At 46.4% G+C, this 244,523-nt stretch overlaps 23 protein-coding genes and 4 long non-coding RNA genes across 62 annotated transcripts in view; 12 read left to right on the top strand and 15 right to left on the bottom strand.

Annotated features, from left to right (window-relative positions):
* LOC133396884 (SLIT-ROBO Rho GTPase-activating protein 1-like) overlaps positions 1–766 on the top strand; it is a 14,885-nt gene extending 14,119 nt beyond the window's left edge. For all 4 annotated transcript variants that reach the window (XM_061667136.1, XM_061667137.1, XM_061667138.1 and 1 more), the window contains one exon: positions 280–766. In XM_061667136.1, coding sequence (XP_061523120.1) covers positions 280–678 — 399 coding nt within the window. In that variant the 3' untranslated portion in view covers positions 679–766. The remainder of the gene's footprint in view (positions 1–279) is intronic.
* Positions 767–3,717: 2,951 nt separating this feature from the next.
* On the bottom strand, positions 3,718–13,350 carry kics2 (KICSTOR subunit 2). 3 transcript variants are annotated; one of them, XM_061667140.1, is made up of 5 exons: positions 13,097–13,350; positions 11,603–11,817; positions 6,827–7,719; positions 5,798–6,092; positions 3,718–5,276 (listed from the first exon to the last, which is right to left on the bottom strand). In XM_061667140.1, the coding sequence occupies exons 3-5, from the start codon at positions 7,059–7,061 to the stop codon at positions 4,457–4,459; spliced, it is 1,350 nt and encodes a 449-aa protein (XP_061523124.1). In that variant the 5' UTR covers positions 7,062–7,719; positions 11,603–11,817; positions 13,097–13,350; the 3' UTR covers positions 3,718–4,456. The 3 variants fall into 3 exon arrangements, with proteins under 3 accessions (XP_061523124.1, XP_061523125.1, XP_061523126.1); XM_061667141.1 differs by lacking the exon at positions 13,097–13,350 and having other exon boundaries at positions 11,603–11,895; XM_061667142.1 differs by lacking the exons at positions 11,603–11,817; positions 13,097–13,350 and having other exon boundaries at positions 6,827–7,886.
* On the top strand, positions 6,201–14,297 carry tmem19 (transmembrane protein 19). 4 transcript variants are annotated; one of them, XM_061667143.1, is made up of 10 exons: positions 8,305–8,442; positions 8,556–8,624; positions 9,346–9,521; positions 10,650–10,791; positions 11,635–11,748; positions 12,434–12,571; positions 12,633–12,709; positions 13,194–13,371; positions 13,482–13,691; positions 13,775–14,297. In XM_061667143.1, exons 3-10 carry the CDS (start codon positions 9,516–9,518, stop codon positions 13,933–13,935), a joined length of 1,026 nt encoding a protein of 341 aa, XP_061523127.1. In that variant the 5' UTR covers positions 8,305–8,442; positions 8,556–8,624; positions 9,346–9,515; the 3' UTR covers positions 13,936–14,297. The 4 variants fall into 4 exon arrangements, with proteins under 4 accessions (XP_061523128.1, XP_061523127.1, XP_061523129.1 ...); XM_061667144.1 differs by lacking the exons at positions 8,305–8,442; positions 8,556–8,624 and adding an exon at positions 6,201–6,332; XM_061667145.1 differs by lacking the exons at positions 8,305–8,442; positions 8,556–8,624; positions 9,346–9,521 and adding an exon at positions 9,879–10,435 and having other exon boundaries at positions 13,775–14,295.
* Positions 14,298–14,862: 565 nt separating this feature from the next.
* On the bottom strand, positions 14,863–28,126 carry rab3ip (RAB3A interacting protein (rabin3)). Of its 8 annotated transcripts, XM_061668480.1 has the most exons (16): positions 24,493–28,126; positions 23,082–23,248; positions 21,717–21,841; positions 20,639–20,871; positions 20,389–20,507; positions 19,690–19,844; positions 19,386–19,557; positions 18,926–19,021; positions 18,250–18,327; positions 17,844–18,053; positions 17,634–17,762; positions 17,281–17,393; positions 17,169–17,192; positions 16,190–16,289; positions 16,025–16,094; positions 14,863–15,954 (listed from the first exon to the last, which is right to left on the bottom strand). In XM_061668480.1, the coding sequence occupies exons 5-16, from the start codon at positions 20,476–20,478 to the stop codon at positions 15,872–15,874; spliced, it is 1,320 nt and encodes a 439-aa protein (XP_061524464.1). In that variant the 5' UTR covers positions 20,479–20,507; positions 20,639–20,871; positions 21,717–21,841; positions 23,082–23,248; positions 24,493–28,126; the 3' UTR covers positions 14,863–15,871. The 8 variants fall into 8 exon arrangements, with proteins under 8 accessions (XP_061524464.1, XP_061524463.1, XP_061524467.1 ...); XM_061668479.1 differs by lacking the exon at positions 20,639–20,871 and having other exon boundaries at positions 24,493–28,125; XM_061668483.1 differs by lacking the exons at positions 17,169–17,192; positions 20,639–20,871 and having other exon boundaries at positions 24,493–28,124.
* On the top strand, positions 23,215–28,957 carry LOC133397509 (proline and serine-rich protein 2). Of its 3 annotated transcripts, none has more exons than XM_061668475.1 (5): positions 23,215–23,321; positions 23,910–24,184; positions 24,519–24,707; positions 25,469–25,778; positions 26,587–28,957. In XM_061668475.1, exons 3-5 carry the CDS (start codon positions 24,603–24,605, stop codon positions 28,014–28,016), a joined length of 1,845 nt encoding a protein of 614 aa, XP_061524459.1. In that variant the 5' UTR covers positions 23,215–23,321; positions 23,910–24,184; positions 24,519–24,602; the 3' UTR covers positions 28,017–28,957. The 3 variants fall into 3 exon arrangements, with proteins under 3 accessions (XP_061524459.1, XP_061524460.1, XP_061524458.1); XM_061668476.1 differs by having other exon boundaries at positions 23,910–23,954; XM_061668474.1 differs by lacking the exon at positions 23,910–24,184.
* Positions 28,958–30,031: 1,074 nt separating this feature from the next.
* upf2 (UPF2 regulator of nonsense mediated mRNA decay) lies at positions 30,032–45,661 on the bottom strand. Of its 4 annotated transcripts, none has more exons than XM_061668473.1 (21): positions 45,598–45,661; positions 43,782–44,162; positions 42,604–43,383; positions 42,176–42,336; positions 41,908–42,099; positions 41,657–41,806; positions 40,717–40,820; positions 40,526–40,611; positions 40,138–40,246; positions 39,931–40,044; positions 38,914–39,030; positions 38,375–38,764; positions 37,065–37,340; positions 36,210–36,393; positions 34,894–35,042; positions 34,707–34,811; positions 34,240–34,338; positions 33,964–34,137; positions 31,578–31,719; positions 31,362–31,482; positions 30,032–30,981 (listed from the first exon to the last, which is right to left on the bottom strand). In XM_061668473.1, exons 2-21 carry the CDS (start codon positions 44,159–44,161, stop codon positions 30,972–30,974), a joined length of 3,843 nt encoding a protein of 1,280 aa, XP_061524457.1. In that variant the 5' UTR covers position 44,162; positions 45,598–45,661; the 3' UTR covers positions 30,032–30,971. The 4 variants fall into 4 exon arrangements, with proteins under 4 accessions (XP_061524457.1, XP_061524455.1, XP_061524456.1 ...); XM_061668471.1 differs by having other exon boundaries at positions 33,964–34,140; XM_061668472.1 differs by having other exon boundaries at positions 41,657–41,809.
* A 639-nt stretch (positions 45,662–46,300) lies between these two features.
* Positions 46,301–55,805, bottom strand: slc35e3 (solute carrier family 35 member E3). The gene is made up of 10 exons (XM_061667812.1): positions 55,516–55,805; positions 55,096–55,199; positions 54,389–55,018; positions 52,707–54,318; positions 51,285–51,724; positions 50,694–50,804; positions 49,763–49,921; positions 49,595–49,677; positions 48,907–48,991; positions 46,301–46,887 (listed from the first exon to the last, which is right to left on the bottom strand). The coding sequence occupies exons 5-10, from the start codon at positions 51,687–51,689 to the stop codon at positions 46,786–46,788; spliced, it is 945 nt and encodes a 314-aa protein (XP_061523796.1). The 5' UTR covers positions 51,690–51,724; positions 52,707–54,318; positions 54,389–55,018; positions 55,096–55,199; positions 55,516–55,805; the 3' UTR covers positions 46,301–46,785.
* Positions 53,161–61,150, top strand: nup107 (nucleoporin 107). 2 transcript variants are annotated; one of them, XM_061667810.1, is made up of 27 exons: positions 53,161–53,429; positions 54,028–54,110; positions 54,211–54,306; positions 54,531–54,625; positions 54,723–54,852; positions 54,928–55,031; positions 55,594–55,709; positions 55,796–55,844; positions 56,034–56,105; positions 56,178–56,266; positions 56,565–56,640; positions 56,709–56,822; positions 57,256–57,346; positions 57,438–57,517; positions 57,627–57,686; positions 57,761–57,906; positions 58,000–58,048; positions 58,132–58,201; positions 58,275–58,389; positions 58,524–58,717; positions 58,790–58,896; positions 58,974–59,076; positions 59,584–59,726; positions 60,158–60,283; positions 60,356–60,469; positions 60,553–60,720; positions 60,790–61,150. In XM_061667810.1, the coding sequence occupies exons 1-27, from the start codon at positions 53,422–53,424 to the stop codon at positions 60,895–60,897; spliced, it is 2,706 nt and encodes a 901-aa protein (XP_061523794.1). In that variant the 5' UTR covers positions 53,161–53,421; the 3' UTR covers positions 60,898–61,150. The 2 variants fall into 2 exon arrangements, with proteins under 2 accessions (XP_061523794.1, XP_061523795.1); XM_061667811.1 differs by having other exon boundaries at positions 53,162–53,429; positions 58,275–58,390; positions 58,528–58,717; positions 60,790–61,149.
* On the bottom strand, positions 56,590–60,434 carry LOC133397200 (uncharacterized). The gene is made up of 5 exons (XR_009767558.1): positions 60,124–60,434; positions 59,724–59,831; positions 58,972–59,072; positions 57,377–58,875; positions 56,590–56,750 (listed from the first exon to the last, which is right to left on the bottom strand). It is a non-coding gene; the product is annotated as an uncharacterized LOC133397200 (long non-coding RNA).
* Positions 61,151–61,796: 646 nt separating the features above from the next.
* mdm2 (MDM2 proto-oncogene) lies at positions 61,797–69,024 on the top strand. 2 transcript variants are annotated; one of them, XM_061668102.1, is made up of 13 exons: positions 61,797–61,923; positions 63,006–63,257; positions 64,022–64,076; positions 64,716–64,790; positions 64,877–65,010; positions 65,104–65,153; positions 65,251–65,309; positions 66,419–66,506; positions 66,586–66,776; positions 66,842–66,970; positions 67,045–67,113; positions 67,188–67,314; positions 67,739–69,024. In XM_061668102.1, the coding sequence occupies exons 3-13, from the start codon at positions 64,050–64,052 to the stop codon at positions 68,167–68,169; spliced, it is 1,380 nt and encodes a 459-aa protein (XP_061524086.1). In that variant the 5' UTR covers positions 61,797–61,923; positions 63,006–63,257; positions 64,022–64,049; the 3' UTR covers positions 68,170–69,024. The 2 variants fall into 2 exon arrangements, with proteins under 2 accessions (XP_061524086.1, XP_061524087.1); XM_061668103.1 differs by lacking the exon at positions 63,006–63,257.
* Positions 69,025–69,372: 348 nt separating this feature from the next.
* Positions 69,373–71,075, bottom strand: LOC133397351 (uncharacterized). The gene is made up of 3 exons (XR_009767595.1): positions 71,014–71,075; positions 70,262–70,730; positions 69,373–70,095 (listed from the first exon to the last, which is right to left on the bottom strand). It is a non-coding gene; the product is annotated as an uncharacterized LOC133397351 (long non-coding RNA).
* A 121-nt stretch (positions 71,076–71,196) lies between these two features.
* Positions 71,197–108,971, bottom strand: LOC133397008 (plexin-B2-like). The gene is made up of 43 exons (XM_061667376.1): positions 108,680–108,971; positions 99,892–99,944; positions 88,902–89,419; positions 88,417–88,743; positions 87,882–88,021; positions 87,811–87,812; positions 87,617–87,762; positions 87,271–87,450; positions 86,820–86,954; positions 85,843–85,943; positions 85,588–85,714; positions 85,352–85,514; positions 84,259–84,370; positions 83,906–84,017; positions 83,661–83,762; positions 83,362–83,457; positions 82,936–83,023; positions 82,417–82,580; positions 82,130–82,278; positions 81,658–81,787; positions 80,416–80,552; positions 80,131–80,313; positions 79,941–80,052; positions 79,612–79,827; positions 78,211–78,294; positions 77,369–77,464; positions 77,159–77,295; positions 76,793–76,893; positions 76,420–76,652; positions 75,974–76,155; positions 75,789–75,855; positions 74,946–75,092; positions 74,523–74,600; positions 74,361–74,439; positions 74,196–74,296; positions 74,044–74,125; positions 73,812–73,963; positions 73,512–73,672; positions 73,242–73,389; positions 73,108–73,172; positions 72,963–73,038; positions 72,813–72,887; positions 71,197–72,724 (listed from the first exon to the last, which is right to left on the bottom strand). Exons 3-43 carry the CDS (start codon positions 89,409–89,411, stop codon positions 72,620–72,622), a joined length of 5,601 nt encoding a protein of 1,866 aa, XP_061523360.1. The 5' UTR covers positions 89,412–89,419; positions 99,892–99,944; positions 108,680–108,971; the 3' UTR covers positions 71,197–72,619.
* Positions 108,972–114,498: 5,527 nt separating this feature from the next.
* ndufa12 (NADH:ubiquinone oxidoreductase subunit A12) lies at positions 114,499–115,935 on the bottom strand. The gene is made up of 4 exons (XM_061667919.1): positions 115,817–115,935; positions 115,493–115,578; positions 115,279–115,366; positions 114,499–114,734 (listed from the first exon to the last, which is right to left on the bottom strand). The coding sequence occupies exons 1-4, from the start codon at positions 115,903–115,905 to the stop codon at positions 114,560–114,562; spliced, it is 438 nt and encodes a 145-aa protein (XP_061523903.1). The 5' UTR covers positions 115,906–115,935; the 3' UTR covers positions 114,499–114,559.
* Positions 115,936–116,250: 315 nt separating this feature from the next.
* Positions 116,251–127,791, bottom strand: fgd6 (FYVE, RhoGEF and PH domain containing 6). The gene is made up of 22 exons (XM_061668451.1): positions 127,755–127,791; positions 127,150–127,576; positions 125,853–127,103; positions 123,485–123,611; positions 122,476–122,543; positions 121,477–121,507; positions 120,552–120,703; positions 120,323–120,479; positions 120,154–120,241; positions 119,891–119,941; positions 119,761–119,819; positions 119,614–119,685; positions 119,471–119,539; positions 119,306–119,389; positions 119,163–119,242; positions 118,857–118,959; positions 118,646–118,789; positions 118,458–118,560; positions 117,792–117,886; positions 117,574–117,702; positions 117,356–117,504; positions 116,251–117,290 (listed from the first exon to the last, which is right to left on the bottom strand). Exons 1-22 carry the CDS (start codon positions 127,789–127,791, stop codon positions 117,248–117,250), a joined length of 3,519 nt encoding a protein of 1,172 aa, XP_061524435.1. The 3' UTR covers positions 116,251–117,247.
* Positions 127,792–128,653: 862 nt separating this feature from the next.
* On the top strand, positions 128,654–137,056 carry vezt (vezatin, adherens junctions transmembrane protein). Its single transcript, XM_061668394.1, has 13 exons — positions 128,654–128,803; positions 129,449–129,513; positions 130,275–130,385; positions 131,528–131,611; positions 131,694–131,866; positions 131,949–132,233; positions 133,391–133,549; positions 133,926–134,061; positions 134,321–134,685; positions 134,748–134,941; positions 135,008–135,114; positions 135,675–135,888; positions 136,018–137,056. Exons 1-13 carry the CDS (start codon positions 128,689–128,691, stop codon positions 136,494–136,496), a joined length of 2,487 nt encoding a protein of 828 aa, XP_061524378.1. The 5' UTR covers positions 128,654–128,688; the 3' UTR covers positions 136,497–137,056.
* Positions 137,057–138,333: 1,277 nt separating this feature from the next.
* Positions 138,334–141,825, top strand: metap2a (methionyl aminopeptidase 2a). 2 transcript variants are annotated; one of them, XM_061668393.1, is made up of 11 exons: positions 138,334–138,522; positions 139,268–139,351; positions 139,421–139,477; positions 139,548–139,650; positions 139,730–139,891; positions 140,011–140,192; positions 140,251–140,345; positions 140,417–140,513; positions 140,635–140,738; positions 140,825–140,940; positions 141,274–141,825. In XM_061668393.1, the coding sequence occupies exons 1-11, from the start codon at positions 138,375–138,377 to the stop codon at positions 141,524–141,526; spliced, it is 1,401 nt and encodes a 466-aa protein (XP_061524377.1). In that variant the 5' UTR covers positions 138,334–138,374; the 3' UTR covers positions 141,527–141,825. The 2 variants fall into 2 exon arrangements, with proteins under 2 accessions (XP_061524377.1, XP_061524376.1); XM_061668392.1 differs by having other exon boundaries at positions 139,268–139,477.
* Positions 141,826–141,909: 84 nt separating this feature from the next.
* usp44 (ubiquitin specific peptidase 44) lies at positions 141,910–146,979 on the bottom strand. The gene is made up of 6 exons (XM_061668391.1): positions 146,903–146,979; positions 144,218–145,833; positions 143,825–144,026; positions 143,226–143,334; positions 142,836–143,053; positions 141,910–142,585 (listed from the first exon to the last, which is right to left on the bottom strand). Exons 2-6 carry the CDS (start codon positions 145,721–145,723, stop codon positions 142,461–142,463), a joined length of 2,160 nt encoding a protein of 719 aa, XP_061524375.1. The 5' UTR covers positions 145,724–145,833; positions 146,903–146,979; the 3' UTR covers positions 141,910–142,460.
* Positions 146,980–149,568: 2,589 nt separating this feature from the next.
* tbc1d30 (TBC1 domain family, member 30) lies at positions 149,569–157,616 on the top strand. Of its 4 annotated transcripts, XM_061668021.1 has the most exons (15): positions 149,569–149,701; positions 149,810–150,481; positions 151,393–151,557; positions 153,062–153,123; positions 153,384–153,449; positions 153,524–153,649; positions 153,801–153,986; positions 154,051–154,120; positions 154,192–154,290; positions 154,367–154,535; positions 154,602–154,707; positions 154,774–154,880; positions 154,959–155,089; positions 155,175–155,372; positions 156,306–157,616. In XM_061668021.1, the coding sequence occupies exons 2-15, from the start codon at positions 150,031–150,033 to the stop codon at positions 157,277–157,279; spliced, it is 2,910 nt and encodes a 969-aa protein (XP_061524005.1). In that variant the 5' UTR covers positions 149,569–149,701; positions 149,810–150,030; the 3' UTR covers positions 157,280–157,616. The 4 variants fall into 4 exon arrangements, with proteins under 4 accessions (XP_061524005.1, XP_061524004.1, XP_061524006.1 ...); XM_061668020.1 differs by lacking the exon at positions 149,569–149,701 and having other exon boundaries at positions 149,741–150,481; XM_061668022.1 differs by lacking the exons at positions 149,569–149,701; positions 149,810–150,481; positions 151,393–151,557 and adding an exon at positions 151,677–152,407 and having other exon boundaries at positions 156,306–157,614.
* An 886-nt stretch (positions 157,617–158,502) lies between these two features.
* prkcq (protein kinase C, theta) lies at positions 158,503–168,351 on the bottom strand. 3 transcript variants are annotated; one of them, XM_061667984.1, is made up of 19 exons: positions 168,258–168,347; positions 166,423–166,597; positions 165,993–166,199; positions 163,794–163,993; positions 163,228–163,288; positions 162,719–162,887; positions 162,596–162,627; positions 162,433–162,518; positions 161,997–162,126; positions 161,800–161,909; positions 161,594–161,714; positions 161,363–161,520; positions 161,121–161,294; positions 160,953–161,044; positions 160,826–160,888; positions 160,129–160,264; positions 159,792–159,980; positions 159,600–159,728; positions 158,503–159,031 (listed from the first exon to the last, which is right to left on the bottom strand). In XM_061667984.1, the coding sequence occupies exons 3-19, from the start codon at positions 166,108–166,110 to the stop codon at positions 158,882–158,884; spliced, it is 2,118 nt and encodes a 705-aa protein (XP_061523968.1). In that variant the 5' UTR covers positions 166,111–166,199; positions 166,423–166,597; positions 168,258–168,347; the 3' UTR covers positions 158,503–158,881. The 3 variants fall into 3 exon arrangements, with proteins under 3 accessions (XP_061523968.1, XP_061523967.1, XP_061523969.1); XM_061667983.1 differs by lacking the exon at positions 166,423–166,597 and having other exon boundaries at positions 168,258–168,351; XM_061667985.1 differs by lacking the exons at positions 166,423–166,597; positions 168,258–168,347 and adding an exon at positions 167,214–167,603.
* Positions 168,352–172,110: 3,759 nt separating this feature from the next.
* On the bottom strand, positions 172,111–188,208 carry sfmbt2 (Scm like with four mbt domains 2). Of its 5 annotated transcripts, none has more exons than XM_061667508.1 (23): positions 188,049–188,208; positions 187,423–187,620; positions 185,913–186,000; positions 183,509–183,634; positions 182,940–183,040; positions 181,410–181,650; positions 181,016–181,030; positions 179,136–179,224; positions 178,048–178,297; positions 177,486–177,583; positions 177,179–177,280; positions 176,500–176,730; positions 175,794–175,920; positions 175,580–175,693; positions 175,110–175,152; positions 174,917–174,984; positions 174,441–174,574; positions 174,153–174,262; positions 173,910–174,085; positions 173,360–173,526; positions 173,031–173,288; positions 172,766–172,885; positions 172,111–172,691 (listed from the first exon to the last, which is right to left on the bottom strand). In XM_061667508.1, the coding sequence occupies exons 4-23, from the start codon at positions 183,582–183,584 to the stop codon at positions 172,551–172,553; spliced, it is 2,661 nt and encodes an 886-aa protein (XP_061523492.1). In that variant the 5' UTR covers positions 183,585–183,634; positions 185,913–186,000; positions 187,423–187,620; positions 188,049–188,208; the 3' UTR covers positions 172,111–172,550. The 5 variants fall into 5 exon arrangements, with proteins under 5 accessions (XP_061523492.1, XP_061523493.1, XP_061523494.1 ...); XM_061667509.1 differs by lacking the exon at positions 188,049–188,208 and adding an exon at positions 187,852–187,978; XM_061667510.1 differs by lacking the exon at positions 188,049–188,208 and adding an exon at positions 187,832–187,978.
* A 928-nt stretch (positions 188,209–189,136) lies between these two features.
* tmem110l (transmembrane protein 110, like) lies at positions 189,137–194,446 on the top strand. The gene is made up of 8 exons (XM_061667513.1): positions 189,137–189,561; positions 190,984–191,032; positions 191,202–191,297; positions 191,374–191,495; positions 191,842–191,954; positions 192,028–192,111; positions 192,188–192,319; positions 193,176–194,446. The coding sequence occupies exons 1-8, from the start codon at positions 189,387–189,389 to the stop codon at positions 193,299–193,301; spliced, it is 897 nt and encodes a 298-aa protein (XP_061523497.1). The 5' UTR covers positions 189,137–189,386; the 3' UTR covers positions 193,302–194,446.
* A 440-nt stretch (positions 194,447–194,886) lies between these two features.
* Positions 194,887–205,646, bottom strand: itih5 (inter-alpha-trypsin inhibitor heavy chain 5). Its single transcript, XM_061667850.1, is given in 16 exon segments — positions 194,887–195,503; positions 196,540–196,900; positions 196,902–196,918; positions 197,065–197,181; positions 197,665–197,718; positions 197,789–198,420; positions 199,738–199,937; positions 199,939–200,048; positions 201,188–201,359; positions 202,068–202,184; positions 202,254–202,423; positions 202,530–202,783; positions 203,607–203,711; positions 204,714–204,877; positions 205,390–205,434; positions 205,508–205,646. Coding segments are annotated over 16 exon segments (2,892 nt in total). The 5' UTR covers positions 205,625–205,646; the 3' UTR covers positions 194,887–195,246.
* A 2,706-nt stretch (positions 205,647–208,352) lies between these two features.
* Positions 208,353–215,727, top strand: itih2 (inter-alpha-trypsin inhibitor heavy chain 2). Its single transcript, XM_061667548.1, is given in 22 exon segments — positions 208,353–208,454; positions 208,552–208,584; positions 208,858–208,896; positions 209,251–209,423; positions 209,497–209,601; positions 210,316–210,478; positions 210,548–210,655; positions 210,728–210,775; positions 210,777–210,857; positions 210,928–211,044; positions 211,106–211,274; positions 211,351–211,476; positions 211,551–211,732; positions 212,418–212,603; positions 212,709–212,848; positions 212,971–213,143; positions 213,215–213,364; positions 213,738–213,851; positions 213,919–214,117; positions 214,179–214,351; positions 215,394–215,505; positions 215,580–215,727. Coding segments are annotated over 22 exon segments (2,841 nt in total).
* kin (Kin17 DNA and RNA binding protein) lies at positions 214,972–220,092 on the bottom strand. 2 transcript variants are annotated; one of them, XM_061667550.1, is made up of 12 exons: positions 219,882–220,092; positions 219,676–219,770; positions 219,400–219,443; positions 218,601–218,723; positions 218,349–218,533; positions 218,216–218,264; positions 218,097–218,148; positions 217,017–217,134; positions 216,814–216,939; positions 216,644–216,743; positions 216,447–216,547; positions 214,972–216,070 (listed from the first exon to the last, which is right to left on the bottom strand). In XM_061667550.1, exons 1-12 carry the CDS (start codon positions 219,993–219,995, stop codon positions 216,020–216,022), a joined length of 1,158 nt encoding a protein of 385 aa, XP_061523534.1. In that variant the 5' UTR covers positions 219,996–220,092; the 3' UTR covers positions 214,972–216,019. The 2 variants fall into 2 exon arrangements, with proteins under 2 accessions (XP_061523534.1, XP_061523533.1); XM_061667549.1 differs by having other exon boundaries at positions 214,972–216,079.
* A 528-nt stretch (positions 220,093–220,620) lies between these two features.
* On the top strand, positions 220,621–224,907 carry LOC133397224 (uncharacterized). The gene is made up of 4 exons (XR_009767580.1): positions 220,621–220,707; positions 222,776–222,852; positions 223,874–223,942; positions 224,697–224,907. It is a non-coding gene; the product is annotated as an uncharacterized LOC133397224 (long non-coding RNA).
* Positions 224,908–226,784: 1,877 nt separating this feature from the next.
* LOC133397413 (uncharacterized) lies at positions 226,785–228,726 on the bottom strand. 3 transcript variants are annotated; one of them, XR_009767611.1, is made up of 7 exons: positions 228,471–228,726; positions 228,297–228,389; positions 227,790–228,198; positions 227,664–227,711; positions 227,250–227,582; positions 226,976–227,173; positions 226,785–226,897 (listed from the first exon to the last, which is right to left on the bottom strand). It is a non-coding gene; the product is annotated as an uncharacterized LOC133397413 (long non-coding RNA). The 3 variants fall into 3 exon arrangements; XR_009767612.1 differs by having other exon boundaries at positions 227,250–227,922; positions 227,996–228,198; XR_009767610.1 differs by having other exon boundaries at positions 227,250–228,198.
* A 5,861-nt stretch (positions 228,727–234,587) lies between these two features.
* gnsa (glucosamine (N-acetyl)-6-sulfatase a) lies at positions 234,588–241,723 on the top strand. Its single transcript, XM_061667921.1, has 14 exons — positions 234,588–234,916; positions 235,574–235,633; positions 235,707–235,913; positions 235,996–236,061; positions 236,208–236,306; positions 237,128–237,295; positions 237,378–237,460; positions 237,539–237,657; positions 238,239–238,342; positions 238,427–238,528; positions 238,596–238,706; positions 239,178–239,288; positions 239,362–239,522; positions 240,225–241,723. The coding sequence occupies exons 1-14, from the start codon at positions 234,761–234,763 to the stop codon at positions 240,286–240,288; spliced, it is 1,611 nt and encodes a 536-aa protein (XP_061523905.1). The 5' UTR covers positions 234,588–234,760; the 3' UTR covers positions 240,289–241,723.
* Positions 241,724–244,523: the final 2,800 nt, after the last annotated feature.

The following is a 244,523-nucleotide window of genomic DNA, read 5'->3' on the forward strand; positions in this document are numbered from 1 at the left end:
GAAGCCGAAGCCCCTTTCACGCCGCCTTCCCGACAAATTGGCACTTGAAAAACGAAGCGGTAGGGCAGGACTTTTTTTTTTAAACAGATTTAAAACTTTTTAAGAAAGACAAAAATTGCATGATTTTCTTTCTTTTACAGAAACGTAAAAATTATTTTGAAGAGTTGTGAGAACATTTTAATGAATGAAATGGAAAATGCAAGCCGGGAACTGGGCGGCGCGAAGGGGGCACGAGCGCATACGCGGCGGGCCGCTGATTTTGCGCCCCGCTCGCTACAGGACATCGAGGAGACGGTGAGCGCGGTCCTGGGGGACCTCCGGCACCCGGACCGTCAGGGCCGCAGGCCGGCTCCGGACGTGGTCCTGGACACCCTGGAGCAGGTGAAGAACGGCCCCCCGGCCCCTTGCTCCTCCGAGTCCCCGAGCCCCCACAGCACTCCCAGCACGCCGGGCACCCCGAGCCCCCTGAGCCCCCTGAGCCCCGTCAGCCCTCTGCCGGGACCCCCGCCCAGGCCGGCCAACCCGTCCCCGGACACCCCGGGCTCCTTCGAGCCCGCGGCGGCCGCTCGGACGGGGGTCCCGCCGAGGCCCCCCGCGCTGAGGCCCAAACCCGCCGTGCCGCCCAAGAGCGGCACCCCGCCTCTGCCCCCGCCGCTCGACAAATCCTGCACCATGTGAGCCGAACCGGGCCCGCGACAAGTGGGCCAGTCGAGGACAACAGGGTAGCGCCCGACATTTTGAGGGTCGAAACTAGGACGAGTGAGTTTGACAGTGATCCCGCGTCCAATTTTTGAGAAGAACAAGAATAACAAATGAAACTAGAGAATGCGATTTGCCTAGAAATTGTGTGTGAATGCTGAAGAGCTGACGCAGAACCGAAATGCAGTCCAAGTCAGCGAAATGTAGGAGATGGAGAATGCGAGAATTGGCACATTTTCTAACACCGACTTTGAGCGCAGTGAGTTTCATTCGTTCTGTGAAATCGCTTGCCCGCTAAAATGAGTGAAAATGCCATCAAATCATTCCAGCTGTGACGTGTTTTTTGACTCAAGTGGGATTTTTTTTTCTTCATATCGCTTCACAAAACCCAGAAAATGTGAGCACAAAACACAACGGTCACGCCTTTCGCTAACCACGTGGCCTGAGCTGAAGGTGGCCGGATGTTGTGAAATTTGCTGCCGCCATCTAGTGGCGGAGTGGCTACAGTTCACTTGTAAGGGAACACACAAACAAAACAAAAACGGAAGGAAAACCTTGGGGCGCCCGTAAGTCAAGGGTTAGGGTTAGGGCTACTAAGGAGGATTTTAAATGTGCTTCTGGACTCTTTACGACAAACTAGTAACCGGAGAATCGAAAACAAATGTCCCGTGTATGCGCTGAACACTTTGAAGTTGGAATGATTTGATTTCATTTGAAAAATGTCTCCATTCTTTTCCGCAGGATTGTTTTTTTTTTTCAGGGACAAAGCGGGAGAGTTTATAAAGGTGCAGAATAAGGGCGATGTTTGGATGCTCTTCAGCATTCACCACGCGCTAATAACGATATTTGTGTGTTGTCAGGTTGCTGTATTCTCTTCTTGTTGTACAGAAGCATTTAACAAAGTGACCCAGGCGTGATATTCATAATAATCATGCTAATAATGATAAGAGACCTAACAAGTAGTTGTAGTCAAGTCGGTGTTGGGACTGTATGATGCCCTGGCAGGGCCACGATGTTATCTAATTTGATATTTTTTATTTATTTGGGATTTTTTTTCTTCTACTGAGTTCAGCTGCTAAAACCCGCTGGGGGCGAACGCAAACGTCCTGCTAATTACTTAGCAAATGAATGTTTTTAACGACTGTTCATCTTTTGAATGTTGTTTCGGAACTTTAAAGCCTTCTTCTTTAATTAAGGGGGGCGGGGGGGGGGGGGGGGGCGTTCATACAGGGTGCCACGCTTGGAGGGAACTTTTCTGGTGTGTGTGCGCATACGCGTGTGTGTGTGTGTGTGTGTGTGTGTATACTGCTCACGTTGGCCTCCTCTGCGCAGATCTACTAGAATAGTGATAGACGATCGATTATTCATGCCTGCCTTGAGTGCCCGAACACTCGAGTGCAACTTGGCAAACAAGCATGCCACTTTCTGTACGTGTGTGTGTGTGTGTGCGTGTGTGTGTCTTAAAAGGTTTACCTGCTCGCTACACTAAAGGTTCTCAAACTGGGGTCCAAGGACCCTCAGGAGTCCGTGAGCCGGAGCTTGCGTGTCAATAAGACAATACGCAATAAATGTAAAAAACATTTCATCAATAATCGGAAACTAATCAACAGGTATTTTTGAGAACAGATTCATCATTTAGGGACCCCGTTTAACCTAAAAGTGTCCGAATCGTCGGTAATTCAGCCTCCCAACAGGAAATATTCTCCACTTTCTGTCATCCTTGATGAAAGCAGACTGATTATCTTTGTGTTTCTTCCAACAGAAAACATTGACAACAATCCGCATTTACGTGGAAAAACAATGATCAACTTTTTGGCAGATGTTACCAACCAAACCAGAAACTGAATCATAATCAGTTTGAAATAATGTGCGGTTTTTAATAAAAGGGTGGAAATAAAAAATAATAATAATACTTTTTATCCGAGTCATCGATGAACCGCAAAAACTTGACAGACTGTGAAACTTTGACTTTATTCGTAAGGGTACGACTTTTTATCCCGACAAATGACGTCTTAGCTCTTGTGAAGAATACCGCTTGAAAGAAACCTCAACTTTACTTTCATATAAAAAGTGAATTTGTAATTGTAATATTTTGACTTTTTCTTGAAAATCAGCCACTCCAGACTTACGGCCCTTTCAAGTTAAAACAATCTCTAGCGCCACCTGGGGGAAGAGAACACACCCATAACTTGCGAGCCCTTTGGCGTCCAAGCGACGCATCGTTGGATTTGTCTCCCCGAGCCCCAGACGACGAGCTCTGGAAGGCGGGTCCCTGGACCCAAAAAGTTTGAGAACCCCTGCACTAAAGTCACAAGCTAACCTTAAACTCACAGGAAGTGAACAGGGTGGGGCTCCGTGTTGAAAATGCCCCCAAAAGAAACACTTGAACAGCACAGTGAATGTGGCCTCTTGGCATTTGTGTGTGCGCGTGAGCGAGCGAGAGAGAGCAAATGTGAAAGTGCCTTTTTTTCATGTTTTTGGGGTTTGGGTTTGGGTTGGATCCACACGCGCATGTCCAGCACTCTGAATGAAAGAAATCCTTCAAACCTTTGCTAGAGTTCCCACGTTAACCCATTGAGACTTTTTTGCACATCGACCTTCTTGTGTAGGAAACTTAGGTACTCGGCATGTAGCATCATCACACGTTGGTGCGTTTAGGGGGTGGGGGGGCTTCTCCGAATGTTAAAAGAGGAAATATGTTCTCGTCTGTTGGTGTTGACGTGTTTGAAACGCGAGCTTCCGCCACGCAAGCTCATATAGCCCAAATGGATCGTATTGTGTCGTATTTATATTACAAATAAATTACAACTCACAAGTCCCACAGATGCTGACTTTTGTTGTTGTTGTTGTTGTTGTTGTTGAAAACAAAACAAAACAAAAACCCCAAAAACATTCGAACTGAGGTTTCAAGACCCGCATCAGTCCCTCTGGTCACTTCACTGACGGGCATGACGGGCACAGGCTCGACCAGCGGTGGGCAAACCTTTGGCCCAAATTAGATTGTTTTAATTGCATTTTATCTGTAGATGAGATTTTTTTTGGATTTTCTTAAAAACAAAGTACAAATGCAAAATATGTAAAATTGTTTATTTGTAGTATTTTTTTAAATGAGGAATTATTCTTTTATCAATGTTATTCTATTTCATTCCATGAAACATCTACATTTACGTACATGTTGATATGTACATATGCAGTATATATTATTACTTAGAATAAAAAATAAGCCCCCACGAAATGTATTTGTAATTGCCTAAAGATGACAAGACAGCAAAAAAAAAAAAAAAAAAAAGACTACTTTTGTCTCAATGAAGCTCCTCAACTCACTTCAAATTGTTTCCTTGGCATCAAGATGCCATCAGATGGCAACCAAAGTAACACTGTTACTGCTTAAATTAAATACTAATGTGTGGATATATTTTGATTTGGAATAAATCCTTAACCGACCTAAAAGGGTTTTCTCATTTCCTCGATGGCACCAAAGGCCTGCTTTTGTCTCAATGAAGCGCCTCAATTCACTTCAAATGCTTTCCCTGGCACCAATGGGCCAAAATGTTTTTGGCGAATATCGGAGGACAGATTCCAGAAGGAGATCATCGAATTTGCGGGGTTGAGTGTCAAACTTGAGTCCGGCGGCTCTCGAAGAGGCGTCCGCCCGGTCGACGCGCATCTGCGATCTTTATTGCGGCGACAGAGCAATGCGCGCTCCTAACACCACAAAGCAAATGAAAAAGGGCGGCCGGACGCGTCGAAAGCGCGCTCACCCCTTGGAGCCCGGCTTGAGGCCGCCGAAGGGTTTGGAGTTGCGCAGCGAGCCGCACATCTCCTGCAGGAAGGCCACGACGCCGAGGTCCTTGTCCGACTTCCTGCCGTCCAGGATGACCACCAGCGTGAAGTGCGGCTCGGGCCGGGCCAGGTAGTAGGTGCTCTGGACCTTGTCGTCGTAGAAGTGCACCACCTTGTCCGGGGCGTCGAGCTCGGCGGCGCGGTCGCCCATCATCATCACCACGTTGGGCCAGTGCGTGAGCGGGCGCTCGCCCGACGGCAGCGACACCACGGCGGGGAACTGCTCCACGCCCTTGGGCGCCTCGCGGTACGCGTGCGGGTGGCGGTAGCCGTGGCCCTGGAAGCTCTCGGAGCCGCGGGTGTCGAACACCAGCGACACGCTGCCGGCGTCGTGCTTTCGGACGAACGAGCAGATCTTGCCGTGGTAGTCGGGCGCGGCGCGGGCCGTCAGCGCCCGCATTTCGGCCGGGCCGGTCTGGCGGCTCAGCGCTTCGTGGAAGTAGAAGCTGAACTTGGCCAGCAGGGCGGCCTGGAAGCGTTGCAGCCAGGCGTACAAGTGCGGCGGCTGAACGCTTTTGTGGGACTGACCTCCGAAAAGATGTTTGCGGGTCTCCTTCTGCCGCTGAAAGAGTTGCCCCCACGCCGCCAGCTTGGCGGCGGCGCCGTGCAGGCTGAGCAGGGCGGGCAGGAAGCGCCACTCGGACACCTGGCCCTGGCAGCGCAGCAGCTGGCTCACCACGTCCACCTCCGTCTGGAAGCTCTCCTCCAGGCGGCCCAGGATGGGGTGGTGGAACCTGGGGGAGATCCTCAATTAACCTTCCGCACGCGGCGGGAATCCAGTCCGACGTTTCAGGACCTGAGAGCGGCTCGAACGTCGGAAAGACTCGACTTTGTTGCCCATTGACATTGGAAAAGCGCTGCTTCTGCAACATGTAAATGGATGCTATGTGACAGAAATTATTCAAGTATTTGTTTCCCCTTTACAGATCAGGTGAAATAGGTTATTTTCATTTTTTAATGCAACATTTTGAAATGCGATTTTGTTTGCATTTCAGTTGTGTCGTGGGGGGGGGGGGGGGTGAGGAATATCTAACCGACATTTATCTTTTGTTTGTCAGTAAAATAATTGATTGTCCTCAAAAATTACATAAAAATCCTGCTTCCAACAAAACTGCTGAAATGTCACGCTTTTTAATTGGAGTACTTTGTATGGAAGTCTGCGTTTTTTTTATGCTTGATCACGATACATGTTCACGGCCAACGGTTTTCTCACGGAAATTGCCGGACGACGTTCGCGAGCCAGCGTGGAACTCACTTGGAGCTGTACTTGTGCAGCACGGCGTCCAGCGCCGCCGCCAGCGCCTCGCCGTTGACGTTCTTCTGCGCGGCCAGCGCGTGCATCTTCTCGTAGAGGTCGGCCATGTCCACGCGGGCCTGCGCGAAGTGGCACAGCTGCTCGGCCAGGTGGCACAGCAGCTCCTCCAGGTGCGCCGCGGACGCCGAGCCCGGCTGGCCGTGCCGCCCCGACGTCGCCGCCTTGCGCAGCTCGTTGTGCAGGGACGTGTAGATGGTGCGCGTGGAGTCCTTGCGGCTGAAGAACGACTGACCGCCTGCAGGGGGGGGGGGGGGAAGAAAAAACAAAAAGAGGGAGGGTTGCGCTGCAGCGCCCTCTGGTGGGTGCAAAAGTCCCCGGCGGCAGTTCTTATTCGCAGACAACACACATCATCACTATGTTGTACAAAAACAAAAGAATCACATTTGTGGAAAACTACCTTGTGAACACCAAAGAGTTGTTGAAAGGGAGAATGTGAGACTTGAAGTTGGAATGCTTTGAATCGGTCAAGGAGGAGGTAAAAAAACCAAATCTCTTTATTTGGGAATTCGACTGTGGGAAAAAAAATTGGAATTTAGGGGGGGGGGGGGGGGGGGGGGGTTTACTGGGAAGTGGAAAATACTGTTCTCAATGAGCAATTGTCAACTGTCAATTTTCAATTTGACAAGGGAAAGATGGGAAAGTTGTTCGTGAATGTCTCATTCACGTCAAGGTTTTTTTATTGCGTGGGAATTGTGGGAAGGGCGGGATCTTTTGGCTTGTGTAAAGTCATTGCTTTCATGGTGACTATCTCTTCTTTGGAATCGGTTGAGCAATGTGGAAGAAGAAGAACGCAAATACGTCCAAAATATGGCCTACATTGGGCGACATCGAGAAATGCGCAAGCATTTGGAGAGGAAAAATATTTGGTTGAATGTTGAAAAGTCCTGAATTTTCGAACTGTATCTGCAAGTTGGAATGTTAAGTGGGGCGAACGGTTGAGTTGTGTTGCTATGCGCGAATGTTTTGTACCCATTTTGTGTCCCAGGAAGGTCATGTTGTGGTAAGCCTTCTCGGCGGCGGCCAGGTGAGCCAAGGCGGCCAGCAGCGCGGCCCACACGGCGCCGCAGCTGCGGCTGCTGCCGTCCTTCTCCTTCTCCACGTAGTCCTTGGCGCGGTCGAAGGAGAACACGCCGAGCTGCGCGAAGAAGCTCTCCAGGATGGCCTGCTCGCGGGACACCGGCCGCAGCATCTCCGCCGTCGCCATCGCTAGCCAAAACGAGCTAATCGAGCAAGGTCACGCTTTTCCAATATGCGTCGGAAAACTCCACAATACGCACCGTCGAGTACTTTCGCAGCAATTCATAACTCAACGAATAGCGTCGAATATCTGAATATAAAATGTTCAGCGAAAAAAAGACGGTCCTGAGCGACAGGCCGCCGCCATGTTGTCGTGATGTAAATACTACGGCAGCGCGAAAAGGACAAAATTGAGCTTTGGACCGCACTGCAGAATAATTGTTTCATTTTTCAGATATAAGTTCATTTAGTCCACTAATGCAATGCAAAGAGGGAATCTTATATTTTGTATAATGAGCATATTTTAAAGTAATTTTCCTTTTGAGTAAATACCCTCTGCTTTATTTAGGCCTTCACTAAAGCGGACTTATTTGTTTGCGTTGAATCAACATAAACCATTTGCAAACATTGCATTTGCTTTTACTTTGACCAAACCGGGAACGGAGTCACAGTCAATATAATTCCTGAAGGAATTCGTGGGAAAATATTCGTCCGTTTCATCTCTGTGATGTGCGGCTGGACGTGTCATTGACATGAAGAAGTTGAACCTGAAGCAGCTCTCGTCAATCCTTCGTCTTCTCTTCTTGCATCGTTGAACGATAACAAATGCAGCCCAATTTGTTTTTCTGGTGAGAAAAGATTCTTGTTGGTTCTGAAGGTTTTCATTTCACCATCAAAATGGTCCAAAAATACAATCTTAACATATTTATTTCCCTGTGTGTGCAGTGAACCTACATTCTGGACTTTTCCCTTTTTGAAATTGAAATCCTGAAATGAATCACGTTTTCCATCATATTCTAATTTGCACCGAAACAATAGGAAAGAGATGATGTCATCATAAAATTCCAACTCCCCCCCCAAAAAAACAGCACACATTTAGTGACTTGTGACAGTCAGTGAAATCATACAAATATCATCATTAAAATTCATTTCTATCTTGAATGTAGCATACTTTAACAATGAAAAGATCTTGACAACAACTTGCTTGACAGAGTCAAGCCGAAAAGCTTCTTAACAAGTCCTGTTTTTCAACGACGCCGCGACCGAATCGCTCTCACGCTGCGGCTGCGGTTGAGTTGGGATGGTTTTGGATTTCCCCCCCCAAATTCTAAAGGAATTCATGCGTGAAATCAATCTTCTTCATCATGTCCAATGAATGCGCTTTCACATTTTGTCAACAAGCTTTTTGAACATTTTTTTTTTGCGTTGCTAAACTTTTCTCGGAATGACCGCGAACGTGAACGTTTTTTTTTTTCTTATAGCCCGATAATGAAATCAGAAGGCTGCCTGGCTGTTCCGCTGTCGGGTTCGATGAACCTTGTAACTGCCTTTCAACCACGCAACCACAAGTGAGCAGCTTGTCGAGGGCCAAACTTTGCTGAAACGCAAATCCTCCCTGCGCAGACACTCTGTATTTTCCCCAAGACCACTCTTCCAGTTTATCTTGTTTGTGCAACCTCAGGTCGAATATTTCTTCCCAATCGTCTACGTTGTTGATTCTGTACCGCTTCTCTTGGCTGCAGTGCTTCCAGTAAGTGTATTTTTTCTTTTTTTGTCCTATCAGATTTCATCCCTTTCGTGTTGCCACGTCACTCTAATCTGCCGCTGCGGGGCTTTGGCGACGCGTAGCGCTGGCCCGCGCAACTTCGACTCGACTAGCGACGGGACCGTCACACGTTGACACCGAGAAACAAAACCCACTTTTTCACCCTTCTGCTTGCCTTCGCCCGCTTCGAGCCTCGGAGACGAGGTGCATCACCGACACTCAATTCGAGCAGAAAGCACAGCAAATTCCATTTGGCGTAAAACCGCGTCGGCCCGGGTCGCCGAGTTGATGGAAGTTGACAAAAGCCAGAACGGAGCTGCCTTTGTGCCCGGGTAAAGGCCGGCATTCGTCACGGCGTGACAATTTGGCAAATGCGGCAGCGTGTCAACCCGAACGTCTTCAACGTGCACCTTGACCTCGTTTCATTCGAGCCTTTTTGGGGCCGGCCGGTTACGTTATCGTACGGGAGCGTACGAAGCAACGAAGGGGCGGATACGGACAGTTGGGTTTTCCAATCATCCGTCGTCGTCCAAAGTTTGGAGACGTCGTGATGAGAATTGCTGCAAAATTCATCTCCAACTTGATCGCCGGCGTCGCTGTGTGCGCGACCGCGATGCGCGACTTGCTGCTAAATGCGTGACGTGTACGAAGCTCATTTAAAAAGTTGAAGAGCGTGAATATCAAGCGTCACGCCATAATTCTGCAGAGTGACGGCATTGCGCAACATCAGCGGCGTGGGCCCGCAAAGCGCACCGAGCGGCGCTCGCACTTCAACTCGGGAGAGGAGACGACACTTCACAGACCGGAGCGGACGTGATCGCCTTCCGGCTCGTCTGCAGGCCCCTGCGGTGATCGCATTTTCGACGGAGACATCGAATGGAGGCGAGTACATTGACACGATGACGGGACGAAATTCGACTTTTTATACAGGATGCCCTTCAAGTCTGGACTTGAAGTCAATCTCATGTTGACCTCCACAGATTCAATATGTCAAGATTGTACATTTTTGCTGCCCAGATCCAAGCCCCCTTGACTGCGTTTTTTTTTTTTCTTGTTCAATGAAAATCACAGATGCAGCACAACTCATCATCGAATCAACCGGAACCCAAAGTGACGCGCCAAATGGCGGTCGGAACCTTTGCTGTTAAACCGGCGCCCTTGGCTATTGGCTCGCTTCATTGTTTACCCGGAAGACATATTGTCCTGTAAACCGCGGGGGCGATTTACGGATAGGGATTTGGTCTCGGGGATGCAATTTCCCTCTTTGAAGCTGAAAGTTGAAAAAGAAATCGCTGAAGCAGGCAGGCCGCCACACGCTGAGCGCGCTTATTCAAACACACTCCAAGATCAGATGAATTGCGCTTTGGTCGCTGGGCGATCGCAGGCGTCAAAAGACAAAAGGCGGCCTTGTTCGCGTTTGGAACGTGTGAGCAAAGCCCGCGAACAAGCGGCAACTTCTCCTCCAACGAAATAAACTGCAACAAAATGAGATAGAAAAAGTCATTTCAAATGTTGCCGTGGATCTAAATCGTAATGCGGTTCTGCCTCTTTAAAATGTTCCGTTTTTGTTTTGGAGTCCCAGCGGAAGTCCCGACCCTAGACTTCCGGTAAGGTGTGCCGCTGTCACTTCGCGTCAGCTTGACAGCTTTTTTCTTTTTCACTTTGTAAAGACCTCATTTGCTCCCTATTTTGTTTCGCTCGTATTCATATAAGCGTGGCGGGAGCGGACTGTTTTTCGCTGGCTGATGTTTGACGTCGAGACGAAATAAAAGTGACGATGATTCCTGCCCAGTGCGGTGAGTGAACGTTCCGTGGTCATCGTGGAGGAGGAACACCTCGAAAATCAAGGACGAGGGAATATACGGAGGTGTCGGCAGGTGGCCGGTTCGAAGACGCGCGTGTCGTGACCCGAAATGATTGGCTCGACTTTATAAAAGTAGCCAAGCGAATAACGAGTGCTACTAATGTGGATGTTTATGTTTTTTGGTTGACTTTTGTTTTTGTTCACAGGACTTTCCGCCCGCGGCGGGGGCGTCGATGGCGAACTTTGAGGACACGTTGAAGATGCTGAGCGACATGATCCTGCTGTGCTCCACGTTGGCACTTTCGCTTTTCTTCTGGACGCTCTCGCTCACCCTCAGCACCTACTCGGGTCAGTGCCCCTCCCCTCCCCTCCCCGTCGGGGGGACGTCAAAGTCGTGCGTCGATGTGGAAAATTGAAAGTAAATGCACGTGTGTTGACCAAAGTTAAACGCCACTGAACTGTACTTGGGCAGTGATTCTTTAGCGTCCCACTTTGAGAATCACATGATGCAGATGTGATCGGTCACGCCTCGGCGTTCAAGGGCCTTCATTGATTGGCCGTGGACGCTGACAAAGAGCTTTTCAGCCCTCCACGCACGTACACGCAAGAAGGGAATGCGACCGCACGATTGGAAGCGCTCGGCCGGGTGGCGCTTTTCTACGAATCTCGCTGCGGTCGCTCTGGAACGGCCGCCGCGGGCGCGCCGGAACAAACGGCCGGGGTCACGTGATCCAAAAACGAGAACGACAGTCAAACCTGCGAATGCAAAAATGAAAACACTTGCGAGGAGCGTGGAGGACATTTTTCAAATGCCAACCCGAATGACTCCTGGTCCTGATGTCGTTCACTAGGCCACGGCCCTTAAAGGCACACAACACGAATACTACAGTGTGTGCGTGTGACTTTCGGCTTGGTTACACAGTTTATTTCTTTACAGTCCATTACAGTTTCATTGTTTGTCTTTTACAATGAAAGGCTATTTTTCTTTATTAAAAACGTAACTTTTTTTGGGGGGGGGGGGGGGGGGGCTGGTTTTAATGAGGAACAGATTAAGTCAAGGTACCAGAGTAATGGACAGTAAAAATTCTTTTTTTACTCATTCTCTCTACTTTTTATGACTTTTTTTTAACATCAATATCTGCGCGCCTCCGTCACTCACCTCGTCGTGTGTGTGCGCGCGTGCGCACGCAGGGTCGCTGCAGCCCGTGTCGCCGTGGCGATGGCTCTTCTCCATCCTGGTCCCGGTGGTGCTGAGCACGCGAGCTCTGAAGAGACGCAGCCTGGATCGATCGGGCGCGCTGGGAGGTGCGTCGCCGTCGCTCTCGTCTCAATTTTGTCACACATTTCTTCGCTCGCTGCACCGCGAGACCGTGGCTGAAAAAACGAGGAAATTAGGACTTTATTATTTAATTGAAGCAAAAATATATTTATATTTATTCTTATTTGAGGGACTTCTTTTTACTTGTTACTCGAAAGTACCAGTACTCTACCCACATGGTAGGAGGGGTGTGCAAACTTTTGTCCTCAAGGGCCACATGGCCAAAGGATTCGTTGAGGAAGTTTAAAAAAGAATAATAATAATAATAATAATTCAGTGTCTGTACAGTTGTACAGGAATATTTTAATATTACAATAATTCATTCTCATATTTCTATTTGATTATGTTGCAATAGTTTAATAAAATCAGTAAACGTAAATATACACAAGTGTGTATTTGTTTCTGCAGGATTATGAAAAACAATCACTTTTTTTTTTTTTTTTTTTATATCCCCTGTGAAGGGGCAACCCTCCGTTTGGTCACTTCCTGATTTATTCCCGTTAACTCCCGTGCAACGTTTCTGGCTGAAACTTTTGCAACCCTATTTGTCGTACTCAAATTAGTTTTTTGGGGTTTAAAAAAAAAAATAATAAAAAGGGAAAATTGGATAATCAACTGCAGCTTTTTTGCCAGCTGCGTTTTCGCTCGTCCTTCCACTTTCTGTCTCGGCAGCTGCGCTCGTGGGCTTCGTGCTGGCCATGGCCAACTTCAGCTTCTTCTCGTCGCTGCTGGCCTTCTTCTTCACCTCGTCCAAACTGACGCGCTGGGGGGGAGCGCACAAGAAGAAAATTGACGCCGACTACAAAGAAGGTGGGAAGCATCCTTTGTGTGTGCGTGTAGAGATTTCTCAGGTGCACGGTGTCCTTCTCAGGGGGCCAGAGGAACTGGGTGCAGGTGTTCTGCAACGGCGGCGTTCCCACACAGCTGGCGCTGCTCTACATGATCGAAGTGAGTCACAATTCCAAAATGACTCTTGCTCCTCTTCAGAAGTGTGATCGGAATCAGAATCGTCTTTATCTTGTCTGTGCCGCTGCTGAGCAACCCGCAAAAATACAAATGACTACTTTCCCATGAGCGGTTTTGTTTTTTGGATTGAGTGATACGTAGACCCTCATGTTTGATTCACAAATGACTGATTTGCGTTTATTTATGCTCTTTCTGGAGTGCGGTAAAACTAAAATGCCACAAGATGGCGCCAAAGTATGGACGTAGATCTGTGCTTTTTCTCACAGAATTTTTTGAAGGCAAAAACAAATCCGTCCTAAATTCCAATCCAAACTCAGATGGCAAAAAAAATTCACACACCAAATTGTCGCGCTCATCCGCGGGGATTACCGTAATGTAAAAGAAGGGCGCCGAGTGGAACATCACGAGACGATTTGTTTCCGATGACCTCGGCGAAATGCTGTCGTCGTCGTTCTTCGGGTTCCAGGCGGGTCCGGGCGAGATCCCCATCGACTTCGGCCGGCAGTACACGGCGTCGTGGATGTGCCTGTCGCTGTTGGGGGCGCTGGCGTGCAGCGCGGGGGACACGTGGGCCTCCGAGGTGGGGCCCGTGCTCAGCCGATCGCGGCCCAGGCTCATCACCACCTGGCGCGAGGTCCCTGAAGGTGAGAGAGAGAGAGAGAGAAGAAAAAAAAAAAAAAAAAAGCTGCTCAGGGTTCAAATCAGGGATGGAAAAGAAAATGTTTCAGAAAAATGAACTCCGTCTCGGCCGCAGGAACCAACGGCGGCGTGACTCACGTGGGGCTGGCGGCCAGCTTGGCGGGCGGGCTGGCGGTGGGCGCGGCCTACTTGGCGTCGCAGCTGTTCTTCGTCGGCGACCTCCAGCCGTGCGGCCCCCAGTGGCCCGTGGTTCTGTACGGGGGCGCGGCCGGCCTGCTGGGCTCCGTCCTCGACTCCTTCCTGGGAGCCCACGTGCAGTACTCGGGTACGAAACCGCGTCGTTCGCCAGGGAGTTTCTAAATCCCCAAAAAAGCAAAGCGCGTCATCGGCTGTCATCTCGCACGGCAGGTTTCGACTCGAGCGTCGGGAAGGTGGTGAGTTACGAATCGCCCACCACGCACTGGATCAGCGGCAAACCCATCCTGGACAACAACGCAGTCAACCTCTTCTCGTCCGTCCTCGTCGCGCTCATCCTGCCCGGGGTGGCCTGGGGCGTGTGGCCGCACTAGGGAGCGCTTTCGGTGACCGAAACAACAACAGACTCCAAAAAAAAAAAAAAAAAAAAAAAAAGTCCTCCAGTTCAGTCGGCGACAGGGCAAACGGAGAACTTTATTTGGGGACTGTCTTCATGGTGTTTTGTGTTGAAAATAAAGCACATAAACGGGTTTCAGCGTGCTGGTGTTCTGTTCAAGAAGAGAAGCGGCTTCAAATGAAAAGAGGGGTGCTTTGAGATAAGAGAATGAATTCAAGTTGTATCTCAAATGAGCTTTCCGCATTGGAATGAAAAGAAACGCCATCAATCCATTTCAGCCTCCCCAAAACAAAACATTTTGTCGTACTATATTGGACTTCATAAAACATAATTCAATAAATTGTCAAGAATCATGATTACTTCACTGGTGTGACCTTGCCACCGGGGGCAGTATAATACAGCCATGCAGACAAACGAAGAATTTCACGATGACGAGACACACCGCAAAAGCTTATAAATCGGGTTACTCATATCTCATGGCACCACTGTAGTCCGAGTTGGGACTGTTGAAAACCATAAATGTATGATCACCTCATCACGATTGTTGTTATGGACTGCGTCTTCTGAACAACTAACTCGAAATCAGAAGTCTTGGAAATAGTGGCAGGCAAATACTTAAGTAAACAGTCAATCCTCTTTCTATTCTCGATCGTGAGGGTCGCAAAAATCCCAGTAATTGACGCAATCCTAAAAAATCTTTTAATTGCCTATTGATGCCACAAGAGGGCAGCAAAACTTTCTAATAAACTCGGCGATGGCCTGATAAATGGAGCTCCTCTCCACACTTCAACAGTTCCTTGGCCAGAAGACTGTGCCAAGCAATATATTTTACTAGACATTTCGAACTGAACACAGAAATTTCGCAAGAAACATTAAGTAGACCGACAAGACGTACTATTGCATTTTTTTCATTTGTTTATTTGAGAGTGAGAGAAAAGGCACTAAACCAAAGTGGGAGAGGAGTGACATCGACTTTGAATGACAGGAAGAGGAGTCGGGTTCACTGGAACAAAATGCAAAGTCCCACACACACAAACATGTTGAACTTAAAAAAAACAAAAACTTTATTTATTTTTTTTTTTTTTTTTTTGCCCAAGTCCTTCCGTGTTTGGGGGCTTAGTGTTCATTTTCCTTTGTGATAAATACATGATAACATTTTCTGCAAAATGAAAATGAGATCATCTTTGCAACGCCCAAGTCACCCTTTGAAATCAAGCTTCAACGCAACTTTCATGACGCACACTTCAAAACTGGAGTCATCATTCTGCAGTACAACGGGGGGTTGCCAATTTATGGGGATTTTCAGAGTTGGACATTTTCCATGGGAATTAAGAGAACAAACCAGGAATTTACAAAAAGGAGAATTCATTCGAGTACAACAGTACCTTGAGGAAACCTTGGGGAAGAAACAAAACGGAGCAATTAAGGTAGCGTAATACCCGCGAGAGCTATCGATTTTGCATGGATGCCTGATTATGACCAAAAGTAATATTTATGCCTGCATGTGCTACCCTCCCATTCAAACACCCTCAATTCCCATGAAAACAGTCTTTCCAAAATTCCCCAGCTCAACTTGCCATGGAAACTGAGCAGGAATGTTCCAGAAACGTTCCACTTTTTGTGAACACAACTCAAACAATTGTTTGTAAACCGCCAAACAAGAACCTCCAGTGTCAGTGGGAGACCCTCGAGCAACGAAGTCGGCAAAGTATCTGAAATGTCATCACTTGGAGGAGTCAGCTCAATTTTGATACTTTTTTTTTGTTTTGTTTTCTCCAATGTTTTGAAACGGTACGAAATGTGAACAAAACTGGCGTCAACATAACACTGCCGAGCGTTCGGTGTGGTGATGAACCCCGACCGCTTTTGCCATCTTACGCACAAACGCGGGGGGGTCGCCGGGGGTCGGTCAGTCACAGGTTGTCTTTAAAGTAGCCCAGCTTGGCCGAGGACATCTCCCTGCGCAGCTGCATCACCTCCCGGAACATCTGTTCAGCTAAACACACACCTTGCCTCAATCTCCTGGCTTGTTTTTCTGTATTTCATCGGAAAGTGGCGTTTCTTACCGTCCTGCTGCTTGACCAGCCCCTGGTGGATGTAACGAATGTAGGTGAAGAAATTGCACACGGCCGTGATCTGACACACAAACAATTTGAGTCACTTGAAGTTTTGTCTGCAAACTGTAAGAGCGTCTTTTGTCTTTTGCTCTGCGAACGCGTCGTCAAACTCACTCGGTATCGGCAGTACGGGGACACGAAGTAATAGCTGGACGAGTCCCCGAACTTGATTCTGTGCTTGCAGGTTTTGGTCTGACCACTCAGGGCACACTTCCTATCACACACACACACACACACACACGTGCAGACACACACACGTGAATGAGGGGGGAAATAAAAATACAAAATAAAAAAGGTTCTGCTGTCTGAAAGGAGGAATCAACACAAACGCAGGGTTCCTCACACATTTGGAATTTCAAAATTTCATACATTTCTCAGACCCGAAAACAAAAATGAATCAAACTTTATTTATAAAGCACTTTCCTTACAATGACATGCAACTCAAAGTGCTGTTCAGTTTGAAGCATTGTCTATTGTTCTTTTTTTTTTACTGTTGTATTCATGTTTAAAATAAACCAACAAACATTCACGTAAATAGATGTGCATCTTATCAATAAATCAATTCATCACACAATTAATTGACTGTATATTATTCTGATTATTAATGCTATTATGTCACCAAATAATTTCCAGAAGACTAACAGTAGGTCATATATTACCAAATGTAGTTAAGTTGAATGCATATTTTATTTTCAAATGCCCATGAACAATTCATGAACCTTTTCAAACTGCTTTTGTCGTGTGTGTTAGAGGTCGTAGTTGTTAATTACTGGAACATCGATGCAAATGTCCCTTTGCCCATCTATGGCGTTTCCCATTATATGTTAGCAATAAGCTCGAAGTCTTTTTTTCATCATTGCATGGTTTGGTTGAGCATTTTGGCTAGGTAGTGTGGTAGTCTTTATTTTATGCTTTAGAAAATAGAGCAGCACTAATAGCCTTGGAAATATACAATCGTTTCCATTTTCTCCCCACTTTCCCAGACCTGCAAATGTACACAAATCAAACTCCAAGGACGGAGTAGGAACCCTGTGAGGATGTGCGCTACATGTGGAGCAAACGGAAAGGAGAAGCCGGTGAGGTAAAAACTTACAAGACCAGCTCGGACGTTCGCCCGCTGGGGGAGGAAAAGTGAGGCAAGATGGAGTGAAAGTCGGATGCGAGGAGAACGAGCTGCGAGTGTGTGTGAGCGCGTGTGGTCTCACTTTGGTCCGCCGCACTCGACGGCCGAGGCCTTGACGACGGGCAGCGGCTGGAATCCCACCGGCTCCACGCTGAGTGTGTTCTGCTCCACGGATTCCAGGATGGATGAACCCAGCTGGGGGGGGGGGAGAAAAAAAAAATGGTGGTGATTCTCAAAGTGTGGGGCTCCCTCTAGTGGTATGTGAAGAATCACTGACTTTCGTGTTCCAACGCTGCACAATGTTACGGTGCAATACATGCCAAATACAATAAAAAAAATACATGAAACTTTTTTTTTTTTAATACACGACGGTCCCTGGGCTGTAGTGGGGACAACGGCGTATTTTGCAGTTTGACCGAGCAGGGGTCTCCTCACCTCGCTCTTGCTGAAGCTGAGGCACGGGTAGATGTCCTCGCGGTAAACTCGTTCCAGGAAGCAGCAGCTGCGGTCCAGCGTGGGCTCCTCCTTCCAGGCCTTGAATTCCGTGAACAGCTGCGCGTCCGCCTGCAACGAGAACAACACGCGGACGACGCGTTGACGTCACTTCCGAAAACTCCCGCGGCCCCCCGGTCGAGCCCGCCGGACCTCTCGGCACTCGCGGACGATGGGCTGCGTGGCCGACGGGTCGGGCTGGGTTCCCAGGATGGCGGAGGAGGTGCTCTTGTTCCTGCTGTGGCCCTTCCTGAAGGGCGTCTTCCCCCCGCCGCCCACGTTGGGGAGCTCGCCCACGGGGGACGTGGGCGAAGACAGAACCAGCGTCTTCAGGGCCTGCACCTCAGCTTGGAGGACGTCAATCTGAGGAAGAGGAGAAGATCCGCTCGGGCTTAGCTTGTGACCTTTGGAATTAGCCACCCCGAAGAAGATGTCTTCCAGATCAGCGTAGGATACAAACCATCAAAACGGTTGTTGTTGTGTCAAAATGAGCGCCACAGTGGGGCACCAAACTAAACTGCACGCGTGACGACTTGTGCTTCGGAGGGAGTGCGCTCACCTTGCCCAGAGCTTCTTTCAGCTGCTTCTCTGCGTTGGCCTGCTTGACGTTGGCCTCCCTCACCATCTTGTGGGCCTCCTGCAACCACCACCACAACACACAAAACAGGAACACCTTTAGAAAGGCGACGTTCACAAGCACCGCGCTGAGGGAAATAGAGCTCATGTCACTTTTCATTGATCTTAAGAGGTTTTATTTTTAAAGTATCTTTGTTCATCTATCTATCTATGCCGGCGACGTATAATGACTGGCAGAGATGGCAGAAGTAACAATTAACCTGTGTATTCACCTGTCGGCATTCATATGAGAGAATAGGCCACGGCACACGCGCACAGGAAGCAAATTGAGTCGAGATCATAAGCAAGAAAAACAAAAACATTGAAAATTGATGCTTGTGGCATCTTGGTGTCAAGGAACTATGTTCAAATGGATTGGCAAGCTTCATTTGGACAAAGGTAGTGCTTCGCTATCACATTTTGGTGCCTCATAAAGATTGGAAAACCCTGCTTGAAAGCTCACCCGCGTCGCCAAAATAGTCACTTTCTACAAGCACACAAAGTGCACACGAGGAGAACAACACGCCAACAGGAAACGGAAGCCCTTGTACGACAACTTCCTGTCAAAGGAGGAAAGGGGACGTAGAGTCGGCAGAGGGGACGGTCGGACGGGCACCGACCTGGAAGAGGCTGGCGGTCAGCTCCTCCAGCTCCATGCCCAGCTGGTCTCGCACTTTTGACAACCTCTCACACTCCTCATCCTTCAACAGCAGCTCCTTACACACACACACACACGCACGCACGCAGAAGCATGACAACATGCAGACAATCGTGAGCAAATCAAAAATGACAACAAAGACATGGAAAAGAAATTGCAAAGAAATCATCATTTGCATTCCGAATGACAGCAAAATCAAATATGGCAAACGGTTTGTGTAGATGTGTCTCACACGCACACACTTGATGATAATCAAATCAAACATGACGACATGAAGTTTAAAAAATGGTGACAAAATAAATTAGAATTTGCATTCATAGCAACAACAAAATCAAGTCAAATATGGAAAAATGGCCTTTGCGGATAACAGACACGCGCGCACGCACGCACGCGGCAGTTGCCTGACTGACGGGTCGCGTTACCCTCTGCGCCTTGGCCAGCTCGTCCTTGAGCCTCTCGTATCCTTTCTCTCGCACCTCCATGACCGAGGGGCTGCGCAGTCGTGCCAGGCTGTCGCTTAGGGCGCTACACTCCTCGCCGTCGTCGCTCGGCAGGAGGTTGCCCTCGGCCGAGTCCGCCTCCGGGCCCTGCGCGCTGGAGACGAGACAATTTGACATTATGTATCTTGTTTGATCTCCCCACACTTGTTGCGGTTTTGTATTACTTTTCTTCGGCACACTAAAAAGACGACAAACGGTCCTGCCGACTGCGGGTATCTGCGCTCACCTCCCATTGTGCGCGTGCGGCGGCGTGGCGTAGACGGGCCGCGTGGGCAGCTGGTCGGCCCGCAGGCCGGCGGGCGGCGCCCCCAGCGAGTGGGTGCGGTACAGGGACGTGGGAGGCGCGCTGTGGCAGGCGGGCGGGCGCTGTTCCGCTTGGTTCTGTCGAGAGAGCAGACCACCCGCACGTCAACACGCATCAGTCTTTCAAATTCACCTTTTCACAGATTTTTGGGGGAACCTATACTCCATCATTGAATGAAAAACTCACATGTTCCTATTTTGTGCATCTTAGTGCCAAGCAACTACATTGAAGTGAACAGAGGAGCTTCATTTAGACAAAAGTAGCACTTTGCTGCCACCTTGTGGCATTAACAGGCATTTATTAAGCTTTTTAGGGGGAAGGCTGGCAGTTCCTCGTGGATTTTTGCTATTTTTCGTGGCAGTGCGTGATCCGTATCCCCTGAGAACAGGAAATACGGAAGCCTGTAATTCAAACAATGAAAGTGGCATTTCAAAAGGTGAAAATGCTCAGAAACATTTATTCATTGTTTGCTATTTTTCAGTGAAAAAGGCAGAAAATGATAATGCTGTATGATCATTTTCTGCCAACGTGTTTGCGCGTGCACATTTTGGCATGTCAATATGCGGCGGGCATAAGGTTTGGTGGAAGGCGGCGTGGCTGCGAGGGCACGCTGGGCGATACCTGCAGGTCGGGCGTGGTGGGCGAGGCCAGGTTGACCTCGTGGAAGCCTTCCAGGGTTTCGGCATTAGTGGGAGCGCTGCTGCAGGCCATGGCAGCTGCTGCTCTGGTTCATATTCAGGCTACGGGTCAGGAGGGAACGAAGACAAGGTCACCAACGTCACACCAGCAAATTACAACCGCTCTCACGTGTACTCGCCCTACTCGTATGCCAACATTGGACTACTATTGAGGACAAAGCGCAGACTAGTACATGGAGCTTAAGGTGGACGTCAAGGGTATGGAATAAACGCTCAGACGGCTTTTCGTAGACTTGATGCGTCGATGGACTCTGGCCCGTCCATCGCCATGGAGACCAATCCCGGAGAAGCCACGGTAAGCTGACACTGTAAATGTTGGACGGTCTGGATCCAATTACTGGGTCACGTGGCACGGAGAGGCCTTCGAGCCGCTGTCGATGGGCAAAAGAAAGCGCAACTGGCGTTGCTGATTATAAACGGTGGGAGGGAGGGAAGGAAGGGAGGAAAACAAACAGAAAAGTAAATTTCAGCTAAAGGAAGGAAGAATAAAAATCAACAGAGGGGGTGGAAGAAAGGAGGTAAGAAAATATGCCAGGAAAAGAATGTCAATGCAATTTGTGTCCAGTCGCACCACTTTTGTTTGTATTTTATCAGCTGGCAAAACAACACACCCTCCCGCTCCTCTTACTTCATAAACACCACCGTGACCAGCTGTTCCAATTATTATGATTATTATTATTATTTGACTACAAAAACTCAGTTTCAAAACAATTAGTCCATGTAGATGTTGACGAGGATCTGGCACAAAATGTGACTTGAGCGTTGTGTTTGTTCCCACAACTGACAGCTCGCTTGATTCACCTGAACGCACCTGACACGCCGAACTATTATTGTTGGTGTACAATTCTGTTTTTAAGAGTTGCTTCTTGTTGGGCGGTGTCCGCGGGGTGCTTCGAAAGGCGTTTATGAATAGAATATATTATTATAACCTACTTAGCTCGCGGCTAGCAGTTAGCTCCGAGCTAACATGCTAATCCCCGCGATGACTGCTACCGCTGGCGAATGTGCTGAACGCAAACAAATGACGCATTAGCCTTCATTCGACGGGCTGGTTGAAGAGTTTGGATGCAGTCGCAGTAAGTTAAAAAATTAAAAAAACAATACCGAAAACGCCGTCCAATCACTTCAGCTGTCACTGCAACAGACGGTCGCATGTCCGATAATGGGCGCATGACATCCATTTGGCTCATCAGCTATCGGCCGAAGCGCGTTTATTCTTAATATTGATGATCACCGGTGTGCTGCACTCACCGGACATGTGCGTAGACAGAAGCCGGGCGGCGGGCCACCTCCAAGCCGACCAACGACGCTCGTCGGCGGCGTTCGTTGACGCAGCCCCGGCACAGGTAACTCCGGGATGGTGCGTTCAATGACCACTCGGAAACCAAAAAGACGTCTTAAGGATGGTTTTGTTTTTTGTTTTGTTTTTGGACAGAAAATGGTGACTAATTTCAAGGAGTCGTACAATCACGGCTGGACTTATATAGTACAGCAAGTATTTCAACAACTGACTTTCCATATATCTTTTTACTGTAATTATATGTTACACATATGACAAACAGCTCTGAAAAAAGTTAAAATAAAGCAAAATAAGGAATTTTGACAGTTTTATTTTTATTTTCTAAACTATTCTAGTTTATTTTATAAACTTAAGTCACAATATTTAATATGGAATTTGTGAGTTACGTTGTCAATAGTTAATGGCAGTGATATTCAAAGTGTGGCACGTACTCGGGCTCCCTCTAGTGGTATCCAAAAGAATCACTCAATCAAATATTAATCCATTCATTTTCCATTTTTCAAAATCAGCTGACTTCGGGTGAGAGGTGGGGTAAAAAAAAATTTCACATTAAAAAAAAAAAATCCAGTACAGTTTGCACGTGTTAAGTACAATACAGTTGCATTTAATCATTTAGAAGTGTCAATTTTCAAACAGATATTTAGGTACAAATGTATTAAACTTTTAAATACAATACATTTCAATTATATCGGGTAAGATTTTTTACTTTCATATATTTAAGTGTGCATAACTTTACAGTGGCTCACCCAAAAAAACTCGTTTTTGACGAACACTTAGGCCTACCATGCTACTGTATTTTTGATTAGTCATCATGATGGAACTTGGAAAAACGGTGTAAAAGGTTTGAGAACCACTCACCGGTTTATAGAATTTTTTTTTTTTTTTTTAAAAAGTCATTTTACTCAAACATGTATCAATGAATAATTTTTTTTAAATAAACGGATACTTTTGGCTGTCCCCCCCCATGTACAATCAATAATAACATGCGTATTGTACACCATTTTCTATAATTATCGATATTTATACCCCTAAAGTTGTACTCGTTCAAATATGAAATAAAATTAGACTGTATCACATTCCAAAACATGAAACATCTTGGTCTTGTTTTTATTCTTCCTGCTTTTAATTCCTCAATGCTTCTCTTTGTATTTTTTACGTGGTGAGATTGTTACTATAGTTTGTACGCATTTTTTCAACTGACTGCACCCTCCACTTACGCCACATGGTGACGCCAGAGACCAAATGACCAACGATCTCAATGAGTTGAGGGCCGTTTTATGGCTGAATAAAAGCAAGTAATGGAACTTATTACACACCTGAGTAAAAACAAGGGATGTTTCCCAAAAATCCATAAGTGGGCTCCACTTCCCACGCGCACGCGCACCTCGGTCACACGCATGCTGCCGGCAGCGATGGGCGGGGCTTGTTGTTTGTTCGTCTTAAGTCGAGGTGGAGTCAGGAGGCAGCAACACAAGTGGGACTTCTTGAGCAGGGGGGCGAAAAAAAGAATCAATTTCTGTGCGGAAAGACACAGGATGGATCTTTCACATTTGAAGGTAAATCCCATTTAAACCCTCTGGACTCAATGCTGGCTATTTGTGTCCATCTTACTTCCCTTTTTTAAAGCCATGTTAATTTAAAAAATAATGAAAATTCCCATGGATTTTTGTCTGATGTGATCATTTCGAACTTCAGCTCTTTCAATATATCATATAGCGTGTCGTTCAACTTTTTTCAGCATTTTTGGCTAATGGAAACCCATGAAAACTATTTTGTTTAATGACTTTGTCTGAATCATCCAATGTGTGAGTAAAATTGGGTTTTCATTCTAGAATCAAGACTTGAAAATGTTTTTGTTTTTTTTAACGTTTTCTACTCTATTAAATTCATCAATTTTTAGGCAAGGGAGCAATTTCATGTAATATTCTTGACATTTTAGCTGGTTAAGCTGTAATAGTAAAATTGAACGTGAGGGTTAAATAACCAATTCAGACAAGATCTACTTGTGTAGTACTTTTTAAAATAACTGTTTTCACATTTAAAAAATAAATGATTCCCCTCACTAACTACACTACACGTCACTGATTTGTATGGAGAGATGGTAGTAAGTGTCTGTGACTGTGTTTCTGTGTGTTGTAACCTAGTGAGGACGTCAACGCTAACCAAGTCATCAAACGAATTTGCACGAGGTGAAGCGGGTCACATGCACATAATGGGACGCTGCCGATGTATGGACTTCAAAGAATGTGCCATTCACAGACATTGAAATGGGGGCAGCAGAAGCAGAACATAAAGAGCAACAATAATTAGCTTTGGCTGATGCAATTAAGTCAAAGTGCTGTTTTCCAGAGGAATGTGCCACCGTGTAGTTTCGGCCTGAGGAGCCGGTTGCGCAGCTCGGCTTGTTCCGGATCAACAGGTCCGCCCGGCGCGTTGTTGCTTCATAAGTCATACCGCTGCTACCTCGATATCCGATTTGAATTTGTTCCGTGACAAAGATCGTAACTGGTCACCCATCCTTGCTCTCTGTCAAACCCCCCCCCCCCCCCCCCAAAAAAATAAATATATACATATATAAAAATCATAAAATGGAACACTTGTTTCTTTATTCATTTTTAATTGGATTTATTGATTAATATAATTCAGAAAAGAATCTAATCTTTGCATAACACACAAAACAAAACCAAAATCTCCATGATGCCGATACCAAAAAGCTTTTCATCTTACTTTTGCCCTTGACGTGTCCTCCCCAGATCGAGGCGACGCGATGATCCGGTGACTCCTCGGCGCGAGGCGCAGACATGATTCCGCTTCCGTCCTAGTAGCCGCCCCCGGAGATGTCCCAAACCCGGCTGAGCCCGTCTACCTTCATCCTGGACATGGCCGACAACCAGCGGCGCTCCAGAGTCAACGGCGCGTTGGATCGGAGCTCCAGGCTACGGGTGAGCACCACTGGAAAACCACCTCGTTACTTTTTACAGCTGTACCTGTTTTTTTCCGCCTTTGTAGACTCGAAGATCTCAATCGATCGCTCAAGTAAGGAACAAATACCGGTAAAATCTACATCCGTAACTAAGTATTTCTATCCAACATTTGTTCACTTTAAGATGAATTCAGTCTGGAATGTTGATTGGAATAAATACTACTCATAATAAAAAGGGAGTAGCATGTTTTGACACAGAGGCATGAACTGAGACGGCACTCGCATGGCCATTCCAACAGTTATTATTGTTCTTGCCTCTCCTGTAGTTTGTTCAAACAGTAAACCCCTGTGGGGAATACGGACTGACCGCGATTAATCATCAATAGGTGCATTTGTGAAAAATGAATTCACTGTAATAAACACACGCCGACTTCGTTCCGGGTGTCAGTCAAGCGTCTGTTGGGGCGCCGACGACGGCACAGTTACAGAGCAGCTTTGTTCTGTTCTCCAAACAATAAGCGCGTCAAATGATTCAGGCTGTTTACACAAAACGCGCACAGTTGCGGCAATCGCACAACACGCGACGCCGCCCCGACCGGTTCCACCCGCCCTCCTTTTTGCGTCCCGAGCCACTTCTGGGTGACAAGATTGCAGACGCTGGCCGAACGCAGTACTTGCGCGTTGATCTCCTGTCGGTTTGAGTCGCCAAGTCACTCGTAAACATTTTGTGATTTTATTTATTTATTTTATTATTTATTTATTTATTTTTTAAATGCGGAGGACGAAGACACGCTGCGCTTTCTGAGCCCGGAGGAGAAGGAGTGCCTCCAGTTCTTCGAGGAGACCATAGGCTCACTGGAGAACAGCCTGGAGGAGGACGAGCTCCGGGCCGGACTCGTCAAGTCTCCGGCAAGCGGAAGCCTTCTTTCCGACGAGATGGACGGAGCGCCCTCAACCCTTGATCTCTGCACAGCACCCTCGAGAACAACCAGACGTCTCAGCGCTAAAGAGCAGGATATTATAGACCTGGTCCGCCCAGATCCAGAACTGATGCTTGCCAAACTACCGAGCTTCAACCCTACCAGTCCAGGTACTTCATCAGAATCAAAATCATGTCAAAAACACACAAGGTTGAGAGAAAATACTTTTGACGCATAAAAACACAGTACGGAGAGAGACTGCGCAATGAAAGGTTACCAGGAATGTGGTAATGCTGATACTTTAGAGCAGTTTGAAATGACTAATAGCGCAATAGTCTGGTAAAGTGTCAATTGTGCAAATGGTGCAGATACGGCAAGCACATGAGTGGCCAGTATTGGTCAACAATAGATATGCAAGTAGTGCAGGGTGGCGAGACTACGACAGTGAGCGCACGAGTCATGTATAATTGGCCCGACAGAGATGTGACAGCAATCTCAAGACAAAATTGCCAGCAAGTTACAAAGGAATTGTAAGTTTACTGTTTAAGAAGTTAATGGCAAGAGGGAAGAAGCTGTTGGAATGTCTGCCTGTTTTAGTTTGCATTGTTTGATACCAGTTCTCCCCGTGCCTGGGTGGGTTTTCTCCGGTTACTCCGGTTTCCTCCCACGTCCCAAAAACATGCGTGGTAGGTTGATTGAGGACTCTTAAATTGCCCGCAGGTGTGAATGTCAGTCCGAATGGTTGTTTGTTTCTGTGCGCCCTGCGATTGGCTGGCGACCGGTTCAGGGTGTAACCCCGCCTCTTGCCCGAAGATAGCTGGGATAGGCTCCCGCACGCCCGCAACCCTAGTGAGGATAAGTGGAAAAGAAAATGGAGAGAAGGAGCTGGAAGAGGTGGTGACCAGGTGACCGTATTTCTTGTGCTCAGTAAAATCAATTGAAATTGAGTCTTAGCATCTTGAATTGTCTTCCTCTCAGATTTCCAGGGGATGGCAATGAACCCCAAGAGACAATTTGAGATAAAACCAAGACATGATCCACAGGACCACTCTGCCGGCTACGAGCCGACAGATGGTCACTCCTACCACCCAGCAGGCTCTGTCCCCACACCTGTCCTCATTGCCAAGAAGATAGCCGAGAACCAGGCAATGGGCGCAACCAACAGTTCGTCTTTACTCCAGCGTCAGCACAGCCAGGAGGGTGAAAAGTCACCAGGCCACTGCGGAGATCCCCCCACAAAGCAGGGTCCTCCTACCTTTGCAAAGCCTACCAGATACCCTGCCAATATCAGTAGGATTCTTGGCAACAAAGAGCTCCAGGATCAACCGGTGGCCAACGTGAACCTCCATGACAGGCGGGCGCTGATGCTGTCGAATCTGACAGGAGCACCACAGTCTCTCTTGCAGGAGGATTCCAAGCTGACTTTTGCGCACAAATTGCGAAATGCCCCAACCCGCAGCATTTCCTTCAAGGACCCCACACCCGAGAAAACCAGGATGGAAGCACTGTCGAAGCTGGGCCTGGCCAGGAACCGAGCCATGTCAGGAGGGATATTTGTCCCTGATACCGTTGACAGCATGGCACCGAGTCCTGTTTCGAGTGTGGAGACCAGTGTCACTCGTCCTTTGGAGACCAAGGTTCGGCCAACAGAGACTAGCATTTATGTGCCAGACTCCAAGGTCCCACCGTTGCTACAAAGCCAAATGTATGTACAAAAAGCAGAGAATCTGTCTTTCGAGTCTCCCAGAAGCTTTGACGATAGAAAGCCTCCACTGAGCCCACCTCGACAGGAGAAAACCTTTCCCACCCCCTCTCAGTCAGACATCATATCTCTGGAATTGAATAGCTTTGGAGGTAAATCCGTTGTGGTCACTCCAGGCCCCCCAAAGAACGAACCCGTGACACCTCCGACAAGCCCAGAAGCCAAAGTCCTTCCTTCTGCACTGGCAAACCCCAGTGAGTTCAACAGCTATGGAGGCAAGTCCAAAGTCCTGAACCCTGCAACTGGAGTCATGACCAGAGGCGACCTTCCCGACATCCTCAGCTCCCACATTGACGTGAATCACAACTTGCCCGCCAAACCCCAGCCCCTACCCGCCGAGCTCAACAGTTACGGGGGCAAGAGCCGGACCATCAACCCCTCTACCGGGATGCACCGACCCACGGACAGTCGACCCGGGGCTTTCAAAGGCCCACCTCCGACCCCTGCGCAGAGACACCCTCAGACCTCGCACCCAAACACTGGCGCAGTGGCTGCGACGCGAGCCCCATCTCCCTCTGATGCCAAGCGCAGATCCGCCGCCATGTTTCGCCCCCAAGGTATCACAGTGCAGTTTTCTGGCCGGGGGGCAACCGAGGAATCTCGCAAGGAGGCACTAAAGAAACTCGGGCTGCTCAAAGAGTCGTGATGGACTTTGGCAACGTTCCTGCTGGCGGAGCTTTAGTGGAAGGGTTCCTTGCCTCTTAGAAGGTTAAGGTGTGGCTGCGGAGACCTAATTACTTGGAGAAGAAAGACCTGCACAGCCAGTGCTCTTCTCCTGGCAATCAAAAAAACTGCTGTCCAAGAATGTTGTGATGACAGATTTCCTGATGTTTGCAAACAGAACCTCTATTTTTACTGCTCTGTTTACCGACTTTGTTCTTTTTTGTCAGCAGCTTTCTGGAAAGAGCAAAGGCCTGAGCGCTTTTCTTGAGAGAATTTAAGAGCTGAAGATTTTATCAACTGATTAGGGAGCACGTGTCAATGGTTGCAGGGTGAAAGGGTTTTTGGGATTATGTGACACTGGGCTGGAGGTTATTTTTACTCAGTGGACCAGCCTCCTAAACTAACCGCAAACTTTGGAATGTTTTTTTTGTGTTTTTTTTAACCCTGCAGAGGGAATATTTTCTACTGCAACTTTGTGTAAGCAGGGCCAAGGCATTGTACTGAGCAAAAGCACTCCAACCACAGTGTCTACAAATCCCTTCTCATTGCGCCGTATCCTGGATACTTGGCAGTTTATGACTATTCTACAGGCCACTGTATACCAATCCATATTTATGTATGCGTGTGTGAGCGCGAGAGAGAGTGTTTTTTCAGACTCCGGCCTCTGTAGTTCAGCTACAGAAACTTTTGAAGTATATTTTGAGTGATATCACAGGGTTCCACAGTGTTACTGCTGCGGGAGAAATATCTTGTGAATGTTGTTTACAGACTCCGGTTTTCTCTGTAGTGCATCTACAGTTACTATGAAGCGTTTCCTCTACTGTACTTTTATCAGGAAAGAGTTCAAGGTACGGCATGTCCACATTAAATGTATGAACACAGCTGGTGTTGAATGCGTGGCAATCATTAAAGCGAATCATGCGACTCCTCTGTGATTATTAGTTCTTTTGAGTGACTTTTGGAATGTAAAGAATGAGCTGGCGCTGTTCAATGATTGGCTGGGTGAGTGGAATATTTCACCAGCCTTGGATTTGAGAGATCCAAACAGCAGACACGTTTGAAGGTGCGCTTCACCCTCTGGCCGCGACATTTGTGTCTACCTCCACTTCCATTTTTCCAACCATTTTAACTGTGTCAATGCAAATATAATGAAACTTCTCAAGGGTGGGGATTTTTGTCTGACAGGTCATTTCTAACTTCAGCTCTTAAATATATCCATAATTGACATCAAATTGTACCAACTGGCCAATTGAAGTCTAGTCTCAATACTTGAGTTTTGTTTTTAAGATGATTAGCTTGATTACATTACACTTGTCCATTTTTGGACGAGGGGGCCATTTCATGTCATATTCTCAGTTTCTGAAAGAGGCGTTTAACAGCAACTGATCGATGCAAATTTGATTAAGAAAAGAAGTGGCGAGACCCCCTGCTGACCGATAAATTTCAAACGGTTTCACATTCATTCGACTTTTGTGTTTGAGGAGTTTACACTGGTTGTTTGCTTTGTGACTTGACTCGAAACGAATCCAACTGTATTGACTTCAGTTGTGGGGTGGGGCGGTGCGCTGGGTGGAGGGCTGCAAGGCAAACACTTGAATCAGATTGAAGATAATAGTTTGACTAAGCTCCACTCTGTTTACGTTCATGAACTAATGGCTTCATGACAGCCACGGGAAGTCTTGTTCTTTTTTTTTTCCTTCGTTTTTGGATGATACTACTACTACTCACTGGTCAGGCTCCTACTAAATTAACAATAATAAACAAATAATTGACTTTTGGAAATTAAGACACAAAACACACAAGTGGCGTTGTCTTCCGTTTGAAGGAGAACCAGGCAGGAAATGAGCAAATGCTTGCGTTCGCCGCCTTGTAATTAGACTTTGGACAAACAGGCGCACCCTCCCTCACCGACAGAGACGCTTTTTTTTTTTTTTTTTTTTTTTTTTTATACTTGCACCACAGCTAAATAAAGTCAATAAAATGAGTCTGACGCTTGAATCGGACACATAAACAGTGTATTTAGGTTAGCACTGAGAAGCTCATGAAATTTGGCTTGAAAGAACAACAACGCATTGCTTGACGTTATGCAAGTGGATGCATGGATGATGTTACTGGAAGTGAAAACATAGTTACACGCTCACTAGATTGTGATGACAGGAGAACCTGAAATTCACTACAACCTTCACCGGTTAACTTCAGTTGACCTTTGGTAAACTTTTCAACACAATTCCAGTTTCAGTACATGAACATTGCCAAGGATGTCTGTCCACTTGGATGCCTTTCTGTGACTCATCCAGTCTCTCTGTTGCTACCTGCTGATGGCACTAAAAGTTCAGTGGCTGAAACAATGAACAGTTACACATTCAAAAGTTGACAAAGTCAAATTAATTTCACCTAATACCTCCAACTTCTTGTAAGTAATGTACATTTTTGACATTTTGATAACAGCACTTGGTCATTGCCATTACCTCGCTGCCCCACCCCCATCGCCCTGCTCACGTGTTCTTAAGTTCACTTCAACAAGAGCCCCCCCCCCCCCCCCCCCCCAAAAAAAACAATCACATCCCTTCATCTACTTTTTCTGCTTGCACATTTCTTACTTTTGTCCCCCCTGCGTGTGCTATGACGACGAGGCATTTACTGTCCGTCTCGCCGAGGTCAGCCAGCCGCCACGAGTTTTGTCATCTTTAAGTACGTAGTTTGTTTTTTGTTTGTCATCTCAGGCAACAGACAAAAAGAAAAACCTCTGACCCCCTGGCCGCCGCTTTGGTCTGTCTGTCCTCCTCGGCCCCCTCGGGTGGGGGAGGTGTTGAGGTCAGGGGTTGGCTCTGTCCCCGGCATCAGTGGGTATTTCGGAGGTCTCGTCCCCCACACCCTCCGATCTTCTCCCTCCTCTTGCTCGTTCCTTCGCTCTGTTGCTCGCTGAGCTGAGGACTCATCAGCGTCTCCTGGAGACGGACGGACGAGGACAGCGTGAGACCGTGTGACCACGTTCAGTGTCGACATTCAAAGTATTGGGACATGTTCCACTCAAGTTGGAAGCAGAGTAAGGGGAAGCATTAACATAAGGGCTCCACTTCGAGCTCTAAATTGATTCATTGGTTAAGATATTTTGTAACATTCAATATTTTGTTTTTTTTACATTTTTATTTTTGAAAACAAAATAAATGAGTGTGCCATCTTTAAACATTTTAACTTGTTCTTATTACCTTTTGATATGGGCCACGTTGAATTGTATTATTATATAATACAACGAGCCAGTAAAAAATATGCAGTGGGAGACAAATGGCCCCGGCACCTGTGAAATAAAGCTTTTCGAGCGTCTCACCTTCCTCCGGTCTTGAAGATGAGGTCGGCGTTGGGGGCGCCTTTGGGGTGCTGGTAGCGGGGCCGCCGCTCGCGGTTGGTGTTGGCCTGCGCCGGACGCTGGGCCAGGGACTGCAACATCTCTGGAACACACGCACATTCAAGCGGAGACGGCGGTTTGGACAGCCCCGATGTCAGACGAGCGCAACGAAGCGGCACGCGGCTCACGGCCTCGTACCCTGGTAGTCTTCCTGCTCCTGGCGCTCGTTGATGTCCAGGGTGAGTTTCTTCATCCTCATGCGCTCCTCCTGTTCGGCCTGCTGCTGGTTGAAGTGGTTGGCGGCCAGGTGGGACGACAGCGGCACGTTCAGGATCTTGTACTGTACAACACGCACACAATCACTGTCTCTTTCTAAGACTTAAAAAAAAGATTGCAAAGCAGCAATTGTTATCTCTGCCAAAGCCTGGCTTTGTATGTGTGCAACTTCCTGTCACAGTTTTTTTTTTTTCGGGGTTTGAAATCGGAATTTTAACCGTTTAAACATAACGACCGTGTCTACCCCACAGGAATGACAACAATTCTACAATAGCAAATTCCATTTCTTTTGAAGAAAGAAAAATGTAATGTGAATAAAGTTTTATTAAGGGAAAAAAAAAAAGCTGCTGTCTACAAGAACAATTCCAAATTATGATGGCATACAATGTCATAATCATTACAAGAATAAAGTCAGATTTTTTTCAAGATAAAGCCGTAATATTATGATCTTAAAGTCAAAGTTGAATGAGAGAAGTTATATTTTAACACATGAATTGAAAAACAAATTTTGATTTATGCAGGGGTGTCAGTCAGGTTTATAGTATGTGATGTTCCGTCACAATCATATCAGAGCTTTCGAATGGCCCAGACCTAAATTAGGGAGGAGTAACTGTTTTTTCTTCTTCTTCTATTGGTGCACTGGTCCCCATTTTTTTAAACGATAGAACATGATTTATTGCAAATTATTTTGCGGACCCCTAAACTCCGGTTCCGGGATGACAGTTTTCAGAAGCCTCCGTTTTAAATGATGGCTCGGTATTCTTGTCATGACATTTTGGGAGTGGGATCCACACATACAGTACATATTGTTTGTAATGGAACAAACCTTAATTCATATCTCACTCAAATGTCAACATGTGTGCTGAAGGTGTGACCAGAGAACACTACATGCACGCGCACACACCACACAAAGAATCGTGTGTGTTTTACAGCTACAAGGATGTTCTGTGTACTTTTCCAGCAATTTTTCACGTTAAAAAGCTGGACACACCCTACAGTACGACAGGCAGCCTCGGCCTCCAAACCACACATTCCCCAGCTGTAGCTTGCCAGCTTACCAAAAACACACACACACACACACACACACACACACACGCTGCTCTAGAGTCAATATTATCACTGTGTGTGTGTTTTTGACTGGGGGGATTTATCCTCTGCTCAGGTGTTTGCTACTCTTCTCGTCTGCGGGCCATTTGGTAATGGGCCGCATGGAAGAAATTGAACAAAAAATATTGTAATTGAACATCAGTCTGAAAGACGTTTGTACCTCCCTACACACGCCAAACCGCTTGTCTGATATGGTTGTAAAAAAACTAAGACCACAAGCTCGCAAAAATGAGTTAAAAAATCCATCATCATCAAATGAGCAGACAGAAGAAGAGCAGACAACTTCCAAGAAAAAAGAAAGCTGCATATAAAAGACAAAATCAGCAGTTCTGCTTAAAATATGGATTTATCGCTACAATTGCTTCTCCCCGCTCCAAAGTCCGCCGCGCGAAATATTTGGCGACAGGCTCGCAAATACGCCAGTGAAGCCCGAAACTGTTTCAGCACATGCACTTGTGTTCTGGATCAAAATGGAGGGAGAATGTATAGAGATTGCCATGAAAGCCCGGAATACCTTGCTTCCATTTGCACCATACCATCTTACTGGGATGATAGACCAAAACAGAGTAGACTGGACAGCATGATCACATTTTAGGTGTCATTGTCTCCCATTAACCCAAGATGGAACCTAGCTTCTCATTTGTTTCTATGCCTTCAAAACGTCCCCCCCAAAATCCTTGCTTCCATTTCCAACATCCGATCCTTGCGCAATGACGGAAACCAAAACAAAATGAGTGAGTAGACTTGACATAACACACTTCAGGTGTCATTATTTCCCAAAAGCCCAAGATGGGACCAGCCAGCTCTCGTGCTCACATTAGTACAGATATCATCATCAAAACAGCCTTCAAGTCAAAAAAAGGAACTCAAATGTTGGACTCTCTCTAACGGTGTAGGCAATGGATACTTTGTATAAAATAAAACCCCAATGAAGCAATACAATAGATAACACATCAAAATAGATTAAAATCTGCTGATGTACAACCAAAAGATCGAGAAAATCAGATGTTGGACTGTTATAGAAGAAGACAGGAAACCACCTTTTAGAATTTGCATGTTCCTTCAGCATCGTCATCATTTACCAAGACTGATGGATTGCTATAAGTGTGTTCAATAAATTGAAGGCAAATATGAGTTCGCGCTACTGGGGATCTAAGCAGATAAAGCCCACAGCGTCTCTGCGGGCAGGGGCGACTCTCACCTGCTGCTTGTTGCCCTTGCGCGTGAGCATGACGAACTGCATGGTGTCCGAGACGTCGGCGTCGGCCTCGCTGATGGATGGCTGGCTGGAGGAGCCTCCCTTCCTCAGCTGGCTCTTCAGCTGCAGAGGAATGGCCACGTCCAGCTGGTGCACCTTCACCGTCTCGCCGCTCCGCTGCTGCAATCAATCAATCAATCAATCAATCGCACGGGCCGTGATTTCAAATTTAAGACAAGCCGATGGGCACGTGGAGGGTGGAGCTAGGGGCGGGCGCACCTGCAGGTTCTCCAGCATCATCTTATCCAACGCCTGGATGAAGTCCTCGTCCTCGGCACACGCCACGTGCTTCAACCCGCCGCCACGGATGGTCACCTCCTACACAGTCGGTCACATGAAAGGGCAACCTCAGTTTTCGTATGTCCCAGTTTGCATAGGATTTGTTTTTTGACAAGATTTATCGCCTAAATTGTGTCCCATTATTTGTACATCTGCTTGGTTGTACAGATCGGGAGGCTTGTTATTGCCAAGAGTTTTTTGTTAATAAAAGCTTGCATTGGGGAATATGCTGTTATTGCCAAGAGTTGTTGATAAAAGCTTGTATAAGGAATACGCCTTACTACTGTCTGTTAAAGCGTTGTTACATATACTGACAGAAGTCCCGAGTGCCAGACAGAAGGAGAGAAACAACAGAATTCAAGAAATCAAGTCAGGTGGAATCACAAGCAGGTTACGAGAGCTCTCACATTGTTCTCCTCATCCGTCTCATTTTCTTTGTTGGAGTCTGTCAGGTAGTCGGTGTTCTCCTCCTCCTCTTCATCCCTCTCCTCGTCTTCATTCTCAGATGCCTCCTGTGGAGAACAACAACAAAAAAAGATGATAAGCATGCTGGAAAGAAGGTTGAGTGAGGTGGGCTGGAGGTGGCAGACTCACATCCTCCTCGGGTTCGTTGATTTCGCTCTCGTTGCCCGACTGCTCCTCCGTCTCGGCGCCGCCCTCCTCGTCTTCGTCGTCGTCCTCCTCGTCCAGGCCCTCGCCTTCGCTCACCGCGCTGGAACGGCCACCCCTCTCCATGGCCAGACCTGAAGAGCGGGGACATACAAAACAAACTTAGCCATCCATTTTCTAATTCTATGGATCTTTTCAAGTTTGTGCGCAATCCACACCAGGAAACTTCCTTCACAGAAATCAAAATTAATTAATTCCCATGATAGGTTTCTAATTTGGAATGTTTCCAAAATACCACGGCTTAACTTCCAAAGGAAATATACCGGAAACTTTCTGAAAATGTTTCACCCCTTTTGCAACCCAAGTTATGAATACATCATTTCTTATTCTCCTCATCTCTCAGACTGATAGTTATCAGTCTGATAAATGGCAGATAGTTACCAAATACTGCCGGGGGGGGGAGACTACCATATTTACGACATATTAAAAACTAAACAAAAAAAAAACCCCAAACAAAGAAACAAAAAAACCCAAATCACCCTAAAGCCCAATATCCCTATTTTAGGGTGAATAGTGTAATAGAAACGACCCACAAAACCACTCGACTGAAATTCCGGTTTTTTTTTTAATTATTTTTTTTTTGCTTGCGTCATACTCTCACAGGGTGGAGATGGCAGTTGACGTCTTTCTCAGTCGACACCTAGAAACTGGCAGACAAAGCCGGCGTTCTGCTGAGTGACACGCAACACAAACAGCCCCAGACATTTCCTCTTTCGACCCTTCGAGGGACGCAGTGCAATGCGCTGATTGGTGAACAGAGAACAGTCACTTCCAAAAGATGTTCATTCATTCTTGGAATAAAGAGCCACGTGTTCACCGTTGTTATTACACCTGATGACTTTATGATTCATCTCAGTACACAATTAAGAAGAACTGCACCTTTGAAAAATATTTTAATAACTTCAGGAATGCCACTGGGGCCAAAAAGAAAGAGTCGCGCAACCTGTAAGACAGGCTGTGACACAGATAATATGTACAGTGTTTGTTTTTTTTACGTATTTGCCCTCTTCCAGATTTCATTTTTTTCATGTTTAACACACTTAAAAAATTTAGATCCCACAAAAACAACCCTAGTAAATACAAATGCAGTTGTATTTATGAGGAGGGGGGGGGGCGGGAAATCTAAACCTAACCGACCCAATGTCCCCAAAAAACAAAACAAAACAAAAACAAAAACTTCGAAAGGGTGTAAAAACCTTTCCACTCCACTGTAACATGGTTGCCCGTCATGTTGTCCCCACCTAGTTTGACGAGCACCTCCCTCTCCAGGTCCACCACCTGCCTGGTGGCCTCCTCCAGGGAAGAGCTGATCTTCATTTTGGGCCGCAGCAGCTCCAGAGTGTCGCTGATCATGTAGTCGATGTCGATGGGGAAGGGGTGCTCTTTGGTCCAGGCCTCCACGCTCTTCTTCCACCAGACGTAGCGCTGCACAGACACACACAAAGTCTGAAACTTTCCAAGGAAACGTTTTTTTTTGTTTTGCTTTGTGATGCAATCCAACATCAGAATTTCAGAATGCGAGTGAATTGGGAGGTGCGGGGGGGAGGAGGCGGTGGGTAAAATAGAAAATGGAGCAATTAAGGCAATGCCCTTGCACGTGGGCAAGCAGAGCTTTCTTACAACAAAACCAAAAATATTTTGCCAATAGATTACTCACAACTCCATAAATTCCCATGGAAAGTTTTCAATTCGGAACATTTCCAAAATTCCTCATCGTAAATTCCTATGGAACTTTACCAGACAGTTTTCCATTGTGATGCCTCTATAGAATTTGGGATTTTATTATTATTTATCTCTTTAATAATAAGTATTATTTATCTCTTTAATAACCATTTTTATATCGTATTGGCGTCCATGAGGATGGCAAGTAAGAATTTCATTGAATTGTTTCCTCTACCGTTCATGAGAAAAACACTTCTTCCAAATGAGCAAAACGAGTATTGTATATAATCGACAGTAAAAGAATCACTTTTACTCTTCTTGTACTGAAGTACATTTCAGAGACTGTACTTTTTACTTTTACCCAAGTAAAAGGAATCAGTACTTGTACTTTTCCCAGTATTTCTCCAAGTATCTGCACTTGTACTGCAACGTGCCTGGAAGTAGATGAGGAAACAGTCGAGCTTCTTCTTGCTGGAGCCTCGGTCGAAGTACTGCCCGCAGGTGTCGAGCAGCGTGCACACCAGCCGGATGCGGAAGAGGTGCTCGGGGGGGTCCAGCGAGCTGGGGCTGCCGTCCTGACTGACACCGAACGAGATGAAGGAGAAGAGCGTGCGGAAGATGACGGCCGACTCCACCATGCGGTAGTTGTACAGCTCGCCCAGGAATTTGGCGCTGCTGATGCGCCGCTGGTTGAACTTGGGCTGGTTCACCTGGTGGCGAGAAATTATCTATTTTTCTTAGAGAAGAACATTTTCACACAATTGTTTTATAACACAGCTCAATAACTGCAGTTTTTATAGTTCTTCACCGGTTCTTGTTATTTTCCCCGCTTTTATCAACAAAAGGTCAGAGTTGTGTGGTGCAGTCCGTTTTCACTCGACTTACTTGATCATTTCCAGACAAAAATTTGACATTTTTATGCACTTCAATTCACGTTGCTCTTTACACATTTGTCTGTTCAACTACAGAACCGATTTCTGATTTTAACTGATTTTTTACCCTTCAATAAAAATAAAAATAAAATGACAAAACTCTGAGAAAGCAGCCCTTTAAACACAGCCCTAAATACAAGTTCTACAATTTGAAAATCCTTTAATTAACTAAAATATTCACCCTGGTATCTACGCCAACCCGCTAGGGGGAATTGTTTTCTTTACAAAAAAATAGAAATAATAAAATAAAATCTATATAAGCACCCCCAAGAAATATTTTAGAAGACGAAATATTCTGTGTACGTAGCTAATTTGTTCTTTAGAATTAGATTTTATGTAATGTTACTTGTTAGTAGAGAGAGATAATATTAAATTCTTCTATGTCCCGCATTATATATATATATATATATATATATATATATAAAATCATTGCAGCTTTACATTTCCACCAACATACCTCACAAATTTATTTCTATTTGAAGCAAGAGAGATTACAATTAACTTTTCATTATTTTCATCCAAAAGGGGGATGTGACAAAACTACACAGGGGTCCAATCAAATCTGCACAAATTTGGCCTCTAAATTGGACACTTTCCTCAGATGTGGACAAATTTATCCTTATGGATTTCTAAAGAAAAAGGTAAACATTTTCCCTTTTCAATATTTCCAAGATTATTCTGCTCCAATCCTCAAAAGGTGGTGTTTTAGTCATTCTCTAGTAACGGATTTGATTTCCTTAATTTTCTGTCACACTCGTATAAGGCACAGCACATGACCCGGAAGACAAAAATGCTCCAAATCCGAAGTGTACCTCCATGCCCAGGCGGATGTCCTCCAGCACCCCGTCCACCACGTGGATGCCCACGTCCTCCTGGTAGGCCACCAGGCCGGCCAGCAGGTTGGCCACGCAGTGGATGCTGTTGTACTTGACGTTCCAGATGTTGACCATGCAGCAGATCAGGTAGCTCTTCACCTCGGGGTCCTGCCAGGGCAGCTTGCGCATCTGCCTGAGCACCTTCTCCGTGGTGACCTTGGACAGGTCCTTGTAGAGCAGCTTGCGGATGTACTCCTGCAGCGGCGGCCGCTTCTTCTTCACTGTCTTCTCCATGGGCGGGGGGTTGCAGTAGTAGTAGGCGTTCTCCACCATGGTCACGTAGCGCGCGTCCAGGTGCTGAGCCTGCTTTTTGCGCATCATTTGCTCCTGGAGGGTACATTTTATAGACAGCTTGTCCCAGAAGCAATATTCACTCGCAGAAATGACACAGAAACAAAGTCAAAACAAAACAAAGAGCAACACAAAACGATTTCAATCCAATCAAAGCAAGAAGAAGAACGAGAGACGTGACTGACCAGCAGGACGCTGGTGCGCAGGTGAGAATCGGGAGACCTGAAGAGGAAGCGGCCGCAAGTCTCCAGCAGGGTGCACGCCATCTCCACGTGGTGATGCGTGAAGTCGGACAGCAGCATCTGTTGGTGTACACAAACACACAGATTAAGACAGCGCTTCTCAAGCACTGTGCAATTAAGTGTGCCGTGAGAGATCATCAGTTGTACAGAAGCATTATTTCCTTTATTTGCTTCAATGACTTCGTGAAGAAGCGGTTTGTTGAACTGACGTGCGTGCGCGCGGCACCATAGGGATCGTGCTAATTTTGCCATATCCACGGCCAAAACAACAATAGAAACATCTGCAACTATGCGCAAGGTGTTTTCTCAAGTTAGAAGTGGGCTGAAATATCCAAGTGTGGGCAGTCAAAATTAAAAAGCTGCATGATAAAGCTGTTGGCTTTGGAGCCCGAAAAACACACGCGTGGCTTTTTATTTCCCCCAAAATGAGTCATTTTGATTGGCTTGCGAAGGCTACGTGCAAGGTCATGTGACTGCCTTGTGTCGTCTGGTTGGTGAATTGCAGTCAAATGACATGAGTGATCCCGTTTGATTGGCGCAACGGGCACGCTATGCGGAAGTCGAAGGTGGAAGTCTAAAAATAGAAGCGCACACACAAGAAAGAATATATAAAAGTAGCGAACGGCATGTTGATCATTGTAACGGAGTAAACGTATCGCTCATTCTTCACATAAATACTCAAGTAAAAGTAAAACGTATGGTGCATTTAAAGTACTCTGAAAAGTACAGTTTATGGAAAATGTTGCTTGAGTAAATGTAACTCAGTAAATGTAGCGCGTTACTACCCACCTCTGGTAACGGGACATTTTTGAAATGCAAAAATATGTGCACTGACTCAATAATCAGAATCATCTTTATTTGTCAAGTCAAACACACTCCGGTAGTTGGAGCCGCTCTAGTACGACGACAGACATGGTTGGGGAAAAAACGGCGAGCAACTCAACAGACGTGGCGTCGTACCTTGAGACAGTGAAGCGTGTCCGTCTTGGAGAACATCTTGAACTTGGCCAGTTCCCCAATAAACCTGACGGTTTTATTTTTGGTCTCGATGTTGATCTGGTCCTTCTTGCGAATCTGGAGCATGAATAGAAAGAACCAAAACAGAATATGGAAAAGCACACATAAACTGGTAAACCTCTGGCAAGGTTACTAGTGTCGGGGCCTTACATGAAACCTGAAGTCCCCTTTCAGCATGGAGCAGAGGTCCTCGGCCACGTCCGACATGCACGGATGAAGGGTGGCCACCAGGCGGGAGTAAAAAGGCAGAAGATCCAACCTGCAACCAAAGGACAAAAGTTAGCACTGTGCCACTGCGCCTCCCGGTGGTCCACTAATAGAACCGCGACCTCTTACTAGAGATGCTTCTTACTTCTTCCTTCCACCAGTGTAGGAAATTTCTGCACAATAGTACCAGGACTTAAGGCGCACGAGTGTCTTGTGTCTTACTAGTACATGGATAATTCAGCGCACTAGTATGATATGGAATAAATGCTGAAATGGCTTTGCATACACGTGGTCCTTGCTTTGCTACTTTCTTGTGTGTGTCCCAAATCACCTCTGCCGGGGCACCGTGAAGAGCGCTCGCACTAGCTTCCTCCTGTTGGATTTGGTGTTCATGTTCATGCAGAAGTCCATGGCGGCCTGCGGGAGTCAATGCAGCGCGTAAACTGTTGACACCGAGCTCTCATTTGTGCGTACGGAGAGCGCGTTTTTGTTATGTCAGATGGACCCGCCGTCTGTGCTGACCTTGTCGATGAAGTCTCGGTTAACGCAGTTTGGGAGCTGCTGGATGAACGCGTCCACGATCAGCTTCAGGTGGGATCCCGTGTTGGCCTCCTCGTCCTCTTGCTCTATTTAAAAAAAAAAAAACAACAACAAAAAAACATAGCATCAAGAATTGGATGAAGCAATTTCTGGAGCTATTACGTGTGAATGCTGAAATGCCGGATGAAATAATATGCAACCCTGTGGAATGATATGGAATGAGTCAGTCAATAAATGTTGACCGAGGAGGGAATAAGGAAGAATACATCTAAATATGCGATGTTTGACGTGGAAAAATGTGAAATTTGGAAAATATTTTGTCGTTGGAATGGTTTGAATCGGGCAAAAGAAAATGTTGGCGGAAGGAGTAATGTAGAGTAAGAATTAATGGAGGCATTTCAATATGAAAAAATGTGGAATTTTTTTTAATTTCAGTTAAAAATGTGGAATTTTTGGAATGTGGAGTATTTGGCAGTTGGTATGGTTTGAATCAACTGTGACATGTTGGAGGGAGGAGTAATAAAGATGATGTCTTAAATTGGGAATCTTAACGTGAAAAAAAATCTGGAATTTTACTCAATCTGTGTAAAGTGGGAATTATTTTTTTTATTTTTAAGAGATTCTGAATGAGGTGATCATTTTGAATTTGCAATGGGAATGATGAGAACTCTTGTTGAATCTCTCTTTGGGAATGAATGGGGGAATTTTGGTATGAAAATGTGGGAATTTTTGGAATAACAATAGTAGTAACCCCGGGAGTCGTTAATTTCTGGAATATGTTGAAGTTGGAATGGTGAGAATTGATTGAGAAACATGCAAGTGGTTGAAGGACGAAACACAGTGAAATTTGAATTCACAATTCTGGCATTCACACAATAAGTGTGCGTAGGAGAAAGAAACCGGAGTTTTTCGTCTCATTCACCCTGCTCATCCATGAGCTTTTTGGCCAGTTCTTCACTCTCGGCCTCGTCGGCTCCCTCCAGTTCCAGAGGCTCGTCTGCGATGTCCAGAGCCTCCAGCTCCAGTTCCAGCTCTTCCGTGGTGCCGGCGGCCTCCCTTGGCTCTCGGCCATCTGCTGCGGACAGCATCAAAGCGAGGGAGCAAAAAAAGAAAACAAAAATGTTGAAACGATTGAAGTCAAAGTACACCGGTCGTCAGTGTGTGAAAACGCACCTTTGGCTTCATCCTTGTCTTTGCCCTGGCCGCCCTTCTCGTTGTCCTTGAAGAGGATGGCGGGGACGAACGCCTTCAGGTCCACCAGGTTCTCGTAGAAGTTCCGAGCGTCTTCGTCCTCCCAGATGCCGCCCTCCAGGTCGTACTCTCCCGGCTTGCCGGGGGTAAAAATATCAATGCCGGGGCCGTGTTCTGAGGGAGAAAGCGTGGCCGCTCGTTAGATTGAGTTGAGGCCGCGCGCGATTGAGGAGAGGAAAGGACGGCGCACCTTCCTGCACGGTCTTGTCCTGGGGCAACTCTGGCATGTTTTCATCCAGCAGGTCAGCCAGCGACTGAGTGTTGGCCAGCAGCTTCTGATAGGACGTGGCAAACTCCTCGTACTGCTTGTGGCGGTCCTCGCTCAGCTCCCCTTTGGAATGTAAGATGCGCCTAAAGAACACACGAGACGTTACGTCCATGACCTTGACAACGTTGCTTTGGCCACAGCCAAAGAACAACATTTTAATTAAAATTGCGACTAGGCAAATGCTGATCTATTGAAAAAAATAATAATAATAATCTTCAAGTTCTATGAAATGCATGTAAAAAAAATACAAATAAATAATATCAATAAAAAAGTTGACGGACGCCTCAAATTAGAACAGCAACCGCACCGCCGCCTTAATCTGAGCCGGGAAAACGTCTGCGTGATCTCACCTGTTCTGCCTTTCAATGTTCTGCAGCTCCCTGTGGTCCTTCTTCAGGTGCTTGGCGAGCGACGTGAAGTACTCGCGCAGCAGATTCTGGAAGGGCTGCTGCTTCTCGGCGCTGATGATTTCGCTGGGAGGGAAGGCCAGGCCGTACTTGTCGGCGGCCGCCTTGACCTTGCGCGGCAGCAGGCCGGCGATGTCGTCCCCGCAGTGCTTGCAGAAGCTGATGACCACCGACACGTGCGTGTGCGTCTCGCGGTCGGCGCCGATGATGTTCTTCAGCTGCTCGTAGATGAGCGACAGGCCCTCTTTGTCGGTGAAGAACCCCACGATGGTGAGCTCGGCCAGGAAGCGCAGGTCGGTGCGCAGCTTGCTGACGTTGGGCACCTTGTCCTCCTTGCGGGCCTCGAAGTGCTTCTTCCAGGCTTGCAGGAGCAGCGGGGCGAACTCGCCGTACCGCTGGTGGAAGAGCGAGCACAGGTGCACGGCGCTGCCCACGTCGGAGATTTTCAGCTTGGCCTCCACCACGGAGCTGACCGCCTCGCCGATGTACTTGCTGAGGTTGAGCGAGGCGAAGTCGTTGGAGAGCGAGTCGCGCTGCTGCTCGGTGAGCGTGCGCAGCTTCTTGACGAAAGCCGTGTTCTTCTTGAGACTGGAGTCCAGCCGGGTGAAGAAGGCTTCTTCGGGCCGGGCCTCGTGGGCGTTCTGGTTCCTGCCGCGTAGTTCCTTCCGGCAGTGGTGGCGCTCCCACGCCTCCTGGTGCAGCTGGTGGCCCTCTTCCTGTTCCCTACCACAAATAGGTCATCTTTAGTTTGGGAAATGACGACACAACTGACAATCGATTCGTTTGTCAGTTATTTTCTCCATTAATCGTTGAATTGGATTTAAAAAAAACGTCCATCCCTTTATTCAAAAACAGGACATCATTTCAAATTGGCAGTGCAGAAAATGCACAAACAAATTGCTCATGATAACTGAATCACTGTTTTGTCTGTAACGTGTCAGAAAATGGGCAAAGATTTGGATAATTGTTTTCCAAAGTAAAAGAAGTTTGCAAATATCTTATTTGTTTGAAACGCAAAGATAATCAGTCTGCTTTTCGATTATAATAAATATAATTATGAATATTTCCTATTGAGAGGACGAAGGTCTAAGGAATTGGAGAATTTTAAGTGAAACAAGTACTTCAGGATAGCCGCTTCCTCCTCACGCTGCCTTTTGGCCTCCTCCTCTTGAAGCTTCCTCTCCTGCTCCTCCTGCTGCCTCTTCACCTCCTCCTCCTTCTGCTTCTGCTCTTCCTCCGCTTTCTGTTTCTCTTCCTCTTTCTTCCTGCGCTCCTTCTCCTCTTTCCTCTTCTTCTCCTCCTCCTGGCGCTTCCTCTTCTCATCTTTGCCGCCGTCCTTCTTGCCACTCATCTTGGCCTCGTCTTTGGCTTTGTCCCGCGCTGCTGCTGCTGCTGCTGCTGCTTTCCTCTCTGCGTCCTTTTCTTTGTCCTTGTCCTTGCTGCTGGCGGAGCAAATGTCTTTCTCGTCCATGTTTACTGCGTGCTTGCGTTCAGCAGGCATTCTGACAAAAGCAGAGAGGAAAGCGTTGTTATTCTTCAGTTCTTATGGGAAATTATAGATAGATACGTTACTCAGCCTGTGAGGCAAATAAATTTGTCACAGCTGCAAGATTCACACACACCCTTGGTATTAATAACATAGAAACAAACTACAAAACAAAGAGCAGCATTGAGGAGGAATGAAAATCATTTTAAATCTAAGCAAGAAAAACAGAAGGCTGAGATGTTGCTGTTGGTATATGGTCAGCAAGAAATGTAGTCCAATTATACCATTAGACTTGTACAACCAGTGCAATCTACAGGTGCAACAATTCAACAATTAATGTTGATTAATTCAGCGCAACTATTTTGATAGAATTGATTCACTGTTTCGAGACCTTTTTGAACTTGAAATTGTCCAAATCCTCAAAATGTCTGCCTCTCAACAGTAAATATTCTACCATTTCTGTAGTCCTCCATGAAAGCTGACTGATTATCTTTGTGTGTGTGTTTTTTCTATTAAAATAAAAATAAAAAAAAAAAGACATTTGCAAACATCTGCTTTTACTTTGGAAAACGGTCAACAGTCTTTCCTATTTTCCGACATTTTACGGACCAAACTAGTAACTGAATCATAATATATTTGTTAGTGCATTTTCTGCACTGTCAATTTGAAATAATGTATTTTTTTTAATATAAAGGGATGGATTTTTTTTTCAATCTGATTAATCGAAAACATTATCGACAGCTTGAAGGATTATTTTTAAATAATCGTTAGTTGCAGCCCTAGTAGAAAGTGGGAAGTATATCATTGTGAATGATACAATCAATTATCATTCACTAAAAATTTTGTTAACCCATAATCACATCTATTGCGCACACTAACGTTACATACCACCTACAACTTAACGTTCTGTAGCCGACTCTAAAATGACTAAAAGACAAATGAGGAAGGGAACTCACCTGACGATCCCAAAGATAATCATAAAAATCCTATGACAAATTAAAACGCGGTGGCGGCATCATTATATGAAATAATATGAAGCTAATGAATAAAGTGACCGCAAACAAAATGCCAACACCGTCACGATTCGCAGTTAGCCACTTAGCTTAGCTTTATTAGCTTTTTCCTTTTTAATTAAAACAGGCCGGGTGGCAAACAAAGTTCGTTCCTACCACGACGTGATTAAAAAAAAAAGAAGAAGAAAAAGACTAACATGAAGAATTGTACAGACGTTGAGGGGTTTGTAAAGATCTTCCCCACAAAACCAACTTAGCATTGCTAACACTTCAGCTGGGCCACTCTAATGGACGCCGAGCCAAAGATGTAAACAAACCATTTTGACGTGGTGAAAGTGCTCGTTTGAGAGTGCATGCACATAGTAACGCAAAGTACTTCATATTGCGGCATGATAAGTCTTAAATGTGAGTGTATGACGTTGAAAATGAGAAGTTTACCTGCAATTGAGAGGAAAACAAACATCGGTCACCGACGTTTGATTTCCGTGTGACAGCAAGGACCCCGACGTGGCCCTCAAAATTACGCCTGACTTAAAATATTTAGTTTGATTCTATTTTGTCACACGTTCAATACACGGGTGAAACTTTAAACTTGTTAAACTGCTGTTTATATCTCGTGACTATTTACGTGTATTATTTGTCTTTATTTATTTAAGACGTTTCACAATTTGGAAAGGCGGCTGTTCTCTGGTACGCCTGAGGTTGTCACATTATAAAGCCATAAAAATACCGTTTAAAACTTGATATTTGCCACACCTCAGTGTTCATTTTGAATGAAAGTCCCTGCACTCTTAAATTATTTATCAAACATGAATGGAATCAAATGCTGAAGACGTGTCAACTTGTCTGACGTCACGTCAACAATAAATTGACACCACGTTGACGTCACACTTAAGCTTTTTAATTATTACATGACAACAAGGAAGACAAATGTGACACTTTGACCAGGCCTTTAAAGTATAATTCAGTGATTCCCAACCAGTGTGTTGTGAGGAATTATCAGGTGCGCCTTGGGAAATTATCCAATTTAGGGCTCAAAATTCTGTATTTACGACAAATAATTATGGTATCTTTGTTCAACAATCCATGCCAGTGAAATACTGACAGGCAGAAAAAAAAAATGACACGCTTTTCTACGAGATCATTGTTTCACGACCTTTATTGAGCCAACGAAGCACATATTTTACATTAGAAATTTCTTGCATCACAAAACGTTTATCCAGTATACTAAATTCGTGATCTTCTCTCAATTGACTCCCAAACTGACAATAAGTGGAAACAAAGATTAATTCTTAAATCGAGTGGAAGACAATTGAATTGTTCTGTCTGTCACTATGGATCGCCGGCATATATCGATGAACAAAGATCAATGATATTTAGCGAATAACTCAACACTTTTCAATTTTACAACTTGTCCACTGTTATGTCTGCTTGCACTGTCAATCTTGTGTTGCAAGACCCTTCATCGCATCTTAATTTCCTTCTTCTGGAGCAAAGCGCCACACATTCCATCCTGTCAGGATCTGAGTTTTTGCTGACAAAAATACTCATAATAATATAAAGCTCCATTTTTTTTTAGACAGTTCATTCTGGGATTCCCAGCATATGATTGACAGCTTGGTGGCGCTACGGTCTCTGAGCCAGGCGACTCTTTCCCTCCTCTTGCTCGGCCAGCTTGATGTGAGTGTACGACAAGATTCCCACCAGAGTACAGAGGATCCCCAAAGCCTGAGAGCGACATGGAACCACAGACAGTCGGTTGGAAGCAAATACAGCAGTATCTTGAATTTGATTTGTTCTGTCACTCAAATCAACTTTCCCCATTGATATGAATGGAAATACCATTAATCTGTTCCAGCCCACCCCCCCCAAAAAAACATTTTGTAACCTTTTTTAAAATTAGAAAAAATAGCACTGTATCGTATTGAACTTTATTAAAACAAAGTAATAACATAAAATGTAAAGAATGATTTTCTTTCACTTCACTGAAATTCATCTTTTTTTTTTTGCCTTTTTCACCACATTTTCCTCACATTCTCCATCTTTTCATGAACAGAGGTCCTCTGGTTTGAAATGACTTTAATACTCTTGGCTCACATTAAGCTTTTTTCGACTACTTCTGCTTCAGTATTAATGTGATATTTGGTATTATTGGGCAACTAGTCTGGGCGTGAACATGGGTGTTTTATTGCAGGGAGGATCAAATGTAAATCAGATAAGGGTGTGATGCAGGAATGCTCCTAGAAGGGTGCACAAGGAGGCGGCGGGGAACATCTGTTGGAGACGACAATGACTGCGTGGGGGTTGCTGTTCACTTTATGAGCAGCAAGAATGCGGAGCCAGCGGCAAACGGCCATCATTCTGCAGAACAATGACGACGTCAATGGACCACGGACCAATCAGACGATGACGATTCCATACTTCCTCTCTGAGACTTTGTTTAAGTCTGGGGCAGGAACAGATAGTTTTGTTCAGTCTGCGCTGTCTCTGCTGAGGCTACGATAAGCGGAGCTGCTGACCCAGAGCTCTGAAAAATGTATAGACTCCTCTGTCAGGAATAACTTGGTTGACTTTTAACACGTCGTTACAATTGTAGTTCTTTCACGAAAACGAACACGCATGGAACCTCGAGAGTTGATAGGTGATATTAAAACACAGGTTCCTTTAGTATGGTACATAACATAGAAGTACTACACTTGTAGTGCTCCGCCAAGTCGACTCAACGCACACCTCACTCATGTTTTTCTATGATTTCAAGCTTTAATTTGATGGACGTCATCTGCTGCTTCTTCTTGGCATCACTTTCGTAGGGCCCATCCATCCATCCATCCATCCATTTTCTGAGCCGCTTCTCTTCACTTGGGTCGGGGGCGTGCTGGAGCCCAGCCCAGCTATCATCGGGCAGAAGGCGGGGTACACCCTGAATCGGTCGCCAGCCAATCGCAGGGCACATATAAACAAACAACCATTCGCGCACACATTCACACATTCACACATGACAGCAATTTAGAGTCCTCAATCAACCGAGCACGCGTGTTTTTGCGATGTGGGAGGAAACTGGAGTGCCCGGAAAAAAAGCCACGCAGGCACGGGGAGAACATGCAAACTCCACACAGGCGGGTCGGGGATTGAACCCTTGTCCTCAGAACTGTGAGGCAGACGCTCTAACCAGCCATCCACCGTGCCGCCCAAAAGACATTAATTAAATAAATGAATTAATAATAATAAATAAGAGCACTAAACAGTTCCCTCAACACTTGATACCTTTACTTTCTGGTGTTTGTGAGCTACAGTTACACAAATAGCGCTTTGAGGTTTCAGGCTGAGGGAGCAGTTTGAAAGCCTCCTGGAGAGATGTCTCGTTATAGCATTTTTCTGTTGTCCCAAAGCTCGCGATAGTGGGACACCGCAATTATGACAACTCCCTCCATTTCTCCCTTTGCCGTTTCCATTCCAAGTCTGCCAAAATAGCATTCAGAAATCACTCCGCCAGCCCCTCTGCTCTTGGAGGAGCTCTCTGACGTCACCGAGGGCGCGTTGCATCGAATATCCTCCGCACTTGTCGCAACACAGAATTCTGTGGTCGCGCCCCCTCAGCGCATAAACAATGAACGGGAAAGTCGATGGTATGAAGTCAGAAAAAAAGAATAATAATTGACCAAGAGACCGCACATCATTGGGTCACTCCGAAGTCAACGTGTCACTGTATGATAACAAAACATTTCAAAGTAACGCAGGAAGTCTCACTTGGTTGAGTGACAGCGGGTCCTGGAAGAGCACATATCCTCCTACGAGGGTGATGCAGAATTTGAAGTGGCCGAACATGTTGTAGCTGGAAAGTTTCCGGTCAAGGCAAACTCGGAAAGTGAACATGACTCCGAAACCCCCACCATAAAAATACAAAAATGTACATTTGAGAATAGGGTTCGCTGAACTTCCCCTGAATTTTTGAATTTGAAATTCTAAGTTTGAATTTTAGTGTCCGAGTTTAACTTTTCATTTTTAGCGGTGGATTTTTGGAGCATTAAAATATTGCATTTTAAAACAAATTGTGAAAAAATTAAACATCTCCAAAAATTGAGGATAGGATCCCCCACCCACCAAAAAAAAGAAAAAAAATTCACAAATAGGCTAATTCACCAACGCCGAATCGCAAATATACGAGGGTTCACTGTAGTGCCCCAAAAAAAAAAAAAATGTTATTCATGCTCTTTGCTGCTGTAACTCAACTATCTTTTTTCATTGGGAAATGAAATGTCAGAATTTTAGTTACAAATATTTTCGCAAATATTTATTCTCAACTCCGGCTTGCCACCTATTGTAGAAAGTACATACTGTAGTACAATGAAGGTAATGTTCATTTTCATATATAAACGGACAGCAGACTGGAAATGGCCCCTCTCCTGCAGTTTGCGCAACCCTGACTTAAGGATACGTCACAGCTGACGTGTTTCCAATGATCCAGTAGATGGACAAGTTGACCAGGAAGGCCACCACTCCGGAGAGAAACACGGTCACCTGGAAAACAAGACGACGCGGCCAACCTTGAAAGCAAAGCCCCGACGTTCGGCATGAAAAGCAAACGACGTGTGTTGAAGCCAACCAGAGCAGAAAGAGACCACGGTCCAAATATTCCTCCGTCTCCCGTGAGCGGCTCAAAGAAGGGAATAATGGCGAGCAGGAAGCCTGACGAGAGAGGAGCCTGGTAGTACAGCAGCTGCATGGAGTTTACTTGGAGCTCATGTTGTTTTGCTCCTACCCACTGAAACACACACGGAGTGAGCGCTTCACTGTCATACTTACAAAAAAAATTCAATAAACTCATTTCAAAGGGTAAAACATTTGAAATAGTTCAATAAAAAGATAAAATAAAACTAATATAAAAAACGATGAAACATTTTGAAAAATGAAAAGATAAAAAATGGAGAAAAAAAAAAAGAGTTATTCACTTCCAGATGTGCTAAGGTCGTGTTTATTCTGTAGCACTTAAGTTGAAGTCAAGATAGTTGTGTCCAAAAAAAAAGTAAAAGAAGTACTAATTCCACTCCTTAACTAAAAGTAAAAAAAATAAATAAAAAAGTACACACTGAAATGTAATTAAGTAAATACAAAAGCAAAAATGAATTTTTCCCATTAAAAACATACAGTAGCCGTTTTGATAATTTGGCACAACAAAAAAATAAGATTTTTTTAACTTCACAAGCTGGTGTCTTTTTAGGCAACGCAGTCGCTACAAATCATTCTTAAAGCTGACAACGTCAACCAATTCTCTTAAATAAGCAATCGAAGGCAAATATCTTGCTTCTTCTTCTTTTTTTGACGTCATGTCATCCATGGAGGTTGAAAAAGGTAACAAGCCTATTTTGACAAAGAAAGAAGTGGAAAGTACAGACACCTGTTTTCAAATGAAGTGAGTAGGATTCAAAAGTTGCCGGAAAAATGAATAGTCAAGTCCAGTAAGACAGCATTTGGACTTTGTTACTTGCCACCACTGTTCATTTGAGAAAAGCAGAATTGGAGTTTCGCTTGCTCACCACTTGGTAGAGTGACGTCACCAGAACACCCAACGTGGCGAAAAGCGTCCCCAGCACATTGAAGCGCACGTCGTAGTACGAGTTCAATATCACACCGAATGTGATCGGGACCTGCACAAGTTCAAACACAGAACAAGACAGCTGATGTTGAGCAAGATTTACGCCTTGACTTACGTGTATACCCCAACAAGTCTTCTCCGTTCCGACCCATCGCTCGCTCGATTTTTTTGCTTTGTGTCGCAAGCAGAAATAGGAATGTATTCATTGTTTTGCGCGTTTTCTGTCCTCCTGACACATGGGGGATGATGATGTGTGTGTATTGTGATTTCTGTCAAAGGTGCACAGTGTACCAGTACAAAAAAAAAAGTACAGCAGTACCTTGTCATCAAACTCAAAATTTGGGGATCATGATTACACTATGCACTTATTATATTGAATTGTGATGCTAAAATAAACATAAGACAAAAGATTTTGGGAGATTTTTTTTTGGGGGGGGGGGGGGCTGAAATGGATCCATGGCATTTCCATTCATGTCAGTCAAGGTATGCATAGTGAAAGGTCCTCAATGAAAGGTCCAAAAATAAAGCTCACCAGCGTGAGTTTAATCTTGGTAGAGAAGGTCTTCTTGTAGTAGCTCGACTGGATGAGGATGATGACGGGCGTGGTCATGGATTTGGCCAGCTGGTACGTGCCGATGGAGTTGTTCTGCAGCGACAAGTTGGTGAAGGCCACGAAGCCGCAGAAGCTCAGCGCCAGCCACGCGATCCTGCGCAGCGGCAGGCTCTTGGGGGAGAAGACGTCCATCTTCTGGCACACGTACAACCCCAGCCAGGTGACCGCAAAGTGGACCAGGGTAAGGGTCATGTTGGGGAAGCCGTAGCGCACGTAGATCCACTTGTTGATGAACACGATGCAGATGGAGGAGAGCAGGTTGGCCAGCAGGCCGGCCGCGAGGCGCCGCGAGGCAGAGAGGTTGAGCAGCTTCCCGGCGGCCATGATGCGCTTGAGGTTTTCTCAACAACACGGTCAAACTGCACAGGGCGATCCGGTGGGTGCAAAAAAAAAAAAAACAAAAAAAAAAAACAGAACAAGATTCAAATTTGCACTCACAGGATTTGTGTAACTGTAGTGTAGTGGAGGCGCATGTGTGAAAGAGGTCAAGTCAGCAGAGGACAACAGAAAGACAAAATAAAAAAGTGGAGTCAGTGGCAACCAGTATCCCCAAAAATGGACTAAAGATTCCATCCATTGTCTTTACCGCTTCTCCTCACCCGGGTCGCGGGCGTGCTGGAGCCTGTCCCAGCTATCTTCGGGCGGGAGGCGGGGCACACCCTGAACCGGTCGCCAGCCAATCGCGGGGCACATAGAAACAAACAACCATTCGCACTCACATACACACCTACGGGCAATTTCAAGTCTTCAATTAACCTACCGCGCACGGGGAGAACATGAAAACTCCACACAGGCGGGCTGGGATTTGAACCCCGGTCCCCAGAACTGTGAGGCAGATGTGCTAACCGGTGGTGCTACGTGCCGGCTGCTAAAGACTCAACAAATAAATTTGAAAGCCTTGTGTCAGTTTAAAAAAAAAAAAAGAAGCTGGGAATTAAAAAGAGAACAGTTTGGATTGTTGTTTTTTCTTCTAGTAGGTCCAGAATTGAAGTTAATTGTCTCCCCGCTCATGAATTTCCAAATATTTCATGCACAAAACACAGAAATATCCACTTGTGACAATTCTATGCGTCCTTAGACAAACGGAAATGTAGCCGGAGTGATTCCAAATACATCTTGAGCACCCCGTAAAATTGCTTCTTCTAATGTGCCTCCCTGTTCATGACCAATTTACATCTCAGATAAAAATGCAAATAATGGAGGATTTTGCATTGGGAGGCAAGGAAATGGCCTGAAGTGTTTATCAGAGTGACCGAGAATTCAAATGTTGATCTGTTGACAAGAGGACAAGGAAGAAGCAATTCTGCCACGCAGCCAGATTTTTTTTTTTTTTATAAATACCTGGGGTCTTCATCTTCTGGGGGCTGCTGTCACACTAACTATCCCCAGATCGGATTGACGATCGGACCAAACGTGGTGAAAGTTCCAGGTCTTTTCCCGGGATGCTCAAACCTGAAAGCCCCGAGCCAGCTCCACGCCGCTTGGGATTTTCTGGAACTTTTGACGCCGCGTAGCTCGATCCCCGAGCCCGCTGAATTCAGCGCTCAGAGTCCGGATTTCAAACTCTGGAAGAAAGCCTGCTCTGTATTCCATTTCCGGGTTCTTCTTCTTCTCTTGGTGTTTAATGGTGGTTGGCAAATAACGTTTACGTACACAACCGCTACCGAATGGTCTGAAGTGTGGCGTGTATTTAAACATTCAAACAGTAAATAAACTAGATTTATATAACTGAAAATGAGATAAAAATTCCTCATGCATCTGCGTTTCAACCACAGCGACACCAAGGGGCTTGAGCACACACGGCAGTCAAATGTCCTCAAATCGAAAGATTAAACCAATACAACGAGTAAAACGAGCCTCCTCAGGCGTCTTTATTTATTTTAGGGTTGTAGAACGTTTATAGTGAATACTTGCAACATGGACTGTATTTTATCTGAAGTTATGCACGTTATAACACATTAGTGCTTTCGACAGTCGAGTGGGCTACTTTAATCTTCCCACGAAGAAGAAAGAAGCTAGTTGAACCTCGTGAAGCGGGAAGTGACAACTTGCTAAAATGGACTGGTACGAACATGTTCACTTTTTAAACCTCACACAGTTGTTACTTCTTTTAAGATTTCGTTAACTGTGTTGAGAAAACATCGTTGTGTTATTCTAAAGGCTTTTGACGAGTCGACCAGTTATTTGAATTTGTTAGCAAGTGCTAACGCCCCCCGTTCACATTGATCGGAGATGCTAACAGGCTAATATTGTGTTTACAGCAGTGGCCAACTTCTATACATCTTTTGGGCATCAAAGTTCAGAATGATTAAACTCCCCAAAAAATTAAATAAGCTCGCAATAGGCTAGTTACCTGTGCATATTTTTTTTGCCGTTGTAGTAATTTACAGGTTGTCCCCTGTCGAGAAATGACGTTTCTAATAACATATTATTCAGTTCATAGAATATCAACAAAAAACATCAATAGTACTTCCAACAATGATAAATGAATAAATAAATGAAATGGTAGATGATTGCCGTCAATTTCCTACGTTTCCAGACTCTAGGGACACCCGGTACATTGTCTGTCCCTGAGAACTATTTTTATACATTTTTGGGGGCGAGAGTGATTTCCTCTCAAAATGGTTCTGACTGTTTTTCTGTTTGCATACTTGCTATTTAGGGGTCAAAGTGAGCTGCTGTCTCCTGTGGTCCGAGATGACGTGGTGTCAGACGCTGCACGTCGAGGGAGTCGAAAGGTGGCTTGTATCCTGAAAAACTGTGTGTGTGACATTGATGATGCCTGACTCCATTTGGCTTTCATGTCACACTGTGTTGTTGTTTTCCTGAGCGCCGCTGATCTCAGTCCACTCACCTGGCAACGGCAGTCGCGACATTGCCACGGTAACGCCGGCCCGCTCCCTGTCGAGGAACACACCTGCTTCACTCTTCAGACAAGCTGGTAGGGCAAAACCTATGGGAATTGCTAAGGTTGGAAACTTTCCATGAGTTCATATAATGGGTATTTTTATAGTTATGCTTACTTCCCAAATTCTTCAGCCAAACTTCCTTTTTTCTGGAAACTGATTGGAAATGTTCCACCCCTTTGCAACCCCAAATGTGAGATGTCTATTCAGATGAATTCAAGCCTCATTTCCGGTTTAATTTCAAATCCTCTCCCTGCAGTAACTCCCAGGGTTCCAGACCTTTCTGCCATTTTTAGTCCCGTGGGCCGAACCCCACACTCCGCGCACACACCGAGAAACGCACTCGGCAGTCTGGTGAGAAAACAAAATTGATCACCTCTGAATATTATTAAGCAGACGAGTTGACTGACAAATTGCTGAATATGACCAAGAACCTTGTTGCTGTGTGTAGAATTTGGATGACAGCGAATGGACTAACAGCATATACCCGTCCCCCATGTTGGAGAACAGCAGCTTCTTCACCGAGGACATCCCCCACCTCAGCTCAGCCCTGCTAGGGGACGATGACCCCGGAGAGGCTGGTGAGTGAAACCAACGCACTCCGTCTCCTGTCACGGTGCGGTTTCCGTCTGATGCTTTGGTTCTGGTCTTTGCAGCGGCCACCAGTCTTTTCCCAGAGTTCCTCGCCTCCTTTTTGAAACATTCCTCCTCTGCCGTGTTCGAGCTTCTGGAGGATTACCAGACCCTCTGCCAGGACAAGGTAGCTAAGCGGGGATGCGAGTAACGTGACTTGACTTTTCTTCAGTTTTTTTTTTTTTTTTTACCTGCTTGGCTCAATTTGATTGGTCAAATTGAGTCAAACGTCACTAGTAGTTCCGTTGGATTGGTGAAACTGAGTCACGTAATGGCACCCGTGGCGGAGGTCTCTCTGATAAACAAACATCACACAAACAATAATAGTTTCATAAAAATAAAAGTAGTTAGTAGAATGTAGCTCAATGCAACGGAGTAAAAATACTGTTTCTTCTCAACAAAACTACTCAAGTAAAACTAAAGAGTATGTTGAATTAAAACTCCTCTGACAAGTACAATTTCTCCAAAAGATTCCTCAAGTAAATGTAATTGAGAAAATGTAGCGCTTTGCTACCCATGTCTGGTTGTGACCATGCAACTTAGTACGACTTGCTTGATCCGAGTTTGACTTGTTTGAACTTTAGTGACAATTTTTGCCACTCGGGACTTACTTGAAGGGATAAAATGTGAGACTGATCTATCACTTGCACAAATGGGCCATATTCCACATCTTGCTTTCGGTGTTGCAGGTAGAAGCCCTCCAGCCGCTAGTGCTACGAGCGGGTCAGAGCAGTAAGACGGCAGGAGTGCGCTGGCTCCTGCAGCAGGAGAGCCACTCCTGGAGACTCGTCTCCTCCCTCTACAGGTGGACGGCCGTGCGCCCGCTTCCCGTTGACGGCGCCTCGCATCTGACTCGATCTGACCGGCTCCTCCCCGTCTCTCTTTCTGCAGAGATCGCGTCCAGTTGGCCCTGGAAGACGACATGATGGTCGACGCTGCTGTGAGTGACTGACTGCTGACATTAAACACGTTGTCATGGCAACACTCTCTCTTGATGTTAGGCTTGCCAATGGGTGGACAATTTCCATGGGAATTTTGGAAGTATTCCAAACTGGAAACCTTCCATGGTAATTAACTGGGAGTTCAGGGGAATTTATTTCATAGTCATATGGATTAATTGTGTGTGCAGATTCCCAATGAAAGTGAGAAGGTGGTGGTGAAGCAGCTTTTCCAGCACGACGCCATCGTACGTCAAAGTCAGGTAACGACACTTTTGAGCCCAGTGTTGTCGTTTTCGTGCTTCGCTCACCGCGACCTCCCTTCTCACTTCTAGCTGGTCGTTGATTGGCTGGAGAACATCGCCAAGGATCAGATGGGAGACTTTTCAGACAACATTGAGTATTACGCTAAAAATGTCTGCTGGTGAGTTCTAGCCTGTCTGCTTTTAAGGTTTTTGTGAGTAAAGGATGCATTCCAAATCCTCCCTAACCTACACACCAAATATACAAATTAAACCTATTAAAAAATCCTTTTCAAAGTATTGCTTAGTAGTACAAAAATGTTCAACCGAGCCTTAAATTAACAAATGTCCGCCAACTCAATGCTAACATATAATGAATGCTAAACGCCACAGACGGGCTGACAGAAACTGGCATCGACATTGCGGTACTTTGACATTTTTTAACACACACGGAGCAGCAGTAAAGTTTGTGTGTGTTAGGGAGAACACGCTGCACTCACTGAAGCTGAGAATCAAGAGCACCAATGTCTTCGCCGTCCCTCTGGTCACTGAGCTGGTGAGGCCCGTTGCCATGACGACACCCGAGCTGACCCCAGGCGCGTGACGTTTAACGTTTGCTTTCAGGACCCGGACGCTCCCCTCCGCCAGCAGCGTCCCCTGGTGGACCTGGACCGGGAAGACGACGTCCGTCTGCTGAAGAACCTGTTCACTCTCATCCGGGCCGGCATGACCGAGGAGGTATTTAAAGGGCCAGCGCACTCCCATCATTTGATGGGTTAAAAATGGGGTGGGAAAAGTATGGCTCAAAAATATTAGTCAACTCAATCTTTACATATACGTAACGTTTTTCATTCATTTTATTAAATGATTGTTTTGTGTGTTGTAAATTATGATTGTAAATTATTAATTGTACATATACATTTAACATTGTATATTTTATTTGATTCACATGAATACAATTAAAACAAAAATGATTGGTTAGTAAAATATGCTATTTCCCTCCCCATTTTAACAGCACTTTGTTACAGCTGTGGTTGTTAAAGTGTTCTCGAAATAAAAAAAATCTCATCTATGAATGACCTGGTCCATCGGTTCATTTTCAAAATATGCTTTAAAAGCCCTGGTTTATAATAATAAAAGCTCTTATGTTGTTGTTTTTGCATGTGTGAAGGCTCAGAGGCTGTGCATGCGCTGCGGTCAGGCCTGGAGAGCAGCCACTCTGGAAGGCTGGAAGCTCTACCACGATCCCAACATCAACTCTGGTCCTCTTTCCCCTCCGTAAAACAACTTACCCGCTGCCTCACGCGGTCATGTCCTTGACCTCTCTTCAGTACATTTGTCTCCTCTCTGCAGGCAGCGTAGAGTTGCAGCCGGTTGAAGGAAATCCTCAAAGAGGCATCTGGAAGGCCTGCACCTGGAGGATGGCCGAGGAGGTACGCGGGCACACACTGGCAGGAAATTTCAAGAACTGCCAAAAGTGCACTAAAGTTGAGTGTCTTCAACTTTTGAATGAAGCAAACAATCACAGTGTGTGTTCTCCAGGAGCAGATAAACCGATATGAGCGAGCCATCTATGCTAGCCTGAGTGGAAATCTGAAACCTGTAAGATGCGACAATCACACGTTTCTGGTTTGCTCCAGTGTGCTAAGATGCTAAGCTAACTGTGTGTGTGTTAGGTGCTAGCTGTGTGTGAGTCGTGGGAGGACTGCGTGTGGGCGTACTTCCGAGTTATGGTGGACACGCTGGTGGAAAAGCATCTGATGTCGTTGGGGATGGCCCACGAGGAAGTGGAGACGTTGCCGCAGGAATACCTGGAAGCCAAGTACGATACACACACACACACACACACACACAAAGTCAGTCGTGAGCTTTTTCAACCGAAGGAAGTCCCTCATGCTGTCACTTGTCTCCTCAGCTGGACTATGGAAAAGGTGTTTGAGGAGCTCCAAGCGTCAGAATCAAAAGTAAATCACTGAATGTGATTGGTTGTTGTGAAGGTTACATCGCCGAACCCACATGATTGATGCGTGCGTTTGTGTGTGTGCAGAGGGTGCTGGAGGAGACGCAAGAGCACTATCATGTCATTCAGAAATTTGTCATACTGGGAGACCTGGACGGTAAGATCCCGTCATCCTCTTCAGCCGTGAGCACTCGGAGGACCTCGCGTAAGTGGCAAGATGTTTCTTGCAGGTCTTCTGGAGGAGTTTGGTGATTGGCTGACAGCATCCAAGCCGCTCCCCTCGCATCTGCTGCGCTTCATGACTCACCTGCTGCTATTCTTCCGCTCTTTGGGTTTGGCCCTGAAGGTAAGCAGTCGGAATCCTCCAGATGACTGCTACAGGGTGTGATGTTTATTTAACACAGTGCTGTTTTTGTTCATCAAAACAAAACATTTTGGGTTTTTTTGGGGGTGGGTGTCATTTGTAACATGTCTGTGTTGAAGGAGGACGTGTGCGTGGATGTGCTGAAGGCGTACGTGACCCCGCTCATTCGCGACCAGCGCACGGACCTGGTGGCGAGCTACGTCAGCCAGCTGCCGGCCGACCTGGCAACGGCTCAATACGCCGCCTTCCTGGAGACAGTCAGCCAGTCGGAGTTGCGTCCTCGCTGCTTGCAGCTCGCCACGGAGGCCGGTAAGAGCGGAAACTGGATTTTAAACAGCCAGCGGGGAGACGGGCACATTTGGAGTCATTTTGTTTGTATAGGTTTGGATGTGGCTGCTGTTACCAAACTGGTGGTGGAGACGGTGAGAGAGCGAGAAGACGCCGAGTTCACGCACCACAGGCAGACTCTGGAAATTGGAACCACAAAGGTTGCTTTTGAAGCTAAAAACCACCAAGTGGTGTTCTCCATTGTGAGGGTGACCGAAGTTGTGCTGCGTTCTTACAGGACGACCAGAAGAAGATCGACGTGATCGACTGGCTTTTGTTTGACGCCGCCCACCGGGCTGAAGCCCTGAAGCAGTCCAACGCAATCATGAGAAGATTTCTGGGTAAAAAAAAAAAAAAAAAAAAAGGATTAACGTGTAAAAGTTGTTTTGCAATAATAAATACATGACTCTATATAAAATATAATTCTGCACCGATAATCGAATTTTTTTTTTTTTAAACCGACGACCGATAATAGATCAATTTAAAACTGGGTAAACTTCAGGGAACTATGTATTCATTTACATTTTCAGTGAACTTCATAACAGAGGCGGATAACTGAAATATTAACGTTTCATTTATATTGAACATTTGGAAAGCTTTATTTAGTGTAGAAAGCAGTTTATTTGTTGAAGTTGTCATTTAACTTTATAAGACATGCTCCTGAGCCCGGGAGTTCCCTGCACTTTGATAGAATTTCAAAACAAAGATGTCAGTTGTGTAAGATTTAAAAAAAAATATATATATATAAAAAACTTGAAAATGTTTCAAATCTGAAAAGCTGTCTAAAGATGCTGAACGACACTTCAAGTTAATTGTGGGAGTTTGTGTTATTCAAAATGTTGACGCAGCTCTGGAGAAACACGATGCGGCCAAGGCGGTCTTCTCCAAAGTTCCCGAGGATTCCATGCGACAAATCTACTGCCAGGCGTCTCCTCTACCCGCCGAGGATGACAACGCAATCAGAGAGCATCTGTGCATCAGAGCCTACCTGGTCGGTGTCTGCCGTAATCAATGACTTTAGTCCTCGCTCTCTCGCACCACACGTCTCCAGATGCGAGGCAAAGTTTGTCACTCCCGGTTGAAGTTTCCTGGAGAACTGACACAAAACAGAATCAAACACATTGGAAATGATAAACACCGAAATGTTCAACCAAACTCTGGAATAATCAAAGTATGTTATGTTACAGTTAACCTATATTGCGAAATGCCAGAGACTCACGATTGGAAATTAGCATTGATGTTTCGTTAATTCTATACTTTCAAACAACACACATGGAGCAGCAATGCATACAGGCAGCATACTGTCAGACAGTGACAGTTTCGCTGACAGAGCCTTACTCACAGCGAAACGGAATAGAAGGGCGGGCTAAAAGACACTTCGCACAGACCTTAGTTTTTATGAAAGATGAAATGTTCTTCCAGGAAGCCCACGAAGCCTTCACCGACTGGTTCAGTCACAGTAGTTCCGCCCCCCAGAAGCCAACGCCTGCACCGGAAGTGAAATTCACCGAGCAAGTAGCCAATGAGATGAGAGAGAAAGAGTACCAGGTATGCGCACCTGAGGAAATCACAGATTTTTTTTACAGGTACGATGTATTCAAAATGCGCTTGTGACGTCAGGCCGCGCTGTGCGCCTGGTCAGGCCGCTTGGACGTCCTGACCGAAGACGTGAAGGAAAGAATTTACAACGTGCTGCTGTTTGTCGACGGCGGCTGGATGGTGGACAACGTGCAGGTGGGCAAAGCTTACCGACTGGCTTTCCCTACGTGTGAGCGAGCGGGAAGGATATTTGACGGTTTGCTGAATTGTTTTGTCAGGATTCCGAGCAGGATGCGGCGCGCAGCCACCAAATGTCGGCGCTGCGCTCACTGTGTCTGCCCCGCCTCACCTTCCTATTGCTCAGCGTGCTGCAGAGCTCCTCCAGACACCAGGAGGCGCTGCGGCTCGCCGACATCATCTCGGCCGACCATCACGGCCTCTACAAGGTGACCTTGCTGCTGTTTCTGGCATTTTGCGTCTTGTTTCGGGCTCACAGTTGGTTTGTGCTTTTTCAGGTGTTTTCTAAAGACGAGCTGAGACGATTTGTTCAGAAGTTGAGGGAGTCGTCCCTGTCGCTGTTGGACCAGGGACTCGACCCGCTCGGCTACGAGTTACAGCCGTGAGGGTCCCTGGATTGTTTTGGTTGTCCATATTTTCCTAATAAAATATCTGTTTTGCAGCATGGGTTGGTTGTTTGAAGTGGAGCGACTGGCTCTGCAGCCAAAACGCTTGTTCTTTGTTTTATAGGATGAGAGGTAATGAATTGGTTAACAGCAGTTGGCATGGAGCAATCATCTGTGCCAATATTTGGAATTTGGACGCTTTTTTCTTTTAGTTTATTTTTTAAAGTCCGACGTCCGATCAGGGATCGATTTAAATCTAGGTAAACTTCAGGGAATTATTTATTAAAATGTTCAGTTAACTTTATAAGAGATGCGGCTGACACTGAGAACTCCCTGCACATTTTGTTTTTGTTTGAAATAAAAACAAAGAATTGAAAAATTAACATTTCAGTTCTGTTGAAATTTTGGAAAACTATTTACTGTAGATAACATAAGGGAGCAGTTTGTTTACATTTTCATTTAACTTGATAAGAGATGCTGCTGAGGCTGGGAGCTCCCTGCACTTTTTGTTTGACCCTTACAAATGTCATGGGGGAGAAACGTATTCTTTATTGCGTTGGGAAAAATCAAGATAAGAAGATAAGAAAAACAAGCAAGCTGCTGTTGTAGCTCGCTCCAGGACATTCAACTGACTGGCCATCTGGGAAATAAGACAATAAGAAATCCCCATTTGTGCTGTCCATTTAAAAAAAAATTAATTACTTGTGAGTCTAAAAATTATATAATTTCTAATGCCGAGTTACATTTCACGGAACCTGGATAGATCACAGGTTCAGGGACATTCTGCTTGTTTTTTTCGTATTTTAAGTGGGTCTGTAGCAGGGAACGTTACAAAACAACTGCAACGTCAGTGTTAGGCCTGCAGAGGCGCTGTCACATGCACAAGCGGTAAACGCGTCTCTCCGAGCGGAAGTTTTAACTGTCGAAGAGGTAAACACGAGCATCTACGAGCGGAAGTTTTAACTTTCCAATAAAGTGCTGTTTCAAGCAAAAAAAATGGACTAAAACCGTTACTGGACGAAACGGGTATGTTAATAATGACATGCATGACATTTTAATAAAATTATTATCTCATAAAGCTTGCTAGATACGCGAGTGAGTGACGGTATTTGGCGTGTATTAGCCGTGTGCTAGTAGGCCGCGGAGCCTCGGACTTTCCTGGCTGAGCAGACGGAAGACGAGGTGTTTTTGTTTTATGGGTCATAGCTTCACCATTCGGCGTTTATTTCGAGTGAGCAATACACGCCGTGTAGTAAGTCGGTGTTACGTCAAAGAATCTCAAGTTTCGACACAATTATGCGATATTGTTGCGTGACCAACACACGCAACGTGGTGTAAAATTGGTTTCAATTCAAAGATAAACTGAAGTTTCGATTTTCTTGTTCCACCGGCTGCCACAAGAGAGAGGATTAACAAACATGCTTTTGAATCCTCCATTGGTGTGTTGTGCTGGTGTTTGAACGTCACAAAATGGGGCAAAAAAACGTCTGGTTGGAGCGAAACCCGCATGCGCACACGCACGCGCCCGGGACAAGTCCGGGCATATTTATTCGCACGCGGGTGACGACATGTGCGACGCACTACTGCTTACTTTCTGTTCAAGTGTCTAAATTAAAATTCTTTTTTTTTTAGAGCAGCAGGATTACAGAACAAATATGAAATTGATGCCTCAAAATCGATTAGTGTCAGTTTTACAGTAAACTTCAAAGAAAGAAAGTGCGATTAGCCGCATATTTGGGAGAACTGCGAGCGAGTCTTCTTTTCGTCTCCTCAAAGTGATGTTATACGATCGTCTGGGGAGCGTTACAACAGGGGCGAAGGAATACTTTCAAAAGTGTGTTTATAATAAGTTGGAATATGTTTTAATACATTGAAATGTGTGTAAAGCGGGCGGGAGGGGTACAAAATAGGTGTATTTGAAATAATACAAATGTTCAGCTATTGGGGGTGTGTTGAATAGGAACTTGAAGACAAGACGACGTCTGCTGCCGTCAGATGTCGCAGTCCACATGTAACTGAGTTGGGCCCTGGTTAGCATGGTGACGAGACAGCGTTGAGTCACATCGGACTAGTCCCGGCATGTCTGTGAGTGTGTGTAATGTAATCAGCTGTTGCAGTGGCGCCGCTGAGTCAGCCGGCCTGGCCCTGATTGCCCACCCCCCCCCACCACACGCACTTGACAGACTCGACTCGGTGGACTCCCTCAAGTGTCAGTCTAGTCCCGACATGTCCCGGCGTCGCTATAAGAGCAGCCGCCGCCGGTGCCTCCGCTCTTTCTCCTCATCTGCACTTTAACGCTTTGCCACTTGCACACATGGAAGGAACGCCGACGGCAGGAACACCGACGGCGGCGGACTCCGGTAAGATTGGAACCTTTGGAACATTTTGGCCGCTTCAATGCTTTGGAGGCAAACTTCATTCATCGGAACCCGTCATCGCTTTAATCGCAATTCAACCGAAGTACGCCGAAAGGAATTAAAACCTTGCCTGCTTTTGGGGGAAAAAAGTGGCAGTAACTTAAAAATAAAAGTTGTAACATGATGACGTTAATGTCAAAGTTGAACAAGGGAAGGAAGTCCTAATCTTAACGAGTGAATTTAAAAAGTGCTTATTATACTCTTAATAATATGCCTTTTATTTTGGGAAAAAATATATTTAAAAAAACCAACCTTTTAATCGTGTAATATGTTTGTTTGTTCCAAAAATCTTTTATTCCTGCTGCGATGATGCATCACAATCATATCAAAGCTTTGAATTGTCCCGAAGGAGGTCGGGAGAACGAATGAATGTTTGTTTTGTTGGCGCAGGGGAGCATTTTTGTGACATTGTGGAAGTTGAATGCAAAATAAACAACATGTAAATTGCGCTCATGGGCGTGTGCGCCACTTGGAGATTAAAAGACGAGAATGTTTCATAGTTTTGGTATGTTGCAAGTCGACTTTGTTGTTGTTGTTGTTTTTTGACTTTGGAGATGTTTAGTGTTTTACATAAAACGATATTGAGCGTGCGATTGGCAGCTCACTTCAGACATTGTGTGGAAGCTGTCGCCGGCCGGCCTTTCCTTTTCCCGGTTATCGCTCTTAATTGTGCTACATTATTGTCATCGCATCGTGTTTGTGTGCAGATTGTCTTCACGTCGACTGACAAACAACATGAACACTTCTGATTACAACAAAGTGGTGAGTGCTCCGAGCATATTCTGTTCAATTTGCGCTGTACCCTACGATATTACTCCTAATCATAATCTGGACATACCTGGGAAAATGGAATGAGACAGAATCGATCACAGCTGATGAAATTCTGGCGAGATGCAGTCCGCATTTTTTCCCCTTGTACTCTTGACGTGTGTCATTAGTTATTTGCACGCTATTCAAAATATTTTTTTTCTTCTTCTGCCAATTTTCGCCATTGTACTCCTCCCACATTTCTTTGCCCGTTCAAAGCAATTCAACCCAATCGAATATTTCCCTTGAAAACAATTCCCATTGAGATGAATGGAGACCTTTCCCCAATTGAACTCGTCTTTCCATTTTTCACAACTGAACTGCTTTTAAAATTCCCCCGCATTTTGCCTTATTCCAAATATTCCGTGCCAACATTCTACCTCCTCCCGCATTATTGGACCCATTCAAACATGACAAGTTGAAACTGTTCATCGTCTTCAGGACGTGTAACAATTCATCACATTTTCTTCCTAAAATTCAAATTGACCTCCAGATTCAAACCATGAACACTTCAAGTCTCACATTTGACATCTCAACAGTCAAGTCACTTAGTGAGTGGGTCATTTGTAACTTATCTTGCTGGTTTGTGTTGAGGTGCGGCCCAAGGCGGAGTTAGCCACTTTGCTCCAGCTGGCGGGAGCCACCAAAGACGTCCTCACCTTGAGGGAGGTACGAAGTCGCCGGCGCCGCCTGACAAAGGTAACGGAAAAGCCTGGCACGAGTTAGTAACCGGTGGGCAACTGTGGCGTGTTCAGGTGATGTTCTACTTGGGCCAGTACATCATCCGCAAGCAGCTTTACGACAAGAAGCAGCAGCACATCGTGCACTGCGCCCAAGACGCGCTCGGCCGCATACTGGGAGTGGAGACCTTCTCTGTCAAGCAGCCTCGGTGAGATGCAGACGACGACGACGGCGGCGGCGGCGGCGAAGACCCGTTTTGAACCTCACCTTTGAAATCCTCTTGTCTTTTTGGGGGGTGCAGGATTTTGTTTGCGATGCTTGCCAAGAACCTGGTGAGAGTGAGGAGCCAAGGTGGGACATGTTGACACAAAGGCTGTGTAATTTCAGCATTGTCACTCTCGTAATATGAACAATAATAATCATAATATTGTGCGTTTGTGTGGTTCAGAATCGGCACAGAGCTTCGGCGAAGGTGCCGGCAGCAGCCAGACGCAGCAATCCGCACAGGTCAGACGGCATGTCAACTTCCGTTCGGAGGAAAAAGGGACTGTCAAACGAGACGCTGTAGAAAGAGGAACATCTGCAATATACAAGACGATATAATAACACTTTTCCCAAAAAGAAAAAGATATCCCCTCCATCGCTGGAGTTAGGATCTGCAATGTACCGGTACAAAGACCCGATGCTTTATGCTATTTATGGCACTTACATTTTTTTTTCAAGGTCTTTAAAGACACTTTAAAACATTCATCCTTCCATTTTCTGAGTCGCTTCTCCTAACTCGGGTCGCGGGCGTGCTGGAGCCTATCTGAGCTGTCATCGGGCAGGAGGCGGGGTACGCCCTCAACTGGTTGCCAGCCAATTGCAGGGCACAAACAAACAACCATTGGGACTCTCATTCACACCTACGGGCAATTTAGAGTCTTCACTCCATCTACCGCGCGTGTTTTTAGGATGTGGGAGGAAACCACGCAGGTACGGGGAGAACATGCAAACTCCACACAGGCGGGGCCGGGATTGAACCCCGGTCCTCGGCACTGCGAGGCAGACGCTCGAACCGGTCGGCCGCCCACTTTGTAACGCATACATTATATGGAGAGGGAGCAAGAGCAATGGATGGCACAACAATATGAAAAAAGGCAAAGTGAAGCATGAACGTTCACATTCAATTATTTTTTGATGAAACTAGCACTGCTTCGTATAAAAAACAGAGTGAGAATGTAAAGAAGTAAATTAATAGTTTTTCCATGAATCTGATTAAAAAAAAAAAAAAAAAATACTTCCATCCCTTTTTTGAAAAACGGGACATGATTTCAAATTGGGGTTCGTACTGCCGTCTATATCGACCAACACCTTTTTGGCGTCCGATGAGCGTCGGCGTCGGGTTCATCTCGCAGCGCCACTTCCGCTTCGTAGCCATTCAAAGTTTGCGAATACGTTGATGCCGTTTCCGCCCCGAGGCCTCTCGTCCTTCGCTTTGCCGGATAAAACTGCGGCGTGTGTTCCTGAGGGAACCAGTGAAAGTGGTTACTATTTCCATGAAGCTCCAAAGCTTTGCGCTCACAATTGGACGTTAAAGCGGCTGGGCGCCACATTTTGCCATTTGATCCCGTCAGGAAGCGGCAGCGGGTAGCGGTTCCTCGCCCCCCGACGTACGACGACGGCGGCGGCGGCGTACGAGGAGCTCCAGGAGCAACGACGCCGGTGAGGCGGCGGCCCTCGGGAAACGCTCTTGACGCTTCTTGTCGCCACGTGACCCCGCCCCTCCCGCCCCCCCCCTCAGGTCCCTCCTGCGGCTTACAGGGGGACGATAACGACAACGGGTCCGTGGCGGCCGAGGACGACGGCGAGGGCGCCAAGAGGAGCCGCTCGGACAGCTACTCGCTAACTTTTGATGACAGCCTGTCCTGGTGTGTGATCGGTGGACTGGGAAGCGGACGGGACAGACACAGCAGCCAATCGTCAGAGAGCAACGTGAGTACGAGACGGCGTCAGCGCTTCAGCGTGTGCGCACAATTCTGAACAGTTGTGTTTTGTAGTCCGCCGGGTCGGACGCGACGGCCGCCGCCGACTCGGACGGCGACAACTTCAGCGTGGAATTCGAGGTGGAGTCCGTCGACTCTGATGACTACAGCGAAGACGACGCCGCTCTGTCCGCTGACGATCAGGCAGGACGGCGCGCACGCACGTTCGTTTCCTGCCCAAAATGAACCCGTTGAACGTTTTCTTTTCGTGGCCGCAGGAGGTGTACGAGGTCACCATATTCGACGACGACGACTCGTTCGACGAAGACACCGAGATCACCGAAGCCGTGAGTAACCCGACCCCCGGACCAAGTCGGCGCTTTCGGGGGCGAGGTCGTGACGACTTAATTTGCGTCGTCAGGACTACTGGCGCTGCGACGGGTGCGACGAGTTGAACCCGCCTCTCCCGAGGAACTGCCTGCGCTGCTGGAGTCTGCGCCAGGATTGGCTGCGCTGCGCTTCCTTGCCGGCGTGCGCCGACGCTGCAGGTCGGTTCGACGACCTCGCTGAGAGAAATCCACAATATGAACGTTAAGGATGTTGAGCAAGCATCTTTTCTTCTTTTCTTCCCACTTCCATCGTTCTTTATGTACACATGAACTGGAAATTGTCCAAGTAATTGTTGCGGCCAATAGCAGATGTGATGCACGTTGCAAATGAACTAAGTGAAGGAAAGACGGTAGGGAGGAATGGAAACAAGCTTCTTTATTGGAAAGTCATATTTTTCATGCCGAAATGTCCCAAATGAAACTTCTTTTTGCAAGATTTCCTTTTTGGAAGACGCTAATTACATGTTTGGATTTTTTTTTCTGCCATTTTGGATCCAATGAGATGAAATGACGAGCGTGGTCTTTTCCCACCTGTGTAGCATCCATGTTTTGTTCAGTAGTTTTTGTCCTCGGTTCCCCGAAGGTTCCGACGGCGAGGACGGCGTGGACGTTCCGGACGGCAAGACTGTCATCGCCTCGTCGGCGCCCGACTCCCAGGATGCGCTGCCCGCCTCGCGCCCGCCGTCCTCCTGCAGCTCGTCCTCGCAGGAGAAGTCGTGGACGACGTGCGACTCGCAGCCGTCGTCCGCCGCCAACTCCCAGGAGCAGCCCGCCGACGCCGTCGTCGTCCCCGAGCTGGAACGAACGGTGTCGGCCGACGCCCGCCTGCCCGACTCGTGCCTGGACCCGTGCCTCATCTGCCAGTCCCGGCCCAAGAACGGCTGCATCGTCCACGGGAAGACGGGACACCTGATGTCCTGCTACGTGTGCGCCCGCAAGCTGAAGAAGCACAACAAGCTGTGCCCCGTGTGCCGGATGCCCATCCAGGCCGTCGTCCTCACCTACCTCAGCTGAGATGTCCCGCGTGCCCGTCTCGTTCGTCGTCTCCACCTTTCCAACAGGCAGAATGTTCCAGACTCAGTTGAGTTCCAGTGCAATCACACAATCAGTAGATTAATCAACAGTCAAGTGAATTCATGTTTTAGTTGTTGCTGCGACTTTCCCCACCAGAGGTCGCTATTGTGAAAATTAACGCCCCCCCCCCCCCCAAAAAAAGTGTTTTCTTGTGTGCCGAAAGGTGAGCACCAGTTCACAATGGACATGTTTATTTATTTCAGCACACGCACACTTTGTTGTTTGAATAACATGATTGAAAAGCTTATTCTATTGTTGAGATTTCTAACGCGCCGAAGTTGATAATAAAAGGGTTTTGCTCACATTGTGCTTTATTACAGTAGCTTGTAACGAGACGTTTTCATGTTCAAATGACACAATATGCTCAACATTCTCAAAGTGCGGTACGCTAAAGAATTAATAATTCTTAATATTTTAACTGTCAAGTGCAATATATTTGCATTTAATGTGTTGCAACTTTGTGCTTTCAATATTTAACTTATGTGCAATATATTTAATTGAATCATTGAATACTTTTTTCCCTATAGGCTCCGTGTTCAATTGGCATCATGTTGCAGTAGCTTACAATATTAAATGTCCTTAATGACTAAAACCTCTGCCTCCGTCTTGATGAAAACTTGGGACTTCTATTTGGGCAGTTATTTATTGAAGTGGTGCATATATTTTAGAATTATTAGGAACTTAATGATAGCATTACACAATAGTGAAAAGATCGCATGTTGTAAAAATACATTTTCAAAGCTTGTTTGGTATCTGGAGAAATAAAGCAAATCCCAGAATGGTGAAAAAAGCAAACACTGTGTTGAATAATGTCATTTGCTTTTTTTTTTTTCTGTAAGTGAAGTGGAGTAATCTGTTCAAAGGGAACTTGTGTAAGATTTTTTTTTATTTTTACTACAGTACAGTCCAGGCCATAAACTACAGCGGCCCTTTCATTTGTCCTCCAAGCCAACAGAGGGCAGCAAATGCAGTCACGCACTACTGATGCTTTCAAATTAACCCCGCAAGAAACGAAAAAATCTCGAAGCAAAATTAGAGTAATGAAACTAATTAGCTGTGTTTAACATCACCGGGTGAAATCAATTCAGCAGTTTACAGACGCCCAAATTAAGTATTGCTTGATGATCAAATGAGAGCGGTAGGACAAAATACAAAGTTTGTGACCAACAGAGGACGCTTTTTCCGGATTCGTCATCAAACTCCTCCCCCCAAATGCCTTCGGGTGTGCTCACGTTCACTGTGGACGTACGACTAAAGTTTGTAAAAACAATACAAATAAAAAAGACGGAAATTTGTGCGCATTATTGGAAGGCGGGTGTTGACTAAAAAGAACAGTCCATAAATCGAATGTGCGTGACGTCACCTCCCAGCGAACCAATCTGCACGCGAGGAACGATCACAGGCAAGCGACGTACACGCCACTGAGGTTTCCGCGCATGCGCACAAGCACAAACAATATCGCAATTTTCACTTTTAGAACATTGGAAGGATTTAAAAATGTTAACACTGTAATAATAATAAAAGGGCTCACTTCCACTTTTCCTCTTCTGGGGCAGCCTCGTCCGAGCGTTTGGAAAGATGACTGGCAGCTTGATGAATTCATGAAACAAATCAAATTGAAGACTTTCACGTTTGGTGGCTTTATAAGACAGAAGCAGCAGCAAATGGATCATCAATACATAACGAGACTACAACAGTAATTCTGTTTCCCCCCTCCTGCAATACATTACCTTATCGTGGTGGAGGGGTTTGTGTGTCCCAATGATCCTAGGAGCTAAGTTGTCTGGGGCTTTATGCCCCTGGCAGGGTCACCCGTGACAAACAGGTCCTTGGTGAGGGACCAGACAAAGCACGCCTGAAAGACCCCTTATGACGAAAAAAATATGGACTCAGTTTTCCCTTGCCCGGACGCGGGCCACTGGGGCCCCCCTCTAGAGCCAGGCCCGGAGGCGGGGCTCGAAGGAGAGCGACCGGTGGCCCGGCCGGGCACAGCCCGAAAGGGTAACGTGGGTCCCCCTTCCCATGGGCTCACCACTTGCGGGAGGGGTCATAGGGGTCGGGTGCAGTGCGAGCTGGGCGTCGGCCGAAGGCGGGGACCTTGGCGATCCGATCCCGGCTACAGAAACTGGCTCTTGGGATGCGGGAATGTCATCTCTGTGGCAGGGAAGGAGCCCGAGCCGGTATACTTATTGCCCCCCGGCTCGGCGCCTGTACGCTGGGGTCCACCCCGGTGGACGAGAGGGTAGCCTCCCTTCGCCTTCGGATGGGGGGGCACGGGTCCTGAGTGTTGTTTGTGCCTATGCACCAAACAGCAGCACCCACCCTTTTTGGAGTCCTTGGAGGGGACGTTCCACCGGGAGGCGACCCGGGACACGCAGGAGAGACCACGTCCTTCGGCTGGCCCGGGAACGCCTCGGGATCCCCCCGGAAGAGCTGGATGAAGTGGCTGGGTAGAGGGAAGTCTGGACGTCCCTGTCGAAGCTACTGCCCCCGCGACCGACCTCGGATAAGCACGAGAAAATGGATGGATGGATGGATGGATTTTGTTTTACATACAACTTATGTTGACACTTTGTCACATGACACACTATATATAACAGCATTAAGTTTAATAGGAATACGCTACTGTAAAATAAAAAAATGAAATGCTCTAAAGACTCTTAACAGTCTTAGATCATAAAACTACATTCAGAAGCAAAAATGCACTTATTGCGGCTGTACCGACATACCATCAATAAAAACCTCATGAAGATCATATGACATATAAGAGAGATTTTTCCTCACCTCTGTTGTTGTCGACGTTGAGAGGAGCTGATGAACTTCCGCGTCCCAGCTCTTCAACGTTTGCACTGAAAGAGGAAGAGGAGGAGAAGCCGAAGACTCCCAGAGGAGCGGAAGCCAGAGCGAGTGTTGACACAGGAAGTGGATGATTCCACTGGAATCACATGAAAGATGGCAACACTCATGTCTGTATAAACATCTTTTATTTTATTGGCAATTTTTAGGATCTTGGCCATTTAGTCACATGGTTTGCCGATTTGTGCTCGCGGAAGCGCGTCTTGTGTCCATTTGCTTCTTTTCAAACACTTTTATTCCCTAAAATAGTCAAAGTGGCCGTGGCTTCAGATATGATATGGAGGGAAAACATAGAAATTGTAGCCATAATACAGATGTAAATACAAATTTGTGGCCACGACATACTAAATTGTGGCCACGAAATACTCATTTGTGCCAAACATGACTTTGCAGCAACAACATTTGTGGCCAAAAACTATGTATAACATGCACACAAAATACTAATTTGAGACAATGAAATAAGTATAAGAAACACAAAAAAATACTAATTTGTTCTAAATACTATATTAAGGCCACAATATAGGAATACGTGCGCACAAAATGTGTGAATAATCATTCATTGCCATGAAATCTGTATAATGTGTACATGAAATACTCATCTTATTCCCATTAACAATTTGGGATGTCAGGGTACACAAATGAAGCGCACTTTCACCTGAAAAATGCACAAGACGAAGTCGCCTAACTCAGCGTTTCTGGAGAAGGTGCATTCCATTTGCTCAGCAAAATGTCCAGAAATGAAAATAGATTTTGTTTGTACTTTAAACCGAATTAATGACTTCAAATTATACATTTGTGCGTAGGGTACATCTCTATATTGTAAAATATTTTTTCCACAATGAAGATTGTGACACGTCAGTACCGCTTTCTTCTTCGTCATCTTTTTCTTTTTTACATTCAAAGGCTTCCACGGCCTCGAAAAGAATCAACGTACACAAACACATTTGAGATCAGCTCCCCCTGAAGGCACTTCATGGCGGCCAAAACAAACATTCAGTTCACAAAAATACAGCCGCAGAATATGATGTGGGGGGGGAGGTATTACATTTTGTGGCCACAAATGAGTATTTTATGTGCACAATTTACTCCCCCCCCCCCCATCACATATGGGACTGAGACGAGCTGTAAAATAAACGTGTAAAGAGCTCCTAAATGCGTCTGAATATCAGAAACGACAAAGAAAACCTTCAAAGAAAGCTTCACATTTCAAGCAAGAAGTACCACAGAGAGGATTATTATAAAATGAGCAAATAGTGCACGGGAAAAAGGATCAAGATTGAGTCTTTTGTCAGCCTCTGAAAGGTCAAACGAATGTTTGTTTTGTCTTCCAGCTGACAGACAGGATCTTGTGACTTCATGAGGCGCTTTTCTTTTGGCGGGTTCGTGAACACCTTTCTGTGACTTATCGTGAAGGCCTCCCTCACACAGGAAGTCCCACGTCGGCAAAATGAAACCGTCCCGCCGAGCGCTCCGATCGGTCCAAAATGTCTCAAAAATGCTTGTCCGCCATCTTTCGTACGTTTTGGCGTGCGTATCAGAGATCCGTGACTTTGTTCTCCAGGGCGGCGGCGATCTGCTGCAGTCGGAGCGTCAGCTGTCGGTTCTGCGCGGCCGGGTCTTCGTCCAGAGACCGGATGATCTGCAAAGTCACGGAATGATGGCAGAAATGGACAATCAGCGTATGAGCGCGTCTCCGGCGGCCGAAGGAACGCGGCTGGAGTTCTCACCACGTTGTAGTACTTGCTGGCGTATTGGTACAGCTGGTGTAAGGCCAGCTGCGTGTTCAGCTCGTCTGTGTGTTGCTGCGCACACACGCGATGACGTCAACACACACACAAACTATCTTTTACATGCACGCGCGCAACGCTGACACGTACCCGGGACACCTCAGCGAGGTACGTGTTCATGTCCTGGTCGCTGACGGGAACCATCTGTCTTATTCCTTTGTAGTAACTGCACAAAGGAAACACGCGTGAGTGTGTAACATTTGCGCGTGCGTGCGTGCGTGCGCGTGTGACTCACTCGTCCACCATCTTCTTGTAGGTGGAGATCTCCTTAGCGTACAGCAGCTTGTTGCTAGGCGACTCCTACGAGGAAACAAACGGACACGTGAGACTCAGACGCGACGCGACGCGACGTGACGACGCGGGCCGTACGCGGCTGAGCTTGTGTTCAGTCTTGGTGCAGGCGTCCATGAAGGTCTGCGCGATGACGTGCAGCGACGCGTCCACCACCTCGTTCACGTGCACGTCCAGGATGAAGTGAGGGTTGCGCAGGATGTTCACCCAAAAGCGCAGCGGCAGGCTGGCCGCCGCAAACGCAAACATATCACACAACAGAGAAAACGCAATAGGGAGGTGGGGGCATGCACGCCCCCACCCCCGCTGATGAATTTACATGAACAACAACCCTGAAGACGCCCCCACCTGTTGGTCTTCCAGATGTGCAGCGTTTCCTCGTCCACGTTGTCGTGGCGCAGCGCCTGCTCGTCCAGGAAGTCGAAGAAGTACTTGACGGCGGGCGGCACGGCGACGCTGGAGCACAGCACGCTGCGGAAGAAGTCGTCCACAAACTGCTGCAGCGTGCCCTGACAACGCACGCGACAATCGTATCGTAACGTCGATGCTAATTTTTTGCATTATCCGTTAGCGTGAAGCTAGCGGGCCTCTCTTATTCCACGGTGAGGTCGGGCGTTCGAAATATCAAGAAGGATGTGAGGCGCGTACCTTGACGGAGAGCAGGCGCGTTAGGTAGATCTCGGTGATGGCTTTGGTCATGGACTTGTCCTTCACGCTGCCTCGCTTGGACTTGACCTCGTCCAGCTCGTCGGCCGCTCGCACCAGATGGAAGGTGTTGTCGTCCTCCAGCAGGGCGTTTCCTGACGGCGCCATGGCATCGTCTACCGCAATCCGAACGTACTGTACATATGCGCGCGTGCGTGCCAGCGTGTGTACTTACGCTCTTCGCAGCTGTCTTGGTGCTGGTGGAAGGCCTGCGCGTGCAAAACTTTGGACAGAACCAGCGTGGCGTTGTCCCGGACCTACAGGACCGCAGAGAGTCGTCACGTGCCGGTCACGTGCTTGTCATGACATCATCAAAAAGCTGCTCACGTTGTAATGAGCCAAAGTATTGAGTCTCTTCCAGCGTCCTTCCTTCTGCGAAGTCAGGTCAAGGTCGGACAGAATCTGACCCGTGGAGCCGGGGCGCCACTCTGCACCGATCGCGACCGTCGGTCAAAAACACATCGATCTGTGCGCACGTGTGTTTGCTGTTACCTAGCGCCACGCTTTCCACTTTTGGTCTCTGTGAGTACGGAAGATTCCTGTAGACTTGATCAATGATTTTCTCTTTGACCTGCGCGGTGGAAGAATCGAAAGAAGTCAATCAATGAAACAAAAGCGACAACTCAAATCAAGTCTAATCTATAAATCCGTCACCTGAGAAATGGTGTCACAGTTGAGCACCTTAACAGGCGTCACATCTGGGCCTTCCCCGTGCACCAAAACCTGCAGGGTCTGATGCAAAAAAACAACAACAACAAAAAATGCTCCTGATATGTGATTTTTATCCTTCTTTAATGGATTTATTTATTTGCGCAATACCACAATACGATCAAACAACCATAAAGGAAAAAAAAACTTCCTAAAGTCTATAAAACCAAGGTTTTGAACTACCGCAACATCTATGCTAGCCCGTCTATGGCATTTCACACTATGTTAGCATTAAGCTTTTGCAAACCTTTGCTATTATGTGGTTTGCTTGAGCATTTTGGTGTTTCACGATACAAGAACGAATTCTCTTTGGTTTTGTGCGTCAGCTTGACAGTGGCAAATAAATGTGTGTGTGTTTTGAGGACCGACCAGTACGGAATACTCCACGTCGTCTCCCAGCAGCCCCGTGTCGTTCAGCGTGTATTTGGCCTTCTTCGCCTTGGCGTCCACCGGTCCTTTCTCCACCTGATGCTTCAGCGCTTTGAAGAGCTTGTACAGCGGCTCGCCGGCGCTGTCCTGCAACACCGACGCCGAACACCATGAAACGACGTCTCGGCTGCCGGCAACAAAAGTGAGTCGACCCCCGAGTGAATGTCACATGCGCCACAGATGCTCAATAGGGTTTCGGTCTGACGATTGACACGATGTCACCGCCAGATTGGGACGCGATTGTGATGACATCGCGACAGTCGCAATGACCTATGACCTTCAGGGAGGGAAAATGGCTGAATGGGCCCAATTGGACTGTTTGAAATGATATCAATGACACTTATTTTTGTCCTGTTTTAAAATATAATAATAATAAGTAATCTTAAAAATATCTAATGTCCACTCAGCTTTATTTATAGAGCACACAAACAATTGCAGCTGTAACAACAGATTTAATATGGAATATTTTGGATGTCTTGAACAGTAGGAGTACTTGCTTTGCATTGTGGAGACGACCGGAACACTGAATTTCCCATGTGGATGAATAAAGTATCGATTCATTTGGACATTTTCTCTTAGGGGTGCACTCACTTTTGTTGCCAGCAGTTTCGACATCGATGTCTTTGTGTTGACTTATACAAGCTGCACACTTGACATTGTAGCAAAGTGTCATTGACAATATTGACAAAAATTGAAGGGTTGTGCTCACTTTTGTTGTTTACTGTATGTGCTAAGGTGCTAACACGAAGTGCATGCGTGTGTGTGTGTGTGCACGCGCTTCACCCTGAGGAACTGGTAGAGGCAGACGGACATCCAGTTACACAGCATCCTCTCCACCACCGTCTCCGACCTTCAGGACCGACAAGCAAAACATTTGGAGGTTTTTGTTGCATTGTTTGGGCAAAACGATAAAATGACAACCAATCAGAACGCGTGTGCGGTCTCGGGTGCGGCGGGCGCTCGCTGACCTCCTGAGCATGAGCTTGGGGTTCTTGTTGTGCACGTGCTCGTCCATGAGCTCCAGGAGCAGCGTCCGCGTGATGTCGGTGTAGTAGACCAGCTTGCCGTGCAGCGCCACCGTCAGGAGGGAGGCGAAATCGCCGCGCGCGCGCGCGTTGAAGTCGGGTCGGCTCTCCAGCGTGTGGATGAACTGCGACGATACGGACGAAAGAGAACCACCTCAATCCCGCCGTCCTTTTGACATCACAGCAGAGCTTAGGGGCTTTAAATGTGGTGTAAGAGTTTCAAACAAGGGTAAGGGTTTGAAATGAAGCTTTTAAACCCGGGTTAAGGTTTGAAAATAACTTGGCCTACGCCTAACCCCGGCTTAGAACCCCAACGGAGGCTAAAAGCCTCATTTCCGAGCCTCCCCTCGTTTCCGAAGCTCGGTTCGCGAGCGGGAGCGCGTCCTCACGTTGATGAGGAAGGGCTTGCTGTTGAGCAGGTTGGAGAACTGGTTGAGGGCCTGAGCCACGATGGCCCTGCGGGACTCCGGGATGCGCAGGCGGCCCGTCGCCACCGGGGCGGCGCCGGCGCCGTCCTCGGAGGGCAGGAACAGGTTGCGCTCCGTGTACGTCTTGTAGTCCAGGAAGGGGATGCGGGCCTCGCTCGGCTCGCTGGTGTGGTCCTCCATCTCGATCATCAGGTCTGAACCCGACGGAAGATGAAAGAAAGGAAGGAAAGCAGAAAAGTAGATTGAAGCAAAGACGCGAAGGACGACGGGTGCCGCTCATGCGCTAAATGTGAAGTCGTGGAACGTAACGTCAAGTACGGCGTGTGAAGCTGACCCGTGAACTCCTTCTTGCATCGATCCCTGACGCTCTCCTCCAGGTTCTCCAGCTGATGTTTCACCTTCTCGTACTCGCGTTCGGCCTGCCGACTCTTCCTCCTGCGGCCCGCCGCGGAGACAACTTTGAGCGTTTGTTCCGTATCCTCGAGAGCCGGCTTACGGTTCAGGTACTAGTACGCTCTCTGTCCTCGCTAGTAAGACAATTCCTGACTATTACTAGAACAATCCGCAACATGCGGAAGCTCGGTTGTCAATGAGCGGGCAGATTTTCCCCGCTAGTCACGTGTGCTCGTCCTTTTTGAGCGCATCAGTTTGTGGACCTCAAGCTGCCTATGAAATCATTGCTTTCGGCGGCGCTTCTCACCTGTAGCAGTAGACTGACGCGGCGATGAAGAGCAGCATGGGCACGATGACGGCGGGGATGACGACGGCCAGCGGGATGTCGTCCTTCCACACGTAGTAGACGGAGCCCACCGCCCACTCGCCGTGGCCGAACTTCACCTGGACGACCGCGCCGCGTCAAACGCTACGCGCAGAACCGGGCGAACGTGCGCGCGCGGGTGTGCGTGTTTACCACCAACTTCAGCGGGTCGTTGGCGGCGTCTCGGCGTTGGCGTCGGGATCCGGCTCGGGGCCGAGACGACGGCGCGTCCAGGATCAACTTGTCATCCTGAACATATCCACAAGGGGGCGACTTCACATATTTCGATGACATACACTTTTTTGTCATTACACACGTCACGACGACAAGACAGAAAATACAAGTAAAGTATATACTCCACAGTGTGGTGTAAATATACGTCGTCTACTATTTCGACAGACGTGCAGACGACGCACGAGTGTCATCACGAAAAGTTGCATTTATGGATGACGCTGTCGATAAAGTCTTTCAAAAGAGGACGGCGACCCGCACGGCTTGCGACTGGCGACGTGGAACTTTACCCGCCACTCCAAAACTCCCAAAGACAGGTTCGCTCATTGAACAGTTTAGCTAGCTGGTCACGCGTGGAAGTTTCCTCGACCGCTTTTGGGACCATTCAACATAAAAAGGAGGCGATTGTGAATGTTTTAGTACAGCTAAGTAACGTGACTACCGCGGGACTGTGTGGGGCAGGTTTGTACATCGGACGAAAAGACACGAAGAAGACCGTTGCGACGAATCGACAGCAATGTAATTTGTTTTTCAGTCGGAATACAATATATGCCTGCGACTATTGTTTTTGAATATTCCTGATTTATGGGTTTTTAACCGCCACAACATTGATGCAAATTTTGTGAGCTGGTCTACTGCAAGTCACATTACGTGTTCGCCATAAGGTAGCGGACCTTTGTGTGTTTGGTTAAACATTCGTTTTACAGTAAACTTCAAATGGGAAGTATTTCTATTTCCAAGGAGACGTCCGAGCGCGCTCTTACCTGAAGTATGGTGACGTTACACGAAGCGTCCCCGACAAACGCCCGCGCCTCTCCGGCCGTCATGGCCTTGGCGAAGCCTCGACCCTGCGGCCGAAGAGAAGAGCGTCAACGACGGGGAGTCCGTTTTTTTCTTCTCTTTATATGCCACCGTTCATAAACAAGGCGAACCATAGTGCGGGTCGTTATGAAACCATATACATCATTGTGTTTTATATACACAACAAAAATGATGGCTAACTAGTTTTCAAATCAGAAATTAAAAAAAAAAAAAGTTTCTCAACTATTGTTCAAGTTGCTGTAAAAAGGGCTTTGGTCACAAAAAACAAAATGTTTGCAATATCTCAACGTTTATGATTTATGACATATTACAATGTGAAATTTTGGTCCAGATTTTGGCAAGAATCACGGAAGGTGACGCAAATGATTTGCTTCGGTGGCCCCCGCGGGGGCTGCGAGTTTGACACGCCTGCTATTTGGTTTTCTGATATCTACTTAACACTCTTTTCATTGGGGACAAGTTGCATTTGCTCTCATATCAAATTATTCATTGGCGTCTTTTGTGTTGTCGTTGACTTGTTCGACTGAAGTTTGAGTATCTGCTGTATCAACGAATCATGTGAAACGACTGTATATCAATACACTATGTGGTGCACTAAGATATTATTAATACGCGGACCCCAGGAAGATGAGCAAAGTTTTACGGCACGAGCTAACGGCGACGTCGGCAGCGGTCGTTGCTTGAGAGACTCATTGATATTTTCACAAAATACTTTGCCAACAACACCAAATATTGTCAATATCCGAAGTCATTTCGTGTATGATCGCCGGCGCTTGTTGAAGTTGCCATCATCCGGTGATTTTTGAGTTCGTAACTACGACGGTTGTCGCCGAGCTAACTAAGCTAGTTCGCTTTAACCAACAAACCGGTCTTCCGGGTCACGCTGAGAGCGAGCGCATCATGAGATTTACTGCAAACTTCACAGAAAACAAGAATAATAATAATAGCGAATGACAAGCTAGGCTCTGCTCACGTATGTTAGGAAACGTCGCTCTCCGATCGCGCCTTCAGCACGGCGGTCAGCGTTCTCGTCTCCTAACGCAAGACGCAGCGGCGGCGCGGGATCGATCCCCGGCGCCGTGTGACCGAGTGTCACCGGTCACACCTGATTGGCCGACTGTCGTATCCCCACACCCCCGACGCAGAGTACTGTGTCGTTTAGACAAAGCAGAATTACGTGCACACGTTTGGCCGATGCCGTCGTCACGCCGATTTCAAAGCGATCCCGCGGGCCGGACGAAATTGCCGCGCGGGCCGGGAGCTCGACGAGTGTGCTCGAAAGGGATCGTTTGTTCGGTAGTCGACTAAGAATTCCGAGTAGGCGAGAGTGAGGCGGCGCTCACGGTGACGATGATGACGCTGATGACGCCGGTCTCGGTGATGACGGTTTTGGAGAGCTCGTTGAAGGTGGGGTCCGGGTGGTAGGTGAAGGTCTTGAGCTCCTGCGTCATGTTGTCCAGCAGCAGGACGGTGCGCAGCGAGCGGCTGTCGCTCCAGACCACCGCCGGCGACAGGAACTCCACCACGCTGTCGTTCTTGCTCACCGATTCCTGCACAAACTGGAAACGAACGCGTACGAACCGACGTCGTGTCACACTTTGAGGGGATGGACGGAAGATGGGCGGCGCGCAGGTGGATGAAATAAACGTATGGACGGACGAAGGCCGCCCACCTCCACGGACGTGCTGTCTTGCGAGAAGTCATCCAAGGCGGGCACCACCCTCAAGCTGGCCCTCTGGATCAGGTCGAAGCCGTTTCCCGTCACCGCAATCCGTCGCCCGCCGCTGAACACGAACGACGACAACAAAGAGGTCAGCGGCGACGCACGGCGTCGAGCGTTTTCCGACGTGGCCCAGGCGTACCACACGAAGCTGGACTTGGGGGCGTAGCCGCTGATCTTGGGGTTCTCGGCGTACTGGAAGGCGGCCGTCACCTCCTTGCTGGTGTCCTGCCCGTAGTTGACCTTCACCGGCAGCACGTCCGACGGAACCTTCTGTCCGGTGTACTTTCCCGTCTTACACGTGATCCGCTCGCCGAACGAAAGGCTGAACAAGCGCACAAAAACGGGTCTTCGCTAAAGTACAACTTGAAGTGCATCCATTTGTTTCTCGTCAACTTTTGCGTGCAATACACGGCGGGTGGCTTACACTTGACACGGAACTCCGCCCACTGACACGGTGACATCATCTTTGGTGGCCGTGTCCAGTGCCTGCCCGTCGATGGTGATGACGGTCCCGCCGGCGGCCGGACCTTTGCCGGGCTGCACGGCGTTCGGTTTGGGGTCCTGGACAAAATCCAAACTGAATTTTTGGTTTTTCTTCCCCCTCCCGTTCTCACGTGTCACTTCATCTTTTGTTCGAAACTGGATGGTTGCACCTTGAGCTAAAAAATATCCAATTTTTGTTTTTTTTGTTTTTTAATGAATAGTCTTGAATTATAAAATGGGTCAAGATTAAAAAAAAATATATATATATATATATATATATATATTTATTTAATAATTCCCATTTGTATGTTACTAATAACCATTTATTGAATACAATGAATAAATGTAGAATTGTTTGACTATTTCTTTAGTTACAATAATGGGACAAATGAATAAAAATGAATTTTAATTTCAGGGGAAAAAAAGCTAAAATGATGCTGGAAATTTTAGAGTAATCTTGATGTTAAATATATAAAATAACATTTTTATTCAATGAATTAAACAATTGCCATTTATGAAATCATTTTATTTTTTTTTATTTACAACTGCATAAATGAATGAAAATTATTAAAATAAAAATGAAGAAATACAATAATTTGTTTATAAAATAAATTTAAAAAATGGTGAAATTTTTAAGTCAAACTGCTTATTTTATATTTTAATGCGATTATTTTCAATAATGAGACATGAAGCCCTGCGATTGGCTGGCGACCGGTCCAGTGTGTACCCGGCCTCCCGCCCGAAGATAGCTGGGACGGGCGACCCGCGTGAGGAGAAGCGGAAAAGAAAATTCATGAAAAATAAAGAAATTTATTTTTTAGAATGTTGGGGGGAAAAAATAGAAGCAGCAAATATTACAGGACTCTTGATGATGTAAATGAGGATTTATCTTAATAATAATGCATGCAAATTAAATATTTGATGATCTACAATAAATCATCAGGCGAATGACTTTAGTTGCGCATTTATGATTCTTTGCTTTTGACAGCTCGCTGCTGCTGCTTTGTTAGTAAAAGAAATGAAACGTAAATGCGCAAATTGGCATTCAGCCCCGCGGTGACGTTTCGTCAGTCGTTTCGTCAGCAGCGCTTTGCTTCAATTAGGCGCAAAAGCCCGCTCGAGCACTTTGACCTGAATTCGGATGACCCTTTGCACTTTGGCACGACGACATCCTTCCACTTACGCGATAGGTGAAGACCACCTGAGACCTCCCCGTCCGCTCTCCTTCCACTTCCACCTCCACCACGCCGTCGCTCGACTCCACCGGGAGGTCGGAAGGCGGCCGCTTGGCCGGCCCGATCTCGCACACCACGCTGACGGACAAAAAAAAAGCCCACATAAAACAACTTGTACTTTTGCTACAATGCCTTCAAAGATGTACGGAGAGCAGTGGCGTGAATGAATCTAGCTGGATGATAGATACAGTAAATGCATATACCGTGGATAGATGTGGGAACAGAAATGTCGTCATAGCCACATCACCGGTTATAAGGGTGTGCGCACTTGCGCAACCACATTATCTCAGTCTTTTGTTTTGTTTTTTTACAATTCAGTTGTACAGCTTATCGGTCCGATTGAGGGTGAAAATTCTTTTAGTTCTATCCCCAAAAGCTGGCATTTGACAGGAGTGTGTGGACTTTTTCGATCTGCGTCACCTGGTGGAGACGGAGTATTTGTGCGGCAGGTGTCGACACGCGACGCCGGCCACGCTGATCCTCTTGATGTCGTCCTTCTTGACGCCCATGTCGGAACCTTTGATAGTCACCGAGATGTTGCCGTTCAGCGGCCCGAAGCGAGGAATGATCTGAACGGCCGCAAGTTCCACAACCGTCCGCACGTGTTAGTCTGCGGCTCGACCGGCGTGCTCGCCGCCAGTAAGATGTGGAAGAAATGCTCCAACGGCAAGGAAACCCCGTTAAAAAGACAAGACGGGGCGTCTTACGTCGGTAATTTGCGGCCGGGGGCACGAGGCGGGCGCCGGCGCCGGGCACAGTCGTCGGTAGACGCACGCCTGCGGGGCGGAGCACCACACGCACTCGTACTTGGCGTCGGCGTGTTTGCACAAGCTGCAGTCGTCTCTGCCCACCGAGCAGTTGTACAAAACCACTGCAACAAATTAGCAGCAGTACATTCGAATGTTATTATTATTATTATTATTAATAAACAGCCACATGTATGTCAAAGGTGGATGCAAAACATCAAAACTACTATTTTGTTGGGGAATGGAAATGAAATGATTTCATGAGATCCATGAAGACAAAACAAAAATGAATATATCCGTCCATAGTTAATGATAACAATAATGAAACAATTCATTCTCATGAACGTTATTTATACTTCATTTAATGATAAGTTAAGACAATACAATCAATGCAAAAATGTCATTGCATGTGTGATTTTGCTGATATTTTCGTATTTTATGGCATACGGTCCATGCTCGGTCCCGTCCTGCACTACGAACCCGTGAGCGTGCTGTCAATCTTGCGCTCGGTGTCGCGTTCGATGACGTGGAAGGAGACGTTCACTTCCTGCTGCTTGTCGTACGAAAACTGCACACACGCACGCAAAAAACAATCTTAAAAACAATGCATCACTGAGATTTGGGGAAAGAAACTCAAGTGAGGAAAACAACTGAGTGGGAACGCCTTTAGCGGTTTTAACCCACAGGGGGGCGCTGTCACGCTACCATTTACTTTTCATGTAAAAAATAAATAAATAAATAAATAATAAAAACTATGCAGAATAAGAATGCAAATTATTTTCACGCTGGAAGAAATGTCAATATAGAGGGTGTGTTGACTTTCATTTAAACGTGAATGTCAACCGAGCGAAATTGACGGAGGTTCAAATCAAAGCTGAGGAACTTCGGGAGCAGTTTGTTTGTTACCTTGTAGCCTCGGAACTTAAAGTCGGAGCCGCGCTCCTGCGTCACCTCCTCCTCGGTCCGCTTCATCAGCTCTGTGCCCATCACGAACCGGCGACCCTGAACGCAACGCCACGCATCGATTAGCGCAGTTTTTAACCCATGACAGAAATTCACTCCATAAGGACTTTCAATCACATCCGTTATTGTCATGAGTATGAAATATCCAAGCGTTTCAAACAAAAAAAAAAAAAAAACCCCAGCATGGCGGCGGCCCCAAATCGTGCGCAAGCTCGTTGCGGGTGACTGAATCCCGTCCTCACCGAGTAGATGTCGAGATTTCTGCCCTGGAAGCTGATGGGAACCTCGAAGCCCGCGGGGATCAGCAGCGGCTGCGGAGACCCGAACTGAGGACAGCGCTCCGGCTTGGACAGACACGAGCACAACGTTCCGTCAACGTCCGCCACGCGTTCACACGTTAACGGCAAGTACTCTAGTACGTCGGTCGTATTGCGTGTATTACGAGCGCGAGTGTTTATGGCGAAATAATAAGGACGCGAGGTTGAACCTGTTGCGGTTTGATGACGTGACTCCCGTCCACGGCGGCGTCCGTGTCGCTGCATCGGTGCTCGCGAGCGTTCCACTGGCAGCCCCACTCGCTGGTCACGCACGAAATACACCTGGCGTACGCACACACAAAACGCACAACGAGACTGTTCATTCGCAAAACACAATTCAGCATGAACCTCAAATGCACAACTGGCTCGTCTCCAACATGAAGCGACCGAGTACGCTTGTATGCCTTTCTGTGACTCTTCCGGTCTTTGCTTTCCACGCCGTCGGCAACAGAGAGACTGGAGCAGTCACAGAAAGGCACAGATGTGGATGTATTTTTGTGAGTTTTGCGAGCGTGCGTCTTACGGTGTGTTGGGATTCTTCCTGACTGTCGCGGCACAGTTGTAGAAGTGATATTCTCCCGACGTCACCACGATTCTGTCGTTCACCACAACTTTCACCGCCACCGACACGTAGTCTGGACACGTGCGCGCGCGCGCACACACACACACACACACACACACACACACACACACACTTATGTATCGTATCAACCAACTGATGTTTTTCCAGCCGGTAGATTCCCTTAGCTCAATCCGAACAAACTGTGCAAAACAAAACGAAAAACCCCAAAACCTTTAAGCGAGAGATATTTGCAAAACGGTACAGCAACACATCGATGAGATACATTTCTATCCGCTGCGAAGAGCGACAGATTTGACTGCAGCTTACCGAGGCGCTGCAAACGTGTCAGGATGCAGTGGATCCCCGCATATTCGCGATTCGGCATCCGTGGATTCACTCATCCGTGGATTTGTTTCCAATTTCTTTTCTGTTTTTTCGATTTTCTTTTGTCTTTTTTGTGGGGAACCGACCCCGGAATCACTTATTGGCGGCTTATCCCCGCTTCTTCTAGAATATTTTGGGTTTCCCCCTCAAACCGATTTGAATGGGACGTGAATTATCCGCATATTTTGGCTATTCACACTCCAGCCCAGTCCACCGTACAGCTGCATGTTTGTATTATACTGCCCCAGGTGGCCAAGGCACGCACTCCAGAAGGAGCGGCACAATATCCATTGATGCAGCCATCCATCCGTTTTCTGTGCCGCGGGCGTGCCGGCGTCTATCCCAGCTATCTTCGGGCGAGAGGCGGGGTACACCCTGAACTGGTCGCCAGCCAATCCCAGGGCGCATAAAAACAAACAACCATTCACACTCGCATTACAATATCCGTTGAATTGAATTGAAAATTGTTTAATCGACTTGATTGTCATTACTCTATGTTTTTCTATAGCGCAATAGTATGGAGTGTTATTTTTCCTATGAAAAAGACAAAATGCTTCTGTTGTTGTATTTTTGGGAGGCCGGAACATTTCGTCCGCCTTCGGACGACTTGAGCAGATCGCTTCCGATTCTAAGGCTAAGTCGCGCACTCCGTTCGGGCCGCCGGCTTCACCTCGCCGCTCGGGAGTGGCCGGGATCTCGGCGGGGTCCGGCAAGGAGCAGGTGACGACGGCCGGGCTGCCCGCCGCCACGGCGCGGCTGGGCGAGTCGTCGAACAGGCAGTGCAGCCGGTCCGACTGCCTGAGTCTGGGCAGCGCCGGAATGCTGATGTCCACCTGGAAGACGCAAAGTCAGAAGGTTGGTTTTTTTTTTTTCTTCGAAATCTGGTTTTCGCCGAACACGGCGTACCTGCTGCGTCTTGTGGCAGCTGAGGTTGGGCGGCTCGAAGGCCTGGATCTCCACGCACTGCTGGTTGGGGGACCACAGCCACGTGTTCTCCTCCGTCCACCTGCTGCACTCCTGCTTCCTGGCGCACCTGCCACCAAAGCAGCAAGTTCAACCCTCACGCATTCTTCCGGGGGACCTCGTTTCGTGACATTTGCGTGAACACATCTGAAATGCTTAAAATAAGAGACTTGACGGCCATATAATGGAACACGTTACCTTCCCTCCAGCACACACCAGCCACAGTAGGGATCCTTGAGGGCCATGCAGGACGGGCAGTCCTTCTTCAGGTGGCACGACTGCACCGGAACCTTGGTGATCTGCACGAAGATGCTCGGGATAACGCGCGCCGTTTTTTTTTTTATTATTATCGAGAGTCCTGTCATATTTGGTGCTTTATTTGAGCTGTTTTTATTTTGGTTTTCATTTTATTGAAGTAAATTAAATATAATAACATATTAAACATGAAATACCTTTTATTAAAGGAACATTTGTGTTCATTCTTTTTTTTAAATTAAAAATTGGTGAATTAAAGGATGCGTATTTACGAATTTCATGTGGATTTCTATCATGAAATAATTGATTTATTGTATATAAGAATAAAAAGTGTGTATTTTACATCTCACACTTTTTAAATGAAATAATTGGTCAGTTAATTATAAGTGAATTAATTGTAACTAAATGCAGATGAATTATTTTATTGATTTTTATTCGGCGCATTCATTTAGTGTTTTTTTTCCCCGAAAATGTATTGAGTGAAAATCTTCATCAATTTTTTATGGAGTTATTTAATTCGATATTTGTAATTCATTGGAAAAATATATTTGTAAAAATAAAAACATATTTATTTTTTAATAATACTTCACTTAATTATAATTGAATTACATGGAATTTAAAACAATATCTTTAAAAGAACTATTTCGTATTTGTTTTAAAAAGCCCAGGAAATTGGCCAGGTTCTGCGTTTGTGTGTTGCCACACGCGTCCTCTGCGAGCGCTTTCCAACTCATTCACTTGTGTATCAATGACACGTGCTTCACCTGAGCGACAGGACAAATTCGAGGCTGACAGATGAGGACGGGAACAAATCAATGAGCGCCTCCCGCGCGCTAACGCAGACGAACGTTGGTTGTCGTCTTCGCAAACGATCAAGAGGAAATCAAAAGCGCCGTCGCGCACATGATAAATGGATGCACCTTCTTCTCGCTGGTGATGTACAAGTGCTGCAGCTGAGCATCCAGCAGCAAATCCTTGTTGACTTTGTCGCCCGTCGCCGCGCCCGACGCCCGGCCGTAAACCTCCGGGTGGGCTGACAGATGCAACTTGAGCACCTAGAAACCAAACAAGCCCAAACACTTCCTTGATTTCCACTTTATTTGCTCCATCAATGAATAATCACATTTCACTGAATTGGTTGGGAAATTCTGAATGATTGACTACAAATAATCTATCTTCATCTATCTGTGGCAGCGACGGATATCGACAACTCCACTACATCAGTGATTCTCAAACTGTGGCATGCGTACTCCAAGGGGGCTCCCTCGAGTGGTACGTGGGGGGGGGGAAAATTATTATTATTATGATTTTTTTAAATCCCTGAATTAAATGTTCATACGCTGCGCGTTAGCGCCCGAACGCGCGGCGTACCTCTCCACCGGCGGTGCCCAGGAAGCCCACGGCGTGCCCCATCTCCACGGCCACGGCCACGGCAGTCATGACTCCCTGGCGGACCAGGGAGGGCTCGGCCACCAGAGCCGCGTCGGCTTTGCTGGCCAGCGGCGACGGCAGGAACTCGGCGCCGCACTTGTACTTCAGCACCATGTTGTGCTGAGGTCGGGACAAAGAGAAGGCGTGACATGGCGTCAGAGTGCAAAAGCGTCAACTTTCCATGGGAATTTGGAGGACAAAATGTGAATAAACCAGGAACCAACTAAATTGAAGACTGGCTCTTCATCGGGTTGCAAAGGGGCGGGACATTTCTGTGAAGGCTTACCTGATTTGTGCTGCTGCACAGCCCGCCCGACTTGGTGGAGTACGGCGAGTAGACGGCCGGCTTGTCGTCGATGAGGCCGGCGTCGCTGTAGCAGGCGCCGATGATCTCCAGCAGCCTCGTGTTTATGGCGCGTAGAGGGTACATACCTGGCAAACGGAAGGGGGGGGGGGTTCCACTTAAGTCGACAATTTTACAACTTGAACTTGCTTGGCGAAAGCTTATGAAAGACTCGACTTCAACTTGGTATTCATAAAAGAAGACCTACACATAGGCCGAGGTGATCGGGTCTTCGTCAGAGATGAAGGTGACAAAGAGAACCTTGTCAGAAGCCAGGACAGGTCCATACTGGCCCGATCTGGTCAGATTCTGAGCCAAAACCTCGCCTGGCGTTGTGACGTAGGCGGCCTGCAAGGGGAGAATGACGAACAACAGAGTCCTTCAAATAACAGTCAGTCGGTCAGCATTAAAAAAAAAAAATGGTTATTGGTTGGGCAAACTTTTGTGCTCAAAGGCCACGTTTCATTTTGAAATTGGACCAGGTCATTCCTATAGGAGATTGAAAAAGTCACTTGAAAGTGTACGTAAAAAAGTTCATTCAAAATTTGACAATTCTCATTTTTAATTGTATGAGTGTACAATTCATTTAATTATACTTAGTTTACCCAAAAGTTTACTTGTATTTATATCATTTTATGACAGTAAACTGAGTATTTGCGGTTTGGCTTAAGAATGGAACCTTGAGGGGCACCAGAAATTTATGAAAAAGTTATATCAGACATTGAAATGAGTTTTATTGTTACCTGAACTTTATTGAACTTGTTTGTGGCGCTGCAATTGAGCTGAAGCTCGGTGTACGAGTAGTAGCTCTGGTCGTCCTCGCACATCCGCGCGATGAAGGTGAAGTTTTTGGTGTCCTGCAAGCCGAGGGTACGCGAGAACAGGAAGTAGACGAAGGGGCCGTCCTTGAAGGCGAAGCGAAAGTCGTGCAGGTAGCGCAGCACAAAGGGGTTGGCCTGCACGGCCGAGGCATCAATGATGTTCTCGAAGATGTTCCACTCGCCATAGTCCCGCAGGATGCGGGTGGAGATGAGCTTGGTGCTGTCGTGGCTGCCATAGCCTTTAGCGACCTAGCATGGATGTGGCTAGTTAGCTATAGGCATTAAGAAATGCTTCACAACATTTCACTTTTAGAGACTTTTTTTGGGGGAGAATTTTGAGGCTGCATATGAATTCAAGCAATACTTTCTGGATGCTCAGGAAATGAATGAATGGAATTGCTCCTCACCAGGAAGACGGTGAAGTTGTCTCTCTCCTTGGTGAAGTAGGACATGACGCCCACCACCGAGACACTCTCCTCGGTGCTCACCACGTACGACTTCTCGCCCTTGTTGTCAATGAAGTAGGTCACGTGCTCCACGTTGCTGAGGTTCCTGAGCGAGCAGATGCCCCTGAAGATGCTCCCGCACACCACCAGCCTGTCCTCGGCGCCATGCACCAGGAGAAGTTTATTGTGGTTGTCCGTCTCAGTTGCATCCTCGCAGGTATCCGTGATGGGTGGCGTGCACTGCCGGTTGTCCCGCCGGGGCCCCGTCTCCACACGGGCTTCTGTGGCCAGGTCGGACGACAGCTGGTAGAGGGCGTTGACGGCACCCACGTACAGCCGCCCCGTGCGGGGGTCTTGGACCACGTTATTAATGAGCGTGTTTGAGGGGAATTCAGGGTTTTTAGCCCACGAAGCGCAGAGGAACGTGGTTCCCACGGTGACCAGGAACAGCCACGGCCAACAGCGCTCCATTACAACCGCTGAAAGACAAGAAAACATTTCAAAAGAATTCTTTCAGACATTCAAACTTCATACAGACACTTGGCAAAGGCAAAACCAGTTCAATAAAGTTCATCTGAACCGCAAAATTGATTTAGCTTATTCATGAAGGTGTCCCTCAAGGTTCTTTCTTAAAGCGACTTCCATTCTGACTGGAATATCACCGTTTTCATGCCTTTACTATATAGTCAAGACTCTGCTGCCCACTGAAACCTTTTTAGATGTGTTCATTAAAAATGAGTTTGCAATACAGGTCTACTCCGCCACACAGGGAGAGTGAAAGAGAGCGACAGTTTGCGAGAGGGTGAGAGATGACGAGAGAAAATGCGCGAATATGTCATGACGACAGAAAACGTCAAAGTAACGACTTACGAAGAAGATACAACCAATAGCTGTGTGCTGTTAACTTGTTGATGAAGTCGGGGAGTGCCTAGATTTAGACATGCATTGAAGCTTTTCAAGAGGTTGTGCGCAGTAATTCTTCTACACACTGAGACTAATGAGTCAGAAGGACTAATCTCTGTGATATGGAGACAATTCATTCTACAAATGCTGGAAAATGCCTGCGGTGCATTTGGAGACATGGCGCGATTAAATGGCACAATCATCACAGCTTGTCAGCTTGTCCTCCAAACAAAGTCGGTGAAAGACAAAACAAGTTTTCGTGGAGGACCAACAGAAAACAGCAGCGGTGAAGGTCGAAAGGACAGAGCCCCAGATGTACCATGGGAAAACTTTTTCATTCTAGTCACAATACACAATAAACACACACAGTAAACAACCAGTTTACAAAGGTGAGCGATGTTCAACAGGACGACTGTGGAATGCAATAAACGAGCCGCCGATATGCACGGAATCTGCTCCCATTGGTGGAGTTGAATTATAGCAGCCGCCTGTGGCTGTTAAACATGTACATCATCATCATCATCATCATCATCATCATCATGCTGCAATTATGCAAAACACACCGGCCACTTCATTAGGTACACAATCTCAGGAGAGCTAATGTTGCATTTTTGTATGATTTTTTTGATGTCTCCACCCCACAGTAACTTGGAACTGACTTGAAACTTGGAAATGAACACGCGAGACCCACTCGTGACTTGCACATACCGTACGTTACGTACTTCCGCCTCTGGCATTTATTCAGCATCATGGGAAAACTACACGGGCGCAATCATAACCGGCATGAAGTGTGAAATGAATACCTCACAGTGGCGCACAGAAAACACAATGGTACCACGGGGTAACGACTTTGCTGGGCACAAAGAGGCGAACCAGCCACGGAGACAAAGAGGGGACACAGGCGGCCCGACACTAACGACACTTAAACCCCCCCGCCAGCCCACCCCTTGCTGACACAGAACCAAAACAACATCCCCTAGTACAGTGTTTCCCAAACTTTGAGGTAAGAGTTTACATTACAAAAATCCCATGCCCCCCCCCCCCCCCGCCCCCACAAACAAATGCTCGTAAAACCTTTTTAGCCTCAAGAGGAAAACCCAAAAAAATGTGAGCAACATGACTCAGCAAAGACCCGATCTCGTATTTCTGCTTCTATATCGACTTTTAAACATTTCGCTGATTAGTTACATGAACAAAACATTGATGTGCTGACTTGATGAGATAGCGCAAAGTCATGATTGCATCTTTTCATATGGACAATGGGATTATAAATCACCCACTCAGATTAGCCGAAAAGTTTATCTGAGGTTTTTGGGCCATTGTGGTCCACGCTCAGCAGCCACTGGAGAAAGTCCACCGAGGGCGCTTTGTTCTCGTCTGGCACGGAAAGTTGCTCAGCGTGTGCGTGTAGCGGATCAGTGTGTGCTTAAGGTGGAGCAGTTATTAGAGGGGCCTGTTCATTACAAAGGAGCTGCTGTCGGGTCTGATAGTACGAGAGAAGAAGGCCAACGCCGAAAACGCAGTCACAGTCAGTGAGCGTGTGTGACTCAGTGTGTGAGAGACTGAGGATTTTAGATTTACGGTCCTCTCCTCGTCTTCACCGCCTGCTCACCTTTCCTCTCACTTTTTTCCCCTCCCATTAATTCCCACGTCGTACCTCGCCTTCCCCTCGTCAGCCTGGAGATGGAATTCAAGATAAGCGGGTGGAAAGATAGCAAGGAGGGATTGAGCAGGGCGTATGCGGGTGACTCTAGACCACACGTCTCAAACTCCTCCGCGTCATTTTATTTCTTTGTCCTTTGACGTCTGTTGAAATGTACCCATCAATACGCTAATAACCAAACGCAGGGGGCAACTATGTCATACGACGGAGCGATTTTTAGGGTTTTCACACAGAATATCCGAGGCAAGGCACAAGAAGTGTAACTGGCTGCGTGCCTAGTACGTAAACAAATACACAGTGTAGCTCAGCTTCTGACTAGCGCTTTGATGACAAATTCAATTTAAAAAAAAATAAATAAAACTTAAGCAGCATCTCCCGGGCTCTTCAGATGGAGCTAAAGCTATAAAAAAATGAACATTTTCAGTGTTTTTATTGCATACAGTGGACTGTTCCAAATTTGCGGTTTGGCATTTGCAAATTCACCGATTTGGGAGGAAGCTATCCCCCACCTACAGTATTTTTTATTTTATTTTCATCCGATCCCTCGCTTATTCACGTTTTTCTCTTTTGTTTTTTTCATGGCAATTATAAGTGAGCATAAATTATTTACAAATTTCCGCTATTCGCATTCAGGCTCGGTCCCTTGCCCCTGCAGATAGCCAGCAGCAGATAGCCACTGTATAAAATAATAATTCACACTGTTCATGCAGTTAATGCTATTATTGTCTACATCTTTTCTACAGACCAAACTGTTGACTTAAAACTCAGTCAAGTACCAAACCGTGAATCTAAAACCAAGGTACGAATCAAATCAGCCTAAAACCGAGATGCACACCAAACAGTCAACTTAAAACCAAGGTATGTACCAACCATGAACCTAAAACCAGGGTATGCACCAAACTGTCAATTTAAAACCAGATGGTTTAATATGATGTTGGTCTACCTTTTGCAGCTATAACAGCTTCAACTCTTGTGGGAAGGCTTTCCACAAAGTTAGGAGTGAGTGTATGGCAATTTTTGCCCATTATTACAGGAACATATTTGTGAGGTCACACATTGATGGAAGAGAAGGCCTGGGCCACTGTCTCCTCGAAATCAACCCCAAGGTGTTCTATCAGGTTGAGGGCAGGACTCTGTGCAGGCCAGTCAAGCTCATCCACACCAAACTCTCTCATCCATGTCTTTATGCACTGGTGCACAGACATGTTGGAACAGGAAGGGGTAATCCCTAAACTGTCTAAAAAAAAATTGTCTGACTGTCCAAAATCTCTTGGTATGCTGAAGAATTCAGAGTTCCTTTCGCTGGAGCTCAGGGGCTAATATTTTGGACATTTTCAACTTTGTGGCAACAGTTTGGAGATGGCCCCTTCCTGTTCCAACATGGCTGCATTAGTGCACAAATAAAGGTTCATAAAAGACACGGATTAGAGAGTTTGATGTGGGTGAACTTGACTGGCCAGCACAATCCTGACCTCAACCCTACAGAAGACTTTAGGATGAATTAGAGCGGAGACTGAGAATCAGGCTTTCTCGTCCAACATCAGTGTGTAACCTCACAAAAGCAAATCTGAAAAAAAAAAAAGTCGTCATAAATTCCCATAATCACACTCCTAAACCTTGTGGAAAGCCTTCCCAGAAGAGTTGAATCGCTTATAACTACAGTGGGTGGACCGACGTCATATTAAAACCTATGGATTAAGAATGGGATGTCACTCAAATTCATATCTGAGTCAAGGCAGGTGAGTGAATACTTTTGGCAATTTAGTCTACGAACTAAAACCATGAGCTTACAACCAAGTTACATTTCAACCTTTGCCTTAAAGCCTTAGCACACCATGAACCTAAAACCAAGTTACGTCATAAAACATGAACCTCAAACCAAGTTGTATCAAAGGTTGAAACTAAAACCAAGGTACAACCAAAACCGTGCATTGGAATTTTGAGCGTACCATTCGACTGCTCGTGATGATCCATTTGTATGGTTTCACTCCTCTGCATGAAGTCTCATAGGGCCTCAACAAAATGGTTTAGGAATGCGCCTGGGATGGACAGCGGTGCGGAATGAGCGGAAGCCAACTTCCTGTGTAGATGGCCTCAACAACTTCCCGAGGGAGCCTCCTCGGAAGGTCGTGACCTCGATAAGGGAGGCCGGGGGGTGTCTGTTGTTGCCTCAAACAACACTTCGCAAGACTTTCACCCGCCTGAACAAGGGACTCCTCGCACATTTCTGAGAGTTAAATCACTAAAGATGTTTTTCAAAACACATGCAGCCACTTATGTTTTGCACAGCCACTTGTGTGTGAACACGCTTCCAAGGCTTTCAAGGGCAACAGGTGGCGCTATAACCCCAAACTGGAAACACATTCAAGACACAACAACAACAACGAGAATGCAGGAAATCCTTTGCCAAGAAATCCTTGTTGAAGTCGAAGTTTTTGAGTTGAGAAATTTAGCTACAAATATCCGATCCACTAACCTTATTTCGTGTGTTTCTTAGAAATCACTTCTTGCTCTTACGTCTTGTAAGTCCTGAGCTTTTTCTGCCAACTCGGCAAAACTCCAACGTGACACTCGAACGCTTTTACTCACAAAATTCTTCAAAGTTTTCCTTTGGTGCTGACCTCATTTTGCAGCCAGTCCAGCCCGTGCGTGTGCGTGTGTGTGTGTGTGTGTGTGTTCAGGCGTTTCAGTCTGGGCGACATACGGCTTCCTAATGACCAATTTACATAATTAACACAGTGAGGCATGGCAGGCTGCCGGTGGGCGCACACACAAACACACACACACACACACACACACACACACACACACACTTGGCATTATTCCGAGTCCGCTTTGAAGCAGACACTACGGCGTCCTGCTGCGAATTGGTGATAGGTTACAATCTCACACACACACACACACACACAAACCAGTAAAACTTGCTTCAACCAGGTAAGGACTTGACTTGCTTGAAACCGAGTGAGGACTCCATTTAACTTGCTTGATTTTCTCCACAGTAAGTCAACTTAAAACGCGACGGTTCAAAACTTGAGCCTTCCACCTCGGTCAAGGTTTGACCTTTGCCATTTTCATCGCTCTTTGTTCCTCCTTCATTGCCCTTCAACACCATGACCACGTTCTAACAGGAAACATACAAGATTGAATTCCTCTCCGACTCGTCGAACTTAAGATGTTTGAGGTGAACATTCGTCCCAATTAAAAGGAGAAAATGTTGCGACGGACAAAAACAAAAGTAGCCGGCGAGAGGAATTTAATTCCGAGCGAAGACCAGGAATGATTGAAGAGATGAAAACGATCCAGCAGATTAAAGCCGCGGCCTGCGAAGGCGAGCCGGGGAAGCTTTTTCAAAACCACTTTGATTATCTGACTCCAGCTGCAAGATAGTGTTTGATCCATAAATCTATATTATGTCAATAAACAAGCTCAGTCAACGTGCATGCTTTTATCTTGCAATCCCCGCTGAGCCGCCACGCCAAGGCTTCCATCTGTCAGATTTTCGACTGGATTAAATCACGCACGGAAGGTCAAGCGTTTGACGATTAGCCTGAAGCGGCTAATTAACCGCCCGTCAATCAAACACGAGAGCCGACGTAACCGTGAATTCATCACAGTGTGTATTCAGCACTTCTTCATATTTTGTTTCATTCCAAAATCTATTTTCCTGAGAATTTTACACACACCACCTTTTCATATTTTGTTTTATGCCAACATCTGTTTCTCCTGAGAATTTTACACACAACGCCCTATAACAACAAATTACTTTGGAGAGATTTTTGGAAATTCATTTATATAAAAAAAAAAAAAAATAATGTTTTTTCAATAGACTCCAGACTTTTTTGACTTCATGTTTGCTTTTGCTCCAACGTGCATTATAAGGTCCTCATATAGACTAGGGGTTGAAACGATGAATCGACTCGTCGGCATCACCTTTTAAAGCTTGAAGTCGACTAACCGTTACTCACATGAAATGCCCGGCCAACAAGACTGTGCAAATTGCACAGTCTTCATTCGTCTGTGCGGGTCTAAGACTACGAAAATCAGCTGATGGGGGATTAGTATAGCGGTTAGCATCAGCTTTGACTATTCCGATCGCCGCGAGTCTGAAAATGTTCCTATCAGTGTGATGAGGAATGAGAGAAGCGGTGGGAAGCAAAGCGACATCTTTGTTGCCAAAATGTCTTGTCCAATACTGCACGGGCAACAACTGTGGAATAACGAAAACTTTATCATAAAATGCCAAAACCTTACAAAATAAAACGAAAGAAAACGGACTGTGGCGGCGAAAAAAGTTGGGGACCACTTTAACTGTACTGCAAAAAATGGTGTCATCGATCAGTCGACTTTGACCCGATTTTCATCACATTATCGTCGGCAACAAAACATTCGTGCCTTTCCAAATCATTTCCAATCAACTGAAATGATCAACGGTGAACTTCATCCATTTTGGAGTAAAGCAGCGACAAAAGGACATCAACGTAATTGATACCAGTAAACACCAATTATTGAGCCAGTGGATCATTTTTCGCAACGAGCATTAGCATGTGAGCTAACTGCTTCCTGGCAGGAACCAGACAGCAGCTGCTTTTAGGTTGAGCATATTTTCCTTGGCACTAAATGCTAACTTGAGGTAGCAAACGATTGTTTTGGCCTTAACTTCAGGTTCTCACAAGCTCAGCCAGTTTGTTGAAAACATTGCCTTTTGTTTTATTTTTTGCATAACTGCAGACATGAATATGAGGAACAGAGGACACTGAGAAGTCGATCAAAACAAGGCCATTGATAAGTTTTCATGACGCGTTTATGAAGCGTTTTTTTCATGAAGCGTTTTTTTGACGCTTTATAATGACCGTAAGATTTATGCTAATCCTCGTTAGCCCATGTATGGCGTTTTGCATTATATTTTCACGGTTAAGCCAGCAGCCTTTTCGTTATTGTACGGTTTGGTTGAACATTTTGGCTTCAACATTTTGGCTTTTTTTTCTATATTTAAATTTTCTATACATTTATCCTTGCAATTTGTTTTGTGTGTGTGTTCAAGTATGTTTGCAGTTTAATTTTTTTTTTTTTTTTTAAAGCATGTGGGAGGGGTAAAAGTATCGCGGGTGCGTCTCGATCCCGCAATGAATCTTAGATGGTACTTTTTGCAGCGCAGGAAGTGCAACTTTAAAAACGCAAATGCCGATTTATCCCAATGTCAACAGATTGGCCGGCTCGGCTCACTTTGTTTCTGTGCTGGCGACAAAGACCAAAATGTCAGATGTTCCGGTGAACTAAACGAGTCACAGCCCAACGCGTCCGTCCGTGGCCGCCAAACAGTCGGCGGGAGCGCTGGCACCGTTGTCGACGCTGTCGAAAGACACCGTGTGCTTGACGACAGCTGGCGGGCCACGAAAGCCTTCGTCAGCCGCGCCGCCGTCCTCGCTGTCTTCCACTGGCTCACTTCATCCATTCTTCCTTTCTTGCTTTCCAGTTTCGTTCGTCCATTTTGACCTTCCGGAGTGCAGCGATTCCCCACAGGAAATGAGCCAGTTTCACTTAATGACCCAAAAATGATGATTTAGTTATGACAAATTTATCTATCTAGCTTAGCAGCATACAGTGACGGGCAAAGCAATTAAATGCTCTTCCACTAGGTGACAGAAGTTACAGCTACCTGGTGTTATTTTGTTTTTACGAAGAATTTGTTTAAAATGAACTACAACCCCAATTCCAATGAAGTTGGGACGTTGTGTTAAACGTGAATAAAAACAGAATACAATGATTTTCAAATCATGTTCAACCTATATTGAATTGAATACACTACAAAGCCAAGATATTTAATGTTCAAACTGATAAACGTGATTGTTTTTAGCAAATAATCATGAACTTGGAATTTTATGGCTGCAGCACCTTCCAAAAAAGCTGGGACAGGGTCATGTTTACCACTGTGTTACATCACCTTTTCTTTTAACAACATTGAATAAACATTTAGGAACGGAGGACACTCATTGTTGAAGCTTTGTAGGTGGAATTCTTTCCCATTCTTGCTCGATGTACAGCTTCAGCTGTTCAACAGTCCGGGGTCTCCGTTGTCATATTTTAGGCTTCATAATGCGCCACACATTTTCAATGGGAGCCAGGTCTGGACTGCAGGCAGGCCAGTCTAGTACCCGCACTCTTTTACTACGAAGCCACGCTGTTGTAACACGTGCAGAATGTGGTTTGGCATTGTCTTGCTGAAATAGGCAGGGGCGTCCATGAAAAAGATGTCGCTTGGATGGCAGCATATGTACGCACCTTTCAGCATTAATGGTGCCTTCACAGATGTGTTAGTTACCCATGCCATTGGCACTAACACAGCCCCATACCATCACAGATCCTGGCTTTTGAACTTTGTGTCCATCACAGTCCGGATGGTTCTTTTCTTCTTTGGCCCGGAGGACACGACGTCCACAATTTCCAAAAACTATTTGAAATGCGGACTCGTCGGACCACAGAACACTTTTCCACTTTGCATCGGTCCATCTTAGATCAGCTCGGGCCCAGAGAAGCCGGCGGCGTTTCTGGGTGTTGTTGATCAGTGGCTTTTCCTTTGCATACTCGAGTTTCAAGTTGCACTTACGGATGTAGCGCAGAACTGTATTTACTACCATTGGTTTTCTGAAGTGTTCCTGAGCCCATGCGGTGATATCCTTTACACATTGATGTTGGTTTTTGATGCAGTGCCGCTTGAGGGATCGAAGGTCACGGGCATTCAATGTTGGTTTCCGGCCTTTCAGTTAAGAATAGAATTAAAAATGCGAATTTTTAAATTTTATAATTTTTCAAATTTTGTGTGCGTCATGTCTCATGTTTATTCGTGCTCAATTTTTCCATTTACCCGACGGGAAGTCCATGTGTAAGCCCCCCCGCGTATCTCGCCGTTTGCGTTCAGCGCGTCTGACAAGCGACACGGCGGCCCGCAGGAGGAAGAGTCTTGTGGGAACATTTTGGAAATGACACAAGCACACAAATGCACATTAGGCGGCGCGGACACGCTTTAATGCGAGCTGGCAGCCGGCGGCGGGACACACGCAGATCACAGCAGTGAGTCAGTGGGATGAGACAAGCATTAAAAACACACACACACACACACACACACACACACACACACAAAAACGCTTTTGCAGTTTTGCTGAGAGCGCACTATCAACTTCTGAGTTGCTGAGTGACACACATTGGAGGCATGAGCTTGTGTATATTGAAAAATGGGATTTTTGGTCATCAAAAAACAAACTTTCGGGATATATTTAAGTTATGAAGTCAATCAAGTTTGAATTGGAATTTCTAACACTGATTTTTTTTTTTTTTTTGACCATCAAAATCAAGCCTTGCGAGATTGTGAAAAACCATAAATAATTGACATCAGGCAACAAAAGCATCTTAATTGCCTATAGATGCCACAACATGGCGCCAAATCAATATTTTTGTCTGAATGCAGTTCCACAACTCATGTCAACATAGTTCATTGACACCAAGATGGTGGCAAAGCACTATTTTTGTCCAAAGGAAATTCCTCAACTGACTTCAACATAGATAGCTGCTTGACATCAAGATTGCGCCAGAGTATGACTTTTGTCAAAACAGTGAACAGGATTCACATCTGTGCCATCCAAGTTTGAATTTTGGAGTGGAACTAATATAATAGTCCGGTTTAATAATATAATAGTCCGGTTTGACAAATTCGACATATGAAAAGATCAACATCTAAAAAAGTTGGACCAGTACAAATTTTTTGAAATAAAGCCCATGAAATCAACACATTCCTGCTTTTTAGCCTAAATATTTTGAGTTTTATCCACTTAAAATCGATCAAGGCATTTTACCGCGCTGTGTACATTTTAAAGACTCCAAGTATGAAATAATCATCGAAACTTATCATATGCCGCGTATCATGACAATACGGGGCCACTACTGGTTCTGACAGGGACAAATGACACTGACATTTTGGTTCTGAATTCAAATTGAAATTCTTATGGCACAGATATGCTTCCATGGAACCTGATGTTGTGCAGCACATCTTGAGAGTCCATATCATTGGTAAGGACTTGATATTTAAGGAGTTTCTGCGAGGGCACGAAAAAAAATGGCCCCAAGCCTTCAGTTAACCCTTTCACCCCTTCGACCTGACACACACACACACACACACACACACACACACAGAGCGCAGAGTTCGCCAAAATAAACAGCCAATGGCATTCGTGGGAACCTTCTGAGCGGGAAAGTGAAAAGTGATCCGAGCAAGACGTGACAGGCAGAAAAGAGAGAAAGTCAAAGAAATTTGAAAAAAGGAGTTACGGGGGAAGAATAGCTGACCATTTATGGGCACATGTGGGAGAGTTATTGCAAATAAATCCCGCTCACCTGCTCACTTTTGGGCTTGGATGATTTCTGGTGACATGAAGCAATTCGCCCTCCTGAGACACAAAAGTATGAAAAACTGAAATTACTAACTAGCTCTTCTCAAGAAAAAAAGTAGTACTTTTACAACAACAACAACAAATTCTAAAGCTGTGGTTCTCAAACTTTTAACACCATGTACCACACCAAAAATACAAATTGTGCCAAAATGTTTGAGACAAACAGTTCCAAAAGATTAGATGCAAATGTATACATAAATGTAAAGTTAAATACAACTGAACTGCAAATGTACTGCAGCGGCTCTAAACGAAAGGTGAAACCACTGTAACGGTGTGCGCAGTTTGAACATTTAATTCAGTGATTCTTTTTGTGCACCACGAACAGGAGCCAGTGTACCGCGCTTGAAAGATCAGATTTAGAGGAATAAAAGTATGTTATGAGAATAAAGTTGCATGATTAATTACTTTATTGTTTCAGTCAAAATCTTTATAAGGACAAAAATGCACAGTCGGCATAAAAAGTTGTAATTTCATGACACTGAAGTTGCAATTTTCCGATGAGAAAGTCATACTTCTGATTAAATTTTAACATGGTAAGAAAGTCTAACAAGTAAATTAAGAAAAAAAACTTCTCATCATCTTCCAATGTTAGTGGACCGAGCCTTGCTACGAATAGCAAAATCCTGCATGAAATTGATGACGAAAAGATGGCGGGAAAGCACTGCTTTTGTCAAAATGAAACTCCTCAGATCACTCCCCCGTACAGTAGTTCCTCTGCACCGAGATGCCCGAAGAATAAACGAGCATTTCATGTGAGCGAAATCGCCACCCACCCTGCTGCCTTTTCCCTCCACGAGCACGGCAGCCAGCGCGCGTAAGTTAGCTTGGCAGCACTTCTAACAACGACCGTCTCGCAGTATCTCAAAGCGCCACATGCTTGCTCGCAATTGTGCACTGGCGCAATTCCGGTGCGCGTCCATATGCTACGACATCGCAACGCGCGCGCACACGCACGCACACAGATGGCTCAACTTAAGAGGCCAAAGTGTTTTTTTTTTCTTTGGACAGCTTGAAGAGCGACGACCGTGTTAGCGGACGCATGTTTGTGTTTACGCCGAGTACGATCTGGGTCTGATCTCAATAAGTGGAATAAAAGTTTCAAGTGTCATGTTTACATTTGATAGAATATCAAAATATGCATAAGAAAAAAGGAAAAAAAACAATACCTCTCACAAAATAGTAGCATTTCCGAATTAACTTGGAGGCCCAGCATTTAACTTGAGGAAAGATGTTTATTTGTTATAGTATGGAAGAGACAGTTTTGGACTTTAAATTACATTTTGTTGGTGTTTTGAATGTTAATTTCCTTTTGAACGCAACTTCAAGTGCGCGCGTTTGTGGGCTTAATTGTGTGCTGTTTTAAGCAATTAGGGCAGCAAGCAAAACGTTGATGCTGCTTTCTTTTCCCTGAGGCAGATGAATCACGAAGTACACACCCACACACACACGCACACGCACGCACACACACACACACACACACACACACTCCAAAACACAAATTCACACTCACTCATAGACACACAAACGGGCTGTTTACGACTCAGGACTTTTCTGATTCCGGTTTACATGAGCAATTATTTATTAAACACACAATGAGAGCTGATGTGTACCCTGTGTGTGTGTGTGTGTGTGTGTGTGTGTAGGGAAGAACTCTTGGAGGAAAAAAAATCCATCTGATGACAAAGAAAAAAAAAAACAGCCAATCATAACTCCACATCACACAAGCGGGTGTTGTCCAATGGAAACCGACACCATTGGGTGTTGTTTGGTGACACTTTACAGCGGTTGGGAGGGATTCACTGCCGCCGAAGCTTATGGGAAATCCCATAAATAACAAATGGGAATTTGCGGAATCTTGTGCCATGCTACAGACCTGCAACCCTAAAGTGTGAATGGCATGGTCACACGACCAAGGGTGGCGTGTATGATGGAGGGAGAAGAGGTGGGACGCAATGTCACACACACCGAAACGCGGCAACTTGGCATTTTTATGCAGACAGCAAGAAAAACTAGAAAATGGCGCCGTTCACATCAAACGTTTTGTGAACTGCGGAGGACGAGGCTCAGCCCAAATTCCAAACATGTTCTCAATTAACTGACGTCATCGTGGAATTCCAAAGAGACCGCGGGGGCTTTCCCCATGTAGGCGACATATAGAACAAAAACATTCTGAATATGGTTATTATTATGATAATGATGATGATTATTATTATTTACAGAAGCTTGCTCAGCTTGTTGGACGCTCCTCTCCGATCTGTGCGCGCAAAACGTCTGCTCGCGTTCTCTCCAGTTCGTCAGCTTGACATTTTTTCATGAAGCTTATCAAAATAAACCCAGATCACAGCACTCCTCATTGAGCTTTCGGTCCGCGCAGGGGTGGAGCTAGGCACAAATCTGTCAGCTGATTGGCGGACAGAGAACGGGAAGAAGCCTGACTGGGGAAATGTCACTGGTCAAGTTCGTTGCTTCCAGTTCTGCCTTTTGTTTTTGTCTTCCCTTCGAAATGTAGAGAACATCTTACTCAATGTGGTCAAGTGTGGTCCATCCCACACTTCCACAGAGCCGCCACCTCTTTTACTTTCACTTTCAGGCACACACACGCGCACGCACACAAAGGTGCGGAGAGTGACAAACGTTTGGTGGCAAGCAATCAGGAGGAGTCGATTTCCATAATGAGGTTCAGGAGGTGACCTAAAGTCCAATCTCATCCCCATTAAAGCTTCCCGCCGCGCTCACCCAACTCTGAATTCATCTTCGGCCCGTCGCAAAACAAACTGCCGAGCCGCCGAGTGTCGGCACATTTCAAACGCCGAGTCGTGCAAAGTCAAGATTTGTGTCTAAAGTCTAAATGTGCACCTCCCATACTGAAACTCATGGAAAGGACATTCGTCTGCTGGCAATACGTTGGATTCATCAGAAAATAGCAACATTCATTAATAACACAATAAAAGACTATAAAGAATGAAACCATTTTTGCAAAATGTTTTTTTTAGCTTTAATTTAATGGCCATTGTGCTGCTCCTGGTGCACGTCTTGGCCACCAGAGGCAGTATAACGTATGTTTGCACGTGTATTATGCACGTGGATTTGATGAGGAAGCTTAATTGGCATCAATTAGTTTGTTTTATGCATCATTTGTATGTGTTACTGCACCGTTTGCACAAAATATCAGTTGTTGAAAGGTTTATAACGACCACGATAGCAATGCTAGGTTTTGTTAGCGCGTCTATCACATTTCCTATTAAGTGTTAGCATTAAGTTAGCATACTTTCGTGATGTGGTTTGGTTAAACACGCGTTCTCTTTGTTTTACGTTTAGTTTAATGGTAAACCCGCAACAGATCGTGACTTGTAAAACTCCTAAAACCGTAGGAGGACGGCTTTTGTACCATAACGACCTGAAGTGGAGCTCAGGCGTTGCGACAAGGCTAGCAGATTCTACTTGCAGACGAGAAGCCTACAGTGTACACACACACACACACACACACACACACACACAAAAAAGCAAGCACCGTCAAGACCAGAAAAATTTGCACTGGTGGATGCAGCACTTCATACACTTGTCAATCAGTGGAGCAGATCCATGAATGGTGCTTTCGGTAGCGGAGAGGGCGTTGCGACGAGGTGACCGGCTTCTACTTGCTGAAGCAAAATCCAGAATATGGAAAACAAGAAAGTGCTGGTGCACACAAGAAAGGCATTTTCACCGAAGGCAGTACTTCATCAAATTTAGCGACATCGACGTGACATTGACATCAAGTCGGCGACGGGAGACGACGACGTCGCTTCCCTGGAGCCTACGAGTGACGAGCGGCGCCGTGCGTCCCCGCTTCCTGTCGCAGGTTTGCCTTTTCTCTTATTTTTCTTGTTCCCACGTGGATGACGACTGCCAGTGCCAGCCTGAAATAATCCGCAATCCCGCCACAAGGCTTCCTTGTTTAACAACCAGACTTTTGCAAAAGTCTCAACACTGACATAAATGCGGCGGCCAATTTTTGTGTGTACGTGCGCAACTCCCTATCTTCATTTTTGGTCTTTTCTGACAGCTCAGTATTTTTGCAAAGACAATCAACTGGGGAACGCTGCAAAAATTGCAATCTCCTCTCCGCTGACAGGAAACATGTTTGTAATTAGCGTCAACATGATGTGGTGGCAGGTGTGGTCGAGCGACCATCAGATAGACAGCAGAGAGAGAGAGAGGGGGAATGATGAGATTGTGGAATTACAACCAGACCACTCAAATGGGGAGATTTGTGTGGCTTTGCGCACGCACACACACACATTTACACACAATGACACGCACACAAACTCCCCATACATCTCACACATACAATGTCACACACACTCACTCACAAATACACAATGTCTCACACAAACCTTCACCAACATACGCATGCACGCACACACACAAGGAGGTGGCACTTGTTTGGCGGTCATCCGACCGTCTTCGTAACCTTGAAAACTGTGTGTGTGTGTGTGTGTGTGTGTGAGAGAGAGATTGGCAGCTTCTTGCGTGGCACAGACGAAGCTAATGAGATGCAGCTTACCGCTGAGTCTCTTACACTCACTCCCACACGCCACTCACAATTTCTCTCTCACACACACACACACACACACGCATATCCGGCTCACATTTCCATATCAAAGGTGTCACATTCCCACAACCTTCACATGTGCCATTGTCGTTTTGGTTCTTATTTTGGATCCACTTCCACACAGAACGCGAGTGAAACCAGAAAACCAGAACGAAAGAGAAACGTGAAAGACGCGCAGAGGGAAGTCGGGTGTTTTCTGGTAGGCGCGGCAGTTTCCCTTCCTGACTAAATAAAGCGTACCGTGTGACTGATGACATCATCACTTACTCCCACCAGTGACCTTTGACCCCTGTTCGTGTTTGTGTTCAAGTCTATAACAAACATGCCAAGGATGTGAGAAAGAAGAGAGCAAACAGGAGACTGCAAGTTTTGTGTCACAATTCAACACACAAATGGTGACACACAAACATACCACACATGCGCACACAACCACAACACAACACGCACCAGACGTGCAGATGTGTACAACATAATGGACAAATTGTCTCAAGTGTGTTTACGCCACTAGCGTCACACAACGGCTGACACATGCGACCACAGGTGTCAAACTCTAGGCCCGGGGGCCGGGTCCGGCCCGCCACATCATTTTATGCGGCCCGCGAAAGCAAATCGTGCGTCTGCTTCTGTGATTCTTCCTAAAATCTTGGCCAAAATTTCTAATATCTATGAAATAATAACTTACTGAATTATATAATGGCCCTCTGAGGGGAACTGTCACGACAATGTGGCCCACGACAAAAATGAGTTTGACACACCTGCCTGAGACCACACACACGCTATCACGGGGTTGAAGGTCACAACGCAACTGCTCCTGTTCTCACAGGCAAACACGACCTTCGAACGTTTGCTGGAAAACCAAATAGTGGCAACACACACCCGACTAATGCGCAAACACACACTAAGGCCATGAAAATGTACACTTCCCTGTTGTGCGAGTAGCAATGGCTAGCATGCTAACATGCGAGGGCTGGCCGACCGATGGATTTTACTTTGCGGCTTCTGTTGATGTACACGACTTGCACTAACACGGTGGCAGCAAACACAGACGAGCGAAGCTGACAAAAGCTCAGTCGGTGTTGACATAAAAATCTACTCATTAACATCACGACTTGTACTAGGAGCACACAAATGTCAACTCGTGCACATTTTGCCTCACTGGTAACACAGTTGTCCTCCACATGAGCAGAAATGTCATACAGTAGTGGAAAATTTTTTTACTAGCACGACAGTCATTCTTCTAGTGCATTAAACTGTCTTACTTGCGACGAAAAATAGTATACTAGTACATGGACCTTATACTGGATATCAAAGAATATGGAATAAATGCTCTAATAGCTTTCCGTACACTAGATTGCAACTAGTTTGTTACTTTATCCAATTACACACTACTCGTGAGTGATGACACGCAACTCGTAATGTATTGACATATCTGCACACTCGTAAAACAAGTAGGGCGCATTAGTAGAAGAACTGCATGTTACTAGTGGGGCAAAACAGTGCACTCGTTGACATCTTTAGAAAAAAAATCGACTCGTAAACATCTAGCACTTCACTACTAGTAGTCGTAGCTCATAGACGTCAACTAGTGCACAGTTTTGGCTCACTGTAACGTAGTTATTCGACTAGTACAGTGCAAAAAATTTCAGTCATTCTACTAGTGTGTCCTAATCATCCTACTAGTGTGCTGAAATGTTGTCACTGGTGAGGACAAAGAGCGTACTAGTGACTGGACGACAGAATGAGGCCAAAGTGTCAAATTTGCAACGCGCGGAGAAGCTTCTAGTCTCAAAGACATCGTGTGAAGCAAAGTGCGTGAGCGTCCTGCGACCTTTGTGACCTTCGGGTCGCCTCACTTCCTGTGTTGCGTCGCAGCCGCGCGACGCCCGCGGACAAAACCTTCGAGTGTTCCCTCTCACGCTCGCCCGAGTCCAGTTTCAGCCGAGCCAGCGCTCCGCTTCTTTTCCATCGCAAACCGGCTGAGAGGGAACAAACGCCAACACAAGCGCCACTACAATCATTTAAAACAAAAAAAACAAAAACAAAAAAAAGTGATGCATGTGAAGTTGAAACGAAGAAAAAAAGTGACTTCGAAGTCAAGTAGTCATGTTTTGAAGTTGCGGACAAGAATGAAGTTGTCAATACCAAGTCAGAATAATGTCATTTAACGAAGGAAGAAAAGTGAATTTCAAAAATGCTACTTTATTCTCCTATTATTATGCTAGAAAGATTCGCCATTTGTTCTAAAAAATGACAATTATGTAATAATACGATTCCCCCCCCCCCCCCCCGAGAAGAAAAAACTTAATTCATGCAAGGTTTTCAGATTTATGTGATAAAATGTCCACAATCATATCAGAGCTTTTAGTTCAGGCCATCATCAAATGTTTGGGTCCTAAGCAAAATATTTGAAGACCCCTCATAATCCTAAAAGTAGCCTATTTTTATACAAAAAAAAAAAAAAAAAAAAAAAAAGTCTTACTGTTACGATATTCTTTGAGAGATCAAATTGTAATATTTATGTATATTGTCTTTTTTCAAGAAAGGTTGGAATCTTGTAAGAATAGTCATATTTTTCTTAAAAGTTGTAGGAGAAGAATTACATTTGAATTGAAGACGTGAAAGCGCCCTCCGTGGGTGGAGAAAGACTGTACTCCAGAAGTAAAAATGTTCCTATTTCAGGGATTTTCTGGGTCGTGAACCGACGTCACGCTCAGTCGTGGAACGCGACGGAATACTGCACATCCGAAAACAGCTCTTAATAAAACACGGATCTAGCGTCTCGCAACACATTTCATGTCGGACAGATACTTTTGAGACTTAAGTACGGCAAACGTCAGCAACTTAAGACTTTTACTCAACGGCAGGTCCCAAACCCGAGGCCCAGGGGCCAGATCCGGCCCGCGGCATCGTTTCACGTGGCCCGCGAAAGCGAATCACGTGCATCGACTTCCTGTGTCTTGCCAAAACACGAACATTGCAAATTGTCTTCACTTTGCGAGCATTTCTTTGTTTGTGAGCAACGACCCCTTGAAAACAAATGGAATAATAGCGGAATCGTTTGTACTGGCGGAATCGTTTGTACTGGCTTCTGAATTCCAATTGGTTGCGCATATGAGACGACGATACGTTTTTAAGGGGTTCACGGTCATAACGGCCCTCCGAGGGGAACCTTAACTACGATGTGGCGCGCTACACCCCAACGTGGCTTTTATTGCTACCAGTTATTTTCTGTGCTATCCGAGTATCGCTTTCATTTCCTTCATACAAGACTGATCGTGGTCCAAATTGGGTACTCGATTTGTTATTTGCGATTCAAATGTGTTGCACCGATCGTTCACTCATCTGCCCTCGATTCCAATCGTTGCATTGTGTTCGTTTTCCCGAGTGCACTTCCGATTTATGACGGTTGCTTGATTGTCATTTTGCCCTCGTCAAGTGGCGCAATCGAAGCGAGGTGTTGGCTTTCGCCGTTTCGGCTGTTTACGGACTTGCTCAACAGGATCGCTCCACGGAGCAGCTGAGAGGCTCCAGATGTTCCGCCTACTGATTGGTCCCAGACACATTCCACTCGTCCCTTCCTCGTGCCAGACTCGCTCGAAAAAAAAGATCGCATCGAGGTCGCCTTGTAAAACAGCAGGCGTGGCGCCTGCACATCCAGGTCGGCGTGCTGCAGATCGTCACAACAGTCAAAGTCAACCTATCGGCGTTCGCCTAAGAGTTCAGACAAGAGCAGATCCGTGGCAAACGGCAGCGAAGTCAAATTCCACGCAGCGACAATTCGGCCACTCCTTCAGGTAAAAGTCGCTGCGACCGTGTTCAAAAGAGCACCCAAAAGCTCACTGTGCCGGTTTTATCAGTGCACTTCAAGGGTTAAATGCCTGCCGATCATCCCAAATCTCTCCCCGGTTCGCGGAACGCCCAAACTTCGCTTCGCAAAATCAACCGTCGCTCGCCCGCGTCCGTGCGGACTCTCAATTGAATGTTTGGTCATCGGAGTCCGGTGTGACGCTCGGCAAACTAGTTCCACGATGCTCCGAAACGCACCGCTTGAGAAGGACAGTGGTGTCACAACGGCAAAAAATAAAATACAAAATAAAACACAAACATGGCAAACGAGGCGTTAAAAGTGTTGACTTACCCTCGTCGTCCAGTTGATCCGATAGTTCCAAAAAGATGTCACATCGGTGCCGAAACTCTGAACGTGTTTACATCCTGGTGTGCGGAAACAACTTTTCCAGACAAAAAGTCAATCGTTGTCTTTGCCGCGAGGAGTTCTACTCCGCGCTTGTCCAGCTCCTCCGCGACCGGCCGGCGTGTGTCCAGTGCGTAGCCCGGCGAGGGGCGCTCATCCGCAGCCTGGTCTGCCAGAAGCTCTCGCTGATGTGCGGAATTGTGGAATTGGGGAATTGTGGAGGAGGAGGAGGAGGAGGAAGAAGAAGAAGCCGCCTCCTCCTCCTCCTCCTCCGACAGGCGCGCCCCCGCGCGTGTCTCAAGTTACCTTCAACAGTCACGAGCCCCGGAAGTTCTTTCAAAATTAACGACAACCTTTCTTTTGCCAGTTTACACCTTCCGCCTTTCTTGGACTGTTTCATGGTCCATCAATGAATGAAAAACTAAAAATTTGAGAATTTAACTTAATATTTTTTTGTTCTTATTTTAATTGTTGTTTTATGATTTTTCATCTTCATTGGAATGTTTTTGTCAATTTTAATTCTTTTATTATTATTATTATTCTTTGTGATTGTTATTTTTATTATTTTTACTATGATTTCTATTATTTCTATCTGTATTATGTGTTATACCTTTCATTCTATTTTGTATTGCCAGCTTTTATTATTTGGTCACAGCTTTCAGGGCATACGTGTATTATTATGATTTTTTTTTATTGTATTCTTATTTTTAATATATTAACGAATATATTTGTACTTTTATTTTCATGTTGAATGAGCTGGTCATACGTGAGGACATAAATGATCATTCTGATCATTTCTATTCATTCATGAATCATAATTCTATTCATTTAGATTTTATTTGAGAATGTACTTATTAAATTCATGATGTGGTCAGAAATGTGGAAACACATGAATTCAATCGTATACTTGTATTATTATTATTATTGTTAATATTATCATGATTTTTTTGGTCAACTTTTAGGAGTTGGGAATTGTATGCATAAATGTCTTTTGCGAGATTCCATAACGCTGTCATTAATGCTCGCGCCATCGGTTTTATTTTGAAAATCCAACCAGGAACCTCCCACTTGATGACTGTCTTGCGCTCATCAAATAGCATTCAAGGAAAACTTCGAATGCTGGAAAAGTTGCAGAACTTCGAACCAAAACATTTATTGCTTGACCTTTCAATAAATGTGTGCATTTGCGATTGTTTTTGTGGCGCACTTGCGGCCGTCGAAGCCACTTAAGCGAACGTTCCCCGGCTGCTGCTGCTAATTGTCGGGCGGGGTGGGGGGGCGCACAATGGAGGCTTTGTTGTCAGGGAATTAGCGTGAGGAGGAATCTCGTTTCAAAACTCCCGAAAGCTGACCCGGAGACGACGCCGTTTGGATACGAGGCACGGCGGAATGGCCTTCACAGGAATGTTTTGACATTTCTGTATCCACGGATGACTGACGAGACGAGTGCAGAGGCCTCCGCTCCTCAGGGTTCAAAAGGTCAAATATTGACCCCGACCCAGCCTAAAGCCTGAACCCGCTGCCCGCTTTCAAAGTGCATTTGGGACGGAAAAGTGAAGGGCAGCGGGTCAATCGATGTCTCGGTGCTCGCGAGCGACTTCTTTTGTCTGAAACGGACTTCTTCAAACGCCTCGTTGCAATGCTGCCAACAGCACAGGTGTGTGCGCGAGCAAGGTGTCGCTGATGAATGAGTCATGAGCGGCGCGGCTCGCTGGAAGATGCAGTGGCCTGCGTGAAATAATCCATCATTGGAACGGAGTCAATGAAATGTAAATCGTGGAAATGATGCTCACGGAAATACGAGCAATCGAGCTGCGTTTGAAACTTTGGATCATTGCGACCGCAACGTGCTAATAATACACATTGCAGGAAATACTCGGACGCACGCGACACTCATGCGAAATGCGCTTAAGGTTGGGGAGTGCACCGTTGGATTGGTCTTCAGATTTATACGCCTTCATTTGCACAAAACTGCTTCAAACGTGACTGCGGTTTGTTATTCGTACGTTTTCTTTCATTCTGCTCAGGTTGCGCAATACTTCCATTTGCTGCACGTCAACATGTTAGATGCACATTACAGTCGTCCATCATCCGTTACCCATCCTCTCATCGTCAGCGAGCACGTCCTCTTGCAGCCGCCCGTCTTCCGAGGCGTTGACATTGTTTCCCCTCCTGACGGCCAGCAGGTCAAACCCGCCGCCAGCTTCCAACTGTTCGCTGCGATGTTTTATGCAAGTCGCCTGATGTGTTTATAAATAATTCAGCGCATCCTGGGAGGAGAAGAAAAAAAAAAAAAAAAAAAAAAAAAACCTTACACGCTCGTCATCCATCTTGTCAAATGTGTAAAAAGGCACACAGGAGAATTTGCCGCTCACGTCATCGCAACGCCAAATGAGGAACATTTGCATGTGGTTGGCATCGGCGTTTCGAGACCCCAAAAATCAATCCCAGCACCCCTAAAATTTGACAGATTGAAAAACAAAAAAAAAGATTTAAACCTGTATGTCTTTTGAAACAACCTTGAAAAGTGTGTGTGTGTGTGTGTGTGTGTGTGTGTGTGTACTTTGAGCGTGTGTTTATCTCTGCGTGTGAAACATTTTATTATTCACAACAAAAAGAAAAAATGTGGTTAGGTTACCACACATCTTATCAAAATATTGTAACATATTGTTCAATATCGCAAAATCTCACCTAAATAAAATTGTGTTCAAATCTTCTTAAATGTATTGACAATAAAAATGGCAAAGGAAGAACAGATCTTCGATCAAAAACATTGGCAGTGAAACAGGCAAAGCGCTCGTTTGTCATTTCCAATGTTAGTCAATGGCGCCCCCTAACGGCTGAAAGAAGACACTTGGCGCCTTCTCCGAAGGGAGGATTTGTCCCCATCCAGCGGCTCAAAGTTAAACTGCACATGACAGCACATCTCCAATTCCTCCTTTGAGTGAGATTGTTTCAAGCGGGGTGGGGGCAAAGGTCACAGTTGAGGGCCTTGCAACATGGACACAAAACGTGGGCGCGCGCGCGCGTGTGTGGCCTCCACTTCCTGTGAGAGGGCAACTGGTCGCTCAGGCTTCAACTTTCTCACGGTGCCGAATTCAAGTGGACAACACGCGCGCGCGCACGCGCACGCATGCACACACACCACTGTCACAGTCCTATCAGATCATGAGAAAACCCATAAGAACAAATCATTGTTTTTATCTTGTTTTTCATGAAAACCTCCCATTCTCGTCTGCACGATGCGTGCGAGCGTGTGCGGAAACATGGCGAGCAGTGGCTGAGTGGGAGTATTTGTGACACCCGAGGGAGATGATTCACGTGTTTCCACTTTCGAGCTGGGGGGCAGTTGATCGGATTTGAAATCCCACGCGGATGTCTTCCGCTGTCTTTATTCGACTAGAAATGATGTTTCCATGGCGACAACGTGAAGGTGAAAATAGGCTTATGATGCTCACATATTCAGGTTTACAATAATATTTTATGCATTTTTTTTTTTTTTTACAGCGCCCTCAGCGCCTTTCATTTGTGTTCGGCGGACGGAAGTGGGGGATGGAAACAAGCGGGACAATTGAAAAAGTGGACACATTGCAGCTTTCCACTCGTTGAACCTGCTGATTGTGCATGCCGAATAAATCCTTTCATCCAAATGATACAGTATTTGAGGTAGTGCATGTGCAGCGGCCTAATAATCGGTTACAAACGTAAGAATCTTTAAATCGCTATATTTTGAAATGGGGTTTGGACTGTGTCCAGCTGTCGCTCGACCTCAAAGCTTAAACCTTAAAATACATTCTACAGACACACATGAATCAATCAAAGACAATAAACGGCACTGCTGTGTGTTCCAATCATATTCGGGATGATATTGAGAAATGTGACTTTCCAGTTTGTCTGAGCTGTCAATCAAAGTGCGATTCTTTTGAATGAACAGTGTGCGACCGAAGGTTATCTGAGCTGTCAGTCTGACGCCCAACCTAACCCCCTCGAGTCGTTGAACCGCTTCGATGTTGGAAATCCCATCGGCGAGGGCGCGTCAAGTTCGAAGGAGTTAAGAACCACCGTAACCGGACGTTGTCAAACGGCTGCCTTCACCAAAATATACCATTGATGTGATATGTCAATATCAATGCTTAACAATGCTTCTTTGTCACATTGCATTTGTGTACTTCAGGTACCCAGTTGGTAAAACAGGTTTTGTTTTCAGATTGATTGCAGGAAAGTGACAGTGTAACACAAACAAACACGTGCAGCAAAGGAAAGACGGCCTTTTTAAAATCTCTTTTGAGCTCCGTAATTTCACTCAATACTACAGCAACTCCATTTCATTTCACTCCCGAAAATGAAACATCTCGACGTCATATTGGTTGTCACTTTGTATGTTTTTAAAATACACTCTTAAATAACGCCCTCCTTCGCTTAACAAAAAGAAAAAAAGTATCATGTTGAACACAATCTGGAAAATAATTTCAAGTTCATATACACCATATCAACAAGTATTAAAGAATAAGACTATGAATAATAGGTTATAGCTATTTTTGTCACTTAATAAGGCGACCTAGAGTCAATTTATATTTTGACTATACACAGTGTTCAACACAATTTGACATATTTGAGACTTGAACTTCAAATGAAAATACAAAATGATATAATTTATTCACTTTTCCTCGAAAGCATATTTTATTCAACGACAGCGAAATTACGACTTTAGCATATTTCCCCTTCCAATGTTGCCTCCTTTTGTATTAAAACGACCACTCATTCAATAGCGGAAGACATTTTTGACGGACTTTTGTTTGTCGCGGTTTGACTTTTATTTGACGCGTGGTCGTGCTAAGCTAGCTCACATCAACAAATTAGCCCTTCCAGTGGCGACAAGAAACAAACTCAAGGGCGCCCACGTGTCGAAAGTATGCTTCTATCTGGTGCAACAGGGGTCACATAAAGAGTTGAAAATGTTTCAAATACTCACATAAAAGACATTGAAGAGCTTCCAATTGAGATGGGGGAGCGTGTGGCAATCACACACCTGCGGCGTAATGCGGAGATGAACACGAAGCGAAGAGTGTCACTCTGCTCAAAATCTTCTCGCATTGGCATCACGTTATGGCGTTCAAAATCAATCGTTATCTTTGTGGATAAAAGTTCGAAGGTGCCCTGCGGTGAGGTGGGCGTGCTTTGCGATCGAAAGGGGGGCTCCAATGGGGTCTGTGGGGTGTTTTGGTGGTCCTCGGGGAGGCGGTGGATGCTGCCACAGTGATGCTCTTCGTCGTTTTCCTGTTTTTTTTGGGGGGGGGGGCATCAGAGGTGGGTAGAATCGCCAAATATTGTACTCAAGTAAGAGTACTGTTACTTTACAATAATATGACTCGAGTCAAAGTAAAAATATTTACTTGAGTAAGAAAGTACTCAATGAAAAAAGCGACTCAAGTCAAGAGTAACTTGTGAGTAACGTGATTTTTAATTTTAAAAAAAAAATCAGAACATGAAAATCAAATAAACTATAATATATGGGAGTCAAAAAACTCCTTACTTTACATGTTTTTTTTTTTCCCTTCCAAAAACACCACTTCATCACGTGCTCGTTCTACAGAGGCACCATAGAGCATCGTGACCAACCGCAACAATGCGGGTTGCGGAGCCTCCACTGCATCGTGAGGGCAGCTGACAAGATCGGAACCTCTCTTGCTTTACTATACGTGGTTACCTTAGATACCTTACCCATTTGTCCACCGCCCCACGCACTAAGAAAAACATACCAAGTGTGACTATTAAACTTTATTGAGCAGCGGCTGTGGAAGAGAACACGGGCGGAGGTCATCGGGGTCACTGGGCTTTGGGCGGCACCCACTCGTGGATCTTCTTGCGTGTGGTGGAGTAGGGCACGTACTGCTGCGGGGTGCCACTCACGTTGAACCGGTGCACCTCGGCCAGGAACTTCTTGGGCTCGGGTGGGTGCGTGGTGGGGGGGTCGTCCGTCGTGCAGTGGAGCCAGCGATGCCTACCGCAAGGAACGGGCACCCAAGCATGAAAACACGAAGTGTAAACGCTTTCATTCTTTACATTTGATTTAATTATTTTACTGTATGTTTTTATAGACGGCTGGTTTTCCAGGTTCCCACACATTGGAGATTTCAAATGTATGTATGAAATAAAATTCCATACTTTTTCCATACTTGCGTCAGAAACCCTGCAGATTTTTTTACTCTAAAGTATAACAGATCAGTATATATTTTTCGATTATTTACCATTATATTTTTTTTTTATAAAATGCAAAAGAATGTTGTGAAAGTATGTTTTTCTTACAGAAACTAAAAATATAACAAATACTGGATGTTACAAGATATAATAATCCAAGTTATTTTAAAAGTAAAAACTATGACAATATATCAAAAAATTAACACAGTATCACAAGAAAAAAAAATACAAATATATATATATATATATATATATATATCACACGAATAGCTTTTTACTTTGTTGCTGAGATTTCGATTTTTAATCATTTTGCAAAACGCAACCACAAACAACTGTAACATTGGTACCATTCGGCGGGCACCATGCTGCCATCCACCTCCCACAAAGTGTTCTTTCCATTCATCTCTGTGGTGTAGATCACCCAGCGATGACGTCCTGGATACAGTTTGGACACGAGAGATTGCATGCAGCGATTCTCACCCTCACCGGATCCAGGGACCCCAGTTCGTGAAACAACTTGACCAGAATGCGTGTTTCCATATGAAATGCTCTCGTCCTTACCAAAGAAGTAGTGTTTCTTGTCCTCGTAGTATTTGTTACCATATTTGTCCACACCGATCAGGGCTCCAGTCTTCACATCGTTTACCCTGTCGCACACAAGTGTCGAACGTTGTCATGCATGCAATAATTCAACTATTTTTGGGAATCAAACAAAAATAAAACGAAATTCAGTGCAAGTTTCACGACTCCTGTTTAGAGAGGGCTAGCTATCGACATGCTAACTTAGCTTGGCAACGTTCGCAAATATCTACAGTCTACGTTAATCACAGCACTTGGTTGTCAGTGGTTCGAAATACAAGCGTTCATGTAATTACTCGAGCGTACCTGAAGAGCTGAAGAAGAAACCCCCGGACTCCGCCGTGACCTCCGAGTTGTCCCAAAGCCCTTCGGACAAGATTGGCGTACTCCGCCATCTTGAGACGGAACTATTTGTTGATCGGAACGATGGTTCCTAGGAGTAAAATGTCCGGGTAGCAAAATTGAACAATTGAACATTGTTCCGTATGCATTTGTAACGTCAAAATAAACACACTAAATTCGAAGTTTTATGAAAACATTTTGTCTGACAGATTATTCTAATTGCTTTGTAGGAAAGTCTACATCCACACAGTTTATATTCTAGAATAAAGTATAAACTGTTCATGCAAAAACTATTTGGGGATCGAAACGATAGTTTCTAGTAATAAAATGCCCTCATAGGAACAGGAACGCCTTATACATTTTTCTGTATGATTTGTGACGTGAAAATAAACAAACGCTATATTTATATATTTTATTAAAAACTGTTGCCTGACAGTTTATAATGATTGTTTTGTAGGAGACTCGACCTCCACAGTTGATATTAAAAAAAGTCCATGTTAATGTACAATCATGAGCAAACACATGCTTCCTTGACCCTGACAAGTTCATATGAGGACGATAATGAGGAATCAAAAGTTACAATGACAACATTGAGCAGAAAGTTGCTGATGGAACAAGATTCAGGGATTAACTTAATTCTATTTTGTCAAGGTGGCAGATAAAAATACTGTCCTAGGACTTGCATTGGTTGATCAATGGTAAAAAAAAAAAAAAAAAAAAAGTATAATAAAAGGTATTGTTTTTGGAAGGCTTTCAAAATGCATCCACGATGGACAGTGCAAGCGCATGTTTTTTTTTCCACATTTAAAAAACGTATGATGAAAGTCAACAGAACCTGACTGCAAAATAGTGGCCTGCTTCTTCATCCTTTATAAATACCAGCTCGAGGCTTCCGTATAAAAATGTCAACGTCACGCCGTCATACACACAATATTACCCACAGGGCGCTGCCAAGGCGCCTCGACATTCTGAAGAGTACGAAAAATACATTTAATGATTCACTTCCAGTTTTGTCCAGGATGCTGTTGGACCCACAATGTATGGCAGTTACTTGGAATATTCAAACAGAAAGAATAACCTCTCTAAAGTGGAGAGATCAACTCCAGCAACTTCGTGTTACTGCCAGTAAAACACTGCTTCATTCCAAGTGATTGTGAGTGTTTTGACATATCAACCTGCATGAATTTCACAACTAGTTTTCCTTCATTTGCGTCAAACGGGTTCCCGGTGGAAAACTGTCCACTTCCACACACATTCTTTGGCATTGGGGCCACAGCTGCAGGAAGAAAAAAGAAAACACAAAAGTTCCCAGTTCTTTTAAAAAGAGGGGCAATGCTCTCCCATCTCCTCGTGGAAGCAGCACGCCTTCGTCGTCGTCGTCCCTCTATTAGCTCATCACTGTTCGAGGATCATGGCCTCCTGAAAGGCTTCAATCCACCTAAAAGAGAAGACGAGGCGGTCAAATGGTGTTTCAAGTTGAGTGGGCGGGAGGCGCGGTTTGACCTCTGCGCGGTGGGGATGTCGTCGGCTTTGAAGATGTAAAAGAGTGTGTTTTTGTGGTAGAGCTTGAACTGCAGCTTCTGCGCCGGCCCGTTCTTCTCCTCCCGCAGGAAGAAGCCGAGCAGCGGCTGGCTCTCCAGCGCCGCCACATCCTGCCGCGAATAAGACAATTCCATCGAGTCGACGGCAAACGGAGCCCAAAAGAAGACGGCGCCGGTTACCTCGCTGGCGGCGTACGTGTACAACACTTTGTTCTTGACGACGAACCACAGGCGCTTCCACTGCTTCTTGTTGCCCTTGGACCTGTTCAAGTAGCCGCTCATGGACGAGTTTTCCGTGTTGGCCGACACCTGCGCAGAGAGCCGAGAGGGTCACGCGACTGCGACGGCGCTTCTTAACTCACCCCTCTCTCTCTCTCGCTCGCTCACTCACGACTCGCCTCTTTCAGCGCCGCCGGAATCTTCTTTTGTTTCCTGGTGAAGGAGAACGCTCCGGATTTGATGGGAGACACGGACGACGAGGCGCGGCGGTCACCTGCAAGTAGAGTTGTGCTTTTCCTTCATGTTATTTCTTAGGCTTGCCTCTGCAAGCGCATTACATTCTATTTTATGAATAGGCGGACGCTTTTCGGGACAGCCAAGGAACGAAAACAGATGTGAATCGCAATCATTCTCATTATCACAATACATTTGGACGCCTGCTGATAAGGTTTGTTTGCCTGTTTATACTGTATGTTTTTTGCAGTTTTACTGTGCGCACGTGTGAGTGTGTAAATGAGTGTGACTTTGTTGTACTACAGGTAAAGGATGCTTATATTATGCTTAAGTTGGTCAAGCATTTTTAGTTGTTTCACGGTACTGGCTTTTTTGGTGTGAGAATAAAGTGGTCTCGGCATCTTATTTGAATTGCGCTACAGTACAACGAAGAGAGCCTTTGTGAACTATGAGTGCAAGAGTTGGGCCATCATTCAGTCCGGGATGCTACAATCACAAAAGTGTGAACGAGGCGAGATGGGCAAAGCTGCAAAGTGAAGGGGGGGGGGGGGGGGGACAACAACAACACAATCCTCTCTTGTTTTTTGTGCCATGTTGACACAAACACTCACTGTTCTCCTGCAGTTTGGCAAAGCAGTGGTCACACACGCGCGCCGGCTGGTTCTTCAGGTACTCCAGGTAGTACTTGTTGGCCGAGCAGGCCTGGCACACCACCTGTCGGAGCAGGAGATGACAGGCCGTGAGCCGGAGGCGGAAGCGTTGCGCAGGTGAGGCCGGGAGGGTCGGGCGCGCGGGGCACCTTCCCGCAGGCGCGACAGTGATGGCGTCGCCAGGTGAGGGTGAACTCGCAGGTGCAGATCATGCACATGGTGGCCCTCAGGTCGGGGATCCAGATGGGGGCCTTGGAGCCGAGGGGGGCGCCGCTGTCCGGCGCGCCGTCGGCCTGAGCGGAAAGCCGGACAGTCAGAGGGGAGCTTTCGAAACGGACGCACGGCGCACCGGCGCGTCACCTCCTCCTGACTGCGACTGGATATGAAGCTGATCTTCTTCTTGGCGTGGTCGTCGATGGCCTCGGCGATGGCCTCCAGCCACTCGTCTCGTTCTGTCGCCGAACTGGAGGCGGAGAACACGTCAGCTCCGGCGCACGTCGGTCAAATCATCTATAAGGCGTCTCGTTTGAAGCTTTTCGAGTGAAGACGAGTATGAAATGATCTGACGCTTCTTTTGGGATCACAGTTTGTGGCATATATACGGTTGAAACTGAAAATGTAGGCAAATGTCCACATTTGTGGTGGGCGTGTACTTGATGTTCCAACCTTGCAGACAGGATGAAGGAGCGCTCCACGCTCTCGATGTTCAGCTCGTTCTGGTAGGCCTCCTGGCTGGGCTTGCTCACCTGTTAAGAGGACGCACGGCGTAACGAGCGCCACGTCGGGATTTGCCGCGCGCGGCGTCTCACCTTCATGCCAGCGAGGGAGAGCACGCAGTTGAGTTTGTACTGGGCCGACTGGACGGGAGTGGTGTACATAAGCGCATCGTTGAACTGGACGGACGAAAAGAAGAGGCGAAGATGGAAAGGAAGGAAAAGATCGCGCAAAGACGGACGAATCGGATCGTAGCTCACCAAGAAGAACATCCGCGGCTGCATGACCTTCCTGGACAGCTTCATGAGCGTTCCCTCCTTCAGGAACACCTGCGGGAACCCACCGGAAGTGAACTCTCGCCACCTTCCAGACTTCAGGGAGACGGAGGATGCGAGGCTCTTACCCTGCCTGGCTGAACGATCTCATGGTGGCCGTTCAGGCTGTACTGGATCTGCATTAGCTTCTGAAAGTTATCCTACACAAATAAAATAGAAAGTTGAGGAGGGACATGAGACTAAAAGTCAAGCCTGGGGGGGGGGGGGGTCCTCACCCCTTGTTTCATGATGTCGTTGGCGTGGTTGGCGACTTCCTTCACGATGCTGAGGGCGGCTGCACGGACGAAAACATTTGAAGGACGCATTCCTCGAGGGGTTTTGTCCTCACGGTGTGTTTAGTCTCACCTTCCGTGTCCTTGTAGTCCTCAGAGTCCCGTGGCAGATTCTTCAGATAATCTGGAAAAGGGAAAAAGTGGATGGAAGGAAACTCGGAGTCAAAGCCATCCACGTTTTAACGATACTTTTTCTCGCGTTTTAGGCTTTCACACAGTTCAATCTGACCCACGACTTAACAGGAGGGTTAATCAATGCAACAACGCGTGGGCCGGATTAACGATACTTTAGCACATACTTTGCCAACCCCGTGTAGCTAGAGAATGAGGGACCACCTGTGAGCAGCAGCTGGTACTGAGGAATCCTCTGGACGGGCTTCAGCAGGTAGTGCTTAAGGGCAAGGCTGGCACACCTGGCACTCATCTGCATCCAAACAACACGCGCCTCCATTAGCCTGATGGAAACGCTTCGGTGATGGTCGTCTGTCTCATTCAGTCACATTACCTCAAACTCGCGCACCACGGCTGCAAAGGGAGGGTTTTTCCTGCACTGCTCGTCCAAAAGCGCCACGTTGTTGTCGAACTGGCGGATGTACGTGGAGTACATCTTCAGGTACGGGCCCTTCTGCACAAAGATGTCCGCCAGGCGCCGGTGCTCGCTCCTGCGGACGCGCCGACCGGTGAAGTCACACGATGAACGACGAGTGTAAATTCCAGCGGGCGCGTGCACGTACCAGTATGCCACGCGCTCCTCCAGCTCCCGCAGCAGGTCCTTGTTGAGCTGGTAGAGCTGCGGCAGGTAGTACAGGACCTGGCTGAGCACGCGCTCGTCCACCACCGGCTTGCCGTTCTGACGCGTCGCCTTGGCGACCGCATCCCTAAAGTCCTGAGGCAGAAAACGAGGCTTCAGTCGGACACGTACGTGCACGACACGCCCGCACACAGCCGAGTCAGCGCCCTTGGCCGAGCCGCGTGCCGACACACGCATCCACCGGGAAGGAAGCAGCGACGACGCGGACACACCGCCTAAACGTTTCCCTTCTGACCAGATTTACAAAACAAAGTCCAATACTCGTTCCATGCAATTGCATTCATTTATTGCCAACAAGCTAATAGTCTAGTCTGTAGCAATGTGCTCAAATTGAAAAATCACAATTTCTGATGAGTATTCATTATTTTATGAGATTGTTTTTTGTTTTTTTGTCACGTTAGGAGATAAAAAATGATCGACGTGAACTTTTCCAGATGAAGTGCGCGTCGTTCTATCATTGCGACATGATCGCGCAAGATGACGCCGGCCCAGGCAGCAAACGCACGGGCCGACGCTCGGAATTGCACACCACGTGATCATCTTATTCTGGAATATGATTCGGCTTTATTGACACACCCACGCACGCACGGGCACGCAGGGATGTCGGGCAGAAACTTCCAAAACATTCGAGTCGCACGCGCCAGCTGGACGGCCTGCCACAAGAATGCGTGCGGCGTCGCGGCCCACGCGCGCACACAGAAGGATATCGGCGTGGAGGTCAGCTCGGCGGCAGGAGGAAGCAGCTGCTGCGTCCGCGGGCAGAAAAGAATGCAAGCTGACCTGATTTCTTGGACAGAACCCCCCCGCCCCCCCCAGGATGGCACTTTCGAGGGTCGTGTGACACTTACTATGTGGAGAAGCTTGAGGACATCCACAAACCTGCAGAAAAAGAGAGAAAAAACAAGGGTGGCTGTTCCCTCAAAATTATGAGCAAGAAATGATGTGGTATCATTTTTAAAAAGTGCAAAAGTGGCTGCTCGTGCACTTGGCTGAACTGTACTTGTCAGAGTACGATTAAAAGTAGTATACTTTTGACTCGAGTATTTTTGGGAAGAAGAAACTCTACTTTTTACTCTGTTCCGTTGTTATTTTGAGCTCTGTTGTTGCTTACGCAATCTCATTTGTTTTGGTTTGTCAGAGACTTTGTCACATGACCCCATTTCGCCAATCAAACGGAGCCTGGCGGTCACATGACTGCGCACAGCAGCAAAGTTACGCAGCGTCACACAAATGTAACAATAATCGATATTTATTGTTTCATAATAGTCATAATAAAACATATTCTTTTGTAAAGACTTAAAGTGTAAAGACTTAAAGTGTTTTGTAAAGACTTAAAGTGTTTTAGATAGTAAGCGATTTTGATGGGCAATATATGAATTTGCACATTTCCATTTTAAATGTTTGTCTATTGGATGTTTATACGAAAAAAGTAAAAGTATTCTTACTTGAGTACAATTTTTGGCTCCACATAAACATTCATCTGAGATCCCTACATTTTGTTGTTGTTTTTTTAAGTCGTATTTCTTCACAAATATAGGCCCATTTATTTATTTTTTTAAGGAAGGTGTCTTTTACAGAATAAAAGGCATATAACCTTACAAGGAGAAAAATGTGTTTTTGAAGTATGACTTTCTTCCCTGGTTAAATTTGGACTTTCATATGACAAATTGAACTGCCGAATTCTCACAACATTTCAAGTCTTTTTCTCTCAAACATATGATTTGTCAAATTACAACCTTGTGACTTTTTGTTGTCACAAAGAAGTAACGTTTGCATTCCTACGACATCGAGCGGCGCACTCGTCGTGATCGGCGTCTCGCGAGGGGGCCTGCGCGCCCACGACTCACACTTTCTCCGAGCTCATGATCTCCTGGGCGATGTGCGCCACCTTCTTCCGTTTGGTCTCGTCCTCCAGCTGCGAGAGCGACAGAGCGAGCACAGGTTCAGTCAGACGGCGTTCCGTTATCAGGGACGCCGCGGTCACGTTGCCCACGGCTATTCGGGAACATGTTATCTTCGTGCGGCGCTGGGAACAAAACCACTTGGCAGCATCACGAGCGCTCATTTAGTGATTAGACATTTATAGGACACGTACATGAGGGCTGGGCAAGCTTGTGTGCTCATTTGATTTTTAAAACGGATATGTATCAAATTCATGAATTAGATAATCACAAAAAATACTCCATTTTGTAAAAGACATTCAATTGTTTATTTTGCATTGTTCTTATTTGATCAGTTACATTCAATCAATTCCCTAATTTCATAAATTCAAATGAAAATGCTGTATGTTTACGTAAAATAGACATTTTTTAATTGAATATTTACAATAAATACATTTTCCAATTATATATATATATATATATGTGAAACTTATTTCATCATCTTTTTATTGTATTATTCTCAATGCAATAACTATTTTTGAAAATAAGTTATGCGTAGATGTCAAATTGTTTATTTGACCTTTTTTTGTGTTGTTGAAAATAACTACATTTAGCAATTAGTATATTAAATTAAATCTTTGATTGTATTATTTATCATACAAACATTTTAAAAAATTCAAAAATATGCTGGCTGTATATGTAAAATAGTTTATATTGCTGATACCTCTTATTCACTATAAATAAATGAATGATAATAATAATAAAATAAATTAACCTTATTTCATGATATAAAAAAATTGATGAATAAAAAAGTTTTAATTAACCAATTTTAGGGGGGGGAAACACCAAGCAAACTATTCACCCATGAAGTCACACACACACACACACACACACACACTCAAGTAAAACCTGGCGTGATTCCCTCCGCATTGGAGAAACTCCACTGACGCGACGCGACGCGACGCGACGCGCCCACCTGTCTGTCCGCCTCGTCCACGTGTTCCTTGCTGGAGGACGAGCTGTCGTCGTCCTCGTTCCAACTGCGGGCGTCCTCGTCCTCCTCCTCCTCCTCCTCGGAGTGGACGTCCCTCCTCGGCCAGTCGCTGCTCGACGCAAAGAGAGACGAGCACAATTGGATACGAAAATAGTCACGCTGTCAGAAGTGCTCCTGGTGTTTGTTCACGATTGAGAATCAGGTCAGAGTGTCTGCGAGGCGCGTGAGTGAGCGCAAGCACAGACACGCGAACGGCCTCCAACGCTTTCGGTCTTTAACACGTCAGCGCTACCTGATCCGTCCGCGTCCTCAGCTCTCCTCCTGGCGGAAACGCTCCGTGATAACGTTAGCCGTTCACATTCAAACGTCAGCGCGCACTCGACGCCATTTAGAGTGCCTCTGATGAACCCCAAATAAAGTTCTGATGCTCTGGCAGGCTTTTTCTGACATTTTCTCTGCTTTCTAAGAGACGTTTTGTGGGAACACGGACTGCTATTTGGAACGGTTCTGAATTCCGTTGACCTTGTTTAAGGCCCCAGTTCGAGCTGGAGAGAGACAAAACCAAGAAACAGATGCTGCCATCACCACGCCTCACTGGAGCGCACATTTTGGAATTATTGGTCAACCTTGGTTCCACTGGACCGTAACAAAAATCTCCCAAACTCACGTGGGGCGATTCGGACAAACAAACAAGAAGAAAAACAACAACAATCCCTACAAATAACCGAACCAACTAACTACTAATAACTACCACTACAAACTAAAAACTCGGTTGTTTTCCTGAAATGGTGTCTCCTGATGTTGGGTTTTAATAATGTCGTAAAAGCCCTGGTGTTGCTCTTCTGCTCTCCATGAAATATTTTGCAGCATGCAAACAAAGCTTCGAGCTCACATTTTCTCTCAAAGTCAAACGAGAGAAAAAAAAAAAAAAAGTTGTGTGTTGAGGTTACGAGAAGGCTAAACACAGAGCGAGGAAGGCCAGCGGAGGAGGAGGAGGCGGCTGGTGGTGGCTGCACATTTCGTTTCCCACTTCTGGAGCCGCGTGCGACGACATTTCCTGCCCGGCGCGCCGAAAATAACCCACAGGAAGACCACGGACCGACCTGCGGCACGGCGACGCGCCGCGACCGTCTGACGTGCCGCTGACTCGTGCCGATGTCGCCCGTCGCCGCCCGGAGAGCTCGGGGCGCCTGGACCGGGACGCCGGGCTCAGGCGGGCCTGCTTGGGGCTTGTGTCAAGGAGGTTATGTTTGTTAGCAGAGTGACTCAACAACGACAAGTCATTTCCTCCAAAGTATGTGGAGGGCCCAAGGAAGAAACCACTGAAACGGAATGGACTGTATTTGCTTCTAAATGCGTTACGGTGAAACTGGAGTCATCATCATCATCATCATCATCATCATAATAATAATAATAATTAATGTATTTTATTCATAGGTGTCCAGCGCCCACACAAGGACACCATCTAATTAAAAACGGAAGAAGCGAGACTCGATGAGGGGGAGTATGAGATTCGGATGAAGATCTGACTGAGGGCGCGATGTGTGCTGTTGGGGGAGGAGCTTACGGATGGCCTTGAAAGTGAGCAGAAGGCTTTTGAAATGCATTCGGATATGAAGCGGCACCCAGTCTTCAGGGGCCGTGTGGTGGAAAACGGAGATTTTGCGCAGATCCGCTTGTGTTCGGGATGACTGAAATCGGGATTCCCGACGATCGTACCGAGCATCGGGTTTCAAGTTTGTTCCGTTTTTACTGTTGGCCGGAAACGATCCAATTTCACAGAGTCGTTCCGGAAACGATCAAGTACAAATGAACTTTCCCAGCGACATGCAGAACAATTGGGCGCTCCTCCACTAGACAGCAGAGTCAAAGTTACAATTAACATGTAGATCCGCCTGTTGCCATTCATACAAGTGATTGCCAATTTTTTTCTTCTGTAGTACAAATGGTGACTCCAACTAACTTGTGTGTTTCAACATACTTCCCAGAAGAAATATGATTCTGAGAATAAGTCATGGCTTCCTGGGAGTTCATCAGCTCATGGCTAGATTTCAAGCCGACATCATCAATTTGTTAGTAGTATCTGTGACTTTGAGTGTGTTTGGCTTTAGAAGGCGGGGCCTGGCCCGGTGAGTGACGTGCGCGTGCAGTATTGACTGGCTGTCAACTGGCTAACGTCTGCGCGTTAGAGGAACTCGGCATGAGTAGGATATCGGCAGATCATGTGTCAATGTTCGTATGACTTATTTGTTTGATGACATTTGTTCAACAACCGACTTATTTGTCCACCTAGCGCCGCGTGCGACTGCAGCAACATTAGCCCGTGAGGAGAAATGAGCCGAAATCCTACCCGTCGCAGCGGTCCTCCCGGAACCTTCGGTAGGGGTCCTGCGCCTCGTAGACGTCCGAGTCGTCGCCGTCCCGCGACCGGCCCGGCCCGCCGCTGTGAAAGGGCAAGTTCATGTACTCGGGGATCTCCTCGTACAGAGGGACGTTCTCGTATTCCACGCTCCCGTCGTCGTCGCCACTGCCGATGCAGCTGTTGGGCCGCGCCCCCCGCTTGGACTCGCCGTCGGTACAGCCCAGCGAGTGGCCTCTCGTGGCCAGCAGCTTGGGCAGCATCTTGACGGACACGTGCAGCTCCAGAAGCTTCCGGAAGGAGAGGCTCCTCTTGCCGGCGTCCACGCGGGTGACCAGGTCGGCGGCGGAGAAGGACTGCGCCCGCTGCTTGCCCCCCGGAGCGGGCGCCCGGCTTTTGGGCGGCACGCTGCTCCTGGTGGGCATCTGGCGGCTGAAGAAGGTCACGCAGGGGCGGCTGAAGCGCCAGGAAGGTTTCTCTTGGGGGGGCGCGGGCAGCTCCCTCATGGGGCCGTGAGGAGGCGCTGGGGGACAAACGGAGGGAGGCGGCGGGGCGGGCAGGCTGAGTCTCTGAGGTTTCCGGGGCGGCGGTCTCACCGGCCGATCGTCGGCCGAGAAGGCCTTCCTGGCGTGCGGCGGGGGCGGCGGGCATCCTAGTTTCATCTGCTTGGGGAGGCTGTGCGTGACGGGGTAACGCTTAAAATCGCCGTAGCCGTCCTCCTCCTCCTCCCGCCCCCGGTGCTCCTCGCCCTCTCGCTCGCACTCCGGGTGAGGCTGCGAGAGCAAGCTGAGGGAGAGGGAGGTGTTCTTGTTGAGTTTTGGGGAGGCCTGCTGCGTTCCGTAGAGGCGAGGAGAGAGCGAGGTCTGGCGGGGAGGCGGCACGGGAGCGCCGGGCTCGTCGTCTCTCGCGTCTTCACGGGGAACGGACATCTCCTCTCGCGGGTCGCCCGCCTCCTGATGATCCTGAGCCGCGCCCTCCACGCCGTCCTGCCTCGACAGGGCCGGCTTCTTGTGCTTGCGGGGCTGCGGGACGGGGAGGGGCTTACTCGGGGCCGCGGGCACCGAGGGGTCGCCGTGTAAATGGCCGCTGCGTTCTCGCTGCTCGAGATGTTCCGCGGAAGGAGAGGAGGCCGCGATGCTGCCTGCAACATCACAGCCGATGTCCACGGACTCCGCCTTGAAATCAGCGTCGGTGCGGTTCCCCTCTTTGCCCACCCCTGTCCGAGCGTCTCTGTCTCTGAGGCTTGTCCCGAGGCCTTTTGTTCACCCCTGCCCCCTCGCACAAACACTCCTCCGGTCCGCTCGGCGCTCCCTCGTCAATCCCGTTCTTCAGCTCGTGCGCGTCGTGCACGCCGTTCTCCGCACGCCGGCAATGGCAGCAATCCCGCGGCCCGCGGGCGCACGTGGGAATAATGTAGTCCGATTCCTGCGCTGATAAAATCCCATTTCTGGTGTTGAGCAGCGAGAGGTCGTCCTTAAGATCCCGCTCCGGAGATAAGAGAAGATGGACTTGGGGCGGTGGCGAGGCGGCGGGGGGTTTCGGGATGCGGGGCTTGGGGGCGAGGGCCGGTTTTGTCCTCTTGAGAGTGGCGGGAGAAGGATGGGCGGAGACGGGCGATGTGGTGAGCAGGCCTGGTTTGGGGGCGATGGGCGGGGGTGAGGGTTTGGCAGCGTCGGGAAGTTTAGGTTTGGGAGCTAATGGAGGCTTCTTCACACCTGCATGTACGCGACACAAGAAAGGAGTCAAAACACTCACACGTGGAAGCATTACAATTATTTCCTGGCGTTACAGGCGAGGTTCAACGGTCGCTCTCGGCTTCAGAGGGGAGTGACGTGCGAAACGCATCACGCATCACAACTTGAATGGAAATGCTGGGAGAAGCAACTGACTCACTTGCTGCAGCGTAGCAAGAATCTGGGACATAATTCATAATCCCAAGCTCATTTATTGCGTCGCGCAAAAATAAATGTTCGCAGCTACAAAGTTGTCAAAAGTAACCGCGGCACAGATTTTATGAGCAATGACCTTTCTTCGAAAAGGTCAATGACCACAAACAGGACGCTGAACTAAGTTCAGAATACGCATGGCGGACTCTGACACAGACCACCAAATCTAAAAAGAGAGGCAAATGTAAAGTTTGATAGTGTCAGTTCTGTCAATTGATGATTGCAGCAGAAAGCAGGGGCTATACAAACGGTGGTCTCTTTCGTAATTCAGGTTCTGTGCAAGTGGTTTGTGGCGCCACGCTCTACCTCAATATGAACCGGTCCACGCCGAATTCATCCAGTTGGGATGACGACGCCATCAAAGCTCATCGTGTACGTTGCACGAGCAGAGACGAGCGAGAGGACACAAGTTTGCCTGATTTCTAAACGGGGTTTGGCCAGTCTTCTTGCAATGACGCGTCAGGTCATGCAAACTAACCGCCGCCCCAAAAGAAAAAACAACAACAACGTTAAATGACGTCAAATCCAAAGGAGGGTTCCTATTGATTGAAACAAAGCTTTACATAGACTGGTGGAGTTGTAGCATCAACAGCAGGACAGATGTTAAAGGACAAAGGACTTTTGACCACCACCAGCTGCAAGTGAGCCACTTAAAACGGAAAGAGACTTTTATTATACTTTTATTGTCAATTGTGGAGGCCCTTTGAGAAGCTCCCAAAATGACGTGTAGTGACTCCTATTGTACTATTTATGTGGAGGCGATTTTTTTTTCCAGGAAAGGCTGTAATTTGGCGTTAAAAAAAAACAGCGGGCGCTAACTTTGAAGTTGTTTTTCACGACGATGCATATTCTATGAGCGTTTGACTTCAAAGTCCGGTGTGATGTCGATGTTCGCAGTTGACCCCTGCACGAAACAAACCTGTGCTCATGACTCCAGCCTCGCTGCTGCTTTCTCCATGAGGAAGGCAAATTCACTTTCAATGGAAGCGCGACAAGGTCTTCGTTCGTTCCTGCCTCGGCAGCATTGTCACTCGGAAATCCACCGCGGGGGAATAAAACAAACCGCCGACCGCCGCTCTTACTCCTTATCGCATTCGCACATCCACCGATAACAACGTTATCCTTGTTGCTTTTTCCATTTTCCCAAAGTTTTTCGGCTTCGGCAAGTTTTGTCGCTCGCGACAAGAGATAAGCAACGTGAACAAATGACTTCCTGTTGTTGATGGAGAATTAAATCCGATTGTAAACAACGCGATGTGTTTGCAGCGTATAAAAGTTTTACCATAAAAGTGATAAGTGATTCAACTCCCACTCGAGTGCCTGAAATGTGTTGTATTTGCCACTGTTCATTTCGGTAAGATGTTTTATTTTGAAAGTAGTATTCTCTGCTTCCGCGTAATTTTCCTCGCCTGGCTTTTCTAACGGTTGGGCATGTGCCTCAATTGGTCACCAGAGGCGCTGTAGGACGCCGGGTCACGTTGTGTTGCCTCGCAAGGAAGAAACGCGAGAGGGAGACTCTTCCTGGGAATTGTAGTTCTTTTGCGAAGTTGAGTAAACCAGCTAAACTACCAACTCCCTCTCTCTCTCCCTCTCTCTCGGCCGACTCCTCCCGCCCAATCGCACCCCAAATTCGGCATGCAGAGCGAGCCGCGCGTCGATGGGGGAGCGCCATGACGCAAGAGTTCGACGAAGATGTCGTGTTTGAGGTTCGTATCACTTGTTAGCCGATGCTTTGTCATGCTGCTACAAATACACTGCTAGCTTAGTAGATACGTTCTAAAGTAGTTGCTCATTGAAAAATAAAAAAAAATGTGTATATATATATATATATATATATATATATATATATAATGATGCGCTCACATTCACACAGACACTGAGTGGGAATTAAATTTTTAAAATTAATGCTGCTGTGTTTCTGATAAACGGGGGGCAATTCTGTAATTGGGACAGTAATTGGTAATCGATTGTAGTAAGTGGGGCGGGATGACCAGACAGATGGAATTTATTCTGGTGAATAAATAAAGAAATAAAAATAAATAAAGAAATAACTCCACAAAAACAAAACAAAATGAAAAAAAAAACCACACACACGCACATCTGGATCGAGACAAAATAAGATCGGCGTGACCATGGAAGTGAGTATTACCCTAAGAGCATGTACGTGACGCCAATGGAACAGATGTGCTCCCATGATGCATCTGTTTCGTGTGCAGCAATGGAACGCAATGATGCTGACAGCAAATGGGTCACACATCATTCAGGGAAGGCAGAGGAGGAGGAGGAGGATTATGACATCCATTTTTGTAGTGTTTGGACACAATCCGGATTTGTACGCGTGCGCTGACCCCCGGCCGCCCGCACCCGATGAGGATTTGCGCGTGTGTAATCGGAACTGAGGCGGCTTTGACGTTCAACGGGTCGACATAAGGTCGGAAGCTCTCTCACCTCGGTGTTTGCTTCGCAGAACTCGCCGCTTTTCCGCTACCTGCACGACTTGGGACGCACGGACTTCGAGGCCTGTCCGACGGCGGCGCGGGATGAAGACGGCGACCTGGACAGACCCCAGAAAGCGGAGGTCGGCACTGTCCTGTTGCAAAACGGGAATGTTATCGTTGCGGCTCGATCGACTTTATTCCACGTCCGAGTTCCATCGTCCCTCGATTGACTTTTTCCTTCCTGATCTCCTTTCTGTCCTTGCTTCCCTCAGACTCACTTTTTATTCATACGTCCTTCCATCCTTCCTTCCTTCACTGAAACCCATATTTCCTCCTCCCTTCACACCAGCTTTTCATACATGGCTATCTCCCTTTAGATCTTTCCTTCCTTCGCTTTCGCTGCCTTCCTTCACAACCCACTTTTTCTTCATGCATCCTCGCGTCCTTCCTTTTCTGCCTTCCTTCCTTTTGCATCCTTCCTTCCTTTGCGTCCAATTTGCTTGCCACTATTCACAGTCCCTATTTAAAATGCGTACAGCTACTCTTGGCGCACCCTGGTACATATTATTTGCTAATCCAGCTAGCAGTATTTGCGGTTCAACTATTGCATGTGATGTGTTGGAGCCACGACGTCCCCCCACGTTTCCGGAACTTTCCACATGTGACAAACTTGCCGTCTGCTGCTCAAGACGGGAAGTCTTTGGTCAGCGAGTCGCTTCCCGGATCTCAGATAAAGCCGGAGCGAGCGGGGAATGTTTCCTAAAAAGCCGTACGTCGCCACCTCGCGAAAGACGTCGTTATCGGACTAATCTGTTAACGACGGCTGTATCGGTGAGCATTATGTCAAATCCTGCTTAGCGTTTAGAAGCGGAACAAATTCTCACATTTGTGCACAGTTATTGTGAAATCTTTGCTCTTCTCCTCCCTCCTACTTACTTACCCAATCGGGAATCAGCGTAACTAATAAAACAAGCCCGTCGCCCTGGGGAAATGGGTCGGTCCACGGGCCGGCCGGGCGGGACCGATGACGCGGACCGACGAATGTGTCAGCGTACGGAATCGCGCACGGGAAAGACCACAATCGGGAATTAGAAGAAGTATTTATTTTTGCCCTTCTTATGTGGAAAAGTTTGTAATATTCCAACGTTTTGTCCCCAAACAATTCTGACTTCAGTTCCATAATATTCTCATATATTTTGACGTTACTCTTGTAATGTTGTCTTTTTCCCCCTTGTTTCTTTGGACTTTTGTCAACAAAACGAGCCTTTTTGTACGTGTGTAGGCTGGGGTCACGCGGACACTGGCTGAAGCCTTGTGGCGATGGAGCCCACTCCAGAAAGCGCACACACTGGAGCAGCAGCGGCTGGTGGGTGCAACTTGAAAACCCAGCAGAAGCATAAACGTGGCGCGCTCGCCCGCCTGCCTTCACCCAGCTCCTCTTCTGGCAGGACGGCGTGCTGGGCGAGTACTCCGTGCGCTGCATCCTGGATCAGGACGTGCTGCTGCAGGAGGACGTGGAGCTGATCGAGCTGTTGGACCCCAGCCTGCTGACGCTTCCCTCGGCGCCCGATCGCGCCGGCGCCCTTCCCCGACCCGGCCTCTTCGCCGCACCCTCATCATGGTACGGGAATCCCCCATAAATCGACGACACGCGTCGGTTCTGCCACTCGCGTGTCGATTTACCTCCCGTCGCGTCCGCTTAGGGACTTGGCCGGTCTGGCGGGCCTGGCCGCGGTTCTGCTGGGTCTGTGCTCGGCGTCCGGAGGCACGTGGTCGCTGGCGGCCGCCCCCTGGGGCCTGGCCACGCTGGCGTGGGCGGCCGTGCGGGCGGCGGCGCTGCGGCGTCGGGGCGGTGCCCAGCGGGACGTCCACGCCCGGGCCTCGCAGCTGCGCACGCTGATCCACGCCAGCAAGACGCTGACGGGGATGTCGCGCAAGGCTCTGCGCCTGGTGCAGGAGACGGAGGTCATCTCCCGAGGCTTCACCCTGTAAGGTTGCTCGTCCCGTCGTAATGTCGGAACCGTCGTCATTTGTATCCAATCGCTGCATGCTGGGCCCGAAGCTGCATGCTTCAATAGGAAAGAAGACAACCCGTGAGCTAAAGATCCCTCAACATACCCCCTCGCCCGCATGATCCAGAAGTCCCTTTCACACAGGATTTCTGCAACAATCGGTGCATTCAGTTAGACAAGGTACCTTTTACGTACAACTCAGCGACCGTTGCCGCTTCCTCGGATGAGAATAATAATATGAAAGACTTTTTATTAAACACAACTGAGCGGGACAAGGGAGTCTTGGTTGTGAAACTTTGCACACTAAACATGGCTTACTGCTAACATTATCAATTAATATTTGTTTCATTCATTTCGATGTTTCCCCCTAAAATTGGTGAACACAACTGTTTTTATTCATTTATGCCATGAAAGGTATTGATGTATTGTAAGTAATACAAAATGCCAGTAAAATACCAATTTCTATAATACATAGAAATGATATAAATTTGGTTAATTCATTTTAAAGTGTCAATATTATTGCATTAAAATACCTTCCAATTGATTGACTGGAATTCAACACATTCATTAGATTCAAGTCTTTTTCGCTCCTCTCAAAATGTCCCAAGAGTCCTCGATGGCGGCGTGGTCCACTCGCCTGACTTTGGTGCGGGCAGCGCGGGCTCAGTGGCCGCGCGAACGGTTGTCCGTGCCTCTGTGTGCGCTGCGACTGACTGCCGACCAGTTGTGGGGGAAGTCCGCCTTTTGTCCGAAGTCAGCTGGGCGAGGCTCCGGCGCCCTGCGACCCTGTTGAGAATGGGTGGCATATGTCCATCTTAAAAATCTTATGTAGCGCTTGAGCACAGACGTCGGGCTCAGCCCGTACACACAGACCTCCTCCTCGGAAGCCGGCAAATTTGCACGTAGACTTCCATTTCGGTTCCTTCTAAGGAGAACAGCCAGGAAAAAAGCCATCTTTCACGAGCAGTGTGAAAGGGACTATTGGTGCTTCATTTTGTCCCGTGTTGTGATTGGTCCTCGGTGTTGTTTGTTTGTTTGTTTGTTTGTTTTTTTAAATGTGTGTGCCCTCCTCCTACCAATTCGGGACGTCTCCACAGTTGTATCACATTTCACTTGTCAAGTTTGCTCGACAGGGTGAGTACGGCCGGCACCTTTAGCAGGGCGGGGCCGGGGGCGCCGCCCCGAGGCCGGCAGCTGATGGGACTGCGCAAGACCTTGTACCGGGCCCTCCGCTCGGCCTTCAGAGCCTCGCGAAGGGCCACCTGTCACATGCTCAAGGAATATCCTCTTACGTCACACATGGCAAATTCAACTCGATATATGTTGTTGTGAAGTTCGCTGCTGTCATTTAGCGCTTGTATCTTAACATATTTTCTTGCAAGTCAAAGCAAAAAACTAAGCTCCGGTAACTAATAAGTCAAGGTACTACTGTGCATCTTAAATGCAGCGGTCAAAATATACATGTGTGTGTGTCATATACATGGCGAGTAATTCACAATTCTTAAATGACATTTCTAATCATTCAGGTAAATGGAAACAATCAACAATGAATCCCATATTATCCAAGAAGATGAAGATTTATTCAGAAGGAAAACATATATATGCATTTGTAAGAGGTCTCTGGGTTGAGTTTTGTTTTTCTTAATGCCCACCAACGTTCCCGCTGAGCTCGGAGGTGGACAACGTGACCAACTACGTTTCGGCGGTGCCTCTGAAGGAGCTGGGCCTGGGCCTGGGCATCGAACACCTGGGCGACGAGCAGGCCCAAGAGCTGACCGACGACTACAGCCTGCCCGCCCTCAAGGTGACCACTAAGCTGGGTTTTGCTTCCTAATTGTGCTGCTCTCAAATGCCTTCGAGTTCAATTTGAATTCCAATCCTGATCACTCGTGTTTTCTTGAAAGAATGCCGCACATTCAGCCAGCCTATGTAAACTTGACACAAGCAAACCACCTTCAGCTAGCATACTCGTAACACGTACACACGTAAGCACGCGTAGTTGGGAAACAGTACATTTTCGTTATTATTCTTAACTGACTAAATGACACTTTGTCCTCCTCCAGATGTTGTTCCAACTGTGGGTGGGGCAAAGCTCAGAGTGCTTCCGCCGATTAGCCCTCCTAATGTCGCCGCGCCGACTCGAGGAGGAACTGAAGGAAGGCGGCGGTCCCAAAGAAGATTCCTCCACGCCTCCTCTTCCCGCACTGCACCGCTCTATCGCCGCCGTGACCGAGCCTCTCCACCGCGCGCTGGCCGCCTGCCTCGAGGAGGTGCGGCGAAGCTACGACTTTCACCGCCACTTCGAGACGCAGGCCAGGACGTCGGGTTCCGACCGCGGCGCTCGGGTCCGAGAGAAGTGCCGAGAGCTGAACACTCTTCACGCTTCCATCCGAAGCCTGCAGCTCCACCTCAAGGCCCTGCTGAGCGAGTGAGAAGCATGTAAACGCTCAACGTACGCCTCCGGATGGCTAACCCGAACGTCTTCTTCAGGATGATTATCCTGGAGGACGACCTGGAGAAACTGATGGTGTCCGAGGAGCCCAGCGAGCTGACTCCGGATAGCTACCGGGACCTGAGCGAGAGGCTGAATCGGCTCCAGCCGCACATGCGGGCCAGCGCCGGATGCTGGGACGACACGGTCGGACAGGCGGAGCGCATGCTGAGGCGGGCCAACGACTGTGCAGGTGGGAAAGAGTCGCGTGAGAAAAGTTTGATCCCTCGACCCATGCGTGTCCACCTTACGTCTGCAGGTAACGCTGAGGGTCCCGACCAGTGTGGGATCCCTGTGTCCGAGATGCCTGAACCTCCTCCCTCCTATCCTTTGATACTGGACAGAGATCCTGTTCCAGAAGAGCTGGTGAGAGCTGTCCTTTTCCGGCCCACTGTCCCGGGGATTTGAGGTTGACATGAATTCCGACTTCAAATCACAGGCATAAGAACAGCAGAGACGTTGTAACTACATTATTGACGGTTGTCGTCGTTCCAGACGTCACCACGATCGTCAGAATACGTGACGTCACAGCGGCTATGTCAAGATGCTTCAGCTCAATAACAGGCGCTTGGCATATCGGGCAGCTGCAACCAAAGTTCAACATTCGAGACTCCCGTTTTGTGGCGCGGCCCCAGATGCTGGCATTGACATTGCCATGCATCTACTTATCTGAACGAATGCTGCCGCAAGCCCACTTTGGCGAGAAATCCAATGACGTGGACTAAAGTGACCTTATCGTTACATTTAATACATATGTCGATGACTCTCAGTACCTACATCTCCGTTTTACTTGACTTGAAATGATCAGTGCCCGCCAAACCGATGATGTCTCACAAAAATTAACATGTTGCTCTCTAATACGCCACTTTGCCTGGAAACCGCTGTCAAAAAGACCAATATGACTCAAGAGGACTCTAATGTGACAGGAGTTCGAGGCCTACGTGTCGGAGTCGGACTCGGACTCGGGCGGCGAGGGCAAGGACTCGTGTTGCGACATGTCGACTCCGGAGGAGCGGGAGCGTCAGGGTCGCGAGCGGGAGGAGTCCCGCCGCGTCCTGTCCGAGCTCAAGGCGGTGCTGGGATTCCGTGCGTCCGAGGGCGAGAGGATGAAGAGGAAGCAGATGCTCTTCAGCGAACAAGGTCTGGAATGTGTGGGCTCTGAATCTGTGTTATCATTCTTTCCATTTTCGATTGGCAATCAAAAATCCATTGAGTGAGTGATTATTTTGAGCTGTTTTTGTGTCAGTTGAGCATTTCCTGTCGTCGCAGCTGCTTCCATTTGCTGTTGCGACGCTCCGTCAGCCGCTTCCACAGCCTCAGCAGAAAGAGGCGACGACGGAGGAAATGACCGATCAGAATCTGCTGCAGGAAACGAACGGGCAGCGCAGGAAGGAAAGGACGAGCGGGTGAGGCCTGACCCCTCCGAGTTCAGCTGCGGTTCGGAGGCGGAAGAAGAGGCGGCGGGAACGTCCGTGTGTGCCCGAGGGGGAGGCGGAGCATCCGAGTTGCACCAGTACGAAGGCGAGGAGGGTGACGAGGAGGAACGGAACGGCTTGGACTGCCGCCTCAAGCCCAGAGTTCCCGCTTTCTCCATCATGGACAGACTGACGGAGATCCACGGCTCGGAGACCCTCAGCTTCAGCTCGTCCGTGGCGGCGCAGGTGGCGGCGCGATCGCACTCGCTAGTCAAGATGGAGGAGCAGATGTTTGGAGATGAAGAGGATGAGGGGGAGGAAGAGGAGCAATGATTTCTTGAGATTGCGGAGATGTTTCACTTTAATGTTCTGTATTGCTCAGGAACAAGAACAAGAACCACTCAAGCCTGTGAGGACTCCCCTCACTGCAACACTAAATGATTACTTGTGAAACAGTTCTATTCTACACTGGGATGGGGAAAGAACTCTGTGGAATGCCACAAATAAATGTCATCAGGCCATTCTAGGATTAAAGAACATGTTGTAGGTTTTAGTATTTTGTTCTTGGAGTGTTCTGGTCAGGTTCTGTGATGCAAAGCTTGACCTTCTCGTGCACAGGAAGAGGAAGTGTGGATGCTATTTTTACCATCAGCGTTTTATTTCAGGAGGGCAGCCTGCTCATGCATTGTGATGTCACCAATGTACATGTGTATTTACAAGGATGCTTCCTCCGACTGCTTGGATCGCTTGCTCGGAAATGAACAACAAAAATGAGTAAGGGACAATCACTGCTGAGACAGCCTTTCCTCGTCTTCGCCCTGCCCTGCCTTGCGGGTGAGGGCTACACCCCTTGTGCTTTTTACAAATGTGAAATAAAATACGCTTCAATAAAAGCATAAGGTGTATCTAGTTCTTTTTAATGCTGTTTCCTGCTCATGTTTCCTGGGCTGAAAAGATGGGGGGGCAGACAAAACAGGTTAGGTGGGTCACTTTTTATGTTTTGAAGGCCTTTGCATTTGGCCTACGACAGCTGGGCATCTCCGAAGCGTTGTTGTGACTCATTGAAACCTTGAGTCACAGAAACCTGATGAAGTGGACTTAAGTAAACTTTACATTTCATACATTTAGGGGTATAGAGGTTGACTACATTGCAACTTCAATTACTTTAAAAATGACCACATAATTGAGCCAAGGCACATTTAACATTTGAAGAATCTCACCGCACACCACCAAACAGCAATGTCCCAAATAGTTCAGGCGCATCTCAATAAATGACATTTCACTTTTGCAATTCCAAAAGTGAAACTCATAAATTACACGGATTCGTTCAACACAAAAAAATACTTTTCAGAAGGCCAATTCCAACTTCAAGTCCTGTATTCAAATCTTGACTGTTTCACACGTAAAATGTGGGTTTGTTAACCGTAGGCTAAAGTCATCAACATAATAAGTTATTAAATTAAATGACTGTGGGTGGCACGGTGGACAACTGGTTAGCACATCTGCCTCACAGTTCTGAGGACCAGAGTTGGAATCTGGCCTCGCCTGTGTGGAGTTTGCATGTTCTACCCAGGCATGCATGGGTTTTCTGCGGGTACCTGTATTTACAGTATGCTGACGTAAAGATGATCCTGTCCAATTTACTCACAAACGTCCTGATTGGGAAATATGGGCCACTTTTAGTTCAACACAAACATTCATTCTGTTGTCTAAATATCGACAGGTTAGTTGTACCTTCTGCCATTTAGTGGAAGATAATTTAAATATTCTCCCTGTCGCTACATGTCACTGGCATAGATGGATGAACAAAGATAGTAAATACTCATTTACAGAGCAATTATTGGATTAAACACGTGATGGACTCACTATCTAATATGTTCTGTGTAGGAACCCTACTAATCGCCCCATTCCGTTGCAATATTAGCCCTGTATTTGTTTATCAGTTTTATGGTTAATACACAAAAGACAAAGGAAGATTATAGGACCACCAAACAATTTGGTCGCACATTACTAACGTGTAGCAGCATGCCATCAGCCCAGAACGTAACATTGCCTCAATTGTATTAAATTACTCCAGTGCCATCGAGTGGCTGCCAACCTTCAGTTCCTAAAACGACGAAGAACCCTGAACGCATCACTCCAACGCAAGCGCTTCCCCAGAGCTCCCACAATGCCCCGCGCTTACCTTAGAAGCAGCAGGCTGTCATCGTCATGGCGGCGGTGCTCGCGCAGCAAAAACAGGTCCAGGAGGTCCAGATGAACGGCGAAGCCGCGGATCGAGAGGATGTCGACCCGGTGGAAGAGGCGGCGGCCAAGAAGAGGAAGAAAAAGAAGAAGAAGAACAAGTCAGCTGCGGCCGGTAAGCCTGCTGCTAGCCGGTTAGCTTAGCAAACGCTACCTGTTGGTGCCTTGACAGGGCGGACATATTTGTAACGTACAAAGCCGGAAACAATCGGAATTCGCCTTCAAAACAAGACAATCTCGTGCTGAACTTGTCGGGAGGGTTGGAGTTCCAGACGGCAAACCATTCGAAACTGTTGTTGCAATGGCATACATGAAAATATTGTAGATACATTCAAAATTAGTCACTTGGGAAACTAACTGGACATCGAGGTGTGTTATTGTGAAGTTATATCCGGAAGTGCAGTGACAACGAGTTGGACTTGACGGTGCTCCTTGTTAGCCATGCGGGTTAGGGATCACTTTTGCAATTCACGTCAGGCCTGCCTCCGAAAAAGATCCACTGCTACAACCCGTGACGCTTAATGAAAGCCGCGCAAATATGAACTTCATTTTACAAAATAAAAGTTGAATACACCCGGCGAACGACTTCTTGACTTTTATTTCCCTGAGCCGCCATTGCCCTCCACCAAGTTTTCCGGTTTCGTAATAGGGTGTTCTATTACGTGAGCTGGCCTGACTTCCCGATTGGAGCAAAGTAGTTCAAATCAATAAAGTTCGTTTCAGGTTTTAATTAGTTCACGTTGCTGCAATACAAATAAACAGACAAAGAATATTTGTCACACCCACTTCCTCTTGCATATTGCTGACTAAGCAGATTTCCACGCAGAAGCGTTTTTAGCCGGGTTTGTGTTTGGTCGCAGGTCCCGATGGAGACGATGTTGCCGAGGTCACGAAGGAGCTCGAGAAGCAGGTGATGGAGGACAAGGAAGAGGAGGGCGAGGAAGGTGAGCGTCAAACACACCCTCAACGCATGCGTTTTCATCCACCAATCACCTCATCTCGCACCTTCGCAGATGACGGCGAGAACTCGGCAGGGAAGAAGAAGAAGAAGAAAAAGAAGAAGAAAGGATGTAAGTTGGCACCGGACGTGCCTTGAAAATAAGACGGGAAGCGGGTTTGTGATGATTTTGTTTTTCACAGCCAAAGGTCAGACCGATCCGCCGTCTATTCCCATCTGTGAGCTGTATCCTGCTGGGGAGTTCCCCATCGGACAGCAGTGCGAATACCCTCCTTCACATGATGGGTAAAGACGCTGACACAAAAAGTACAATCTGTGGTGTACGTTTGTCTACAAGCGCTTGTGTTTGTGTGTGTGGTGGCAGGCGCAGCGCGGCGTGGCGCAGCAGCAACGAGGAGAGGCGAGTGCTGGACAAAGCCAACGAGGAGGTGTGGAACGACTTCAGGCAGGCGGCCGAGGCTCACAGGCAGGTCCGGCAGCACGTCAGAGGGTTCCTGAAACCCGGGATGACCATGATCGAAATATGGTGAGGCTACACTCGCGCTCTTTCACTCTTCTTCGCTCGTATCATGAAAAAAACACCGTCTCTGCTTTTCTCTCTCTCAATAACATGCTCCCCCCCCCCCCCCCCCCCCGATGCGTCAGCGAGCGTCTCGAGGATTGCTCCCGGAAGCTAATCAAGGAGAACAAGCTGCACGCCGGCCTGGCGTTCCCCACCGGCTGCTCGCTCAACCACTGCGCTGCCCACTACACTCCCAACGCCGGAGACCCCACAGTCCTGCAGTATGACGACGTGTGCAAAATCGACTTTGGCACGCACATCAACGGTACGTCGGGCAAATGGCGTCCTCAAAACGGCCGCTACATGTTTGTTGATGTCGACAGGGCGAATCATTGACTGTGCCTTCACCGTCACCTTCAACCCAAAGTACGACAAGCTGCTGGAAGCCGTCAAAGACGCCACCAACACCGGCATCAAAGTACGCCGCACGCATAGAATATTTATTTTTGAATACACAGAGCTCACATTTCATGTTATCGCTCGCCGCAGAACGCTGGAATCGACGTGCGTCTGTGTGACGTCGGAGAGGCCATTCAGGAAGTGATGGAGTCCTACGAGGTGGAGTTGGATGGCAAAACGTATCAAGGTAACTCACTTTTGAGTTCCGTCCAGAGATTAAGGACAATTTGTGTCTCCCCCCCATCCTTTCGTAAGTTAAAAAATATTTTCAAGTGTTATTTAAACGTATAAGATGCTTGTGTCCGCAGTCAAACCCATCCGAAACCTCAACGGCCATTCCATTGGCCAGTACAGGATACACGCCGGAAAGACTGTGCCAATCGTCAAAGGAGGGGAAGCCACTAAAATGGAGGTGGGCTTCAAAGCAAAAACTTTGTTTTTTTACATTTTTCCGATAAGTGTCCAAAAGATTTTTGGGGGGTTTTGTTTTGCGGGCAGGAAGGCGAGGTGTACGCCATCGAGACGTTCGGCAGCACGGGCAAAGGCGTGGTCCACGACGACATGGAGTGCTCACACTACATGAAGAACTTTGACGTGGGCCACGTGCCCATCAGGTCGCCTTTTCTGTTGTCGTTTTCCTACATTACGATCGGTCCACGTTTCATCTTTATTAGTAAAAAAAATAATAATAATAATTTTCAAGTGAGAATTACGAGGAAACGAAGTGGACGTCCTTCATTTTGTAACTGTCCTTTATTAATTGATAATACATTTATTTTATTTAGAAAATTACATTTTAAGAGGTATTTGACATTTCAATGAAATTAAATTTGAAAAAATACGTTGTATTAATTTAAATAAATCCAAGATTCCCAACTGTAGGAATGGAAAACTTTGAGTGAGAATTAAGGACATTAAGAAAAAAACTGACTTGCCTCCGCTCGCAGGCTCCCACGGGCGAAGCACCTCCTGAACGTGATCAACGAGAACTTCGGCACGCTGGCGTTCTGCCGCCGGTGGCTGGACCGCCTGGGCGAGAGCAAGTACCTGATGGCCCTGAAGAACCTGTGCGACCTGGGCATCATGGACCCCTACCCGCCGCTGTGCGACACCAAGGGCTGCTACACGGCGCAGTTTGAGCACACCATCTTGCTCAGGCCCACCTGCAAGGAGGTGGTGAGCCGGGGAGACGACTACTGAAGGCCCGCCCGACGCCAACCAACTCATCCGCAGACCGATGAAACGGCGAGGACTTGCTTTCTGACTATTCTATCGGTTCTTCTACTGATTCAACAAGCAGGAAGGTTTCAGTTTGTCCTATTTGCCGAAGACGGAAAAGTGTAAGCTGCCTTTGGGTGCGTCAAACAGATCAGGTTCAGCTACATTCAGTACGTTTGGCTTCTGTCGCTAACAGCAGGGAATGAATGCCTCCTCTGTTCCCGTTTTGAATTCCCTGGAATGTTTTTGTAAGGAAAAGATTAAATACATTTGCTCATCTACGACCGAGTTGTCCTTTCGTGTGCAAACAGTGACCAGACGACAGGCTTTAGTAGAAAAGTGGAAAAATATTCTCATTTATTGAGGTAATTTTCTCGAGAAAAAAAGTGAGGTAACAATTTGCATAGTACTACACACAAATGGAGTAGGAGCTGATGTTAAACTGTGCTTTCAAGGAAACATGGTTGACTTCTTTTTTTTTTTTTTTTTTCTCTGTATGGAGGTAACATCTCTGGAGTGTACGCTCCATTAAATACATAAAATCCCTAGGTGCTGTGTCATAAATTGCAGGTGGTGTTGAATCAGGAATTATAAAATACATTCCTCGGATCAAAAGGTTGGTCGATAAAAATAGATCTCCATTTTTTTTTTTTTTTTTTTTTTTAAAAAAAAGGGCACTTTAGCTGATCTGTCAGGGATGGAACAAAATGACCTGCTACGATCCCGCGCGTGAGGACTAAAAGTGGGACTTTGAGGTCCTGTGAAGGCCTGCCTGCATGCAAAGTCAGTCAGCGGGACTGAGCCTCCCCGTTTCGTCTGCGTGCCATTCTGTCGCATCTCTGATTTAAAAAAAAAAAAAGACAAGCGTACATTGAAGTAGCTACGTGCTCACTCCCGTATACCAAGAAGTCCTGGCCTACAGCGGCCGGTCTTTGTCCTGAGTTACTCGCTGCGTGTAGAAGAGGATGTAAGCCTGCGCCCGGCAAACCTCGTCCACGGAACACACGTTCATCTTGGAGTCGTTGCAGTGAACCCAGAAACCTGCCGGAAGGAAAGTCACACGCCGCATTAGCGAGGTAGCCGGCAATCGCGGCTCACCAACAAGCTAACTGCTGAGTTTTCATTCAACGGTGTCGCAATTTCAGACCTTTTTGTCCAATTAAAAACAAGACTGTCGCTGCTGCTTTGTTTCCTTTTTAACAACGTAAAATGACTAACACAAAGCATGAAGGACTACTCTCAATGGTGGGAAATACCCAATTTATTATCTTAAAAAATAAAAAAAATTCACCTCCCGCCGAGTTGTAGCAGTAGGCGGTGTAGTGGCCCGAGCCGAAGCCTTTCCCGTGATGCATCACCACCGCGGACAGGTCATAGAGGAAGAGCTTGGTGCGCGGCGAGGTCGGCGCGGCGGAGGGTTCGCCGCCGCGGCAGTACGGCTCCATGTCGAGGAGCTGGTCGAACCTCACGTGGACGCCGATCTTCTCCCGGTGGTTGCGACCGGACCACCTGAGGACCCCGCGCATTTTCCAAAATGTATTGTGATTCAAACATGCACAGTTTAGCTCTTTACCCCCTTGGATTTCATGATGAGAGGGCTTCAATTTGATCAAATGTCTTAGAAAGTCCGAGATTTGGCAGATAGTCGGGGCGGGGCGGGGTCCGGAGACGGTGGTCCTACCTGAAGCGTTTGAGGTGGAGCCGCAGCACCTGAGGCAGCTTGTGGACCGTCAGCTGTTTTTGCGCTTCGGTGAGGAGGACCGCTTTGGACAAGGACCTCCTTCGCGTAGCTAGTCAACAAGAAGGAGAAGAACGACAGCATTGTGAATCATTTCAATTGGAAATGTGGATTTGAGATGCAAGCGTCATCAAAGAACAAATTACTTCAATTGCACTTAATGAACCACTTATTTACTTTAATTTAAAACAACTTTTAAAGTAACTTTAAATTAAAATGTCATTTTTATTTGCAGAAAACCAATATGGGATCAATTAAAAAATAAACATGAATTAATAAGTATGTTTTAATTAACAGAATTTAGGACCAGTAAATACATTAGAAAAAACATTTTTATAAACCACTTTTACCGGGAAAAAAAGCCAAAATGAACAACAAATACAGGGTGCATCTCCAATAAAATGTATTCAACCTTTGACTGGCCATTACGCAGATATTTTGTTTTTATTTAGGCGTTCATTGACATCCATAGATACAAGTCTACCGAGTTAAATTCAAGAAAACAGTAAGCCGTAAAAGTTCCCGGGGGTGCCGGTACTCACAGTTGCACTGGTCGCAGGCGTAGATGTTCCCTTCCAGCGCTTCCGTCTCGGTGAACTTGGCCAACATTTCGGTGAGGTGACAGGAGGCCTGCGTGGCCGACTCGCGGCTGCTGTTGCTGTGGTAGCGCTCGGGGAACTCCAGCGACAAGTCCCAGAAGGGCTCCACCGTGTTGGAGCGATGGTCGCAAGCCACGCACGTCACCTGCCGCGTAAAGACCCAAAAACAGCGTTGGACGACACCATCCGCATGGCAGTGGCAGCCATTACGGGGGAAGAAGAGGAGAAAAAAAAAACAAAACACCTGTTGTTAATTTTGCATTTTAGGTTCATCCTGAAATTTTAATATCCCAAACTTTTTGTGACTAGAGTCTGGGTTCCAATTTAGCGTGGTACCTGGCTGAGGAGCTGCCCGTGGAAGATGGTGTTGACCACGCTGAGGACCTGCTTGATGAGGCGTTTCTGCGTGTGCGGCACGTCGGCCGCGCTGGGCGCGCGCGCGCCCGTGCTCTCCAGCTCCCGCTGCACCTTGTCCAACAGCTCGCATAGGAACTCCTGCGCGTCTTGCTGGGCGTATCCGCGAAACGCCGGGATGAGCTGCCAGACCGAGTGCAGCATGGCGAACGGCGACACCAGCGCCCACTTGCCCGACCACATCACCTGGAACAGCGTGTGCAGCTCGTGGCACAGCGAGATGTGCTTGGAGCTGGGCTCTTTGGGTTGGATCAGCTCCATCTTGCGGCCCCGCGCCGCGCCTCCGCTCAGCCCCGCCCCCGCCGGGATTCCCTTCCTGTGGGGCGAGAGGGGCGAGGGTTCGGCCGCCAGCTGGCCGTGCACGGCGGACGCCAGCAGCTCGAGAGCCTGCGTGAGGTCCAGGCGCAGGAAGCACTCCCTGAAGACGTGCAGGTGGCTCAGCACCTGAAGGATGGAGTTCATGTAGCACGTGTTGCCCAGGTTCCGCAGGCCCGTCACCCCGGGGGTGACCGTCGGGCGCCGCTTGAAGGGCGAGCCGCCGTCTTCGGTGGCCTGCTTTCGGCGGCTGGCGCTTTGGCGGGAGGGAGCGGGTAAAGGTTTGCGTTTCGATTTGCTGCCAGAAGAAGACCCGCTCTTGGATTTGGGTTTCGAGTCAGTCTTTTTTACACGCGCGCTTCTCTTTGGAGCGGGCGTGGCGGGAGTTCGAGAGCGGCGGGCGAGGAGGGGTGCGGACGTGTTGGTCTTTTGGGGGGTTTTCACGGCGCCGTCCGGAGTTCTCCGAGTCCTCTGACGTAAGCGCCGACTCTTCCTCTGCGGGGCGTTCTCCAGTTGCTCGTGCAGTTGCCTCTTGAGCGCACGCCTTCGCTCCCTCGCCTCGCGTTTCTGATCCTCTTCCTGCTCGCGCCGCCTCTCCTCCTCCTGCCTCGCCCGCCCGCGCTCCGTCAGCCCGAACCACAAGCGAAAGACGCGACCCATGAGCGCGCGGCGTCGGTGCCACAGGGCCGTAAACATGCGGTCCTCGTCCCGGAGCTGCAGCTCGCTGGCGCCGCACGGCGTCGGGGCGTCGGCGGCGGAGCGGAGGGTGCGCCCGCTGCGGGTGGTGACCTCGTAGCGTTGGCTCTGGATGGCGCTGAGGGTGCTCCGGAGCAGCTTGAGGTCTCCCGTGGCGTTGTCGTTCAGGACGTAGTCGTCGCACAAGTAGCAAAAGACGTAGAGTTCGTTGACCTCCATGGCCAGCGGGTGGCGCTGCTGCTTGAAGTGCTGCAGGGCGTGCTCCTCGATGTAGCGGCCGCACGCCACGTGAGCGCAGCCCAGGCACGCCCAGATGGACTCGCTGGTGTTGCAGTCCACGCAGTGCCACTTCTGCGGGTTGAGGATGGAGTGGTCCGGGGCCAAGCGCAGCCGCCCCACGTGCTTGCAGCGGTCCATCGCGCCTGCGGCGCTCGCTGGCTCAAAGCTCTCGCGTGCCAGGCCGTGTCACGCTGGCTTCATATCACCGAGGCAACGAGAATGGGCACCCTCCCGGGGCATGTTGATGTCTACGGAGGAAGGAAACACTTTTACAATCGTTTTTTTTCGGAGAACCTGTGAGCGCTGTGACATCTTTAGAATAAAATGTGCACCTTGGCTCAGAAATAGAAAAGAAAAGAAAGAAAGAAATCATTTTATCCTTGTCCGCACGCCTCAGGCACCGAATCGTCCGACGACTTTTTCACTTGGCTCAACGAGAGTGCCTTTATGCCCTAACTCCAGCTCGCGGATGCACGGTGGGACTCGTGGGTAGCGCACCTGCCTCACAGTTCAGGGTTCGAACCTCGGCTCAGGCCTTCTTGCGTGGTGTTTGTGTGTTCTTCCTGTGCATGGGTGGGTGGGTTTTCTCCAAATAATCCTGCTCGCCCACCACAGCATTTGAGACTAAATTGAAAATTGTCCGTACGTGTCAAAAATGTGAGTGTGAACGCTTGTTTGTCTACTTGTGTGATTGGCTGCCGACCAGTCCAGGGTGCATTCTGTCGCTCCAAGGCAGCTGGGACAGACTCCAGAATCGGACTTCAGACTCTGAAAATCGTCGTCGTCGCGCACAATAAATGCATCCCGTCGTTGGGAAATGACGTCGCCTGACGAGTGGCAACAAGTTCAAAAAGAACCGCAACTCAGTTGGCCTGCAGTACAACCACCAAGTTAGCACCTTGCTAAGATTAAAGCTGACATTTTCTCCGAAATCAAAAGGCAGCCTGTCACGCAGCAACGACATCATAATAACAACAACAACAACAACAAAAGTCAGGCTAAATAAAGCAGCTTGCGTGCAATTTAGACAGCTGTAAACAAACACCCGAACAAAATGCAAAACTGACTGAAATGATTCCACACTCAAAATGTGTCCAAAACAAGGTGAATGTTGATGCACACACCATTTCCACACTTTTGTCACATTTTAATGTCAATTCCGACTACACGCGAGCATGCTAGGCTAACTTCAGCCGGGCTAGCTGCTGCTTCGAAATCTGAACATATTTGGGCTACGGAGCCATCACCGGCACTCGTTCGGACCGGATCCGGGTTAATAGGCGACCGTGTCGGAATCAAGTGCAAAATGACACATACGGAGCTTCTCTTGTACTTGACGCCACTCAATGCTGTGCCTTCATTTCTCCTGCGAGGGTCGCCATCTTGTCAGCAGCTGTCGCGTGGTTGAGGGCAGGCGCGTGCACGAGAACTCCCATTCGCATTTGCATCTTCCTCTAATTTGTTTCCATTATTATTATTATTATTATTATTATTATCATTTGATGATTATCACAAAGCAACCATAATCAGTGGATTAGAACCCTCTCGAGCAGGAATACCTACTGTTTTTACTTGATTTTAAACGAAAAATAACTTTAAAACTCAGGCAAACAAACACCGATCGACTAAATATTGTTTCTCCTTGATTTTGTCACTCAATTAATTAACTTCTGGGCCAATAGGACGAATCGCTTGCAGTAACATATTTGAACACTAGAAGGAAACATTTGACCGTTTGTTTTTTTTCATTATTTTTTTTTACGGTGGTAGTTTTGTTTGTTTGTTTTTTGAAATAATTGAAAGAACAACCACACAAGAAAAGACATTTCAATGCATGTATCACTACATCTTTCCATTAAGAGAAGTACAGTAAGCTTTCCAGTAGATAACATACACAAAAAGGGGTTGATGAAATTACGTCTATCAAGCAGAGAAAGTTGAATGGAATTTCTTATTCTTTACAAACTTCAAAGACCCACCTCTACTAAAGTACAAACTCATATATATATATATATCATATTTATACCTTCTATTTAACATTTAAATATATGTTTAAAAGTGTATGTTATCGACAGATAGGAATTTGAAGAAAAAAATACAATATTTGTGTGTGATTTTCCAAAAAAAAGTGTGATTTTCCAAAATCACTTGACCTACTTTGTGTTTGGCATTTATTTGTTATCTTAATACTGTAATCGAACGTTTTTTTGTTTTTGTTTTTTTTTTTCTGGTTCGAGCGCCATGGCTCACTTCCTGTTTAGCTTCTTCTTCTTTACTCACTATAAAGGTATAAACTACTTGGCTTTAATACTTTGCTTCCTCTAGGGGTTTTTTGGAAGTAGTGCCCTCCATGACTTTGTCAAATGACACGTTTTTTTTGTTTGTTTCTTTTTCTTGCGAGGCAGCGCTAAAGAACCGGTATGTTTATTAGCAGATAAATAAAAAATAATAATTTTATAATAAACAACACGAAACTAATACCTGGGTCACAAGCACCGGTGAAGTTTTAGAACATTCGGCCATTTCAAGCATTTTTGAGCGCCAGAGTTTGTCACGTGAAAAGAGCTCGATAGTTTGTGTCACTGACTGCAGTTCGATCCTTCTTTTGTCCTTCTTTTTAAGTGGGGTTCACAGAGTGGGGATCGAGCCCGAGACGCTCGAACAGCAGGCAAGGTTTTAGACCACTAGACTATCACGGACGATAGTTTTCGTTCATATTATTCAGTCGTCGTCGTCGCTGGATTACGTTACAGCACCTGAGAGGGGAACGTGTTGGTCATATTTACAAAATGAGTGACATACAAGCCAGCAATTCCTGCTGCTCGTCAGTGTGGATTTGCTGGTTGTGGCCCACCGCCACCCAACCGAAATGTTCGCCCGCACCCCGATGTCTCCTCCAAGCATCTGACCATGACCGCTGAACCAACTTTTAGGCCCTCACCAGGAATGACCTTCCATTTCAACTCAGCATGAGGCATCTTTTTATTCTTTAAATATTGAGTTAGTATATTCATCTGAACGACGACCGTGTTGTGGCTCTTGTTTGAATAAAAGCTGTTTTTAAAACGAGAGCCTTTATTTTGTCAAGTTGTGCTCTTCAAGACCTGATTTTACCACCAGAGGGCAGGATTTAGTCACATTTTGTATCACAAGCGAGACAAAAAGAGACAAATGTTTATTTTCCACTTTGTTTATTCAGGAAAATGTATCCAAATGCAACTTCCAAATCCAGGCGCAAAGACGAAATGGTTCAACGTTAAAATGTATGACTTGCACACATTATCGTACATAATATCTCGTTATTAAAAGTAGTCGACAATGTTGAGAAGGAAATGTTCGTGAATCAGGAGTTGGTTGTCGTTAGTCCACTGATCCACAAGAGGGCAGCATTGCCAGATTGTGGGTCAAGTGGCTGATGTATTGACGCCAATGAGCCACAAGAGGGCAGCATTGTCTGATCGTGGGTCAAGAGTTGGTTGTAGTTACGCCACTGAGCCACAAGAGGGTAGCATTGCCGGATCGTGGGTTAAGTGGGTGATGTATTGACTCCAATAAGCCACAAGAGAGCAGCATTGCCTTGAACATGGCTCGGGAGAAGAAACCCAGACCATATGCTTCCTATTGATTGCCCGGCGTTTTATCGACCCACCTTGATGTAGTTACTCAAACTGGCAAAGCTGAACAAAACTCAAATTCAAGAAGGCTGTAGTACGTCGTCTATTGTGTTTAGCCTTTTTTTCTGTCAGTGTCCTCATTTCAAGACATTTCCTCGGCTCACTTTATAATTTGTATACTAAATAATGAGCATCTGTCACCAGCAGGCAGTCTGTTTTTTTTTCCACTTGAACTTTATTTGTAGCAGCCAAGATGACGCTCGACTGGTTACGCGTTGTGAGTTCGCTCCTCCGCTTCTCTTTACTCGTCACGTGATGTTTTTTTGTCTTTTTTTTTTTTAACCTGCGGAATGTCGCAGGAGCCCAGTCAGCCCTCGCCACAACATTTCTCTTTTATCTGAACTGCTCCGTGCGGTTTGTGTTACCCTGTGAGCTTAGCAGGGAAACTTGCGTGTGGTGAAGCCTGACAGTTGGACGAGTTCGCACTTCTATCACGAACAACGTACGATTAAAACAAAAAGACAAAAGGTCGTGTGTGGAATTCTTGACGTCTTTATTTCATAACCGAGCAAATAGTTTGCATTACGTGTCGTTTCTACGCCATTTCAAGGCAGAGACGGCGATGACGTGGACGCAGGAAGGAATCCCGGTTGGTCGCGTTGGTGTTTTTGGGAGCTGGCCTCTGATTGGTCCCGCAAAGCCGTCGCACCTGTCGTGCCGGCCGAACCTCGGCGGAGTTCGTTGGGCCAAAAGTGGGCCGGCCAACCGTCAAAGATCGAGGAAGGAAGCGTGAAAAGCGATTGCGAGCTCGCGCGGATCAGGACCGGAGCGATGCACGATCTTCTTCCTCCGGAAACACAACTTGAGCCAAAGTCAAATTCTGCGCGCACAAAGTCGTTCGAGAAACTTCCTGCGGGCTCGCCGATGGCGTCCGAGGTGCAATTCAACGGCAGACAACTTTTAAAAGTTGACATAGGCGACGATTTGCTCAGCTCGGACGACTTCTCCGGCTTCCTGCGATGGCCCGGTCCGGCCGGCCCCCCTGCGGCCAATGACAGCGACCCCGACGCGGCCACCCCGAGGACGTCCATCGTGGACTGCCTGCTGGTGGAGCTGTACGACACGTACAGCGGCAAGAGGAACGTGGACAGCTGGGACAGCTCCACCGAGGCGTCCGGCCCGGATGCCTTCCAGGGCCGCTGGAACGCCGGCTCCGGATTCCTGCAGGAGCTGCAGGAGAAACACACCAGGAGGCACCAGGTCAACTATTTGGCCCGCAAAGGTGAGCGACATCATGGCTACGATGGGCGAGGCCACTGTACCTTCACTGAAGTGTTTCTGTCATCGAGTCGTTTAGAATGCACTTTTCCCCCCCGAGTATTGTACATAAGTAAAAGATCTAAAACTATTGCAACAATCACAGTGCAGTCTTTCTTTGTTTGTATTAGTTCGTATGCGCTTTTAAAGTTTGTTTCAGTCTGTTGTGCACACATTTTACTGGATTATTGCAATTTCCTTTGGAAATGTGATCATGCAGTGCGCGTCTCATTCTGATTCACTCGTTCGTCACTGAGGAAATAATTAAGGTGAAGGGAGCGAGCATGCGCACATGCACTGCCATGTAACACAAACTCGAGTGTGAGCCAACTCGTGGATCTGTGCTCGAAGATTCCTTCGAGTGGATTTTGTGTGCAACGTGGTGATAAAATTATGGGATGTTATCATAAGAAGACCGCAGAAATCCAGTTCAATTGTTTGCGAGGGTTCGGGCGGGCGGGCGGACGCACAAAATGGGCGACAACAGGCACAGCAGCAGATCTCCATCGGATTTTCTCGTCTTTTCGTTTGTCAGGAGCCGAACTGTCCTGAAGTCCCAAACATAAATGATCACGTTGACAGTTGACATTGTTTGCGCGTGTGCTAAGTTCAACAATGCGGAACGTCAACACCCAGCTTCCGACTTCCTGAGCGCCTCCGTCCGCCGCATACTCTTAACATCACATGGCAACTGATTGTTTATCCTCTCTGCCGCCTCCTGCTGGTCTGGAGGCTGAAATGTGGTACAAGTTGCACCGAGAGAAAAATGAACATATTTGCTGTTGTGAAAAAGGGTCATGATGACAAAGCTAGTGGGGGACAATGTTGAAGTATCTCCTTTTCTTCTTCTTCTTCCCCTTCCCCTTTTCCTTCAAGAACCTGAGGAGCTGCACGCCATCATCCAGGAGGTCAAGTACCGCACCGGCGTCCGGTCGGCGAAGTTGATTCGCCAGCTGAGGCGGCGAGATCGACTGGTGCGCAAATTGCAGAACTACTACGACATCGTCACCGCCTGCCTGCAAGCCGTCTCGCTGAAACGACGTAAGAAACGCTCGCATGTTAAAACGCACAAAGACCACAACAAAATATACAGCACATTGGGGGCAAAAGCGCAGAACGTCATTCAGCAAAATAAACCGTAGCAGTCGTGCAGTCATCCCGATCAACGAATCAGTGATTGTCGAGATGGAGCAATAAGTTAGCGTTCAAAGGGCCCACTTGACAATCACTCATGGGATGCCAAGTACAACATGATTCATGCTGAGCTGGCAAATGGCGCTTGAGAGTCTTCAATGTCCAAGGAACTACTATTCACATCCGTTGAAATGGCACTTTATAGTCAACAATGTCTGAACTTGCCAATACAAATGAAGCTTGCTTAACTTGCCGTTTCTGAATGTTGACGTTCGAATTGTCTCGATGCGCGCGCACCACAATTTCAATTTTGAAATCAGCCTGCTTGGCCGAGGTAAAAGCTTTCCGTTGCAACAAACGGGAACGAGCGCCCCCTGCTGGTGCGTGCATCCCCTGCATCCTCGCACCTCCTCCCGATGACGTGCAAAAACAGGACGACGAAGAAGAGGAAGAGGTGTCGAGCATCACCCGCAGCATAGCACTTTTGACAATTTTAGCATCGTCCTCCTATTTTGACGGATTTGCTCGCGACCTCGTCATGAGCTGACTGCACGTCGGACTCGCTCGGGGCTCAGCATGCGGCAGGAGCGCCTGGGCGGTGCCTCGTCGCTGGCCGGCAGGAGGCCCCGGGCGGGCGGCCGGCAGCGGCAGCGGCAGCAGGCGTCGGGCGGGGTCGGCAACATCATCAGCAGCGTGCTGAGGAAACGCAACGGCATCTCGAGGAGCGCGCCCAGGCTGCTGTGCACGCTGGAGCCAGGTGACGACGACGGCGGCCGTTCTGTGAACGCTGCAATGACGTCACCGTGCACCTGTATAGCACACCATTTATTAAAAAAAAAAAAACGCCCGATAGTGATTAGGCGGGAGGGGACGCGTTCATCACTCTTGGTGAAATTGTTGCCAAATGAGATGTTCGAGTGGCGTTCTTCTGCGCGTGATTGACACCCGAAGTGGGCGTGGCTTGCGCTTGAGTTAATCCTCTCCCAAAGCTCCGAAAGCCGAGCAAGTCGGCTTTCGGAATAAAACGGGGAAATGGCGGATAACGCAGAGGAGCGAACTGACGACATCAGTCGAGAAGGTTGTCCGACTTTGAGATTTCATCGTGACGGCGACAGTTCAATTTGACAAAATGATCGTTGGACCGGAACTCCCTTTTAACGCTAACATTTTCATCTCTGCACTTGATCCCCCCCCGCTATTGAAAGTCTCAGAATCTTTCGTGACGCGGGACGGATTTTAATAGTTTTATTTTGGCGACACTTCCGGGTTTCCTGCGCGTGCGCACGTGCTGCCACGTCACTCGAACACAAATCTCCATGCAATGTGGCTACTTTGCTGGAAGTGAAAATGCATTGTTTTCCCACAAAATCTCTCAATGCTTATTTTAGTGTGCTCGTGTTTGTGTTGACAGGAGTGGACACGAGGCTCAAGTTCACCATCGAACCTTCCGTTGGGAAGAACGGATTTCAGCAGGTCGACTTTTTATAAACATCCATTTGCCGAAGTCACTTTGCAAAAGATGAAAAAAAACGTCACATTTTCAACATGGTTGACTTTACTGATAAAACAATGAATTCTACCCAATGATTTCCAGCTCATATTGCATGCAAAAAGGGAGTCGAATGCAGTGGAGACATGCAAAATAACTCGGCAAACTGCACAGTCCTTTTTTCATGTATATATTTAGCAAATATGAATTTCGTGTAAATGGTGTTGACATTTGTGCGCCGCAGTGGTACGACGCCCTCAAAGCCGTGGCCAGACTTCCGACCGGAATCCCCAAAGAATGGCGGAAGCGGGTGAGTCACGCGCGAGCATCCTGCCGATTTGACGCAAACGTGTTTGAGTCACTCACCGTTGCGTGCGCGCGCAGGTGTGGCTGACGCTGGCCGACCAGTACCTCCACAGCATCTCCATCGACTGGGACAAGACGCTCCGCTTCGCCTTCAACGAGCGCAGCAACCCTGATGACGACTCGCTGGGCATCCAGATCGTCAAGGTAACCACAAGTGCAGATCGTACTCGTGCTCGCCAAAGCCTATTTTGACAAAGTGAGAGTGAGTCAAAGCAAAGAGTGGACCGAAAAATAGCGAAGATACCTGAACATTTTACATTGTAGTGATGTACGGCACGTGTCACCCACCTTCCAGGACCTGCACAGGACGGGCTGCAGTTCTTACGGCGGGCAGGAGGGCGAGCAGGACAGGGTGGTCCTGAAGCGGGTTCTGCTGGCCTACGCCCGCTGGAACAAGGCGGTGGGCTACTGCCAAGGCTTCAACGTGCTGGCCGCGCTCATCCTGGCGGTTACCCAGGGAGACGAGAGCGACGCGCTCAAGGTGACGTCTCGCCACGCGCCCGTGACTACGCCGATGACCGTGACCGTGATGATGTCATCTGCAGGTCATGATCTACCTGATTGACAAAGTGCTGCCTGAGAGCTACTTTGCAAACAACCTCCGCGCATTGTCAGGTACACACACTCAACGTTACAACCCGCCGTCCGCGTACACGCACGTGTGACCTGCGCCTCGTCTCGGTCAGTGGACATGGCGGTGTTCCGAGACCTTCTGCGCGTCAAGCTTCCCAGGCTGTCCCAACACCTGCACCGCCTCCAGAAGGCGGCCAATAAGGAGGCGGGAGGTATGACGCGGTCGCACGGCGCCTTCGGCGGCGTTGCCTTCACTCGGGAGTGAAATTCGCTCGTCGTCTCCGTCAGGCAGCTACGAGCCGCCGCTGACCAACGTGTTCACCATGCAGTGGTTCCTCACCATGTTCGCCACCTGCTTGCCGGCGCCCACCGTGCTCAAGATTTGGGACTCTGTGTTCTTCGAGGGCTCCGAGGTGCTGTTCCGCGTCGCCCTCGCCATCTGGGAGCGACTGGGAGAGTGAGTGCCGCATTTCGTCGGCGTCGCTCTTTGCCCGCGCCAACATAAATTCCAAATTCCGTTCAGGAGGATTTTGTATTGCCAGACGGCCGACGACTTCTACAGCACGATGGGTCGCCTGACTCGGGAGATGCTGGACCGAAACCTCGTCGATCCTCCTGACCTCATACAGGTAACAATGGAGCTCGATTAGCCAACCCGGAGGCCATCTTGACAACGAGGCGAAAACGTCTTCCAGGAGGTTTACGGCATGGCGGCGTTCCCGTTCCCTCAGCTGGCCGAGCTGAGGGAGAAGTACACCTACAACATCACGCCCTTCCCGACCTCTGTCAAGCCCAACGGAAGGTGGGAGGGGCCGAGCGCTCCGGCACGTCAAACGCGGGTGTCGTCGTGACGGCTTTTGTGTCTCGTCGTCGTCGGCAGCGGCTGGGAGAGCGACGACGAGGCGGCGGAAGCGGACGACGACGACGCGGCCGTGTCGGCGCTCGGCTGTTTGGGGCCGCTGGGGGGTCTGCTGGCGCCAGAGATGCAGCGGTACCACAAGCACCTCAAGGGTCAGACCCGTTTTACGCGCACACCTCACTTTTTTTTGTCCCAAAACATGCGCACGACTAACCACGGAACGCCGTTTGCCGCCAGACCAGCGAGCCGAGCGGGGCGACATAGCCGAGCTGAGTCCGGGAGCGGTGGGGGGAGGGGCCAGGGCGGAACACCAAGCGGCCATCAACAGCATGATGACGGAGCGCATGAGCACCGACATCCACGCGCTCAAGAAGCAGTACGCTCGCACCAAGAGGCGGCAGCAGCAGCAGGCCGCGCAGCTCTGCATTCACACAGGTGGGCACGGGGCAAAAGAGGGGATTTGACGCCGCCTCGTAGGAGCCGGCGTGAGCACGCGTCCCGGATTTCTGCAGAACAAACGCGGCCGCCGTCGAAGTGACGGTGTTAACGGTAAACTTGCGGTTCTGGTCCGAATCGAAGCGGATTACGCTGCAAAAACAAGAAAAATTGCAATTTTGACAGATTTCTTCAAACAAGCGAACGTCGCTCGCCTCAAAAACCTCCACCGATGCCTTTAACAAGTACACCGATAGAGTTCTGCGATTTTTAGTCACACACGTCGTACAAAAGTTCATTTTTAAGTCGCCAAAATGTTTGACGCAAGTGAAATGCTCTTCACAGACACTGCCAGATAAAGAACAAACATATTTTGCCTTCATGCGAGTTTTCGCAGTGTAATTCCTACTGTTGTGGCTGCAAGTTCCCTTTTCTCCATCTGCTCTCATTTTGCTGATCACCAACATGTTTTTTCTGCAATTGCTAATCAATATTAGCATCCTGCAAATTCAAGTCAGCACTCATCAGCCTTGCCTCCTGCGACTGGACATTTTATTTACACGACTCAAATATTTCACAATGAGCCTAAAATACACTTCACAAGGGAACTTCATTCGAATACACAAAGTTTTAGTCGTTTTTGCACAACTTGCAGTTTTCTAATGAGGAGCTGCAGAGCAATTTCTATGCCATTCTGTGACTCTTCCAGTCCGTCTAACTTTGTTGCAATTTGCTGTTGACCCTCTTAGTCCACTTCCTGTTTGAAGTGGACTGTTGAAAAAGCAATTCTAATTGAACCAGAAGATGTACTGGTCCATCAAACACCTGTGAGATGTCACCCGAAAGCCCAAAATCCAGAACTTTGAGTAGTGCAAGAAGAATTACCTACCGTTCTATTGCCACTTTCTTAATCTTGGTCTTTTGTTCCTCCAGAAAAGTGTCCCGCCACCCGCGTCCTAGCGTCCCAACTCAACCCGTCCGGCACAGTCATCAACCACCTGCTTCTGGGTCGGAAAGCCCGCGGAGCTTCCCGGCCTTCCGGCGGCACGCCCGCCGCGTCGTCCCCCGCCCGTGGCTCTCCGGGCGGGCGGGGGCGCGGCTCGCGGCCCTCCGACGGCGGCGCGGGGTCTCCCTGGCGGGCTCACGTGCGAGCCCATCGGAGGAACGTCGCCTGGGCCCGGGCTCAGCTGGGCTTTGGAGATTCCGAGGAGATGGACGAGGAGAACGGGAAAACGGAACACCGAGTTAGTGACGGCGCCGCCGAGGGGAGCGCCTCTTCCGAGTGTGCGGATCCGGCGCGTGAGGGCGCCGCACAGAATGTTCCCGCGGAGGCGGACGAGGTGGAGGTGCGACTGGGCACCGTGGACCTGGACGACAATCCTCCAAAGCCGACTTCGGATACCCAGCCTGTCCCTCATCCATCTTCAGTCGCGCAGAAGGACTCGTCAAGTTCCGAAGGCGGGGATGGCCATTTCCCCGCCGTCACGCCGCCTCACGCCCACTCCCGCGTCCCGTATTCTCCGCCTTCAACTCAGAGTCCGTCACCATCTCCGGTTTCTACGTTAACGTCCGCCGAGCCGTCGTCCTCCCCGACGCCGCCTTCCACGCCGCCGTCGAGCTCCGCTCGTCGCGCCGCTTGCTCCGCACCCGTTCGAGGCTTCTACAAAACATCGTCCCCGTCCACACTCTCGCTCTCCTCCGTCGGGTCCTCGTCTCGACCTTTCATTCCCGCCTCCGCGGCGAAGCCGCAAGTCTTCTCGCCGTTCCCGTCCGTCAAGCTGCCCAGGAAATCGGCGGCGGCCCGAAACCTGGGCCTATACGGCCCCACCTCCGGGACGCCCGCTGTCTGCTTCCCCCAGCTGAGCCGCAACTGTAGCGGTGCCGCCGGCACCTCCAGGAAGTGCTGAGAACTTTTCCCCCAGCAGTCAGGCACACAGCGTTACCTCCTAGAAATCGCTCGGCTAAGAAAAGTTCATCCCGGGAGAGAGGAAACGAGAGATTTTCCTTCGCCTGTGCAGGTTCCAGCGGACCGAACCGCTGATCAGAACTGAAACGTGACTCCGACCCACTTGTTTCTATGCCGAGAAGATAAAATAACCGAAAGTTTTTTTGTGATGCACTTGCAACCAAAATTGTATGCTTGCATCACAACTGTTCAACACGGAATGTAAACACAAATAAACCAAGAACTCCTGCATGGAAGTTTGTATTCACATTTTACGATGTCTGATTTATGGAGGAAAAGATTTTGGGGGTCGAGTTTGGAAAAATTAAACTTCAACAGGTTTATTCATCATCAATAACAAACAAAAAATCAGGTGTTTTTGGTACCAAGAAAATACGATACTACATAACTCACCAGGCACTTGGATGTTATACAGCGGGGTACAAAAGTAGGTATTAATTTTTCTTTTTTAAATCTCTTATGGGAGGTAATTTAGCCAACATGCAACAAAAGGCTCATCAAACGACATGAAATGATTGGCAGTAATGGGCTTCAGATTTGAATACACGTCCACCGCCAAATTGCAGAATGCGCAATAAAAGTATAACCGCTTTTGTCAAACTTCAGCATTCTGTCTTCCAGTACTGTTTGATGAGCCACTTGACTGCCATGACCATCTTAAAATAGTTCAAAAAGTAAACTGCATTACAACTCAAGAGTGCACAAAAGCAAACTTTTTGTGACAAGTAAAATGTGTTTTAAATTTCTGTTCCGCTTTAAAGCTAATACTTTTGACTTAGGTCATTCTAAGTTACTTTGCCTGAAGAAATGAATAGAATTTGGATCAAATCTATCTTACTGAAAAGGTCTTTCTCGAGGTCTGATCTCATCAACTGGAGCTACTTTATTATTGCACACTGAAACAAAGCATGAAAACCAGTTGTCCGACTTACGTCAAGTTGCTGGTGGCAGCCGCACTTCGACAAGATGACCAAATTCATTGGGGAAAAAAAGGACACAGTAATCAGAGTCGCGATACAAAATCAGACTGGTTTTTGCTACTTTTAAGTTTCAACAACTTTTGCTCACTCACCTTTTCTCGCAAAATGGCGTCAGCCTCTGCGCGCCATTTTTCCACAAACTCAAAAAATGTCGAGGCTGAGGGAAATTGTCTCAAACACGTCATCGACATCAAGTGTTTTATTACCCGCAATTCAAAACGATGAGTGCCATCGGCACGCTAAGAAATAAAAACGTAAACAAGTCACTGACGTTACATTACAAGAAGAGGATTGATTATTGATAGTCCAAAGTCCATCTTGTGGACTTTTCTAGAACATGTTCCACAACAAGCACCCTGATAAAAACAAACATTATACAAGAGGTCTGAATAGTTGCTACACTTAATTACATTCATTAGAAGATGCTTTAATTATGATTATTATTTAAGTGACATTTAACTGGACTGAAAACCTGTCAGTTTTTGTCTTGCGTGGCCGCGGAGACAAGGCTGCCGTTTTTTTTTTTTTTTTGGCTTTAAAGTCGGACCGGTCGCCGGCGAAGCTCAGCGAGCCGCCACGTGGGGATTGACCAAGGAGAAGTTCCGGAACGCAGTCTGGTCGACGCTGTTCATGAGCGCGCGGTCGGCGCACGACAGGCGCGGCTTCTCGTTGATGAACTCTTTGTCGAAGTTGCCGCAGTCGCTGGGGGACGTCTACGAGCACAGACACGTCACGTCACGTCACGTCCAAATGATGTTAACGCAGTGTTTCCCAACTTTTATTGAGCCAACGCACATATTTTACATTCGAAAAAAATGCCACAAAAGCTAAGTACAGTGGTGCCTTCACGATTTTATTTTATTTTTTGCTTTGACTTGCAAGCAAAAATTGAAGAGTTCTGGATGGTGGCAGCGAACTCAACTCACGTCACACAAAAAAAGAAGGTTCACGTTGTTTATATATATCATATCATATGAAAGTCCAACAATAACAATATTCAGTCACTGGTATATATTGTTTATCTTCTGTGTCAGATGATTTAAGATTTTCTCTTTAGTTAAGTCAAGGCAACGCTGTATAGTGAAATAATAATCATCTCAATTTACTCAAATTTCTCTGTGAAATCGGGGCCTGTTCAGTTGAGTATTGATATATTATTCTGTTGTACGAATGTCAACACGTAGGTTAATTGCGCCATCTAGTGGAAGAGCATGTAAGTGTTCTGCCCGTCACTAGCGTCGATATCACGCAGTCCACGAAATGATACAACCTGGAACTTACCGAGGTCGGCTTGAAGGGAGGCACCACCTTCCGCTGTTCCAGGGCCTTCCAGTCGGTGGCGCCGAAGAAGCCGTGGAGCCTGATGTTTCCCTTCGCGCCCAGCCGCTCCTCGGGCTCTCGGACAAACAGCTGCGGGAAAGGCGGAGCGGTGAGAGCGGACGCAGCGACGACAACCCCGTGTCCGAGCCTGACCTTGATCAGGATGTCCTTGGTGTCTCGGGTCAGCCAGCGGGGGTACGCGGGGTCGTCGGTGCGAATGGACTGAAAGAGCTCCTCCTCATCTCGGCCGTGGAAGGGAGACTGACCGATGAGCATCTCGTACAGCAGGACGCCGAACGACCACCAGTCCACCGAGCTGTTGTACTTCTGGCCCAGCAGGATCTGAACAGAGAGGGCGTTCATGAAAAAAAAATAAAAATCAAGTGGAATATCGTCGTCAGGTACTTGGGGGACTTAAGTTGCGGCGCTTGCAAGTCGAGGTGCAGCGCACTGTACGCGATTGCACACGGTGAGCCGCACGTGTGATCACCTCGGGAGCGATGTAGTCCGGCGTCCCGCAGAAAGTGGACGTCCTGGCCTCCGACATCTTCTCCTTGCACATGCCGAAGTCTGCGATCTTGATGTGGCCCTCAGAGTCTAGCAGCACGTTGTCCAGCTTCAGATCCCTGCACGGACACGACAGGAAAGAAAAGGTGGTCCCGGGTTGCTACCTTGCTACGTGTTAGCATTACAACTGGTAGCATTGTATAGGCCAGAGTAGTTCTACAAGGCAAGTCAAACTCACCATAAATCCTTCATCAATGCAGGTTTCAGACTTGCAACAACGAACAGGGCCATTCGAAATTTCCAATCAACTCAAGTTTATCTGTGTAGCCCTTAAATATTTGAATCCAACAGCCGTTAATGGCAGTGAATGAGTTCATCCCAAAGAGTCTCAAAGGGCTTCACAGGCCCACAGTTGGCAACGACCGTCAACAACAGTCGATGTGCTACTTTACTCATATTACTGTCGTATAATTAAACTGTATTCATTACCTGGCATTCCCCAACATCTTCATATTTTGTTTTCACTTGTGTAGATGACATTTAAAACACAAATAATCCCTCCCCAATGCTGCTCTTTGGACGGTATATTATTGGTACGTGTGTGAATATTGCTGCAGTGAGTCTCAATACCCCTCACGGGATGAACGAAGTATCAATCTATCGACAGTATCTGTTCCCACCTGTAGATGATTCCTCTGGAGTGCAGGAACTGAAGGCCGCAGACGATCTCGGCCGCGTAGAAGCTGCAGGAAGAGAGGAAGTGTGAGGGGCGGTCCCCGCGAGACAACCCGGGACACGAGCGCCTACGTGGATCTGTGCAGGTCGAATTTGTGGCAGTTCTGGATGTGGAACATGAGGTCGCCTCCGTTCAGGTACTCCATCACAAAGAACAGGTTCTCCTGGAGGAGGAGGAAGCGCGGATCGAGCTTGATTTTGCCTGGCAGGAGATCAAAGATGGAGACTGAGGAGGGTTACCTTGGTCTGGAAGGTGCAGTGCAGGTGCGTGAGGAAGGGGTTTTCCCAGGCTAAAGAGAGGACCCTCCTCTCCACCATGGTGGACTCCAAGTCATCGTCCATCAGAACCACGTCCTTCTTCAGAGCCTTGATGGCAAAAAAACGAGCGCTCTTTTTCAGCTCGGCTAAAAACACCTGAAAAAAACAGTACTAAGTCGTAAGGCGGTGTGAAAGAGTTTTTTGTCTTTGGCGAGTGTCCCGACCTTGCCAAAGCTGCCCTTCCCCAGCAGCTTGTGTAGGACGAAGTCGTCGATGGAAAACTTGGGCTGATCCTGCGCAGGAAAATCGTAAAGATGTTCCTCCTCCTCGAGCGGCGGCTTGTCGGCCACTGCCGGTCCCTCCCAGGGCACGCCCTGCACCTCTGCGGGAAGCACACTTGGGGGTTACGAGCGCCCCCCGCAGGACAACAAGCGTATGAACGAGGGTGCCGTTACTTGCAGGAGTCGCGGAAGCTGGCGAACTGGTTTCCGGCGCGCTCGCCCAGATCAGTCCCGGCTGGTCGACGCCTACGGGACCTTCCCGACCGACAATGTCACTTTCTCTGGTGCTCCTGGCCTAAAGGATGACGGGCGACATGCTGGGACATGAGCACAGAGAGACCGGAAGAGTCACAGAAAGGCTTTCCCCGCCCACTCCCGACCTGCTGTTTGCGCTCGATGACGGCCAGCGCTTCGGCCATCAGCTTCTGGTTGACTCCGCACAGGTTGGCCACTTTCTTCTGACACTTGTGGTGGACGTTCATGCCACATTCTAGTCCCGCAAAGCAAACCGCTGAGCACGTGACGCAAAGCAGACATTTCTGCGCTGACGCCGACGTGTAAACGTGTCCCCTCTCACCCTCACATTTGAGCCCCTGCTTGGCCAGCCCCCACAGGAGGGTCCCGCAGTGATCGCAGAAGGTGGGGCTCTTGTAGTTGTGCACTTTGAACCTGTGCGGCATGTCGATCTTGAAGCGCTCCTTGTGGATCTGCAACACAACGCATCCACGTTAGCTACCGCCGCTGGTTAGCGCCGCAGATGCCCTTTCAATAAACATTCGTACAGCAGTTGCTACGGTCACAACTGACGCTGTAATGGCCCAAAAGTCACACAAGTGCACTTTTTGTTGTCTAATTACGCAAAATCACACGTTACCGATAAGTTAATGACATACTCGGTAGAATACGCGATTCTAAAAGTCATTGACAGCTGCAACCCAAGACATAACACACGTGGAGTGTCATCGTCTCCCACGACCCCAAGATGGGACCAGCTCATCGGATGCGTTCGTTACCATGGTTTCCTTGCTGTTGATGGCCGAGCCCGTGCATTTGGCGATGACCTTGTCGACGCATTTCTTGTGTATGGCCGCGTTGCATTCTGCGGGACGCACGAAGGAGGGAGCGGTGAGACAGATGGCGCGATGGCACCGTGTGTGAAAGGGGTGCGACACTCACGTCTGCACTGGTAACCTTGCTTGTTAAGACCCCTGCCGCAGAGCACACCAGATCAAAATATATTGGTTCAAAGCAAAAGGAAAAAAAACAGGCTGAATGAGTGCAGAGATGCGAGCGGCGCACCAGACAAACTCTCTGCACACGGAGCAGAACGTCGGCTGCGGGAAGAAGGTGGCGCTGAACTCGTGACACTTGACCAGGTGAATTTTGGCCTGTTTGATGGCGCCGCGCCGATGATGGAGCGCAAACAGACCCTCGCGCTCGGAATCGCCGTCAGCCTGCCCCGTCGCGTCTGAAACAACAGCATAACAAGTACGTTTCAATCTGCCGGGAACATAAAGGACAGGAAGTGGCGCCCACGCCACTTGTTGTTCTGCGCCCCGACGACACGGGTCTATATATATATATATATATGCATTTAAAAAAAACAAAAACAAAAAACAACAACAAGCGGCCTTCTTCCTGTCACTTGCAGGACTCGGCGTGGTGTTAATGTCAGGAAAAGTACAAGCAATACATTTGGTTCTTAAATTGAGAATATGCCGTTAAACTGGATTTATTCAAACGAGTGGAGTCTCTCATTCATGACTTGGTAAATATCATTTGGAAGTTTGCATATTAAAATGACTCACCGCTCATCTCCAAGTAATATTTGGCCTCCATGCGCAGGCGGCCCTGCGGCTTCAAGTCCAACTGAGGCAGAAGACAACAAGAACGAGCGATCATTTTGGAGGTAAACTGCAAGAGAATCCGTTTTTTTTTTTTTTTTTTTTTTTAAAGTAACAAAATATGTTGTTGTGTTGTTGCTCATCTATCCTACCAAATTTTTATCAAGAGTCCTGCATTTACCCATTTTTTCCTACAATTGGTGAATTAAAATACGTGTATTCATTTATCTAATTATATGATTGAATGATTTATTGTAAATAAAAAATATGTATACTCCCGCACTATATTGACAAAAGTATCGGGACAGGGCCGAGTGAATCAATCAATGACATTTGAAATTTCAGCTTTTGTTGTCCCCGAATCTCGATGTTCTCTTTTCCATTCGTAGGTGCATCGGTTGCGATGTTTTCACGTCAAGTGAGCAGTTGCAGCCGCGCTTCAAATCAGCTATGAGCAAAGCTGAGCGCTAACAGATGGCGGCGATGTCGCTCCTAAAAGGGAAACGTGTACGGCGGCTTTACGCACGCACCCACATCTCCAGCTTGCCGTTCTCCTTCCTGCAGCGCGTGGCCAGCGAGTCCAGCGCCACGGTGGCCTCCGACTTGAGCTCGGCCGTGCGGTCCTTCACCATCACGTGCATGACGCGCCCGTGGAGCACGTGCGCGTCGAAGGTGGTGCTCCAGGGGGGGTACATGGTGGGCTTCTTCTGCTTGTACACCTGCCCCTTTTCTGCAAGGGGAGGGGGCAACCGAGACACTCACAGTGGTACCTCAACTTACAGCTTAATGCTAACACACAATCCAAACCGCCATAGACGGGCTAACGAAACTAGCATTGATATAGCTGCGTTATAACCCTTAAAGCAACGAATATTTGAACACAACACTCGACGGAAAATATATCAATATGAAGGCATATATTCTTGATCCTCTGCAAACGACCGTTACTGCGGCTTATGAGCCGTTGTGACCGTCTTCTTCATGTACAGCTGCGTGTCTGTTTTTCACTGCTCCCTGGTGGCCAACATACACACTGGAAGAAACGGCACAAAGTCCATTGAATTGAAGAACAAAAATTGTTTCTATTTTTATAGATCTGTGTGACTTTGTTGTTCTTACACGACATTATTTGTACACATTCTGGTTCCATTTTTTTAAGCAAAAATAATAAACCAGATGACAGTAACAATATTGACAAAAAGAGGGCCCCAAATTCATATTTTGCCATCAATAGTTTCTATTTGACAAACAAACCAAGAGGATTTCACGCTTGTGGTTTTCCAGGATGGCATCTAAAGCATTGACCTTGTGCCCGCTAGATCCGCGTGATTATCGGCACTTATTGACATCTGGTGGATTAGATTTTTTTTGGTCGTCCGTGTTATAATAACGTGGCGCATATCCACTTGCATAACGCCCACATGCCAGCACAATAAAGCCCGCTAAGCTGCTGGTGGTCTACATCGTCGGCTCATCGTCTGTCTGCCGTCTGCGCCAGAATGCAAACTGCAAACGCGTCCGGCGGGACTTTTGAGAGCAGGTGACGCCGCTCTAGGGTGGCTTCGTGTTACTTCCTGGGTTTTTCTCAGAAAAGGTCTCAAAAAATTATATATATTTTTTTGGGTTGCAGGCAAGTTTACTGTGTTGTTGCACAAACGTAGGTACACTTTAGATTTAATACAAAAAGACCCTTTACAAAGATTATAACGCAAACAATAACTGCAATAATATTATTTTTTTTTTTAAATGAGCAGTGAACGTTACTGTGGTTTAAGATAAGGCTGAGCAAACGTTTGCGGTCAATATACATTTGACTTTTAAAAAGGACAGATGTTTATGATGTTATATTGAAGTGAATCATAATTAATTGACCAATTAAGGAAATGCATGTCGAAAATAGTTTCAACTAGCGAGTTATTGAGTAAGATAAATGAAGCAAGCACACTATAATGTTGTATTTTATAAAAACCTACAGTGATGACATAAATAGAATGTCAAGAATTAAACCGTTTTTGCCCCATTTTTTTGGGCCTCAATTCAATGGACATTGTGCTGCTCCTTCTGTTGTGCGCGCCTCGGCCACCTGGGGAAAGTATGAGACAAATATGGATAGCTTTACACGGAGACTGTCACGACGGCTCAGTAAGCCGCAGTAATAGCGGTCGTTCTTCACGGTGGAGAAATGCTCGCGAGTATTGTTACATTTAGCGGTCAAGTCAAAGCAAAACAAAAAAAAAGGCAGACTTTGCCCACCACTGCTTTAAAATGGCTAGCAGGTACAAATAAAGTAGTCTTCATAAACGACGTGACGCTCAGGCAGCATTGCAATCTATCGCATGGCAACAGAAGCCGCCTCAACTTCGCACCATGATGCAAATATTTCCACAGCCGAGAGCCAACGCGTGCAACGAGCCATCTTTCTCTGGTTTCATCTTTTTTTAACTCGACCCTCTGGGAAGAAACCCCAAAAAAAAAAAAAAAAAAAAAAAAAAAAAAAAAAATTGGACCAATGAGGAATATTACTACTTGTGCAAACTAATTAGGTACAAGTTATGATCACCATATTTGGATTGTGGCGATTTCAATGTTTTTGAGCATCTTTAGGCTTTTTAAAAGTAGTCCTCCTTTTTACATGACCCACCAGCAGCAAGCACGTTTGTAATATAATATTTTACGACACCTTAACCCGAGTAACTCATGAGGCGAAGTCCTATTTAGCCGTGCCCCACCTGTGTCGACGGCTTCCTTCATGTAGACGGCGCAGTAAGGGTTGAGCACCTCCTCGTGGTACTCCAGGCCCGGCTCCATCTCAAAGCTGGAGAAGCCGATGCGCAGGAAGGGCGACATGGCGGCAAGCCCGCGCCCCGATCTCCGGGAGAGGCGTCGGCTTTCCTCGACGGACGGCGAGCTGTCCTCGTTCCCGCGAGGGAGACGGGCTGTGGCGGCGGAGGAGGAGCAGAGAGGAAATATGACATCAGCGGCGACGCCGGGATCTCCTCTGAAGTCAAACACAGCGGACGTCGTAGCCGGCAGAACTGCCGCGAAAAGTCAAATCCATCATCGAGCGCAAATCAAGGCCAAATGTGTTTGCTCTTCCTCTGCAAAGATATTTTTACAAAACTACAAAAACTGGAAAAAAAAAAAAAAAAAAAGTCTTACCGGTATATTGTATTTGCGGAGGATCTCTATCCCTACATTTGTGAATGGCAAACTGTGACTACGCTGCCCACCGCACTTATCCATCCATTTTCCGTACCGCTTCTCCTCACGCGTGTCGCGGACGTACTGGAGCCCATCCCAGCTATCTCCGGGCGAGAGGCGGGGTCACCCTCCACTGGTCAGCCAATCGCAGGGCACACAGAAACAACCGTTTGCACTCACATTCACACCCACGGGCGATTTAGAGTCTTCAATTAACCGACCGTACCAATTTAAAAAACACCAATGTGCTTGTGAAAAATGTGTTTATTCCTTTATGAATGTGCAGAAGGTCCGTTATACAATTTTCTTTCCCGGAAACCTTCAAAAATGACTTAATGATATTTTAAAAAAAGGCAAAATATGCTTTGTTTGCCAAGTTGTAACTTCTTACCAGGCAGTTTTTGTGCAAGACCAGTTCGTTTTTTCTATTTTCTTCCTAAATATCTTAAAAAGGTACATCGTCGTGTTTTTTTTTACATAAAAATGAGAAACTAGCTGCGTTTACTTGTTTGAAGAAATCTTGCCGAGTCCACTTTCCCTGTTCTACTGGCAGTGAATTTTACGTCATATTTTCCACATTTCATGATTTCCATGACAGCAGAAAACAATGTCGTCGCTTCGTGATCGAATGACCCAAAAGGCAGCGCCGACGGCCACAGATTACACTCGTGATATTTGAGGCCCGCGTGTGTGCAGCACTATTAATAGAGCTGAAATTCGAAACGCACGCAAGGAAAATTCATACGCACGGACGTAAGAATTGGGACGCCTTCAGGAAGGGAGACGGGCAAGAAAACGTCCCAGTTTACACCGTCACCCGGTGGCTGCGGGCAGTGTGAAAGGTGCGGCGGATTTGGGCTCGCCATCTCCAAAGGAGTTTGCTAAATTACTGTCAATTACTCGCAGGTCTTCACATCATCCACGCGATAGTCAGGGAGGATCCAAATTTGGTGGTCGGTCATGTCGAAAAGGGAAGTGACACACTGAGGTGTAAGCATTTGGCCATAATCACGATCGATATTGAATCCAAGCAAACAGCACAACGGGAAGCTGAGCGGGCTAATTAGCAATTCAACGGGAAGTGGCCGCCTTGGCAGCGCGATCGACTTTCCTTGACGTTGAACGCTAAACTTTGCAGTGCAACTTCCTGTCGCGTTTCGACTCATCTCACTTCCTCTCCTGTGACACGCCGACTCGACACATTTAAGAGACTGCAAATTTATGCTTAAACGCGGCTCTTTGTCTCTTTTTGAAAATGTTAAAGCAGGCGCCAAATGGCTTTTTCGGAATTCAAATGTTCCAAGCTGCGCAATGACATTAAATCCACATTGATATTATTTACTCGCGATGTTTACGGCGCGCCCACCCATGGGTGCTCCACACGTGAAGGTCAAGTGCCAGCGTGCCAACTGCCGGAGACCTTTACCCCGGCTTTTTGAAGCGGAGAGGGAAGGTGGGTGCCGGGGGGCCGCTGGGTAACGAAGCATCTGACTGCTCCACACGCTTCAAGCATCCCCCGCAGCTCAAAGACGCAACACGAGCCAGCGACACCATTGAAAAAGCAAATTGAAGTTTTTTATCTTAAAAATGTTGACATTATATTCACTTAAATGGTCTCGAGTCTTGAAACAGTGCACCAGCGTGACCACTTATCAACCTCAATATCTGTAAATACGCCAACACAAATTCAAAGTAATGAATGAGATCAGAGCATCATGGAAAATAAAGATCTAAAATTCAGATGAAGCTGACTGTTGTTAGGAAGAATTAGCAAAATAACATGAGAAACTAACCTAGAGAAGACGACGAGGGTTTGTGCCGAGCCTGACTGCAAGCTGAGTGACTTTTGAGCGCACCAACTCACACGCGCGCCGCGCTAGTGCCGGTGATGTGTTCAGGGACCTGGGATTATGTACGTACAGATGCACAAACGTACAAACCACATGACGCGGGATGGAAATTTGAACCTTGCATGACAATGTTGAGTGTTGTGTTACATCCAATTTTTAACCTTGCAATTTGGTCCTACAAAATCGGAGTAGTCTTAAACACAACATGCTGTATTGTATTGTACTGTGTTATTTCTTTATATTTACACATTAAGTGTTTGTTAGTTTTCAGAAATGATTATCCATCCATTTTCTTCCGTTTATGCGAGGTCGGGTCGCGGGGGGGCAGTAGCTTTAGCGGGGACGCCCAAGACTTCCCTCTCCCCAGCCACTTTGTCCGGCTCTTCCGAGGGGATCCCGAGGCGTTCCCGGGCCACCCGAAGGACGTCGTCTCTGCGGCGTGTCCCGGGTCGTCTCCGGGGTTGCACGTGCCCGGCACGCCTCACCAGGGAGGCGTCCGAATCAGATGCCCCAGCCACCTCATCCGGCTCCTCTCAACAGCTCGTGATCATAGGTGAGGTTAGGAACGTAGCTCGACCGGTAAAGTGAGAGCTTCGCCTTTCGGCTTAGCGCCTCCTTTACCACAACGGACCGATACACATACTTTTTAATCTAAGGCTCATTTCCCCCCCCCCCTTTGACTAAATTAGACGCCCAAATAGTTTTGTCCACAAGAGGGCGCCACATAATGCCTTTTGCACTACAAGGAAGCACATGAGAGTTCATTGTTAAAGCAGATTAAGATTTTCTGCTTGAAAGGCAGCCAAATAACACGAAAAAAATATTAATTATCTTGAGTAAATGCCAACAGGGATTAAAATGTAACGATAAAAAAAATCTTGGCAGGAAATGCAGTTGCGCCTGTCAACTGATACACTTGTTTATTTTCACTTCCTTTCCGCTAGCTAAAAGTCCCTTCCCCTTATGATTAGTCTTTTTACTTCTCTCTGTGACTGTAATATAATAATATTTATATACAGTACATTTGAGTCAGTATGTGTCGTTTAACTCCAGATAAAGTGCAACTTCCTGTTCAGAGAAGTGGGGGCTTACCCATTGGAAAATCTTTTGTACTGAGCTGCTGATTTTTTTTTTTTTTTTTTTTTTTTAAACACGTTACCATAGAAACCAGCCCAGCAGCCAACCAGATGCGACTACACTGCAGGCCCCCCCCCTCCCCCTCCCAGCTACACTTGCACTACATGCACAGCAGCACATGGATTATCATCATCATCATTATAAACTGATCTGATTTACATTAAAAAGGTGCAAGTTTGGAATGAAAGTGGGTACAACCCGCGATTGTGACAACACGCTGCGAGGGCGCACGTACGCGCACAAATAGAGCATGAAAATTCCACGGCCTTGCGTTAAACGTCAGGCATTTGAGTGCAACACTGCAGCCGCTGTTTAAAAAGGCTTTTCAATAGCATTCCATTTTATTCCAATTAAACAAAATTAAGACGGTTGAGACAATTTGGATTCACGCTCTTTTTTTTGCCGCGGTATCGGATCGGGACTCGCTATCGCCAGATACTCAAGCGAGTGGTTCGGACTCGTGTGCAAAAAATATGAGCGTGACATGACTAATATCAATATGACATTGAGATTTCGCAAAATATTTTCAAGTTGGTGTGTTTGGTAGTCTTTTGTGATCAAAGTTACCCCGTCCACTGTTTTATTGGTTTGGATTTTGAGTATTAAGATAACCCTTTAAAGAGGGGAAATTCAGGTGTTACAGTGGCACACGCCAGATTGAAACTTCATTGAAAAAAATAAGAATAACAAAAAAATAAACAGAATAGAAACATACTTTAAGGCTAAAGTCACATGCGATTTAGTTTAGGCGCAAATAAAACCAGAGCCCCAGTGGGTATGACTTATTTTTACACCTGCATGACAGTTGGTAATGTTAGAAAAATGAGACGTGTGAGGCACGTCGTTGACGTAAAACGGAGTATTTTAGCATTTTTAACAGTGTTTGACTTCTGAAGGTAAAAAGTGAATTGGGTGGTTGCGTAAAAAACATTGCCTTGTACAGTTCAAAGCTTTCCGCGATGCAACAGTTTCCGCCTGGATTCGACTGTCTTCTTCTCATTAATCCGATGAGGAAATTGTGTTTACCCGACATTTGAAAATAGGTGAGCGCTAACGTGCTTTTTGGGAGTGAAATGATGCAATGTTGGCAGACTGTTTGTTCAATTGGCCACGCCAGCCCGCTTCTAAACATGCAGTCTCTTTTTCAAAGTGGCATTTCATTGCCATCCCTCCCCACTGATAGCATCAGTGAAGGCATTACCTTTTGAAAGAGAGATGAAGGCACACATTTCAGGCTTTGCTCCTCTCTGCTTGCTTGTATGGAAACGGAGTCGCGGCAGCAGACGGCAGCGACTCCCACGGGCCGTCCACATGACTAATGGACAAAGAAGCATAAAGACTTGGTCATATATGTGAATTTTCTCACTGTGTTTTTGATAGTGGACATCATTAGCAGGTGTACCTAATATTGTGGGTGGAAAAGTTGCACACAGGCAGTCTTCTCTACCTCAGCAGGCGCTGGCAACTCAATTGAACCGAGATGGAAAATGTGACAAACGGAGAGAGAAAATTGCAACACTTTCAAACATGAAACATTCGAGGCTCTCTCGTTATGAGGAGGAATGTTTTTGCAAAAAAAAAAAAAAACCCCAAAAATTATTTTTACTTGAATATTGCTCTGCTTTTCTGTAGTCAAGACTAGTTTCGAACACTAAAAGCACACATTCTACATTTAGTGTTGTTCTTACTTCCACCTTCCTCCTGTCATGCTCACACACATGATGATGATGATGATGAGAGATGGTGATTCCCACTGGAAGACATGAATATTACATACAAGGGCATTATTATTATTATTCCATACATTATTGCAAGTGTACTCTTGACTGACTGATTGCGTTGCTTTTGTGGGTAACAGCAGCATTTGTAGTATAAATTAATTGCTTTTTTTTTTTTTTTTAAGAACTCAGAAAGTCTGATTTGTTGATTGTACAAAATTGATTGAAATATGCATTCTTTAATGTGCTGAGACTAATGTCGGGGAGAAAAAACTAACATGGGGCAATTTAAATGCGACGTTTCTATTCCAGCAGAACATTTCTTCACTACCTTTTGACTGCCCCAACGAAAAATAAAAATTAAAAGCCCCCAACGAAAAATAGAAATTAAAGCGATTGAAATTGCTAATAGGGAAGCTAGCTAGCTAGCTAGCTAGTGCATGCTACGTAGCCAAGTTAACGACAAAGTCATAAAACGCGTTATTTCAACGTTATTTTATTAATAATACGCCTATGCAAGACATAGCCATTGTAATATAAAAGCCTATTATAAACATAATCATGTTTTGTCGAATGAATTTCAACTAGCATTGAAACATGCTACACAACTACAACACACTGGAGCTTACCTTAAACGCAATTTAGTTTCACTTCTGCCACCTGGTGATCGTGGTGGCAGAATTCGTGTCTGTCAAACCGGACACTAATTAACGCTAATGACGACCTACGAAATCAGCTTTGTGACAAGCTGACTAAACACACCCATGCAATTATGTTCAATATTCATGTTATAATTATTCAGAAACTTCCACTTCATTTCAAATGAGCGAGGACTTCTGTTTTTAAAGGTTTCGTGATGTGAAGTCATGTAAAAAGTGTTGCCTGATGAGCAACAAACCGTGACAACACACGGCAACAGAACAAACCATAGGACAAAGTGCTACAAATGAATAGAAATTTATTTTCTTGCTTTATCAAAATATCAGCAAACAAGACATTTGAATAGATGAACAAAAAAAAACTGCAGTCGGTTGGTTGGAGTTCACACAGAGAGCGAGAGGAGCAACACTTTTTAATGTGCAAAGTTTGTGGAATAAATTTCAAGAGCTTTTGGGGTAAAAGCAAATAAAGCAGTTGCACCTCAAAGTGAGCATGGCAATAAATAGTCCAAATATATTAATTATTGAGCTGTTGTGTTTAAATTAAACATCCAAGTGCTCCTCTCGCGCTAAATGAAAATGTATTTTATAAACAAAAAACAGTCTGCTGGAGTTGCATTTTCAGCACTCAGCTTCCACATATTTTGTGATTCACTAGCATGTCTTCCATGCTTCTCTCACAGCTTTGGATAGAGTTCCCGAAAGGGCAAAATGGTCTGGGCTCAGTTGGCGTACTGTCTGTAGAAAGCCACCTTGACGCGCTCGATGTGGTGGCACAGCTTGATGGCGGGCCCGAGCTTCAGGTCCATGCACTCCTGCACGGTGGGCAGCGTCAGCAGCAGCATGGCCTGGCCGTCGATGTCCTGCGGCACCAAAGGGAATGGCGTGAGGTTCCACCGGGCGCGAGATGTTGGCGCTATTCGCCACTTTTGCTCACCTGCTCCTGGAAGATGTTCGCGAGCGACGCGCAGTCGGTGGAGTTGATGAACCGGACCACTTCCTGTACACTCCACTCCAGTGGGTTTTTGTCCAGAACCAGGGGCTCCTCCTCCTCCTCCTGCATGTTACATTATCAAATGTATTCACTGCCCACATTTTAAATTCTAAGTGGACGCCTCCGGCTCTAAAGCCCCTGACACGAGGTGGGCGTTCACTCTTAATATTTGACTTAGGAAAAACAACAACAAGCAGCACTGTCTCACCTGCGTGTCTTCTTCTTTGGGTGCTTGGAACTTGCTGAGGATCTGACGCGTAGATCTCCGCCGGCCCTCCGGCGCCTCCTGGCCGCCAGCGGCGTTATTGTCGCCCGCGGACTCGGCCCTGCGGAGCGGCGTGGTGCGGCGCGGGCGGCTGCCGATCGTCTCCACAGAGGACGCGTCGGTCAGGTCGTCGCGGGGTTCCGAGCTGGTGCCCTCGCTGCCCGACCGCGACGCGCCGTCCTCGACCTCTCCCTCGCTTTCCTGACACCGGACAGGAAGTAGAGTGAACAATTCCTTTATTTTTCCCCATTCGGTGGCGGCGGAAGTCAAACCTGAGCTGAGCCTGCGGGAGTGTAGTCCACCGCTGACGAACGCCGCTTCTTCTGCACAAAGATGCTCTTCCTCTTCTTGCGCTTCGGTTTGAGCGGCTCTCCGCCTGCTGTTGCGTCCTCGCCTCCAGGCGGCTTGGACAGCTTCCTCTTCTTCCCGTAATAATAAGCTGCAGACACGCGGCAGACATTTACAACTAGAAACAGCTAACCACACAGCTGGCAAAGGGACTACAGATACTTGTGTAACGGTCGTGCCTTGAGATAAAGTACAAAGTTTTCCCTTTGCAAAAAAAAACGACCTATATTCCTGCAGCTTACCGAATAAGAGGTGAAACCCTTCTTTGTGTGTGTCTCCATGTTTGTACTATACTGCCCCCAGGTGGCCAAGGCGCACACGCCAGAAGTCCAGTGAATTGAAGCAAAACACGTTTTAATTCTTTACATTCTATTTAATTATGGATTATTTTTATAAAAGTTATAGACCTATTTTGTATCTTAAAAAATGCCTTCTACTTTAGTCCAGTAAAGTATTTTCAGCGGCACCACTCACTATATTTGGTTTTGGTCTGAACAAAGCAGCTCTCCGGGCACTTTTCGGGTACGAGCGTGGGGCCGACGAGGTTGGGGCAGCACTGCAGCTTGATGCACACTTTGCGGCAGAAGTCCGGGATGAGCTCGGCCAGGCGGACGATTCTGATGCTGGAGCGGTACGTTTTCCCTTTATATCTGGGGGAAACCAAGTTGAGCGGGAAGAACCTGACGACGACAGCGCGGGCGCTTGCGTTTTCCTCACTTGGCTTTCAAGGTCTCCTCCTGGCAGTCCCAGCTGGGATCCTCCAGCTCCTGCAGCTCCTTGAGGACACGCCCGGGCTTGTAGGCGGCGTTGATGAGCATGCTGAGGAGCTGCGCGTGACACGACAAAACTGAGTAAGTACGAGTGCGAGTAAAATGGAAAACATTGTCATTATTTCAGCGTACTGGTGGTGTGCCGTGAGAATGTTCATGTAAATTTCGTATCTTCGCAAACTGCTGCGGAGAGACGTCACGTTGTGAGGATGGGAACGGTAATTGTCGTACGCACCTCTTTGAGAACCAGAGTGCATTTTCCGGGCCCGACCGCCTGCGGCAGCTCGGCGATGCGTCCCTTGTTGAGGTACGGTCCTGAGAAGCAGCGGTGGTTGACAAACACCTTGGAGCAGCAGTAGCGTCCATTGGCTGCCGCGTGGGGAGAACATCACCAACAAAGACATGAAACCAGTGCAATTTGTCTTTATTAGAAATACTTTTCAAAGAAGAAGTGGTGGAGTTTTCGGGCCATGCATAATAGCATTTCAATTCATTCTTGACAGTACTACTGTAATCGAGCTTGCAGAGAGGCGGCTGTGTGCGTTGCGTGGGTGTCTCGCTCCCACTACACCACCACCAAACACAAAAAGACACGCAAGCACTTCCTCTGCACGTTGCACGCCACACTCAATTGTGCTCTGCCTCAGATGGCAATATGCAGGTCGTCATTGTAAAATTAGTCAAACACGTCAGCATTCATTCACTCGTTACCCGCGTCGTTGGGGGCAGGCTGGCCATGATTGGCGGGAGGCGGCTCCACCGGGTGGGATGGCGCCAATCTGTGGGGAAAAAAATGCAATCTAAGTTGTTCCCGGCAACACCTACGTAAACCGCATCGGAATTCCAAACAAAATTCGTATTATCTTGGAAAAATCTGTGGATGCTAGGAGAGTCTAATTCTTACTGTTTCTCCGGCTGGACCACTGCAATCTTCCGCTGTTTGCCACCTGCGGAGGATACAAGAATTTCATTTATTGCGCTTTAGCTCAGGGTGGTCAAGTGTGTTTTCAGTGCCAGCCATGTCGTAGTTCTAACGGTGAAACCGCATTTATGAAACACTTTAATGCAACACTCGGAGCGTTACGGTACGCCAAAAATCACGGTCCGCTACGTTCCTTGGTTGCAAGGTTCAGTTTAAGTTCGGGTGACATTCAGAGGACAGTAAGCCAACAAAGTGCTATCTGCTTGAACTCTTCATCTTTTGAAATTAAACATCTTAAATACATTTTTCTTTTGGGAAAGTGCAACATACTTGCCCCTGCATTTGGTGATTTTCAATTTTGTGACTAGTAATGAACACAATTCAAGGAAAAATTGTGGACAGCTTTGATGGGTGATGTTATGGAGTCTGTGTGTGTGTGTGTGTGTACATACAGGCGGGTTTGAGCGGCGGGTTCAGAGGGTAAGCGTTGGCCTCGCACCAGCCCACAGGAAAGATGTCCATGGACTCCACGTCCACGATGGTCTCACAAAACTGCTTGGCCACACCTGTAAGCAGATGAGGTTTACTCAGCGCCAAAAGGGGGCGCCGTCCAACACATTCGCTTCATTTAAAAAAAAAAAAAAAAAAAAAAAAAAAAAATGTAACCTTCCAGTCGCAGCCACAACAGGCGTCCTCGGACTTGAGTAATCTGGGCCACGCAAATCTCCGCCGGTCGCTCGGGGTGCACCGTCTCCAGCCACGTGTCCTTGGCGAATGCCCGCGTCTGCCACGTCTGCACACACAGGAAGTGGACATCATGTTATTTATACATCCAAGACCCACCAACGATAGAGAAAAATCCAAAAAAATTTTAATATGTAGTTTTACTCCGACCCCACACTTTTAACACATTTCAACTTATCACGCATAAAATGTATCGAAAATACTGTACGTATGTAGTATCTGGCGTTAAGATATGTGCCTTGAGGAGGCGGGGCCTGGTGGGGTGGCGCGTGCCATCGGCGAGTCTGCTTGGAAGTGTCTGGTCGTGAGCTGTGGTTAACAACAGCTGCTGCGTGCGAACAGCGCACAAGTGACTGTGGCTTTCCTTTCGCACATGCGAGGGCATTGCAGGAATAAAAGTTGACTGAAAGAAAAAAACGAAACTAAAAAAAATAGTTAAACAAACAAAACAAAAAAATCACTAAAGCCTCGCAATTGACTGATAGGGAGAGATCGTGAAAATCCTGGAGTATTTGATGCCCACCCTAAAAAAGGTTATAATTGCCTATAGATGTGACAAAATAGCAGCAAAGTGTTGTTTTTTGTCTAAATGAAAGTCAAAAACTAGATGACGGCAAGCCCGCCTTACGTCGGAGAAGCAGGCGTCGGGGGCGGCTTCGGTGCCGGCCTGCTTGAGGTAGTCGGCCCAGTCGAAGTCCTGAGCCCGGTAGCCGCGCGGCCTGTCAAGACCGACGCCGTTCTTCAGGCACCACTGGATGGGCACGATGCCCGGAGAGTTGGCATGGCACAACACCGAACGCGGCTCGGTGTCGGCTGCCAGGTCGTCCGCTGTGACTTGGAAGTAGTTCTCGTTGAAAACCTGGAAAGAAATCACAAAAGCTAAACTACAGTTTCAGGCTTAATTGTAGTATTTTTTCCATAAAATCGTATTTTGTATTCTGTTCATTTGGTAGCGCGTCTCTGGACACCACTGCTCCCAGTACTTTCAAGTTATTATTATTATTTTTTTAGTCCGATCAGATTTTTGGCCTCTGCGTTGCCATGTCAAGCTAATCTGCCCACGCCTTCAGAACCTGTGCTGCAGGCCAATGCAACTTCAACTACATTAGCAATTGGACTATTTAACACATCACATTTCCATTTCTTTCCCCCTCGATGAAATCAGCATTTTTCCGTCCTCAGATTGGCTCTCGTGATCTGGACACATTAAAGTCCCCACTGAAGTGCCAGGTATCAAAAGCACGCCACTGAAAAACACATTTAGCAAAGATGCTTGTGACCTCCTCGACGCCGACAACGAGTCTCACCTCGGTGACAGAAACGGGGCAGATTTGCAGGCGCTCCCACAGAGAAACCATCTCAAGCTTCATGTCCACCTTGAAGGCGTGCGCAGGCAGGTCGGCGTGGTCCTGACACAACGAGTCCAAATGTGACTAGTGCGCCATAGTGTGTGTGCAAGCAACGCACGTCATGTTTAAGGTGTTAAGGAAGCAAGACAGGTGCACACAAAAACATAGTTTCAGCTGCTTTCGGGGGGCTCCATTTAACCAGCACTTGAGACGAATCTTTTCTGTGAACTTACAATCATTTACAAAGTGCGAAGCGGCGGCAAACCTTGAACACCTCGAGCGGCACGGCACTCATCCGCCCGTCCCGCCGGGCGTCCTCCAGAGCTTGCTGCCAGTCGGCCGCGCTCTTCAGGGTCCGGAATTCTGTGAGGATTTCAAAGGGACAAAAATAATTGGAGCTTAGCGTGGTAAATGACTTTGTTCTCGTCAAACTCATTGGAAAAGCTTTTAGTTCAGAGCCAAACCGCTGATGCATTTTGAGGTCCATTAAAATCAGCAGCTATTGGAGCACATTACACATCTGTTTTCCAACATCATCATTGCTTTGCAAAATGCCATCGTCGCTGTGTTACAAATAATCCAACAACTTTTGACAGATAATATGACAATAGTCACGGGCACATATTCTTTATCCTCTGCAAAGAACGACTACCGGTGATAAAACTCCGGCTTACTGAGGCGCATGCACTAGAATGAGCAGCGCAATGTCCATTGAAGCACAAAATGCAGCAAAAACTGTCTACTCCTTACTGTCTATTGAATCAAGTCATGTTTTTATGAAGTACGATAGACTGATTTTCAAAGGAGGTCGGGGGGCAGACGGTCACCTGTGGGCGGCTCCAAGGCCATGTGGTTCTCCTGCGCCCACCCGAAGGGCCGCAGCCTCACGTCCAGGTAGAAGAGCCACACGTCCCGAGCCGGGCGCTCATCAGAGAGGCCGGCGAGGCGGAGACGCAGCCGGCCGCCCACGTTGTGGAGGACGCGCGCCGGCCAGTACAGGGAAGGGACCGATGCATCCCGCAACTCCAGGACCGACCCTTGGACGATCAAGTCCACCGTGTTCTTCCCTCGTAGTGGCTATGGAGACAAAGACGTAGCGTGCGATTAGTCTGCGACGGCGGCTCTCAAACACACATAAGAGCCATGCCTACTGCCGTGGGATAAGATTGTGACGCATAATTTTTGGGGGGGGGGGGTGTGTGGGGGGGTGGGGTACAAAACATTTATTACAGGAATAAAGTGTTTTTGTTTTTAGAAAAGGCATATTTTTTTGAGAGTATAGTCCTATTTTTTCAGAGATTTTTTTTCCCCCAGAATAAAAGGTGTTGGAAGAATAAAGTTTTATTTTTAAAATAACAACTTTCTTCCCTTATTAAACTTTAATATCACAATATTACCATTTTTGAAAAATACAACAAAATTCTTGTGAGATTATCACTTTTTATCCCGGAAAATTCACTTTTGTTCTTCTTAATCTGGCTTTGTTCTCGTAACATGACACCTTTTTTTTTTAGCGGCAACTTTTTATTTCCTATATCATTTAGTCATGTTTAATTGGCACTAGAATTATGCAAATGGTAAATTGGCCCCTGTTAAAAAAAAAAAGAAAACCCTGCTCTATTGGGGGGCTTATGTGGAACTTTCACTTTGACACACAAACGCTTGTAAAGTCAATAAAAGATAAGAAATGAACCTTTACTCTCAACTTCTTGTTGTGTTTGTTTTGTGCCATTAAAAATGCTCATTTTATAAAGAAGATTCACGTGAAAATCGTACTCGGAAAACATGCGAAGGAAAAATTAGCTTTTACATTTGCTCTCTAGACTGGGATGCCATCGCAGAAAGATTTCCCGACCTGTGGAAAAGCCAACAAGCGAGTGCACGCACACAAACACTCACAAATGCACACACTCACCCCCTCCAGCAGGTTGGCGGGCGCCGTCCTGGAGCCGGTCAGGTCGCCAACCAGAAACTCTGTCCAGTCGCCGTGTTTCTCCTTGATAGCTGAAATTACACACAAAAGGGTCGAAAAAAACAAACAAAAAAAACAACAACAAAAATGTAGAAGAAAATGAAACAAGATCAACAATGCTAAACTACTATTTTCAGCATGCAAAGAGTTTTGACTTGTGTGCTCTTTCATCGATTGTTTAATGAAAGACTAAACCGTGTGGAACCCAGTGTTATTTTCCACAAAGTACTGAATAAATGACAGTGTTGATCAATTTGATTAATTATTGTTGACCTCATATTCATATATCAGGTTTATATTTGCTCGAAAATGGCAGCTACATAGTTAATCGTAAACTCTCTCACAGCAGAGAAAGAGCAAATAAGTCCATTTCCCTCTGGGGCTCTTGTTGCTACTGTGCTGGACGTTCGCTTGCACACAAGCACTCCTGTGTGCACAAATAGATCAACTATTTTTACATGGCCCCCACCCCGCCGCCCCACCTCCGTCCTCCTCCATTCCCACCCGACGTGTACAAACAATTATCCATTTCTCCGTGTTTCCATCCTACAGGCAGCGCCTGCACGCACGCATGCTCCACTTTCACATAACATCAAGTGGGTAATTAACCTTGAGGGAGGGGATCTTCAACCCCCCCCCCCCCCCCCAAACACACACAACCGCCCCTCCCCCCATGCACAGACTGCACCAAACCTTAAGTCTCCACAAATACGCCGCTGTTAAAATGCAAATTTAATTTGAATATATGTACGACATTAGCATATTTTATTTATTCACTTTGGATCATCAATGTTGCCGTTCAAAATGACAAGCAGACAACGCGGCGCGTTAATGCCAGCAAATTGCGCCCGATTCCCGCTGGAGTCGCTACTTCCACAAGCCGACGAATGCAGGATGAACCCGTATGGACATTTGAACATTTTAGCGATGGGTTCCTGAGCATCAAACGTCACACTTCCTGTCCGTTCTGAAGCAGCAGGATTGATGATAAAATACATTTGCATCGTGGTATTAAAATATGCGCACACACATGACTGCAAAGTTAGTATAGGACAATGTGTTATGTATTGAACATAACGCAGCCAATTGCGGCAACACGGGATGGGAAGGAAGTCATTCTTGAGGGATCCTAAACAGGACGGCAGTTGATTTTTGCTGAGTCACGGGATTTTTCCATTTGTGGGAGGGGGTCGCGACGGGAGTGAGATTCCCTATGGCGCGAACACGCTCGCCGTGCTGACCTCGGGGCGGCCAACGCAGCCAAAACACAGCGCGAGCATGCGGGGAATGTCGCCGTTGTGCAATTAACGCTTTCTTGTTGCGTGCGTGTGAAAGCCGAGTCTCGAGCATCGGCAGCCACAATACAGTTCTCGTATTTTTAAACGGGGGGAAATGATGCGGCGAAGGATGATTATAACAGCGGTCCGGTACCGGCCCATTTGGGACAATTAATTACTATTTAAAATATAGGTTGTATCTGCAAAAAATTTCCTCATGTATGTGCCATTCATCTTTTTTTTTTGTTTCCATGGCAGTCAGTCAAAATAATTTTACGTGAAACTGGCACAAAAACTGCTGATTTAAAAGCAAAACGAAGAAAAGCATTGGACAAGTGTGACGTTTGCGCCGAGTCAGCGCTCGACGGCGGGGCCGTTTATCTGCCGCTCGCAGTCGGCGCTTATCGCAGCGCGACGCCAACGCAAGGTGCGCTCGTTTTGTGCGTGTCACTTATCACTCGACGTGCAAGCAGCAAGAGAGCCGAGGGGTCACTTCCTACGGGGGAGGCGCAGGAGGAGGAGGAGGAGGCTCGTGCAGCAGCTTACCTTTTCTCAGCTTATCTGAGAGACAGAGAGAGAGAGGAAACCAATGAAGCAAGAAGTTGGAGCAGCTTCATTTTTCAGATGTGACGGAAAGCCTGCGTACGCTCAGGTTTTACGTCAGTGATTCCCAACCGCCGTCCGCCACGGGATCCAAAATTAGTCGGAAAATTGCGATTCCTTTTTGCTCGTGTATCTATCGATGTATAGTGACAAGAGAGAACAATTAAACGCTTTTCCACTAGATGGCAGAAGGTGCGATTAACGTGTGTATCCACCTGTTGCCGTTCACGAAACAGCAGCTTTTGTTTAGTGGCGCGGCGTGAGATTTTGCGTTTTTGGCTCAACAAAGGTTGGGAAACAGTCTTCCGTTCTTTCTGTCGGTGTATATGCAACGCACCTTGAGGGGGCATGAGGGTCTTGCGGTTTTGGGCGCACCACCCCACCGGGTGCAGCTCGGCCGTCATGACGTCGCACCAGAAGTCGGCCCTGCGGTCGTCGCCGTAGCCGCTGAAGCGCAGCAGCAGCAGCTGACCGCACGTGGCCACGATGGAGGCCACCCAGTACGTGTCGGGCGCGGCCTTGGTGGCAACCTCCAGCTTCATGCCCGGCTGGAAGCTGCTCTGCAGGCTCAGCTCCACCTGGCGGGCGCACGACGGTTAACCGACAGGAATGGAAACACGCAGCACAGGAAAGTTTGATTTGGAAACGCAGCTAAGCTCGGTACTACTTGTGCATACGTTTTTGCCATTGAAATCAATTGAAAACTGTGAAATAAACACATTTTCTGTTACATGTAATTAAAGTAATAGCACTGTCTTGCAGAGAAATAAGAATGTAAAGAAAAACGGGTTCATTTTGCCATTGTAAATGAGAAACTGGTTAAACAAAAGTCAATGATGAGTGTTAATTACTGTGCATACTGTAGCATTCGTGTGACGGACGTGTGCCTTCAAGGGGCGTGGCCCAGTGAGTGACATCAGGCGCTGGAATTGGAATTGCGAGTGTTTCCAGTTTATATTTGCGTGGTTGACCGTTCGTCCCGTTCACTAAACGGTGCCTCGGCGATGTGGTGCTCCTTTCCCACACGCGGGGGAATTACAGTGCCACTCTTGAGTCAATGTACCACCGCATGTCCTTCGTGCGATGCCCTCACGTGTGGGAAAGGAGAGCCACAGACGCTGATCTTTTCGCATGTTGCTTGAGTGCGAGGAGAACTGTAAAACACGATGCACACGCTCTCGCAGGAGATGATGTTGGCCGCAGCTCGCACCCAGACACTCGCACGCCTGCCCCCCCAGGCCCCGCCTCTTAAATGCACAGGCACCACATACAGTATTTTTTAAACATTTTGCGTGTTCAATTTTTGGGTTGTGTTCAAGTATAATGCGTTTTTAAGTGTGCTTGAATACGTTTAAAGCATGTGGGAGGAGTAAAACTATCCAAAACCTTTCAATTTGATATTTTTGGTCTTCACATTGTGGATTATCACCTATAGCGGGCAAGTCCTGAACGGAGTTCACTGTAAATAGGAAGTCAGAAATAAATACAATGCGAGCGCCCATGTGACTTCCTGCTGCATCCATGCAAGCGACTTGTAGCACTGGGCTTATGTAACACGCTGCTTGTGTGTGCGTGCGTGCGAGCGGGGACGATGAGCGCTGCACTTTACTGGATGGCATCTTTGCGGGTCCGCTTCCGCTTGCCAGGCGCTCGCATCGCGGCATAATTATTTGTCCGACTGGAACCCACCCAGCCTTGTTACTTCCTGGCTGGCGTTTCCCATTCCAACAATGAAACCCAGCCTGAGTCATCGTCGTACATCGTAAGAAGCACTTAATGGAAAAAAAGTCGTGCCTTCTTTTGTGTCGTGTTGCGAGTCAGGAGGAAATGTTAATGGCGGTGGCGGCTTTTAAGAGGGTAGACTCACGTGCTTGAAGGCGGTGTGCGGGGCGGCGGTGGCGCCCATCTCCTCCATGTACTCCTGCCAGTTAAACTCCGCCTCCTCCTGCTCTTCCATGGGCTCCGGTTCTGATTTACCAAGAAAACCAACAGCAGAATGACGCACGGAGCCGACTTATCCGCCCACACGCAATGATGAAAACTCAACTTTGTCACATGTCACAGGCATCTGTCAAGGATACGTGTCATCAGAAAATGGCCAAAATGACGCTAAAACGGCCTTTCAAAGCAAATTAGCAGACTTCCTGTCATTTCGGGCTTGGCTTCTTTAGACTTTTTTGTGTGTCAACTCATGATTGACATGCTTACCAAATTCCACATTGCTGAGTCAAAATGGCTTTGGGAGTTGAATTTTCATAATAAATTTAGTGGGCAAGAATCCCTGGAAATGACCCCTAAAGTGGGCAATTCAAACCAAAATAGCTGACTTCTTGTGTCTTTTCGGTGGGCCTACTGATGAGAAACAAGTCTGCCAATTTTCATGTTGCTCAGTACAACAGGCTTCACGGGCTGATTCATTTATTTTTAATTCCTCACCCGAGTTGATCGCTTCCTCTTTGCCGTTGGTCGGGCAGGCGGGCGCCTTCACCTGATCCTGGGCCAGTGACTGCATCTTTGCAACCTCACAACTTGTCAACGCATCTCACGCTTCCTCTGAAACACCTGCAGGAGAAAAGATAAATACAGGCAGTCATTTAAAAAAAAAAAAAAAAAAAAAAAAAAAAAAAAAAAAAAAAAACTTGGCATGGAGTTGCCGACAAACAACAATGGAGAAAACCCAAGCAGGTAAGGCACAACCTCCTTGGCAGAGCTAACCCATTTTAAACCACAAATAAGTGAGCAAAAAAATAGCTGTCATCATTCCCGGCAACGGATGCGATGTACAGGCAGCCGACACGGACCCCCAGCAGCCGCCAGATAAGCGACAAAGCGGCAGAACTGGAAAGACACCAGCCGCACTTCGGGTAGAGCGTGCTCAGGCGCCTCGTTGTTTCTTTCGACACCGGCGGGAAAATAAGGTGGAAAGACAAAATAAGGCCCACAATTACTTCTCTAAACAACTAACCATCAGCGGAATTCATACAATTACATTGTTGGGAAAATAGAGCCAAGATGAAAAGAAATTGACCACCAGAATAAGTCAATTTCCAGAGTTCGGGGAGGAAAACATTGTAATTTTCTTTGAATAAAGTTGTATTTGTTCAAGGAAAAAAGCTGGAAAAAGATTGTACAGTCATTGTATGAGAGCAAAGTTGGATTTTGGGAGAAAAAGATGGGAAATTTTAAGAATAAAATCTGATCTATTAGAGGAATAAGAAAAAAAAACTAATCTTACAAGAATAAAAATTTTATTTTTTCAAGACAGAAATCTTATGAAAATAAAGCTAGATTTGTCGATAAAAATTTACGAGAAAGTGAGTTCTCTTACATGAATCGCGTCATTTTTTTTCAAGATGAAAAGTAGAAATGTACGAGAATAAAGTATTTTTTTCAAGACAAAAAAGTAGGGGTTTTGGGGGAAATATATATATTCCCATAATTAGTACTTTACTGCTTATTATTTATTTGGTGTTTCCAGGGTGGCCTTACTCTTTTGGCTCAAAACAAATAAGCTATTTCTCCGTAATAATAAAAAAACAAAATCGATGAAACATAATTGTGAGACTACAGTCTGTATGTGCGTGTAGCCCCTCCCCCGACGTCCGACAGCAGCTCCTCCATACATCCAGTGCGTAAACAACCATCTTGAGCTAATTTGCCTCACATGACAAACACACACACACACACACACACACACACACACACACACACACACACAAACAAATTGCACTCAAACAACACACAAGCGCGTCAGATGGGGTCGGCAAAATATTCAAAAGAGCTCAAACTCAGCGTGACGCTCTTAGTTGATTTGTGCAAAGAAAAAAAAAAACAACAGGAAATGCGTCAGTGGGCAAATATTTTGCTCGTTTCCCTCCCAATGTCAAACAGACATATTTATCATCTGCGCAAACATATTTTACACACTTAATACTTTTTCTCCACGGGCCTCCCGAGAATGTTCTCGTTCACTTTTGTTTGAAGAGACAAAATGGCGGGGTGATTTATGTGGATGCTGATGTTTTTTTTCCACATTCGATCTATTTTCGTAGTTTTGAAAGCCTGAAAGAGGTCCAGGAAGTAGCAGGAAAGAATGAAAACTAATACATGTGCGGCTTAGAAAGAAATGAAACTGCAGCGATTTAAAAGGGAAGAAAATCTCCCCAAAAGGGAGTAAACAAGACGCTTCAAAAATGTTGCTTTTGTTGTTGAAATTTAACTTTGGCCACGTTGAGCGTGGAGCTATTAACCCTTTAACAACTGGCTACATCAACCATCAAGAAAGCAAATAATCACTTGTAAGGACCACAGGCGCCAGCTCAACTGTTTGGATTTGAGATCAGCACAGCTTCTGAGAAGAAGATAAAGATCAGGTGGCGAATCTCGGCCCGTCACGTCGATCATGAGGGAGAGCAAAATGCCGACACGTCGGGAGTCGGACAAGTTAAGACGCCTCGCACGCCAACAGATTTGGCGCCAACATGACACGACCTGATATTCTGTGGGTCTTGAAAGGAAAGTCCAAATGCTCAAGAGGCTGGCAATGTGGAAAAAAAAAAAAAAAAATCTAAACTATTGATTTTTCTTACAACTGCCCCAAAGAAATAAAATGCTCACATTTTTCTATTGGTAACTAGAGGGTTAAAGTCAAGTTTAAATGTATTTTCATTCTGTTTATCACCATCATTTAGGCAGGTCCACGTGCATTTCCTGCTGCCGCCTTTCCCAAAAGCGGCACCAAAAGCTTTCATGGAGGATTTGGCAGATTAACGAGCGCTGCACGCCCGCCGCACCTTTGATTGCATTAGCGCCTTTTAAAGTTCGCCGCTTTTAGACTCACCCACACAAGTGGACCTTCAACAAATCCAACATTGGCTGCGGCTGACGATGATTCTTCCTCACAATTCCACTTCAAGTGCTTGACGACGCTTTGGGAACAAAGCGCATATTCTACTTTAGGAAAATCTCAACAAACACAAGATGTCAAGAACACGTTAAGACAGTTCTCAAGAAGATAATGTTGAATTTTTGTAAATTTAAAAGAATGAAGTCCGGGGGGAAAAGTTGCAACCGGGCGGGGGGAAAAACGCATTCTTTCAAGATAAAAATTTGAGATGGATGGAAAATTTTCGAGCAAAATAATTCAGAGAAAACCAACAAAATCTTACAAGAATAAAGATGGATTTTTGCAGAAAAAGGTTTTATAACTTAATGAGAAAGTCAAGGGGGAAAAAAAAAAGTTGTAATCTTATGTGAATAAAGTATTACACTTTTTTAAGGTTAAAAAACTGAAAAGAACAGAATTAAAAATAATTGAAAAAAAATAATCTTAGGGCAAAAGTAAGTCATGCAAAAAATAAAGTTATATTTCTTCGAGTCAAAAACGTTTTAATCTTACTAAAATAATGTTGCATTTTTGTCTATAAATTTTGGGTGTGGAAACATAGTCGTATCTGATCCAAAAAAAAAAAAACACGAGGGAATGTGTCCATCAATCTTTTTACCAAAAAATAAAACATTTATGAAAAGACCAAGTCGACAAATGGTGCATTTTGAGAGGCTTATAAAAGGGCAAAAGACCAGAAATGAGCATCTAAATTCAAGCTTCAGTGTGTCCATTTTGAAGCGATCATACAAACGCGATCAAAGCGAAAGAGGAACTTTGCGAGGAAAGGGAGTGCTGTCATGTCAGGAGGAAGAGGAGGCTGAGGAAGGACGAGGCGGGCGGGCAGGCAGGCAGGCAGGCAGGCGACTCATGTACTTTGCACACTGCAAACTGCGGCGGAAAAAAACCGGCACGCATTCGCCCGGTGCCCACTTTGAATTTAATTCATTAAATCTCGCGTGTGCGTACCAAAAGAGACCAAAGTGGGTAGTTGACGCGGCGCGGCTGTACTTTTTCCTCGCTCAAAAGATCTTTTTAAGTGGCAGTTTGTCAGGGCAGCGCCATGTTGCTTGTTTAGACGCTGCCTTTGATAATTTCCCTTGGCTTATTTAGTTTCTTTATCCATCACCCCCACTAAAACAAACAAACAAACAAACAAAAGTGACTCATGAGCATGCGGGCCATTAGGTCATCATTTATAAAACGGCTGTGGTAAAGCGGCGACATTTCCGGGTCACAATAACGACCGCATCCGAAAGACGTTCATGAGTGACGGCTAGCACTCGACACTTGAAGCAAGTTAAGCTAGCGAAAACACTGGTTTTGCCCACAAAGCGCCTCCGGGGAGCTCAAACGCTTCCAAACAAGAGGAACTAAGTCACTCAGTGTTCATTTGGTCGACAAAAGAGCCAAGTCAAAGCGTCAAGTGCGCCCTCCCACCCAGCCCAGTCGTCACCTGTCTTACCTGGCCAAGTTTTTTTTTTTCTTCCCCTTTTGAGGAGGCTACTTCCGCCCGGAACCCCCCGCCGCCTCGGCACACTCAGCACGTCGCTCCGCTCCCGCTGCTGCCCCCGGTCCAATATGGCATCTCGCTTCTGCGCATGCGCACAACACCGACCCCACGTCGAGAGCCTTCACTGACCTTTGCGTGCCGTGGAAAACTCTTGAGAAAAAAAACAAAACAAAACCAAAAACGAGCGTTTCAGAGCTGCGGTAAATGACAACATTCGGCAGTTTGATCTCGATATAGCTTTATTACATCTTACAAACGTTTGGAAATACATCTTATTGGCTAATATTAGACGTTACTTAATATATGCTAGCGAATACACTCAAAGCTCGCATCTGACTATTTGTCTTAAACGTGAAATCACCAAAACATTTCCTCGTTCACCCGTCTTTTCTTGTCCAGTTTTCTTCTTCCAACAACAACAAGAAAAAAAAAACTCCAGTAGTTGAGTAAATTGGTTCATCGGCGTCTCCTTGCTTGTTAAAGTCAACAGTAGCCTCTAGTGGCGGCAAGTGACAGGGCAAAGCTTTATGACGCGGGGACAAAAAACGGAATTAAAGAGAGTAAAGTCAACAACGCACCTCTTTGCTGCTTTCATATCACGTGGTCGCAACACGACCTCAAGGATTTGGTCCCAAAATTTTTTTTGGAGCACCTTAAATGTTATGATTTTATTTTTGTTTGGTGGTTCGTGGCAGGAAACCCCCTTCACAGGAACCCGTGACTTTCACACAAAACCACATCATCATCATCATCATCATCATCATCCTCCAATAAGGAGGCCGACTTCAAAAAATGTATGACGAGAAGACAGAAACGGAAATGTGAACAGAATTATTATTATTATTGTTATTATTATTATTTTGCTACTGCATCTTTTCAAGCAATATTAACATTTCATTTGGAGTTCCTTCAGTGACACCATAAACAGTCCAACGAGTGAATATCCTCTCTGGATGAATAAAGACAGTCCACGTATAACAAAAGTATGTCTGTTCAAATAAATGCATTTGTTGGTCATTTGTTTTGACGACGAAGGGCCCCTCCCACAAAAAACAAAAAACAAAAACAAAAACAAACGAGCGTGCGTGCAAACCTGCAGGTTGAACAGATGGTTGGCGCATGCGTATTATGTCGTTAATCCACTCCCGAAGAGGCTTTCCCGTGCGCCTAACAGCGGATTAAAGTGCCTACTTTGCACCCAAATTAGGCTTTTTCGGTTTTGAATGTGAACTTTCCTCATCTTGTTAAGTTAGTGTGTTAAAATTGAGCCGAGATTTATTTTGAATTCTAAACTGATTTGAAACAGCTACAACTTGTATTTACAAACAGTAAAATTAAATACATACATTTAATTCATCATTAGAATAATATCTCATGGCCCGCCGTTATTTACACATTTTAGTTGTAATTAAAAAATAACGAATTTCCACGAAGAACAGTGCCAAAACTGACCGCAACCGGAAGTTGAACGGATTTCCCTCATAAAGTAAAAGCTAAGGCTCTGTTAAGAAATGCAGATAAAAATGGAAAATGAGGTTTCATGCTGATTTTTTGATCAGAAATGATGATTGGCAGTGCTTAAGGAGCCTCGTCGGAGGCCTGATACGACTTTTCTAGTCCACAGTGTGGCGACGTCACTCTTATTTTGACACAAGCAAACCGGAAGCTTCACTTCCCATTGTTTAAAATGACCGTTGTTTTTCTTCAACATAAACATGGATGTTGGGCGAGATAATCGACTTGTATTTTTGCTTTGGTTGACTGATCAGAAGCCTCTTTGATCCCTGAGCCTTGAATTAAAAAAATCGAAGTACCTTGGGCCTCGTTAATCGCAAAAGTCAGAACTGGGGCGATTTAAGAAGAACCACCGATCGAGCGCTTTTGTGTGTCAGCCCATCGTCATCGTCGACAGCAACATGGACATGTACGGATTCAGCGGTCCGATGTCCGATGCGGGAGAGCTGGAGGTGAGCAACATGAGCGACGTCAACAAGGCCAACCCGCACGGATGCGACAACGGCGCCCTGACGGACCGCTTCGGGGTCCTCATCCAGGGACTCCTGGCCATCGTCGCCTTCAGCACGCTCATGTGTGAGTGTCAACAAATCCCCCTTTTAATATATAAATATATATATATATATATATATATATATATATATATACATATATATATGTATATGTATATGTATGTGTGTGTGTGTGTGTCATCCCAATCAGTTATCTGCAAATAGAAACACACATTACCAGGAAAGTTGCACACGTGGCGTCTTGTTTACGTTTGTTTTTTCTTTAGGCTGCCCACCAAATCCGGATGAAAAATCTGTGAATTTAAATTTAATTGTCTTTTGTGAGTGCCGCTTCGTGTGACTATAGAGCAGTGCAGATTATTAGGATACCTCTAAAGGACCTCTAGTCCCATTCGGCGTGTTCAAACTACCCCCAAGGCCAAATAAAAGTCAGCCTTTTGCTGGACTTTGTGCCAGCACGTCCGCAGAGAGGTGTTGTGCCTCTGAGGACTCATCTCTTTCCCAGTGTGTATTTTGAAGAAATGTTTGAGCTGTTTTAACGTCATCATACAGCCGAATTTTCTGGCAAAATCCAACATTTAATCTCCAATCAAAACATGCGTAAAAGCACCAGTAGTTAGTTAGCGGTGAACTGAAACGATCATTTTGGCTATGGGCTTTTGCCACAGAAAATGTCCAGGTTGTTTTGCTGAACAGCTCAACGAGTAAAAGCCAAGAATATCAGTGTTTATTTTATGATGAGTGCGACTTCCTCATTTGACTTCCTGTTACTTTTCATCGGCTCTCGCTGGAGGCTGCAGATGTTAATTCAACACTGAAAACTTCGTTTCCAGGCTTTTCCTTGAGGCAGCAGTGTATTTATCGTGCAGGAACAAAGGCCGATTGACTGATAAATAACTTGTGACGCTGCAGCTGCTGACTCAGGGAATGTGGGCCACCTCACTGAAAGAATCCTACTGCTGTGTTGCTCATCACTGGGGTCAAGCGTACTGAAAAACGCATTTTGGAACCTTTACGAAACAAACGCTTCGGTTTGGCGAGCTCCTTCAGCGCGGTGTCGATGCTGCACGTGAGTGCGCATATGATACACTCATCAATATGTAAAGGTCAACGCACTGCCGGTGATTTCGTCGAGCGGCAGCAAGCGGAGCATTGCCGCATGGAGCCCGAGGCCCAGCGAGATCAATCAGCCTCCACTTGGTTACTTATTAGCGGCCTCAATTTGTTGCGATATTTGCAAGTCCAGAGCAGCAAGAGTATATAAATAATAAGTAGTAATACAAAAAAATCTAAACCAGTGGCATATTATTACTGGAATAAAGTCCTGTTTTTTCGAGAATTTAGTCCTCAAACTCGAGTCTTGTAAGATTCCAACATTTTATCCCGACAAAATACATTCTCCGTTATTCTTGGAAGAGGTCCGTGGCCCCAAAGGTTTGAGACCCCCGATCGAACCTATTTACGCACCTATTTACTTGTTTTGCAGTGAAAAGGTTCCGGGAGCCAGCAAGCATCCGCCGACCTTGGAGGATCTGGTAAGAAATGTTCATTTTCTTAACATTCCAGCAAAGCAACTCTCGTAAAATGGAATAAAATGTGAAAATTTGTGGGGAATTGTCTTAAAATGTCATCACAGCAGAAGGCGTGCAAATGAGCCCGAGAAGGAAAAGTCAAACTAAATTTTGCCTATGAAATGTTTTCCAGGTTTTTCGACACGTCCAAGCAGGCCATTGGCGCTCTGTTCATCCACTTCGCCAACGTCTTCCTGTCCACGCTCACCAAAGAGGACCCTTGCTCGCTGTCAGTTGCACGCCATCGTTTTTGGTAACCGTGAAATCAAAAAGGTCATTTCTTATCTTTTGTTGTCGTTTCCCAGCTACCTGATGAACTTCCTGCTGGACGCTACGGTGGGCATGCTGGTCATCTGGCTGGGCGTCACGCTGGTGTCGCGCGTGGTGGAGTACAAGCAGTGGACGCAGCTCACGTTTGGCGAGTACGGTGAGTTCGGAGACGCGCTGGAATAGAAAAACACGACCAACTGGAGGTCAAGCCGCAAGGACGCAGTTCTTGTCTTGGCCACTGTAGGTCACTGTTGTGTAGGGAGCGGCATTTCAACTTCAAAAATAATATACACTCGACCTTCTTCTTTTGCATTATTGTGTGAATGCAGAGCTATATTCACACTATGGATAAATATATAAAATATTCAAATTCTATTCTATCTCAAGGCATCACTGTATATGTACTTTTTTCTTGGTTCCTTGGCTTAATACAAGTTTGGAAACACTGCACTAGAGTACTAGTTAGACTGAATTAGGTATGTGAAGTTGGTTTGGTGTTGTAGGCGACCCCCCGCAGGCGGCGGCGTGGCTGGGTCAGTGCGGCACGTACCTGCTCATCATGGTTCTGGAGAAAGGCGCCATCAGCCTGGTGCTGCTCGTGCCAGGATGGTCCAAAGTATGCGCGCGTCCTGACTGATCTGAAACAAAAGTCGGGAATTGTTTTTCATTGACTGCGGTGTCCTTCCCAGCTCCAAGAGGTTCTGTTGGGCTACATCGCAAACCCTCAACTGGAGCTGGTGCTGGTCATGCTCATCGTGCCCTTCGTCGTCAACGTAAGGCCGCCGCCGCAACGCCGATCGGCGAGCCCGCTGCCTCTTTGGTGAGGTCTTTTGCGCCCTTTCGTTCCAGTCGGTCATGTTCTGGGTGGTGGACAGCCTGACCATGAGGAAGCTGAAGAACACGAAGAGCCCGGGTGACTCATGCGATGTCTCGCCCAAGAAGGCCGACGCGTCGCCTTGGGCGGTCAATGACGAGTCGCGGGTGAGAATCATTGACGTTTCGCACTCTTTTGCTCGCAAAAGAAGGACACGGGTGGTCTTCGATGGCACCGATTCCCCAACTGGGGATACATTAAAAGTTTTAACAGGCGAGACTGGCACGATTAGTACACATTTACACTGTTAAGTGTGATTATTATTATTATTATTTTTGAAATAGGTAAATTTGAGCATTTCTTATCTAAAATAAAAATGTCCCCTGTAGGTATTCAGTCAAAAAAAAAATCCCAAATTAAATGCAAATGAAATATAACTAAAAATTACATCCAACTAAATACATCCATCCATCCATTTTCTGAGCCGCTTATCCTCACTCGGGTAGCGGGCGTGCTGGAGCCTATCCCAGCTGTCATCCGGCAGGAGGCGGGGTACACCCTGAACTGGTTGCCAGCCAATCGCACGGCACATACACACCTACGGGCAATTTAGAGTCTCCAATTTATGCGTGTTTCTGGGATGTGGGAGGAAACCGGAGTGCCCGGAGAAAACCCACGCAGGCACGGGGAGAACGTGCAAACTCCACACAGTCGGGGCCGGGGATTGAACCCGGGTCCACAGAACTGTGAGGCTGACGCTCTAACCAGTCGTCCACCGTGCCGCCCAACTAAATACAATAAAAATAGATTAAACTTAAGACTTAAACGGAAATAGTTGTTCAATGGGAAATGACAATTAGCTCAGCTACTGACAGCCACTACATTAAGTTATATTTACTTACTGATAATCTGAGGATTGATTTTAGTCCTCTCCGCATTTTTAAACCATTCATTTTGTGTGTGTTTTTTTTTTTAACCTTCTCACGTGCGTGTGTCACCGAGGAACTTTCTGTGGGCTCCCAGGTTCTGCTGACGGCGGAGACGGACACGGACGAGGCGTCGGAGGGCGAAGAGGAACCGGGCGACGGCGCTCTGCCTCCCGTGCAGTACTCGGGAGCGCAAGCGAGGCCCAGCTGGGTGATGGTGTGAAGCCGCCAGCATCTAAAGCTTCCACACGCACACGCGCGCGCGCACACAGAAAGAAGCCTCCACACGCTCCAATTAAAGGTCTACACATCAGCTTTCAAGTGGGAACGCCACCACGTCGGTTCTCCTTCTTTTGGTGCGACAAAGATGATGAAGAGAAAAGCGCACTTGAAGGCATGAAGGATTACTCATCTGCACTTCAAAATCCGGAAAAAAATCATTCTTCTTCCGCCCCCCTCCCACGCTGGGGACTTTTCGGGAAGAAGAGTTGCTTTAAATCCATCTTTTGATGGAAGGTCCCATTATTCCGGCAAGCGCTGCCTTCCGGCGACTTCCGAACAACTTCCAAGGAACATCAAACAAGTTTTTTTTTTTTAAATAGTAAATTACGTGTGTGTACTTATTTCATGTCAGCTGTGTTGTTGTTAAGAAATCGTGCGCAAGCCCGTTGTTGCCAGTCAAAAAAAAAAAGGGTGGAAGAGGAAATCAAATGTTACCACCTTTTGTGATGTAAATTAGTATTTCTTAATTATGACAAGAGTTTTTTTATTTACTAGTATTTACTAGTTTTTTCCTTTTTTAATTGTCAGAAACATGGAAGTCCTTAATAGTGTCTTTTTTTCTTTTTTTTTTTACTGGCAGAAACAAAATCCAACAACCTTAATGTTGCCAGAAAAGTCCAATATTTGGCCAAATTTGTATGTAGACATTGATGAGGTTGTCACACGAATGTTCGCTTAGCTTCACACAACTACAGAGCACTGTGGTAGTTGTTGCACATTTTATAGCATTTGTTTAAGAGCCACTCAACAGTAGCTTAGTTTAAATACACATTAAGCTAAGCTAACATTACAACTTTTATTCCAAATGACCGTCTTATGATTATTGTATCTTGTATTTATTCGCGTTATGTGTAATTGACTTTTTTATATTAGTTATTAACCTTTAAAACTTGAACTTTACAAAGCTTTGTTATTACTGTTGTTAAGTTGGACAAAATGTGTCAATTTATTTTCTGATTTAGCCTTTTGAATGTTTTTTTATTTCTTTTATATCTGATCTCTGGGACTGGTCACCACACGGTGCTCCTTACAGAATGTATCTGGTTGATCTGTGGCCAAAAATAAAAGTCGACCGACGCACGAACACGGCTACGCGCTGGTGAATTCCTTGAGGCGTAAATGGAGCTCATTAGCTGGCAGCACACCTGTGGCGGGCGGGCGGGCGGGACCGGCGGCCCCCTGACCTCCGCCTGATGACAGGGAGGAGCAGCAAGTACGTGCATCCTTGTCATCGGGCCCCCAGCCCCGCCTTCCTCGAGGGGTGAGTTAGCTGGGTTGTTGCCATGGCATCCAGGTGTCAGCGGAACACGCTGACAGATGTACCGGCTGACTCAAAAACCGATTGTCAACTGGTGGGTGGCGGACAGGTGGTAAAAAAAAAAAAAAAAAGACAAGGGGTCCTCGCTTTTCAATCGACCACGTTCCAAACGAGTTCGCTAGGCGGCGTAAAAATATGTGGACACGTGGCACAAGTGGGCATTTTCCATTTTTAAAATTGTTTTTTATTTCATATTCATGGCCTAAATGTTTTATGTTTTTTTTTTAAATCAAAATATTTACAGTAATTATCATAGTTATATCACCTAGAAATGTCCTTATTTATTTATTTTGACAACAGTTGAGAACCGCCACTCTAAACATTTTATTTACACAGCATAACAAATAACGGTAAAATGATTACAGTACAAAAATGTCCAATAGAAATAGATAAGAAGCGAAGACACTTGGAAACTTTTGCTGAGAATCAGTGTACGCAGTTTTCCCAAAATGCTAAAGGATACCACAAAAACCCCGGTGTGCATTTTCTGCTAGGGTATCCAAAGCTCGTTTCCAAAAGTAAAGAGTACCTGGACCGAGGCGGTCTGGCGGGAAAGGGTGGGGGGGCCTCACGCTGCGTTGCTGCCGTGCTGCCCCTCACCTGTGTCGAACATGTGCGTCGCCACGTAGTCCTCGTAGCGTCCGTCGAGGAGTTTGGCGCCGTTGTTCCTCGCGAACCAGCACTCCACGCTCCGGGCGCCGCCGTAGATGCGCCGGCTCTTGCGGACCACCGGCACCGAGCGGCCCCTCACCTTGAGGAGCGCGGACGAGGGATTCTCACTTGGATCTCCTTCCACCACGCCCACCTCCTCATGCAGGAACTGGCCTGTGAGCAGGTGAGAGGACACTTCAAGATTCTCTCCCCAAATGGCAAGATAAAAAATTTCAGTGCAAAATCACACTGAGACATCCCAACGCGCTTAACAATCTTAAAAACAAGTACGTCAACAAAAGTACACATGAAAATTTACGAATACAATATGTGAGCATCACAGCAAACATGGTAGGAATGGGATGAAACTAGTTTTTTTTAATAAGGAAAATAGCACTATAATATTCTACTTTATAAAAACATATCACAATAATATAATTAAATAGAATGTAAAGGATTAAACACTGCGCATCATGGTTTAATGCTTCCATTCAATTCATTGTGCTGCTCCTTATGGTGTGCCCACTATGGCCACCGGGGGGGCAGTACAATACAGTTATACAGACCCAAGTCAAGTCAAGAAATTGTCCAAACGATGGCTTGTATCTTCCATCCATCCATTTTCTGAGCCGGGTGTGCTGCAGCCTATCCCAGCAATCATCGGGCAGGAGGCGGGGTACACCCTGAACTGGCTGCCAGCCAATCGCAGGGCACATACAAACAAACAACCATTCGCACTCCCATTCACACCTACGGGCAATTTAGAGTGTCCAATTCATGCATGTTTTTGGGATGTGGGAGGAAACCGGAGTGCCCGGAGAAAAGCCACGCAGGCACGGGCAGAACATGCAAACTCCACACGGGAACACACTGAACCCCGGACCTCACAACTGTGAGGCAGACGCTCGAACCAGTCGGCCACCGTGCCGCCGGCTTGTATCTTGAAAAAAAAAAATCAAGTCCCTTGTATCTGAAGGTCAGTTCAGGTTGAAATCTGATGACAGTCCATGACGCCAACGTTTCCCATTAGACAGGGCTTTGGCGCCATCTTGTGGCATTTCAGAAAGAGCACCAAAAGCGCAACTAGGAGAACCGTGAAAATGTGGAGGTTCACTGTACTTCCACCGAGCAGGCTCTCCTTTTGGCTGTAATAAATGAACAAAGGACCCCGTAAATGAAGTGAAATAAAATATGAATAGTTGCCACTTACCCAGCAGGCCATGGCAGCTCGGCGAGAGCCCCTCGCTGTCTTGGATGTAGAAGCCCAGGTGGTCTCTCTGGTAGGGCGCGGGGTTCTTGTAGCGATGCAGCAGGACGACGAAAGTGACGTTGGCGCCGACGCTCACGGTCACGTTGGAGCCGCCGACGATCGCCACCGACAGCGCGCCGCTCTCCACCGAGGCGGTCGAGTGGCACGGCAGCACCAGGCGGTCCAGCCCGTCCAGGATGACCTTGGTGGGCGTCACCTCTATGTAGGCGCGGCGGGGGCGGTCCACCACCACGGTGATGCTGCTGAAGTACGTGCGCAGACGCTTGCGGCTGCCCGGCGGGGGCGGAGCGCCGATGAGCTTTGCCGTTCACCGTCACGCCTGAACAAACATTCACAAAGTGCATAAACATGTACATGTCGTAAATGAACACATTTTTTCTAGCCCATTAAGACAGAAATGTGCCACGGCAAAGTGGTTGGAATCAATGAAATCAAAAATCAATCTTGTACACCGTTCCGTCCTACCGGAGAATTTGTGATCGGAAACCAGGCGGAGGACGTGACCGGGCTCGCCGTTGATGTTGAAGCAGACGGCCATCTTGCTGAGAGAGAAGTCCACCACAAAGTGAGGGTCGCCGTCCGCTGGACACACGGAGGGAAACAGCAGCTTTCAATACGTTTTCTACACAGGAAATTGATCAAGATCTCGTCAATGTGGTGACCGAACAGTTCATGAGTGAATAATTCCCCAGGCATTATGAGCTCATTCTACCTAAATGACAGATTATTGATCATCATAGTGTGGCTTCATCTTCACAGACTTGTGAGAAGCCATCAAGATGATAGAGCAAGTCTAATGACAGGGCCATTAGGCTTCTTCTTGTTTTTTTTTTTTTTTTACTTTAACAAAACGTCTCGACAGCTTTCCCGCCGAGTGCGTTCACGCTCACAAATTAGCCCCTCTGCCTCTTTCCCAGCTCGTGTTCACTCCGCAGACTGTGTGAACAGCACGCAAATTACAGGCTGCGCATGCAAAGCCGATGCACACACTGTATTTCCCCCCTGAGGCCCCCGTGCACTTGAAAAGCCCCCTACGGAGCCTCGGTGTTGACAATGTGGCGTCACCTGATGTTTTGGAGATGGTGACAGACTTCTTGGTGGGTCTCCTCTCAACTCGACCTGTGAAGAAGAGGAGGAAAATCTTGCTAAATGCCTTCATTACCAGAATAATTTGGCAACTCAATCTCACCTCTCCTGTTGTTGCTGAGCGTTAAACTCTGTCTGTCAACTTCCCTGCGTAACATTCCGTCGTCTTCATCATCCGGCACCTCGTTGGCCGCCGCCGATGCACGCTCGCCGACGGAGAGCGTCGGCGTCGCGATGCCGTCTGCCAAGACCTCGGGCTCGTCCACCAGCATGCCGGTGAGCGGGGTGAGGAAGTGGTACGCCAGGGAGAGGTCGGTGGCCCGCCGGATGTGCTCTTGCCTCTCCTTGCTGGTTCGGCTGCGCAGACGTGACCGAAGCTCCTCCTTGACCGTCAGGAATCCCCACAAGCGCTCCACGAAGTCCGCCGCCGGCCAACTGAAAGCGTCCCCTGATCCGGGAATTCCCGACCCCGCCGCCTTCACGCGCTTCTCCGTCTCAGACTCCCGGCGCCGGAGCGACACGTCCCTCTCCAGGACGACCGTCCTGTCGTTGTTGCTGGCCGTGACCTGAACGCGGAGCGACTCGGAGCTCAGGTTGCCCAGCTTGCCGGCGACGACCATCTCGGAGCCGTTGAAGTAGTTGGCGAAGAGGTGCTGCGTCACGTGGTCCATAGAGCCTGCCGTGTAGTTGATCCTGATGTCGGACAGCAGCGGGGTGCCGATCTCCTCGTAGAACCTGGACGTGGGACAACGAGACCAATTTGTGTCCTCGTGAAAACAAAACATTGGAAACTCTCGTTGATCGTGGGACTTACGTTCCATAAAATCCCCACACAGTCCGTGAAATAAATGAAAAAGTGCATTTCTATTGGGCGTGCCCTGCCTGAGTGACGTGAACAACAGCGCATGCCTTCCCTGGGTTAACCATTTCCACTGTTCCTCACACTGACACTTGCGGCAATGTAGTCCGCAAAGAGCATTGTGGGTAGTCAGAATTGATTTTAAACTACAGTGCTAAACGTTGTTCTTTCCTTGCATTTGTTCCTGTCAATATTGTTATGAGTTGTGTGCATTAGCGAATCATAGTCCTGGCTTACATTGTAAACAGTTCCTTTCCAGCCACGTCCTATGCAATTTGGTGATTAATCAACTGTATGAGTGGCAAATATTCAGTAAGCTAAGAACAAGAGCCCAGTTGCCCTTCTGTGAGTCAGACAAATTCCTTGTGTGTTTTGGACATACTTGGCAAATAAAGATGATTCTGATTCTGATTCTGATTGCTGCCACATTTAAATTATTTAGCCAATAAAGCTGACTGTATCCAGGATGAAAAGTTGAGTAACTGCACTACACTCACCTTTAAAAAAATATAATACATAAATAAATAGGTCGGGGATGCACTGAACCCGCAATAAATGACCCCGTGATATTGCGAGGGATTACCGTATTCAAACTTGCCAGCATCCGGTTCTTGGCCAGGAAGCGAGCACATCCTTGTTTTCTTCCGCCTCACAAATCCGCTCGTCTAACCTCTTAAGGCGACCTGTCGCCCCACTCGAGAGTTTGCTCACCTCCATAAAAGACAATCCTAAGTCCTCCATCCTGTCCTTGTCACGACGGCGTAAAACCCAAACCCGTGTTTGCTCAAGACGCGCGAGGCCTATTATCTACAAGCATGCTCAGACGCCGGTTACACAACACGCGCGCATTCCTCGCACCGCTGTGCAAACAGCTCGCACGCCGGCCGGCCCGAAAGCGGACGGTCGGGAATAAAAGAGCAGGAAAAGGAAAGAAAGAGGAGAGGGCGGCTCGGAGGGTTTCGGGCCGATTAAAGAGAGCGGTTGTCAGCACCGACACATCGGTGCTCTTTGTCCCGACGTCCCGTGATGAATGACGGGAAGGACGAGTTGCAGAAGCGGGGGATTAAAAACTGGTCATTGAGCACGTGCGCCAGACGCCAAAAGGAAATTCACCTGAATGCTGACGTTCTGAACACTGAGCGGTGACTCTCTGAGCGTCCATTTCGTGTCAATTAAAGTTTCTCGGTCGTTACCCTTTGAGCATGGCGCTGGCGTCGGCTTCCTCGCGGATCCGCCTCATCGTGCCGCAGTTCTCCATAGACATGCGCTCCAAAAGCTTGTAGTCCACGTCGTTGCCGATGCCGATGGTGAAGACGCAGAACTTATCCAGCACGGCCGAGCGGGTGTTTCCCAGGATGGCCGGCGACTGCGACTCCCCGACCGTGGGCCGGCCCGTCCGTCAGGAAGATGACGAGCGAGACGCTGTTGGCGCCGGCGTGGGCACCCGACAGGTAGTCGCGGAGCAGGGCCGAGCCACTCTGGATGGCGCCGTCGATGTTGGTGCCTGTGGGGAGGTCACATGCATGAGAAGGTCACAGTAAACCCCCGTTTAACATGACGGAAACGCTCCAGAGACAGCCAAATTGGGCGAAAATCTGCAATATAGATAATATATAATTTTACCCTTCACACATGCTTTAAACACATTTAAACTTATTTAAACACACTTTTTAAACGCATTGTCAAGATACACGAACACAAACAAATGCAAGCATAAAATGTATAGGAGATACTGCACAGTATTGTTTAGTACTGTGTATTGTAAATCCCTATAGATGGCAGTATAGTGAACTCCTGCATTGTTGGAGTTCGCCATTTGCAAATTTACAGATTTTTTTTTGAACCCGTCCTCCGTTATGCGCTGATGACGCACTACTAGTGTCGCTTTGGCGCGGTCTGGTAGCATGTTGGTGCCAAGGAAACAATTTGTAGTGAGTGGAGGAGCTTCATTTCGACAAAAGTAGTCATTTGCTGCTCCCTTGTGGCATGTATAGGCAATTACAGATCCATTCTGGGGGTTGTCACGAAAAGGGAGGTTTAACTGTAATACCCAAGGCAGTGGTTCTCAAACTTACACCAAGTAAAAGGTATATTTTTTTTTATTACAGTCAGCCACTGTAGCATTATGCACAATTTGAAGATATCGAAAAACAAAATGTACTCCACGTATAAAAGGCACACCTAAATAAATGCTTGAAAACAAACTGCTCTAACAGACTAAACACAATTGTTTTGTCCTGAAAGGTTAAATATAACTGAACTGTAGTGATTTAAAAAAAAGTTGAATCCACTGTAACAGGCACAGTTTAACCATTTAATTAAGTGATTCTGTCACATACCACTAGAGGGAGCCTATGAGGAGTTCCATAGCTGGTTATGCTCAGAAAGTAAATAAAGCATTGTTACCAGCTACCAATTATTTTAGATACAGGTACATAATGACTTATAACAGGATTGTAATTAATATTTATATGTTTTCAACATTTAGATCGATGTAAAAAGCTGTAAAAATCGATTTAAAAAAACAACAACCACAAACGACTCCTGTGATGGAGCGCAAAGTAGAAAGAAAATCTGCAAAATAGCAAGACTGCGGTAAGTGAACTGCTACATAGGGAGGGACAGTACGGGTGATCTTCTGACCTCCAGTGGGCATGAGCGTGTAGATAAACTTCTTGGCATCTCGGATGTTGATCGGCGTGACGGGCACGAGGCCACTCGGACGCCACACTCTGATTTTGTTGGAGAAGCTGACGAAGTTGAAGTGATCGATGGCCCGCAGGTCCCTCAGGATGGTGAATAAGGCGTCTTTCGTCTGGCAAAGGAGACACATCAGAAGGTTGAAGGAAAAAAGTGGCAGTATTATGAGAGTAAAGTTGCAATATTAGTAGCAAAAAAGGGATTTCAAGAAGGAATTTTATTTTTTTTGCAATTTTACAAAAATGTTTTTTTGTAAAATTACTTTTTTATATATATTATGTGAAGAAGCGATGACAAAAATCCTACTATTTTATGGCTCTTTGCACTGAACATTATGTGCATGTGTATAATTTGGCGCCGGCATCTCTATGGGATGGGATGTATACGCTCCCGGTCAGAAACAGATGCTTGACCCGCCATGAAGCCCGCCTTTGTGCAAGCGCATTAAACCACACTCGTTGTTCTGCGGCGACGGCCGGGGGCGGGCATCACGGGGGTCAAGGGTGCCGTTTGTCTCAAAACTTCCATGACTCGATGGACGCTGACCTTACTGCCTTACAGCTCGACCTCGTGCTCCGCATCGCAACCCGAACTGTTTTTCACTCGGAGCAACTCGTGGCGATCTACTGGAACGCTCGTGTTCCAGTGTGGGAGTGAGGAGGTGGGGTGTTGGCTTTGGGTTCCAGTTGAACAGATCCAATTCTCTGAAAACTCATCACTGGCGACATGCGGGTGGCCCACTCCGTTCTTTAATCCGGCCGGCCAAACCAAGCATTTACATTATCGAGAGTCCTGTGGTATTTGTTGCATAATTTGTTGCCACCTGTCTCATCTTGGTGCCCAGCATGGAGGCGCTGGTGTCGATCACAAACACGACGTTCTTGGGCACCGCCGGTAGGTCTTTGGGTGCGAAGTAGTGGACAAAATAGCCATTTTGAACCTGGCAATGAGACACAGTAAGTAAGTCCATTCCCAAATGGAGCCTAGAAAAAAAAAAAAATATTCTAACCTGCACGTCACCGATGCCCATATGCCTCTGGACGTCGTAGCGGATCACAAAATCTCCCAGGATACCGTTGGTGGTGATCATGGCCTGCTGGACAATGTTGGGGCTGAAGGTGATCTTGCAGACGTTCTTCTCCCTTCGGACCGTCGTGGTGACGGGGGGCTCGGTCTTGGCTGGAGTACAAAGGCATGAGATATGTGTTAAAAAAGTACAGCGTTCCCCCGCTATATTGCGGTTCACCGTTCAGTGTGCTCATTCGACGAAATTCTCGACACCAACCTGGCGTTCTGGCCGGGTTGGGCCCGCTGCTCCGCCGGAGAGGGAGGACCTCCAGAGCGGTGATGGCCGAGTGGTCCACGATGGTGACGTCCACCCTGAGACGGCTCACCAGCTGCAACGGCCGCAGGCTGGTCACGTGCTCGTAGCGGCCCAGCCGGCGCCGCAGCAGCTCCTCGTACGTGAGCAGGAAGACGGCCCGGTTCCCTCCCGGAATGCTGGCCGCCATTCGGAATACCTCCACCTCCAACGCGGAACTGGTGGGGAGGAAACGAAGGGAAACTAATAGAAATATTATATTATATATACATATATTATTATATTAGAAACTATGTGGGAATCCTAATAAGGCATAAGTCACATTAATATTTGTCATTCTTCACAGAGGATAAGGACTATATGACTGTGAGTATTATTATATTTTGTCTACATCTGCGTATATGCTATTCGTTAGCTCATTTATAGTGTTTTGCATTGTTTGTTAGCATTAAGATATATAGCCTTCACTAAGGCGTTAAACCTATGTGCTCTAATTCTGTCTAATTCTCTTTGATTTTGTATTTCTGAAATTAAATAAATACAAAAGTCCAAATATTTCCTGTCAAATGAAGTTGTATCGGTATCCAATTAAGATGGTTGAATTCTGAGATGGCTTCATCAAATCAGGTTGTGTTTTTTTTTACACTTTTCAGCTGCACGTCGTCAACGGACGCGCGCACAAATGATGAAGAACCATCAATAACGGAGGCGGCAAAGCCATGACTTCAACAGAACAGGAGATGATGTCGTCATCATCAATACGCAAGTGGAATCGCTCATGTCAGTTCTTCCACTTCACACCCACCCTTCATCCTTCTCTGTCACTTCTTCCATATCGCACACAATAGTTCGTTTCTTTTTGCTGACAAACACACACACACACACGCACACACATTTTTGCACACAAAAATACAGAATGGCCATTGAATGTGTTCTATGTTTGCAAACTCGGAGCATGAGGAGGAAGTAACTCGAAAGGTGCAATTAGAGGCCACCGGACGAAGATCAGAGCACGAACGACTTACAACACACACACCTCACCTTGTGTCACCTGACTCTTTGTACCGAGCTTTGCCGTCTGGTTGCTTGACCCTCCGCCTCTCCTTCGGCCCGACCTGGCTCTGGTAGACCCGCCCCGCGATGATCCTGGTTTTGGAGGTCAAAGTTAGAGGATTAGCGTTCCCGCTTTAACTGGATTTTCTCACACAAAAGACCCAGAATTCGCCTTGACGCGGGTTTACGACATGTCGAGGGGAGTGAGACGCTCCCTGGTCTTTGTCAACGCTTTAATGTCGCCATGGCGACCGGAAAGCAAAATGTTTCTTCCAAGCAGCATTCGTTGATGTCATCTGCACTCCTCAGAAAAAGCGTCAGTACCTTTTGCACAACTTGCTGTGTTTTCTCCAACAAGGAGCTAAATGGCAAAAGTCACATCAGGTTTTTGAACCACGAATGGACCAATAATAATGACAACAATAATAGGAGTGCAAACAGTACTGAAACGTTCAACAGTTGGACGTTCCAATTAAAGAGCGTATAAAGTGAATTATGGGATTTGTTTCGAAATACATTATACATGTTTGAAGATAATTGCTGAAAATGTGCAAAGACTGAGAACTATGTAGTACTCAGCTGTGGAGATAGGGTGTTAAACTTTCTGTGTGGCTAAAAAGGCGCCCAGTGACGCACCACGTCGTCCGTCATGAGTCGCTCCTTGCCGACTATATAGTATAAGAATTTGAGCATCTTCGTTCGGATCAGAAGTTTTCCGGCACAATTGCGACGTGCCACTAGCTAGCTGGCTATGGCTGGACGCTGAAAATACATATTTCCTTAGGAGAGTCCACTGGTGTGGCCGCTTCAGAGTGCCTCGTTGTTGGCCGTGAGTGTGTGCACGTAACAGAGAGAAAGGCGGGGGGAATTTTTAAAATTGATTTCATTTTTTATTTATTTGTTTTTTTAAGTCAGACTTGACAGCCAGCGTGTGGACACTCTTCTCTGTGGTGTGTCAAATTTACCAGACATATTTAGTGTTACTTTACAGGGACTATAAGCTCACCTATAAAGGTTACAGTGCACATTAGGCTCATCCTGAAATTTTACCCAAAGCCCAATCCTAAGCTTTTATGGCAAGTGCGTGCTTCTTACATGGTGAAGTTGGAGACGAACGCGCCGGCCGGCACGGGAAAGTGGAAGACGCCCTCGCCGGCGGCGGCGTGCCGATTGAGCAAGACGCAGCGCACCGTTGTGAAGGCGTAGCGGGAGATGACGGTGGTGTTGACAGACAGCTCCTGGATGTGAGGCCTCGTCTCCTGCACGGACAGAGCAAGTCAGCTTTGTTATTGCGCAAAAACTACTACTAAAATTCAAGAACCTTTCCTGGAGCCGTTCCCCACATGTCTTTTTGATGAAATCAAAGAAGTGAGCAGAAGGAAAAGGAATTCAAATCCCATGAGCTGACAACAGTTCTCCTCTTGAAGGAACATCTGTGCACTTGGCGGCTTCTCCTGCGCGCGTCACGCACAATTCTACATTCCGATGTAATGTGCGTGCATAGAGTCAGAAACATTTCTAACTGATGTAAACTGGGTCAAAAAATGTGGGTCACCATTTAGGATCATACAAATAAAAAAAATAAAAACATTTGGCCCAACGAAATGCCTTAGTACAGGGGTGGCCAAGATGTGCTAAAGGGCCACATCTATTAATAGACCAATTATTTCATGTGACAGTCATTTAAAACAAATCCATTTATATTCACCAATCAGTTACGTTTGAGACGCCACATTAATATTATATTATATATAAAATGAGTGGATTCTACCTTCATGAGGGTGTTTTTCACCTGTCGTGGAACTCTGCGAGGTGCCTGCAGGGACAAGTAAGTTAATTCGGTTTAAAACAACATCAACAACAACAACAAAACATTCACAAACACTTACGATGTCCAAATCCAAGTCATCCAAGTCGGCATCAACATAGTCTCCTTGTTCGAAGTCGCCCACTTGTCCAAGCGTGCACCGAGCGGCGCACAAAAGCAGTAAAGGCACCAGCAGCATCGTTTTCGTCGTTCTCACTTTGTTAGTGTCACAAAGTTAGTGAGAACAGTTTAGCCTGCAGCCTGTGCCCACCCACTGGAGGAGGAAGAGGAAGGAGAAGAGGAGGGGGGAAATAAAGAAGGATGGGGTCTACTTGGAGCAGTGACTTCCACCCTTTCTGGAGCCAACGCACATATTTTACGATTGAAAAATCTCACAGCGCACCAACAAACAAAAATGACAAAAAAAGTGGACACATTTATGACTGCATGTACTTCCTGCCATCTAATAGAAGAGCATTTATTTGTTCTGTCTGTCACTATGCCTCACTGGCATAAATAGATGAACAGATACATTATTTCTTGTAAATAAATATTTTTTTGAGCAATTACGTACAATTTTATAATTTCCCACGGCACACCTGAAGAGCGCTCACGGCACACTAATGTGCCCCCGGCACACTGGTTGAGAATCGCTGACTTCGATCAATAAGCAGCCCTTGTTGCTCACTGATGCCTTCACTGATGGTCGGAATTTGCGTCGTTTGAGATATCTGGCGTCATCTGGTGGGTATAATAGACATCACAGCAATTCAGCACAATTTTTGTCAAATTCGTGGTTCATAGAGGATGGATGCAGATAAAGTTAAAAAGCTAGGTAAAAAAAAAATATCCTTGGTTTACAGACTAAAATACCACCTCAAGAACAAGAACGACAATTTACGACAATGTTTTACGAGGATGGAAAATAGCTTGACGTAAAACCACATTCACCAGATGATTCTGAAAGGATTCCAATCATGCAAAGTAAAATTTCATCATTTTGGCGTAATGTCCAAGTCTTCCCTGCCCATATTATTTGCGGATGATACAAATATTGCCACGTCTCGCTCTGGATGTCTCATCAGAAATGCAAATACAACCCCAAAATACACTCTCATGATGGTTTCAGGTGAACAAGCTTTCCTTGAATGTCAAACAACGATATAATAATAAATCTTTTCCAAAGCAGGACACAAAACTGGTCATCAGTAACATTGAAATCAAACCAGACACTCAAATTTATCGGTCTATTTGTAGATGAAGAATTGTCCTTCATATTGAGCACAAATGAAAAAAAAATTAAATCAAATTACAGATCTTATGGTAACATCAGGAGTCTCTCGCTTACCTTGTCAGTTCAAGGCGTGATTCAACATACATAGACAATTCTTAACACGTGCAAAATAAGTATTATTATGAGTGGGCCACATGGCAGGTAGGCAAACCAAAAAGGTCAAATGGGGGCTAGGATTAGCGTGATGACAAAAGGCCTGGCGGCACGGTGGGCGACTGGTTAGAGTGTCTGCCTCACAGTTCTGAGGACCGGGGTTCAAATACCAGTTTGCATGTTCTCCCCGTGCCTGCGTGGGTTTTCTCCGGCCACTCCGGTTTCCTCCCACATCCCAAGAACATGTGTGGTAGGTTGATTGAAGACTCTAAATTGCCCGTAGGTGTGAATGTGAGTGCGAATGGTTGTTTGTGTACGTGTGCCCTGCGATTGGCTGGCAACCGGTTCAGGGTGTACCCCGCCTCCTGCCCGAAGATTGCTGGGATAGGCTCCAGCACGCCCGCGACCCTTGTGAGGAGAAGCGGCTCAGAAAATGGATGGATGGACAAAAGGCCTCAATGTACACACACTAATGTTGTACTCGGGATGACTTTTAGAATGGTAAATGATCTGCACTTACAGTGGGTACAAAAGTTTTCAGACCCCCTTAAAATTTTCACTCTTTGTTATATTGCAGCCAAATTTGATTGAACGATTGCTAAAATCATTTAAGTTCACCGTTTTCCTCATAAATGTACACACAGCACCCCATATTGACGTAAAAAAATAGAATTGTTGAAATTTTTGCAGATTTATTAAAAAAAGAAAAACTGAAATATCACACAGCCATAAGTATTCAGACCCTGTGCTCATATATTTAACTCGGGTGCTGTCCATTTCTTCTGCTCATCCTTGAGATGGTTCTAACCTTCATTGGAGTCCAGCTGTGTTTGATTATACTGATTGGACTTGATTAGGAAAGCCACACCCCTGTCTATATAAGACCTTACAGCTCACAGTGCATGTCAGAGCAAATGAATCATGAGGTCAAAGCAACTGCCTGTAGAGCTCAGAGACAGGATTGTGGCAAGGCAAAAATCTGGCCAAGGATACAAAAATAATTTGGCCTGCACTTAAGGTTCTTAAGAGCACAGTGGCCGCCATAATTGATCAGGGACGATCAGAACCCTTCCTAGAGCTGGCCGTCCAGCCAAACTGAGAAATCGGGGGAGAAGAGCCTTGGTGAGAGAGTTAAAGAAGAACCCAAAGATCACTGTGCCTGAGCTCCAGAGATGCAGTCGGGAGACGGGAGAAAGTTCTAGAAAGTCAACCATCACTGCAGCACTCCACCAGTCGGGGCTTTATGGGAGAGTGGCCCGACGGAAGCCTCTCCTCAGTGCAAGACACATACTGGACGACCCGCTCTACCTACTGAGCCAATCAGAATACGAGCGAGACATCAGTGTTCCACAACTTTAAAAGCAAACTGACTGGGCTTGTACAACACTATTTACTTATGCACAATGTGCAGGTCAAGCTTCAAAGTTTGCTTCCCATCTGGTTGCAAATATTGATCGCTGATGTGGATTTTAACCATTTGCGAAGGGTCCTCCACCAGAGAAGGACTGCTTGCAAGTAGGACGATCAGAGCGCAAAGACCATGAAGCGAAGGCTTCTTCTCCTCCTCATCCTCGCGCTCCTGGGTCTCCAACAGAGCCGCTGCTTTGAGTTTGTGATCGACGGAGAATGGGAGGACGAAGTGGTGAGTGAGCTTGAAGGAGGTCCTCATTTACAAGATGCTGTGATATCGCTTACAACATGTTTTCATAAACAACCAATCGTCAACCTTCTCTCATCAGTCAGATCTTCGGGATCATGGTGACAGACACAAGGTGTGAGATTCTTCTTTGGATTCAATGAAGGTGTATGGGTAACCGTTTTACAGGAGCTAAGTCTTCCACAGATATTTGTTGTGTTATTGTATCGAGGGAATAGGTGTTCGCCCAAAACAGCTTTGAAGGTCTTAAAGGTTTCTCAAGAACCATTAATCAAGAAACATCAATAACCTACAGTATGTCTATCTGTCCAATAAAAACTATGAATCATCGTAACTGCATGAGTTCAACAAAAAAAAATGTGCCAGATGAATAATTTGTGTGTTTTAGAGAGCGGTATTGACCAGCGAGGAGCAGGAAGACTTTGAGGTATGACCCTCCACTTGTTGTTTTAAGCTCTCACCACTGTGACAGAGTTCGACCTTATCTTGCAAAATCAATAACTTGCTGTTTGGGGACATTCCCGTGACTGATGGGTTATTGACCTGGTTCTGTACCAGTCCCATGATAGTTCGAGGGAATTCAGTTTGAGCTTTTTGATGCCGGTCTCAGACGTCATTCAAGTCAATGTAAAACCAGGGGGTATCAGGGAATCCATGACCGAAGGGCTACCATAACCTTCAACATTAGTCCTAGCATGATTTCGACCCCACCCCATGAAGTTCTCTTTCAAGGCAGAACAGCTTTCAAAGCTGGCATCTAAATCCCACTGTTCCCGCCAAGGCCATCCGTGGAGATGACATCACCGTCAAGAGCTACAAGGTGGAGAGCCGGATCACGTCGCGGTTCGCTCACACCACCGTCCGCAGCTCGGTGGTCAACTCAGGCTCCAAAGCCCAGACCATCGGCTTCAACGTGCAGATCCCCAAGCGAGCCTTCATCACCAACTTCACCATGTGAGAGCATACAGTAGATCGGCAATGCGTTGCCGGCATGCAGAGTTGATACTTGTTCCATTTTGTGCCGCAGGAATGTCAACGGCATCACATTCACAGGCTCAGTGAAGGAGAAGACTGTGGCCAGGAATCTGTACGCCCAGGCCCGAGCTAAAGGGAAGGCCGCTGGCATCGTCAGGTAGTCAACAAGATCTCTCTCGGATTCAACTCAAATGTATAACATAAGGAAGAGATGAGGAATGAAGGTCAGTTGAAGCAAATACAGTCTGGTGGAATGGTAAGGTTACAAGGAATAGAGGTAGAGAAGGTGCAGGAGTTCAAGTACTACTGTTCAGAGCAATGGACAGTATAGAAGAGAGGTGAATAGGGAGTACAGTAAGGATGGAACAGGTGAAGGAAAGTGTGAAGAGCACCAGCTAAAGTTAAAGGAAAGGAAAGGTTTATACGACGGTAGTGAGAGCAGCCATGTTGTTTGGTTTGGAGACAGTAGAAATGACAAGGAGACTGTAGACACACCTAGAGGTGGCAGAGTTGAAGATGCTGAGATTGTCTTTGGGAGTAACAAGGGTGGACAGGATTAGGAATGAGTTCATCAGAGGGATGGCTCAGAAAGGAAAGTTTGGAGACAGGGCTAGAGAGGCCATCGCTGGAAAGGCCAGATTGAGATGGTTTGGACATGAGCAGACAAGAGACAGTGGAAACATGGAGCCGCCAGTCGAGAGGCAAAGAGGAAGACAAAAGAGGAGATTTATGGATGTGGTGAGGGAGGACTTGCATATTGCTAGTATAAGACCAGAAGATGAGGATAATACACTGTGGCAACCCCTGAATAGAGAAGTCCAAAGGGACAAAGGTAGAACTTAAGGGATACTGGAATGTTTCCGCACAACAGGGCTAACTCTCAAGAAATGGAGACGTTTAAGACAGAGGTACACGTCCCCCCCGGAAGCAACATCGAGTTTGAGCTGCACTACCAGGAGATGATGCAGAGGAGGCTAGGATTCTACGAGCACTTGCTGCACCTGCAGCCTGGAAGACTGGTGCCTCAGTTCCAGGTGCGGACTTCATTAGAACCAGAGCAGCAACCAAAAAAGTCCTCTTACCATCCCAATGTCTGTCTTTAGGTGGATGTTTACATCTTTGAGCCAAAGGGAATCGCCATGCTGGAAACGTCAAACAGCCTCGGCGAGAAGTTTTCCAACCGGGTCACAGTGACGCAGTCCCCGGGGAAGGTAAGACTTACTTCACGTGAAATGTTTGTTTTGGAAACCTACACATTGGTTTATTTCGCCCCACACCCTCAGGGCCACGTGCTCTTCAAGCCAACCCTGCAGCAGCAGAGGAAGTGTGAAAAACTGCACCGAAAGTGCCATCGACGGAACCTTGAGCGTCAAATATGACGTGAAGCGGGACAGCAATGCCGGCGAGCTGCAGGTACCTAACACTCAACTGCTGCTCACACGCTGTCAAACCGCAACTGATCGAGACCAATCGGTCCCGCTAGGTCTCAGACGGGCACTTTGTCCACTTCTTCGCCCCATCCAACATGTCTCCGCTCCCCAAAAACATTGTGTTTGTCATCGACGTCAGTGGGTCCATGTGGGGGGTCAAGATGAAGCAGGTAAGTCGTTGTTAACATTTGTAGTTGTTCTGCAGGACTGACTTCCAATTTTCTCTTGCAGACAGTTGAGGCCATGCAAGCCATCTTGGATGACCTCACCATTGACGACCAGTTCAGCATCATCGACTTCAACCACAATGTGCGATGCTGGAGCGAAGACCTGGTCCCCGGATCCACCGTACAAATCGCAGACGCCAAGAAGTACATCCAGAACATCAAACCGGTTGGAGGTACCGTGAAACAAATAGGAATTTGGAAGCTGAGAACATTTTAGGTTGCTCATTATGACTAACTTTTGACCCCCAGGCACCAACATCAATGAAGCGCTGATGAAAGCAGTGCAGATCCTGGTGAGGGCATCCAATCAGGGCCTCATCGACCTTAGATCGGTCTCCATGATCATTCTGGTGTCGGACGGTGACCCCACAGTGGGTGAGTCTCATAACGGCCAATCGAATCCTATTCTTTGAGCATCTGGTTAATATGGATGATGGATGGTTGTGCAGGCGAGATCAAGCTGAGCACCATCCAGAAAAACGTGAAGAAGGTGATGAGGGAGGACTTCTCGCTGTTCTCTTTGGGCATTGGCTTCGACGTGGATTACGACTTCTTGGAGCGCATCGCCATGGACAACCGGGGCATCGCTCAGCGCATTTTCGCTAACCACGATGCAGCCGAGCAGCTACGCGTATGCCACCATTCGTAAAACGACCATTACAAATTTGAGCTTTTAAGATGCTACAAAAACATGCACAAGCAAAAGTTCATCCATCCATCCATTTTCCTCCGCTTATCCGAGCTCGCGTGGCGGGGGCAGCAGCCTCAGTAGGGAAGCCCAGACTTCACTCTCCTCAGTCACTTCCTCCAGCTCTTCCGAGGGGATCCCGAGGCGTTCCCAGGCCAGCCGAGAGACGTAGTCTCTCCAGCGTTTCCTGGGGCATCCCCGGGGTCTCCTCCCGGTGGGACGTGCCCGGAACACCTCACCAGGGAGGCATCCTAATCAGATGCCCGAGGCACCTCATCTGACGCCTCTCAATGAGTCTGAAGCGGCTGGGATGAGAATCAGCACCTCCAAATCTGAGACCATGGTCCTCAGTCGGAAAAGGGTGGAGTGCCCTCTCCGTGTCGGAGATGAGATCCTGGCCCAAGTGGAGGAGTTCAAATATCTTGGGGTCTTGTTCACGAGAAGCAAAAGTGAACTAAGCAAATACTTAGGGCCCCGCGACCGCTAGGAGCCCCCAAGAGTAATTAACGGTCAACAGAGTAGTATTTTATTTTTTTTTGCATTCGTATTGAGGTAGAAGAGGGTGAAATAAAAGAAAGTGAAATGTTTCGGATCTCTTCAGTTAACACTTTGCTGATATTTCCTGCAGATGTTCTACAGCCAGGTATCCAATCCGCTTCTGCGGAGGGTCACCGTCCAGTTTCCGGAGGACTCTGTGTCCGACGTCACACAGAACCAGTTCGACAAATACTTTGGCGGCTCCGAGCTGGTGGTGGCCGGCAAGGTGAAGCCGTCCGAGAGCGACACGTTGACTAGTTTCACCACCGCGTCGGGAGTGAGTGGCACACACACACACACACACACACACACACACATACACAAAAGCATAAGGGAATGGGGGTAATTACCGGTTCTCAGTCTTGTTGATTTCACCCTACAGGCCCTGCTGGACATCACCCTGGAGACAGAGGTGGACACTTCGGAACTGGACACAGAGCTGGCAAAGCAGCAGCACTCCTTCACGGGCTTCGCCAGGCAGTTGTGGGCCTACATCACCATCAAACAGTTGATGAGTGAGAGGTGAACCCCAACACCTACACAAAGTTGGACTACTGAACACTACATGGATAAAATCATTGAGACCCACCTCATGAATGGATCAAAGGCCTTCACTGTCCTTTGTTGTCCCTTCCACTTGCCAGGTCTTTGGCGCCAACCGCCGTCAAGAAGCGAAAGATCACCCAGCGCATTCTGGCGTTGGCCATGGAGCATCAGTTTGTCACTCCACTAACGGCTCTTCTGGTGGAGAGCGAGGACAGCAAGGAGAGGATGCTGGCTGACTCCCCGAAGGACCCCAAGCAAGGCTGCTGCTCAGGTGCCAGACAGAAGCCTCGCCGCCACCAGGAGTCATTTTGACTTGCCAGTAAACATAACGTCTGGGTGCAGGAAACTCAATGGGAGGCATTACGAGGACTTTGCCTCCAGTGAAGGTCGTTTATCAACCTCCGCCATGGGTCCAGATGACCACGGAGGCCCCACCCAGTCAAGTGGAAAAAGGCCCTGAGGAGTGGACGTTGCCAAAGCAGGTCAACTTAGGTACTGCAGAGCCACCAAATGTTCCCTTGTCTATCTGCAGTTCACGTCTTGTGAATTCATCAATTCACATATTTTGTTGGGGTAACCCATCATCCTCCTTTATATGCCGTTGTTGTGCTCTTTCTGACGTGCCCTACGACGTCACGAGATGGTGCCAAAGCCCTGTCTAATAGAAAAGTAGCCCAACTATCTTATAATCGCACTACAATACAAGATTATGTAAGGTGAAGGCATATACAGTATGTTTCACTCCAATTGAGTGAAATGGGATTACTTCACCTGGTGGTTTCTCACAGCACTGGTTGGGAATCACTGCAGGACTGTAACACACTAGTTCCACATTGCAGACTCACATACAGCTTCTCTCACCCAGTGGACAACGACCCTCACTTCATCGTGCACCTGCCCCAAAGCAACACGGACGTCTGCTTCAACATCGACTCCAAACCTGGTCACATCCTCAACTTGGTGACTGACAGAGGCACAGGTACGACACCAGCTTCACCAAGTAACCTGTCTCTTTCCGAAGTGTGACCTTGTGTTCGGCCCTGCAGGTGTGACGGTGAATGGACAATTAATCAGCAACAAAAAAGTGCAAAAAGGAAAGCAGAACACCTACTTTGGGGTCATCTCCGTCTACTACCAGCCTGATGGCGTCAGCGTCGCCGTCAGCACCGACCACATCGCCTTCACCGACGGCAAGAACAACCACACTTTCACCTGGGGCGCCACGGCGGACATCAGGCAAAACGGGTAAGCAGATGGCGCCCGGTAGATCGCGCCGAGTGATGTCATCACATTTTTTTCCTTTCAGCGTGAGGATCTCCATCGTGAAGGACTCGCAGGTCTCCATCACCATCAACCACAGCATCAAAGTGATGGTTCTGCTCCACCGCGTGTGGAAGAAACACCCGGTCAATGTGGACTTCCTGGGTCTCTACCTCCCCAATGACAACCAGTACTCGCCACTGGTCCACGGTCTCATAGGTACTCTCAAGTCTTCATCATAGAGGAAATTCATTTCGCTTTTCCTGCAGACTCTGAGCCACAAGATTAGTGGGAGGCATTGGAGATGCAGTGGTACCTTGGATTACGAGTGCCCCAATTTTGTTTTTCCAATTATGAGCCATCGATTGGTAGATATTTTGCTTTTGTGTTGTGAGCCAAAAGTTGTATTTTTGATACATCTTTTTCTTTTGGGGCACATCAATTACATCAAAACTCCCACTAAGAAAACAGACTATTTATTAGAATTATTTTCCATTGTTTTACATATGATAAGAAAGGAGCCCAGTGGAAGGCAATCACAGTCGATTATTCATGTTACTTTCGAGTTTTATTGATACATTTATTTCAAAAGGAATATTTTTTATTTATTGATATTGTTGAAGGTTTAAAATGTTTTATTAAAATGGGTTGTGTTTAAAGTCTGAATAATTTCCCTGTGATTTGCTTTTTCTTTTTATTGGAGGGGGGGAAAAAATAATAAAATCAGAAATCAGATTTTTGTGAAAGAAAAACGGATTTTATTTTAAGGCCATATCATCCATCCCTACTTCTGATGCTCCGCCGATCAAGTGAAGCGAGAGAAAAAAAGGGACGGTTGCTGAAGCATTTTCAGCTGTTTATTGACCGGGACAAACAAACAAAGAGAAAATGAAACCACTCGTAAAGAACATGGAGAAGCCGTTAACTGAACTAACCACGTGCTAATAAATGTGGTGGTGTTTTATTTAAAAAACAATTTTTTTAGGGGGGGGCAGGAACAGATGAATGGTATTTGAATCAATTACTTTCAAGCTTAAAAACGCAAGTCAAGGTACCAGTGTTAGCCAATTGGAAAACATTCTTTATAGACTGGAGACTTCAACATTGACTCATTTGAAGACATTAAAACACACAAGCGTTTGTTGTAGAGGTACTGAGGTTAACAACAAAGAAAATGTACAGAAATATGATTTATTGGGAATACAAAATGGTTAAATGTGTGTGTGTGTGTGTGTGTGTGTGTGTGTGTTTGGTCGCTTAGGTCAGTTCTCCCAAGAGCCCGAAGTAATCATTTACGACATCCACGACGGCGCCGATCCCCTAAAGAAGGAAGCCACCATGGAGGTGAAGGGCAACAAACTGCAAGTCACCAGGTAGCGCTTCACCCCTACCCCCAAGTTACAAGTTTTGTTTTTTGACGGTGGCATCTGCTGGCTGTGCTCGCCAGGGGCTGGCAGAAGGACTACAGGCAGGACAAGCGACGCGGCACCGACGTCAACTGCTGGTTCGTGCACAACAGCGGCAAAGGATTCATCGACGGCCACTACAGCGCCTACATTGTGCCCGACCCCGACAGCTTCCTCTAATTGAAATAGAGTCCTCAACAACAACAAAATAAAAAAAATTTAAAAAAGGCTTTCCCCCCACAGATGACATATTTGTGAGTTCCTTAATTCTATAGTCACAATAATGAAGTTGAATCTGTCATGTTGAATTTATTGAAAGCTAAATGTCATCTGTACAATTGGTTGGTTTGTCTTGTGTGTGACCAAAAAAAAAAAAAAAGTTGTGGCTCCAAGATGAGAAAATGTCTGATTTTTATACTAACTAACTCTGACATAGTAGAGTTCTTTAGAAAATGAGGAGGAGGGGGAAAAAAACGTTTGTTCAAGCCAGTTTGGAGAAGTCCTCATAGGCGACATCCACTCGCTTTCCTTTCTGTGGACCCTAAAGATGACATACTTTAGTTTCTTGGTCACCGTAGCAACAAACAGTACAATACACAACACAATCAACTATTTTTGGAGGGTAACATATAATTTTGTTTTATCAACATTGTACAGGGAAAGACAGCACCTAAAGGGGTGGAGCGAAACACAGTGCTGCATGTTTATTGGTGGACCGAGAATGGAAAATGAACAAAGGTTTTCTTCTTGTAATAAAGAGTCACATCTCCTCCACTGTTGCATACTATACGTTTTTTTATTGGCCCGCTACACCGAGTACCCGGGGAAATCCCACGCAAGCATTGGTGGGGGGAGATACGCAGGCCCATAAACAGACGTCAAAACAAGATGGACGTAAAGGCACTTACGGAATCGAGCGTGAGCGACGCGCAGAAGTTCTTCTCGTTGATGCCCTCCAGCACGGCCTCGGTGTTGCGGAAGTTTCCATTCACGATCATCACACGTTTTCCTGCGGGGAGATTGGATAATTGTCAGGTTTCTTACACATATCACTCATTTCCTGGTTGTAACTGTGAAGACATTGTGTGGAAATGTCGACGCGTGCCTGGAGCCGGTATCACCGTCTCCACATGGTTCTGGTCCAGCTTGAGTTTGTCCCCGGAGTCGATCATCTTAACCACCGCCGAGAATTTCTCTCGCACCTCCTGCGGCGCAAACAGCCATCAAAATGTGCGCGTGAAGCTGTTTGCTTATGTATATTACGGGTACGGTTACCATGACGACGGCCTTCTTCTTGTGGTACTTGTCGCCAAGCCTCTTGGTGACCACCTTGACCACGATGTTGGGCTGCAGCCAATCGTCGGTCTTGACCGGCTGCTGTTGTTTCTTCCTCTCCTCCATCTGAACGACAACACACTGTCAGCGAGGACTCCCACGCACGCACGCGGTCGGACTTTAACAGTCATGCAAGCCTCTACCTCAATGATCTGCTCCAGGGCGGACTTCTGCTTCTTGTTCCGCGAGTTGGAAGCGGAGGACGGCTCTTTCCTCTTTGCTGACGATGCCTTCGCCAGAGCGCTGGGGGACAGCAGAGAGCTACGAGGAGGACAATGTTGTCATTAGACTTTAAACTGATTGGAGTTCAGGAGCCACAAAGAGTCAAGTGGAACAAACCAGTAAAATCGTAGCATAATTGTTTGAAGTAACAATACGGTGGGGATTTCCCCTTTGTTTTAATGCAAAGAAGTACAAGTACATGATGAAAAGTGTTACGGTTTGGCCACACTGTATATTTATCAATCAGGCTTGAGTTTGTTTGGCCTGTATGCAAAATGTTTCCACATCTCACGCCGTGCCTCTTTTTACTTAACGAGCTGCGGATGTGCATGAAGAGTTAAGGCCACTTTTTTCTCCCTCCGAACAAACAGTCTAAAAAGTGACGCGTTGAAGAGACACACCCACTACAGAAAGCATAGTGGCTGACTGCCCTTTAAAAATGAAGAACATAAAAAATTATTTTCAGCTGACACCCATCAGATGAATAGTACGCGATTGGCTACGATTTCCAATCCTGCGATTGGATCGGGACGACTTTAGGCACAAAACTAAGTCATGGATATTCGGAACTGAAAAATATAGAACTCCACTTTAAAATTAAATCACCTTGTCGAGATCTTGGAATCATTTTAACTCTACGTGTGCATAATAATTCTCACAACCTAAATTGACTGCTGAACTAAAGTGAGAACCATTTTAAATATATATGAAAGAAATCAATCACTGCAAATGCATTTTATATTTCTAGATGCAATTTTATACATTTAACATACATTAAGATACAGAAATGTTATGTCATTTGGCCCACAGGTCATATGTTTGACACCCGTGTGCAGACTGCAGTGCGTCTTTAAAACACTTGGGGGAGGTAACTAAATGACCACAAATTACAAATTATTTTCATCCTAGGGTCACTCCACAAGTAGTATTTTTTTGGGGGAGAGTAAACATCTAACTAACTAACTAACTAACAACGAGATTAGCAGTTTGCACTACAGTACCTTGATGTGGAAGGACCAGCCAGTGATGTACCAGCGCCCAAGTTGAAAGCAACTGCAACAGATGGAAATCCAGTGAAGTGCAATCAGGACGTAATGTTCACCCAGTGTGTGAAATTCACCTTTTTCCTCTTCATTCTCTCGCTTCAGCTCGGTGTAAACTGGATCTTCCTAGAGAATGAAAAAAAACGACAGATGAGTGGTGATGTTCCCCACGCGCCCGTCAACATCATGGCTAGCTTTGCTGGGACTCACCCCCTCCTCCTTGTCGCCACGGCCTCTTCGGACCTGCTCCTCGATGAACTTGGCGCTACGCTCCTCGTCGTCCAGCTCGTGCTTCTTCCTCCTTGCCAGCTCCTCCTGGCGGCGGATGGTCTCGGGGTCGCGGTCGATGTACTGGATGTACCAGCCTTTCGGCGTCTCGTCCACCTTGCAGAGACCTGACGAGATACGGTCATTCGTGGACGATATTCCCATCTGACACATTTATAATAATAGATCGCCAACCTTGGCGTCCCAGCCACTTGGTGAAGTCGGTGAGCGTCTCCCAGCGCGTGGCGTTCATGTGGATGTGTTCGCGGTCACTGATGTACTCGTTGTAAATGATGTTGTTGTGCACACGCTTGGTCCCTGCACAAACACAGACGTGAATTTATACAGTAAGCTTCATGCTTTTGTGAAAAACTGAACAAAACAAATAATTAGGGATGTCCTGATCACACTTTTTTGCACCAGAGTCACTTGATTTTGAGGATCTGTCGATGCAGAGTCCTGATCTGATACCTTGGTAATTCATTAGGAAAAAAATAGCACATCCAAACTGTTTGAACTGTCTTGATTTTATTTATTTTTTCATTAATTTGAATAAAAGTATCCCAAAATGATACCTTTTTATATGGCTGTAAATCCAGTGCAGCAGTGACTTAAACAAATAAAAAAAAATTCCGAGCATATCAGTGATGCAGCACAAAATAACGATGCAAACAAATAATTACATTTAAATATCCTGTCCTAAACTTCAAAACATCTAAATAATAAAATGCAGTCGGTCAATGAATCAATTTCACTCAATCTATCATTGTCCAATAAAAACTAGAGTGCTTAACTCCATTTCTAAGAGGTAACAGGATTATTTTGTCACTTTGTGGCATTTAAAAATTATGAAAATGTAAACATTTGATCATTTTCACCCAATACCGATCAGCTAAAAATGATCTGTTCAACTCCAATTTCCGATCACTTGATCGGATCGGGACAAACTTACGAACAATTTCAAATATTAGGATTGTGTGTTGGCTCAACTCACCAAAACGTCGCCGCAGCAGCTCCAAAAAGCCACTCTTGAACTCACTGTGCAGGGAAACAACAACAGGAAATGAAAACATGTTTGGAAATGATGTCGCTGAGCTGAAATTCTAATAAAAATCATATTTCATTCAATCGAAAATGCCAAATGGCCAACGCATTTCGTTCCTTGTAAAACCGCATTGCAAATAAGCGGTAATAGGAAGACTTTGGTTACACAATAGCAAAGTATACTGCAAGAATATTCGGTGTTGAACGTGGTGATGGATGAACTTACTTGGAGAAAAAGTCCATAAATCTGTGCGGGCACTCCGAGGCCAGCAGCAGCTGCCTCTGGTGGGACTCGGACATGCAGTGACACTTGAAGCCATTCTGAATGCACGTCAACGAGATAAATACATAAAGTGTAGGAAAACAGACTTTTAACGAAGCGAAAATGACCATTTTGCACAGCAGCTCGCATCTAGTGGGGGAACAACTTACCTCATCTCGGCATTGTTTTTGACACATTTGACAATACCATCTAAGTTTCTGGAGACCTTTGGATTTTATCCGGTTGCTTATTGCCTTGGGTGACAGGAAATCAGCTTTCCCCATTTTGGCCTGTTTAAACTCTTAAAATTGAAGAGATTTGAAGAAGAAGTTTGAACAGTTACAGCCAGCGGAAACCAAACGTAAACACGATTGACCGAGCGACTTCCGGAGAAGCGCGTCATAACGTCGCGAGAATATGGCCAAATCTCACGGAAGCTTGTATACGGTGTATTTTTTATTTTTTATTTTTTTAATATATATATAAAAAGACTCATAATATAACTTCGTATTTCGATTTTTTTTGGAACATATTTTCTTTTTTTATAATTATTATTTTAGGTTCACCAAGCACGGTTACTCTGGTCCACACTATAACACGGTAGGTTGCGGTACACTACCATTCGCAGAACAACACGAAGATGAAAAATACTCCGAAGAAGAAAACCTGCGCTCCAGGTAATGTTTTTAAACGGTATGGTACGTAATGCTCTGTCTGTGCCTTTAATGACAAATACTATAAGGCTATTGACGGCATTTGTGTTCTTTGTTAATGCTACACGATATATTGTTCCAAAACTAGTTAGCCTGCTTGCTAATACGTCCACACAATCAACTCAGGTGTGAAGTGGAAGTGATACAAGAGACTGGTTGACTTGAAATGTGTTTTGTGTGCTTTGACAGACATCAGGAAGGTGTCCTCAATGGAAGAGTTGTGACTCTTCGACCTACCTGCACATCCCACAGACATGCCTTCACCGAGGTTTCATTGAAACAGGTATCACAACAACATTTCTGCATGTGTGCACTCCACAGTCTCTTGTCAGTGGATGTGTCTCATTGACTTGGTTATTTACAACCATTTTCCACACTCCTTGTGTCTTTTCGGCTGGATTTACACTGCATGCCTCAAATGACAATTGTAAAAGCGTAAAGATAAATAAAACATGGAATTGTTTATCTTCGGATCATAATTGGAACTCTTCCAAAATGTGGATAAAAATAAGATACCGGTAGAGCTGGGCGATATATGTCGCGAGGGATCATCGGAAAATGTCTATCGTGCCATTTGTCTTCTGTCGTTTCTATCGTCATTCTTACAATTTTCAAGCAAATATTTCCACAATGTATGCTGTAGGTCTGAAACGAGTCCTTAATTCGAGCACCTTGATTTAAAAAAAAAAAATAAATAATTTTTAAAAATGCTGACGAGAACCCTTTTTTTTTTTTCTTTTCCCTTTGTCGCCAGCGCGCAAATCAAATTAAATATTGCTGAAATTAGTCGCCGAAGTTTCTAGAAGGTGTTGCAGCCATCGGTCTAGAGAAAGCTAACGTTGACAAGCACAACCGCGCAGAGGCACACAAGAAGCAGTACATTTGGATATGAATCCTGCAATTCGGCATGATCAGAAATCTACATAACTACTATTGGATGGGCGTTGAGCCATGCCCGAAAAGTGAGAAGGATCGGTATGTAAATTCAATCGGTGGGGTGTTGTATAATGGCGCTCATATTCGATGTTTCGCACGAGGCGGCTGGATATATGACGCCATCAGGGTGCGTATAGTCCCGAAGATAGCCAGTCGATTAGCTCCAAGGTGTTCTATTCATTTTCTTACTTCAGGGGAGATAACCGCCAAAGTCAGGAGTAGTGTCCCCTGAATAGAAAGACAAACTTTAAATCTGTACATTTAATAATAAAACAGTGGGGATTTCAAACAGCACTGGATCCTAGATTGCTGTTGCACTTAATAAAATGTATTTGTTTCAAGTTAATTTATTTAAAAAACATGTAATCCGAATTATAATTAATGAAGAAATCCATGACATTTGAATTTAGTGAAACCATGATCGCTAATATTCATTGGGCTTGTTTCCAGTAGTTTTCTATTTATTTGCAATGTGGAGGCTTTTCATTTTAGTGAAGCCATTAGAAATGGTAAGCATAATAAATAAATACTAGTAACCAGAGAAAACAAAAAAAAAATTATTGACATGGTCAGCAAACATTACAGTGGTTGATTTATCCAATTTCTATCCCCCTTTATATACATTTAGGGAAGAAGAGCATACAATTAGAGAGTGAGTGATTTAGTAACGAGTGAAAAAAAATAGCTTAAAAGTTGCATAGCTGCAGCCTTGATTTCAGGAATACTGGATACATTTTCATTTGTGCATTGCTGCCGAAAATGTTCGGTCTGTATGTGCGTATATATTTTATATGTGCCCAAGGGGCGACTTTCATGAGTCAAAGGTTAAGGATACATTTTGGTGTGTAGCTTGATTCCTTAATATTTTTTTTTCTTTTGTAGCTTGAATAGTTAAGTTAATCGGTCAGAGTAAAATGAGAAATTGAACTGCATAAATTTCACTTATAAAAAGGTGGGAAAATGTGGGCGTTGTACAACTTTTGACCAGTAGTGTATATTTTGTCATGGCGGCCCGTTGGCCGTAATAATCGAGTGGCTCAGTCTCCCGGTGACAAATTCCTGATGTGTTTTCAACATGACCAATACAGATGATTCTGATTCTGATGAATGTCATATTATTGTCACTATGAGGACTTTGAAGCCATTGTTGACCTATTGATGGATATAAAGGGGTTGTAGTTGAGTTGGTAATTGGTAACGCCGCTTGGCTCACACAGGAAGCATGGTATGACTCGTGGGCAAAAAAAAAAAAAAAAAAACACTTCCTCAAAAATATAACACTTAATTCTTGAAATATAACTAATCACGAAAATAATTGTTAACTGAATTCTGACAATTTGAATGTAAAAAGTGTTAAAAGTTTTTGGTGTGCAGAAGAATGTTGGTGACCGCCGCTGCTGCTGTTTCCACGACAGGATTTCGGTGAGGTTTCGGGCCCAAAGACGCAGCCGACAGACGCAGGCGGACGGGACGGCGACCTGCTTTTGGACACGTGAGTACGCGGCGATGGTGCGTGCTCGAGGAGCTCACGTGTGATGTGACCGAGGCGGACGTGAGCGCCGCACCCATCTGACATCTCGCTCGAGCTCGACTGCACAGCAACGACACTTTGGACATCTTTTTAAATGGCTTTGATGTGGGTGAATATTTAATTTCCTTCCAGAGATTGGGGGGGGGTTCGAATTGAAATTATTTCCAGATTTTTTATTTTTTTTTGGGGGGGGGGGGGGGGATTTCCTTTCAGAATGTATTTGTTAAGGGGGAGGGCCAGACATTTTCTGTGTCCTTCCAGAGATGGGTGGGGGGGCCAAATGGTTAGTTTCTGTTTCCCTCCAGAGATTGGGTGGGGGGGGGGGGGGGATATTTAGTTTCCTTCCAGAGATTGGGAGGGGGGGTCCAAATTGAAATTATTTCCAGATTGTTTTTTTTTTTTTTTTTGGGGGGGGGGGGATTTCCTTTCAGAATGTATTTGTTAAGGGGAAGGGCCAGACAGGCAGTTTTGTCAGCCTCCGCAAGTTCACCACTCCTCTGAGTTTGCACCATTTCAATCTAGTCGTTGGACTTGAACGACTTGACACGTGTTGGCGTGTTTCAGTGTTGGGAACCTTTTGAGCAGTGGAAAGGTACAGTCTGCAGACTTGAATTTGAAAGTGGACAAAAAGAGTGAAAGCAACACAAGCTACAAGTGCCACACAGTTTTTCCACGACAGAGTTGGGAAGAACACTCTGAATAATATTTCGTTTCCATTTTGGAGATGATAAGCAGTGTTAAAAAAACCATCTTAGAAAAGCATTTGTCATATCATAACTGACTTGACTCAAACATTTTTAATCATTTTCAAAGTTATTATAGATTCACTTCTACTGGGCTTTCAAATGCTGCAAAAACAAGCTGACGTCATTTTGGCAAACTTGAGCTTTTGGATGGATCTTGACTTCATGCACTGCCAGCACGTGTCTGGAGCTTTTCCGTTTCCCTCTTTCAACTGCGGCTCCCGTTTACCTGTTCTCAGGAGGCGCAGCAGCTTCTGCACACAGGTGACATCGTCGGTTCTCTGCTCTGTAAAGACTGGACTTGGAAGGTGATTTCAAAAATAGTTTTCAAAATGCCTCAAAGGGAGTCCAAAGATACTATTGTATTGAATAAATAGCATGTATTTTGGAGGAAAGTTATTTTAAAAGTCATGTATTTTGAAACAACTTGGTCCACATCGATTTCATTTCCAAAAACGTCTGTGTTGATTATCAGCAAAGGTTGAAGCAAGGCAACTCATAAAGCAACAATAATAATAATAAAACATCAAATAATAAAACAAAAATGATCAAAAAAATTAAAACTGTCTTTCAGTAAGGTCTTGAAATACATAAATTGATCGTGAAACAAGATTATTCAATAGGTTCAACATAATTGAGTATTATAGTCTGTCATTTTATTGATGAAAGGACAGTTTAATGAGTTATTGCACACTTAAATAAATTTACATTGTAATGCAAAGAGCCACAGGGGGGGAAAAAAAATTGCACTACGAGATTTAAAGTCCTAATCTTAGGAGAAAAAAGTCATATATTTTCAAGATAAGTTGTATATTGTGCAGAGAAAAAAAATCATATTGTTTTGACAAAAGTTGTATATTTTTGAAATAGAAATATATTCAAAATAAATCTTATATTTTTGAAAGCGAAAATATATAAATGTATTCTTGTAATATTGCAACTAATCACCCAAAGAAATTCGACTCTATTTATGCAATATTACAACGTTAATATTAAAAAAAAAAGTATCACGTGTGTGCAAAAGAATGTTACTCACTGCTTTTGCTTTTGTGCGCACGACAGGATCGGGGAGGTTTCGGGCCGACGGCCGACAGACTTCTGGGAAAGGCGGACGGGACGCCGACCTGCATTTGGACACGTGTGAGTAGTGCGATGTTGTGTGCTTATGGCAAGCCTTCTTAACATTGAAGAGCTGGGCTGGATATGTGTTGAAGACCTCGCTCATTCAGTTTTGCCTCATCAAAACTAAATTCCAGATATCTGCGACGTCATTTCGCCGAGGACACGTGACGTCACTTTTGCCATTCGTGTGCACGGGGTTCGTCATTACAGAAATCTACACTTCCGTTGCCGATATTTGTAATTCACGAGCGGATGTTGGCTGCTGAATTATAAATATCTGAAATGACGAACCCCGTCACATCAATGGCAAAAGTGACATCATTTGTCTGAGGCGAAATGACGCTGCAGATATCTGGAAATCAGTTTTGACGAGGCAAAACTGCATGAAAGAAATCTGTCGTTTGTGATGAGTCCGAAGGACGATGTTGATATCTACAATGTTCATTCCACATAGTCAAACTTAGTTTTTCAAAGTTGAAGAGGCTTGCCATAGTGTGCTCGAGGCGATGTGTGATGTCACATGACACCACAAGGGGGCGTGAGTGCGCCCACCCATCTCTCTCGCTGTCTCTGAATTTTAACTTGAACCAACACACACAGACAGCAAGAATGTTTTTTTCAATAACAGTGATGTGGACCACGTTAGTTGGAAAAAAGAAAATATTTTAAATACATTATTACTTTAAAAAATACGTTTTTGTTCAAAAATAGATATTTTTTAAAATAACTAAATCCACATCAATGTCATTTAAAAACACGTCCATAAATGTGCCATGTTTTGTTTTAAATGATATTGATGTGGACTAAGTTATGAAAAAAAAAATATATATATATATGTTTGAATAATTGTAAAATAATAAAAAATATATATTTTAAATGACTTGGTCCACATCAATGTGATGTAAAAATGTGTCACATTTCCGGACATGTTTTGAAATGACGACGTATACAAAGTGATTAAAAAAAAAAAATTTTCAATAAAATACTTTTGAAAAGAACGTACCTTTGTGCTCATCTTTGGGTTTTATCGGAGAGAGAGATGTCAGACGGGTTTGTGCGCTCACATCCGCCTCGGTGCCGTCACACTCGAGCTCGGCGAGCGCTCGACACTTCGGCCGCTTCCGTGTTAACGTGTGCAACTTGAATTCGTCCCGCACGAACGTTCATTGCTAAAATGTCATCACGGCTTTGCTGCCCAATAAATTGTTCAACTTGAGTCATGGTGTTTTCTTGCCAAGTCTGCCCTTACCTCATTTGGAGCCTTTCGTGCATCGTGGTCGCCGCATGGACGGCTCTTCAACAGCTGCTTTGAGTCTTGAGGTGAGAGTTGCGCAGCAGTCATTACAGTGAACGCGAGTGTATCATTGTTCCTCTCTGTCTCCACATGACGCAAAACGACAGGACTTTGAAAAGTCTTGTAGCTTTGCTCATGTGGAGATAGAGGGCAACTGTAATAAACTTGGCGTTCACTGTCGTGACTGATGTGCAACTTAGACCTCAAGACTCCACAACAGCTTTTGAAAAGCCGTCTTCAGATCCACCAATCACAGCGCTTCAACCCTCTGAGCCCAACCAATCAGATCGACCTCATTTACATAACCACGCCCACTTTTGCGCCTTTCTCGCAGTCTCGGCCAATCGGAATGCTTCAAATGTGCGTAGCCACGCCCACTTTTGGACCAATCACAGCCTTGGATTCGCATTGCCTCAGCCAATCACAAAGCAGTATTCCAGCCCTTGCCCTGCTCATTTTCCCTGAAAAATTTTTCAGGGGGTGCGGGAAAAAAAATAATCCTGGGGGGGGGGAAATCCCAGGGAAAAAAAAAAAAAAAAAAAAAAATCCAGAAAAATAAAAAAAATAAAAAACCCGAAAAAATTTTGAAAAATAATTTAAAAAAATATTTTTAGAATTTGTTTTTGTTTTTTAAGTAAAGAAACCAAGGTTTTTTTGTGATGTGTGTTTGAAGAATGAGAAGAGTTTAAGTGTTGTAATCAGCTTTTATTTTTTTGCAGAGTAGATGCTTAAGCAACAGACATGAAATCACAAAGGAAACCAAGTTGAAGTCTGATGACATCAGCAACCGTCTCCTCATCGCTGCGTGGTCGGCCAGTGTGACGAGAGCGTGGACTGGTGTGCGCACCTAAGACAACAAGACATCCGTGAGTCAAAAGTTAAGTCAACCGGTTGTGCAGCAAATGATCTTTGACACGAAACCTACCAGCGAGGAAGACAGGCGACTTGTTTTCTGGGCCTTAGAGCACTCGCACAGCTGCGTATTCCTCAGCAACTCTGGAAGGGGGGGGGGAAAACTGGATCCAAGAAGACCCAATTGTGGAATGAAGACATTGCAAAGGGCGTACCGTCCAGGGGTCAAGGTCTCCCACTTCTCAGGCTGTTCCAAAATTTGGCTTCAGCACTTTGTGGATGAGAGGAAGCATCAAGAAAAACATTTGTCTGCAGCTCCGCTCCGTACCGTGAATGCAGCATTTCACCTTGTAGGACTGATGGCTCCATCTGCACGACCACCTGAATGACAAAGAACATGCAAGTGGACACAGACTCAAGTTCCGTAACCTTCGGCAGAAGCTGTTTGAGCGTGACGACATGAGGAATCGTCTGAGTTTCAAACTGAAGACCTGAACACAACAAGAGATGAACAGGGAACCAGTCAAGCTGCTGTTTAATAAATTCATTAGCAAGGCATCAACCAAGATGAAGGCAGCGTTGAGGACCTTCTGCACGTTCATGTCGAACTCGTCTCTTTGCCCAGCAGGTCGAGGATCTTGCTGGCTGAGTTCCCGATGGCACTTGGAGTGGAAGCTGACCTGCATGTGGAGTCAAAGGAAAAAGCAGGCGATGGCACTTCAAACTTAAATTTGCTGAGCTTGTTTTGTAGCTTACGTCACCTCAACATGTTGGACAGAAAGTTGACCATGACGCCATGTTTCCACCACCTACAACAACAAGAAACCAAGTATTTGGATTCATCAAGTCTGTCTTAGCAAAAGGTTCCAACCTTGACTGAAATTTACTTCTGGAGATGATCAGGTTCTCAAGGGATCCTTCAGCGCCACCTGGTGGACGTGAGCATGAAGAACATGCAAGTGTCCAGGACCAAGAAGTTAAAGAACTTGAGGGTCTTTGTTGCAGCGTATCTGCATACAACTGCAGAAGAGAAAGTTGTTAAACTGCTGAATTTCTCATGTCAGCTATTTTGTTTTTTTATTTTAAATACCACCATAATGTTCCTCAGCTCCCAATGACTTAAAACAAGAGGCTGTTGTGACTGCAGACAAAAGACAAGCAAGGACCTTGGTGGAAAATCATCTCAGGTAGACAGGAACCTTCTGCTTGTAACAAGTACTGGGACAAGAACCGTCTTTGTATCAAAGACTGAAGCCTTCAGAATGGACTGGTGGCACAGAGACTTCTCCGGGAGTCCTGAACACAACAAGAGATGAACGAGGGACCAGCCAAGCTGCTATTTAGTAAGTTTATTTGCATGTGTCAACATTCAAGATGAAGGCAGCGTTGTTGACCTTCTCCACAGTCATGTCGAACTAGTCTCTTTGCCCAGCAGGTCCAGGATTTTGGTGGCAGAGTCCCCGATGGCACTTGGACTGGAAGCCGACCTGAATGTGGAGTCAAAAAGAAAAAGCAGGTGAGGGGTCTTCAAACTTAAATTTGCTGAGCTTATTTGTAGTTGACTTCACCTCTCAACATGTTGGACAGAAGTTGATCATGATGCAATGTTTCTACCACCAACAAGGCTAAGGACTTGGATTCATCAAGTCTGTCTTTGCAGAAAGTCAACCTTGAAGCAAATCCACGATCAGGTTCTCCAGCGCCACCTGGTGGACGAGCAGTTAGACTGTAACGCCACTGCTGCGACAAGAACAGTCTTCGTATCAAACGGCTTCTGAGAACCCCACGGTGGACTGGTGGCGCAGAGACCTCTCCAGGAGATCTGAAAACACCGTGGGGAGAAAAAGCAGGTGAGGGCACGTCATACTTACATTTGCTGTATTTATTTGTAGCGCAATGTCACCTCAACATGTTGGACAGGAAGTTGATCGTGACGCCATGTTTCCACCACCTGGAACAACAAACAATTCATTAAGTCTGTCTTTCCAACAGGTCCAAGCTTGGAGATCTACTTCACCTTTAGATTTAACACAACTGCACAAGAACCATCTTCGCATTGAACAACTGAAGCCTTCACAGTGGACTGGTGGCGCAGAGACTTCTCCGGGAGACCTGAACACAACAAGAGATGAACGAGGGACCAGCCAAGCTCCGATTTAGTAACTTTATTTGCATGTCAACATTCAAGATTAAGGCAGCGTTGTTGACCTGCACATTCATGTGAAACTCTTCTTTACCCAGCAGGTGCAGGATCTTGGTGGCAGAGTCCCCGATGGCACTTGGACTGGAAGCCGACCTGCATGTGGAGTCAAAAAGAAAAAGCAGGTGAGGGCACGTCATACTTAAATTTGCTGTATTTATTTGTAGCGCAATGTCACCTCAACATGTTGGACAGGAAGTTGATCGTGACGCCATGTTTCCACCACCTGGAACAACAAACAATTCATTAAGTCTGTCTTTCCAACAGGTCCAAGCTTGGAGATCTACTTCACCTTTAGCTTTAACACAACTGCACAAGAACCATCTTCGCATTGAACAACTGAAGCCTTCACAGTGGACTGGTGGCGCAGAGACTTCTCCGGGAGACCTGAACACAACAAGAGATGAACGAGGGACCAGCCAAGCTCCGATTTAGTAAGTTTATTTGCATGTCAACATTCAAGATTAAGGCAGCGTTGTTGACCTGCACATTCATGTGAAACTCTTCTCTTTACCCAGCAAGTGCAGGATCTTGGTGGCAGAGTCCCCCATGGCACTTGGACTGGAAGCCGACCTGCATGTGGAGTCAAAAAGAAAAAGCAGGTGAGGGCACGTCATACTTACATTTGCTGTATTTATTTGTAGCGCAATGTCACCTCAACATGTTGGACAGGAAGTTGATCGTGACGCCATGTTTCCACCACCTGGAACAACAAACAATTCATTAAGTCTGTCTTTTCAACAGGTCCCAAGCTTCGAGATCTACTTCACCAGTTGATCCATGATCGCTAGGGATCCTTCAGCACCACCTGGTGGACGTGAGCAGCAAGAACATGCAAGTGTCCAGGCCCAAGAAGGTAAAGAACTTTATAAGGTTCTGGCTGCAGCACATCTCAGAGTGCAACTTTGGGGGAACTGCAGAAGAGAGACAAATTTCTTGTCAGCCATTTTGTTTTTTAATACCACCATCTTGTTCCTCAGTTCTCCATGATGTGAAACAAGGCTGTCGTGACTGTGGACAAAAGAAAAACGAACGAGGGACCAGTTGAGTCGCTTTTTAACAAGTTTATTAGCATGTGTCAACATTGAAGAGCTTCTGCAGGTTTATATAGAACTTCTCTTTGCCCAGCAGGTGCAGGATCTTGGTGGCAGAGTCTCTGATTGCACTTGGACTGGAAGCAGACTTGCATGTGGAGTCAAAAAGAAAAAGCTGGTGAGGGCTCTTCTAAGGAAAATTAGCAGTTTTTGTTTGTAGCTTATGTTACATCTCAGCATGTTGGACAGGAAGTTTAGCATGACTCTTTGTTTAGAACAACAAACAGTAAATTCATTCAGGTCTCGTCTTTCCAACAGGTGCCAAGCTTGGAGATCTACTTCACCAGTTGATCCATGACCAGGTTCTCCAGGTATCCTTACGCGCCACCTGGTGGACGTGAGCAGCAAGAACATTCAAGTGTCCAGGAGCGAGAAGGTAAAGAACTTGAGGGTTCTGGCTGCAGTGTATCTCAGAGTGCAACTTTGGAGGAACTGCAGAAGAGAAAGATGTTAAATTGCACTTGTCAGCCATTTTGTTTTTTTATACCACCAATGTGCATCTCAGCTCTCTGAAGTCCATCAAGAGGCTGTCGTGACTGCAGACGGCAAAAGAAAAAGACAAGAAAGCTTACTGCTGGAAAGTCATCTCAGGTGTCCTTACCCTCCTTCAGTCTCATCTGCAGCTTTTTCTTCCTGTGGTGATACAAGAGGTGCACATTAAAGGTCAACACTGACATCGAGTGCGTGTTCCCACCTGGACCGTGATGTCACTGGTCTGCACATGCTGAAGCAAATTAGTCAAATGTTTTTTTCCCCTCATATGAAACTTTGCCACCAGTGAGAGCAGGGCAGAGCTGGACAACTCGTCAGTGACGGCCTGAAAGACAACAAAATTAGCGGTCGAGTTCTCCCAATTCAACGTGACATTTTCTTGACATGCTTTTCAGGAGTAGACTGAAAAAATAAAAAATAAATAAAAGTCTTAAACCTTGTCCCAAACGTCACAGGTGGTCAGCCATTTTAAGGTCAAGTTGGCCATTCTGTTGCAGATTTGAACTTGTGGACAGAAATGAGACAATTAGGTATACTTGATTCATTATGTTTAAATTAAAGAAAAAAAAAAAAACAAGTTGGTCACTTTAGGTTGAAGTTTTGCACCTGTGGACAGAACGGAGACAATTAACACAAGCATTTGAACGCCCGTCTTTCATTCTGTTGGATTGTGAATATGTACAAGTTTCGTCCAGATGCCGGAAAAGCTTTGAGCCAATACTTGAATGATAAAGCGTGCATTCAGTTCTCCTCCTATACCCCAGATAAATGTGTTTTGGTCTCATTTCAACTCGTAAGCGACGTTAATTGCCCACGGTGGTTCAAACGGTTTAGCTAGCACGCTAGCAAGGTGTTAGCACGACAAAGTGTTAATTTAATTTACTTTTCATGTCTTTCGGTCACTTCAACGTGCCCAAAAGACAGTGACTTAAACGAGGCTAAAGAAGCGAGCGTGAGCACTTACTCTGTCAAAGTTTTGTCGATCTTGTGGAAACGACGGTGACGGAATGCTGCCACAAAGAACGTTCGCCTTCAAAGTCCCCACTTAAATAGGGGTTGGGTGATGACGTAATAACATAAAAAAAAAGGAAAAATACATTTAAAAAATGTAAACAAGAGCATAGAAAGTGGGGCGTACCCTTTGCCAAATTGAGGTAAATGTTGAAATATTGTCACCAATGGGGTTTGAACCCCAGCCACCTGAGTCGGAGTCCTCGACGCAATTCACTAAGCCAGAAATCAGACGGGAGATTCGCCTGCGCGTGTCCGTATTTGTCAATCTTTTGACAAAGACGAGCAAAAGACTCCATAAGTACAAGTAAAACGGCGTGAAAAGAGTTGAGCAAAGATGGCCGAATGGTTTCATACGTTGACTTGTGACCAAGCGAGCCGTGTTCGATCCTCACTGGTGCTCCATTTATATTCACCAATGGAGGCGCCACCTGCCGGAGTGTGTTTCAACATACTTGGAGAAATGTCGAGAAACTTCCAAGTCCGACAGAACAGTCCAGTTGCGATCGAGTCAAAGTCCTGACAAGCAAGTGACCCTCGTGAATGAGAATTCACTTATTATCGATGGGCTCAGGCGGGGCTCGAACCCGGGTCGCCGGATCCGGAGGCAGCGTTTTAAATTATTAGCCTATTTATTTGGAAAATTTTCAAATTTTTTGGTCATATTTATCCGGTGAGATCCGGACGAGAACGTTCAAAAGGTACCAGAACATGCTTCTTTTCAGGATGGTAGTAGTCCAGTGTGTAGAGACACTGCCTACGACGCTGGTGGCTCGGGTTCGATCCTTCCTTCTGCTCTAATTATATATATGATAAACATATTATAAATGAATCAGAAACGGTGGGGATCGAACCGAAGACACCAGAACTTAAGGTAGTGTATTAGACCACTAGACTATCGAGTTTTTAAATTTTTCGACTTCTGGGCCTTATTTATCATCAGGTTAGAGTAGAGGGGAAGCAAAGGATCAATACGTTTCCAATGCCAAGCATTGTCAAAGTGGAGTTTGTCCAGTGTGCAGCTACGCTACCTACGACGCAGGCGGCTCGGGTTCGGTCCTTCCTTCTGCGCCATTTATGTAAATGTTTGTGGAATATATTATAAATGGGACCGAGAGGTTGGGGATCGAACCCGAGTCGCCGGAACCGCGGGCAAAGTTTTAGACCACTGGACCATCTTTGGACCGAAGCATTTGATGATTTTGGTCGTATTTACGTTCTTAGTTGTATTTTCCTATGTAGACCAATGAGCCACAAGAGTGCAGCATTGCCTGATCGTGGGTCAGGAGTTGATTGTAGTTACTCCAAAGCGCCACAAGAGGGCATCATTGCCTGATTGTGGGTCAGGAATTGTCTGTAGTTACTCAAACTTGCCACAAAGGGGCACCATCTCCTGATCGTGAAATCGGATTTGGTTGTATTTACTCCAATTCGCCACAAGAGGGCAGCATTACCCGATCACGGGTCAGGAGTTGGTTGTAGTTACTCCACTGAGCCACAAGATAGCAGCATTGCCTGATTGTGGGTGATGAGGTGGATGTAGTTACTCAAACGATCCACAAGAGGGCAGCATTACCTGAATATGGGTCAGTTGGCCGTTGTAGTTACTCCAACGAGCCACAAGAGGGCACCATTACCTGATCACGGGTCAGGAGTTGGTTGTAGTTACTCCACTGAGCCACAAGATGGCAGCATTGCCTGATTGTGGGTAAGGAGGTGGATGTAGTTACTCACACGATCCGCAAGAGAGCACCATTACCTGAATATGGGTCAGTTGGCCGTTGTAGTTACTCCAACGAGCCACAAGAGGGCACCATTACCTGATCACGGGTCAGGAGTTGGTTGTAGTTACTCCACTGAGCCACAAGAGGGCAGCATTACCTGAATATGGGTCAGTTGGCCGTTGTAGTTACTCCAACGAGCCACAAGAGGACAGCATTGCCTGATCGTGGGTCAGGCTGATGTGGTTACTCCACTTCGCCACAAGAGGGCAGCATTGTCTGATCATGGATCAGGAATCGGTTGCAGTTTCTCCAATGCAGCATTGCCAGTTTGTGGGTGAGGAATTGGTTGTAGTTACTCCACTGAGCCACAAGAGGGCATCATTGCATAACATGGATCAGGAGTTGGTTGTAGTGACTCCAATGACCCACAAGAGGTCAGCAGTGCATGACATGGATCAGGAGTTGGTTGTAGTGACTCCAACGATCCACAAGAGGGCATCATTGTCTTCACATGATTCAAGAGTCGAACCCAAACCATATGGTGAAATATCTGTAAAACGAAGCTTTTGATTGATTTTCGCGTTATATCGCGACTCACCTTGATGTAGTTACTCAAATGAGCAACGGGATGGCAGTATTACGTCGTCTCTTGTTTAGACTTGTTTTCAACTTCCTCATTTCAAGACATTTCCTCGAGTCACTTTACAATTCGAAAATTACCGAGCATGTGTCACAAAGAGGCAGAGAAGTTTGTCACTTGTACTTTATTTGAAGGAAACAAGATGAATGAAAAATATATTTCATATCGTCCAACATGGGTCACTACTGGGGTGCATGGCATCATAGATACCCTCAGGTCTTCATCAGGGAGGAACTTGTTTTAGTTGCTTCAGGTGCTCCTGGTGAAGGTTTTACATTCATGAATTATTCTGCAAAATACAGTATTTGCTGTGTGTGTTGACTACTCACCAAAACGTCTCCCCAGCAGTGCTAGCCACTGCTAGCTTGGCATTGTTATTCACAATATTTGACAATCCACCTCAAGTTATCCAGGTTTTTTTTTTTATTGCTTTCCCCACTTCGGAGGAGGGTCTCCCATGAAAAAAATTGCCCACAGAACAGACGACGCGGTTGCGAAATTAGTATCGTCAATGTAACAGGACTGCCCTCGCGGCTTCCGTAGCCACGCACCGCGTGACCAGCAAACGCGGAAGTGAAGGGCCGCTGTAAACATTCATGTCGTGTATTTATTTTCTCTCGCAGAAGACATCTGGGCAGCGTTTCACTGCAGTCTGTGCCGACTTGACGGCCTCTCCTCAACATTTCGAAGGAGCAAAATGTGGCGTTCGCGGGTTCTATTCAAGTGTCTCCTCATCTGCGTCACAGCGTGGAGCGGCCGGATCGGCAACTCTGGAGCTTTTGCCAAAACGTCCCGGAGACCAAACATCGTTGTGATCCTCACCGACGACTTGGACGTCGCCATGGGGGGCATGGTGAGTCAATGGGCTGACTTCACACACGCATCCGAGATGACATCTTTTCAACACTTAGGCTACCATATTATCCGTTAGACGACTGTAATTCGCATCATACAATATTATCATCATAGACGTCATTCTATACACGTTATAATCATACATGATGTTTTGGGCACGCTGGTCAACTCCATTTAGTTCCTCTTCTTTCCTGGGGGGGGGGGGGCGTCCGTTAAATCTATATTTTTTGAAAAAGTACACAAGTTCGTCGTAACATTTCTCCACTAAATGGCAAAACAAGTCATCCAACAAATCAGCATGTATCCGGTTTTAACTAGTCTTATCCAATGAAGTTACTCTTTTAACAATGAAATTCAATTTGCAGTGCATCAGCATCAGACTACAAAATCAGGTGAAACATTTCATCAGCAAGCTGAAACCAAAATGAGCGTGCTCAAGCAACTTCACACCTGTTATATAAAAATGAGTCAATGCATACCAATGCTGTCTCTGTCATCACGAATCGGCGTTGTTCGTGCAGATGTGATTTCCACTGGCGACAAAAGCAGAGTCCAGCCTACTAATTGCACCTCTCGCTACATTGTCACTCATACGCTCGCCGCTGCCAGGTGTCCCGTTCAGTGAAACGTTTGCACATTTTCTGTCTGTCCTCAGACTCCACTGAACAAGACCAAAAAACTCATCGGCGACGCCGGGATCTCGTTCACAAACGCAGTAAGCGCTCTGGTCACAGCGACGTGGCTGCACTCTTACTCGTACAAATACTGCTCTCCTTCCTCCTCGCCAGTTTGTCGCCAGCCCGCTCTGCTGCCCCAGCCGAGCCAGCATCCTGACGGGCAAATACCCGCACAACCACCGCGTGACCAACAACACGCTCGAGGGCAACTGCAGCAGCACGGCCTGGCAGAAGAGCCAGGAGGCTCACACCTTTCCCGCTCTGCTCAAGAACCTCGCCGGGTACCAGACCTTCTTCGCCGGAAAGTACCTCAACCAGGTGAGAGGCGACGTTTCCCCCACGTTCAAATTATCCTTGTTGTTGTTGTTGTTGTTATGCGCCGAAACGCTTTGTGTCGCAGTACGGCCACGCGGAGGCCGGCGGAGTGGAGCACGTTCCTCTCGGCTGGAGCTACTGGGTCGGACTGGTAAGAAAGAAGCAGAGAGAACGATTCGTCGAATAACTCAATTCGCTTAGCGCCTCGAAACTTCACGGCAATCGTGTTGAAATGTCACTCGAAAGACCAAGAGCTCGTAACTTGTACACAAGTACTAAATGTGCTTTGCCCTGCAGGAGAAGAATTCCAAGTACTACAACTACACGCTGTCAGTTAATGGCAAGGCTCAGAAACACGGAGCGGACTACAGCAAAGATTACCTGACAGACGTGCTGGTAAAAGCGACATTGCTTTATGTACATCACGGGTGGCGCGTGCACAAAAAGAAAACCCGAGAGGCGGCCGTGTGACCTTGTGTTTGTGAAACGCGCTCCAACCGTTCGAATACACTGCAGGCTTGTCGCTCGCTCAACTCGAGTGTTTTCGGTGATAAAGCAGCTATGAGCCGGTTTAATTAAAAACAAAATAAAAATAATTATTCAACTTTATTTGTAAAAATAAAAAACATTTCTTCAAAATAGTGTGATATCCTGTCATGTTGAAATATTTGAGAATTTAAAAAAAGTAACATTTTCATTCCACTTGTTTTTTTTACATTTCAAGCTCAAAATAATTAAATACTACGTGTGATAGATTCCTTGTCGCAGTCCAATTTTGCAATGAAATTTTGGGTTAAACTTATTTTATTAAAAATACAAACGGTTCTCTTGTCACATTTCAATTTTACAAAGTGATTGTTTTTCCAAGTTATTTTACATGAAAAAAAGTTAACATTCAAATATTTTACAAAATAAAGACGCAAAAAAGTTTGAGCTTTAACTTTTTGACATTTTTTTAAAAGAAAAAAAAAAAACGAGTTGATCATGAAATGTTTTCTCGTAAGCTTTAGATGTGGGCCAGGTTTAACTTGATGACATTCTATACCATTGTTTCTCAACTAAATGGTGATCAGGATGTATGTTGCGAGCAATTTGTAAAAAATGAATTTTTTTTTTTTTTTTTTTTGGTACAGTACAGAGGCGATCCGCTTTCTGAAACCAAATCAAGAGTGGACCAGTAATTTTGAGTTGTAAAGTGCCATTTTTCGGTCTTGCAGGCCAACATGTCTGTGAACTTCCTGGAGTACAAATCCAGTTACGAGCCCTTCTTCCTGATGGTGTCCACGCCGGCCCCCCACTCACCGTGGACGGCGGCCCCTCAGTACCAGCACCGCTTCGACGACACCGGGGCGCCCAGAGATCCCAACTTCGACGTCCACGGCAAGGTCGGCGGGTTCCCGCGAGCGCGCGGTCGAGGGACAGGACCGGCGAATGCGTGTAAACGATGTGGTGTCGCGTGCTCGGCAGGACAAGCACTGGCTGATCCGGCAGGCCAAGACTCCCATGACCAACTCGTCCGTACGCTTCCTGGACGACGCCTTCAAGAAGCGGTGAGATTTCAGCGTCGCCCGCCCTCCTCCGGCAGCGGAAGACATGCTATTGTGTGGAACGCCGTGTTCTTTGTGTAGATGGCAGACTCTGCTGTCTGTGGACGACCTGGTGGAGAAGATCGTGAGCAGCTTGGAGGCCAGAGGAGAACTGGACAACACGTACATCTTCTTCACCTCAGATAATGGATACCACACAGGTCATCTTTTATTTCAGTCTGTGTGTGTCATCAACTTTTATTTTTTTTATTTTTTAAATCATGTAATTTATAAAAGCCTTCACGACATCTTTTAAAAAGCCTTACTTTAAAAGCATTCCATTTAAAAAAAAAACAAAAAAACACCTTGACATTATGCCTGCAAAAAAAAATCCTTGTTTTTGTTTATATATAAAAAAAAAAAAAAAAAACTTTAATATACAGTGGATTTTTAAAAATGCCGTATAGTACACTCGGGCATTTAAACAAATGCCTTACTATACTGCTTCCCCTCACCATTACTATGCCTCATGTCATTTTTTTCCACCATGACATAAAAAAAAAGAAAAACAAAACAAAGCTTGTCATTTTTTTAGTCGGACTATCCGTCTTTTTTTCTTGTCTGACTTACATTTAAACAAAGCCTTAATCACATAAAAACGTTAACATCTCCAAAAAGATCTTTAATAAGATATGCCAAACGTCATGTCATATTAAAAGTGATCTATATCAATCCAAACGCCGACGATGTCATAGCAAACCTGGCGTGACGCCGAGCGTACGTCGGGCGTTCTCACCCGCAGGTCAGTTTTCTCTTCCGCTGGACAAGCGGCAGCTGTACGAGTTCGACATCCGCGTTCCTCTCCTGGTGCGAGGACCCAACATCAAAGCTGGGCAGACCAGCCAGGTGACTCCCACTCTCACGTCCTGGGGGGAAAAAAAACAAAAAAACCTGCAATTAGACACTCATAATATTTGCACTTGCGGACAGTTTCTGGTGGCCAACGTGGACCTCGGACCCACCGTGCTGGACATGGCGGGAGTCAACGTGAACGAGACGCAGATGGACGGCACGTCCTTCCTGCCCGTTCTGGTGAGGCCCGCCTCCTTCTCCAAGAGGTCGAGGACGAGCGTCGTCATTCCGCTCGTGTTGCTTTTAGGAGGGGAAAGCGAACGCCAGCTCCTGGAGGAGCGACATCCTGGTGGAGTACGAAGGAGAAGGACGCAACATTTCAGACCCCGCCTGCCCCCTGCTGGGCCCCGGCGTGTCGGTGAGATCACGCGCTGAAGTACAGCGGCGCCTCGAGATACGAGTCGCCCGCAACAATGCGAAACACCATAGACGGGCAAATATTCTCAATCCTTTGCATTAACGACTAATATTGCAGTTACTGAGGAGTTGTGACCGTCTCGTCCATCTCCAAGTATATCTGCAGCAGATGCCTGTAGTATACTGCCCCCAGGTGGACAAGGCACACACAACAGAAGGGGAAGCACAATGGCCATTGAAGTGAAGCAAAAAATGAGGCACTGTCATTCTTCACATATAATCATGTTTTCACAATGTGCAGGATTGTAGAGTTTGGTTTTCATTATAAAAACAAAATGGGGCGGGGGGCTGGAGGGGCTTAATGGCATTTCCATTCATTTCAATTTAACTAAAGGCACTACTGCAGTTGAATCAGCACTTCTACTCTTCAGTTAGTATCTGTACCTTTACTTGTCCTTCTCCCCGTGTTCAGGAGTGCTTCCCAGATTGTGTGTGCGAGGACTCGTACAACAACACGTACGCCTGCGTGCGCACCGTGGCGCCCGCGGCCGACTTGCAGTACTGCGAGTTTGACGACAACGAGGTAGCCCCTTTGCTTTTGCTTTTTCTTCTTCTGCGGCGCTCCCACGACCTGACAGTCGGGCGTCCGGTCGCAGGTGTTCGTGGAGGTCTACAACCTGACCGCGGACCCCTTCCAGCTCACCAACATCGCCAAGACCATCGAGCAGGAGGTCCTGGAGAAGATGAACCATCGGCTCATGATGCTGCAGTCCTGCGCGGGGAAGACGTGCCGCACGGCCGGCGTCTACGACACTCGGTGCGTTGAACAAAGACGAGATAAAGATTGAAGACAGATACTGTCGATTGTCGCAGTGCGGTACGCAGGCTCCCTCTAGTGGTGTGTGAAAGAATCACTGAATTAAATACAAATAGTTTTTACATAAACATTAAGTACCAATCTATTGCATTGTACTTCAGAAAACATTGAACATTAAATATGCTGTCAAGAAATGAAAAAAAAAATGTACATTGTTTTTGCTTCGATGCGGTTCCTTCTGGTGTGCATGCCTTGGCCACGAGGGGGCAGTATAATGCAGTGACGGGTGTATACCCGGCCATACATGGAGACGGTCACAAGTAACAGCTCACTAAGCTGCAGTTGTATTAGTCATTCTTCACAAAGGAGAGAATATTTTATTACTTTTACGTTCAATACGTTTGCATTTTATCTTGAGGAGCTGTTTTTACACATTTATGCAGTTACTATTTTTCTTGGTATTTTGTGCAACATCATTATTTAATCATTTTTTTCCCCCCCATCAGCGTCGTGCTAAAGTTCAAATGGTGCACAATGTTAAAGTGGCTTACAAAAATATTAAATATACTTTTGGAATCAAATCTCTTTTTGGTTGTATGTATAAATATTGCACAGTGTCCTTACTGACAGTATCTCACACAGAGTGGAATAAAATAATACTAATGCATGTTGTGACTCACCCGATTTTTGTTTTGTTGTCAGCTTCAAATTTGAACCGCGCCAGATGTTCATCGGCCGCAGCCGGCAGCGACAAAAGATGAAGTGAACGAGACGAGGATTCCCTCGTTTCCGGCCTCTTTTTGGGGACCGACGGATGGAGAAGGCATGGTCGCCACGGCGACACCGGGACTCGCCAGCTAAAAGAGAAAAGCCGAATTAGCATCGGTGTGGATTCTAGATGTGCTTTCAACGTCTGCTTTACTTGTCGTCAGCGGAGAAAAGGACGACGGCGACACAAAAGTAATCAACATTTCATATTTACAGGACAGCTCGTGATGTCCGACACGACGCTATCACGTTAAACGTACGTTAAACATGCATACACGCATTCCTAAACGCACATACGTGAGTCAGTACAGTAATTGTGTTGTTCATGAATGAAAAGGCAAATTGTCACTTTAAGTGTTTAAATTGAAATAGTGAATGGAGCCCAGAGTGTTTTTTCACTCGTTTTGCTACTGATTTGAAATGTTGCAAGTTTTATTCAGGGAGACTGATGGGATATATTTTAGGTGAGGACTTCTCAAACGTTTGGGGTTCCGGGGCGAAACTTTTCTTCGGACAACCCTCATCATCCTAACGCCAATTAATCATCACCCATAAATGCCGGAGCAATTAAAAAGGTGCCCATTTTCCAGAAGTCGGAATGTTGCAGTCTGTATTTTCTTGTGAGAATAAAGTCGGATTTATTTTCTAGATTCCCAAAAAATAATGTTACAATAAATTCATATTTGGCAGAAAACGAGTTGTAATGTTATGAAAATTACGTAGGTTATGTAAGTAACAAAAGTGTATTTTTGGGCCAAAAGTCATAACAGATGAATCACGCTTAAAGGAATAATGTAATCTTAGAAGAATGAAGTTATACTATTTCAAAATGAAATAAGATATTAAGTCAGTTTAACTAGGGGAGAAAGTCAAAAGGTATTATACATTTATTCTCCTAATATTGCGCCATTTATTCTTTATTTTCTAAAACAAATAGGACTAAATTCTCAAAATATGCCTTGTATTGTAAAAATGAAAAAGGACTATTCCTGTAATAATAAAATGTTTGTTCTAATAGACTATTTACACACAGATGTCAAGTTTATGTGACGCTACATCAAAAGAGCTTTTAATTGTAATCATTATTGGCACCCACATAAATTGGCGTCGCCTTGAATGAAACGCTCCCACCTGATTTATTGTGAATTGTTTTGAGGACGACCAGGCTGCGAAGCGGAAACAAAAACAACTGTGAAAACTTCAACTTTGCTGAAACCAGCACTGATGAGTAAGAATTTGCCGCAAGACTGATTTGTTCTTTTCAAGCGGACAAAAATGTCTTCTGAGTTTTTATTTTTTTTTTGATTTTTAAAATGTCTTTCTTTGGGGTGTTATCTGTTCAGCTGATGTCCTTTTCCTCGTCGGGGCTTTGATGGCCAACTTTTTGTGCAAGTAAAATTAAAAAAAATAAAAATAAAATAAATCTCTCACGTCGTTTGTGTTGACAAAAACTTCATTTGACCTACGCAAAGTTTGGTTGATGTCACATTTTTCAGGTCAATGACATTATTATTATTTTTTTACAGTGCAAACTGCGAACTTAATTAAAAATGTCTTTGAATTATCGCCACAGAGTTTAAAGTTTCAATTGTGCTGACACGATGGAAAGACCTTTGAACATTTATTCAATTCAATTTTGTACTAGTAGCTAGTGCCCCGTTTTGCCTCACGACTAACATGTAAGTTGTCTTACTAGTGAGGGCAAATGGTCTACTCATGTATGGACCTTAAGCTAAGGGTATTGAATAAATGCATAATGGCATTATGAATTTAATGAATATTATAAATGTCATTAATTCAGCATGCTAGTAGAACGACTGGCTTAGACGTTACATTTGTTCCACTACTGTATGGCATTTCTGCATACTAGTAGTGCAACGACATGATACTAGTGATGTAAAACTAGCAGTGGGCATTTGGGTGCTACTCGTAGGGTCCAGGACGCTAGTAGTGCATGCCACCTTTACTAGTTGGGCCTTTGTAGTGTTACTACTGCAACACAGTAGTTTACTAGTAAGTTTTAATAGTGTACTTGTAGGCCAAAAGCGGCACTTCAGAATCAGAATCAGAATCAGAATCATCTTTATTTGCCAAGTATGTCCAAAACACACAAGGAATTTGTCTCCGGTAGTTGGAGCCGCTCTAGTACAACAAACAGTCAATTTACAGAACACTTTGGGGACATAAAGACATTGACAAAAAACAATTGTGCAAAAAGATGCAGAGTCCTCTAGCACTTAGAGCAGTTCGAACGACTAATATTGCAATAGTCCGGTGCAATGACCATTGTGCAAAGGGCTCTGATACTTCAAGGAGTGTATGCGGTTTAAAGTGACAAGTAGTGCGATCATCTGGGACAATGTCGGTTGTGCAAATGTTACAGATACTCCTCAATCAGTGTGCAAATGGAGCAGATGCTACTCTGGCATGAGTGGCCAGTATATGCAAATAGTGCAGCATGGCGAGACAACTACAGTGAGTGCACAAGTAATAAATAATTGGCCCCACAGAAATGTGACAACGAACTCAAGTCAAAAAATTGCCAGCTTGTTGTAATGGAATTATAGGTTAGGTGTTTAAGAAGTTGATCGCAAGAGGGAAGAAGCTGTTGGAATGTCTACTAGTTCTAGTTAGCGTTGATCGGTAGCGCCTACCTGAGGGAAGGAGCTGGAAGAGCTGGTGACCGGGGTGCAGACGGTCCGAGAGGATTTTGCACGCCCTTGTCTTAGTTCTGGCAGCGTGCAAGTCCTCAATGGTGGGTAGGGGGTTACCGACAATCCTTTCAGCAGTTTTGATTGTCCGTTGCAGTCGGAGCTTGTCCTTTTTTGTAGCAGCACCAAACCAGACTGTGATGGAAGAACACAGGACCGATTCGATGACCGCTGTGTAGAACTGTCTCAGCAGCTCCGGTGGCAGGCCGTGCTTTCTCATAAGCCGCAGGAAGTACATCCTCTGCTGGGCCTTTTTGAGGACGGAGTATAACAAAATGGATGTATGCATTGTATGTTTAAACATAAGAAAAATCCATAGTTAGCGTGTCTAACTTCTACATTGAGGCTATAAAAGCCAGGCGACAGTGTTGTGTGGCTTTGTGCCATTTTTTTTTCGTTCAAAAGGACAATTGCCACGTTAGCGAAGACGAATTGTCGACAAACTTTGCGACAGCTCTCACAACAAAAAGATTCTTTGCACCCGTCGAAACTGAAGAATTGCACATGAAAACGACACACTTGTGGAGAAAAACGCGAGAAAAGGAGAAGAATACAAATTCCACTTACATGCTTGGCAAGTCTTCCTCCTGTTGCACTCTTGAAATGAGCCAAGTTTAATGAAGTGCCGCACCAATGTTTGAATAGGACACACATCCGGCTTCAGCATTCACAATAAGAGTTTTGCGTGGGGTCAAAAAAACCCCAAGAAGCAGGTAACATTGCAAAACATGATCAAATACTTTAACGGAAGATAGCCTGGTGAGCTACTACTAATTACAAGTAGAGTTTCACTTTAGATAAGAAACCAAAACGCATTGACTTGAACTTTGAAGAGCGAGCGGCGTTTCCTCGTTGCGTTCACACGACCTTTTAATTCGACTTCTTGAGTCGCACGTGCGATTTCGGAGGGGGGGCGGGGCTGGCCGCAGAAAGTGGGTTCAAATGGAGGTCAAGGGGAGGAGGAGCTTTGGACACAAAAACATTCGTTCAAAGAAACAAACGCGTTATTTGTTATTTTAAATGCCACCTTTAATAGCTGCACAACTCTCTTCTCCTGCGGAAAGTGGAACATTACAACAAAAATACCATTTTCTATCTGCAGATTCTATTAAAATGATTGAAAGGCACTGCTGAGGTTTTCTGATGGACTAACTTCCTTAAATATGGCTTCAAGGCTTTGAATACAGCTAGAAACTAATATCGATTATTATTTGGATGACAGCGGCGCGACTTCTACTGTCATCTCACACTTGCTCAATATCCAGTCCCAAAACAATAAAACCATGCATCATATATCAGCCTTTGGATAACATGTTGCCATAGTAACACATCATGCATGTACATGAGGCTCAAATGATGACTGATTCAGTGTATACGCAGAAAAATGGCCGCCTTCGGAAGCCATCAAACAAGAAAAACAAAATGGCCTCCCAACAGGAGTTAGTTGGGGGAGAGAAAAAAAAAAAAAATCGCCACCAACAACAACAAAAAATAATCACCAACCAGTCGTCCCTGAATTTAA

Source organism: Phycodurus eques, chromosome 22, assembly GCF_024500275.1.
Source record: "Phycodurus eques isolate BA_2022a chromosome 22, UOR_Pequ_1.1, whole genome shotgun sequence".
NCBI lineage: Eukaryota > Metazoa > Chordata > Actinopteri > Syngnathiformes > Syngnathidae > Phycodurus > Phycodurus eques.

Coding starts and splice junctions, on each gene's coding strand:
- kics2 (XM_061667140.1), bottom strand. CDS start 7,061: ATGGCGACGGCGGAGATGCTGCGGCCGGTGTCCCGCGAGCAGGCCATC. Junction 6,093..6,826: donor CTTCCTGGGACACAAAATGG/GTACAAAACATT, acceptor CCCCCCCTGCAG/GCGGTCAGTCGTTCTTCAGC. Junction 5,277..5,797: donor CTGCACAAGTACAGCTCCAA/GTGAGTTCCACG, acceptor GATCTCCCCCAG/GTTCCACCACCCCATCCTGG.
- tmem19 (XM_061667144.1), top strand. Junction 10,792..11,634: donor CACCCTCAGCACCTACTCGG/GTCAGTGCCCCT, acceptor GTGCGCACGCAG/GGTCGCTGCAGCCCGTGTCG. Junction 11,749..12,433: donor TCGATCGGGCGCGCTGGGAG/GTGCGTCGCCGT, acceptor CTGTCTCGGCAG/CTGCGCTCGTGGGCTTCGTG.
- rab3ip (XM_061668477.1), bottom strand. CDS start 23,332: ATGGGATTTACCTTCAAATGTGAAAGATCCATCCTGTGTCTTTCCGCA. Junction 18,328..18,925: donor TGACCGCCAGCCTCTTCCAG/GTCGGTGCCCGT, acceptor TGGTGGTTGCAG/GAGGCCCACAAGATGGTGAG. Junction 15,955..16,024: donor GCTGGTCAAGCAGCAGGACG/GTAAGAAACGCC, acceptor GTGTGTGTTTAG/CTGAACAGATGTTCCGGGAG.
- LOC133397509 (XM_061668475.1), top strand. CDS start 24,603: ATGTCCCAAACCCGGCTGAGCCCGTCTACCTTCATCCTGGACATGGCC. Junction 24,708..25,468: donor ATCGGAGCTCCAGGCTACGG/GTGAGCACCACT, acceptor TTAAATGCGGAG/GACGAAGACACGCTGCGCTT. Junction 25,779..26,586: donor CTTCAACCCTACCAGTCCAG/GTACTTCATCAG, acceptor TCTTCCTCTCAG/ATTTCCAGGGGATGGCAATG.
- upf2 (XM_061668470.1), bottom strand. CDS start 44,161: ATGCCTGCTGAACGCAAGCACGCAGTAAACATGGACGAGAAAGACATT. Junction 41,810..41,907: donor AGACAAGGATGAAGCCAAAG/GTGCGTTTTCAC, acceptor TGCTGTCCGCAG/CAGATGGCCGAGAGCCAAGG. Junction 38,765..38,913: donor TGCGCACCAGCGTCCTGCTG/GTCAGTCACGTC, acceptor TGTACCCTCCAG/GAGCAAATGATGCGCAAAAA.
- slc35e3 (XM_061667812.1), bottom strand. CDS start 51,689: ATGGCCGCCGGGAAGCTGCTCAACCTCTCTGCCTCGCGGCGCCTCGCG. Junction 49,922..50,693: donor TGACGTCACTCTACCAAGTG/GTGAGCAAGCGA, acceptor TGTGTGTTTCAG/TGGGTAGGAGCAAAACAACA. Junction 49,678..49,762: donor CGTGGTCTCTTTCTGCTCTG/GTTGGCTTCAAC, acceptor CTTGTTTTCCAG/GTGACCGTGTTTCTCTCCGG.
- nup107 (XM_061667810.1), top strand. Junction 55,845..56,033: donor ACATGATGGTCGACGCTGCT/GTGAGTGACTGA, acceptor TTGTGTGTGCAG/ATTCCCAATGAAAGTGAGAA. Junction 60,284..60,355: donor TGAGAGAGAAAGAGTACCAG/GTATGCGCACCT, acceptor TTGTGACGTCAG/GCCGCGCTGTGCGCCTGGTC.
- mdm2 (XM_061668102.1), top strand. CDS start 64,050: ATGAACACTTCTGATTACAACAAAGTG. Junction 65,011..65,103: donor TTCTCTGTCAAGCAGCCTCG/GTGAGATGCAGA, acceptor TGGGGGGTGCAG/GATTTTGTTTGCGATGCTTG. Junction 66,507..66,585: donor CTCCAGGAGCAACGACGCCG/GTGAGGCGGCGG, acceptor CCCCCCCCTCAG/GTCCCTCCTGCGGCTTACAG.
- LOC133397008 (XM_061667376.1), bottom strand. CDS start 89,411: ATGGAGCGCTGTTGGCCGTGGCTGTTCCTGGTCACCGTGGGAACCACG. Junction 85,944..86,819: donor ACATCACCAGCGAGAAGAAG/GTGCATCCATTT, acceptor ATCTTCGTGCAG/ATCACCAAGGTTCCGGTGCA. Junction 84,018..84,258: donor AGGAAGAATCCCAACACACC/GTAAGACGCACG, acceptor TGCGTACGCCAG/GTGTATTTCGTGCGTGACCA.
- ndufa12 (XM_061667919.1), bottom strand. CDS start 115,905: ATGGCGGAGTACGCCAATCTTGTCCGAAGGGCTTTGGGACAACTCGGA. Junction 115,579..115,816: donor TTTCTTCTTCAGCTCTTCAG/GTACGCTCGAGT, acceptor TGTGTGCGACAG/GGTAAACGATGTGAAGACTG. Junction 115,367..115,492: donor CAAGAAACACTACTTCTTTG/GTAAGGACGAGA, acceptor AACTGTATCCAG/GACGTCATCGCTGGGTGATC.
- fgd6 (XM_061668451.1), bottom strand. CDS start 127,791: ATGAATTATGTCCCAGATTCTTGCTACGCTGCAGCAA. Junction 123,612..125,852: donor CGGGAGGACCGCTGCGACGG/GTAGGATTTCGG, acceptor TGCGTCGAGCAG/CGACTGGCCGAGGAGGGACG. Junction 117,505..117,573: donor ACACGTACGCCGCCAGCGAG/GTAACCGGCGCC, acceptor TATTCGCGGCAG/GATGTGGCGGCGCTGGAGAG.
- vezt (XM_061668394.1), top strand. CDS start 128,689: ATGTCGATGTTCGCAGTTGACCCCTGCACGAAACAAACCTGTGCTCAT. Junction 130,386..131,527: donor ACAGACCCCAGAAAGCGGAG/GTCGGCACTGTC, acceptor GTACGTGTGTAG/GCTGGGGTCACGCGGACACT. Junction 131,612..131,693: donor CACTGGAGCAGCAGCGGCTG/GTGGGTGCAACT, acceptor CTCTTCTGGCAG/GACGGCGTGCTGGGCGAGTA.
- metap2a (XM_061668392.1), top strand. CDS start 138,375: ATGGCGGCGGTGCTCGCGCAGCAAAAACAGGTCCAGGAGGTCCAGATG. Junction 138,523..139,267: donor GAACAAGTCAGCTGCGGCCG/GTAAGCCTGCTG, acceptor GTTTGGTCGCAG/GTCCCGATGGAGACGATGTT. Junction 139,892..140,010: donor ATGACCATGATCGAAATATG/GTGAGGCTACAC, acceptor CCGATGCGTCAG/CGAGCGTCTCGAGGATTGCT.
- usp44 (XM_061668391.1), bottom strand. CDS start 145,723: ATGGACCGCTGCAAGCACGTGGGGCGGCTGCGCTTGGCCCCGGACCAC. Junction 143,335..143,824: donor CGCCTGCGACCAGTGCAACT/GTGAGTACCGGC, acceptor CTTGTTGACTAG/CTACGCGAAGGAGGTCCTTG. Junction 142,586..142,835: donor CTGCTACAACTCGGCGGGAG/GTGAATTTTTTT, acceptor TCCTTCCGGCAG/GTTTCTGGGTTCACTGCAAC.
- tbc1d30 (XM_061668021.1), top strand. CDS start 150,031: ATGCACGATCTTCTTCCTCCGGAAACACAACTTGAGCCAAAGTCAAAT. Junction 150,482..151,392: donor CAACTATTTGGCCCGCAAAG/GTGAGCGACATC, acceptor TTTTCCTTCAAG/AACCTGAGGAGCTGCACGCC. Junction 154,291..154,366: donor GGCCAATAAGGAGGCGGGAG/GTATGACGCGGT, acceptor CGTCTCCGTCAG/GCAGCTACGAGCCGCCGCTG.
- prkcq (XM_061667983.1), bottom strand. CDS start 166,110: ATGTCGCCCTTCCTGCGCATCGGCTTCTCCAGCTTTGAGATGGAGCCG. Junction 161,910..161,996: donor GCAGGGGCTCAAATGTGAGG/GTGAGAGGGGAC, acceptor TTGCGGGACTAG/AATGTGGCATGAACGTCCAC. Junction 159,032..159,599: donor CTCCCTTCAAGCCGACCTCG/GTAAGTTCCAGG, acceptor CTGTGCTCGTAG/ACGTCCCCCAGCGACTGCGG.
- sfmbt2 (XM_061667511.1), bottom strand. CDS start 183,584: ATGCAGTCACTGGCCCAGGATCAGGTGAAGGCGCCCGCCTGCCCGACC. Junction 178,298..179,135: donor CCGCCAACCTGCTGGAGGGG/GTGAGTGTGTGC, acceptor TTGTCTCCATAG/CCACTACGAGGGAAGAACAC. Junction 177,281..177,485: donor TGCCGCTCGAGGTGTTCAAG/GTTTGCCGCCGC, acceptor TCGTTGTGTCAG/GACCACGCCGACCTGCCTGC.
- tmem110l (XM_061667513.1), top strand. CDS start 189,387: ATGGACATGTACGGATTCAGCGGTCCGATGTCCGATGCGGGAGAGCTG. Junction 191,496..191,841: donor GCTCACGTTTGGCGAGTACG/GTGAGTTCGGAG, acceptor TTGGTGTTGTAG/GCGACCCCCCGCAGGCGGCG. Junction 192,320..193,175: donor CGGTCAATGACGAGTCGCGG/GTGAGAATCATT, acceptor GTGGGCTCCCAG/GTTCTGCTGACGGCGGAGAC.
- kin (XM_061667549.1), bottom strand. CDS start 219,995: ATGGGGAAAGCTGATTTCCTGTCACCCAAGGCAATAAGCAACCGGATA. Junction 219,444..219,675: donor TTTATGGACTTTTTCTCCAA/GTAAGTTCATCC, acceptor TTCCCTGCACAG/TGAGTTCAAGAGTGGCTTTT. Junction 216,940..217,016: donor CCCTGGAGCAGATCATTGAG/GTAGAGGCTTGC, acceptor GTTGTCGTTCAG/ATGGAGGAGAGGAAGAAACA.
- gnsa (XM_061667921.1), top strand. CDS start 234,761: ATGTGGCGTTCGCGGGTTCTATTCAAGTGTCTCCTCATCTGCGTCACA. Junction 235,914..235,995: donor CCGGAAAGTACCTCAACCAG/GTGAGAGGCGAC, acceptor TTTGTGTCGCAG/TACGGCCACGCGGAGGCCGG. Junction 238,529..238,595: donor CGTCCTTCCTGCCCGTTCTG/GTGAGGCCCGCC, acceptor TGTTGCTTTTAG/GAGGGGAAAGCGAACGCCAG.